Source organism: Carassius gibelio, chromosome A24 (assembly GCF_023724105.1).
Source record: "Carassius gibelio isolate Cgi1373 ecotype wild population from Czech Republic chromosome A24, carGib1.2-hapl.c, whole genome shotgun sequence".
NCBI lineage: Eukaryota > Metazoa > Chordata > Actinopteri > Cypriniformes > Cyprinidae > Carassius > Carassius gibelio.
Window position 1 is genome coordinate 13557246 of NC_068394.1, and position 266314 is coordinate 13823559.

At 37.8% G+C, this 266314-nt stretch overlaps 5 protein-coding genes and 1 long non-coding RNA gene across 9 annotated transcripts in view; 5 read left to right on the top strand and 1 right to left on the bottom strand.

Moving 5' to 3' along the window:
* LOC127946113 (POU domain, class 6, transcription factor 2-like) overlaps positions 1–16991 on the top strand; it is an 89519-nt gene extending 72528 nt beyond the window's left edge. The window contains exons 7-10 of the mRNA XM_052542415.1: positions 2070–2279; positions 4277–4433; positions 6521–6689; positions 15693–16991. Coding sequence (XP_052398375.1) covers positions 2070–2279; positions 4277–4433; positions 6521–6689; positions 15693–16197 — 1041 coding nt within the window. The 3' untranslated portion in view covers positions 16198–16991. The remainder of the gene's footprint in view (positions 1–2069; positions 2280–4276; positions 4434–6520; positions 6690–15692) is intronic.
* Positions 16992–39326: 22335 nt separating this feature from the next.
* LOC127945909 (fibrous sheath CABYR-binding protein-like) lies at positions 39327–60111 on the top strand. Of its 2 annotated transcripts, none has more exons than XM_052542038.1 (11): positions 39327–39603; positions 48107–48525; positions 49032–50117; positions 53490–53660; positions 54622–54891; positions 55306–55391; positions 56707–56813; positions 56931–57074; positions 58169–58300; positions 59053–59326; positions 59431–60111. In XM_052542038.1, the coding sequence occupies exons 2-11, from the start codon at positions 48374–48376 to the stop codon at positions 59640–59642; spliced, it is 2634 nt and encodes an 877-aa protein (XP_052397998.1). In that variant the 5' UTR covers positions 39327–39603; positions 48107–48373; the 3' UTR covers positions 59643–60111. The 2 variants fall into 2 exon arrangements, with proteins under 2 accessions (XP_052397998.1, XP_052397997.1); XM_052542037.1 differs by lacking the exon at positions 39327–39603 and adding an exon at positions 44003–44249.
* LOC127946114 (protein YAE1 homolog) lies at positions 39493–41802 on the top strand. Its single transcript, XM_052542416.1, has 3 exons — positions 39493–39603; positions 39856–39977; positions 41370–41802. Exons 1-3 carry the CDS (start codon positions 39493–39495, stop codon positions 41800–41802), a joined length of 666 nt encoding a protein of 221 aa, XP_052398376.1.
* A 400-nt stretch (positions 60112–60511) lies between the features above and the next one.
* Positions 60512–98763, bottom strand: LOC127945910 (progressive ankylosis protein homolog B). Of its 3 annotated transcripts, none has more exons than XM_052542041.1 (12): positions 98611–98763; positions 79456–79672; positions 79260–79378; positions 78718–78801; positions 72548–72718; positions 72334–72468; positions 72166–72258; positions 71307–71399; positions 68010–68139; positions 67801–67924; positions 67347–67446; positions 60512–61588 (listed from the first exon to the last, which is right to left on the bottom strand). In XM_052542041.1, the coding sequence occupies exons 2-12, from the start codon at positions 79625–79627 to the stop codon at positions 61460–61462; spliced, it is 1350 nt and encodes a 449-aa protein (XP_052398001.1). In that variant the 5' UTR covers positions 79628–79672; positions 98611–98763; the 3' UTR covers positions 60512–61459. The 3 variants fall into 3 exon arrangements, with proteins under 3 accessions (XP_052398001.1, XP_052398000.1, XP_052397999.1); XM_052542040.1 differs by lacking the exon at positions 98611–98763 and adding an exon at positions 83262–83708 and having other exon boundaries at positions 60512–61585; XM_052542039.1 differs by lacking the exon at positions 98611–98763 and adding an exon at positions 83262–83708.
* LOC127945911 (transcriptional regulator Myc-1) lies at positions 89251–91867 on the top strand. The gene is made up of 3 exons (XM_052542042.1): positions 89251–89468; positions 89817–90433; positions 90870–91867. The coding sequence occupies exons 2-3, from the start codon at positions 89824–89826 to the stop codon at positions 91436–91438; spliced, it is 1179 nt and encodes a 392-aa protein (XP_052398002.1). The 5' UTR covers positions 89251–89468; positions 89817–89823; the 3' UTR covers positions 91439–91867.
* Positions 94685–142170, top strand: LOC127945912 (uncharacterized). The gene is made up of 3 exons (XR_008150974.1): positions 94685–94827; positions 126624–126873; positions 140832–142170. It is a non-coding gene; the product is annotated as an uncharacterized LOC127945912 (long non-coding RNA).
* The last annotated feature ends 124144 nt before the right edge of the window (positions 142171–266314 follow it).

The following is a 266314-nucleotide window of genomic DNA, read 5'->3' on the forward strand; positions in this document are numbered from 1 at the left end:
GGTCATATGATGCTTTTTTAAAGATCATTATTTTGTGTATTTGGTGAAACAGAATATGTTGACATGCTGTAATGTTTAAAAAACACCTTATTTTTCAAATACTGTACATGATAGTATGTAGGTCCTCTATACCCCGCTTCTCTCAAACGGGTAGTTTTCTACAAAGTCCCTCCTTCTGACAAGCCCAGTTTGCTCTGATTGGCCGACTAACCCAGAGCATTGTGATTGGCCGAACACCACAAGCACTCGTGGAAATGTAGCGCCCCTTTCCATAATCACGAGCTTCATCTTTCAAAATAAATGTAATGACAGTTAATAATGTACTTAGTTTTACCATCAGTTCAAGCCCGAACGGAATGAGCCATTTTAAGGGAGTGTGGTAGAGTCTTAACTTTGATAAAGAATATCTCTTTTGATTTGAGACTTTAGTCTTTGCAACTTTACAGATCTTCTTTATGCACCAAGAGTAACACTCCAAAGAGAAAGGAAAAATTTAAATTGCATCATATGATCCCTTTAAAAACATTTTGCACTACTATAATGTGAAATTAAATAAAAAGATTAAATAAAGATTAAATAAATAAAAATCAGCAAATAAGTATATTACAAAGATTTCTGATGGATCATGTGACATTGAATTTTCAGCTTTGCCATCACTAGAACAAATGACACTTTAAATAGAAAATTATTTTAAAATTTTAATAATTTCACAATATTACTGTTTTACTGTATTTTTGATCAAATAAATGTAGCCTTGGTGAGCATAAGAGACTTATTCCAAAAACATGACAAAATCTTTCTGACCCCAAACTTTTTTGACTAGTGTCAATTACTATATAAAAAAAAAACATAATTTTTTTATTCCTACTATTGAGTGACTCATGTATTTTGATCTCCTGCATTAATGCATTGCATGGTGCTTGTGAATGTAGTTGTGGTGCTCTGGATGTAAGAGGGCTTAAGTCTTGAAGTTCCATTGAAATAAACTCTTGTTGTGTGTCGGAAGGAGGCATCGGGTCCTTTTCTCCAGCGCAGTTGTTCTACATGACTCATTGAAGCCATGGCCTTGAGAGGTAAAACACTGCAGCTACTAAGGGTTACAGCCTTTGATCTGCGACAACTGGAGAAAGGGGGTATGAGGACCAGAAAAAAGGACTGTGGGAGGAGGGCATCCCTTACTGGGACCAGAATTATAATAGTGTGTGTGTGTGTGTGTGTGTGTGTTTTATTGGAGAACGAGTGGTTAAGAGGCTATGTTATTAACTCTGCCCTTCTCTGCATTTTACACTCACACATACACAGATTTTTTCCTCTGGTCTTCTGATAGATAATGCAGTCAGTGGTCTGCACCAGCACACATAAAGGTACTCAGAGCCTGACCTTTAGAGAGGAGCAGAGAGCACATTTTTTGTGGGGGGCTTTCATGTGCCCATACTTGTGTCTTTGTGTAGACTCTGTCTAGCTGAATAACATTGTACCATACAGAGCCAATAATATATATTTTTTTTGCACAAACATTAATCAACTTGCATGCATGAGGAGATATACATATGTAAAAAATGTTGTGTATATAAATTTTACATACATTAAAAGTGAAAGTGTTGAAATTTATAATGTTACAAAAGAATTCTGATTTCAAAAGATTTTATGATTTATGTTCAAATAATACATTTTAAAAATCACAGTTTTCACAATAATATCAATAAATGTAAATATTAAGCAAATTAATATATATTAGGTATGTTTCTTCAGCACCAAGTCTTCATACTATATTTCTGAAGGATTTGCAACACTGGTGATCGGCAAAATGTCTGCTGAATATTCAGCTTTGTCATCACAGGAATAAACTAAATCTTAAAATACATTAAAAAAGTTATTTTAAATTATGATAATAATTCAAAATATTACTGTTTTACTGTATTTTTGATCACCTAAATACAGGCTTGGTGAGCATAAGAGACTATCAAAAACAAAAATAAATCTTAGTAGCAGAGTAGATTATATATCGTTGATTATTTTGAGAATAATTCAGCCTGAATTTTATTTCTCTTTCCCTTCCATCTTAATAGATCATCGGTACGATCCCTTTGATGCCAAACTCTGTAGGACCTTCCAGCAAATCAGGGGGCGGCACTCCCTCACTGCAGGTCCAGCCAATCACACCACAGCTGCTGACCAATGCACAGGGTCAGATTATAGCCACTGTGATTGGCAACCAGATCCTGCCAGTGATCAACACCCAGGGAATCACACTGTCACCCATTAAACCTGGACAGCAGGTATGCAATAAAATAATGACTGTATGGTGTGTTGATGTAAAATACATCTTATATAAAGCTTATTAAAACAATTACCTGAAAACATATTATTTAATATAAATTTAGCAATTTAAGAAACATTTAAAGCGCTAAATATAACAGGTGTGTTGACATTCATTTTGTGAAAAATGCATGATATGTCCTAATAATCCCATAGTAACCTATAACATGCAACATAATGAAGTCAAAAATGTACAAGTCAGATACTGTATGTCAAGAGAACCCAATCATACAGCCCTTGCATGGGAACACTGCATTTAAAGGCCTTGCTCCTATAATAATAATTCATGCAAATAATCAATTTATTATTTAATACAAATCATCCTCGAATAACAAAGATAATACCCTTATATCAAATAATATTTAAAAAGGTAGGAAGAAAACACATTTAAAGAGACAACAGTGCAAAACACAGCAGACTATACATGCATATTATTCCACATCCCACCCCTATAATCTACAGCAGTCGGCTATAAAAGCATCTATAGGTCAACCTTCATTTCTGTTGGAGCAACTCCGTGTCATATTTACTGGAACCTTTGACCACGTACACAAATGCAGTAATGCATTTGAAAATGTTTATGGATTTGTCTGCGTTTCAGTTGACTCCCAAACATTTTCATGCAGCGATAATTTATGGCTGTCAAACACGCTTGCAGCAGAGAGACCCACTGAAGCTCGGTAATTCTCACAGACCTGTCGACAGTTCTGACAATGTGTGCAACACTACTGACATCTCTCAGCATCCAAAGAAAAACACACTGACGCACAAACACACAGAGGAGAATTAATAGTGCAAGAGAACAGCAGAGAGGAGCCAACCCACTTTTAGACAGATGAGACGCTTGCTTTCTTGAAGAGTGGAGATGCACCATCTACAAGAGGCGCTCAGTGGTGCATAAAACATGAAAATGTATGGTGCTGCAGTCATGCCACATTGCCCATAATAATGACTCATATTGTAGACACATAATTTAGATTTCTGGGACGTGTTTTTTTTTTTCTTTTTTGTCTTAAGGTTTTGGTACTGAATAGCCAAACACTGTTGTTTCTTTTGTGCACTTTAAAGTATCTGTCAGCTGTGTTCAATGAGAAATTGCATGGGGAGTAAATGCAACCTTTAAAATCTCCACCCGTCCACATTTTTCATCTCTAATAAACAGGCTATGAATTTCTAATAAAAGACTGTTTTGCATTGTAAATAACCATATGACTCCAAATCTCGTCTCTTCAAATGGAAACAACCTTTTTATTTTATCATGATCAGATCAGCTTTCATGATCAGATTTCATCTTCAAAATTATGATGCTTTCTGAAAAGAATGCTCATAAATGCTGAGCAACAAGAATATACAAACAAAGACATTTTTCTACAGGTAAAGAAAGAAAATTTAATAATCACTAAATGGAAACAATATGTGTGGTAACATGGTTTTAGTGTGAGAATGTCACTTAAATTATATCCAATATTACAGCTTCTTTGTGATGATAACTTTTAGTTTTTAAACAACAACAACAAAAAAATAATAATAGTTTGCAGCTCAAATAATAGTAAAGTTTAAATATGGGTGTGCTTGTGTAAAAGTTTCATATTTATGTTTTTAAATCCTCAAAAAAATGGCCCTATTCACTTCAATTGTAAGTGGTTTATCTTAACCTCAATCACTCAGTCACATAACAGATGAGTCAAAATGAATGAAAATTTATGGTAATCAACATTTTACCACAAATGCTGTTGATTGGGTTTTAACTTGTATTCGAACCTTGAATATTACTTTATTACCTTCAACATTTACGATGGTAATTCAGGTATCATGAAATACCATGTATATACTGCTCATATATCAAATTACCATAGTACAATATTTTTGTCAGAGTTTAATCCATTTTTATCTGTTGTTGTTCATCTTGTGTGTATGAACCTTGTGTGTGTAACAGCTCATGTGTGTGTTTTCACAGCTGTCGCAGGCCGGTCAGACTTCACAGGCTCCTCCTGTGTCTCAGCCAAGTCTGCTCCGTATGCCCCACAGCCAGAGCCCCCTCCGCCAGCCCTCGTCCTCCTCCTCAACATCATCATCCTCATCCTCGGCTCTTAGCGTTGGGCAGCTAGTCAGCAGTGAGTGTCCACCACAGCTCTACATGTCAGCTGATCCACTTTTATCACACACAAATGCTTTACACAGAGAAAACTGTAGATTTCTGTTTTTTAGATGAATGTTAACAAACATATGCTGCCTTTTTATTCTGTTTCTATCAAATTTTAGCCATAACTGACCAAACCCTTGATCTAATGCAAGGAAGGTTGTGTTTAGAACGGCTTTGGCATCCAGAAGCACCACATATAAATCACTCCCTCCAGCCTGTCAGAGTCAAGGCGGCCGTTTTAAAAACTGTTTTACTTAGATAAATTCTCATTTGTCATAGCCAATTGGCCTAAAACCATCTGCAATAGAGTTTTAAAATTTAATAAACAGGATGTTGCCATTGATCAACTTGCTGTGGATATAACCGATGGACTGTTGTGTTTTTTTTTTTTTAAACATACACAATACATTAAGCATTCTGTACTCATCTCATCAGTTTTCCGCTGTGGCGCAGCTCTCCATGCCAGACTGTGTTTGTCGCGATGTCCCTGGCTAACGCTTATTCCCAAGAACATGTTTTGAATAGAGGGGAAAAAAAGTCTGAGCTACCATGTTCAGCTCAAATGGAAAAAATGGCATATTTTCAAGGACTGTGCACGTTTGTATTTTATTCAGTGAGGTGGAAATCATAATAACAATATCAAATCACACTGTTGGGCTTTAAGACATGAAAAGATTGGGTCATTGTTGTCCTTTTGGTGTCAAATTTTTAATCCGGGAGTATAATTAATAAGCAATTCATTGTAACAGTTCAGCGATGAACACAATAATGTGCCCATATGGTTTGTCATAAATTATTATCATGTGGTCAAAATACAAAACTGCTGAATTTAACTTTTCAGTGTTGGATTTTCAATGTTTCATATGAGCAAGTTCAGCTTTCAACGTCTGATTTAGCATATGGGGAGGGACAGGGTGCTGGTTCAATAGATATCGACTTTAATGTAAGCAAGATGTAAGACCACCTGGCAGTGATGTATAATACCCAATCATGTTTCATTAAACTAAAATGCAGTCTTGAAACTACACACCTTGAAGGGCATTTCTAAACCTGTTAAATTAATCAAATTGAAATTGAACCTCCACATACGTGTATTTTATAGTAAAATGAGCTATAATATGGCATAAAATGAATATGCATTGCTTTCAGAATGGCATTTTAGAATGCATTTCACAGAAACATTTGTTTGAGAAGTGTAATTCCTAGCTTGGCTACTAAGAACCGATTTCAATGTAGTGTTGATATTGTCACTTACATTTGATGCTATTTTGAAGTAATTCTTGTCAGCGTTATAATATCCTTTAATCGAGTTATGCATTTAGTCTTTGAAGACTCTTAAGATATTCCAGTTTTATTGGATTTTTCAAGAAAATAACAAGATGCAGATAAGCCAAATTAAAAACATAAATGCAATATATTTAAATAAAAATGATTTCATAGAAATTGCTTCTCAATGTCAATATTTTTTTGTATATATATATATATATATATATATATACACACAAACAGGCAAAAGCATAGTAACATTGCATTGTTTGAAGGTTAAAGAGATACTTCATCCCATAATTTAAATTGTGTCATTAATCACTTACCCCCGTGTTGTTCCTAACCCATAAAAGCTTTGTTCTTCTTCAGAACACAATTTAAGGTATTTTGGATGAAAACTGGGAGGCTTGTGACTGTCCAATAGACTGCCAAGTATGTTGCAGTGTCAAAGTCCAGAAAAGTATAAAAGACTCCGTCTTAATAGTCCATCTGCCATCAGTGGTTCAACCGTAACATTATGAAGTGACGAGAAGACTTTTTTGTAAACAAAGAAAACAAAAATAATGTCTTTATTCAACAAGCCCTCTCTTTACCATGGAGTGGTAAAAAGCCTCCTGGTTCACATCCAAAATATTTTAAATTGTGTTCCAAAGACGAACAAAGCTCTTACAGGTTAGGAACAACATGGGGGTAAGTGATTAATGACAAAAAAATGATTTTGGGGTGGTGTATCCCTTTAAGTATTTGTGAATGGAGAGTTGCAGCTTCGATATTTTCTCTTCTGTTTTTTAGACCCTCAGACTGCCCCCAGTGAGGTGGATGGTGTGAACCTGGAGGAGATTCGAGAATTTGCCAAAGCATTTAAAATTCGCCGGCTGTCTCTGGGTCTGACTCAAACTCAGGTGGGCCAGGCTCTCAGTGCAACTGAAGGCCCTGCCTACAGCCAGTCTGCCATCTGCAGGTATGGAGGTCTAACAGCTAATATTGCTGACAATTAGAAAAAATGCATTTATTATATTACATTAGTATATATTATAAGAAAAATAAGAACTATAAAGAAAAACATATACAAAATAAGTTTTGTTATTGTGCAAACTATAGCATAAGCAACACTAAAATCAGGTGATCATAATCAACAGATAGATAGATAGATAGATAGATAGATAGATAGATAGATAGATAGATAGATAGATAGATAGATAGATACTTTGTGCGTTAGTGTCACCCAGGTTTACATCCAAGTAGTACCATGTTTATATTTAACAACAAATAACTAAGATGTTAAACAGAGTTGTTAAACATTCATAACTGATGTGCAATTATGTCAGATACATCTATTTAATTCCTGTCTATGCTTATCTCCACTCATCTTTGTACTGTCTAAATGAGAAGATCCATTTTCTAATGTAAAATTCACCAGCTGTGGTATTACAAGAAGCACTTAGACCACTTAATAATTTCTAAAGTCCATTGCCATGTATTCACATGAAATTTAGCTGAAAATAACTTGACAGGGCTTGACATTTAATAAAACGTGGTTTTCCACAGTGCAACAATGACACGGATTTGGTCATGAAGTAGGACACTTTGTAGCATTAGTAAATCAAATATTTAACATCATTATAGTTCAAATTCTGTTTTGCATTGTGAGGACTTCAGTGGTTACTTTATATATCAGGTGGAAATTTGCACCAAAAATAGGACAAATGTGATGTGAGATTACATTTACATTTTGTGGTTTTATATGTTTCTTCTCGGGCATGATGATTGCAGTCAATAAGTTGTTAATAAACTGATCATGTGTAAATATAAAATTTTTGGTACTTAGTTAACAAATGAATATATGTTTTACTACCATTATTTGGCTATGCAGTGTTATATATAACATTCATAACAGTTCTTACATAAACATGGGATTTGTGCCTATAGTACAGTACAAAGTAATACAGTACATAGCACGCCCTATTCAAAGAAAGTTCAGTATATGTGTAATATATACTGCAATATGAACAATACTCTAAGTCATAAAAACACATGCATTAACTACCACTTGATACAAAATTACTGAAACCTTGTTTGAATGAACCTTGCCACACAACATCACTGTGACACATTAAGATTTACAGTTCAGAGTTTTCTGTTGTTTCCTTTTGATTTTAATTGTAAAAAGCTTATGGTTTGTCTGATGAGACACTTGTGTTTATCTAACATGCCGCCATCACAAAAAGCTTTTTAAAATGTCATCATATCAGCAACCGATAACACCTGAAATTGCTCAGTGCAGGGAGAGTGAGGGAATTCCTAATGAAGTTTCAGACTAGTGCAGAAAGTCGTAAAAGTCCTGCATTAAATATTTATCTACATACATTATTTAGATATTTATAGCATACAGTCTCCAAAATAAACAGGTGATGTGATGTTTTTTTTCTCTATATGCATCCTTTCATCTCACCAGAAAGCAAGGGGGATTTTTTTTCCCTTATTTGTTCATTTGTATGACATTTGACATGACAGTGTGCAGAGTGTTTCTGGCTTAAAAAGCAGACTTCACATGCTTTAGTTTAGTTAACATCAGCAGAGACAAGAGGGGAAAGAGGTGAACATATTTTTGCTTGTGAGTGTGTGAGCTCTTGGGGCTCTTATAGTCTCTGCTCAGTCAAACTCTGCATGACAGATGTCTCTATCTTGTCCGATCTCATAGTTCATAGTGAAAAAAAAGCTTTATTGGGTCATCTGAACAATCACAAAGGTGCATCGTCAAACCCATCCAAGACAGGGGTCATTATTAAAGCCCGAAGAATCCATATGAATCATGTGAAGCATTTGACATCACTGCAATGAAATCTTAAAATACATTTGTTTAAATCTGTTAAATGCACCATAATTAAATTTTTACATGGTGTGGTTCACAGCCATTCCAAGCACAAGCCCTCTTTTGCGTACACTGTTGCACACGGATGCTCATAAGATGTCATATCATCACATAATTGCGAGATGGGAATCGCTTTTCCACTTTTAAGCCATGTGGATTTATAACATTAATCCACACCAAAACACTGGATTCACATCAATGATTCATGTCTCAGGCTGCAAAGCTGCCATATATAATTTGCATGACAAATTGGGCAGAACAGCTGCTTAACATGACTGTATACATATTTAATCACACCTATTTTTCCCACTGCAGTTTGCTTACTTCATTTCTGTCTCAAGGCTTCTGTCTTTATTCCCCTAAAAAAAAAAAAAAAAACACTTCTCGCCAGACATCTTTTAAATGGGGAGAGCAGAGAGAATTGTAATATATATCTACATTTAATCAGCAAGAATGCTTAATCTATCAGTAATCAGTAGTTATCAGAAAAGACATACAAAATATTTATATTCCTTATAAACATATTAAGCACAATTGGGAGAGAACAGGTGAGTAGAAATAACACAAAATAAATGAGCAGCAGCACGATGATGAAGATAGCAGTCCTTATATGTTTACACGAGGTTAAGGGGATGGAGAAGCATACACCTCAGCGACTGGATCAGTGGGTCTGGATATCAGGTAAAAATCTTCAGGGACAGATGAGAACAACCAGTAAACTTCAAGGGAAGACACAGAGACCAGGAAAGTGAGTCTTTCCTTGTTTAAGGCAAGGTGTGTGCTTAAGTAGTGCACTGATGCAGGAGTTATCGCTGATAGATGCAGGTGGTTAGTACTCAGGTGACAGGGAACGCTGGGTTGTGGAAGTGAGAGCCTAGCAGATCTTTGACATTACCCCTCTCTCCATGGTCTGCTCCAGCAGACCGAGGAAGCCGACATTGTGGTGGCCTACAATGGGCCAGAGGAGCTGTACATTGTGGGTGTTGATGAAATTCTGTGAAAAAGGAAGTATCTAAGATATAATCTCAAGCTACACAGGATCGTTTCTCTGGGCAATAATCCTCCCAGTCTACCGGATATTCCAATCGGCCAACACGGTGTCGGGAATCCAGAATCTCCTTCACTCTAGATGGGGTCATCGATGATCTGTGGTACAGGACAGGTGACTAGTGAGGTTTTAACAGGGGGATGTGGAACACTGGGTGAATCATGTACTGTGAGGGGACCTTGAGTTCATATGTGACTGGGATAACCTGTCTTACTACCTGGAATGGACCGATATATTAGCGACTTAATTTAAGGCAGGGGAGGCACAGACACTTTTTTTTTTTTTTTTTGTAGAGAGCCACACAAGTTGTCCAGGTTGTTTTGCTGGTGTGTTGTTTTCCTGAGTATCTGCAAAGATCTTATCTCTACACACTTCCTGAAGATGTTGATGAGCCTTGTCCCTTACCCTCCTATTCTCCAAGGGCTCGTCTGACCAGGGGAATAATGGTGGTTGAAAGGCGAGCATGCACTGGAACAAGGTGAGACCCATTGATGGTTGTCGCTGGGAACTTTGGTCATATTTCCCCCAGGCGAGGAATCATTTCCAGGAGTCCTGGTGTAGACACACATAGGAGTGAGAAGGAAGCTTTCCACACACATGTAATAAACTGTGGATCATTGTCAGAAACAATATCCTCATGAACTCCAAAGTTTCGAAATACCTAGTTAAACAGGGCATCTGCAGTCTCCGTGTGTGTTTGGAGTCGCTTCAGAGGAATCAGTTTGCATGCTTTTGATAATCCATCAACGATAACCAGGATGCAGTTATTTCCATCAGAAACAGGTAGGTTGGTGATGAAATCCACCCCTAGGTGTGACCATGGGCATCAAGAGATGGGCAGAGGAAAAAGTTTGCCAGTTGGTAGATGGCGTGGAACTTTGGAGATTGCACACTGATGACTTTCTTGGATGAAATCTTTGATGTAATTAGCCATGCCAGACTACCAGTAATGATGTCGTAGGAGTGAGAGTGTTTGTTCAGTCCCTGGGTGTCCAGTACCCACAGATAAATGAGCCAACTCGATGAGAGGAATGCAGTGATTTCTGGGAATATAGGTGCAATCTGGAGGGCACCCTGGCAGAGCAGGTTCACTGCTGGAGGTCTCAAAGATGTGTTCATTGATACTCCACTGGATGGGGTTGACACAAAGAGTGGGGAGAAGCAATGGTTCAGGGTCTTTGTTGATGTTAGTGGGGGCATGAAGGCGGGATATTGCATCGTTTCTGAAGACAGGTCAATAGGAGATACTGAATTGGAAACGGATAGAAAGCAACGCCCATCTGGCTTGTCTGGGGTTTATTCTCTTTGCTTATCATAACCCTCTGGGGTCTAAGGGTGTTTTGGGGCCCTGGAGAAGTTTTAGCATGCCCTGACATTTGTGTTTTTTTCCAGTATCTTAAAAAAAAAAATATTAATGGCTAAAGTTTGATAACACTGTATTCAGTGGGCTCAATAATATGTGAGCAGCATAAAAGTGCATTTTTGTGTTTTTGAGAAAACAATGTTTACAGTGTGCCTTGTTAGTGAATACTCGACTGAATGATATTATCCACTGGATTTAGTTGTGCAACGCATCGCCGTGTGTTCTTTTTCTAAGGTAAATTCTGGGTTATGCCTATCAGTGAGAATTTTTTTGTAAAGATAATTAGAAATATCAAGCTTTTTATACATTTTCTCATGTTTTTAGGCGAGTATTCGCTGAGATTCATGTTGTTTTATTTGCATGTCTTTAAAGAGACATGACAGAGACTGAGACGGCACTAAGCGCATCCTGTTTATTTTCTTTATTTTACACAAGCACATTTTTTTGTTGTTATTGTGACTACACACAAATAAAAGTAAACCTTTTGCAGTTTTAAATGATACCCTTTTCTGATCTGTATGATCAAAAATGAAGGAGGATTTTTAGTTAATTTCACGGTCATCAAGAAAATACAATACAGACGGCACCAGTGCGGGATTCAGGGCTTGCATGGCTTCTTCAGCTTCGGGGGTCCAGAACACAGACTAAGGCCCTGCCTTTCAACAGTGAGCTGATGAGTGGTATCAGAATTCTGTTGTTTCAGATTAATTGGCGGTAAAAGTTCACAAATTGAAGGGATCTCTGAAATTCTTTCACCATGGTAGGAGTGGGCCAGGAGGTAACAGCAAATACTTTCCCATTCTCCATTTTGAACCAGTTCATGCTTACTATGTAACCAAGGAAGTTACAAACTTAATATGTAACTGCAATGAAAGCTGCATTACTCAGCTTTGAGGAAGAGATTGTACTCGCAGAGGCTTGGGAGGACCTCCAAAATATGCCGGCTATGTTGGGCATAGTGCCCAAATAGAGGAACGAAGGCTGTCTTCCACTCGCGCCCCTCACGTATCTGGATGAGGTTTTAAGCACTTTTGAGGTACAAATTGGTGAAGATGGAGACTATGAGAAATTGCTCCAAAGCATCTGGGATGGGGGGAGTGAATAATGGAATTTAATGGTTATCTTGTTGAGTGCCCAATAGTCAATGCAAGACACAAGTCTCTGTCCTTTTCTTGCCAAGAAGATAAAACTAGTTGGAGCAGGAGAAGTGGAGGGACAGATACAGCCTTGCTTGAAAGTCTCTTTTATGTACTCGTATTTGGGTATGGATAGTGGATAGACATGTCATTGAGGTAATGGCACACCCGGTTCCATGCCGATGGCACAGTCCCATGGTCAGTATGGTGGTAGGTTGGAGGCTCATTTTGGGCAAAAGCATTGGCTTCATTCAGTAAGAGACAGCTTGGTATTATTTACAAGCATGGTTTCTGGTTCTGGAGTGTCAGATTTCTCTGGCTGGAGATGTTGTAGGGAGGACTGCCAGGTTGGATCATCCTCTATGTAACTTTGAATGTGGCAAGCAACACAAATAGAATGTTGTGTAAACTTCTAAAGTCCTATGGTGTCATTGTCAGTGGTCAATTTCAAACAAAGCACTGTATTTAAGTAATGAGAAGAGCTTGTTAGTTCCATCCTACATTGCATAAGAAAACCTTAGCAGTGCTGCTCTAGACCAAAGTAGGGCGCTGGCTTGACCATGGGACTGGCTACGTAGACAGGTGAAGGAGCAGGTGCAGTGGAAGTGCTGGTAGTGATAGGCACTGTCATTTCCCAGCTTAGAGTTTCAGTGTGTTCCTGGAAGGGGTCGGGCCGATCTGGATCAATATTTTGGTGTTGGTCTGGCCTTTTGTCAGGAAATATATACTGAACAGTGAACAGGGGTTAGATGAATTCAGACAAAACTTTTTGGAGAAGAGGGCAGGATCGGGAGAGAACTGGTGAGTAGAATGAGAGTAAAAGCAACGGCAAGAAGATGAAGGTAGCAGTCCTTATATGTTTACAGGAGTCAAAGGGGATGGAGAAGCACACATCCCATCAACTGGACCACTGGGTCAGCAAAGCAGGTAAATATCTTTTGGAACAGATTTGGAGAACCAGGAATCTTCACAGGAATACGCATAGACCAGGTAAGCAAGACTTTCATTGTATAAGGCCAGACTGAGGCAGAGGTGTGTGCTTAAGTAGTGTGCTGATGAGGGAGTAATCGCTGACAGGTACAGGAGGTTAGTACTCAGGTGACAGGGAATGCTGGGTAATGGAAGTGAGAGAGCTTGGCAGATCTGTGACATTACCCAACTCTCCATGGTCTGCTCCAGCATGTACTGTATTTTTTTATAAATACAGCCTTGATCAGCATGAGATAATGTTAAAATGTTTATACCAATGTAACATTTATCATTAATCAGTTGACCAATAATAATTATCCCTGCTCTTCCCTAATTTTCTTGCAAAATAAATAAATACAATTTAATATTGTTAGTGCTATAACCAAACACAGTTTTATATGGCTATGATAATGATTTTTTATTTATTTATTTTATTCTGTTTCCACCTGCTTTGCCATTATTATATTCCCTGCTGTTTCTCTCCCACCAGAAGCTGAAATATCATGTATTATTGCAGCGAACAGGGTCTAAAATTAAGAAATTGAATAAAACATGACTTAATAAATAAGTCGGCATATACCTGGACTTCAGTATTGTTTCCTGCTTGGTTAGATTTAACAGGGTGCTGTCACTCATCTCCACACTGAAAAAACGTCTATGCGTTTGAGGACCTGGGAGAGCGAGGGCCTTTGCCCCCCGCTTCAGGCGTCTTTTCAAATGCCAGTTAAGATTCCATCAAAGGCCTCCTCACAGGAGCCTGTCCAGGAGTTCAGGACCAAGAGAGATGTGTTGTTTCAGAGAGCAGTAGTTCACCTCTCGCCCCTCTCTCAGCTGGGCTTTTCTCCGTCTGTCTGACAGATGTCCATGTGTTAGATAGCAGCGCAGGTCAGGAAACTCACTGTAACATCTCTTCATTAAAGTTTGTGTGAGACACACTTTGGAAATCCCCCCATTCAGTGGAATCATTGGAGACAAAAGCTCTTTTTATGGATCTTCTGTAACTACACACGCTGGCTGATTATACAGGCTTTAGGTCAGATTAGTGCTACTCAAGGGATTTTTCTTTTCAGATTTTACATTGAACATCAGGTGGAAAGGGACCTCAATTTGGGGAGGTGTTTCAATTATATATAAAATACTTGTACCTAGGCTGAATTATATATATATATATATATATATATATATATATATATATATATATATATATATATATATATATATATATATATATATATATATATATATATATATATATATATATGTGTGTGTGTGTGTGTGTGTGTGTGTGTGTGTGTGTGTGTGTGTATATATATATATATATATATATATATATATACGTATATATATATATATATATATATATATATATATATATATATATATGTATGTATATATGTGTGTATGTGCGTGTGTATGTATGTAACATAAAATTATATAATTATAAATTATAAAATTTAGTAAAAAATATTTATATTATTATTAATAAAATAATCCATAAATTTAGATGTAATTATTAGTAAGTATAAGTAAAAGTAATACTTTAAAAATATTTTATATATATGTATGTATGTATGTACGTATGTATTCGCCTCCATTTTTTACATTTAGAACGATTTATTTTGTTTTTGCTTTTAGCCATTTTGGGGTTTGACCCACCTGTTTATCAAACTACTGCTTTAGACAAGATCTTATATACAGTATATACTCACAAATCAAAAACAGTCACTAAACTGTTACTAGAAATATATTTCTTGCAGCTCAGATGGCTACTATGTGAAATTTAGCTGTATTTCTTGCATGCTTAGTTTAAAGAAGTGTAAAATTAGTTACCATGACGAATTTTGTATGATTGTTTTTGAATAGAAAGCAAAGTTTCTCCAGCATTAGCAAAGCAAGATCTAAATATTGGTCTGACTTTCCTCCTTGAAGAGCCCAAAAACTTGCAGACATATTCAAAATTGAAGGTGAAAATGTATTAGCATTAAACATAAAATGAGCATCAGGAAGAAGGAAAAGTTGGAGAAGTGTATTAAAATGTTGTTTCGTTTGAGTAAATAATTTAAACCATTTTTGAATTAATAATGCTTTAAATGTTTTATTGCATGATTGTGTTATTTATTTGACAATATGTATTAAAATCTCTTGTAGAAGAGAAAATTCTTAATCTTATGTGATGCCATCTGTGGATTTGATTGTACAGAAGATCTAGACAAGACAAATGCAAGGCCAATAAATTAATTCATTCTTTATGATATCAGTCAGGTGCTTGTTTGTTTTTTAGACCTGCCTGTGGAAGAATCCTCTTGGTTCAGTGCATCACTGGTACAGAGAGTCAATAAAAGCAACACATGAAGGAACATGATTTACTGGAGTGGACCAACTAGCTCTTTGAGCGTAGATTGATTCGTTCCCCAGCACACAACAGCTGAAGACATGGGGTAGAAGCCATGAAGCTCTCGGTCCCATTGGTGGCCTGGACCAAGAGACCCCTTCTTCTAGGCAACTAGGTTAGATAGGAAACCCCTCACTCAGTCTGGGCACTTGAGTAAGCTTGTTCTCTTTCAATTCTCCCCCAGACACACCATCCTGAGAAGCCACTTTTTCCTACCACAGGAAGCCCAAGAGAACACTATAGCTAGCAATCTGACAGGCAAACTGAACCCTGGCCTTTTATATCCTGCCAGGTTCGAGAAGTTGGACATCACACCAAAAAGCGCTCAGAAGATTAAACCCGTGCTGGAGCGCTGGATGGCCGAGGCGGAAGCCCGCCATCGCTCTGGTATGCAGAACCTGACCGAGTTTATAGGCAGCGAGTCCTCCAAAAAACGCAAACGCCGGACCTCTTTCACACCGCAGGCCCTGGAAATCCTCAACAGCCACTTCGAGAAGAATACTCACCCTTCCGGTCAGGAGATGACAGAAATCGCAGAGAAACTGAACTATGATCGTGAGGTGGTTCGCGTCTGGTTCTGCAATAAGAGGCAAGCTTTAAAAAACACTATAAAGAGGCTGAAACAGCCCGAGATTGGGTCGGTTGCACCAATGGACCCTCTGGTTGATAATTTGGAGGAACACCCTTAGCATGACACAAACAGCATGAGGCGAACGCGCACCGATGGCAAAACTTCTGATGTTGTGGACTTAAAGACCTGGACAATTACTATCCACTACGGCATCAAATGGATGAACTGTCAACAAAGACAAAAATAAATATTGTCAGTGTAATCATCACAAAAGCAAAAACCAAACAAGTTGAGAAAAAAGAGAGTTTTATGAGAATTATAGTACTGATTCATAAGAAGTTTGTGGGTTATTTAGAACAAGGATTATATTAAAATAAAGGATTATGTAGAAACTACTTACCAAAGTTTGTTGCATCTGATACCTGAGATTTTTTTAATTGTAAATGTTTTAAATTTTTACATTTTTACTGGGGGGAAAAATTGTAAAACAAAAAAAGAAAGAAAAGATTTGTGTGATGGGGTAGATGGGTGTGAAATTTGATCTTTGTCTTATTTTATCACTTGGGTTTTCATGTAAATATTTCTGGTAAATTGTCACCAAACTGAAATCACGAGTTCCAAAAAAAAAAAAAAAATCTTTGAGAAGTTTATTTCAAAATTGTCACGTTTATGCTGTCTGCAAGGCCATCATCAAGTCTGTGTCATCTCAGTCTGTTCATAAATATTAAGGCATGAAAGAGTGCATTTGGGAGGAATATTTTGCAAAGAGATTCTCAGTGAACATGCCACAGATATCCACATACTGCAGCTGTGATTAAAGCTATTTTATGGTGTTGCCAAAGCCTCCTAGCCAAAGAACAAGGACATTGTGTTGTACCTTGACCTGAACCATTTTTTGTTGTTTATTTATTTATTTATAAAGGTTAACACACTCAACTATATATACATACATACACATACAAACATACCAAGATTTCAAGTAATTTAGATACAGTTTAAACATTTCACTTGAGTTATGCAAGTTACCATTTGTCTGTGTGTGTTTTTAATTTTTGGTGCTTTTTTAATAAAAAAAAAAAATGATCACATTGAAATTTTGGACATATTTGATTGAAGTAATGCATTTGACTGAATAAAAACATTTTATATACACACTGATTTTGCTGTGGTCCACTGTGGACATGAATATTCACTTAATACTAAAAGACAACTAAGACAGTAAAAAGTATTAATCTGCTACATTAATGTTTTGGAATTAACTGATAGCAGTGACCATCCTATTGATAATCCTTCCTATGAAACAATCCCATGATTTTACCAGTTTTCAACATGAAATTGATATTTAATTCAGTCTGCATCTGTCTTATCAGCAATGAACGGAAACGGCAAAAATAAAGAAAATATTTAGGGGGATTTATTCTGTGATAATGTAGTTCATCACAGTAGACATTTGCTATGATTATAGTTAAAGAAAAATCATCTGGCTTCTGACAGCTATGTCACCGATGTCTTGATTCACATTCAAAGAGCTATCTAATTACTTTAACTCATATTGAATAAGATGACATTCCCTCATTCATTTTCATGAATTCAGAAGCATGGTATTTGTGTATGGTTGCAGAGACGTGATGTCTTAAGGTATACAGGCTTATGAAATAAAGCTGTAACCAAAAATTCAAACCAAGAGACGAGAATCAAAGTTCTGCCTTTGCTCATCTTTTCATTGCTGGACCAAAGCTCAATAGTTATATGCACATTGTACAGAAAAATGGCTAAATGTCACTGACAATCTTGAAATATGTAACTGATTGAAGAAAATTGATTAAATGGAGTATATCATTAAGATTACCTCAACGATGTCCTGCTAAGTAGTGAGCAATGTCATAACATGGTGCATTTGTGCAAAGGTTCATGACAAAACATAAAGGACTTGTGTATATGTTTGTAAGTAGTTTTTATGAACATCACAGATTGATTCTCACATGCTTTTCTTTACGATGTGCTTTCCAGGGTCACGTGTATAGAACAGACATTGTTACATGACTTTACTGTATAGTTTCTGCATTGATTGTTTGTTTATCTCCTTTCGCTATGTAAGATAAATTTTTTAGTTTAATTGCCAGGAATTGCCTCTAATATAAGCGGGGTTCAACTCAATTGTTTTTGAAAGATGATGGAAAACCCTTCCAGGTTTATTGAAGAACACACACTGGTAAACATACACACATGAACACACACACAGTCGAGTTTAAAAAATGTTATTACTCTCAAGACCTTGAAACCAAAGCTGTTTAACCTGCTAAGGATGCTTTACATTTTATAGACTGAAAACCGTATGTATTATATAGAGCAATATCTGTTCAGTCAGTTAAGCTGCACTTTGTGTATTTCTTAACAGCTTCAAGTCTGTCACATTAATTTGTACCATAATAATTAATAATAAACAATTGTTTGACATGAAACACAATGGCTGCATTTTTTTTTATTTTACATAGAACAGGGGAAGAAACAAGCATAACTTAATTCACATTTAAAAAATTAAATCCAGATATACCAGACTTAAAGAGCTAGTGAATACTAATAATTATATTTAATTGTATGCTGTGTTCACAACTTGTTGTAACTACTTTAAAAACTAGACAACAACATGTGACATTGTATTTGGATCTGTTCAAAATGATGTATTTATTTGGCAATAGTGTTAATGCCAGCAATTAATCTGTAATTTGAGTAATCAATAGAAAAAAACTACAGTGCATCAAGTTAGTTATGCAAATGCCTTATTAATAAGCTTATAATTTATTTATCAGGACATTAGCTACATTTAACTGTATTGATTGTGTGTATTAAAATAATATTTCTCATCAATCTTGAAATATATACAGTATATATATATATATATATATATATATATATTTACAGATTTCTTGACACCACAGCAAACAGAACAATTTTGTCTTTACTGTTCCAATACTTATAGATGGCACTGTATATTGCATCAGTTTTTTGTGCTGTTCATATGTAATTTTGAATGTCAAAGAATTATATATATATAAATATATATATATATATAAATATATATATAAATATATATATATATATATATATATATATATATATATATATATATATATATATATATATAAAACTCAGTAGTATAGTTTGTGATTTAAAATACTTATTGTGTATTAACAGCTGTCAACCATGTCGGTACGCAAATGCGCTGTCTGAACATATTTATATAATGCATTTTTTTATTTTGGTCATGCATGCAGACCTGCGGACCACTTATTTGCACCCCTGGTTATGAAGCTGCCTGCGTTCAGCTTATAATTTCCAAAATGGTGCTACGGTGATGTGGAGAGAAACAGAGGAGAGGAATTGTTGAATCAAGTTGTTATTTTTGTTTTCTTCCTGTACAAAAAGTATTCTCGTCGCCTTATAACATTATGGTTGAACCCCTGATGGCAGATGGACTATTCTGACGACGTCTTTCATAGTTTTCTGGACTTTGATATTGTAACTTACTTGGCAGTCTATGGGACAGTAAAAAGCCTCCTGGTTTTCATCCAAAATATCTTAAATATTGTTCCGAAGATGAACAAAGCTTTTATTGATTTGGAATGACATGGGGGTAAGTGATTAATGACAAAAATGTAATTTTGGGGTGGAGTATCCCTTTAAATTTGATGGTCGCTTTCATAAATTGAAGAACTGGACACTTGAGTTTAATAACCTCTCAGTTCCTACATTAATATAGATCAGTTCAATAAAAGTTCATCTTGCCTACACTTTATCAGCTAGTATCGGATTGAATCATTATCAGAAATCTTCACCATTACACCACTAAAGTCATGCACATCTCTAGTGTAGATTATTCAACTTCAACGATAAAACAACAAAGGCTAGAAACATGATGTAACAACTATAAAACAAAAAAAGCTTAAAAGCTATATGATGATGATGGGGAATAATAGCAGTGTAGTGATGGTAAAACTTTAAATTGCACATATTTCAAATGATGCCTCAGAAACTGTTGCCACATATACAGAGTGGTGGATTCACAAGAGCGAGCATTAATTCTGCAAAACAATCCCATTCAGATTTTAAAAGACATGTTGTCCTGCTATTTTCACCATGTTAAACTCACTTTACTTCCCAATGATTTGTCTGTTCCTCTGATCAATAGTCATATTTCATTCTGTCCTCTGTAATGTTCCGTCTTTCCATGTAATCGCTGATATAAAGTGAAGAGTCACACAGAAATGCTTTTCTCCTTATAGCGAAACAAGTTTTCAATGCTCAAGTCACATTCAATGCAAACCGACGGCCCACGGGCCTCCAGGGTCAGCAGCCATTCATTTAGAATTCCATAGGGTCAATAGAGAAGAAGCTATGCCAGGGTTATTTTGCATCAATATTTCATTTCTTTGTGGCAAAAGATAACAATAATGAGCCGCCTCTAAGAGAGAAAGCACATTCTCTGCTGAAAGTCTTTTGAAAGTAAACTCTGAAGTTTCTGATGGCTTCTCTTGTCAATGAAGCCTTTGAAAGCATGACTGGCTGGCAAATCGAAGAGTGGTAAATAAATAAATATTAAATATAAAGAAGCACACACAACATAAATTATTAACATTAGGCTGAGTACTGATGTTGACAATGTTTGTTCTGTCCTTTCGTCCCTGCTCTTTGTTTCAGAAGTAGCAGATCTATTTTTCAGTTGTGGGCTAAAAGCGGTGCTATTTCGATATTCTTTTGTTTTGTCCTCCATTAGCTCTGTAATGAATGTGCAAAGATGTGCTATTTTTGCAACCAGTGTCAGTTCAAAAACTTTGCCAAGTGGAAAAACACGGATATAGTACAACAGCTAATTTTTTTTAAGCAATTACAGGGAATTTTTTTCTTTCTGACAAAAAAAGCCAGTTTTCTATTTGCTTTTGGGTACAAGCGACTTGGTCAATGAGAGGAAGGAATTTTTCAAATGCAAACACTGTATCAGCATATGAAATTGAAAAATTAGCATGGATTTTAAAATGTCATAGGCTATGTTCACAACATAAGCTCTTGGGATTGACAACTGCATTTATTTACAGTTCTAAGTCTTGAAATGTCATGTTCACACAGCAACTTACTGTAGCTTCTCGAATACTGTCTGCATGAACATGCAATGGGAGTTATACTTTATTTTACTTATACTAAATTTACACTAGTTAGAGACATGCCAGTGGAAAACAAGAAAGAGTTGATTTATGAGGGGAGCAATCACGTTTATTTTCTAAGACCAAAAAAAAAAAGTTCTCTTCAGTTTAATGGATAAATAAAATAGTGTTAAGTAAAATTATGTCATTGCCAGCTGCAGTCATGTCCTCGTCAAAAACCTGTGATTCACAACTACTTGCTAAGGAACGTGCATTCATGTATAGTAGCCTTATTGACAAGGTTGTGTGAGCAAAGGCAAAAAGCACACAATATCGTATTTTCAGTGCCCTGTAGTTGGCGATATTACTTATTTTGTAGCAGACATAAACTGCTGCAGAAAAAGCAAATGTTATTAAAGCTGCAAGCAGCGATGAACGGGACCTCGCACCCGGGCTTACTGCCAGCGTGTTTTTTTTATTTTACACTTACTTTGGACTGACCAAAATAAAATGTTGATGTCATAAAATTTCTAGGAGTAGTTCATTGCAGCGTAAAACATGACACTTCCTGTTGCCAACAGGTGGTGCTATGACTATAACTGAATATGGGCATGTAGATCTGTTCAGGGCAGAAGTCCGATCTAACATGTGAAGTTTGGGGCAGATTGGACATTGTATGTTTGAGTTACAGCAACGTCCTTTTTCATGGCGAAATATCAAAATTTATCAGGCCGCCATGGACACGCTCTTTAATGAAAATTCAATATCTTCACAGTTTAACATCACAAAGGCCTTTAGATTACACTGACCAAGTTTGGTGTTGATCTGATTAAATCTCTAGGAGGAGTTTGTTAAAGTACAACCCCTGAAAATGGCAGAAAATCACACATTTTGCAGAGATAAATCAAAATAATTGACTTCCTGTTGGGATTGGGATGTTGTACATACATACTTTTTTGTAGGTATTGGTGTGTTATATGTGTGTACCGATTTTCGTACATGTGAGTAAAACGTAGCTCGAGACGCACACCGTTGAAATTGTATAGGTGGCGCTATCGAGCCATTTTTCCACACCCAATGGACTATTACCCTCCAGATGTGTTCAGGTCAGTACTATTATCACACAGGTGAAGTTTGTGGAAGTTTGGACATTTTATGCCTGAGTTATAAAAAATTTTATTCCCATGGCGAGACATATAACTTTACCATGGTGCCATAGGACACACTCTTTAACGAAAATTAAGATCTTCACAATTTAACATCGCACAGGCCTTTAGATTAGACTGATCACAAAAAAAGACATTGATGACATAAAATTTCTAGGAGTAGTTCATCGCAGCATAAAATATGTCTCTTCCTGTTGCCAATAGGTGGTGCTATGACTATAACTGAATATGGGCATGTCAATCTGTTCACGTCCGGAGTCCCATTAAGCATGTGAAGTTTGGGGTAGATTGGACATTGTATGTCTGAGTTATTGCGACTTCCTTTTTCATGGCAAAACATCGAAATTTGTCAGGCCGACACGGACACGCCCTCGACAAAAACTCAAGATCTTCGCGACATCACAAAGGCCTTTAGATTTAGCATACCAAATTTGGTGTTGATCTGAATAAATCTCTAGGAGTAGTTCATTAAAATACAACGCATGCAAATGACCAAAATTACACAAAAAATAACCAACTTCCTGTTGGGTTTGAATTTTGCTCCAGGAGTCTTTTTTTGTAGGTATTGGTGTGTTACATGTGTGTGCCAATTTCCGTGCATGTACGTGAAACATAGCTCGAAGGTTGTTGATTTTTTTAGAAAAGGTGGTGCTTTTGAACCATTTCGCCCAACCCTCTTCTGAAACCTAAATTTCACCAGTTCTGACACGTGCGCAAAGTTTCAGGACTTTTTCACGCATGTTTAGGTCCTCAAAAATGCGATTCATTTTAGAGAAGAAGAAACGGAGAAGATACAAGAAGATACTAATTACAAATGTAGTGGAGTACAGACACTTATTCAAAAATGCAGTGGAGTAGAGATTAAAAGTTGCTAATATCTTTGATACTCAGTAAAACTACAGAGTATCCAAAAATATAATCAAGTGAAATAATTAAATACTTTTACTTATATACTTTACACTTCCCTTAGCACTGTCACATCATACATGTGTGGTTTCCGGCTCCTGAGGGCCGAGGACCCCGACGACGTGGTGGACGTCCTCTTCCTCGTGGAGCCGGTCTATCAGGGTTATTGGAGTGGAAGGTGTCTAGTAGGTTCAGATCCAGGATGTCGTAGGCAGCTCCGTCATCAAGGAGAGGAAGGGGGGCTTTGGCTACGCCAGGCTCTGTGGAGGGAGAAACAGAAAGATGGTAAGGTTTGAGGAGTGAGACATGGAAAGTGGGGTGAATCCGGTACTCAGGTGGCAGGTGGAGCTTGAAAGTGACCGGATTGATCTGCTCAGTGATGGTAAACGGGCCAATGAATCTGGGACTAAGCTTGCGGCATGGTAGGCGCAGGCGGATGTCCCGGGTTGACAGCCAGACCTTCTGTTCAGGTTGGTATTTCGGGGCGTTAGAGCGGCGAATGTCGGCTGTCATCCTGTGCCTACGTAGGGCCCCTTTGCAGTAGGTGGTGCGTCGCGTCCCAGACCCTCTCGCTCTCTCGGAACCAGTAGTCGATCAATGGGACCTCCGAGGGCTCACCTGACCATGGGAAGAACAGTGGTTGGTAGCCGAGAACGCACTGGAATGGAGTGAGTCCGGTGGTAGGTTGTCGTAGGGAGTTCTGTGCATACTCGGCCCACCCTAGGAACTAGTTCCAAGAGTCCTGGTGGCCATGGCAGAAGGTACGGAGGAAGTGGCTGATCTCCTGAATCTTCCTCTCTGTCTGCCCGTTAAACTGGGGATGATAACCAGAGGACAGACTGATGGCCACACCTAGGAGTGAGTGGAAGGCTTTCCAAACCCAGGAGATGAACTGTGGACCTCTGGCAGAGACTATGTATTCGGAAGACATGGTTGAACATTAACTCGGCCGTTTCCATGGCCGTGGGTAGACCTTTCAAGGGAAGAAAACGATAACAACTATAACAAGCATACAAGTGTTGTTGTCAGAGGGAGGCAGATCTGTGATGAAGTCCACCCCTAGGTGTGACCATGGGTGGCTAGGGATGGGCAGAGGGTGCAGCTTGCCTGATGGTAGGTGGTGTGGACTCTTGGAGATGGCGCAGTCTTTACATCCGTGCACGTACCTTCTGATGTCCGATGCCATGTTGGGCAGAGTGTATGAATGGAATGCGCCGTGTCCTGGGGATGTATTGCCGTCCTGGTGGGTAACCCGGCGGAGCGTTGTTGGAGGGACTGGAGGAGGTTAGGGTCTCGGTTGACCAGGTGATAGGACTGACGATTACCTTCACAGGAAGTATAGTTTCAGTTCTTCTAGGCTTTCCTCTGGGGCGTAACACCAGGACAGGGTGTCAGACTTAATGTTTTTGGCCCCTGGGTGGTACGAGATGGAGAAGTTGAAGCGGGTGAAGAATAGCGCCCAGCAGGCCTGTCTTGGATTAAGCCTTTTGGCTATGCATAGATACTCTAGGTTTTATGGTCATTGAGAACAAAGAAAGTGTGTTTGGCTCCCTCCAGCCAATTCTTCCACTCCTCCAGGGCCAGTTGATGGCCAGTAGCTCTCGGTTGCCGATGTCGTAACTGACCTCCACCGGGTTGAGCTTCTGAGAAAAGGCAAATGGATGGAGGTGGCAGGGACTCCCCTGCTGCTGGGACAGGACCGCTCCCACTCGTCCCGGAGGCGTCGCTTCGACGATAAAGGGCCGATTGGGGTCAGGATGTACCAGGAGTGGAGCGGTAGTGAAAGGCTCTTTGAGAGAGTTGAAGGCGTCCGTGGCGGCAGGGGTCCATGACAGAGACTTGGGTTTATTACAGAGGAGGCTGTTGATGGAGCTGTAGTTCTGGATGGAACGCCGGTAGAAATTGGCAATGCCGAGGAATCGTTGGAGTTATTTGATGGTGGTAGGAGTGGGCCAGTTCTTCAGGAATCTGCTGCAATCCTCCGCCGAACCAGAGTAGGGCGCCGGCTTGGCCATGGGACTGGCGTGCACAGCTGGTGAGGAAGTGGTGGTGTTGTCAGCGGAAGTTCTTGCAGGTGATGGGGATGCCAGAAGAGTGGTGAGTGTTCGACGCAAAGCATCAACAAGGTCCTGGAAGGGGTCCGTGAGGCTCATGCTTGTGCCGATCAGTCTTGGTCCAGTCTTCTGTTACAGATAACCAGGACAGGAGGCTGAAAGAATGGTAAACACAGTTTATTGAGGCACAAGCAGAGGAGCAGGTAGTGTAGGGTGAGGTAACGGTGCTGGAGGTAGTGATGATGGGATCCGTTGGTGAAGAGTTCTAGACGCTGGAGTTAGTGGACACACACACACGCACACGATGGAGACTTAGGAGACACTGGAGATCACTGGAGAGAAGTAAGTATAGAGATCATTAGTCCTTAGAGTAAGCATGCAGGTTAGACGCTGACTTGGTGGGTGTGACGTGACATTCAGCCAAGTATGGTGACCCATACTCAGAATTTGTGCTCTGCATTTAACCCATCCAAAGTGCACACACACAGAGCAGTGAACACACACACACACACTGTGAACACACACCCGGAGCAGTGGGCAGCCATTTATGCTGCGGCGCCCGGGAGCAGTTGGGGGTTCGATGCCTTGCTCAAGGGCACCTAAGTCGTGGTATTGAAGGTGGAGAGAGAGCTGTGTGTGGTATTTGTAATGAACTGGTGATTGCAAGTGGATGAGGAGCAGGTGGGAGTGATTAGTACTCAGGTGAGGGAGTGCGCTGTGACTGGTTGGTGATGGAACCTGGCGTGTCTGTTACAACTCTCAGTTTTGTACAGTGGCGTAGCCAAGGGAGTGCCAGGGTGTGCCTGTGCCACCCACAGTGGCAGCATAAAAATAGATGCAGAATTATTTTTTATAGTCTCAATATATATATATATATATATATATATATATATATATATATATATATATATATATATATATATATATTAAATCAACCCTTTCAATATTTTAACTGACCCCTTGTTTCCATGGTGACGCGTCATGATTGTCACGTGACACACCGCAGCCACTAACAGATGTATTGGTATTCATTTTATTTAGTTTTTCATTTTTTATTAAAATATATACAAAAACTTGCTTACCATGTCAACTATCTGATATTCCGATTCTTCGTTTAAAAACCTTTATAAATTATCTTGATCTATAATGAGATGAGCGCTGCAGTTCAGAGTCCTGTCAGCCGGATTTAACGTACAGCACTTAACATACAGAATTTCCCAGTTTCTCCCGAAATACATGAAAGTATTTATCAGTATATAGTATATATCAGGCTGTTGAACTGGACGAAGAATAGAGTAAACTTTATTGTTCTGCTATGTCTGTCTGATATATGAATAAAACACGTCTGCAAATTACATTTGATTAGATAGTTTTTGCTGCTTCCATAGACATCAGTGTGTATTTTACAAACTACCAATGTATTGTTTTACTAGTGATTATGTATATTTAAATGTATGAAACCTAAAACAGATAATTTTTGATTGCACATTGCTAGCTAGCAATATGTCGCAGAGCTCTTTTCTTAATTTTTTTTAGCAAAAAACCTTGGCTTGATGGACAGCCGGACACAAGGCCTAACGTTACACCTGATGAGGATGTTTCTCCCTCCCCGGGCCCAACATCAACAGACAGTGTTGCCAGATTGGAAATTCAAAATTATCGTATTTGGAAAAAAATTAATACGTTAACAATTAACTACATTTTGACACGACCTGCAAATTACCACTAGGAGTATGGTTGGACGGAAGCAGTGGGACAAAAATACTATCCCATAATTTTGCACAGTAATCTGACAATAAATATGTCACACCCAGATTTTCATATGCACACACAGAGTCTCTTTTCTGGCTACGCTACTGGTTTTGTGTTCTGAGTGTGACTCAGTTGCAAATCCCGATCTCCACCCAAATATAAAAGATGCTGTCAGTCAATGAAGATTTAAGGGATGAACCTGAAACTTGACTGGACTCATTGCTGCATCCGAAAACTTAGGTAGGTGACTTGCTGCCTGGCTGCCGTATCAGGCAATGACTTTGCAGGCACCGTTTTTGCACGAAGAAACCTCATGAAACTGATTTTGGACAGGATTCTGAGGCAGAGTACTGGTTAAATGATCTACAGCAAAATATAGAGAGCTTTGGTGATAACTGAGTGGATATTTAATTAATGCAATATTAATTTATTGCTAGAAATGACATAAAAAGTGGAAAACGTTGATCAAAAACATACATTTACACACAAACTGACCACCGACCGCAACTTTCAGATGCCATCTTTATTTATTGGCTTAACTGTCACAGAATGGAACGCACAAGATTGTGGGATCTCAAAGGCAGCAAAGGATACATCCATGCTGCCTTTAAAAATCGGCTAGATGAAGGCATCTCAGGAGATAGGAACTGAAGCTAACATTGAATTAGGACGTGACTTGATGCCTTCCTACATTGGAATGCATCCTCTGAAGGCAGCATTTTTTTTTTTCGGATGCAGCCATTGGGCCTGATTTATTCATCTAGCCTAGAAACGCAGCTCCAAGTAAACAAATCAACTTGCGACAAGGTTCACATGTGATTCATGAAACATTCATGTGCAGCAAATCCCATCGTACAAATGATCTTATGTTGATATATAGAGTGGCTGAAAATAATCATCATTTGAATATCACGCCCTTAAATATTCACATTTTAGAAGCCTTGCCCCTAGAGTTTACGATGTGGAAAACATAACCTGGCCAAAAAAAGGGTCTTCTCCAATCAAGAGATAGAAGCTATGATCTTAGAAGTTGAGACAAACCAACTTGTGTTATTTGGGGGGGGGGGGGGGGTCACGCTGTCTAGTCTCTGTTTCCCTGGGTGTCCACTAGTGGGCTCACTTCCCCTTAGGCACTTCACCATAGGCACTAGAATTCCACTAGTCTTGTCCTGTCATCACAGTAATTGTTCTTTGATGCTTCCTCCCCAGCCTCTGAGCGGGATAGATGAAATGGTTTTGAGGATACCCGCCTGGTCGTGTTTCGTGGGACCAGGGGAGGTCACTCAGGAGTGAATGGTCCAGAGGAGGTCCAGCATCACTCTCCACTATGGCCCCCCGTCGACCCTGGGTTCGGATGGGAGCTGCCGTCTCACCATTGTGGACGGAGAGGGGAGAGGAGGCGCAAGTCTGCCGAGCCAGCGCTGCTGGACAAGATGGCCACCAGCCCAGTGCCGCTGCACAAGATGGCCGCCAGCTCAGCACCGTTGCGCAGAATGGCCGCCGACCCAGCGCCATGGCACAGGATGGCTGCCAAACCAGCACCACGAGGCAAGATGGAAGCCAGCCCAGCACCACAGCACAAGATGGCCGCCAGCCCAGCGCCACGAGGCAAGATGGACGCCAGCCCAGCGCCACAGCACAAGATGGCCACCAGCCCAGAGCCACTGCGCAGAATAGCCACCAACCCAGCACCACTGCCCATGATGGCCGCAGGTCCAGCGACACTGCACAAGATGGCCGTCAGCCCAGCGCCACGAGGCAAGATGGATGCCAGCACAGCGCCACACGCAAAGTGGTCACCAGCCCAGCGCCATTATGCAAACATTTTGGGATTATTTCTACAAGCTATCCAAAATCCTAGAGATTCCCAGGACTGTTCACGTCACATCTGCTGATCCAAAGACTGTTCATGTCACGTCTGGTGAGCCAGCACCACAGTACAAGATGGCCACCAACCCAGCGCCACTGCACAAGGTGGCCACCAGCCCAGAGCCACTGCAGAGGATGGCAGCTACAGTGGGCTTTCCTGAGTTGTTGACCCTCCAGAGTTGAGTCAGGTTCCTGTTGACCCTCCAGAGTTGAGTCAGGTTTCCGTTGACCCTCCAGAGTTGAGTCAGATTCCGGTTGCCCTCCAGAGTCGAGTCATATTCCCGTTGATCCTCCAGAATCGAGTCAGGTTCCGGTTGACCCTCCAGAGTCGAGTCAGGTTCCGGTTGACCCTCCAGAGTCGAGTCAGGTTCCAGTTGACCCTCCAGAGTCGAGTCAGGTTCCAGTTGACCCTCCAGAGTCGAGTCAGGTTCTCGTTGACCCTCCAGAGTCGAGTGATGTTCCAGTTGACCCTCCAGAGATGAGTCCGGTTCCAGTTGATCCTCCAGAGTGGAGTCAGTTTCCAATTGACCCTCCAGAGTCGAGGCAGGTTCCCGTGGACCCTCCAGAGTCAAGTCAGATTCCTGTTGACCTTCCAGAGTTGAGTCAGGTTCCGGTTGACCCTCCAGAGTCGAGTCAGATGCTCGTGGACCCTCCAGAGTCGAGTCAGGTGCTCATGGACCCTCCAGAGTCAGGATTAGTCACCATTGACCTTCCAGGGTCAGGGTTAGTCACCATCGACTTTCCAGAGTCAGGGTCAGTCACTGTTGACCTTGCAGAATCAGGGCTAGTTCCTGTTGACCTTCCAGAGTCGAGTCAGGTGCCAGTTGACTTTCCAGAGTTTATTCAGGTTCTGGTTAACCCTCCAGAGTCGAGTCAGGTGCTCGTGGACCCTCCAGAGTCGAGTCAGGTGCTCGTGGACCCTCCAGAGTCAGGGTTAGTCACCATTGACCTTCCAGAGTCAGGGTTAGTCACCTTTGACCTTCCAGAGTCAGGGCTAGTCACCGTTGACCTTCCGGAGTCAAGTCAAGTCACCGGTGATCTTCAAGGACAGAGTCAAGTCACCGGTGATCTTCAAGGACAGAGTCAAGTCACCAGTGATCTTCAAGGACAGAGCCAAGTCACTGGTGATCTTCATGGGAGAATTCAAGTCACCAGTGATCTTCATGAACAAAGGCAAGTCACCATTGATCTTCATGAACAAAGAAACACCATGGGATTACCAGAGTTGTGTCACTTCTCTGTGGAACTACCAGAGCCTCCCCACGTCTCTGATGAATTATCAGAGCCTCTCCACGTCTCTGATGAACTACCAGAGCCTCTCCACGTCTCTGCTGAACTACCAGAGCCATTCCACGTCTCTGCTGAACTACTAGAGTCTCCCCTTGGCTCGGCTGATCTACCAGAGTCTCTCCTCGACTCTGCGGAACTTCCAGAGTCTCGTCACTTCTCAGTTGAACTCTCTGAGCACCCGACTGATCCTGTTGTGGCCACGGAGGCTACCCTTAACTTGTTCATGTTCTTTGTTTCAGACTTGCCCAACCAGACTTGTTGTCCTGTTCATTCGAGCACATGGATGTGGTGGTCTTCTGCTCCGCCCTGGGGGGCATCTGTTTTGGCCGCACGGATGTGGTGGTCTTCTGCTCCGCCCTGGGGGCGTTTGTTTTGACCGCACAGATGCGGTGGTCTTCTGCTCCGCCCTGGGGGAGTCTGCTTCAGCCGCACGGATGTGGTGGTCTTCTGCTCCGCCCTGGGGGGCGTCTGTTTTGACCGCATGGATGTGGTGGTCTTCTGCTCCGCCCTGGGGGGCATCACGCTATGTCCTTCCTGGACTTGTTCTTCTGTCTGTTTTCCATCTTTGGACCTGGCCCTCCGTCCCTCCCCCTGTTCCTCCGCCGCTCCACCTCCCTCCTGGTCTCTTTGTGTCGTTTGTCTTCCCTTGGGTTCGGGTGGAGCATCTGGCAGCTGCTCCGTGGAGGAGGGAGTAATATCATGTTGTCTAGTCTCTGTTTCCCTGGGTGTCCACTAGTGGGCTCACTTCCCCTTAGGCACTTCACCATAGGCACTAGAATTCCAGTAGTCTTGTCCCGTCATCACAGTAATTGCACTCCTGCTAATTGCACCAGGTGCATTCACTTTATTGTCATTAGCCTCCCTATAATTACCAGTCTTTTCCTTTTATTTGTATGGAGTCCTTACCTTTCGTGTTTCCAGCCTTCTCATCCTCCGAGATTCTTCCTTGTCTTCTCGTCCTCCAAGTTCCCGTTCCATTCCCTTTCCTGTTCCCTCTTTTGTTTATTTGTTTTGGACTGATTGTTTGGTTTTGACCTTGGCTTGTTTCGACCACGATTTGGATTATCCTTAATTAAGATATCTGCAATTGGATCTCTCTCTCTGCCTGTGTTTCACTGGTCACGATCGTCACAGCCCGCTGATTCATCCTGACCAAAGCATTGCTTTTCGATCAAAACTACATGGAAAGACATGTTTCAACACTCTCATGGTAAATCGTAACTATTTTACAATTTGGTAAATCTGTGGTGAAATCATATCAATTTATTCAGTCTACTTATGACCCACTGAGGTTTGGTTTAGTGGAAGAGTCAGGGGTGAAACTTCATGCTTATTTATTTGTTTTTTTTATCATTTTTGTATGAATCAAATCAAAAGACGAAAATACCAACTTGTAAAATAGTTACATTTTCTTAAGTTATCAGGTTGGTGCAGTCATTTTCCTTCCAATAACATAATTCCACTGGTGACATGCTGTCACGTCAATAGGAATTAAATGTTCACTTTCAAAATTTCCCCTTTCCAGATTGTACTTTATGTTCAATTTTGTTGGATTTTAATACACACTGATAAATTTAATTGAGTCTTGGCACACATTTTCCTTGTTGGCTTGTTGCTTGGAAGTTGCTTTGGTTTGGCCTTTATGAATGTAACGGAAACAGGTCAATTTAGCTCAAAGGGAATCATTTAAGATTTTAAAGGGAATTTGAACAGAATCACTGTTTCACGGCTGGTCACGGAGACACCCTGTGATTCAGTGAATGAGCTGTTTAACATCAAATCTGCCCTGGATACTAATATCCAAACTATAGTGAAACACTATCAATTACCACAGTAACAAGATCGGCAGTTTAAGACATTAACTTGTAAGCACAAAACACACGATACTTCTCTTTTCAATATGAATAAGGCTTTATTAGATAAATCTAAGACATATACACTAAAATAACACATAAACGCACGCACTCACACATTCACACAGGTTGCAGGAAGATCGAACGTTAGGGAAAGATGAGTTTAAGAGAATGGAAATATGGAATCCCAAGTTTACAGCAATACGTTAAATTGCATAGACATGAACAACCATCAATCACGTAATTAGCCCTCGCATTGAGTTCCTCAATGTGACTAAAATTATATTAGATACACCAGCACAACAAATATCTGGGGATGCATTGCCTTCGTTTCCTGTGAAAGGGACTCCCGTTGAAAGGGGTATCCCGGTGTCGCTGATTGGCTGGAAGTTCAGTAGTGGCTGAAGTGACGTCTTGGGAAGCCCGTGGTTGTTGGGCGTTGGCTGAAAGTGCAGAGTCGTGTGTGCTGGTTGAAGTTGAACGGGCACCCGAGGTCAGGCGTCGGAGACTCAACGTTACAAAACTTAACTCAGAACACGAAACTCTCAAACGGAAAAGGAAAGAAATAAAGTTTGACGAGACTAGGTTGTGTTCCTTCTCATCGTGGCTAAGAAGCAGCAGGCGTGCAGGCTGAAGCACGCAGAACCGCGCTCAAAGAACAATGATGACTAAACAGCATGGCTAGAAGCTAAAAGCTAAAGCTAGGTAGCAAAGCTACAAGCTAAAAGCTAAGAGCAGGCATGACTAATAGCACAAGCAAGGCTAGAACTAAAAGCAAAGATTTTACGATGTCCTCAGTTTTTAAACTGGCCTGTTGGCCACACCTCAAATGTTGTCTTGACCAATCAGATATTGTCTTGGCTCGGGGGGTATCATAAATCATTTGTTTATCTTACCAAGCATGTGGTCCGAATTTTCCTGTCAAATGTGTGGGTTACACATAAATGAATATGGAGTGATGCGATGGACTGATTCATTTATGAGTGTTTTTGAGTTCATTCTGGTCCATATATATGTACAAAAGCAGTTTCTTTGCCATTCTCATGACAAATACTTTTCTGTGAAGACAGAGGTTTAAAGCCCTTCCCCCCCTTAGGAATTTCAGTCTGGTTCTGCTAGGTGGGGGGAAGTCAATGGAAGTGTTTAACTCATGGGTTTCCATGTGATGTCCAGCGTTGCATTTCAATTACGAACAACACATTTGGCACCAAATTTCTCTTCTTTGAATTGAAATTGTAAATAATTGTTCTAGTGGTGTTAATGTTGAAGCTGTTGTGTGAACAAGTTGGTTGGTCATCTTGCTTGGTTCTTGTGGCACTAGAACTGATTTATGACTTCCTGAGGAATTCGGCTCTCGTGTTTCAAACATCGCTTTGATAGACTCTTTAATTTGTCTGGTTCGACTCATTTCTGTTTACATGAAGGTGGTGTGCTTATACTTCACTGCACAATTAACAATGTAAAATGGAGCTTCTTCACCATGAAAGTCTTGATAGAATACTGGTCTCTCATTGGTCCAATGCAGTATTCTGTGGTCAAATGGTTTTGTATAATTACCACTAAACTTTGTCCCAGGAACATGTGAAAGTACAAGTCATGTTTCTAGTCAAATGTATCTAGTTCATTTTGTGTACATAACAAGATATTCAATCGAATTATTAATTCAGATCTTCACATCCATTTATTTGTTTATATCACAATAACTGAGACGCTGTACAGTTAGCCAGTCATCTAAACAAGCCTTAGTTAAATGGACATAAATCCTGTCTAATGCAATACAGATAGCCTATATGTACAAACAACATTTTATGAAACAAACCTGTGACTGCGAACTGTATATTTTTCTAGCTGATTTCTAAGAACTGCAGCACAAGATGAGGTAGACTGCACTGATGTTTTCATTCTGCTCAATGTTTTCTCATCCGTTATGAAAAAACAGAAGTGCATCCTGGTCGTGAACCAACTTCTCTTAAAAGCAGAAGTCTCGATAATGCAGCGTATCTCAATCGATTTGTTCAGGGCAGTGAAAGCAATAATTATCCTCACGCTAGACTTCACGCTGTTTTTCAAAAGCAGAATCCTCTCATATTTACTGCCTGCTTCAATGGAACACATTTCTGCTCAACTTCCAAGTGTCAGAAATTGCCCTGAGACAGAAAGAGAGAAGGAAGACAAGAGAGAAGAAAACATTACGAAATGTCAGCAGCTCGAATGGATTGCTGTTCAGTATCAGTCAAGACACTCCGAAAAGGAAAGTGAGAGAGAATATTCAGCTGTAGGTGATTGTGCACGTGTTTGCGCTATGCCGATGATTTTAAAATGTTTTTTTTGTTTTTCCATCAGGGGCGAGGTGCTCCCTTGGCTTATCTCCTCGGTAGTGGACGTGTTGAGGGACGATGTTCTAGGAAAATGAACTGTCGCCATATCCCTCAAACGCGTCCCCCTCGTACACTCCGAGGCGCATACACAAATATATAGCCACTCAGGCATCTCTGGTTTTTGTGCACACCTTGTTGCCTCCAGAGGGGCAATTACCAATGCTCACAGCCTGTCTGAGGTGTCAGTGGATTGGCTCCCATCCCAATCCTCTCCTTCTGTCCAACTCTACTGTCCATTAACAGCAGGGGAAATGATGTCCCTGCCTCTGATGCTGATGGAGATGTGACTGGGACAACAGATCCAATTGCCCTACGCTCCATTTATCTTTAGCAGTTAAAGTGGCGTTTTACCGTTTAGGAGAACTCTGAGGTGAGACTAACAACTAACCTGCATGGGCTCTGGGATGCAATGCAGAATAGTGCATAAATGTACACTAATATTATATTATATTATATTATATTATATTATATTATATTATATTATATTATATTATATTATATTATCTAGCTGCTAAAATAAATAAATAAATGTGTGCAGAAATGTGTGGTAATGAATAATCTATTACTGTTTCATGTTACCTCATGGGCCCATCAGTTAGTGTCAGTTTTGGGATTTCGCTAAAATTTATTGTTTAGCACAAACAAACCAACCAATCAACTATAAATAAATAACATTAAAAGTACATTAATACAATTAAACAAACTATAAGTACTAACTTACAAACTAAATACATTTGCAACAATTATTTTAACATTTTAACAGTCTGTCACTACTGTCTCTTTATTTAGTGTTTTATTAACAAAAGTAAATCTAAATCTTTTTAGATTACCCCCTGCATATCCTGGCCATAGGGATATTATTATTATAAATTTAATTTATTTTTTATTTACTTTTTTCACAGTCGAAGACTTCCTGGTTGACCACAGACTGTTCCTACACGTGCAATCACAGATATACACAAAAAACACAATTTCCATTAATTCGGTTTATAAACGTTAATCTGATGTTTCACTGGAAAACAGTCATTACATTTTGATATATACATTAGTTTGTGTGTGTGTGTGTGTGTGTTTTTGTATATATATATATATATATATATATATATATATATATATGTTCATGTATAAGAGACAGATGTAGATGTATTGTTCACAATAAGATAATATAATTAGAGAGTCATTTTTTCATTTTATTTAAATACTACTCTAAGTAAATTTCCCATGCATCTCTTTGTTTTCAAAATGTACAAAATATACATATATAATTGTTTAAGACAGAGGCTTGACTTAAAAAGACTTCTCAATGGCAACTCGTCTTTTTCTGTTCTACAAGAGACAGTTCGAGCTGGAAACCCTCTGCCAGGGGACAGGTTGACGGTAGAGGCTTTTGGAAGCCCTTTCAGGAGGGTCCACTCATTAGTGGTCAGCTGCACCCTGAACATTCAGACTCTCCTGTGCCCCCTCTCCTCCTCTCCAGCCCCTGATGAAACCCTTTTCTCCCACTCAGAAAAAGAAAATGGCTGCAGGAGGAGGAGAAAATCTTAGAGGTGCATTGCACAGAGAGTCCTGGATGTCAACAGGCCCATAATGATACCTGATAGCCCCTGGAAAACACTCCTCTCTCATGCCCCCTTTTCTTCTTTTTTTATTTTCCTCTTTTCCTTTTCCTAGAGCCCTTCTCTGTCCTACACACCTCTAGGACGCGATGCGGTTGAAAGCATAATTAGAGGTAAAACAGTGACTGTATGTCCCATTATTCTTCGCAAAGCCCTTTGTTTTTAAACCTCTCTCCTCAAAATTCTCCTTTTCTCTCTGACTTTTTGAAAAGATGCTCTAAAGAAGGTGGGTGGGGGGTAGGGAGAGTGAGAGGGTGAAAAGTGGGAGCAAGAGAGAGAGAGAAAATGCAAGAGAGTTCCCTCTGCGAGTCGCCAAGGTGCTCTCTAGTCCATTGTGCAGTGTGCTGTCAGGTTAAATTAGGGAGTACAGGCTCTGTGAGTGCAAAAAAAATCAATACTTGATGGAAGATTGCTCCCCGGAAAATCTGTTTTGATTCCAGGATTAATTCTTGACCAAAGGCTCCGCTGAAATGACATGCCATTAGGGCCGAAAATGAACACATTCGGCAGTGGAAATTGGATGGAAATGTGTCAGGTGATTGCCCCGGCTGCTTGTTTTGCTCTCCTGGAGAGCGATGGAGGAAGAGAGAGCGCAGGAAGGGGGAAAGTGTGGCTCTGGAGGAAGGTGTGGCAGCAAAAAGCCTTGGATCCACAGGCCCCTCAGAATCCATTTTCAGGCCTTCGCCGCATGCCTCCGGAGTATTCTCTGGACCATTGTTGTCCGGCTCCGGCAAATGCACTCTGTGCAAGGTGAAATGCATTTGTCCACTGGCTGCGTCTCTCCTGTGTGTTCCCACAAATCGCAAGATGAAGAATAGCCCATCTTAAAATAAAGCAGGGACCTCTTTTCTTTGTCTCTGTGGTGCGGACGAAAGAAAGGGAAAATGCAATATTGATGAGAGTAATGTTTATCATCACTTGTAGCATATCTCCTGCACCTGAGTACAAGAAAAACAAGAAATAACATGCTTTAAAAGCAGTATAACGTGCTGTAACTAGTTTTAAAATGAAAGAAGCCATTAAAATAAATTGTATTTATTTCAGTAATATTAATTATATTTCTTTATTTTGATTTATATTTATATATTTATTTATTTAAAAAAGTCAGTTATTTATATATCAGTTATATATATATATATATAGAGAGAGAGAGAGAGAGAGAGAGAGAAGTACCAACACTTAAATACATTTATTTATTTTAAAACTTGTATGAATAAATTTTAAATAAATAAATATAAATATAAAATATCTATCTATCTATCTGTCTGTCTGTCTGTATATCTATCTATCTATCTATCTATCTATCTATCTATCTATCTGTCTATCTGTCTGTCTGTCTACGTTTTACATTCATAATTACTGTACTGTACTTAAATGCATGTTAATTTCATAATTATTCTTCCTTAGATGCTTACAGGTACATGAGTACACTTTCAGTTCTGAAAGTCTACTGATAGCCTAATATATATATATATATATATATATATATATATATATATATATATATATATATATATATATATATTTGAATGATTATTTATTTGTTCATTTAGAAGTTATTGTTCTTGTATATTACGTTTAACTGTATGATATGTACGTTTACTGTAAATATAGATGGATGCATTCAAATAAACCTGAAATATGCTAATTTCATAATTATTTCATCTTAGATTTTTGCTGAAATGTATGTTTTCAGTTTGTGAAAGTCTAATGTGAGCTTAAACTTGCTAAGCTGTTTAACTTTTCTACTGAGCCTAAGCAGTAAAATCACTGCATGTTGGTTTTTCAATTAAATTTCACCGTGGATTCCTGAGGGTTCCCAGCACCTGTGATGAATTTGGATTTTCCACACTGATATCAGAACTGAACAAAGTGCTAACGGTGAGGAAAATAACCTTCAATGGATACATTTCTACCCACTGGGCAAATAGAGGATGATTCTCTTCTCATAAAACTCTCACCTGCTGCGTCACTTCACTGTCTGAACATCACACGGCTTGTAAAAACTGGGCCCATTAGGAGACATAATTTATAACAAGGATCAAGTACCATTCACAACCGTGCAAGGCACCTTTGAGGATGACAAATGACTCACGTAGAGCTCATTTTAAATGTTGCATACCTACAAATTATTCCTTTCCAGAAATAACAGTGAAGATAAATGAGGTGTTTTAATTAGCATAATTATAAAAGTCATAGTTCTGATGAGGTGGATTCATCCTCTTCACATTCCAATACTGCTCTATTTAGCGTATGTAACATAATACTTTGAATTAGACTAGTCAGATTAATTAGACTTCTCATTAAACATGGCACTTTTTGAGAAATAAAGTCATGTTTCTTAACTGATGTTGGCATTTTAATTAATGTATTGATCTTATAAGGCTAATAAATATTCCAACTCTCACTTTGTCTTTTTGTTCAAGAATACCAGGGGGAAACAATTGTCAGCTCCTTTAATTTTCATTTAAGTGTTTACTCTAATTATTATTATTGGCTATAAGGTAGCCTTTGTTGACAGTAGCTTGAGCCGTTTAAACTCAATATGATTCCGTATATAATTCCTTTATCTGACTATTTGTATCAATACTGCAAAAATGCAATTACATAACATGAATAAATCTCTCTTTATACACTCGATTCACTGCACACTGACCGTACTGTACCTCGCAGGACTTGAGAGTGTACGAGGATCAACTCAAATCAGTCTGTTGAAACCAGACACAGTTTAATGTGAATCTAGCGACATCTAGTGGTGATTTACTCTATGGTACACATACTTGTACTATGAATGTGCACTATTAATATTTCACATTGTTATTCATATAAAATAAAATTAGCGTTTCATTTTATAATTAATATTTCACTTGTTCATTTCGACTTTTGTTATTTTACTGTTTTCAACTTACAATTTTCAATTGATTTTCCTCTGACAACTCGCAAACTCTGGAAAGGTTTTTTTTTTTTTTTTGCACATAAAATACATCAACACTGAGAGAAAAACGCACAGAATGTTCTAACTACTGTTGGTAAAACAGTAATAATAATAATAATAATAATAATAATGAACTACATTGATTAATATATTATATTAATATAATATTCTTTAATAATTATAATTATGTAGTTCTAGAACATTGTTATATATTGTTTGGGTTACATGTAGACCAGCAGGTGGCGATATGATGTGTAAATACGCCCAGAAGCAACCAGATGAAGAAAACAGCTGATTTGCATTCTGAAGACGTCAGTCACATGACCACGTGGATGTGAATGTGTTTTATGGATTCTGTCAAAGGCCGAAACAATCATCTATTACTCATGAGACACGTTTCCACGTTGAATTCACACTCTGTGAGACTAACTGTCGCGATTTATAGCTTGAAAAATCATGTCGTGGGTGAACTCAGTGGCGTCTAGTGAGGATGTGTTCGACGAGGATGTGGATGATATTAGTCTGCAGAACAAAGAATGGAAGTACAACATGGAAAAACGCACAAAGGTACCTTAACATTCATTCATTTATTAATGCTGAACCTTTCATTCACATTCATAAACATACTTCTTACTGAAAATATTTGTAGGCTATATCTTTTTATTATTATTATTCCCACCTGAATGAGCGTTAGATCGTTCATGCACCTACGAGTTTTTAAAAACACCTGTGACATACAAAAGAAACAATCATGGGTGTATAAGGTAGCTAGTGAAAGCAGCGCAGTCTAGAAACGACTGCCATGTGGTTTTCTGTCAGGATGGTTACAGAGATGGCAGTGATGCAGGGAAAGAAGCGTCACTACAGACTGGTTTCAACATGGGATACACAGAAGGAGTCACTAAGATGACGGTCATCGGTCAGCTTAAAGGGATCATGAGGTAAGCAGGTGCATTTGTCTTGTCTGACATTATTTTAGGGTTTTTAGTATAAACCCATGCAAAATACGCCCAACAGTAAGAACGAGTCGTATATATATATATATATATATATATATATATATATATAGTTAACCTCCATTTAAATAGGTATGTTGTGGGTATAACACTTACAATGTTCATAATTATGCCTTATATGTACACAGTTTAGGGGCAGTCACGTGACTGTTCCATGTATACTATAATATGATAATACAATTACACTACAGTACTTGTAAACACAGAATGTTCCACTGTTGGTTTGTATATAATGTATGGTTTCTGTTTGGAAACCAGGTACTAGCGTTCTAGAAGTGTTCTGTGTGCGTTATTTTAACAACATAAACTAACAGTGTCAGAATGTTCTGGTAATAAAAAGAATGGCATTCATGGCATTATACAACAAAACATCAGAAGAAGTGGCATTTTGCAAATGACAAAAATAAGACCATTTTAAATTGCTTGTCAAGCAGTATTGTTAGGATTCACTGTATGTACTGCATTAAGGCCAAATAGAAATATTTAAAAAACAAAACTAGTACAACTGACATAAGCACAATACGAACTACTGAGACCCAAGCTAAAATAGAAAATTTATGAATGAAAGCTAATGCACATTTAATAAATACTATAATGGTCTATAAATAATAATAAACACTTGTTTAGTTAAGAAATATTTTAGTTTTAATTAACTTAAAGCTATTAAAAAAAATAATTAAAAAAATTTATGGAATTAAATAAAATTATGTTAAGAATACAATTATATAAAAAATAAAACTGAAAAATAATAGAGAATTCCAAATATTAATAATAGTTATAAACTATTAAATAATTTTAAAATTAAGGCTGTTGCGATTTATGAAATTTGGCTGACGATTAATTGTCTAAAAATAGTCATGGTTATTTTGATTAATTGTCTGTTCTAGGGCTTTGTTAATCACGATTAATTGTCTGTTTGTTTTTTATGATTTTCATTATACAATTGTGATTCATTTAAGGGTTCAGTAAATAATTATGATCATATCTTGAACTCTTCTGTTTCTTTTGATGTATGACTCCCCATTGTGTTCTGAAACAACTGCAGTTAGATCAAATAATCACGATTAGACATTATTTAATTATCATGGCAGGCCTAATAAAAATAGCTCTGGTTTACACCTGTGTTTACTCTGCTAGGATCCCTTTGTGTGCTCCAGAAGAACTGACATGATATATTCACCTATATAAATAGGACTGTGATGTTTAAATGAAATCTAAAAATGTCCCTTTTTGGGCCACTGTACCTGTTCACAATCCTAAAGCTATTGTGTCCTATCTTCTTTCTGACCATCGTCATATTGTCTTCTCCTTCTGCAGTGCTGTTCGATGCTGGTGTCAGGTTCATCTGCCTGGAAGCCCAGCTTTAGAGTCAGTTACCAATCTGCTTCAGAGACTGGAGACACATGAGGACGGGCTTGTGGAGGCCATGAGGAAAGCCCAGCTAAGGCCTCCACCTAGTGTGACTGAGATGGTGGATGACATGGAGGACCTAAATGTCGAGAACAGGAACCAAGAGGGAGAATCTAGGAGCTCAAACACTGGGAACTGTTGCGGGAGAGATGGAGCGAATAATGACTGCTGTGGAAATGTGAGAGATGTGAGTGAAGATTCACCAAGAGCTCTTTTCCAGGGTTCTTTGTCTACACGAGAGAGTCTGAAACAGCTGCTGAAGTGCTGCTTGGACTTGATAACAGAACTGGGGCTTCCCGAAGAACTAAAACTTCACATTCAGCAGCTCATACACACTTGAAGTGGATCCACTGCAGCAGAGTGTCTGAATAACATCCTGTGTGGGCAGGAAACAAGCAAATTCCAGGAAAGAAAATAGCCTGTGCATTAGCTGACTCAAACTGATAGTGTATTTAAGGGGATTTTTATTTTATTTTAATTATTATTATTTTTTTAATTGCTGTGATTCGATTGAACTGCCGTTATGCTGGACTTCTACCACAACACTGTACATATTAATACCCTTTTATATAATATGTAATTTAAAGTGTACCTATGCCACTTATTGAATCCAAATGCCCCTGTTTTTGATTGTAAATGACTGAGTTTCAAAACAAAAAAAATATTCTTTACCGTGTACCTCTATCCATATATTATGTTTTATTTAATAAAACTTTATCACACATTTACCATGATTGTAATAAAATGCATTTACTTTCTATAGTGAACTGTAATCTAATTGAGTGAGTTTACCATTTATCCCCAAATAAAATCTATTTATTTAATCAGTTTATGTAGTTACATATTTATTTGAAGTTAATTTGAGCCATTTAGATAAATACAATTTATTAATGTAAACAAAATGAAGCTTTAGCGTGGCATGATTCGGATGTTATGTCACTAAGTAGGCACACCATTTCTAATGTGTTTATTGTAATGGTTTTATATCTTATCTCCGTTAAAGGGACACTAAGCAGGAATTACTCCCATCTAGTGGTGAAATTGTATTTTGCATTCAAACTAATTTTGCTCTCCAGCGCCTCGCTTTTTCAAATGCGCGTTGCATCTACGGTAGGCGATATGTACCAAAAAGCTTTGACAGGATGTCTTCTAATAGCACTTCGTCGAGTTTTCCTTCAGGTGAACAGGTGTGTTATTTCAAACAAACTGCAACATGACAACTAACAAACGAATGTTACAGTATGAATTACTGACTGTGGAAAACATGAAATATTGTAATTAGTAGTTATGTCTAATTTATTCGTTATATTTTCTGAATTATATGCATTGTTAGATATAAAAAAATATTATAATATAGATTGTAACACTGACTTACCTGTCGAGAAGAAAACTGGCCACTTCAGCGTCTCTTTTGAAATCTTTATCAAGCATTAGCTCTTTCCACCTAGAAAAAGCTTCCCCGACATTAACTCTTGTTTTCTGTAATCTACGGTCACGTTTCCTTTTACGTTCTATTTTTGACTGTTTTGGCGACGATGTTTTCTTCTCCTGTGGCGCGGCATATGTATGGTCCATAATAAGAATGCAATCCAGACTTTTAAACTTGCCGGTGCAGTTTCAAGCGCCTCTCACTGCTCTGCACCTGCGTTTCTGGCTCTGACCGAAAACGCGCTGTGGAAACGCGTTGGCTTAGTACTTTTTGTCCCTCTCTGCTATTATAGTTTTGCAAGATGGCGGAACTACATGGAAGCCTCCATCGACCTACCGTCCCATGTATATAAAGATAATAAATTCTTCATTTACAAGGATTAGTTTAAACATTGGCATAGGTATTTGTACACCATTGAGGGCATATCTATGAATAAAAATATTGATTTTAGATAATAAAATACCTAAAAAGTTACTTATTGTCCCTTTAAAAATGCAACTTTTTGAGAACTGTAATCAATCAGAGCAAGTGGGCTGCCCTGATGAAAAAACAAATCTGTAATTGTATTGAGTTTGCACTTGTAGTGTGCTTAAAATCTTAAAGGTTATAAAAAAAAGGTACTTGCAAGTTATATTAATGAAATAAAAGACAGCATATGTGTACTTAAGAGTATACTTTTATGACTGTTTCATGGCAGTTATGTACACTTTAAAAAAAGTTTAAGTACATTTTATATGATTGTTTTAATCTTTTGTTGTGATTTAAGTCATTGCATTGAAATTTAAATAATACTTTTTATTTAATTGCATATAAATGTCCAAAAACAAGTGTATTTAAGTATCCAAAAAACATTGCATGTGTTCACACTGAAGTTTACTTGTTTTTCCAGTTAAGTTAATTCTGAAACTAAGAAATTTTTTTTTCTTTTTTTTTTTTAACAGAACTATGCAAAGGTGTAAAAAAAAATTAAATAAGTAAACTTAGCTATGTTTAGACAGACTGGGTTAATGCGAGTTCAGGACAGTTGTAGACTGTGTAGATGTGGGTCTAATGGATATGGAGACCTCTAGAATCAGGTTTCACTACATTCCGTTAATCTGAGACCATGCACTGCCCTCTTCAAGTGCTATGAAGGAAGAACTGGCTTGACGTTTCCGCCCCTCTTTTGGTTCAAAGCACGTTATTAGACAAGAAACGATATTATCAGTAGAGAACCTAGACGTTCACCGTTTCCTGTGGGGAGTATATTCTTAGACGAAAGTGAAACTGCAGACGTCCATTAATACACGTCGATCTTCCTGGACGCAAAAAAGTGGTCGTCTGTCTTGACAAGCAAATGGAGAACTATTCACATTTAGGTAGGAATTGTGATGTTAGAGTATTTCAAAGTTCATGCCATACAAATTTTGTCGATCTAAAGTATCAATAAATCTAACGCAGTGTGTTGACAGTTCACATGTGCTTGCTGGATCTTGTTAAAAATCGCTGAGCTTGGGAATCTGAAATAAATACATTCTGTTTGCTTAAAGGAATATTGTGCACCTCTTTTTTAGGGGAATATCATTGCTTTATTGGATATAGATATATGTTAGACAGAGTGTTGCAATAGTATTTGTGGTAAACAATGTCATAATTCTGAGTGTTGTGGACACTTGTGCCTTGCGCCGCAAAACAACTTCAATCGCATGCGTAATGTACAAACACTAACTCACAATTAACTAAGAATAATATACTGTACGGCACGGAAAACTAACATCTAGTGTTAAAATCTACGTAAAATTGAAAGTCAATTTGTGTTGCAAATGGCCTTGTGAAATAGCTGTAGTATACTGGAGGTTTTAAAAAGTAATCAAAATCAATTAGAAAACTATAAACCTTATTGATATAAACGGCCTGTTTATATTTCGTGTCATTCTGGCTCATGGAGTGACTCTTGAGCTGAGCAAGTATGACATGGTTACTTTTATAAAAAATAATATACCTACTGAAGTTAAGAAAGTACTTTGTACAATATTTAGTAATATGTATTTAAGCTAATAACTTAAAGGGGGGGGGGGGGGGTGAAATGCTATTTCATGCATACTGAGTTTTTTATACTGTTAAAGAGTTGGATTCCCAAGCTAAACATGGACAAAGTTTTAAAAATTATGTTACGTTTGAAGGAGTATTTTTGTTCCAAAAATACTCCTTCTGGTTTATCACAAGTTTCGGAAAGTTTTTTTCGAGTATGGGTCTGTGTGACGTTAGATGGAGCGGAATTTCCTTATATGGGTCCTAAGGCACTTCTGCCGGAAGAGCGTGCGCTCCCGTATAGCAGAGCACTGAGAGCACAGACATTCACTGATCAGAGCGAGAGCGAAATGTCACAAAAGAAGTGTGTTTTTGGTTGCGAGGGCAAGACAACCCTGCACAGATTACCAAAAAAAAAAAAAAACATTAAGGGACCAGTGGACGGAGTTTATTTTTAAAGAGCATCGACGGAGTTGTGCAAGTGTTTTTGTTTGTTCCCTGCATTTCGAAGATGCTTGTTTTACAAACAAGGCCCAGTTTGACGATGGATTTGCGTATCGTTTATTTCTTAAGGATGATGCAATCCCAACGAAAAAGGGTCACGATCGTGTGTTGGAACCGCAGGCGGTGAGTAAAACTGCTTCAAATATCTCTGCCTCCTTGTTAGTGCGTCCGCCTCCCATGCCGGAGACCCAGAAACCCGGAGCGAGTCGTTGCTGCTGCTGCTCTCGTTCAGTTTCAGCCTCGGGATCTGATTCTGGATCATAAATAAATGGCTGAATCTGACTGTTAGCCATGGTTTGTTTTGGATGATGTTTTTTTTTTTTTTCTCACGGTAATGTCACAACTTCCAAATGCTCTCAACGCAAAAGCCTACTCGCGCTCGTGATTCTTTAGCTCCGCCCACACGTCACGCCTCCAGCGGTTCATGTTTTTCCAGAAAAAATCGGCACAGACTATCTTTCTCTTATAAATATAATAAAACTAAAGACTTTTTGGAGATATGAAGGATGCAGTACTACTCAATAGGTACTCAAGATTAACAGGAGATTGAGTGAAAATTCGCATTTCACCCCCCCTTTAAGTTTGAATTTGCTCTCGGGTTATTTTACAGTATTTCAAATAAATTCAGCAAAGAATGGAAACTCTTCATTCTTCACAAATTTACCTTACTAGGGATTTGAATTCATTCAGCTGACTCATTTAACTTGTAATTTACATGTAATAATTTAGCAGACACTTTTAACTTAGGCAACTTACAAATGAGGATAATAGAAGCAATTAAACAAACAAAAGGACAACAATATGTAAGTGCTGTGACAAGTCCAAGGCCCAATCCCAATTCTATTTTATACCCCTTCCCCTACCCCTACCCCTACCCCTCCCCCTACCCCTTCCTTTTGTCCTTTGAAACAGAGTGTCAAGGGGTAGGAGAAAATATTCCCCTAAGGATTGTGGCACCATGGTTTAAATACTGAATCGCTACATTATATTTTCCAGCGACGAAAGGATACAATCGCTGTTTTTAAGTAAACTCACTCTAAAAAGATAAATGCACAGATGCGAATACACGCAACTTCTATTTCTCTCTCTCTCTCTCTTTCTCTCTCTCTCTCGAATAGGTAATATTTGAGAAAATGGTTTAGTGATTTCTAATTATTGGGGGGATTAGCCCCCATCAATGTCTACCATACTGTATGCTGTGGCACTATCATGCAGTCTGTAATATGACGTTAGCAAATATTAGCGATTTTTTGCAAACATTTCTTTCAGTAACATGACCGTTAATATGGACTCACAATTGAATGTAACATAAAACAAATTATTACTTTTCGTTAAAATCTTTATTTATGCCAAAAAAGCTTACATTTATGTGTATTTTTGTTCGCTGTAGTAGCCATGTTTCCGAGATATTTCATACCCCTTCGTTTGAAGTGTGGTCCCGAAAAATCTTAGTTTGAAGGGCTATCTGGCCCTTCCTCTAGAGCCAGTGGGTTGTTCTGTAGGCAAACATCAGTGCCTTAAATTTGAATGCAAGCGGCTATTGTCAACCAATGCAAAATGAGGTGTGACATGCACTCTCTTCAGCTTGTTGAAGGCCACTCTTGCTGCTCTATTATGGATCAGTTCCAGAGGTTTTAAAGTACATGCTGGAAGGCATGTCCAAACCGGAGTTACCATAGTCCAGCCTGGATAGAACAAGAGCTTGGACAAGGAGTTAAATGATCACAAGTTACAACTGCAAGGTTTCAGGTTGTCCTTGAAGGAGTTATGGTTGATGTGTCTATTTGGAAGGAGAAGTTGTGGTAAAGTGTTGGGTTGGCGGATACTACAAGCAGTTGTGTCATGCAAAGTTGAGTTGAGGGTTATGGCCCTTCATCCAGCAAGAAATGGCTTACAGGCAGGCTGAGGTGCGAGCAGCTACTGTTGGATCATCTGGGCTGGAATGAAAAGTAGAAGTATGTCATCACCATAGCAGTGATATGAAAAGCCATGTTTCTGAATTACAGATTAAAGAGATGACTTGTAGATGAAGAAGAAAATTGGTCCAAGTACTGAGCCTTGAGGCATCCCAGTAGTTAGATGCTGAGGCTTAGACATCTCACCGAGAGACCCTGAAGGGCCTGGTGGTTAACTGTCCAAAGCAACAGACAGATCCAGCAAGAGGAGCACTAATGTTTTAGAAGTGAGTGTGAGTCAGCAAATTGACTGAGTGTGCCTCAATAATGTCCACTATGTTTTTGGAAACCACCACAAATGGCTTACCACTCAAATAGGGCACAAAATCCAGAGTCAGTGGAAACAAGTTTTACAGAGTGCAAAAGTGCCTGTCAACTTTTCAGTTGCCTTGGTTTTGGGTCTTGGCTTTGTCTGTGAAGATAAAACAATTCATAATAGTTGGCTCATAAAACAGTATCAAAATAAATAGAATTCTGTGAATGAAAAAGGAATCAATGCATGGAAGTGAACAATGATATGTTCAGTTATAAGATTTGTTCAACAACACCTGTTCGACCAAAACATAGTCTCCATATTTACTACAGTTATTGTTAAAACTGTAAAATTACAAATTGTTAATTTAAGATCCCCTAAATGTAAGAACCTTTTAGAGTTAATTTTTTTTTTTTTTGATTTTCCTGCAACTTGTGTCTTTAGATGATCAGAAATGGCATGTTTAATACTCATGTTGGTTTTCAATCTGCAGGTTTGAGCAGATGACCAGATACTCCAAAGTGCAGTTTATGGTCAGCTCATGTAGAAACAATTCATTACAGATACACAATATTTACAAACACTGCTCACATGTATTGGTACGAAGTATATAGAATCTTGTCTGGAGAAATAATATTTGTATATGGCTAGCCCTCTGGAAGTGGAAGCGGCTTGCTTTAGATAACGGCACATCCTTTGGTCTGAACTTAAACCCAGAGAAGTGGATTTATTGAAAGCTATCACTTCAGACTGTGCCAAAATGGGGAGCGTTTGGGATTGTTGTGGACAAAAAAACCCTTGTTACCATACAGAAGACGAGACTAAAGGTTTACTGCATAGTTCTGAATCAAATACATCAACTAAGGCAGGAACGGATGTCTGCACCAGTCCAACTTCAGATGAAGAGCACAGGTAATGATTTACTTTTTAACTAACGTGGCATGAAACAGAACTATTGTGGATGGTTTATTTTTAAAATATCCCAGATCACGCATTTGACTGTAGTCCACTTACAACGTCACTTTGACACCTTGAATTAAGCAGGGTGCTTTTGTACTCTAGCTTTAAGATGTCTATATGTAATTGACTACTTTTGATTAGCTAAGCTAAACACTTGGTGCAGTTTGTGCTGCTGTTCTTTTGGATGGGCAATGTTTTTTAATTCTGGATAGGTATTTATATGCAAACACAAAAGTCATATAGTTATGTCCTCATAATATTGATGACTGTACCAACAAATTCTGAATTATTTACATTTTCAACTAATTTTATGCCTTATTTTTTACATACATGGGCTAAAGAGAACATTTCATTGAGAATGTTTGAGTGCTGTACATCAAACTAGTAAATCCTGTTTTTCATGTTCTTTCCATAACATCCACATTTGACTTATAAATGCATTTCAAATCTCCCAACAGGCATGAAAATGAAACAAAACCACAGCTGGGTGAATCAGTTATAACCAAACAGCCAAATGCAAATGCCCAACTTCTTGAACCAAAGAGCTCTTACTCTACAACAATGTCACAATTAAATACTAATGTCCATCCTACAGCTGAAGTTAATCAAAAGGTTTCTCTTGAAACGGCTCCAACAGAAACTGTAATCTTAGCTACAGAACCACCAAAACCAGAGACTGAAATCACTGAAGAAATCCAGAACATTGCAGCTGAAGTCTCAGAAGCATCTTCAGATGAAGCACTTGCGGAGAATGTTGCCTCAGTGAAATGGGAGGTAGAGGGTCAAGACAAGTCATTTGAAGAGGTAGACATCACAGCTGCTCAGACAGATGATGCAGGTGCTACCGCAACAAGTTCAGACTCAACACTTGCACCTGCTCTTGAGACCCCTGTTAAGGAAGCACCTGTTCAAGAGGCAACTGCGCTTGCTCAGGTAGAATCTGAGAAGAACTCCTCCCAACCAGAGCCAGAAACACTTGTGGAGATGACAGGTGGAGATGAGAAGGAAATTATCCGTAATAAAGAACTAAATCTGAATTACAGCAATGAAGTGACACATGAAGAGGCTGGTCTTAATGACACTGAGGACATTTCACTGATGGACAACAGCAGCACAGAACCTGACCCATCCAGTTTAGGTCAGTCTAATGAGTCGGATGTTATTGAGAAAAGCGTAGTGGAAGTGACTGCTGAGGAACCCATCACTGAGCAAACAGATGACGTAGAGGACAAAAGTTCAGAGGATACTCATTCTGAGATGGCAGAGCAGAAACAAGTGGCATCTGAAGTTTCACAAACTCAGGAACATTCACAGGAAGCTTCGTCTCCAGATGTAGATATTACCAATGGACTCTCTCCTGCCATAGACAATGGTCTAGTGAAAGACCCTGGGAGTCTGAAAGTTGAGAATGAAATGAATGCTGATGTCATGGAGGTGGAAAAGCTGCCTCAAAAAGAAGACATAGTCCAGGAAGTGAATGAAGAAGCCTTGGAAACTGAGAGTCAAGAGCAACTGTCATCTAAACCCTCTACACAAATTGACAGGTAATGATTGAATGAATGAGTAAAATAATTATTTAAATGCAAATTAAATTAAAATATCAATAAAATTGGAAAATTCCACATAATTTTTCTATAGATCTGGAATTAAGTGTCCATATTGGGGCGGGCGACATACAGATAGACACAATAAAAACTACTAGAAATTTTGCAACCAGTAGAAATTTTAGATCATGTGACACTGAAATACTGCATAAATGTCTTTACGGGCCTACTTAGAGCCGAAAACCTGAGGTCTGCCCAGAAACCCTAGTGGGTTGGGGTCCAAAACTTCGACAAATGCCTCGAACGCGGGTTGAGTTTGGTATTAAGTTGCCTTGTGTCTCGTGTAATTTAAAATAAATGTTTTTGTTTGTTTGTTTGTTTAAAGATAAAACTCAATCACTTTAATGTAGCTACTTCTTGCAATTTGGTGTTAAGTGCATTTTTTTATATTCATTAAAATGATTAATTTTACGATGGTGAATATGCTGTGGTAACGGTAGCTGCACAACCAGTTTGAAAGTTCTGTGTGACTGTCACTAGGGGGAGAAATGCCAAAGTCATGTCAGAATGTTCGTGTCCAGTGGAAAGGCGCCTAAATGCATCCAAATCTCAAATTGGATCAGAATTTTTAACATACGCATCGGAAGTCCACGCAGTTCCCGCACTATTGGAAATGAATGACTTGTGGTCAATCGTTTGTCAGAGATAGGCGGAAGGCGGCTTCAGGTAGACAATAACTTAAAGTAATAATAAATTAAATATATTTCAAATAAATACAATTAATGTAAAACCAGGGTTTTTCTTTACTGACTCCGATGGCCACATGTCCCTGTTAAAGGTGCAATAGTTGATTGTCTTCAGAAACTTTTTTTGTTGTTGTTGTTATGCTGGTTGAAAGTCTCTTCACATCCCAATAGCAATCATTAAGTTAAGTGTTCTAAATGTATTTATCTGTATTTATATATTCTGTGGAAGGTGTAGGACCAAGAAATGTACATCCAATCAAAATGAATGGCTAGAATGGCAGACAAACATCAACAACCCGGTCTTCCTTCCTGGTATTGTAGTACCTGTAAAGTTTTCTCACGGGTGAATGACACACGATGTAGCCCAGTGGTTCACATTTTGGATGTCCCACTTAATTAATTTAGATTATCAACTTGTTAGAAGTGAGCTATATGAATGAACTGTGTTCTGATCAATATGATCCCTATGCCGTGTTCATTGCTATATACTCCCTGGGCATTTACTTCACTTTGGAACATGTGCTAGAATTGGGAACTGCTGATGTAGCATATAGTAGTAATGTTGTCTCTGGTATTCTGGTCTGTGAGCATAAATCTGTTTGGGCCGGGGCATGGCTTTGGACAGCGATTTCAGGGAGGATGGGATGTTTGCTTTCAGCGCTAACAGGCTGATGTTAGCATTTTCCAAGATCTCCTACTGCACCTTTATCATTTGGTCCGAAAATTTGGGTGCGAAAATAAATGCAGTCGAGTCGGACTACTGTATATTTATATTGCAATATATGTATGTCTTATTTTACTATCATCGAGATACTATTATAGTTTCAGTTTTATATTTTTTATTATTTTTATTTGGATTTTTAAATTGATTTTATTTATAATCTAAATGAAAATGAGAGATGCTACTTTGTAGAGCTGAAACAACGAATCGATTTAATCGATTAAAATCGATTATTAAAATAGTTGTCAACTAATTTAGTAATCGATTCGTCGCTAAATAAATTTTATTTGCCATAAGCGGCTCATTTCGTGCATATTTCAAATCTGCGGTGACCAAAGTGTGGCAGTAATGAGCCACCGGAGGTTTTACTCAGCCAGTACAGCAGGTGAAGTAGCGAATAGCCAATAGCTGGCCTCGTTTTATGTCACGTGCTTCCCGAACAGCGTCTCTGCAGCATTCAGCGGGAAGTGGGAGTACTTTACTTTGAGCCTTTAAAATGAAGAGTAACCTGTAAACTCTGCACTACTGAACTGTTTAAGGGGCCGTTCACATATCGTGTATTTTGCGTGCTCAAGTTCGTTATTTCCTATGTAGGCGAGCAGTATGCACTCTCATAATGGAAGCGACGCGGTCGCGACACGCACGCGGTGTGATGCGCCCGTTTTTCCAGGCGCGTCCACACCGCATCCATTTATCCTTTGCTGAAATTTCCGGGTCTTCATGTAGAGGGCACGTCATGGAGAGAGCACGTCATGGTTGCTTAGCAAAGGCAGACGCCTCAGGGGCGCTTCTGCCCGAGCGCTTTGGAAAGAAGGAGAAAGCGGCGCGACTAGCGTTTTCCACGCGTTTTTAGGTGCGATATGTGAACGGCCCCTAAGAATTTTATTTGTGCAGATTCTCCAGTACAAGGTTGTTTGCAAATGTTTAGTCGTAAAAGCTGATAACATTGCTTTTTAACAGTTAACATTTAAAGCTTTACAAACATGTTATGTGATCAGTTTGTCGTTTACCAGTTCATAATTCAGACTTGCAGCCTAATTATGACTGAATGAGAGAGGTAAATGTTTGAGTATATTTAAAATGCACTTCTTTTCTAAGTATTCACTGCTCTTTTTCACACAGCAGGTTTTTTGTGTGTGTCCCAATTGTTTTTTTCTGGACAACCTTCTGATGGATTTTACTTTAAATTGTGAGTTCCATTCAGGTTTCATGCCATTGGCACTTTTTTTTCGAAGGATTGTTTACAATTTCACATCATAAGCTATAAAGCTTTTTCCCAGTAAATAATAAAATACAATGCACTGCAATTTTATTCTGTTTTATCCTTATACTTCGTGAAAATATGTTCTCAAAGATTCCTTAAGCTTTGTTTGGGATGTTAAACTACTTTAGGAGCTCTAAGGACTGCCATGGTGAAAACAATATTTGAAATCTCCTTGTGAATTTTGCTAGAGTATGGGTCAGTGTTTTGATTGCAGAAGAGTTTGACAAAGGATTACTAACATAATAAAACAACTCCAGGTATATTTTTGATGAGGATATGACAATGCAAAATGGTTAAAATCTCTTAAAAATCTATGCTGAATGATAAAGACCCTTTATTAATAATTTACTTGGGGAAAAATTGGAAAAAACTAAAATATAAGTACATAAACCGATTAATCGATTAATCGTAAAAATAATCGACAGATTAATCGATTATCAAAATAATCGTTAGTTGCAGCCCTACTACTTTGGCAATTAAGTGAATTAAAATAAGTTTAGGTTTTAATATTTTATTCTATTTCAGTTAAATATTTTTTAGTTTATTTTAAATAAGTTTTTTGTTTGTTTGTTTGTTTTTTTAATAATGGTTTTAGTGTTAGTTAACTAATAACCCTAGTTAATTTCTCTATTCTAATAAAGCACTACTGATATGGACAAACCTGAAGTAATGAATTCTGTGGAAGATCTAGAGAAGAATGAAAAGTTAGCAGAGCAAGAGCACGAGACTTCAGAACCCAATCAGAATGGCCTGGACTCTAGTCATTCAGTGTCATCAAGCCCCACTGAGAAAACTAGACTCCCTGAACCAAGGTTAGTACTTCCTGCTATACATTATTATTACCGTTAGGTGGTGCAAAACTCTCATGTTCACCACAGATATATATATATATATATATATATATATATATATATATATATATATATATATATATATATATATATATATATTATATATATTATATATATATATATATATATATATATATATATGGTGTATCATGTCTATCATGTCTAAGTAGCATTTATGCAGAAGTTCTTCAAGCAATTCTACAAGAGAATTGCTGTCTGACCAACATTCGTTTCAACTTTATTTTGGAAACATTTTTATGATTGTAGATTATGGTGACCTTTGGCAAAGTTTACAGGGCTCAATGCTAAGGGCCAGTCGTTAAAATTTTCAAAGTCTACATAAATAATAATAAAAAAAAAATAGATAGACAGATAATATAACATGAGAGTAAATATTAAAATACATGATTGATAAAAACAAATATAGTTCATTTGTGTGTGTGTGTGTGTGTGTGTGTGTATGTATATATATATATATATATATATATATATATATATATATATATATATATATATATATATATAGTATATATTTGTACTAAAATGTAGCTCTGAATAAATTTTTTATTATGATTTTCCTTTATGTAATAAATTGTTTTATGTATTTAGTTTTACATACATTGTGTATTTAAATTTATGTATTTATTTGTTTAAATATATTACTTTTATTTAGTTATTCCCAACATGTATTTATTTCCAGATATATTTATTCATTTAGAGCTCATGCAGAAGTGTCATATCAAACTAATTACAGAGAATATTGTGACTCCCAATAGCATTGTGAGCCTATTTTTTAAGACTATGAAATAAGAAAGCAAAATGTAAGCAATATATAATGTGTATAAGTGTACACACACACACAGACACACACACACATATGTCAGAATTGTCCAATAACAACTCTATCATTTCTCGTTCACAGTGATTCAGTTGCTGTAGAAGACACTGAGGCCATAGGTGATGTTCCTGTGTTGAGCGAGGTAAAATTAGTGGAGGAAGTTGTAAATGCTGCAGAAACTCGTCCTCAACAAACGGAAGATGAAGCTAGTGTTGCACAGAAAAACGAAGGAAAAGAAGACACTTCTGCCACCCCAAAATCAGAGATCCTTTTCAGCAGTAGCACAGTAGAGGTGAAGCTGATTCAGAAAGATACGGAAGAGAGTGTGGAGGAAGTGCACGGGGCATTCGATGAGTATGTGTGTCTTTTTTTATTTTTTTATTTTTATTCTGATTTCCAGCAATATCTTTAGTTTGGAAAGCAGACGGTCAAAGCATTTGGACACCAGAATCAGTTGTTAATTAGACAAATGAATGACAAGACAGGAATATGCTTAGTCTTGCAACCAGAACTATATTTACAATAATCGAACCATACAAATGATAATAGTGTGATTTTCACAAACTATATGTGAACAACTGACATAAAAGAGCTAAAGAATCATCACAAAGTCTCTTTAGGTCCAGTAAGACTTGCCCTGCACGATGAATCATTATCATCTGGGATGTTGTACTTTAATATAACAGTTTCAGCTCTTCCAGCTAGACTCCTCATGACTACTCATCATACTTAACATCATATGCATGATAGTTCCTCTTAATCCCATAGGAGTGCAGACCTATATCTGGGAGCTGAGGAGATTGAAATGGGAGCCAGCAATAACAAGCCATCCAAACCACTGCTGGAGCTCATAAGTATTCATGATTTTTTCGTTTATGTCATGGTATCAAGACCATCTAATCGCATCTAATAGCAGTTAAAGGACTAGTTTACCTAAAACTGAAAGTCATCATTTATTCACCCCTGGTGTTAATCTAATGCCATATACCCTTCTTTATTTTTTGGAACCAAAAAATTTAAAAACTGAATTCTTTAAAAATGGGCCTATCAATGTAACGCAGTTTTGATACACTTATTAGCAATACAGACCTTTCTGACAAATGGAGTTCTGGTCCATCTGTATTTTTTGTTTTTTTCACCCCATCGTTTACTTTTCAAGTCAAGTAACTTGTATCCATACAGTGCTTTTTACAATACAGACTGTGCTTAAATAGCTTTACAGTTTTAAACAGTATTTTTTTTTTTTTTTTTTTAAATGCAATTATTTTATATATTTTAATATATTTCGTAAGGGAGGGGAAAGGCTAGAAATTAACTGAAAAATGCAGGAAAAAGTGGCTTTTAAAGCTGCTTCTGCAGTTGGGAGGAACCGAGTAGGATAAGGCCCATGTGTGCAAATGGTTAATATAAGATATTAATAAATAAATATATAAATAGATACAGGGCTGTCAACTCTCAGATATTTAGCATGAGACAGTCAGAATATACTCAATGCTAAACAGCACACGTAGACGCGATGTAAATTAGATATTATACAATATGTGCATCTTATAGAGCTTCATTGATTAGAAAGCAGAACAGTGAGATTGCGACAAGTGAGTGAGCTTTTTAATGATTATACGTAAGCAGAACTATTCGCTAACTTTCTATGCTATAATCAATTCAGAATTTGAATAAAAGTTTTGTTTTGTTTTGTAAAATGTGTTGTTAACAGAACCACATACCTGTACATGCAGCAAAGTTTCAGGAGTGACATATATTCTGCATGCCTCATATATATGTGGGATTCACTTTAGAAATAGCTTGTTTGCAATCAGGGTTAGTTGCTTGGCCTGTATCCACTGCTTCAATGACATGCAATGGCTCCTCTTCATAACATAAGGATCATGTCCAACATATGTTGTGATTTTCTGTTTATACCTTTCTCTTGTAATAGTGGTACTTTCCTCCATCTCATCCATTCTGCCTTTCACTTCCTGCCCTCCAATCTGAATTTCACGTGTCATCAGAAACGCATGATTGCAAACAAGCTATTGTAAATTATCCCTTCAAGTAATTGGATTACAGACAATCAAATCATAATGAAAATGTGAAAGGTCCAAAGGTTCTCTGCACCCCGATGAACATCTCATTGGGTATTTATCATGATTTGTTTTTCTTCTTGTCTAGTTCCTGGTGTAGAGACCCAATGTAGTGTAGCACCAGCTGTGGACATACTGGCCTACAGTGAGAGAGAATGGAAAGGAAACACAACCAAAAGCACTCTCATCAGAAAGGTGACCTAACTAACTTTTTCATATTTTCCCCCCAAAATGTGTTTAAAGTATGCTATTGCAATTTTGATTGACATGCTTGTTTAAGAAGTCTGACTTGCTTCAGTGTGTTTCTTTAAGGGCTACAGTGAGATGTCCGGTAGCTTTAGCGGTCTGAGAAGAGTCAGAGGCGATAACTACTGTGCACTACGAGCCACACTGTTTCAGGTGCTGGCAAACAGCACAAATATGCCCACCTGGCTGCAAGATGAAGACTTTCTATTGGTGAGGAGACCTCTGTACTTGTAATAACTTCAGTCAGGGTAGATTCCAAATGTAAGTCGACTTTAAAGTGACTTTAAAGGTGCTGTATATGACTGCTAAAGCATAAAAAATACCATAATAACACACCTGTTTATCTGAAAAACAATGCTAAAGTCAGTTATTCTCCCTCAAATATATGCGTTCCGGGCCAGAATGTCGATCTTTGTTTTGGTTTGTGAAACCCGCCCACTGCCAGTTTACCCAATTGTATTTTGGCTCCCCGGGTTGCCAGTTGGTGGAAAACACAGCGCATTTAATTTAATTTCATTCATTGTTAAGTGCGCTCGTTCTTGTTGGTGTCGGCAACCTGTGTATGCGTCTAGTTTGAGGAGGAGGGGCCGGGTGAACAAAACCCTCTCCGCAATATTTTGAATTTGGACTGCAATACATTCTGTAGATTTTAGCTGACAAATAAGCAACTTGATCCTGGGTGCGGGTGACATGGAGAAAGAGTACTGATTGTTCGTAATGGCTTCTACCCAAACCAAGGTTTATAAGCTGACAGTAGACAAGTTAACATGCAATTTTCATCAGTCAGAATGAATCCAGTCTGATTTTATATTCTTAAAGTTCTGATTATATGAACTGTAAACATACCAATCCAGTTCACATATTCGTTTACATGTGCATTACTTGTATTTCATACAAAACTAAATTTCATGCGTATTGCCCAGTCATTGCATGCAGAAACAGAGAACGTCACCATATAATGTCACCAGAGCGAATGTGAAAATGAGCTTTTCCCTTGACACAGCTAAAAAAAAAAAAAAAAAGACAAATATGTGAAAAGTTTTTTTTTTTTTTTTTTTTTTGGACAAATGTTAAGTAAATATTACGTTTCATGAACTTGAGCAGTTTACAAGACATGAAACATAAATAAACACGTTTTTATAACATAAACCGGAAATAAACACACATTGTGACACAGGTACTATATTTTTGATATAGTATAGCTATCAATCTGATTAGAAACAGATTATTTGGATGTGTGTAAATGTAGCTAATGTGGGTGTTGTTTTCTAGCTCAGATTAACAGCTGCTGATTATTCTCACAGTTACCAGAGAAGATTGAAGCTCAGGAGCATTTGATTGCTCGATGGGTGTTTCCTTCAGAATGCAAGCCAGAGAATGAGAAGGAAAGTTCTGTGGAGAGACTGAAATGTTATTTGGATCTCCTTAAGAAGAAGGTGAATCTCTCTCTTTTTTTTTTTTTTTTTTTTGTGCTGTACATTAAATATATAATATTCAAACAAAATGAGTAATTTTCTATTTAATTAATCAAAAGTGACAGTAAAGTCCATGGAAAAAGGTAATTAAAGCATTTAACTCACAATTCTGACTTTATATTGCTCACCATTGTGAGTTTACATCTGGCAATTCTAAAATTGTATTGTTTATATATTTTGAATGGTGCCTGATTTCATGGAAAAAGGGTCTGTCTGTATCACAAATGCATTACGCCCAAAAATAGTTTTCGGACATTTTGTACATTCCATTCCATGTTGTATTCACAAATGGAATGCACGCAATCTAATATTACTTTCAAAAATGAATATGTTGCTCATGAAATGGATTTTGTGATTGATAAAATCCCTTTTGTTTGCCAAATTCAAGAAAATCAAACTACTTTTTCATTTATTTGAAGTCAAAATGTATTCATGATTCATTATTGATGTAGTATCATACAGATTTCAGACATCACTTGGTTGTATCGAACAGGCAATAATATAAAATATTAATTTAATAGTAAATAAACAGTAGTGTATTATTACATATACACTACAGTATAACACAACTGGTAGTGATTGGTCAGTTACAACAATTAGTGTACATTATCCTCTACCAAGTAAAATTATGTTTCTTTTTAGTTTAATTAGAGAAAATATCATGATAATTTCTGTTTTCATGCATTTGTATATTTGATATGCTTTTTATTCAGTGGCAGGCAGCAGTGGCCTATGAGAGCCAAGAGGAGAAGCACAATTTGTGTGAGTGTGTGTTTCAAGGTGGGGAAGAGGAGTATGGTCTTCTGGAAGCACTAAAGTTTCTAATGCTAGCCAAAGCTGTTGAGCTTCATCAAAACATGATGGCAGATCAAGAAGTGCCTGTGTTCTGCTGGCTTCTTTTTGCCCGCGACACATCAGAAAACCCCCAAACCCTTCTGGCCAATCACCTGAGCCAGATCGGCTTCAGTGGAGGGGTAGAACAGGCAAGTATGATGACATCAACAAACTTACGACTCTGTTTCTCTATTTTTCAATTTGTAGACTCCTGCTTTAATATATACTGGCAAAAATTTTTGCTTTGTTTTAGGTAGAGATGTTTCTATTGGGCTATGCCTTAAAGCACACCATTCAAGCCTTCCGTCTATATATGACTGACACAGAGGAATTTGTGACGCATTACCCAGACGACCACAAGCAGGAGTGGCCCTGCGTGTGTATCGTCACAGAGGATGATCGCCATTATAACGTCCCTGTCAGGAGGAGCGTTCAACACCAGCACAGCGAAGATATCACGATATCCTAACAGAGACCTCAGAGAACAAATCTGATCTACAAAGTGGCATGATGTTTGTTTTTTGATAATGACCTGTTGGTCATCCCGTGAATAAAAATAAAATGAAGGGAATTTACAGCAATCTACGAAAAGATCAAATACCGTACAAGAAGAGCTCAGGTTTTTCCCCTAAATGAATCACAGAGCTAACATAAGACTGTCAGGAAATGCTGTGATTAACACTGGTTCAGAAAGGGGAAAAAAAGAACAACCTTTACTCCCTTACTTTAACCCTCTTATTTTTTTGTATTATGGACTGTTGGAAATTGTGTTGATCTACATTGTCAATGTAAAAAAAAAAAACTTTACTTCAGAGAATTTTTAATTCAAAAGAATGTATTGTGGGTATAGAATGGGAAAATAAGATAGTGGTCTACTCACTGGAAGTTAATTCATTACATATTTATGTTGTTTCAAAATATAAAACGTCTAGAAAATAGCCTTGGGCACTGTTTGAAGCATTTTTTTCTTTTTTTTTACATGGCAAATACATATATTTTTGGCCATAATATTTAAATGATGCTCTGAACACATTATTGTTAGTTTTAAAATTAGAGCACTTAGACTCTAGAAGTCAGAGTAACTCACTGGTGAGATGCCAAGAAGAGTTCAAGACAGCTTAATATTCAGCTCATTGTGGAGCTGAATATTATTTTTTGGTGTTATTTTTTTTTTTCTGCTCATCTGAGTTTTTGTATTTATGACCGACAGATTAACACTGACTTCCTTTATTGCCAAACATACAATGTTATACAGTATTTTGGTTATGTATAATACTCGTTTTTCAAGAACTGGAAGACAAAATCTTTTGAGGAAATATGAATAAAATATTACATGACTCAATTTAGCCTTTCATTTTAATATGCGCAAAAACAAGAAATACTTAAAAGAATATCTTAGCACAACATTTGTTTAATAGCCATAATGTATTCTTAATGTGCTTGGTTTATTTGTATGTGCTGAGATTCAGTTAGACCACAAGCACTGAGTAACATGAGCACCTAAAATAAACAGGAGCTAAAAACTGCCTAAACTACATTCCATTAAGTAATTTGCAAAACAGACATTAAAAGTGAAGCGTTCCATAAATTTCTAAGATATGAAAAAAAAAAAAAAAAAGAATTCTATAATGTGGTCCACGCACAAAATACTGGATCACATCAGATCTGATTAGAATATGGAATATTATAAAGAAGTTATCTTCAGACCTAAATGTCTCCATAATGATATTTGCAAAGTATACAAACCCTGAATTGTGCAGTGAATACAAAAATAAATCAACTGACATATACAATCAAATCTATTCCGTGCCCAAAGTCAGTAAAATAAATTCTTTGTGAACAAGTTATAATACACTCAAGTGTAACTATTCATTGTGCGTTTCAAGGCAAGAGGAAGCAGATGGTATTTCCTAGGGTAAAAGTTAACAGTACAGTTTTTTTTTTTTTTTTTCTGATTGTAAGGGTCTATTTTTGGCAAAAATGTTAACAGGCTGCAGAACAGGATCTTTGAAAGACATCTGTGTAAATATGCCTCAGTGCAAAAAGTGCAGGAGTGCAGTTCATGTAGACATGCAAATCTGCTTTTACTACCCCAAACAAGCATCGATCAATCTGACAGTCCCACTGGGGTAATGGAGAGATTGTAGAAATGTAAAAAAAAACTAATAATAATTATATAATGATTAAATACTAGTACTAGTTAGACTCTCGTTGTCAAAAAACCAAGACATTGTACTGCAAATGAAAGGAAAATGTGCATCTTCCACTTTTTTTTCATTCCTAGATTCATTCATCTTCTGTTTCCATCTGCTCATTCTCAGCCTCTTCAATGACATCTAACTCTGTCCTGGAGGTGATTTCATTCATCGGGGAAGAGTTGTCCTCCACAACCATTTCTGCTTCTGGGGTTTTCTTCTGAAAACAGACCGCATTGCCGAATAGATATGAAACATTTAAAGATCAAAAGGCATATTTTGGTAACACTTTATATTAGGGATCACTATTCACTATTGACTAGTTGCTTATCAGCGTGCATATTACTAGCATATTGGCTGGTAATTAATACTTATAAAGGACATATTAGCCTTATTCTGCATAACCATATTCTAGATCCCTTAACTCTAAACACAATTACAACAACAACTATCTTCATATCAGTTAACAGAAAATTAGGATTTCACTGAGGGAAAACTGTCTCAGGTTACGCAAATAACCATAGTTCCCTGAGTAGGGAACGAGACACTGCGTCCTCTAGGGGGCACTGTGGGGAACACTTCGTCGTGACCTGTGTCTGAAGCATACATTGAAAAAAAACATCAACTTGTTGGCTGGCGACAGCCTCTGATGTCACTACCAGCGCGACTATAAATCAGCACAGGGAACGCACATCATTATCTTCTTCGTCTGAAGCTTGCGTCCTAACCATGGCAGGGAGCTAGAGGAGGCAGTGTCTCGTTCCCTACTCAGGGAACTATGGTTACATACGTAACCTGAGACAGTCCCCTTTCGAGGGAACTTCAAACTGCGTCCTCTAGGGGGTGCTTTGGGGAACAGTATACCCACGCCGCCATGCTGAGGGGAGTGCAGGCCAAAATCATGGTGAGCACTAAGTACCAACTCTACCATTTCCATGGGAGTTGCCCCTGGGACGTTTAGACGGCTGTCCGTGACAGTACCCCTTACAGCCAAAAGGCCTAAGCTACATACCCAACTTAATTGTTAGGGCCTCGGCCCAGGGTAGAGCTGAAGGCTTGGAATCAGGAAAGATTCCTTTAAAGGGATACGGCTAAGAACCTAGCATTTGTACCAAGTCTTGCCTGTCACACAAGGGCTACCGCTAGCTTACGCATAAGCTTGCTGAAAGAGCTGTCTCAATAGTTCTCTAGTAGCAACACCCTGTTTAGATAGGTATCCGAGGATACATAGGTGGAGTGGCGCCCAAGATGAACGGGCTTTTACCAACTCAAGAAAGGGCACAAAGCAACTGCGCAAAGCCCTCACCATATAGGAATTTAGAAAGAACGCAGAATACTAGCGTGCGAACTTACCACAGTGTGGATTTCAGAAAGTGTGCAAAGACTTCACATGCACACTTACCATAGCATGGATTTTAAAATACTGTTCTAAGGAGGGGCTCTCGTGGCACTCCGATTGAGCAGCTCATAGATGGAATAGTGTATCTCCAAACAGTATGATTGAGAGTCATCGACTCGATCTATGGAAACAATACCTGAGCGCTCTTGGGAAAAAACAGAGAACTCAGTCTCATACGAGAGAAGAACTCCAGGCTCAGAGTAGCGCGCTCATAGGCGACCCTTTTTTGGAAAAAGGGGAGTGCTGCTAAATTACCACGAGAATACCCCAAATAGCCCCTCATGTTGAGTGAAGCGATGCTTGAGGTGTATAAACAAATACACACTAGCTGAATGGAGCCCAAGGAACCAAGGACTAATCATCTCAAGAAAGGGAACGAAGCGGAGTGCGTAACCCTTATCCTACAAGATTTCAGAAAGTTTGCAGAGTCTTACGTGCAAACTTACCACTTGTGGATTTTTAGAATGTACGCAAAGTGTTCACGTGCACACTGACCACCATGTGGTTTTGAGTGGTTTCAAAGCTTAGCGTGTGTACTTAAAGGTTCCTAAGCAGGCGCTGAATCTCACGGGAGAGGCAAGCTCAATTTGACAAACCTCGGGCGTGGGGAGCATCACCTGAGGCAGCAAGAAGACTTCTGTAACTGCCACCTCCACTTCCCTAGATGTGACAGCACCCCTAAGTGGCCAGGATACCCCTCGGGGTGACCTGGCCGTACATCCATGAAATTCCCACTGCAAAGGAAACTCACAGAGTTTATTAGTAGACACGTAACCACCAGCAATTACATTTACATTTATTCATTTAGCAGACGCTTTTATCCAAAGCGACTTACAGATGAAGACAATGGAAGCAATCAAAACAACAAAAAGAGCAATGATATATAAGTGATATAACAAGTCTCAGTTAGGTTAACACAGTACACGTAGCATGGATAAAAAAAATAAAAAAATAAAAGAATAGAGCAAAGCTAGTTAGAGATATTTACACATACACACACACATATATATACAATTGCATAATAAATGAAAAGAAAATAGAATACAAAAAGATTAGAAAGGTAGTTAGATTTTTTAAAGACTAGACTTAGAATAGTGAGTGTTAAAGTTAGAGGGTCAAATAAAGATGGAAGAGATGGGTTTTAAGCCGATTCTTGAAGATGGCTAAGGACTCAGCTGCTTGGATTGAGTTGGGGAGTTCATTCCACCAGAAGGGAACATTTAATTTAAAATTCCGTAAAAGTGACTTTGTGCTTCTTTGGGATGGCACAATCAAGCGACGTTCACTTGCAGAACGCAAGCTTCTAGAGGGCACATAAGTCTGAAGTAACAAATTTAGGTAAATGGGTGCAGAGCCAGTGGTAGTTTTGTAGGCAAACATCAATGCCTTGAATTTTATGCGAGCAGCTATTGGAAGCCAGTGCAAATTGATAAACAGAGGTGTGACATGTATTCTTTTTGGCTCATTAAAAATTAATCTTGCTGCCGCGTTCTGAATTAATTGTGAAGGTTTGATAGAATTCGCTGGAAGACCTGCCAAGAGAGCATTGCATTAGTCCAGCCTGGACAGAACAAGACCTTGAACAAGGAGTTGTGCAGCATGTTCCGAAAGAAAGGGCTTGATCTTCTTGATGTTGAATAAAGCAAATCTGCAGGATTGGACAGTTTTAGCAATGTGGTCTGAGAAAGTCAGCTGATCATCAATCATAACTCCAAGGCTTCTAGCTGTTTTTGAAGGAGTTATGGTCGATGTGCCTAACTTGATGGTGAAATTGTGATGGAACGATGGGTTTGCTGTAAATCACAAGCAGTTCTGTCTTGGCAAAGTTGAGTTGAAGGTGATGGTCCATGATCCAGGAAGAAATGTCTGTTAGACAAGCTGAGATAAGAATAGCTACCGTCGGATCATCAGGATGGAATGAGAGGTAGAGTTGAGTGGTATCAGCATAGCAGTGGTATGAAAAGCCATGTTTCCGAATGACAGAACCTAATGATGCCATGTAGACAGCGAAGAGAAGTGGTCCAAGAACCGAGCCCTGAGGCACCCCAGTAGTTAGATGTTGAGACTTGGACACCTCACCTCTCCAAGATACTTTGAAAGACCTATCTGATAGGTAAGACTCAAACCATTGAAGTGTGGTTCCTGAGATGCCATTTGCCAGTAGGTTTGATAGGAGAATTAAGTACACATAAGTATATACAAAGAGGGTTAAATTTACTCACCCACCCTCCTGCGCTGGAGCCCTGCTCAAGGGGCACCTCCTTTTAGTCTGGACCATCAGTCAGGTGGTTGCTATGAACATAGAACCATAAAAACATTATAGGTCCAGCATAGGAGACTGTTATGCGAGAGGTTTCCACCTCACCTCGATCAGGTGGAGAGCTGGTGGTTACAGGGGAATTAGGAAGGGGAGGATAAAAGCAGAAGTTAAAAATCCCCAAAGGGAATGAGTAGATACCTCGGTATCACTCCGATTCGGACGAGAACGCTGCCTCGTCTAGATCATACCCCTTAGGTTCTGCTTACCTCCTCATGACCAACGATTCCTCTAACCCCTGCCCGCAAGTGGGGGAGGAGTGCGAGTTGCGACACTAGCCTTCTGTGCCCATCTTTGATCCTCAGATCGAGACAGGCTAGGACCCTTATGTTGTTCGGTCTCAGACCTGGACCTTCGTGGAATGAAGGATCTGAAAGCATCAGAGCGCGCCTTCGTCTCCCTGAACTTCTCAAATCGCCGTCTCAAAGGAAATACAGAAATGTTCAGAACGCGAAACCTGAGCATCGAGCAGAAAGCATTTTCTTTCCTCCCTATTTCTGCCATGTTCATCCACAGAAGTCTCTCCACTGCCACCATGGCCACCATAGTCCTGCCCATGGTGGAGGCGGCCTGCTTGGTAGCACGGAGAGAGATCCGTGGTGCGGCGCAGCTCAGCTACCTGACCAGAAAAAGGTCCCTCCCTCTATCCAGGTCTCTTAGCAAATCAGTCTGATATGCTTGAAGCACCATGATTGTGCTGTAATAAAGCCACAGCCTGACCTGCTACTGCATATGCCTTGCCATTTAAGCGAGATGATTTTCTGTAGGGGCTTAGATGGCAAGGAGGGAGATTAAGAGAGGATGTTTCCCATGTAGAAAGAAAAACATTTCTCAGATAAAAATTATTTATAAATTATTTAAAAATTTTTTAGCTCTTTCTACAGGGGGCATTCCCTCCTAGCCGCTTTCGCGCATCACCTCGATGTCGGCAGATTACTTTCATGCCAAAACCGATGGATGTGAAAAGAAAGCGGCATCTTTCATTTCTTTTTAATCTCTGAATGGAGATCATGCACAAATGAAAGGCTCACCTGAGCTGGAGGGCTATGGTCAAAAGGTAATTTTCGCTCAATAACCTCCAACAGCTTTTCATACGCAGGGCAGGAGAATTGAGAAGGCTCAGCCTCAGCTTCTTCACCATCCTTAAATATCTCCTGCTTTTCCTGGGTAAAAACCCAGCAGAGCACTAACCTCAGTATTAGAAAGTGTTAAAGATATAAAATCATCCTCCCGAGGCTCTCTCTCGTCCGCCACCCTTTTTTTTTTATTTTATTTTTATTACAAGCGCGAAAGGGAAAGTCCCTCTTTAAACCATTCAGACAGATCCACCTGTATTCTCACAAGCTCATTTTCTTCCACGCCTCACCGCGGACAGATCCTGAACCGCGGGAAGCAGATGGCTGCCTTTTTTTTTTCCAGAAGAGAGACGAACGAGAGCGTAGCTTTTTCCATTGAAAAAACACTCACAATGCACGCAGATTGCCTCCTCAAGGACATCGCGTACGTGCTCTTTACCCAGACAAATGCCGCAAAGATCGCGTTTGTCATCAGGTGTCAAATAACGCCAACACGGATGCACACATCGTCTGAACACTTGCTAGTTGTCGACATGATAGACAGAGAAAGATCGACCTTACTGGTTCTTTCAGATGCACGCTTCAAACGAAACAGTGAAGATGAAGAAGATAATGATGTGCTCTCCCGGTGCTGATTTATAGTCACGCGTAGTGACGTCGGAGGCTGTCGCCGGCCAACCAGTTGGTGTTTTTTTTTCAATGTATGCTTCAGACACAGGTCACGACGAGGTGTTCCCCAAAGCGCCCCCTAGAGGATGCAGTTCGAAGTTCCCTCGAAAGGGAACTCATAGGTAATAGCAAATATGTGTAATCTAAAGTTTTTGTAATTCTAAAGTAATTGTTCTGGTATTAAGAGAATAGCAAAATCCTCACACAAATATAACCATCTTGTTGAAATTTTTAACTTTAATGTGTTAGGCGTCCAGTGTCATCTGCTTTTAGATATTTTAGTCCGTTATGCTGCTTGATGTTGGAGACTGATTTGTTATTATCATAAACATGTAAACAGCAAACAATGTTTACTGCACTTATTCTTATATTTATTTATGTATAGAGCCTAATGAATCTGAAGTCTTGCCCATTCACAGAAAATAGCTTACTTTCACACTGAAAAATAAGGTAGATATGACACTAGCTTTAATAATTTTGCAGAACCGTTGACTTCTGCAGTCCGATGGCTCCTCACCTGTTTTCGGTATACGTAACAGGCAGCCACTGCGACCATGGTGGACTCCCCCATGAATCCTGCTAATAAAGACCCCACTCCCAGTGTGGCACCATGCACTCTGCACATAGACAAAACCCTCAACATGGTAAATGATGCAAAATGCAAAATAATACCAACTGTATTTAATGCTGTACAGTTGAAGCGCAGTGTTGCTATGATCAAAACACCCATTAAATAACTTTTCTGAGCTTATATTAAAAGTTGCTGCAGCAGTCTGCATTAGCTGAGGAGCGGAGTCATAATTAATTCACAAAATGCAGACAGGGATTTGAAATGGTTTATTTTTAGACTCACTAGCAGCATGAGAGCTAATTACTTCACAGATCACATACTGAGCAGAGAAGTACATTCAGAAGATATTTAAAAGAGATGCATTTAGCATATTTGTATATTCTTCCTGTATACTACTAACCCCATGTAAGGCAGCACTAGAAGGCTGGTGATGAGCACAGCGATGCGCAGGACTGAACTAGGTGCCAGCACACAAGTTCTCTTCAACGTCATTAACCAGCCCGTCAGATGAGCTCGAACTGTAACTGATCGCAACACAGACACAAGGTCACATAGACCTTGATTTACATAATGCACTGTAAATCATATTAAAGAAAATATTTATGGTACCAGGCACAGGGAAGAAGGAAAAGACTCTCAGTGGAATGATACAGAGATGTGCAAAGGCCATGTCCACCCCAATGACATCCACCAGGATGCGTTCAGAAACATGAGGGGTCCAGAATACAATGAAACACATCTGGAAAACAGATACAGGTAGGTTTTACATTACTCGATTTAGCAGTTTTGTGTCAAAATGTGACATCATATCACACACACACACACACACACACACACACACACAGATATATATATATATATATATATATATATATATATATATATATATATATATATACACACACACAGAGTTCTGGCATGAAAATCTGATGGTGCAGTCTGATAGATGTCTCTCCTGTATTGGTAGAAAATTGGCATTTAAATATGACTACAGCTTGCCAAAGAAGTGCAGCTTGTTTCAGAAACCCTCCACCTTCCCCAGCTCCACCTATAGATCTCCTACGAGGTGATTCATGTATGTTATATTTGCAGCAGCATATTCGTACATGCTCACAGCAGCATCTTGTGGATTTACTGGCAGTAGCAAGTCTCGGTACTTGTTCTGCCATAGGCAGCAGCAGCAGCATAGCAGATTTATTCCACAAAGAACAAATACAATGACATTGTCATGTTCATTACCATACCAATCGCTCTGAGAGTTGTCATGACAGAAATATATATATATATGGTTATGGACAGATGAGCAATGCAAATATCAGCTCATGTTTTTACGCAGCAAACACATAGAGCTGTAAATGAGAAAGAAGTTAAATGTGCCTTCTAGAAATTAAGACAGTAATAAATATAAGTTTTAAACTGACATAATTTATAAGCTTGATTTATCCCCTAAAAAAACGTATAAAGGCTGAAATGCTCTTGTATAAGAAATCTTTTTTTACTTGTGCAGCTCTTAAAATGGGTCATAAATTGGATTTATATATTAAATGCTTACTTGGAGATTAAGTAACAGTATTGTCAATTCTGTCTTTTCTGATCAGTTTAATGCATCCTTGCTGAATAAATATAAATAAATAAATAAAACACTGACAAACTTTTAAATGGCAATGCATATCTGATATTAACAAAGTGAAACTATTGTAGTGCCACTAATTAAATCATAATGTGCACCATCATATGCGTTACGTCTAGTATATCTTATCCTTAATCTTGGATGTGCCAGTCAGTTTTCACTGTGTCTTTGTTATGAGATCCTTCAAATTCCAGCAAGACCAGATTATGTAATTGTCTCACGCTTGATGCCCTGCCTACAGACATTCCTCTTTTCTGGAACAATAGAGTCTGACAAAGCCCTAGCATGCCTGTTTACAGAGATCCTCCACATCTGACCGAGTTAAAGGCCATGGGCTTGAGTCATCTTACTCTACAGTATGTGCACTTGGATTTGACCTTCATTGCTCACTCCTCACCACAGGCCAAGCCACGAACACTTTAATACTTTTCTTTTTTTTCCTCTGCCTTCTATACTGAAATCCAAACCAATCTTACTGAATGAACTGATGATGTATGTGTGGAGGGATGTTTCTGCACTGTCAAAAACATTAAAATGTGTAATGTGACAAGGACCAGCACATCAGTGCATACTCAACCTGAGCTATAAAGACAAACATGCAAACATTGTGAGTTGACCTGTTGTTTTCTCCACTGTCATTATGAAACAAAAGCAGGAAAGCTGCCAGAGATCCTCAGGCTGTTTTGAGACTGTCTTCAGGCTCTTCAGGTGGCACAGGTGTTAAAATCTCCATTCACAAAAGTGGGTGTGTAAGATCTACCCACATATTTTTCTTAATTAACATTTTTTTCATTCCTCAAATCCAGCTCTAACCCTAATCAAACACACCTGAGTTTGCTAATCAGTGTCTTCAGGTTCATTTGAAAATCACAGGTAGGTGTGTTTGGTTAGGGTTGGAGCTACACTCTGCAGGAAAGTGCATCTCGTTAGCCAGATTTAAGGATCACTACTCTAACCCATAATTACACAACACACACCTATAAATGTGACAGGAATAAAAAAAACAAATGGTAAAATCTACAACCTGTCCAGCCAAGCCTGTCAGTTTCTTTTTTTCTGAGATTAGTTTTCTGTTTCTAACATATGTACATTGTTTATTCTCATTGCATCTTAAAAAAGTAATAATAATTTTGATTTTACATAATCTTTTGCCCGTGATAAAGTAAAACTTTCTTTCTACTTTCAATCTACTTTCCAAAAAACCTGCTGGTGTTTTGAGACACAAATCGCTGGACTTGCAGTACATAAATTGTGACTCATTTTAACCTGTAGTTTTTTTTATTTTTGTTGTTTTTGTCTGCAGGTCTCGAGGTCAGAGGAGGACAAGTAAACAGAAGAAAAATGGGTTTACGACCAACGTGGGAACTGAAAACAGTGTTTACTGGTTGTATGGAATGTGAAAAATGCACACTGTGCACATGTGCAGGAGAGGATCCATGTTTTATGTTGGAACTTGAGCACCTGATCTGAACAGACTCAGACTTGACATACCAATTGAAATGCAAAACATTATGAAAATATCCTCTGAGTAGACCTACATGTAATTCGGGTTCAGTATTTGTTTTGTTTTTGTTTGTTGTTTTTTTTAAGCAGTGACCACTGTGCCATGATATTGCGCACTTTAGTGTGTGTGCGTGTGTGTGTGTATATATATATATGCAGAATTTCTGACACTTTCTTTTAGAAAAAGACACTGTAAATGATTAAATTATAAAAGATACTGTAAATGATTAAATGTAAGATGGTAGTAATAAATACCTAAAGCTAAAAATGTATGATTTATCTTAAAGTTTTAAAAAAGCCCTACACTACAATCTAAAAGTTTGGGGTGAGTAAAACTTTTTAATGTTTTTGAAAATAATTATCTTATGTAATAATTATATTATAATTATTATAAATAATTATATTATGTACACCAAGGCTGCGTATAGTCAATCAAAAATACAGTGATAACAGTAATAATAATGATATTACAGTTTAAAATAATATATTTTAAATATAGAATTAAGTGTAACTTATTCCTTATTAATAACATTGATGAAACTGCTGTACTGCTATAAACATATTTTTTTTCAGGATACTTTGATATGATACTCAAAATATGTACACAAGGTGCCTTCAATGTCATTTTTAATAAATGTATGCATATAATACGTATGTGTGTGTGTGTGTGTGTGTGTGTGTGTGTGTATATATATGTATATATATATATATATATATATATATATATATATATATATATTGTAATGACTAATTCAACGATTAATAGATCTTACCGTTAAGGAGAGGAGAAAACAGCAAAGTGTGAACCTCTTGATATGTGATTTGGTGACAGTCAGACCACTGGCTAACTTATTAGTAGGGTTATTCTGTTAAAAAAAGAAATACAGATAATATAGTTTATCTTCTAAATGATACAGGTTAAGATAATACAACTAAGCCATTATGCTTGTGTTGAAAAAAAAAATACAAATACAAAATAAGAAAAATAAGATATTGTAATACATTCAAATGCACGCTTAAAACAATCTGGCACCATCCATCAAGCCATCGAAAACGAGAAAGATGTTTTCACACTCACTACAAAACTATGTGCATCAACAGTGAAAACCATGTTGTTATCTTTCGTGTCTAACAGGAGAACACTGAGTAGAGTAGAAGATACAAGACAAGTTCTCCCCAAACTAAATCTTTCACTCAATCCCACCAACACTATCATAAAATTAAAACCTAATGCCTCTTAATCAACAGAAAGCTGATACTGGTCTCTAATCAGAAAGGGGCAAAAACTAAACACACTGAATCAGAAAAATGTTAGTCTGACAGTTGTAGGGCTTTGAATGATATATAATTATCTGGAAGACGTGGCATTTTATTGTGAAATCTAGCCATAGGGTGTTGACTAAAAAACATTCCAAAGCCTCAGGACAAACCAAACTAAAAAAAGCTATTAAGGTCTTACATAAATCTCTTACCAAACAACAAAAGACAATAATATACATTAAGAAGTTGGACAGCACCTATAGTAACATACACATTCTTTATTTATTTTTTTGTCTGTAAAAAACATGCTGTGACATTCATGATGGTTGCCAGGGTGCTAATATGCAGTTGCTAGTCAAAACCTTCACCTACCTTATCGAAAGCTGGATAGATGGCACGCATTTCTGTTAACCACCCGTAGGGCATATGACCAACCGGATATGTTGCTGTGAGTACTGCTACCGCCTAGCAAACACAAACTATTTGGTTAGAACTGGCTGCTGTGTGTTGTAGTGCATACTGTAATTCACCAGTACTCACTTCAGTTGATGCGGCGCTGCCTTTGAGATCCCGAGAGACAAACAGATTGACAATGGGCCTGCTGATGCGCTGAGTGGCCAAAATGAGGGCAAGTGGCCACCAGAAATTAAGCATCTTCCTTATGCTGACATCGCCCTGGAAGTGACCAAAAGTACTCTGAATATAGAAAGCAACTTTCTGATCTGTCTGCAAAAATCTTTTTTGATAAACATACCCCCTGTTCGAGGCTGCTTGATTCAGGAATGTTGTCATGGACATTACAGTAGTAACCCAGTCCCACGATAGTGAACCGCACCAGAGCTCCCATGTACAGAGACAGAATGGGAATAAGAAGAGGCTCTAAACATTCCAGATTACTCTGGAGAAGAATCGCCACAAATATTATCTGCAGGCGAACAGAAGAGTCAAGAATCAATTAAATATTAGGCAAGTTTAAATACGTTTCAACGCATGACCTGCAAAAATATTTATGTATCCAATAGTTAAAAAAAGAGATACACTGTTGCTGCTACATGCTATGCAAATCTGCAATGCTCAAAATAGCCCTTGGGCAAATAGCACATTTATATGAAAAAAAAAAAAAAAAATACATACTGGCAGATTTGCATTTTCATGATGTGCCAAAAGATGTATGTTAAACTATTTAATATTAGTTTAATTAAATAATGTTGGTTAATGGTTAAATAGTATTATTTATAATCTTTATCTTTAAGCTACGCTACATTACATTAAAATGTTTCAATGCCATGTCTTATTTTTTGTTTTGTTTTTGTGTTGTGTGTATTTTGCTGTCGTATTACATTTTTGTTTTTACAATTACCCATTTTTTTTTTAAACTAATGTCATATTTGAACCTTTACTTATTTATACTACCATTCAAAAGTTTGGTCAGTAAATTTTTTTTTTAAATGAATACTTAAGAATGCATTACAATTTACAGTAAAGACGTTAATAATGTTACAAAAGTATTTAACAACAACTTAAGCAAACGCTTTTCAAAATGAATAACAGTAATGTTTCTTGAGCATTAAATCATCATATTTAATTGATTTTGGAATAATCATATGACACTGACGACTGAAGTAATGGATGATAAATATTTTACTTTTTTAGCTATCAAAGGAATAAATTATACTTTATTTTGCTTCAAATTAAAGCAGTTTACAGTGAGAGAACTTTAGAGACAAAGGCTGCGTTTACACTTGGCATTAACATGCGATCACCGTTATCTGATCAAGCAGATCGCATCATCAGTCAATCAGAACATGATGCGTTTACACTTGGCGACATCAGCTGACTTCTTTATCTGGATAACCTTTCGGATCTGTCTTTCCCACGCAATATTTAAATAAGCCTGCAGACCTGAAGAGTGGGTTTTCTGTTGAAAAGCATTTTCAGTCACGGGACATTCTGCAAATCTAAGACAAGTGTAGGAGTGTAACTAGTGCTCCACACTGATGTTCTATGTCTCTCTTCAGGACAGTTTGCAAGACAGGGGGTGGGGTTTTGTGTGACATCCACCCGGCTGGATTGAGTTTACAATTCACTGAGATCCAATCACAATGCGTCCTTGACTTCTGGACCAGGACACGCTGATCTTATAACATTACGATTAGAAGCACATTTACTCTTTTTTTTTTTTAAATGTGTATGTGGACAACACCCGAAAACAGGTTGCATGTTAATGCCAAGTGTAAACACAGCCAAAATTGCCCTTCTTTTGCTGTTAATTAGTTATTGTAATATCTATGGTATACGAATTATAATAAATTTTTTGTATGAAATACAAAATATGCACACTAATGGTGCTTCCACACTAACACTTTTGGTGCACACCCGGGTTCAGTTGACATCAGAGTTCGGTTCATTTGGATAATGTAAACGCTGTCTTCCAAACTCGGGTATATAAACTTGGCATTTAAATTAATTCAGCCGTAAACATACTGTATAAATACGTTTTAATATATAAACGCTTTTAAAACGACTAAACGTATGTGTTTTCTTTTGAGCTCTGTAAATATGAAAGTTGTAAAGAATCACCCCCTTCAAAATTATCAAATTTTGTTGATTCACACATTTTGAAGATGAAAAATGTTTTTGTTTTATCCAGCTGTATTTACTCAGTGCAACTTATATAATCCAAGTGACAGATTAAACATCAACATACCAGTAAAAAAAAAAAAAATTTTATTGAATCTCCTTTTGCTTTAATTACAGCTTTTAGTATGTTGGGATTTGTCTCTGCTAATTTTAGACATCTAGACTTTTGCAGAACCACTCCAATTCAGTTAATTTTCATGGCGAAGTCCACAGAATTTCAATGGGGTTTAAGTCTGGGCTCTGACTAGACCATGAAATAACATTCACCTTTTTCTCCTTCAAAAACTTTGGTCAGTTTTGCTTTGTGCTTTGGGTCATTGTCATGTTGGAAGGTAAAACCCTTCTTCTCATTGATGACTTTCTGGTAGAGGGCAGCAGATTTTCCTCAAAAATTTGATGGCATTTTGCCCCAATCCATTTTTCCTTCTATCCTACAGTAACAAGTGCTCCAGTCTCTGCTGCAGAGAAACACTGTATAACAGGATATTACCACCTCTATGCTTCACTTTAGGAATAATTTTATTTGGATGGTGAGCTGTACTGGATGTCCGCCATATATATTATTTGGTGTCAAGAACAAAAAATTTTATTTTAGTCTCATCTGCCACAGAATCTTCAAGGTGTGTTTTGGCAAAGCTCATTCATGGCTTTTCTTGAGGAGTGGCTTTTTTGGTAACACTTTAGAATACTGTTTCTTACTTACTACATAACTAATTAGGAATTATTGAAGAACTAACAGGTGATTATTCATTAACACTTAACTCACTACTGTTAACTACTAAGAAAGATGTGTTAACTAATCAGTATGTAATATAATTTTATGATTGTGTTAAGTAACAGTTAGCTAATCAGTAACTAATATATTCTGTGATACCTCCTGAATAACTACTATTAATTATCTACTAGTTAAGGTTCAAGAAAAATAACTATGAAATAACTACTTCTGAACAGTTATACGCAAAAAAACACTATAATGATCAGGCTGTGTCCCACAAATCAAGTACTTGAGTAAAAGTACAGGTACCCCAATAAAATATTACTCCAGTAAAATTATAAGTAGGCTTGTTAATTTTCAAAATTACTTGAGTAAAAGGACAAGTACAAAGTACTACTACAGTAGCAACTTTGTTACAGCCCAATTATAGCCTATAATGGAAATGAAATATGGATTTTGTTTGCTTCTAAATGTTTAACTTTTGATTATGAAATGTTTGTTAAATTAGTTAAAATGTGGGCAGTATACATGTTAAAATGGAATAAAATATGCTGTATTAAGAAATGTTCTCATCTGAAATAAACAGATGAGAGTATTTTACATAGTTTATGATTACTTTTATAGGTTGTTCTTAGTCAAAATGATGTAGTTTATTATTTACTAGGTTCACTTTAGAATTCTGTAAGTCCTGCAAAATTATCTGATAATTCTTTATTAATTACTAATCAGTTCCCTATGTTTTCACTTTAGAATACTGTTTCAGATTCTAATTAATTCTTCAGGAATTATTTGATAATTCTTTATTAATTACTAATGGGTTCCCTATGTTTTCACTTTAGAACACTGTTTCAGATTCGAAGTAATTCTTGAGGAATTATCTAAAAATTCAGCCTGATCTCACAATCAAAACGTACATATTTAGACGTAAATTAAAACTGTCCAATACGTATGTGCCTTTACGTATTTACAGTGTTGTTTACGTATTATCTGGACGTAATTACAGGTTCGATACGTAATTAAATTTACATAAAAACAACCTAAAATACGTACAGATATAACGTGTTCTCTGACCAGTCAGTTATCCATAGAAAAATGCGTAACCCCACCCGAACCTAAACCTACCCAATTTATGAATTTTTAACAGAATGTTAAAAGAATAAAACATAATAAAACAAATTTTTTGTAAAAATATAACATTAAAACGTTATTTTGAGCCACTAACGTTAATTCTACACCTACTCCTAAACCTACCAATAACCATTTCTTAAAACTACATAACGTTACTGTTATAAATAAACAAATAACAGACAAACAAACGTAACATTAATCATTTATTTTTTGCGAAAGATCAAAAGTGGTACCAAAAGTAGTTCAAATGATAATGAGTTCCAGTCGCAGTCCTCTCTGGAGGTAATAGTTTTTATAAGGTACAGAGCAGAATTTAATTTATTAATCCGTGAAATTATGAATCTGTCTTCTCTCCGTGAAGGCGCACTGGCGCAGTACTGATTTCAAATGTCTATCAACTGAAACACGGCATGTCGCAATCTGTGACGAATTAGGTGAGAACCAATGAGAGTTCGATATCAGTGCCGTAAACCGTGTCGTAACGTTTCTCGAGGGTGGCGCACTGGCGCTATTTTCACATTCAAATCATATCATAACGAGCGTGGGCTTTGACTATGTGACGGTCGCTGTTACTGAGAATGAAGATCGATTGATTGCAAACATCTGGATTCTAAAGATATGGAGTACAGCAAACAAATAAAATGGATGTGATTTGTAATTGTATGCTGTGCTTTTGTGTATCTATGGTTGTAATGCCACTCATTGGATAGGAGAAAATCGCACAGCAAAATATTGCAAAAAGTTTCAGGTTCAAAATAAGTCATTCAGAATTATTTGATCATTAATTATTAATTACTAATGGGTTCCCTATGTTTTCACTTTAGAATACTGTTTCAGATTCTAAGTAATTCTTGAGGAATTATCTAATAATTATTTATTAATTACTAATGGGTTCCCAACATTTCCACTTTAGAATAGGTTTAATGTTTCAGGTCCAAAATAAGTCCTGCAGAATTATTTGATAATTAATTATTAATTAATAATGGGTTGCCTATGTTTTCACTTTAGAATACTGTTTCAGATTCTAAGTAATTCTTCAGGAATTATCTGATAATTCTTTATTAATTACTAATGGGTTCCCAATATTTTCACTTTAGAATAGGCCTAATGTTTCAGGTTCAAAATAAGTCCTGCATAATTATTTTATAATTCTTTATTAATTACAAATTGGGTACCTGCATTTTCACTTTTACTGGTATATATATATATATATATATATATATATATATATATATATATAATGTGGTAAATGCTGAGGATGCACACATACATTACTGTTTATAAAATATAAAAACTAAGGTAAGTTATCACAAGGCACTGGAGTGGGGTTCCTACTGGAAGGTGATTTCTTACAAAACAGACTCACAAAACAATTTACTACATAGGCAGAACCTCTATAAAATGTATTGCATTTATTAATATTGCATTTTCATACTACTACTATTATTGCTAATAGCATTTATATGAAAGGGTCACAATTCAATGTAATTGTGTAAAACTGTTCATTAGTAGTTACTTCATAGTTATTTTTCTTGAACCCTAACTAGTAGATAATCAATAGTAGTTCTTCAGGAGGTATGACAGAATACTTTAGTTATTGATTAGCTAACTGTTACTTAACATAATCATAAAATTATATTACATACTGATTAATTAACACATCTTCCTTAGTAGTTAACAGTAGTGAGTTAAGTGTTAATGAATAATCACCTGTTAGTTCTTCAATAATTCCTTACAAGTTATGTAGTAAGTAAGAAACAGTATTCTAAAGTGTTACCGCTTTTTTTAGTGCAACCCTCTCATACAAGCCAGATTTGTGGAAAAATGTTCATATTGTTGTCACATGCATACAATGACAACTCTTTGTCATAAATTCCTGCAACTGCTTCAGAGTTGCTTTTGGCCTCTTGGTCATCTCTCTGACCAGTTTCCTCCTGGCTCCTTCATCCAGTTTGGATTGACGTCCTGATCCAGGGAGGGTCTATGTTGTACCAAATAGCTTATACTTCTTAATAATAGACTTTACTGTGCTTCTAGGCATTGATAAAGCCATTGAGATCTTTTACATGCACAATTTTTCGTTCAATCGGACTCATTCTGATTGATGAATCTTAATGTAGTGTTTACATGAACGCTAAATTAAGTGATTGGGTTGATGTGTGCGCAAATAAACAAATAAATAAACCATGAAGGAGAGTGGTTATTATGTGCAAACAGTGAGGAACTCTATATTCTGCAGTGTGGGCATATAAAAATAAAAGTTAATTAATTTTCTCTGCCTCTTTTATGTTAAGATACTTTTACGCTTCTACGTTTAACATTTAAATATCAGACCAAAATTAAAAAAATAAAAAATTCAATACAACACTTTTTTTTTTTCAATTGTGGCACAAGGGGTGATGACAGGAACTTAGCATACAACCATTTATAGAGTATACAACCTGTGCAACAACATCAGAGATGGAGGCAGATCCCACTAGCAGGCTGTACTTGTGCTTCAGGAGGATTCCAGCATGGATCCATGCCTTTGGAGCAAAATAAAATTAGGACAAATTAAAAAAGTATGCACCATTCTGTTTTGATTATTTCTGCAGTGTGCATTCTGTGTATTATCTGCCTGCATGGAATACCACATGGAAACTATACTATAATAAAATTGCCAACAATTGCAGTATACAGAATATATTACTCAAAATTCTCTATACCACAATACAATGCACTCACTGTGGCCTTCTGTTTGCATTTTATAATTAAAAAAGTAGTATTAGCTGCCATTTTTACACATCTTGTTACACCTCTGGTTGCAGGATTAACTGTATTTTTACACAAATCAAACAAATCATTTTCTTTGCATAGCCCATTCTACAGTATATCACTAAATAATTATCTGTAAGAAAAGTATGCTGAAAAAATTATCCCAATTCTAATCCAAACAATGATCTTGAATCTCGTATTAAAGTTATAATATGAAGTTCATACTCACCATAGAATCTAATAATGGAAATACTGCGAGGTACAGGAATGCCCTTCTCGTCTTGTTTCCTACTGAATCATCCACATGGTGGAGCTTATTTATGATGTAGTAGCCCAGATCTGTGTAAGCTGGAGACATGTGACCATTTTTAATAAAGGCTTTCCATCGATGAAACCTAGTAATCTAGAAACTGTATTCACAACACCTATTAGGATGTGGAGGATGATGGCAATGACCCCAGCCACAACCATACAGAGAACCGCCTTGGTTCTCTCCTTCTTACTGTTGACAAACACGAGTCCCACATTTTTGAAGTCGCTCATGGGTCCAGTGAAGAACTTCATAAGCGAGTATGCCAGACCATAGCTGGCCAACATCTCAACCCTGTCCTCTTTCACAGAAGCGATGCCCCTGTTTAGTGCCTGAATCAGGCATGAGAAAGAGAAAGGGTACATGTCATTGCTGTGTGTGTGTGTGTACATGTACAACGACAGCTCAAAAATTAAGATTATCACAGTATAACACCAGACAATTAAACAGGGAAAGGAAACAGAAGTGATTTTGAATCAGTTTTATCTTCTTTAGTGCAAGTGACAACAGGTGCAAGACAATAAAAAGAAATGGTTTTGCAGGTGGTGGTCACAGACAATTGCCCTCTCCTTGTCCTTCCTGTCTTAAGTTAGCTTATTGTTGTATTTTCTGAAAAAATTATGTATTTTATGTATATAAATTATTGACACAAGCTGTATTATTGATAATATAAATGCCTGGAAATATAACTTAACCTTTTGAAATCCATTTATTATTAGTAGCGCGTCGGCCACCCAAAAATTGCAAATCCTGTTATTTTTATCACAAACTACAAACAAATAATGTGTTTTAATGTTTTTGAGATCATTGTATTCACCTCAGTTCATGCGATGAATCAGTCATCTTTTCCTCTTTTCTACTAGCTATAGCACTAAATAAACATTAATGAATATCAGGCATGTTGACAAAAATCAGAACAATTTAATAAAATTAATGCAATCAAGTCTCATGTAATTGATCAATCAATGGTTTGGAAAAAAATTAAATAGGTCAATAAAATACCTTCATCGGTGTAACAGTCTTAACAAAACATGTACCTCAGAAAACCCAACAATGTATCTTTGCCAACATTGTACATACATTTTTTTTTATTATTATTTGGCCATGGCGGTGCAGGATTGCACGTAGTTAAAAAATGCAGTTCTACAGCAGTTATGGCAGCAATATAATTAATAATAATATAAATAATATAATAATATAACTAATGCCCACAAGAAATTGTGGAGGAAATTCCGAGAGACAGGCTGCTACACAAGGAGAGCAGGACAGGGGCAACAACCCAGCATTTGGACCAGTCTCTGCTCCTTTGTGCAAGAAGGAACAGGAGCAGCACAGCCTTCTGAAATGACCTCCAGCTGGCCACTTGTGTGCATGTTTTTGACCAAACTGTCAGAATGAAATCCTCAGAGCCACTGTCAAATCTTATGTGGCCTCATGTGGCAAGAGTGTGTAGGCAGCTCCTGAATGACGAGGGCATTGAATGACCCTCACATTCCCCAGACCTGGATACAACTGAGAACCTCTGGTATGTTATGTATTGGAACATCCAAATCTGCTAATTAGCACGACAGACTGTCCAGGAGCTTAGTGATGCCCTGATCCATGTCTGGCAGGAGATCCTGCAAGAAACAATTCACTATCTCACCAGGAGCATGCCCAGCCATTATCAGGAACGCATACTGCAGACACATACAGTAGGGCCAAAAAAATACAGACTTTCAGAATACAGAATTCATTCAAGTTGAATCGGTCTGTAACTTTTCACTTAGATTTTCAGTGTGATTTTGAATCAAGCCCTCAAAGGGTTAATGTTTTTGGCTTACACTGACTATTGTCACAAATTTGTTCTCAAAAAATTACACAATGTAATACTTTGATTACTTTGTTTATCAAGATTCAATGTGAGAATCTTGTGTTCCCTTAAGTTTTTGAGCAGTGTGTATATAAAAACTCAACTTTTATTGAAACTCATGGAAAACAGTTTCTGTTCAGTTCTATCTATGTAGCTGTCTATAGCAGAGCAAGAACAAAAGAGATAATGAGTTCTGCTATAAATACACTCACACGTTAGTTACATAAGACTAATCCTTACCCCGTCTACTCCTCGCTCAAATGAACACACACAGGTACTTTATAAGACTGTCACTTTGCTAACACTAAAGGACACAAGCCTATAGACACATGGTTAACTTCAATGTTTACCACAGACTGAAAGAGCAAATATAAAATATTGCCTGAAACTATTTATCAAACCCAACTTGGTTGAGCTTTGCACCCAAATGAACTTGATAAACCATCCTTTGATTGCTAACCATTCAGTGTATATCTGCAGAACGTCTTGATAGCACTAGATAAAACTAATATCCTCTAATACTGAATGCCTGGGCCATCCTTAAAAAATTCCAGAGATTATCTACCGGTACACAGTCTTTCAGTTAAATATGGCCCACTGTAAATTACAGTATGACAAGAAGCATCTAGTTGTGGCATATATATAATCAAACAACAAAGACATAACAGAGCTCCTAACATGCCTTTCCACATATTTCCATGGTGGTTTAACAGTAGTGACATTATACAAGGACAGTTTGTGTCATTTATGGTCCTAACAACAGGTTCAAAATGATGTTATCACAGGGTTAACTGTAGTTTGAAAAGGGTAAAGATTATGCATAAGATTATGTATGTATGCAAGTTTGTATATATATATATATATGCATGTATATTTTTTTGTGCACTATGTATTTGTTGTTACCTGAATTTTCTTTTGTAATCAATGCATGTAAAAAACACACCCCTTAAAGATAAAAGTAGGTCTTGACCCCATACTTCACTTAGGGAATCTACTGTAACTGGTTTTTATTCTAAGCTGAAGTATTTTGCAGTTTCCTCTGACTCAATAACCAGATCATAACCTGCGATTTAGAGTGTTTTACTTTAATAAAGAGTGGCAGTCTTGGTAACATTATGCAAAGGGAATACTCATACACAGAGATGACGCTCTTGAGAAATGACTAAATTTATGCATTTAGCAGACGCTTTTATCCAAAGTGACTTACAGTGCATTTAGGATATAAATTTTTACCTACCATGTGTTACCAGGGAATCAAACCCCCAACCTTGTGCTTAATAGCGCAGTGCTCTACCAATTGAGCAACAGGAACACTAAAAATGATTTAAATGACTTAAAGCTCATTGCATTCAGAGAAATTCAATCAATAATTTAAAGCAAATGGTTATCAATGCAGTAAGAACATAGTTTTATTTAAAGTGATTCCTGACAAAAGGCATCTGGACAACATGTCAATTTGGTTAATAATTTGGATGATGCTTCAAAGCAACTTAGATTTATGGGAGGCCTGGGCTAGCTGTCACACTTTTAAACAAGTTCATAGTTCTCATGGTATGTTTTTAAGTCAATTCAGATGCATACCTTAAAATCTGTAAAACCGCGGCCTAAATGTGAAGATATCCACTATATTGTCAGGGAAAAGAAAAATAGACTTGAAACCAGCTGCATTTAGGGAAATTCTAGACTTTAACAATTGTAGAGTGTAAGCTTTTCAGCTAAAGTACCAAGGATAAAACAATTAGTAATACAAGATAACAAAGGCTACAAGAAAACAACAAAACAACCAACACAGATCAACTTTGAAAACCTACTCCGGAAACAAGGACACGTCACGGATCAAACCTAGCAAGATTCGAACCTAAAACCTTTAGATTAGCCTACTAGTACACCACTATGCCATGCCACCCTAAGATTCATGATCAGTACTAACCCTGTACTCAACCAGACACCCATGCACCTAAAAAAGCCCGACGTGTATATTTACAAACATTATACTGGTGTGCGTGCCATAAAAAGCGGTTGCATGTCAAAAAATGAGAGTGTTCAGTTTCTAAGACATCATAACTCACCTGTTCTCCGAAATCGATGGCTATATTAGTAATGGCTAGCGGCAGCAGAAAGCGAATAAGAGGCCAGTAAGCACTGCGCGATAGACAGTCCATCATGACAAATTATGACAATAATGTTTAAGGCATTCGTCCGTGTCGGTTTGCACCTAAGAGTCGCTTAATTGTTTGCGGATTCCAGCTGCCTGAAGTAAAACTGGAAAAACTGGAGACCTTGTCATTCCCAGCGCTTCCGATGAGAAGGTCATCCAGACATTTCGCATTATATCATTATGTCAGTCACCCGCGAATTAAATCTGGTCACGAAGTGCTGAAGCAGGAACCCGTTGAAATTCAGCATTTTGGTGTCTAACAGGCTGAAGTGCTCTCGGCCGTGTGTTCTCGCCCGTGTGTGCTATTTATTCTCGTGCAGAACACACGTGGGGTGTCACAACATCAAGCCCTTCTCCCTTCTCCAGCTGTTCGCGTCAGTCTGCTGGGATGGAACCAGAAATGATGAGGACTGATTCATTGTTTCTTGTGGAACATCAGTTTGTCTTCGTCTTAACATAATGTTATTATAATATCAACGGAATAATGGTTTATAATGTCAACGGAAATGGTTTAATAAGTTAAAATGAAAAGTTATGTGTATATTATTTTTAATCTCTGCTTCCATCTTCTGGATGTTATGTGGAGAGACAGACCGGGGCAACATAGGCAACTATAAATCAACCTGCCATCCTAAGTGTAAGCAAACACAGCCTGATGTTCTAATAAAGGTTTTCAGTACCTTCAACATTTTCATAAAATATCATAGAAGTGAATTAATGCAGTATATAGTGCCCTTGTTACAGCATTTGCAAGTATGTTCATTAAGCATATTATTATTATTATTATTATCATTATTATTATCATATTACATATTATATTATTTATATTTATAATTAAGTTTATTTTATTAAGTGTTCCTGTAGCTCAAGTGGTAGAGCATTGCCATGTCAAGCGTCAAGGCTGGGGGCTCGATTCACCGGGAACACATGATAGGTAAAAATTGATAGCCTGAATGCACTGTAAGTCACGTTGGATAAAAGTGTCTGCTAAATGCATTAATTTAATTTAATTTAATTTAATTTAATTTAATTTAATTTAATTTAATTTAATTTAATTTAATTTAATTTAATTTAATTTAAGCCACTGTATCCTAAATAAGAGTATGCCTCATTAAGAAATCATTGGTATTAATATAAACTGGGATCAGTTTTGTAATTGTTGCGTCAGGTCAAGTCACTTTTATTTATATAGCACTTTATACAATACAGATTGTGTCAAAGCAGTTTAAGAGTGTTAAACAGGAAACTTGTTGATTCAGTGATGCCATCATCCAGCTCAGTTCAGTACTCTTCCAACAGTGTCTGTGCAGTCAAATCAACAGTGTTGCCAGAAATTGTCTCCCCAACTAAGAAAGCCAAAGGCGACAGTGGAAAGGAACCATAACAGACAGAAATGTAAAAATAAAAAGCCAGCGTAGTGTGGTTTAATTCCAGGCTGCAATGCACATCAGATTGAGCAGAAGAGTCATCTGGTACTTGTGGTCTTGTGTTGATGGACAATGAGGTCTTCACAGTCTCTAGGGTTCGTCTAGTTGGACTGGATGATACTAGATCCAGGTGACTGCAGTGACCATCTGATCTGGATAAGGACTGGATCTGGGTGGCTACGCTGACCTCAGAATAAGCATAAAACAGTCTAATATTAGCGTAGATGCCATTCTTATTACGATAAACTAACTACTGTAGTTAATGTAGCCTAGCAATCCTTTATTGGATCTGAACTATAGAAAAGTTGTCATGTTTTATGTGAACGCAAGTTTAAAGGGGTGGTTGATTGAAATTTCACTTTTTTTACATTACATTAGTTTGTAATGTTGATGTTTGTGCAACAATGTGAAAAATAAATTAAACGAAGCATTAACACATGTTAGACTGCACCCCATAAACACAATCAAGCCTAGAAAAAAGAAAAGAAAAAACCCCTCACTCACCCCTTTAAAGAAATGGGTATTTAATTTAGATTTAAACTATCAGAATGTGTGTGCATCCCGAACAATGCTAGTTAGATTGTTCCAGGTTGGGCCCACAGTTTATTTTGATAGTCTAGGTATTATCAAATGGGTGAATTTTTGAGATTCCAGACGTGAAGAGTTATAATGTAAAAAGAGCTTGCTCAAATGCAGAGGAGCTAAAACTATTCAGAGCTTTATAAGAAATTAGTAAGATTTTAATGTATACAATGTTTAATAGGGAGCTGGTGCAAAATTGTCAGAACCGGGCTGATGTGGTCATACTTCCTGATTCTAGTAAGAACTCTAGCTGCTGCATTTTGGACTAGTTGGATTTTTTTTTTTTTTTTTTTTTTTTTATCAGTTGGACAGAGCAAGCACCCAATAAAAGCATTATAATAATCTAACTTTGAGGTCATGAACAAATTAATTAACAATTCTGCATCTGACATTGAGAGCATAGGTCTTAATTTAGATATATCTTTGAAATTGGAAATATGCGGTTTTACACCTGGTTTCTAACTGATGATGAAGAATGAACAGCACATCCATCAAAGTTATAGACAGTGTTCTAGATTATAACAGACAGAGCAGAGATTTTTGGTCTGATAATTAACACATCTGGTTTTTTTTTAAATTATTTTTATTTTATTTTATGTTTTCCAGAATTTAGCAGTAGGAAATTATTAGTCATCATGTTTTTTATATCAACTATGCATCAGTTTTGCGAATAAATAGAGCTCAGTATCATTAGCATAACAGGGAACGCTGATGATATCCTCCAAGGGTAGCATGTAAAACGTGAAAAAAAAAAAAAAAAAACGGATCTTCTACTAAGCCTGGTGTTACTCCATACTGCACTTGTGAACAATATGATACTTCTTTATTCACTGCTGTGAATTGATGATGGTCAGATAAGTATGATTTGAACCATGCCAATGCAATTCCACAAATCCCAACAAAATGTTCTAGTCTATTGAAAAGAATGGTCGATAGAATGGAATGCAGCACTAAGATCCAGTAGCACTAATAGAGAGATACAACCATTATTCGATGATAAGAGCAGGTAATTTCTGATGAGAGTAGTCTGTACTATGTTCTTAATCTTCACTGAAAATCGTCAAAGAGACCTTTTTTTCTAAGAAAGAACATAGTTTTGAGGAAACTACCTTTTCTAGTATCTTTGACATCTAGACATCTGACTTTCTAGTATCAAAGGGCTGGTTGTCCATGTTAGACAAGTGCACAGGAGGACAAAATAATGCTGGTTCAACAATGCAGCTGGATCAGATATGAACAGGGTATGGATCTGTTTCAGCATGATTAAGAGGAGTCGGACTGAAAGCACATTCTGCAGTCACCCAGCCTCATTAGAAGAAATAATCAAAAGGCTAGGCTCACATTTGCCGAGGAGCATGTTGTGTGGAGAGAGGAGAACTGGTCCAAAGTTCACTTTAGTGATAACAAGATTAATTGATTTGGGTGTGATGGGAAACATTTTGTGTGGGGAACTGGGGAAAGACTGAAGCCCATGAAATATGGAGGAGGAAGTGTCATTTATACAGGTCCTTATTGTCACACTGCAAAAGGGATAAAGCTGTTCCTTGAAGTCAAGAATATTGAAATAATGAAATGGCCAGCTCAGAATCCTGATCTAAACCCAACTGAAAATCTCTGGACAATTCTTTAGTGGCAAAGTTATGGCTAAAAAACCCACTTCAGTTACTGAACTATGGAAGAGACTGGAAGAAGAGTGGACCAGGATCACACCAGCGCAGTGTGAGAAAATAATGATGTCCAGCAGCCGCAGATGTGCTGAAGTCATTAAAAGCAAGGGTTTCTACATTTCCTAATAATTTCTGACAGCTATAACCCTACAAGATTTAAGCTGTAAGCATTTATTGTGTTACAGTGGTTAATGTTTTTTGTTTTTGTTGAAATGTCTTGTTTTTTTGTCAAACATGTTATTGGACAGTGATATACCAGCAAATATTCCTTCAAATTCTGAGCAATGAATATTAACAATATTTCAGACAAAAACTAGTATTTATAGATTGTATATATATTTAACAACCAGGTGATCATTGGCACAAATCCTCAGGAACTAGACAAGACCTGGCACTTGTTTATCCCAAGGATTTTTTTTTTTTTTTTTTTTTTCTGTCACTGATGAAGTTTGGGTTCCTTGACACTGTTGCCTTTTGGCTTGCTTCTTTGGGGACTTTATATTACTTAACCTTTGGTAGGCCTATATTATTAACTTGACTACACAGACACTATTGGACGAGAGCTCAACTGAGCTGGGTGACGACAACACTATTTTCTACACAGCTGCTTTATAGATGAGTTGAAATCAGTCCGTAATCGATGGACTTGACACAGTTATTAAACTGAATTGACTCGTTTACTATTATCCTCTTTTTAGAGTTTATTTACAGCAAAACTGAATTTTGTTTGCGACATTGAAACATTATTTTCCTGTTTAACACTGTAAAGCTGCGTTGACACAATTCGTATTGAATAAAGCGCTATTCAAAAAAAGGAGATTAATTTATTTAATTATCAAGTTGATCACCGTGTTCAAAATAGTAGTTAACAGCAGATGGCGCAACATACCAATTTATTATACCAACCGTCCTGTTGTGGGGTCTTTGTAATCCTAAACGCCTTCAGTAGCCCGATTATAGCCAACTGGTAATTCTATCCACAGATCACTATACCAAACTAAAACTTTTATATCATATTAGTTAGAAGTGAAACAATCTGTAATCTTTTCCTAAATGATCATGGTTTCTGAAAAAAATAAATAGGCTACTACTTTATAATTTATGTAAAAAAAAAAAAAAAAAAAAAAAAAAAAAGCACCATAAATCAGTTTGAATGTATAACCTAGAAATCACTCTCACATTTCACAAGATTATTCACATTATTTATAATTTTTAGGCATAAACCCAGAAGTTATTTCCCATTACTGGCTTTATTTTATTTCAGTTAGCCCTCATTTATTTGAAACAAATTTCATTCAAACGTTGTATTGAGTTTATACTCTTTGTCTAGAAGGACACACATTTTCTATGACAGTAATAGATTGTTTTGTATTCTTATGATATAGCCTAATAATTTAATTCATTTTGCAACATCCTTGGATGTTTACTGAGGCCCTCTAGTGGATCCCGGGCCCCTGGTTCAGAGACACTGCTCTGGATGATTAACATTTTGTGACATGCTGAGTTGGTAGTTGATGATGGTTACATTTCTTGATTGTTTTGCTGCAATAGCATAATCCATAGCCTACGTCTGCATGCTTATAAACTTGTTGATTTCAGCGAACATGTTTTCTACAATCAATGCTGTCACTGGTCTTTTTATATGCTTTGTCACAGAAACAATTTCTAGTCAGAAAATATAAGATGAAAATAAACAAAGGAAATAAAAACAAACAAGTGTATAAGAAGATATATATTTTTCACATTAAAACAGTGCTCAGTGCTCAGTATAAATAATATTTAAAACAATAAAAGGGTGATTTTTTTCAACCTATTTTGCTTATATTTGTCCTATTTAAACAGAATAAGACAGACATTAATATACACGATCTTATTTTGTTGTATCGTTGTTTACTAAGATGAAAATTAATCTTTTTCAAAAAAGTTATCCCCGCCCACCGGATTCTGCTCATGCGAGAACAGAAACCGGTGCATCCGCGAGAAAAATAGTTCCACATGTATCGATGCAGAAAAATAGCTGTAACATGTCTGCTAACCCACTAAAGACTAATTATAGTTTCAAATAGTTCGTTGTGTTTTTATGTCTTATGTGTGAGCCTGGCGGTGGCGTTTTTTGGGGTTTTTTTGTTAGCGGGAAACATCAGACGCGCAGTCATACTGTCAGTGGGCGCTGCTCTTCAACTCGCGGGAGCTACAGAATATATTCGTCGTACAGTGACACACAGGCTATTAGGCTGTCCAGCATCTGAGGGCTGCACGAGTGTGTAGCGTTGATTACGTTTTCCATTACTTTCAATTTGGCCAGGACTCCGATCCCACTTATGCTGCAAGAGACCGGAGTAAACTGTTGGATTCTACTTTTTGTTCCTTATTTTTTTCTCTCTTTTCATTGCATTGCGTCTCGAAAGAAATCATTCTGAAACTGCTTTCGTTAAATACACGGTAAGGAACCGGCATTTGATGCTGCATGAATCTTTAATATGAATGCAAATTTTTGTTTTTTACAAATGTTTTTAAATGGGAGTTTGCATGTTGCACGCTCATAGAATACACTTGAAACAGGGCTGTTTTTTTTTAATTTTTTAACAGTAACCCTGCCTTGGGGTTTAATCGCTCCGTTTTTACACATGCTGTCATATAACTTAGTTCCACTATTTAGCTATTTTATCCACCTCATGCATGTTATGGATCGTTTAAATATGTGCATTTTAAGTAAAGCGTTGTGTTGTGATGTATAGTTAGATGTTGCACATGCACGATAATAAATCTGATGTGTATTTTATTCACAAGTGTCAAAATGCTGGTGAGTGCGAGTTTGGCGAATAAAAACTACGACTACGACTACGACTCCATGCAGCCTTATTTCTACTTCGACAACGACGATGAGGACTTCTATCACCATCAGCAAGGACAGACTCAACCTCCAGCTCCCAGCGAGGACATCTGGAAGAAATTCGAGCTGCTGCCCACGCCGCCCCTCTCTCCCAGCCGGAGACAGTCGCTCTCCACCGCCGAACAGCTGGAGATGGTCAGCGAGTTCCTGGGAGACGACGTGGTCAACCAGAGCTTCATTTGCGACGCGGACTATTCCCAGTCCTTCATCAAGTCCATCATCATACAAGACTGCATGTGGAGCGGCTTCTCCGCTGCTGCCAAGTTGGTTTCTGAGAGATTAGCGTCCCTGCACGCTGCTAGAAAGGAACTGGTGTCTGATAGCAGCTCAAATCGACCCAATTCAAGTTATTTGCAGGATCTGAGCACCTCTGCATCAGAATGCATAGACCCTTCTGTGGTCTTCCCGTATCCCCTCCCTGAGTCCGTCAAATCGAGTGAGGTTGCTCCATCAGAGCCCATGCTTGTCCTGGACACTCCACCTAACAGCTGCAGCAGCAGTGGCAGCGATTCTGGTATGTTATGCATATGTTTTGTTATTTATGACATGCATTATCTGTATTTATCTGGTTACTACATGTGCAAGTGCTTGCTTTATTTAGGTGACCTTAATAATTGACCACCGGTGTGAGGTGGAGTACTAGTCACCTGACTGTTTCCTCATAAACTTGATGCACTGATTGGTGCAAGTTGTAGTTGTATAAAATTCCCTCCACCTCCCCTCTGCTAGACCCGAGTCAGATCTGTATGAAAAACTGCACTGTTCAAATATCATCTGACGAGGAAAGTAGGCGGGGACTGGAAAGCAGAGACCCCAACCCCACACCCCACCCTTTGTGGATTGCCAATTACCAATTTCCATTCAATTCTCACTGCGCTGTTGTATGAGGTGTCAAATCAGCTGATGTTTTAATTAAGTTAATTATTTTTCTTGTTTTAATTCAATTGCAGAAGACGAAGAAGTGGAGGAAGAGGAGGATGAAGACGAGGAAGAGGAAGAGGAAGAAATTGATGTGGTGACTGTGGAAAGGCGGCAGAAAAAGAACGAGACGGAGGCGTCAGATTCAAGGTACCCCAGTCCTCTGGTGTTGAAGCGCTGTCATGTCTCGACTCACCAGCACAACTACGCCGCCCACCCCTCCACACGACATGACCAGCCGGCTGTCAAGAGGCTACGACTAGAGGCCAGCAGCAACAACAGCAGCAGGCATGTGAAACAACGCAAGAGCACAAGTCCCCGGACATCGGATTCTGAGGACAATGATAAACGCAAGACTCACAATGTGCTGGAGCGCCAACGCAGAAACGAACTCAAACTCAGCTTTTTCGCATTACGGGATGAGATCCCTGAAGTTGCAAATAATGAGAAAGCTGCTAAAGTGGTTATCCTAAAAAAGGCGACAGAGTGCATCCGCAGCATGCGGTTGGATGAGCAAAGACTGCTGTCCGTCAAAGAACACCTGAGGCGAAAGAGTGAACAGTTAAAACACAAGCTGCAGCTGCTGCGAAGTTCACATTAATGGATCTGTTACACAAGAGTCAAAGTGAAAAAACTTTTTAAGAAACCCCCTCCCCCTGCTTTTTTATGCAAGTTTAAGACTGTTGCTGTGTATTGTTGATGTTGCATGTCCAATGCATTTTTTTCTCTCTCTCTTTGAATACTGCCAGTTTTTTATTCATGTTTGAAACTGCCACGGTTTAAAATTTAAGGTTGTTAAAATAATTTGTATTTAAGTCATTTATTTTTATTAATAAAATGAGAAAAAATAGGGCTGCACAACCCTAAAGTAAAACATTTTTGTATGTTTTTGTACATAATGAATTAAGATTTCCTAAGAAAGATATTTTTGGATCTGTATCAGCTACATGTTCTCATAAACCATATTCGGTTTCATATGGTTTTCTTCATGTTTTCACTAAATCATAAATGAATTTCTTTCTGAACTTGACTCTGGTCTCTTGGTTTCTTTGGACTGAGCTCCTAACACATATAGATTAGACACTTTTGAAAGAAGTTTGGGGAATATTCAGAGAAATCTGATATTTGCTTGTTAGTCCAGCAAGCATGATACTGTTACTTTTTTTTTGACAAACTGGTACTTATTTCAGGGATTTTCCCAGTAGATTTCAGTTTAAGTTTTCAACTGCTTGTTATTGCACTTTATCTCATGATATCAGTAAAGAAAGGCTTAGAAAAGACAAAAATGCTCAACTACATCCCCATCTAGATGAAAGTTGAACTCCTTCATATTTGGCATTGAAATAATAAGCAGCATTGCCCAAAAATAATAGGCATTGCAAAGTTATTGTGAGGACCGCTGCCAGGTAATCCAACAAAGGGGATTTTGACAGCAAAAGATACACTTTCAGATGATACACCAATTTGATGCCTCTCAGTCCTCAATCTAGTCTAGATGCTGGGCTCATGTTGCTCATAGAGCTGTGTTTACATAGATACAAACCACTCAGAAATCAGTGCAGTGTCAGGTGTATTGTTGACTTGAATTATACAAATGCTTTTAGAATTTAAGAGTGTGTTTTAAAATATTTTTTTAGGGTCCAATATGTTTAAGCTATCAAAAATGTATACAAATATATATATATATATATATATATATATATATATATATATATATAACATTTCTGTGTTTCTCAGCAAGTCATCATAGTTGCTTTAACTTGAAGAGCAGTGAATGGGAGAGTACCACAAATATATATTTTTTTGCATTCCCATTTGCTCAAAAAGCAAAAGAAAAATGCCATGATCATGTTTTCCTGTCTTTCAATAAAAGGGAAAAAAAAACTGAGAGAGACAGTCAGAAGAGACAACCATGTCAAATTTACTGTCCCTCCCATAGATGCTGTATTAGAAACACCTGCACATTAGCGTAAACTAGTTATATATATATATATATATATATATATATATATATATATATATATATATATATATATATATATATATATATATATATATATATATATACATAAGTCATTTGATGCAAAGGTAATACAATGCAAATAATAGTGTTATAAATGTACATATCTTTTTTCAAATACAAATATGAAAAACTGAGGATTTATGATGCTGATGACCGTTAAATGCATCATCAGAATCTTGTGAAAAGGGTCCATCAGTGTCCCCCAAAGCATATTATGTTGAAAAAATAAGACCCTGGATGGTCTACTATTTCAGGTTGATATCTGAAGTGTGGATCCGTGCACACTCTAAATGGCTAATATTTCCCACAATCCATTGTGCTTTGTTGAATGATTGAATAAAAAGCATTAAATAAAAAGAAGCATTAAAAAAAAAAAAAAAAACATGGTAGATACGCGTGACCGATGGTTAAGTGCAGAGGTTTAGATAAAGGGATTTGAGTTACTTATAATCAACATTTAATCTGGTAAAAAATATTTAATGTTATCTGTGTTATATTTCATCTGCAACAGCAATGTAACTTTTATAAACATCTGTTTGTTCGCTAATTTTCAAATGCATCATTATGCAGAAATTACGAGCGGAGTTCTCTGCATGAAGACCCATGGCTCGCAAATCAACGTGCTACTTCTTTTCTCTCCAATATGTGGAGGATGTTAACTGTGACAAGTTGATAGGCAGGCCATTGCTGGCAGTTTTAGTTTCTTATTTAGAGTTTATAAAAAAATTGAAAGGTATAGTTTACCCAGAAATTTTAAATATGGCATCATTTACCCTCATGTTGTTTCAAACTTGTATGACCCTTTTTTGCGCAACATAAATTATGGTATTTTGAGGACTGTTGGTAACAAAGTTGCATTGGGTTGGGGCAGTTGTGGCCAAATGGTTAGCGAGTAAAACTTGCAACCTGAAGGTTGTGGGTTTGAGTCTCAGGTCAAGCAGAAAATCCCCTGATACCATGACTGATGTGAAAACATTGAGCAAGACTGTCCACTGCCCTGAGTGTGTGTTCAACACTCTGTTGTGTGTGTGTGCACTTGGATGGGTTAAATGTGGAGCACAAATTCCAAGTGGGCCTTTGGGTTGCCACTTTCTTTCATCGTCACATTTGCGTTAATCATTGTTAACATTTTGTAGACCTTAGCCTAAATCACGAACAGAAATCGCATCATGGTATTATTTTCGGTTACCCAGCATTGTAATTGATGCTTTGAAAATTGGGCATATGGTAAAGTAGGGCATGCATAATGTGCAAAAATAGATAGATAGATAGACAGACAGACAGACAGACAGACAGACAGACAGACAGACAGACAGACAGGCAGACAGATAGATAGATAGATAGATAGATAGATAGATAGATAGATAGATAGATAGATAGATAGATAGATAGATAGATAGATAGATAGATAGATAGATAGATAGATAGATAGATAGATAGATAGATAGATAGATAGACAGACAGATAGATAGATAGATCACAGAACATAGACACTCTGTGTGGACACATCTTCACTGTAAAGTGTTTTTTAATAGCGAATTACCAGTCCCATGCTGATCTAAACGTCTATAACTAGCCGATTATATATCATTATTACATCTATCATATCTAAATCTACATTATATGTGATTATGATATTTTTTGCCAATTCAAACAACAATTCTTGCATTTAATCATTTTGCATGCTTTGTCTACTCAAAACGCTCGGTGCTTAGTGCAATTGAATGCATTGATTGGCTTCTGCACGAATCTATTTCCAAGTCGACTAAACAAAGCTGTGATATTTCCCGACGCCGCTGTATTAGGGCAATATGACGTCATGGACTGTAAGTGACTGTACGCAGCGCGTGCCGCGGAGCGCGTGCTCTGAGCACATGGAAAAGGGCTCGAGACGAAGTGCCCAAAGAAATACTCCACACCTGAAATGGAATATCATTAACAAATTATTCAAATCTGGAGTAAAGGGGGTAGGTGTTGTATTATTTTCCCTTACCTTGCGTTATAATTTTGATTTTATTTTAGAAGAACACATGTGTTCATCTTATTAATGAAGCATAAAATTGATGCTTTGACAATAGGGCACATGTGCATGGTATTAGATATATTACATATATGCTGACGTTAATGGCTTTATAATGCTTATTCACAGAATGCAACTAGGAATGCATCGTTTATGAATCAAGTAATTATGTAAGTCTGCTTGAATAGAAACAAAGAACAATGTTATATTCCCACCTGCCAAATATAAAAGGAAGGCTATTATTCTGGTAACAATATTTTAAATGTAGTTTATCTTATTATTTTACATTTTATGTTATCTAATGTCTGGTAATCATCTATTTGATGAATTAAATGTATAATCCATTACGTATCGTCTTGTCTATATTATAGAATGTTAAAAGTACTTTTGTATCTTTAACTGCCATAATTCATGCATGCACCCATTGTTCTTAAGAAAACAGCTGCAATGAGTTCGCTCAGATTGAGTTCCTTTGTCTGTATTTCACATAGAGATAGTGTGCAGCCACTTTGCTCAACTACACCTTAAATGTTTTATATAAAAGGACCACCCTCTATTAAAATATTATTCCAATAGCAACTCAATAGGCAGATTTTATCTATTTTTAAGCCTTCCTAACATATACCTTTATTAGGCATGCATCAACTATTGCAAGAAATGGTTGAAAGCATTCTGCATTGGTAAATATATTTCTTATAAGGTATGAACAAAGCATGTTTCGTCTTCAGCCCATAATATTTATAAACAAATAATATTTCTGCAGAACATATAGCATGCACCCAAACAGGCTATCTTTTTTATTTTTTTCATTTGTATTGTCACCTGACAAATGTATGCAGAGACTTTTTTTCTGCAAACAGCTGTACATTGCTAAGGTGTTGTGCACAGGTCAGCTCAGATTGGTATGTACAACCCATTTTAATATTCAGTATGCAATGTATGCAATATTAAACAACCGTTGTATACATGGAAGTTGACTGCAAAAGCAAAACCACATCTAATACATTTACAGTAAGGCTCTTTCATAAGTATTCTATTTCAGCACAAGTAAGCAGCTGCTTGTAAGCAGTAAAAGAAATTGGTTCCCCTGGCCTGACCCATCCAGGTTCACATGGTTCCCCTTGGAAGTCACAGCACAAGTCTGACTGAGGGAGGTAGACCACACACTAGCACACAGTCAAGGTCTGTCTCGGCTTCAGGGTTGGTCTGAGACAAAAGTATACGATGCAGTACAGAAGAACTTGCTTAACATTGTCAAATGTTTTTGCTATGAATATAAATGTAAATATATGGGGCCTCTGATATAGGACTGAAATAGTAAGCTATTATATAATTATCGCAACCCACAAATGGAACCAGTAATCACTAATAAACTTTCTAAGTAGTGGATAATACCTCTTGGCAGACACTTTATTTCAAGTGACCTGCTTTACTTGGCACATTTAGAGTTTTCTTGTTAAACTCTCTTTGTTTATGTAGCAAATTAAACATAATTAAGAGTAGTACTTGCACTATTACTTTTTCTCAAACTTTGAACAAACCTAACGGAAAATATTAAAAGGTTTTGTGCTATATGGACATTAATGATGCCGTGAATCCTGTAGCTTGTTGAGGAAAGGTGTGCCATTACTATTCTATTTGATCAGACCGACGGACCATAAAAAGTTAATTCCAGGAGTTCCAAACAGCTTTCCAAAGAAAACTAAATGGAAAAGTTCACTCTGGTTCAGAAACATCTTCAAAATAACATTGGTCCTTGACGAATTCATAGCTGTGCTCTGAGGCTTCATTTTCTTTGACACTGTCAGACTTAAACAGAAGCAACACAGTGTGGAGCTGCTTGATAGCAGAATCAGAATCAGAATTAATTCTAATTAACAGTGACACTGTTTTATCATGTTTAATACTATACAGCTTCTTGCTTTAAAATAATATATTGTATAAAGCACTATATAACTAAACACGATGTGATTGGAACTGCAGAGCTGGTGCAAACATCCACATTGCTATGACAAGCAATGTGACCAGCAAACATCAACACTGCTGTCATTTTTGCTGTTGCATTTACTGTGTTATTAAGAGGAAAGTATGTTGTTCACATTTTCACATTCATTTAAAGGGGGGGTGAAATGCTCGTTTTCACTCAATATCATGTTAATCTTGAGTACCTATAGAGTAGTACTGCATCCTTCATAACTCCAAAAAGTATTTAGTTTTATTATATTCATAAGAGAAAGATAGTCTGTACCGATTTTTCCCGGAAAAACATGAGCGCCTGGAGGCGTGACGTGTGGGCGGAGCTAAAGAATCACGAGCACCAGTTGCTTTGAGAGCGTTTGGAAGCTGTGACAGCTGTGAAGGCTGAAACTGAACGAGAGCAGCAGCAGCAAGGACTCGCTCCGAGCGGGGCTCGAACCCGGGTCTCCGATGGGAGGCGGACGCACTAACATGGAGGCAGAGATATTTTAAGCAGTTTTACTCACCGCCTGTGGTTCCAACACACAATCGTGACCCTTTTTCGTTGGGATTGCATCATCCTTAAGAAATAAACGATACGCAAATCCGTCGTCAAACTGGGCTTTGTTTGTAAAACAAGCATTTTAGAAATGCAGGGAACAAACACAAACACTTGCACAACTCCGTTGATGCTCTGTAAAAATAAACTCCATCCACTGGTCCCTTAATGCTGTTTTTTCTTTGGTAATCTGTGCAGGGTTGTCTTGCCCTGGCAACCAAAAACACACTCCTTTTGTGACATTTCGCGACGCTCTCGCTCTGATCAGCGAATGCCTGTTGTGCTCTCTCTGCTCTGCTATACGGGAGCGCGCGCTCTTCCGGCAGACGTGCCCTCAGGACCCATATAAGGAAATTCCGCTCCATCTAACGTCACACAGAGCCATACTCGAAAAAACTTTCCGAAACTTGTGACAAACCGGAAGGAGTATTTTTGGAACAGAAATACTCCTTCAAACGTACAACTTAATTTTTGAAACTTTGTCCATGTTTAGCATGGGAATCCAACTCTTTAACAGTGTAAAAAACTCAGTATGCATGAAATAGCATTTCACCCCCCCCCCCCCCCCCTTTAAGTGAAGCTCCAAGCAGATGTTCACATACAGTATACCGTTGCTCAGGTATTTCATAACTATTTTTGGCCCTAAGCGAAGAATGAATAAATAAAACATATGTATTGGTGTCTTTAAGGTGTGTTCGCATTAACAAAATTTGTCCATTGTCCATAGTGTATTGATGCAAGAAGCAGTGCTCACACAGAAGTCACTTTAAACCAAGCAGCTTTCTGCTGGTCATCATAACAAATTCACACTGATCAACTGGAACACAAGCAAAATCTGTGTGGGGTCTCTGGCTCTCTGGCGTGACTTCTGAGAGTGGACTCTAAGATAAATTTGATCCATCAGCTGTGTTATAGGCTGTGAGAGAGGGTGGAACAGGCTCCAACACAGAGGCCAACCTGTTTTCGTACTTTGGATGGTTTTCCATGTGTTATGTAATCTCTCCCCCAGTTTGGTATGGAGGTCACCAGTCCAGCGAGATCTGAGCACACTACAGGACTGTCTGCCTTTATCTTCGCCGTCTCCCTCTTTACCCCCCGTCCCTCCAACTCTGTCCCCTTTAAACAATGACATCACTTCCTGTTGACATAACTTTTCAATCTGCCTATTACCATATTACCACACACTCTCTCTGCTGTTTGTTGTCATTCACTCACATTCTGATCTCTTCTTCTGTCTTCTTCCTGTTGCTTCCATGTTCCATGTAAGGCTGAGCGATATAGAAAACAATATCGATATACATTATTTACAGTCAAAAGTTTGTGGTTATGTTTTTGAAAAAAGCCTCTTATTTTTACCAATCAATTATTTGATACAGTAAAAACAGTAATATTGTGAAAAATTATTATAATTCGAAATGTAACATTTATTTTAAAAAATATATATATATTTTATTTAACTTACTCTGAAATGGCTTAAAAATCACCAAACAACCTTTTTACTCAATAAGATTCCAGATGCTTTATGTAAAATTAACAAATATATTTAAAATGATTTTCTAGCATATTTACATGCTGGTTTCTATTAATTTAACCAATTTTTTTTTTTTATTTAAATACATTTTCACCAATATAAGAATAACCTGTATAGTAATAAGAAATAGCAACACCTATCTAAATATATTTGAATAAGACCTTTTAATATATAAAAACTGCTACATAGGATCATTTTGAGTGACGGTGCAAAATAATTGTTAAAATGGACAGTTTGAACTGTTACTCAGAAATAAACTTTTCAACTTTAAAGCTGTATTAGTTACTGAAAATTTTATCACAAAAGCAGAATAAAACTTAACTTTCTTGAGTCTCAAGAAGTGGCGGCATCTGTGTTTTTCCTGGACCTGCTGACCCTGTGCTCTCAACCTGCCAAAAGGCTTTCTGCTTTTTCTCGGCCATATTAGTTGGTTTTCGCAGAGTGCATTCTAAGCATAAAAAACAGCACTGGAAAACTAAGCCATCCAGATTTACACACTTAAAGAGACATATTGGGACCACCAAAGTTCATGACTCCCACTGTAAGCCTGATCATTTACAGTCTGGGAGCGTAAAGCACCTCTGTGAATATTTAAGCAGACCTCCCCAAGACAAACATGCAGACACGTGGACAAAAGCACATGGCCACCTTCTCAAACAGCTGTCTCTGACTCTGTGTTATTGCTCTACTCCAAAAACCAGCTTGTTTTCAGAATTACAGACTGAATTATTGTTATATACACTCTACTATGTGTTGTGTGCTGTGCCAGTACTCCACAGTAGAGACTATTTATGACTGTCTCGGGCTTAAATGAAAGGACATTTGTTTATGTAATAGGTAAATGAGTGTAAGAGATGAATGTTGAAGTCATAAGCTGCAAAAGACTTAGTATGGAGAACATTTATGATAGTACTGTATGTAGCTCAAACTGACTCAAACACACCACACATGCAATGATTCCAGGCAATATGGAAATTTCAAAGAACTATTTGTGCTTGAAGTTAAGCAAATTATTTGATTTACCTTCAGCCCATAAAACAGATTGAGGTCAGTACCACAGAATATTTTCCACAGTTATATTCCATATATAAGAAATCAGGTCAGGAAAAAAACAAACCTAGTGCTTGGAAATATAAGTTAATTTGTGATTGCAGTTTAATTATTTTATACAAAAGCTAATTTTAAATATATTGCCACCATATTAGTTACTCTCAATATTGGTGTTTGAAGAGTAAGCAGTGTTGTAGGCTGTAGAGTACCTGACCTGGGGATGCCCTGACTGTGAGCTCTGTGGGATTAGTTTCTGCTAAGGGAGTGTGTGTAACAGTATTTAAGCATAGCGGCAGTTTAACTGCAACAGCAGACTCCTGTTGTGCTTTCGCACTGACAGCTGCGGAACACAACTGCCGCTTTATACTGAAAATAATGTGATTTACATTGAGCATTTCCCTCAGTATCAGTGGCAAGGCATTAAGGGCAAGGTGTCACTGGTCCATTCAGATAATGTCTCTCTTATCTGTCACATATTTTTGGTCTTGGAATCTTTATTAGTAAGCTGATTAGTTTTTAGCAAGTGTTTTTTAGGGAGACATCTAAAATTTGTAGTGTTGGTGGTTCTCCAGGACCAGGGCCAGGGTTGGGAATTACTGATATAAGTGATAGTCCGATATTGATCATGTTCCTGTGGCTCAGTGGTAGAGCATTGCATTAGCAGTGTAAAAGGTTATGGATTTAATCCCCAGGGAACACACATACTTGGCAAAAAAAAAAATATATATATTTTTTTTTTTGCTTTGGATAAAAGTGTCTGGTAAATATAAATAATAAGATCCTGGTGATCGTCCAGTTGTGCCCAATTCTTTAGAGAATGGTAAATGCAAGAGCGGTAAGTGTGACAGATCAATCCAATTTAAGCATTTTAAGCACTAAGCACTGTAAAACATTCACTCATTGGTCTTTACTAATCACCCCTACAAATTATACCAATGCACCATACTTAAGATTGGTTGAACTTCCCAACATTTTCAAATGACATTGGAATATACTGCCAGAGCCCTGCAGAGTTTAGATTCAACCATGATTAAACCAATTAAGTATTTCAGGCTTACTTGAAAACTACATGGTACTGTATGTATGTTGGAGCAGGATTGGAACAAAACTATGCAGTGCTCAGGACCTCCAGAAATTGAGTTTGACATCCCTGTCCTATAGCTTTAGCAAAGCAGCATGTAATGTTAATTTTTTTTTATTTATTTAAATTTAATGTCATTTTATGACAATTGTCTCTATATCTATGTGTCGTGTTATGTTTGATTACATCTGAATTGATAACGCCTGACCTAAATAAATATACTATGGTTTATTAATGTTTGGTAGAAGCAGCAAACCAAAATTTTGCCAAAAGCCATGTGTATACTGTTTACATGTATTTGGTATTGTCTGGTCTCATGAAAAAAAAAAAAAAAAGTTTATTGTATTCTGCTAGTTGAGAACTTTTCAGTGACATGCAAGACTGTTTGTTATGTATGATGCTTAACAGACCACATTTTCAAGTAAAGTCCCATTTTTTTCCAATTTAGGAACATGTTTGCGGCTCATATTTCTGGCCTATTTGTATTTCAGGTGAAACCTGATAATGCTCATGAAATTAATTTTTTTTTATCTCATGAATCATAAAATGATGTGCTTTAGTTTGAGAGTAGACACTGAGGTCCACCCTTTATCACCAAGCTCCACTCAGTTTAAATTTTTTGCTGGTTAGGTTTATGGGTGGACCTTCATGCTTACATTTTTCCAAAAAATCATATTTTTGTATGATTCAAATAATATAAATTTATAACATCTTGCTTTTTTATGAGATCGATTTGGCTTCCATTAGCAAACAAGGGTTACCACATGTAACCAAGACATTTCCTTTCATTCAGTCACTTTGACGTTGTGTCACAGTTCAGGGTCCTTATACTAAGCACCAGAACTGCCTGAACTTTGTTACGAGTTCATGGTGGCACAGATGCTGATAAGACCTGCATGTGACCTGCATGCTAACCCTAACCCTAACAAATGCACTTCCCATATATGGCCCAATTTGCCAATACGGGAGTAGTCCAGACTGCAGGTCTACAAAGTTCTGCTAAAAAGCTGACAAAGCAGAACACCCCTGGTCGAGTGCACCCTCACTCCCAAGGGGCAATGTAAGCCTCTTGACTGATTAGTTGTGAGATTCGCATCCACAATCCAGTGGGATATTCACTGTTTGGGGAAAGCCTACCACTTCTACTGTCCTCCAAAGCAGACAAAGAGCTATTCAGACAATCTAAAATTCTGTGTGTGCTCCAAATAGATGTGTAAAGCTTGCACTGGGCACATTAGAGACAGGCCATGGTCTTGCTTGTCAGAAGGGATAGCTTGCAGGATCACCACTTGGCCCTAAAGGGAATAGTGGGAACCTTGGGCACATATCAAGGCCAGGGTCTCAGGACAATGTTAGAGTCTGCCAGACCAAATTCTAGGCACGATTCATTGACAGAAAAGGCTTGCAGATCCCACAACCTTCTTGATTACATTTACATTTACATTTATTCATTTAGCAGACGCTTTTATCCAAAGCGACTTACAGATGAAGACAGTGGAAGCAATCAAAAACAACAAAAAGAGCAATGATATATAAGTGCTATAACAAGTCTCAGATAGGTTAACACAGTACACGTAGGATGGGTTTTTAACTAATATAATAAATAAAAGGAAAAAAGTAAAAGAATAGAGCAAGCTAGTTAGAGGTCTTTACACTTACTCACACACATACATATACAATTGCATAATGTGTTTTAAGCCGATTCTTGAAGATGGCTAAGGACTCAGCTGCTCGGATTGAGTTCCACCAGAAGGAAAATTTAATTTAAAAGTCCGTAAAAGTGACTTTGTGCTTCTTTGGGATGGCACAATCAAGCGACGTTCACTTGCAGAACGCAAGCTTCTAGAGGGCACATAAGTCTGAAGTAACGAATTTAGGTAAATGGGTGCAGAGCCAGTGGTAGTTTTGTAGGCAAACATCAATGCCTTGAATTTTATGCGAGCAGCTATTGGAAGCCAGTGCAAATTGATAAACAGAGGTGTGACGTGTATTCTTTTTGGCTCATTAAAAATTAATCTTGCTGCCGCGTTCTGAATTAATTGTAAAGGTTTGATAGAATTGGCTGGAAGACCTGCCAAGAGGGCATTGCAATAGTCCAGCCTGGACAGAACAAGAGCTTGAACAAGGAGTTGTGCAGCATGTTCCGAAAGAAAGGGCTTGATCTTCTTGATGTTGAATAAAGCAAATCTGCAGGATCGGACAGTTTTATCAATGTGGTCTGAGAAAGTCAGCTGATCATCAATCATAACTCCAAGGCTTCTAGCTGTTTTTGAAGGAGTTATGGTTGATGTGCCTAACTTGATGGTGAAATTGTGATGGAACGATGGGTTTGCTGGAATCACAAGCAGTTCTGTCTTGGCAAGGTTGAGTTGAAGGTGATGGTCCATCATCCAGGAAGAAATGTCAGTTAGACAAGCTGAGATGATGAAAGTGAAATTCTATCACTTCTTGATAGAAGTGAGTGCAATCAGGAAGGATCTGGAGTTCATTGAGGTCCATTCTTGAGGATTGCTTACAAACCTGGTGCAACAAAGCATGAGAAAGTGTCTGGGTCTGAACAGGCTTTGATGCCTAAATTCAGTGTCTGGTTGCCGTGACGACAAGGGTCATGAACATGGTATATGTGTGTATGACCCAAGGAAATAAGAAATTGCTCTTTTTTTGACCGTTTGGTGGTCTATTAAGTAGCAGACAGCCGAAGTGATGCAGCATCCACCTCCTGTCCCTCCACTAAAAGTGGAGCTAGGCTGGTCAGCAAATCCCTCCTCCCTGAGTCGCTCATCTCAGGTCCAATTTGAAGCCCTCCAAGGGTTCTTAGTAGTCTGATGATGAGCTGGCAATGTTGAGTCACAGGTAATGCTCCTAGAGTACTGATGAGGACATTGCCCTCCCCAGAGCTTGTGCTGGGTTAGGACCTCCCTCGTGCAGATCTTACAAACACCTTGGCTTGACAGACTTGGCATGCAGGGTGGATGCAGCCTGTTCAGAGTCAGTGTAAGCTCTAACCACAAGGGACAAAGTAAACATACAAGCCCTGGACGGGAGTCTCAGTTGGCTTGCCAGGTGCCATCATCTTGTAGGCTAAGATGCACTGCAATCACTCTCTTCACCTTAGGGGACCTCTGTATACCCCATCGCTGGACCGCCATGGGTGTGGTGAGAATGGAGGAGTCGGTGTAGAGTGGTCTGGCAGAAAAAGGTACCTTGCACGTTTTCATCAGCTTCTCGTGCACTTCTGGGAAGAAAGGAACTGGGGTGGATTGTGGCTGGAACCAATTATCCAGTCAAAAGCACTTAGGGCAGAGTGGGCAAGTCCAATGCAGCCAGTTGCTCTCAGCTGCCAGATAAGCACGGTCACCATCTCAGTGTCAGCCTCAGACTGGAATGTAGCACCCGGAGGTGCATCTTCAACTGAGTCATCTGCTTCTGATGGCTCCAGCCTACCCTCCAATTCTGCAATTGAAAACTCGTCCTCTTCTTGAGGCCTGAATGAGAAATCCAACAACAAGGAATACAAGATGTGAATGAAGTGCTGCCTTTCATAGAAAGACACTTCATCTGTTTGCAAATTTCATTTACCTTTTTTCAATGATGTCAGAGGTGACTGGGCTCCCAGGTGCGACCCTTAAGTGTTGGAACTTTGACCATACGTTGAAGTGACTGACTGAAAGGAAAGTACTTTTGTAGCCTATGCAAACAATATGAATGCTGTGAAATTTTTACAGCCACATAAATAAATATGTATTGATTATGTTTGTGGTATGACCTTTATATTTTTTAAGATTTTGTTTTTTTCTCATAAACCACATAAAAACATCCTCTGAATGTGGACTGAATTATGGATTATTTGTTTATCTTTAAATGTGTTCTTTAAAATTGTGATATAACATCTCCACAGGCAGACATCCGCCCTTTCCCACACCCTTTGACACAAAAAAAAGTCAAGTTCAGACTCCTCTCCTAATCTCTTCTCATCTAATTTACCTTCATGTTAACAGAATTTAGCCTAAGGTCAATTCTCATTGGCCAGTTGGTTCCCATAGTAGGGGTGTGTCATAGTGTGGTAATTTGCAATGATAATGAAGGTTAAAACAAATAAGCCTATGATGACCACAAAGAACAGTTTGAGAAAAAAGATGTAATGAAAGAAATGAAGATGCAGAAATATATTGGTTAGATGTTGAATAGTTTTAATTACTTTTTGCGATTAATAGCCTGTTGGTGGATATTCAGCACAAACATTCACACAGTTTACATTGTTAAGAGTTCAGTATTACTAAGGTTGAAAGCGTGAGTCAAACCATTTGAAAGTCAACAGCTGCAGAGGTCGAAAAAAGATGGATTGAAAAAGCCATAGCGAGATGATGGGCTGGCCCATTTTCCAGCTTCTGTTAATTTGTGAGTCATTGCTACTACATACAGTGTGGTTGTTTCCCTGCCAACACACTACATGCCAGGACAACAGACACTGCCGGACAAAGAACTACACACTAACACATACATGCAATAATAAACTACAGGTGCTGATCATATAATTAGAACAAAAAGTTGATTTATTTCACTAATTCCATTCAAAAAGTGAAACTTGTATTTTATATTCATTCATTACACACAGACTGATTTATTTCAAATGTTTATTTCTTTTAATTTTGATGATTATAACTGACAAGGAAAATTCTATTTCATGCATACTGAGTTTTTTACACTGTTAAAGAGTTGGATTCCCATGCTAAACATGGACAAAGTTTCAAAAAATTTTGTTCCAAAATTACCTCTTCCGGTTTGTCACAAGTTTCAGAAAGTTTTTTTCAAGTATGGGTCTGTGTGACGTTAGATGGAGCGGAATTTCCTTATATGGGTCCTAAGGGCACTTCTCCCGGAAGAGCGCGCGCTCCCGTAGAGAAGAGCAGAGACATTCACTGATCAGAGAGAGAGACTGAAATGTCACAAAAAGAAGTGAGTTTTTGGTTGCCAGGGCAAGACAACCCTGCACAGATTACCAAAAAAAAAAAAAAAAAACAGCATTAAGGGACCAGTGGAGTTTATTTTTACAGAGCATCAACGGAGTTATGCAAGTGTTTTTGTTTGTTCACCTGCATTTCGAAGATGCTTGTTTTACAAACAAGGCCCAGTTTGACGCCGGATTTGCATATCGTTTATTTCTTAAGGTTAATGCAGTCCCAACAAAAAAGGGTCACGATCGTGTGTTGGAACCGCAAGCGGTGAGTAAAACTGCTTCAAATATCTCTGTGTTGTTAACTTAGCTATCGGCGCTTAAGCACATCAAGTAAACAGCATGCGATGTTGTCATTAAACTGCACTTTCCACATGTACACCTTAAAAAAAAAAAAAAAAAAAAAAAAAAAAAAAGACGACATAAAGTGGAACTTAGTCATTTTACAAAACCGCTAAGCAAATATATACAGTTTCAACATACCACATAGAGACGTCCTGCTGTAGGCGTTGCTGCTGCTGCGCTCTTGTTAAATTTCAGCCTCTGGATCTGATTCTGGATCATAAATATACGGCTGAAAATACGAGCATTTCACCATCCTTTAAGACCAATACAAAGAAAGGATCTTTAGAAATCTTGGCCAACTGAAAAATATGAACATGAAAAGTATGAGCATGTACAGCACTCGATACTTAGTTAGTGCTCCTTTTGCCTGAATTACTGCAGCAATGCGACTTGGCATGGAATCAATCGGACTGTGGCACTGCTCAGGTGTTACGAGAAGCCAGGTTGCTCTGATAGTGGCCTTCAGCACTTCTGCATTCTTGGGTCTGGCATATTGCGTCTTTCTCTTCACAATACCCCATAGATTTTCTATGGGGATAAGGTCAGGCGAGTTTGCTGGCCAAATTAAGAACAGGGATACCATGGTCCTTAAACCAGGTACTTGTAGTTTTGGCCCTGTGTGCAGGTGCCAAGAACAGTTGGAAAATGAAATCTGCATCTCCATAAACTTGGTCAGCAGCAGGAAACATGAAGTGCTCTAAAACTTCCTGGTATACGGCTGCATTGACCTTGGACCTCAGAAAACACAGTGGACCAACACCAGCAGATTAGAGCTTAAGATCTTTGCCCGAACCTGATGGGCCCGACGGGTTCGGTCGGGTTCAGGCTTAATTTATATGATCTTACGCAGGCTCGGGCTGGGGTCGGGCCAGGCTTGGGCTTGCGCTCCGGTTTGCGAGGTAAATGAGTGGTTATGTGATGTGTTTCGATTAGCACGAGAAAGATACGAAAATGGATGCTGAGTAGGTTTAACGGAGGCTTGCCTCTGCCGATTACGTTTTGGTTGCACCAGCAACTAAAGCAAAGTCTGAGATGTGGAAAAGTTTTGACCATGTTTATAATGAGAATAATGACGCACCATCAGTGAGTGCAGGAACGCGCTGAAGACAACTAGAGTGGATTCAATAATTTCCCTCCACAAAAACATATAGGCTTAGCCTAATATCTGTGAGTAAAGGTTTTTCAAAGGATAACTAAATATTCATTGAGACTTAAATGCATAATGTGGACAGAGTATTTACGCTAAGGTTGGCATTATTCTTTTATTAAATGTCAGCTGCTAGTGGCGAAGCAAATCCGGCAGAGCCTTTATCTTAATTTCGTTATTGCACTCATTCTTGACAAAAGGCAAAATAGCTGTGTGCGTGCGCACATTTGAATAAAGTCTGGCTGTAAGACAGGTTCGGGCTTTTAAAAAGCTGTCAATTAAAATGTAACCTATCGGGCTCGGGTCCTTTCGGGCCTAACTTTTATGGCCCGATTACAGCTCTACGGCAGATGACATGGCACCCCAAACCATCACTGACTTTGGAAACTTTACACTGGACCTCAAGCAACATGGATTGTGTGCCTCTCCTCTCTTCTTCCAGACTCTGGGACCCTGTTTTCCAAAGGAAATGCAAACTTTACTTTCATAAGAGAACATAACTTTGGACCACTAAGGAGCAGTCCAGTCCTTTTTGAAGCGAGATGCTTCTGACGCTGTCTGTTGTTCATGAGTGGCTTGACACAAGGAATGTGACAGCTGAAACCCATGTCTTCCACGTGTGTGCGTAATGGTTCTTGAAGCAGTTACTCCAGCTGCACTCCACTCTTTGTGAATTTCCCCCACATTTTTGAATGGGTCTTGTTTCACAATCCTCTCCAGGGTGCGGTTATCCCTATTGCTTTTACACTTTTTTCTTCCACATTTCCTTCCCTTCGCCTCTCTATTGATGTGCTTGAACACAGAGCTCTGTGAACAGCTAGCCTCTTTTGCAATGACCTTTTTGTGTCTTGCCCTCCTTATGCAAGGTGTCTTTGATCGTCTTTCGGACAACTGTCAAGTAAGCAGTCTTCCCCATGATTGTGTAGCCTACAGAACTAGACTGAGAGACCATTTAAAGGTCTTTGCAGGTGTTTTGAGTTAATTAGCTGATTAGAGTTTGGCACCAGGTGTCTGTAATATTGAACCTTTTCACAATATTAGAATTTTCTGAGATACTGAATTTGTGATTTTCCTTACTTTTCAGTTATAATCATCAAAATCAAAAGAAATAAACATTTAAAATATATATGTCTGTGTGTAATGAATGAATGTAATATACAAGTTTCACTTTTTGAATGGAATTAGTGAAATCAACTTTTTTCAGCTAATAAACTTTTAGATTGTGGTGTTTAATGTTACTATTTTTGATGTATTTCAACATACCCTAACACTAAGCAATAAACATAATAACTTGTACATGAGTGATTGTGCAGCTTGCTTAGGAAAGGTACGTGTTGTAATACTTTTCAAGGCTAACAGACTTTTTTGTCTTGCAGATAATACAATTATTTTTAGAGACTATAATTTCTTTGACTTAGGCACTTAGGAAAGTAGTAGAAACCACCCAGAAAAATGACTAACTGACTATGGCTAGCGGCCATCTTGTGCAGAGGCTCTGGGCTGGCAGCCGTCTTGTGCAGAGGCGCTGGGCTAGCGGCCATTTTGTTTAGATGTGTTGGCCTGGCGGCCATCTTGTGCAGAGGTGCTGGGCTGGCGGCCATCTTGTGCAGAAGTGCTGGGCTGGCGGCCATCTTGTCTCTCTCGGCCATGTCGTGGAACATTTCTGGAATTGGAGATACTGCAGGACTGCGATGTTTCTAATCCACAACACCCACAGTGAACGCTGATCCAGCAGTCCGCAGTACATAACCCAAGAAGTTGCCGAATGATGAACGAGGACCCTCATGAATTACTTTAGGCCATCAGAGAAAAAGTCTATTAACAGGCAGTCCGGTAGATCTGAGCCATTGGCTAAGGCCAAGTAATCCCCAATGTAACATTTGATAGTCTGTGTGCCCTGATAACAGACTTGCTGTGTTCATACCTAACCAGTGTTCATTGGGTCGCTGGATAAATTTGTGGCGAGGTCTTCTATAGCGAATGAGTGGAATCTATTTGCAAGCTTTAATAAAAAAACATTGTGGTCATACGACGGTGAGAAGTCGTGGCCTTATGGTTAGGGAGTCAGACTCACAATCGGAGGGTTGTGAGTTTGAGTCTCGGGCCGGCAGGAATTGTAGGTGCCCTTGATTGACTGAGGTGCCCTTGAGCAAGGTACCGAACCCCCAACTGCTCCCTGGGTGCCGTAGCATAAATGGCTGCCCACTGCTCTGGGTGTGTATTCACGGTGTGTATGTGTTCACTGCTGTCTGTGTGCACTTTGGATGGGTTAAAAGCAGAGCACGGATTCCGAGTATGGGTCACCATACTTGGCTGTATGTCAAGTCACTTTACAGGCAGGGGTCAATGACGGCGAACACATCTTAAATACTAAAATCCAGTGAGCTGCAGCTGGAGAGTAATCAGAGTGCAAGGAAGGGTGCTTGGGAAATGCAGTTCAATGGATATGTGAAGTCCAATTTGGAGTGCCCTCTGGTGGACATGACGGGTACTCTCACTTGAGATCATGACACTGTCTTCACAGAAGCTTTGCATTCAAATATTTCAACTCAAATCAATATTTTGCATTGAATTATTTACTTATGTGGAAAGTAGCCGTCTAATAAGCAGGATAATGTACATCCAGCCGGTTGTTCTCACAGAATAAACCAAGATAGGGTGATCAGGAACCTGACGCGAAGCAGCTGGATGTACATTATCCCTTATATAACATACCTCACAATGACTGACCAATCAGAATCAATTGTTCAACAGAGCCAGCAGGTAATAATATTGATTAATACATGATTGAATGCAACCCATGTTAACCAACCTGCTAATTGGTGTAAAGGCACTAAACTAACACTGATCATGTAGTTAGACTCTAATAATCACCATTAATAATTTTCCTAACTTACTGAACATCAGAGGAAATTAAACCAACAGCCCTAGGCAGCATTTAACCCACTGTGTTGATTAAGTGGACCAATTTAATTTGTTTGTTTGGGTGTGAAGGAGAAATCTTTCACACTGGAGCAGATGCACACTCACAAGGGTCAGGACTTGCCTAGCCATCACAATAAAGCAGAAAACTGGATTCATTCCTTTTTAATAGTGCCTGTCTCAGTGTGTATAGTGTATAGAAATGTGTCTTGACATGACATCCTACATCTTTTGAAGGAGAAAAAAAGATCAAGGAACAGTACAATAAAATGTTTGTTCGAAATTTGTTTAGGGCTGCTATCTGATAATGGCTGTTTGGGAAAGTTGACTCTGAAATTTGACCTGGAGCACGAATGACAGTTACAAAGAAATGTGAATAAGGAAACGTCTGATTTCTTTCCTCTACTATGACAGACGGTCTGCCTGTCTGTCTGTCTGAAAGGATCTTGAGTTCAGAGGACCAATACAGTATGGTAGCCAGTGACTCTTATGAGCAAATTAGTTTTGTAAATTAGTTTTGTAAAAACAAACTCATTGGTCATTACTGACTGAATGGTTAAGAGCAGTTCATGACATAACAAGTAGTCATTTTTGTTATTATTTTGTTTACTTTGTTGAAAGTAGTATTTTTTCTTAATAATATTTTCATTTTTATTTTCATTTTTATTTTTTTACATTTAACATTTAAGCTAGGTTTATATTTTAAGTTTTTTTTTTAATTCAACATTTTATTTGTATTCATTTATTTTGCCTTTTGTCCTTTTGTAGTATAGGCAGAGTTTTTATGCTATATTTAGCTTTAATTTATTAGGAGCCAAGCAAACTCAATAGCACCACCAATTAGCCAAATCAGCATTAATTTCTGCCAATAGCTTTTGAATTATAGGGCCTAAAACTAAATATTTTTTCCTCTGATTCATGCCTAGTCAAATGCAAAGAAATTCAGTTTTTTATGCACTTTTCCTATATTGTCTGATTATCACCAAAATTGGTTCAGAACATCTTCAGACAATGGTGGCAAACATTTCTAAAATGATTTCCATTAGACCAAACCGTTCTTGTAATGGTCATTAAAGGTGCTATTGAATGCAAAAATCACTTTTAGAAGGTGTTTGAACACAGTTCTGTGGCCACAGTGTGTGAAAACAATCAGACTATAATGATAAAAATATTTATATAAAGATAATAAATCACTTATTGTTTTATAACCCCAATAATTCACAAACAGTCTCTGCACACTAGCAGTTCCAGGTTTCTCAGTACTATGATGACATAGTATTAGCATATACACATCCCTGAGTAAGAAGCTGCATAAATTTGTGCTAACATTTTACACCAGACTGCCTCACAAACGAGGGTCGGATCAGCACTGGAGTTGTACAAAGATTGCTTCTGAAAGAGGGATAGATATCAGCGTTTTGAGTGCAAACATCCAGCCTCCAGACATCATGCATCATATTTTGTTTTCCAAAAGAGCTTCTTGGCTTTCTGTAAGGCTAATGTTGCTAAAGCTACCATTGTCTCTAGCTGCCTTCACGTGCCACCAGAATGATCGTAAATAGGAATGTGGTAGTTAAAAAATTGCATTTGGAAGCAATGTGAAGTCAGTAACACGGTCACCACCAGTTTAACTGTAACACACCAGTATGCCCACTAGCATGAGCTCTTGAAGCTCTGCCAGGGTTGGCAGGTTTTCACAAGACCTGCCCAACTAATACTCAAAACTAGCCCAATCAAATTTTGAGGGGGATGCCCCAGTAAAAATCACATTCCAGTGGGGTAAAATACATGTTTTTGATGAATTTCCGCTGGAAAAATTAACATTTTAGGGCTAAATATTATGTTATTGGGGTAAATTAAACCCAAGATAACAATTGTATCAAGGCATTATATTGCAACTTTAAAGCATTTGAAATTTGTGTGGAAATGGACATGAGGCTATATCTTTGCAATGCTTTAGCAGATTCTGACCAAATTTATTAAATGTTATACTAAGCATAAGGGTATCAGGGCTACTTAATAACAGACAGGTTAGGACAAGCTGAAACAGGGTTGAAACTTAAGTCTGCAGGAAGGTAGCTCTCCAGGAGCAAGGTTGGAGAACCCTGGTCTTTATTGAGTAATTAAAGACATATTTTCTTTTGTGCTTGGCCCCTTAATTGATGCTTGCAACTATATTTTCATTTTAGTTAATTTAGTACTTATTTAGGCAACATGTCTATTGTCAAAGTATCGTTTTTAAGTTTTTTTTTTCTCATCCAATTTTAACTTATATTTTATTTAAATACAGTCTTATTTCAAACACCAAAAACATTTTGAAATAGTTTCGAAAAGCAAAAATACAATACAATAAAACCAACTGTGATTTGCTATAAATTTTACTTGTAATATGTTTAAAAATGTAAATGTTTATTTTTTTTTTTATTTAATTAATTTTAATTTTAATTTTCACTTGTAGGACGTGGCATGTGTGTTTGTGGCAGGTGAGAGATATATTGTTGATTGGCTCATGGAAATATGAGTTGGTTCTGAGAAGTCTACAGATCGTTCTAGCTATTTTAAAAATTATTTTGATTATTTGATTGATTATTGCATAAATCAGCCATCTTCAGCACTGCAATGTTTGTGAAAATGTACCCTGATGTCCTTACATGTGTCTTTCTGTCACCTTTTGAGAAGCTGTAGGTCTTTACATATTGTTTCGCCTCATGCATATTTTCATAGGGTTTACAACAAACGATGAAATAATACATCTTAAAATCCTTAACAGGGATGTCTGATTTTGGACGTTGATGTGGTAATCCCCAAAAAGACATTTATGTATCTCCAAAGCTCCCGTTATTCTTAAATGTACAGTAAGTTCAATACCTGTGCTTCACTGAAACTTCAATGTGATTATGCTCTGATCTCTCTGGGCCATATTGAGTTTAGTGCTTTCTATCTTCCTGAGGCCCGACATCTGAAGAGGAGAAACATATTCTGATGTGCCCCGTCTGAGGGCTTCTATTAGAACTTGCCTCTCTGTTCAAAAGAGGGATTTATTACCCCATTCACTAGTCCCACTGAGGAGAACAGCCACCATATGGAGGAGGTGACAGTCTCCTTCTGTCCATGTCTTACTTAGACTCGCAATCTCTTTGTCTCTGTATAGAAGAGAGGTCTGTCTTATCTCCACTCCACTGAGGGAGGAATCTGTTTAATTCTTTTTACAGAAACTCTCTCTCTCTCTGTCCCACTGAATATTTCAGAGAAGCTGCTGGTGATGAGTTCACGGAGAGCAGACTGAATCCTTACATGACTGCCCCATCTGTGCTCTCAATGTAAACAGATTGAGTGTTCGGTCTGTGCTGCCTATAGAATATGAATGGCGGCAATACATCGACTGGATGTTACACAATACCGGGTCACCGTAAGGCTACAGATAATCTCATGATTTATTAATCAGTGTTGATGTGAAATGTTCAATGAAATGTAAACCCTTCTGTATGCTGGTAAATCCAAGCAGTATTTTGTTTTGACTATCAGATGTCGTATGGAACTCACAAAGGCAGTAAACTACAATGCTTAACTGGAAAGCTTTCCTATATAACAAAAATAACAGAACAACTTAAGTGACAAAAATCTGTGACATATTTTGTCAACATTTAGTAAAAAAGAAATGTAATCTAGTTAAACTTTTAATAGTTGAGTTAAATATATTTTTTTCCCTCGGGTCAAGTGATGGTATAGTTTAGCTTTTATAGACTGTATAGTATCAATGAATATCTAGAGGCTGGTCGTCCTGTTTCTGATGGCTCAGTGGAAAGTTTTGGAGACTGAACATGGTTTCAAAGATGTCTTGGCTTTGGTTGTCATGTCTTTTTGTTTAAACCCTCTTATCAAGTCCTCGATAAATAATAAATGATAATATAACTAATAAAGTTTTATATATATATATATATATATATATATATATATATATATATATATATATATATATATATATATATATATATATATATATATATATATATTAGGGGTGTAACGATACGCGTATTCGTATTGAACCGTTCGGTACGACGCTTTCGGTTCGGTACGCGGTACGCATTATGTATACCGAACGGTTCGTTGGAGTAATTAATTATATTTGAAAAAAAAAAAAAAGAGAGAGAAAGAAATATAATGATATGCGTTCAACAAGGTAGCCCAATAACCCAAACAACGTAACAGGCAACGCCCCTGACACTCCCGAAGAAGAAAAAAACACCATCTTATATGTTTATGGCTTTATATGTTTTAGGCTACTCAGTCAGGCGCTCGCTCACTCAGTACACGCTGAAGGCTCGTTGCAAAATAGCCAATGCGTTTAACAGACTAGAAATGAGAAGATCCTCCAATAACCAACAGGTCTGGTGTTTGGGTGCACTTTGGATTCCCTTTAAGCTATAATGGTGATGGCAAGAGAGTGGTGGATAAAAAAACAACGGTATCGCATCTGCAACATGACAGGGTACACCAGCGGGATTACAAAAAAAAAAAAAAAAAAAAACCAGCGGGAATATCTGGGATATATGCGTCAGTACTATCTGGGAAAAGACGAAAAAAAGGAGAAACATGCACGCAGCAAACTATCCCTGCAGCATTTAGACACTATAGCTTACAGGGAATCCAACCCAAACACCAGACCTGTTGGTTATTTTAGGATCTTATATTTCTGGTCTGTTAAATGCATTAGACATTTTGCAACGAGCCTTCAGCGCGTGCTGAGTGAGCGAGCGCCTTAGGGGCCGTTCACATATCGTGCCTAAAAACGCATGGAAAACGCTAAGCGCGTCTTTCTCCTCCTTTCCAAAGCGCTCGGGCAGAAGCGCTCATGAGGCGTCTGTCTTTGCTAAGCAACAATGACGTGCTCTCTCCATGAGACGCGGAAATTTCAGCGAAGGATAAATGGATTTGCAGCTCTAAAAATCGCTTGCAGTAGCTCTGCTACTGAATTTATTTCAAAATTGCAATCCATATACAACTATGATCAGCTGTTCCTTCATCTTGGCTGAGCTCTCAACGTTGTTACGGGAAAGGATGAAGCTGATTGGTTGGTTCTTGTCACATGACCCGCGGTGCGCTTGCGGCATTCTGAAAAGTTGAGATGTTTTTACATTTTGCTGTATCTAAAACGTATCGAACCGAACCGAACCGAACCGTGACATCAGTGTATCGTATCGAACCGAACCGTGAATTTTGTGAACCGTTACACCCCTAATATATATATATATATATATATATTTATAACTTTATTAGTTATATTATCATTTATTATTTATCGAACATTATTATTATTTTTTTTTTCATTAACTTATTATTAGCTCTGTGACCAACAAAATATATATTTCTTATTTTTCACTAAATAAGTAAATAAACAAATACAAAGCAAAGGTTAGGTTAAACAATCTACACCATGGTCACATTACTTTAATGTCACCACCACTAAGGCCCTGATAATTATTTCACTCTTTATTTAAAAGTGTGAAATAGTCGCAAGTTACGTGTTTCGACATGATGAGATTTAATGACTTTGACAACATCTGTAGTCTCATTTAGCTTGTTATCAAATGCCCTTTTTCAAGACATGTAAAAGCTTTGAAAATCATAGAATAAAAGATTAATGTAACCCCCCCCCCACCCCCCCAAAAAAAAACAAAAAAACAAAAAACTTGACTTCTGGGATGATGGAACCAGAAGTGCCAATTAATTTCCATCTCATTCATGTAGCAGTCTATGATTACTTAATATATACAAATAAATATTTAATTAATTACCTGGATACTTTCAAAGCACTTCTTCAAATCCAGTGACAGGAAGTAACAGGTGGGAGGTCAGAAGTCACTCTGTGGGGGCTCGGCAGGGTCAGAAGTGGAAAAGACTGATGGGACATAAACATTTGGAGCTTCTCAGCATGACAGTGTGTGAAAAAGATTATGCACAAGGAAGAAAGTGAAAAGAACAATAAAGAAATTGAGCCGTGCACTTTTGTGTTTTGGGTACGAGTGAACAGGAGATGAGTGGGAGAACAGAAAATTAAAAAAAAGAGAGCGACCGGGAACTATATGGCTTTCATATCAGAATTCTTAAGTCTTGTTAAGGCTCGTCAACATCAATTGTTCTATTCATTTGCACAACAGACTGACAACTCAGTGTAGCAAATAACTTCATGTCAGCTGCTTTGAAGAGAGCAAAGTCAGTTCTATTGAAGTCATTGTCAGTAAGTAATTCTCAGTTCTTCAGGCCAAATACTGTAATTCATTGAGTCAGTGCATTCTTCAATAAAAGCTCTACGAATCGAATTAACTGCTGATCCATGAAACAACGTGTCCGCTGGGACTGTAAAAGCAATTATCTTTACAGAGGAGTCTTTTTATCATGTGTTTTTATTGCCCTATACAGTTGGGTATTTTTCCAATAAATGTAACACTAAATAGGAAATTTCATTGTTCCACATGCAGTTCTCACTAATAAAGACTAAAAATAGGTAATGACGGAAAGAAATCATTAAGAAAAGTGTGCATATTACACTAAAGTAATATAATATTACCACATTGTTTTAAATATGATATTATGGTTATACTATGTTGTTGTTTTTTGGTTGTGTTACTTGTTATTCTTTGTAAATAACCTGGTATATTAATTTGCATGCAGTCATTCAGTGTCATGGTACAGTATGTATCAAAATACCATGGTATTACTATCTGTTACCATCACTGTACTTTGGTACTTAAAGGTATGGTGATGTAAACAGCCCTATATGTGCAAAGCGTCTTGTTCTTTTGTTCACCAGATTATTGTTGTTTGTAAAAATAATTTGATGAGTTTACTGTTAAATATGGGAAAGCAGGGAGGGATGAAGCATTTTTCAGTTGATGCTGAATCACTGTATATGCCAGTCCCTGGTTAACTGTCCCACTGCAGTGATCTCAGCTGTAACTCCTAAGGTCTGAAAGACCAGATAAAGCAAGCAGAAAACACTGACACATGAACTGCATAACTGGATTACACATGCTTTGCTCTGGAAGTTACTCTGTGGATGATTAGCACAAATAAATACTGGCCTTAAGTACACTACCATGTAAAAATATATATCTTATGCTAATCAAGGCTGAATTTATTTGTTGAAAAATACAATAAAAACAATAATGTCAAAGATTACGTACACCTATATATATATATAAAATATATATATATTTGTGGAATAATGTGCACCAATGAATCATGGACAATGGACTTTAGTCAGTGTGGATGCCATATTGAATTTCATGTGGATGAAAATGAGGCTGTGAGGGATAGATTTGTAGTCTGTATAAGGTCCTAGAATATTTAACTTTCAAAACTGACATTTTTCTAAATGGTTTTATGATTTTTTTCTATGAGAGTTTTTATTAGAAAGAAAGTCTATAATTTCAGTCCTGTCAAAAATTAAATATGCTACTACAAGTTCTACAAGACCAAGAACATGTACTAAGGAAGTAAATGGGATCGTTTTTGTTATTTTTTTTACTTTAAAGAAGATTTTAAGAGACACATTTACCTACAGCTTGCACTAGTGCAAACTTTTGGCATTAAAAAACAGTCAGGATTTACTAAGTAAAAAATACAAATAAAAACAGCATTGAAAAGGCGTGGACAAATATTTTTGCAGTTGACCTTATTACATACGCATTTGCAGGAGATTCTCTTTCAGATGCAAAAATAATGGGATGGTGAGTATTTGAATAAATGATGCAACATGATTTCCAATGGTTTGTGGCAGTTTTCATATTTAGAATCAGAAAGAGCTTAATTGCCAAGTATGCTTGCACATACAAGGCATTTGTTTTAGTGACATAAGCTTCCTGTGCACAGAGACAACAACACAGACAAAAAATAAAATAAAATACAATATTTTATATATTTTTTGCAAATAAATAAACTGTATAAACAGTTGTGCTATAGATGATAATGGAATAGGATTTAGTAAGATGCAGAGATGTACTAGGATGAAGGGGCAACAAATAAATATAAGGCTATTTTTACTGCGTAAGTGGGGAACATTTAACTGTTCATGAGATAGACTGCCTGGGGGAAGAAACTGTTCTTGTGCCTGACTGTTCTGGTATTTGCGGCTCTGAGGCGCCTGCCAGATGGCAAAAGTTCAAAGATGGGGTAACTTGGATGAGAGGGATCCAGAGTGATTTTCTGAGCCCTTTTCTTCACTCTGGATGTATACAGTTCTTGAAGGGTGGGCAAGGGAGCACCAATCTATTTATCTGTGCCATTATTTAATGCTCAAAAAAGCATGTCTTAACCCATTTTGCCAATTTGTGCTGCTTTTTGTAGATTGTGTTGGTCAGTTTTCTTTATTTAGAAAATCTGGCTCTAAAATGTAAGACAGCTTAATTCTTGCACTTTCCTTTAAATTCCCTCACTTCATTTTTTCAAGAGAGTTGATATCCTGATATTTTTGCCCGTTGAACAGTTTTACAGCCATTTACTCATTTTTATCCCAGGTACTTAAAGGGTTCAAATGACGCTGCTAAAAAGAACATTATTTTGCGTATTTAGTGTAATTCATTGTGTTCAATGCAGTTTAAGGTAAAAACAACAACATTGTTGTTTATCCTCTATGCCCCGCCTTTCTGAAACACCTCCATTTTTTACAAAGCTCATCATTCTTAAAAACGAGGTGTGCACTGATTGGGCAGGTATCCAGTGCGTTGTGATTGGCAACAAGACAAAAACAATAAAACAGATTATAAATAAGGCATTTATTGCATCCAGTGGGAACATAATTACAGATTATTGCATTTGTGATCAGAGAAACGACAAACAACAAGTGCTACGCTACACTGCTCAAAACTCTTGTGAATCTTCAGCGGCAAATTCATTAAATATAAAAAATTTACTTACAGGCTGTAAGTCAGAAGTGCCAGACTGTCCTTACAAAGTTGTAACTGCCCCACATTATAGAAACAGACACCGGCATTGTAGACTATTTTCATCACTGTGTCTGTCACACCACTCTGTTCCCCTTTCAGGCTTGAACTGATGGTAAAACTAAGGACATTATTAACTGTCTTTACATTTATTTTGAAAGATGAAGCTTGTGATAATGGAAAGGGGCGCTACATTTCCGACGAGTGCTTGCAGTGTTTGGCCAATCACAATGCACTGGGTCAGTTGGCCAATCAGAGCAGACTGCTCTTGTCTGAAGGAGGGACTTTGTAGAAAACAACACGTTTAAGACAGGCAGGGCATAGAGAACCTACAATAATAATAATAATAATAATAATAATAATAATAATACATTTTATTTATATTGCCCTTTACAGGCGGGGCATAGAGAACCTACAATAATAATAATAATAATAATAATAATAATAATAATAATAATAATAATAATAATAATAATAATAATAATAATAATTAATTTTATTTATATTGCCCTTTACACATGAAGAATAAATAATAAATAAGATAAAATAACTGAACATAAAACAGTCAAAAACAGCATTAAAACAGAATTATATTAAGAAAATGCAATACAAAATAAGTGAGTCTTTAAATTATTTTTAAAAACCTCAATAGATTGTGGCATCCTTAGGTGGTTGGTGAGAGTATTCTACAGTCGCGGTGCAGCCACTTGGAAGGCCCTATCTTTCCAGGGGAAGTAGTGGCCTAATGGTTAGAGAGTCGGACTCCCAATCGCAAGGTTGTGAGATCGAGTCCCGGGCCGCAGGAATTGTGGGTAGGGGGAGTGCATGTACAGTTCTCTCTCCTCCTTCAATACCACGATTTAGGTGCCCTTGAGCAAGGCACTGGACCCCCAACTGCTCCCCGGGCACTGCAGCATAAATGGCTGCCCACTGCTCCGGGTGTGTGCTCACAGTGTGTGTGTGTGTGTGTTCACTGCTCTGTGTGTGTGCACTTCGGATGGGTTAAATGCAGAGCACAAATTCACGTGGCTGAATGTCACGTCACTTTCTTTCATAGTGTGGAGTTTGGACTTGGCGACCTGGAGTTGGTGGCTATCAGAGGAACGGAGATGTTGGGTTAGGTTTTGCCTATTAATGAGGTCTTATAATGTACAGTATTTGAAAAAGAATGTGTTTTTTGAACATTAAAGCATGTCAACATATTCTGTTACATCAAATTCACAAACTAATTATCTTTTAAAAAAGCATCATATGACCCCTTTGATAATTTGGATGCAAGCAATATTTATTGTTCAGCTCTTGAAATCCATACCGTGACTGTGAAACGTACAATCTTAAGACCGGCAAAAACTATAACAATAGGCTAAGTATACCTTGAAAAGAGAGAAATGTGTAAGTACAGGCATGTAGTCTTCAATCCCTCATGCCCTCAAAAGGAGGAAAAATGGTGCTCAAAGGAAGACAGGCAAGACCAACCTAGTGGTCTGGCAGTCATCATCAGCAAAGAGGTGTTTTGTCCCAAGTTCCCCCCAACCGGCCTCTTCAGCATCCCTGGTGTGTCTCCCAACTTTAAACAAACAGAGGCACCTCAAGTAAATATTTAGTGCTCTTGTGGGAGCGTTCAAAGGCTCCAGGAGCAATGAATGAAGTATTTTCTTTGCACTCACCTCTAAAAAGGTCAGTTAGACAAAAGCTCAGTGGAGATAACTGCTGAATAAATGAATATTGGGAATATGTGCACAAACAAGAGAAATTTGGATGCTTAAAATTCTTTGATATTTTATCCAGTTGTATAAACATTATATTTGATTAAAATAATAATAATAATAAATAAAATAATGATTAACTATAGAAGTAAACATATCTTTGATGAGCAGACTTTTTTTCTGTCTATGTTTTCCCTTGGTTTGGCTTGATCAAAACACCCTGACAACTCTCAGTGACCCTGCTGACCTCTCTGTTTCTGACATACCCTTACAGGAAGACCGTGACAAATGAGGAGGAAGTGATCAGTTTGTTCATTTCTTAAAGAGAAAGTGATGCAAAGTGAGGGCAGTTTCAGATTACTCCAGGTATTCTGACAGAAATCAAATGTGTTTGCACTGCAAGACTTTGGTCTGTTGTAATTTTGCACAGTGCTTTCAAACTAGGTTCTGAGGTCAGGACAAACTTAAAATAGAGCACTGAGCCCAGGCCCATCCCAAAACTACAGTGAAGCATAGCATCTGTGGTCTCATAGTGTCATCATCTCTGAATTCTGTGTCCTCTCCACTGCTCTGAAAATTAGATGTATCTGTATGGCTGAGTGTGTTGATATAGGAGTAGACGTCACATCACATCACACATATACATACAAAAATAATATTCTGTCTATATATATTGATGTTGTGTTTTCTGTTGCATGTTAAAGTTTATTTTGTATATTCATCTTTTATCTGTTACCATAAAAACTATGGCAGTACTGTTGGTAAAGTTATTGTTTTAGATAGCAATATCATAGTTCTTTGGTGTATTATTACGGTACTGTATGATTTCCATAGTTATACACATTTGCCTTTTTATATGGTATACTAAGGTAATTCAAAGACCACCATGGTATTACCATTGTACATAATAAATAAATAAATAAATAAATAATGCTTTGAAATATAATAAAAATTCTGAATAACTTAATGTGCATTTCATAATAGTGCAGTGCCCAGAATCCATCGTAATGGGATATGGGATGTAAATTTAGGAGGATTTAGAAGCAGTTTATGTTATACGTGTTGGAGAAAGTTCACTGGAAGAAGCATTATTAGTTAAAATGGCATTATGAATAGAGCTTTGTTTCAGATAATAAGTGTACACAGTTGCATAGTGAGCTAATGTGTATACTGTAAATGTTACAAAAAAATAAATGTCACCCCTATCTACTGTTGAAAAAGGATAATAATAAAATCGAACTGAGACTTGGGATTCTGACACCATTAAAATATTTGGTTTCTCTGAAACACTGCAATCAATTTGAAACATATGAATTAGTGCAACTAGATTAAGCATACAATATCATATCATTATAATTATCTCCTCTGCTAACATTCACAATACAATATAACCTGTGATAATTTGCACAAGATTAAATTTGGAAAGCCAGGGAGTTTAATCAAGAAGTTTGATCCTTTATGTCAGAGGACTTTCTCCTCAGCACATCCTGACAGGGAGTAGTGGAGTGAGAAATTACCTGGCACATTATCTGCTGCTCCCACTAAAACACTGATCAGTCAAAGAGGATGGCATGTGCTCCAAAGGATGGAGGGACATTTTCAAACACTGTGCTATTAGTGGCAAATGTATTAAAAGAGATGGATAGATACATGTAGCAATTCATTTTACACATTTGATAAATCTCATGACTTGTGACAAATGATGATGCATGTTCTCACCATATTTCACCATTGTTTCTCTTCTATTTTCCATTCTGTTAAATGCTAATCCGGTTATACATTACATGGTCAAAAGCATAAGTTATCCCTTATTTGCAGACAATACCATTTTAACTCCAACACCATACAATGAAATTCTAGAGGAGGGGGGTTTCAAATTAGGGTCCCAGGAGAATTCATGGGACGTCTGGGGGTCCACAAAAAAGTTTCAGAGAAATTTTAGGGCTGTCAAAGCCCTTTGGTTTGGAATTAGCAAAAGATACTGATAAATTATATTTAACACAAAAATGTAGTGCATTTATTTTATTGCAAACACACACACACACCACTCACACACACACACACACACATATTATTTTTAACACTAACATTTTTTTATTTATTACTAATGTTTTAAAGGTTTATACAGTTCATATTATAGTATGTGGGAAAGTCCAATGACAATATAATAATGTATTCATTCATAGGTATTAGATTTTGTAAACCTTGTTGTCTTTAGAATTTCACGCTTTCATATTTTCTCATATACAGTGTATGAGAGTACCAACTACTTATTAAAATTGCTTTGAAATTAAATGCTTACCAAGCTCGTATGATATTTGATTGTGCAGTGTTCACATACTTTTGCCATATGGTGTACAATGTGAAAACTCATTTGAAGTCTCTTTTGCATCAACCATAAATGTCAGGAAGCGTTATAATGAACGGAATTTTTAGTGGACAGATGGATGGGGACATGGCCTGTGGATCCTGAATCACCTCTCAGAGATTCTTGCTTAGACAACAGGGATATTCAGTGATAACAGTCCTCCAGGCTACATCATAAGCCACTGTGTCATAACATCCACATTATATTCATTAAAGAGAGGATGTGGATGTGTTTGTCAAAAGCATTTCTGAATCCAGTCCTTCATGTTCTCCCGGCAGCTCTTGCTATTAGTGTCGGACCCACTTCCTGTGTCATTACAAACAAATAGATCTGCAGCTATAGATTATATGCAAGCTTCAAAGGTTTGACGAAAGTACTGTACACTTTACTTTACTACAACTGTAGACTTTACATACTGTACTACCGTACAATTTATGTGTTGTGGATGTGCACTTGAACACTAGTGTCTGAACTGTTGATGGTGCAGTGTTACACTTTCACCCAACTTGAACTGAGGCTGACAGGAAGTTGTTAGTCTGGTCCTAGTTAGTATTGTCACTGTAATGGTGCAGACTAAACAAAGTTGACACCTAACTTTTGCAAGGGGAAAGGTGTGTTTATATGCTTATTTTGACTTGGACCAGTCAGCAACCACACAGAACAGCTTAACCACCACATAGAGAGTATATGTGGAATACCTTAACTATTAATCACTATACATCCATCCATCCATCCATCAATCTGTCTGTCCTTCTATCGACCTGTCATCATATATATAGTATGTATAGGAATGATTGACTCTGCAGATGCCCAAAAAGCAGTTGCTGTATATTCTATAATGATGATCAGATACTGATACTCTATTCACGGGATGTAAATCCCGTGGCAAAACATAGAAACAAAATAGAGACATTATTAGCATAGCTGCTGATCCAACAAAGTAAAATTAGTTTAACCCAAGCTAATGAATAAAAATGCACATTTGATCAGATGCAACTACACTTACAATTTAAGAGATACATTATTCGAATGCTTGGCGATAGAGATGCATTTTTAATCTAGATTTAAACAGAGAGAGTGTGTCTGAACCCCGAACATTATGAGGAAGGCTATTCCAGAGTTTGGGAGCCAAATGTGAGAAAGCTCTAACTCCTTTAGTGGACTTTGCTATCCTAGGAATTACCAAAAGTCCAGCGTTTTGTGACCTTAGGGAGCGTGGTGGGTTGTAGCGTGGTAGAAGACTAGTTAGGTACGCAGGAGCTAAACCATTTAGGGCCCTATTGGTGAGTAATGATAATTTGTAACTGATACGGAACTTAATAGGTAGCCAGTGCAGTGACCTCGTAAGGACTCTAGCTGCTGCATTTTGGACTACCTGTAGCTTGTTTATTGAAGAAGCAGGACAACCACCTAGAAGTGCATTACAATAGTCCAGTCTAGAGGTCATGAATGCATGAACTAGCTTTTCTGCATCAGAAACAGACAACATGTTTCGTAGCTTGGCAATGTTTCTAAGATGGAAGAATGCAGTTTTTGTAACATGGGAAATATGATTTTCAAAAGACAAATTGCTGTCTAATATAACACCCAGATTTCTGACTGTAGAGGAAGTAACAGTACATCCGTCTAGTTGCAGATTGTAATCTACAAGATTCTGTGTAGTTTTTTTTGGTCCTATAATTAATATCTCTGTCTTATCTGAATTTAATTGGAGAAAATTATTTTCATCCAATCTTTTACATTTTTAACAGACTCTGTTAGCTTAGATATTTGAGAAGTTTCATCTGGTCTCGTTGAGATATATAGCTGAGTATCATCAGCATAACAGTGGAAGCTAATTCTGTATTTTCTAATAATATTACCAAGGGGCAACATGTATATTGAAAAGGGAAGGGGACCTAGGACGGATCCTTGTGGCACTCCATATTTTACTGATGATAAATGAGATGACACCCCATTTAAGTAAATAAATCAGATAACTCTATAGTCAGATATGGATTAAGAATTCACACTCTGCTTATGCTGAAAAAAAAAAAAAACCTCCCCCAGAATATCTCAGTGCTACTCCAAGAAACATTGCTTTATTCAAGCAATGCACTTGTTGTGTGACATGCTTGTTAAAGTTTAACACCACTAATTTATAGGTTGCAGCTGCACAAATGACTTCCTTTGAGCAGTCTTTGCAGTTCTAGTCCCAGTACTCGCACACAACTGAGAGCAGCACACCTAGAAGTTGGACAACTCACTTTTTGTTGAGTTATTATAAGGAAACTGTTTTCACAGTGATTGGGTTTACACTGCATAGGCCTAGTTTAGTAATATATACATATTACTAAGCAGTAATATATACTGGAGTGTGTCATCTTCTTAAACATCTTCCCAGGCTCTTTGTTGAGTGAATAAAGCAGAGTGAACGGAGCTGAATGAAATAGCAACATGTGTTGACCTGTTTTAAAATTCCAAGGTGAGGATGACTGTCACTGAACTCACTGAACGTATAATTGAAGTTTAACCCAGTCTTTTAATCTCTTATGGTAAATTACACACTTTTTCCCAAGAATAAATTATATTTCTTGTCATTAACCTGGAGCTTAGTCGGTCAGTATTTCCTTTAGCTCAATCACATGATTTTCTTGACATCTAAAACAAGGTAAATTCACGATAATGTGACATTAATGAATTCCAGGAGCATCAGTAAGTCCTGACAAACCGGTTCAAGCTTTAGCAATTAAATCAAGTAAAGGCTTCAGGTCTCACTGAGTTCTTACAGGAAAACAGTACAATTAGTAAAGCCTCAGTAAATAAAGCTGGAATGAACACAGCATCATTTTGCTGATAACTGTCAAAGAAAGGTTGAAAGGAGCAAGAAGACACAAAGAGCAATGTAAGTTTCAGGAAATAACCTCCAGTGATGAATAAATCTGTGAGGAAAATGGCTGAAACAGCTGTGGGGCAATTTAAGAAACAAATCCTTTCAGTACTTCAAACAGTGTTGTAAAGTATAGGTTTCTTCCATCTAAGCAAGAGTGATATGTACAAAAGACGTTATTAGAGGTTCCTCCCCCTAAAGCACAGTAGAAATTCTAGAAACCTAATTAATGGACATGCTCTGTTGTTCTATCACTTAGTCATGCCCATTCATCCCCATAAACTAATTACTTGCTTCCTTCATTTCCTCACAGACCTTCAGGACAGCTGCTAGTCAGCCTGTCGTTCTCTCAATAGAAGCCTGAAACCGGAGACACGAGTGAATGCCAAACTTTTCAGGAAAAAAACCTACATGTTCTGCCCCATGCCACCTACGTGTTCTGCTGAGCTTACAGCTCCTTGCCATCAAAGTCAATGTTGCTGCTATGCTGTGAAGAGATGAAGATCTGCTGTTTCCTGTGGACAGCTGGGTTTTACACAGTAGGCATAAAGAGGTGGAAGAGGGTAAGGAATGCTTTGGTTTTTGGAGTTAGCCTGTACTCAGCATCAGTGCTCTGTATTTTTTCCACATAAATACATGCATTTCTAAGAGGTTTTGTATATCTATGTATAAGATTCAGCTGGACGGATGATGTAACTGATTTAACATTTGCAACTTATTGCAACAACGCTAAACTACTATTCTAAAATTAATTTTCATTCCATATAAACAGTTTTTTTTTTTTTTACATTACAAATGATAACTGCAATTTGATAAATTGTTAATGAATGCTTTTGTTTGATTATGTATGTGCAGTTTGCTGTTACAAAAATAAACCATTAGTGAAGGTTCAAATCGATACGTAGAAGCCAGTTTTGAGATTATTAGCATCTGCCGATAACCAGTCCTCTTTGGTTGAATGAATAATAAACATCTTTTTTTCAATAATTGTTTTGTCATTTTTAATAAGTTTTGTAGCCTATCGTACTTGCCAACTTGTCAAAACTGATTAGTTACATCGATTTACTGCAGCACAAAATGACATCAGTTACAGCTTGATAGAAGTAGCAAAGTAAAATAACATTTATTTGGATGAATAATAGCATTTGTTTGAATGAATTAATGAGAAAGAGAGAGAGATTGGGGGTGTGTGAATTATCCACATCTCTCTACTAACAATAAAGAGTATAATTACTTAAAAAACAGCAATGTTCCTTAGAAACATGTAAAACGTAGAGATTCATTTGTGAAGCTACCTATTTAATAAAAGTTACACAAAAAAATTCTGTGCTCCTGAAAGTATCTGTGTGCGTACGTCTGCGGAGTGATTAATTCAATTTGAACTTATCTTTAATATCAGTTAGCACTGGAATTGAGCTGTCGCAGAGAAGGATTTGTTTATTTTGTGTAGACCACATAATGTGCAACATCCTTTTGATTCTTTACAGTAACAGAAATGATTGGTTTACCTCTTGAGTCTTTTGGTTCGAGTCGTTTTATTCCTACCCTTACAAAAATGCAAATACAGTAGTTAATTGTTGTTCAGCTTAAAAAATTACGCAATATTGATGTGGGCATGTCCTGGTAGGACAATCTGACCATAGCTGTATTCCTTCCAGCTCCAACCCCCGAAGACTCGAGAGATGAACTAATCAATTCTGTTTCTGGTACAGACTGCATAGCTTTAGTTAATGGGGATGTGACATGACAAAAGAACGAATGACTTACTGTAGATCAGGAGGTGAGGGAAACGAATCAACTGCATAAACTGAAACAATGAATGAATCGTTTCTGTTTCTCATAACTTGCCCTTATTCTCATAACTTGCCCTCATAAGTAGATGTGTTGTGCCATTTGATAAGCGTAGTGTAAGTAAATATGTTGTAGAATTTGGTTATTAGAATTTAACATTTTAATTATATTCTGCTGAAATGAACGGAATGTCTTGAAAAAAGAAATCTGTTCATTTTGAAGAACGAGATTCAAAGATCCGAGTTAGTAAAATTATCCAAAGTTTACCAAAGTGTACCAAATGGCATAAATTGGGCAATGAAGTGAGAACAAATGGCCTCCAAACTAAGGGCATGTTCCAAAACCTGTAAAAAAAAAAAAAAAAAAAAAAAAAAAAATTAGATTTTTATCATATAATTGCAGCTTAGTCACCCTAAGAGACTTCTTTCAAAAACGAAAAATCTTACCTACCCAACTTTTGAATGGTAATGTATCTGTATTAACTAATCTTTCTTAATCATTCAGGTAAGTGCTTTCATATGATTTCAGTGGATGTCACTTTTTGGGAGGTCAGACCATCATTTTTTAACTCTGTGTAAGGTCCATTTGACACAAGGTTGAATGAGCAGAAAGCCGATAAATGAGACCTTCCTCACCACTGATGGTCCTCCATTGCATTTGCTTGTCTGTGATTGGACGGGACAGACTGGCACAAATTCCTGTTGGATCACATTTCAGCAAGGGTCATTTGATGAAAGATAAGTGGATGAACAGCTTGTTGTGAATGGCTGGCTCCTCTGTTCCACAGAATGGCAGCCTCACATGCATGCATGCATATGAGCATACGTCACCTAGTCTCTTTGCTTCTTTTTCACAAACCTCCTGATTCAAGGCTTCACGGGATATGGGAAGTTAAAAATTTTGACTCCCTTCACAGCCTGTCCCATAAATAGTAGGTTTCTACAGCTCCAACACTGACCTGACTGAACTGGTCTCAGCCTGCGGAACCACAGAGAACAAATTTTTTTTATTATGCTCCAGTAACAAGAAATTTTTTTTTTATTTTTTTTTTATTTTGAACAGACAGTAGTGCTACACACTCATTTTACATGAGCAGTTGTTAATTTAATTTAATTAGATTTGTATAATTTCAAACAAATACAATATAATAGCCTGACTTTTGATTTGTGAAATTATGCTATATAAGACACCTGCACAAAACAAAAACAGTGGATGAAGTGAATGAAAATGCAAATTTATTATCTGACACCAGGTGGCGCTTATTGAACAGCAGCAATATGTAGTTTCCTTGGTTACAGCTGTAAACAAAGAAACTGAACTTATAAACACTACTTTAATATGTATTTTAGAAAATGCCATCAAAACATTTCTGAAGATGGTCAATTCCTCTCAGAGATACTTTCATATGTGTTAGGGTTAGGTTTGTATAATTCTTTAATCGGAATTATGATTTGGAGAATTCTTTAATCGGAATTATGATTTGGATAATTCTTTAATCGGAATTATGATTTGGATAATTCTTTAATCGGAATTATTGGTTTGGTAAATTAAGTTTTGGGGAGTGTCATATAAGTGTATTTGTTTTGATTAGTGGTTCTTGGACTGGAGAGAAAGATCGAATTGCCCAACAGTTGCACTAAATTTCTCCGATGTTGCAGTTTAGACTGCATAAGCCATAAATAACCCTGTGTTAGGCTGAAGAGCGCTTAACGCTTTTTGTTATTTTAGTTTGTTGTTTTTGGTGCGTCGAACGCGGGTAGACAGTTGGTTAGCAGTTGAGCTGCATGTGGGCGTGCCGAAGACTAGAGCTGAGTATAATTAGTTGTGTATATATTAGTTAAATGGAGGTTGGCTTTAAAAATCTTTCTGGCAATTGAAGTGTGAGCTGTTGCATTTGGTGAGTATTATTTGTTGTTCAAATGTTCTTTTAGCGACAAGGTTTGGTTAAAATGGATTTGTTACAGGATTTTATTGTTGCTCCTACGATAGGTAAATTAGAGGGTCTTTCAAAAGAGCAATTATTTAAAGTAGCTTAACATTTCGATATTGAATTGGCTTTAACAAAAAGTACTAAGGTAAAACCTCTGCGAGGGGCTGTAGAAGAGAAATTAAGAGAGATGTTAATTTTGACTTCAGAGACACAGTCTGATGAAGAGGTGATACCTGAAGGTACTTCGACACCTCATGCGTTGCTAGAACCTAATATGTTAACCTACGAGCAACAGTTAGAAATCCTTAAGATACAAAATAAAGAACATAAATTGGACCGACAACTTGAATTACAGAAATTGAAAAGCCAAGAGCGAGAACAAGAATGAAATTTTGAAATATTTATAATGCAACAAAGAATGGAAGAAGTGAAATTAGTTCAGGATGCAGAACGGTTAAAATTGATCGGACAAGGAAAGCTTTCTGGTGGTAATGTTGATTCCCTAAATGATCAGGAAATTGCAGGGGCGAGTGGAAATGGAATAACCGGTTTAGTACAGATGATTAAACTCTTACCTAAATTCAATGATCGAGATCCAGATGTGTTTTTTTTTCTCTATTTGAGAGTTTGGCTGAGGATAGGGGATGGAACGATGCTGAACGCACACTCTTACTACAAAGTGTACAAAGCCTTCATTTCACTTTCTTTTGAAAATCGAAAGAATTATAAGGTAGTAAAAGAGGCGGTTTTAAAAGCTTATGAACTTGTCCCGGAAGTGTTTCGGCGACGTTTTAGGGGATGGGGAAAATATGAGTGTAAAACACACGTTGAAGTGGCAAGGGAATTGGCAAAGTCTCTTTAATCGTTTGCGTACATCATTGTGTGTTAGTACTTTTTAAGAGCTTTCTAATCTAATAGTTTTGGAGCAGTTTAAAAACATTATCCCAGAGTGTTTCGCGATGTATGTAAACGAACATAAGGTGACAACGGCTGCTGAGGCTGCCATTCTTGCGGACGACTATGTACTAATCCATAAAAGCGCCAGTGAGTATTTTTTATAAGAAGCCAAATAACAGCGGAAATGCAGTGAGAATGGGTCCGAATAATCCGAGCATGCTAGAAAAGTGGAACCAATAATTTTGTTTGATTTCTAAACCTGATTAAATTTTATCCTGTGATTTGGATTGTTCTCTGTATGTGTTTTTGTTTACAGAGTACCTTTTTATAAGGGCCCCTGTCTTTGGGAAGGAGGTGTGACGTTCCAAGGGGCGGTAGTATTTTATTTTGTCCAGCAGGAGTCTTGGGGTAACACATCTTGTGTCTTTAGGTTAAGTGCTGTGACGTGCTGTGAGGTGTGGGAAATTGATTGATTAACCATGCTGCTTATAAGATGCTGGCTTTCTCACCCTCAGAGCAGAAGGAAATTGGGGCTTGGTCTCTGCTGGTCTTGCTGTCTTGTGGTCATGCAGACTTTCTCACACTCTTCAGTCCAAGGCTTGATGTTGTGTTTTGTATCTTTATTTGGTAACACTTTATAATAACTGCATGCTATTAATCATTAGTTAAGCATTAGGAAACAGTTAATTCATCATTTATAAAGCATTAATAGACATTTATAAGCAGTTTATAAATACAGATATAAATGTTTTATACCTGATTTAAAAGCATATCTATAATGTATTTAATACTTGTTTTTTCATACTTTATTAATGATCAATTTATCATTTCTAAATTAAGTATAGCATTATTTACACACCAGTTATCAAGGAGTTGTCAGTGGTTCATAAGATCACTTAGAAATTGTAAGTAAATGATTAAAAAACTATTTAAATGTGCATTCATATATCTTTTTATTCAGACATATAGTAATAGTTACTTATAGTGTTAATAAATGATTTATTAACATGTATTTCTACTGTAATTCAGGGTTGATTTATGTAGTTGTTAGTTAACTATTTTTGTGAGCTCATCTAAAGTGAGGACTATTTATGCCTTGTAAAGCTTTTACAAATGAGATTTAAAGGCTGTTAATATTTCTATGTTCTGTATCACCGTGTTGTGTTTGTTTCTGTTTTTTTGTTTAGAAGATAACTGAGCCTTTAAATATCCTTTATAAATGCTTTACAAGGCATAACTAGTCCTCACTTTAGATGAGCTCACATAAATAGTTAACTGACCACTACTAAATGTTTTATAACTACCTGAATGTACTACATTTCTTGTGATCTTATGAATCACTGGCAACTCCTAAATAACTGGTTTGTAAATAATGTTATACTTCATTGAGAAATGATAAATTGATCATGAATAAAGTATGAAATTACACATTATAGATATGCTTTTAAATCAAGAATAAAGCATTTATATCTGTATTTATAAACTGATTATTACTGTCTATTAATGCTTTATAAATTATGAATTATCTGTTTACTAATGCTTAATTAATGATTAATAGTGTGCAGTTATTATAAAGGGTTACCTTTTATTTATTTATTTTATCTTTTACTTTAATGTAGTTATGTCTGTTTTCTGATTAAAATACAAATTTGAGCAAATTTGATTATGTTGTATGGACTCTCCATTCATGTTGCTACTCCTTGAGCCAAGGGGTCGTAACACTGACTGTATGATCTGAACTGTGATGTATGTATTGTGACAGTTCGGTATGAATACATGTCCCGTTAGACTCCTTATATGTGTGTGTGTGTGTGTGTGTATATATATATATATATATATATATATATATATATATATATATATATATATATATATATATATATATATGTATGTATGTATGTATGTATGTATGTATGTATGTATGTATGTATGTATGTATGTATGTATGTGTGTGTGAGAGAGAGAGAGAGTGAGAAGCTGAGACGGACTAAATCCAGAAGAACTGTGGTAAGATCTCCAATACACTTAAAGTTGTCATGAAACGGAAGTTGCTATAATCTTTTTTTACATATTGTGATGGCATGAAGGGTGGGAATTCACGATTCACCTAGAGTTTGATTGACAAGGGATTGGACCAATCATAATGCAAAATATGCCATTTTGTTTGACACACTGCTCAAACAGGAGAGTTAGATTAATGTCCGTGAACTATGGTGTATTGACATATTTCCGTGGTGGAGATGGCATGTTCATTCATGTTTATTTCATGCTATAAAAGTAGTAAAGAAGAAGCAATGATACGATTTCCAAGTGGTTTACAGATGTTCAAGTGGTACAAATGTGAATTGATCACTATCTGCTAGTTATAGCATAAAATACACATGAATGAACATCAGAAGGTATGTTCTATGTCGTTCTATGTAGCCTATGGATTTTGCACTTGTGTTTCATTCTAGTTTATATCTTTAATGGATTGCTTTCAACAACAAACATTTAATAATCTGTGACAGAGTATTGCGTTACTTATTACACAAACACAGATGCATACTGTATACAGACAGTATAGAATATATTGTCATATGACCTTTAGAACACTGGGATACGAATATGTTTCGTATACTGAGATTCACTCAGCTCATGACCTTGTAAACATCCAATGTCTGTGTAACTCATCTTCGCTGCTTTTCAGCCCATAACTCCAAATGATATCTATTTAATATTTCAATTATTTCTTCTAGACATCAACAGACAGCATGTAGGTGTTTGCTTAAGTATCCTGCTGCTCTCCTGAGAAAAAGCCCTCACATTTTTGGGTGCAGATCTCTGGAGTAAAGTGAGAGAGAGAGTGTCTGTTCTGTGAATCATATACACATTTGAATGACACCAGCAACTTCTGTAGGTTTGTTGTCAATCAGCAGCCCCATGGGAGGCATGAGACATTGGATGTGTGTGTGTGCGTGTGTGTGTGGGAACATGTCAGGTGTGCCCTTTTTTTAAAACAGCCTCTCCCCTTCATACACATTCCTGATATCAACCTCATCAACATCCCAGGAATATTGCACAGCCAGAATCTATTTTCACATCATGCTTTCACACCCTTCAGCCCCTCATACACATTGTTGAGGCATATGAATTTTGAAATTGCATTTTACACACGTTAAGGGAAAACAAATGTGTAAAGAGCTGTATAATTTAAAGTTAGCAGACTCTGGTATATAAGTACATTTGCTAAAGTATTCGTGCAATACAGTATGTCCTCATGGCATCATAGAGTGTCTCAAAATGTGTAATCATATGGGGCTACATTTTCATATATTGCATATATTGACGTATTTTTATTTTTATTTTTATTTTTTACCTTAAAAATAGGTTAAATCTTTAATCAGTGATAAAAAAATTTCTGTCTATCTTACAGTACATACATGGAAACCATAAAAGAGATGAAAAGCCTTGTTGTATTACTTTTGGTTGTAAAGTAATAAAACATAATGAACAACATTTCCTTTTCTCTTATTCAACAGTTTTATGGTTGTGCTTTATGATTTGTTTTATTGTTGAGTGGCGGTTCAGTTATTTGATCAGGTGAAAAATAAAAGTTTTATAAGGCTCTTTGTGACACTATCATACATGAATGAATATGTTACTGTACATGCCGCGCCATGAGACATTTTGTAGCTGCCTTGCACCTCTAAAATATTGAAGTAAAAAAAACAAACAAAAAAAAAAAACAATCTAAAATAAGTAATTAAATAATTGTGTGTATTTAATTTTTTTTACTACTTTCATGGTTCAGAAAAGAGCAGCATGAATATTCTTCAAAATGTTTCCTATACTGTTGCATAGATGAAAGTCATTCCGATTTAGAACATGTAAGGGTCAGTAATAATTAACAACATAAAGTTTCCTGCACTGTGTGTATGTGTGTGTGTGTGTGTATATATATATATATATATATATATATATATATATATATATATATATATATATATATATATATATATACACACACACACACACACACACACACTGTGAGACTGACGTTATTAGGAACAACTGTATCTCAGTCTCCGTGTAGCTTCATTGAGAAATCTGTCTCTCGCTGGCACTATAGCAGACAGGGTTCCAGAAGCAAGTTCTTTAACAGCCTGTTAAAGCAGTTTGAAGTGCTTTCATGACAGAACTTGTTTAAGTGAGCGGTAATTTCTGAGATAAACTTTCCCTTAGTCTCTTTCTCTGTCTCACTGCAATTAGACTTGTGAGTGGTTGATGACAGGCTGCCAGAATGTTGAAAGACGGTAGCAGCTGATTCCCAAGAGCTGAATGGCATCACCTGTTTAGACAAAACAGATGATGTAGGTAGACATTTAGTATCCTGTACAAAAGGTGAAGAAAGATGCTTTGCTTGAGTTTTATTTTATTCATTGCCTCATTCTAACAATATCTTATTTTGTTTCCTATGAAGATGTATTTGAAATATAATTTGTGATTTAGCTCCTTATATGGTCATTTTATTTGAGGTTTGCAATGTCTCATAATACAGGACTAGGCAAGAAGTGTTTAGAAATTTCTACTGCAAGGATATCTGTATGTATATTTTAGGTCCGAGTTTAGTTTTACATCCTCTTTGATTGTGTGTTTTTCTTAATGTCCTGCTGATGTGGATATGATGCAATTACTCCCTTTTGACTTGAGAACACTGAAATCTGTTGTTTCAAAATGTGTAGCATTGCAATGGTCAACAAAATGCTATTTTCTCTCTCTCCAAAATATTGCTACTAAGGAATTTCTAGTCATTAAGTTGAAGTTGGAGTGTAAACTACAGGATAATGAAAGCATGACCAGTGATTTGAGACTGTGCTTACAGAAAGCCAATCATTACATATCCATTTTATCCATACTCCTACATTACATTTTAAGAGTTTTTAATTGGAGAATATTCTGTTCCAAAGCATTATTAATTTGAATCGAAAGCCCGTATTTCAAATAAGATGGAATGTGAGTTTTTGCATAACAGTTTTAGCCTCAAGCCTTAAGATGTTGGAGATACTCTCTCACCTGTTATAATTCATTTAAAGTCTCTGTACAAGGTGAACCCACTCCACCCATACATATTCTGTACTGAAGAAATAGCTGCTTTTTGCATGTTGGTATAGCAGTTGATCAACCTTTCCTAAGGAGTGTCCCATTCCTGAAAGATTCACAAGCCCACAGTCTGATGTCTAACATCGCAGAAACAATGCGATCTTTGATTTTTGTCAAAAAGATGACTTTTAATCTGAAATTTCCCATGACCCTGGTTATGGATGTGAACATCAGCAATTCACCTTAAAGATATTATAAACTTGTTACAGATCCGTGAATTCTGAAGTGGAGCCAGAGTGTTTCAGAATTGCTTCTGGTAAATATAATTACCATATAAACAGCTATTATTTAAACAAATTTGGATGTATCTGGTTAATCATATTAATAATTTTACCGGTTGCCTAAGAGAACATTGTTGCTTCTCAATCTTCAAGTTGAGAAATTCAAGCTTGTTTTCCAGTTAATGCTAAAAAGCGGCAAATTACTAGAGAAACACACGGATGTAAAAAGAGGATATGGGTTGCATAATTGGATTTACTGGAATTATATGTGAGTGTACAGTATATTTGTTGTTTTAAGTGTGTCTGTGTATGTTCCTAACCCTGCTTGAATGATGTAAAGTAATTTTTTCTGCATACCACAGATGTGTCAGTTGCTGTTAACGTTCTTGATCATCCCCAGAATTTTCTTCAAATGACTCCATAATTGTAAATCGTGAATAATCACGTTGCCACATCAGCTGTGGGCAATGTAAAAATGTGTAGGCTAAATTGATTTCTCTGACAGGATTCGGTTTATCTGTGTCATTGTTTTCTATTAGGATCTTCTCATGACTTTACTCAAGAAAGAAGTAATAATTTTTTGTCTCTCAAACACGCATGCAGTACCTGCTTGTGGTTACTTGTCACTGATACGTGTCCATACCCATGTGATGGGGAGTAATTGACTAAAACTAATTAAAAGTAAGTATTACATTGCTGTTTTTAATGTTACTATCTAGTTTTATGAGCAAGTGAATTGTAAACGGTCTCCTTTATATGTATTGTGGGAAAGTCATTCTCCTGAATTGGTTTGTGCTAATTGGTCGTCTCTCATGTTTTGTTGGAAAGTCTGATTCATTCTAGCAAATCAGTCCATCTTAAATGTACTGGGAAGTCTGATCAAATGGCACATCTGGACAAAACCTGCTGGACAAACTACAACTCTTCCTTCCCACCTAAAGCCATCTTATCCTGATCAATATCACACTGCTTGTTCATTTAGGCCAGAGGAGAACTGGTCCCTCGACTAACTTTTTTTTTTTTTTGTCTTTTGTAGAGCTGCTTCCAGGTGAATCAGACTTGTTTATAATTCATGAATTTCGCAACATTGACACTGTTATTGAACTGAATTGAATCAATAATTAACTGATCTGAGCTGAATAACTACTAGGAAACTACTAACTAAAAATACAAACTCTCCCACCACCAACATGACATGGACAGACATTAGTTAGTCATAGAATTTGTGCAATGAAAATCTAGTCCGATGTGGTTCATTACTTGTTTTTGACTGCATTATTTGAATGTCCCCTGTTGTGCCGCCTGTGGTCAAGGAACATTTGACAACATTTGCTGTTCTGTTATTATAATGGTTTCTGCCACAGACACGTCCAACGAATGTGTTTTTCTAATCTCCCTCTGACTTGAACTTTACCTCATGCCTGCTAACGTCATTCTGTCATAGCTTGTCCTTTGTAACTTTCAGCCTTTATCTGTTTTGTGCACAACTGTCTCTCTCTCACGCTCTCAGGAAAAGAAAAAAAAAAGTATATTCCCAACATTACAAGATTGTGCTTCCCACACAGAGTCATGCTGGAGTGTGTGTGTATAGTGTGGCACACCTCAGGAGGAATGTATATATGTGTGAGAGAGATAATATCAGAGGGTAAAGGATATGGGTAAGTGAGTGATGGCCACTCAAGAGCAACCTGTCTACCTGATAGGAAGGGTGGAAGTGGGTGAGTGATTTTCCCACCAGCCCCTGCATACCATCCCTACCATTTGGAGAATGGTACAGCCCAACAAGATATAATCTACACACACTGGTAAGGATGCACATGCTCACAAAAATGCTAATTGTATCTATATTCATGAAAATTCAATGATAAAATTCTGATGTAATACTTTATTTAACTCAACATGCAGCTGTATGTTTAATTGTGAATGTTTACAGCGCTGGAAACAACAGTCATAGCGAGAAAATGTTCACAAAAATTTGCACTATAAAAAATGTTCTGTAAAAAGAAAGTAGAGCAGCAAACAGTGAATACTCATTCAGATTCCCACTTGGCTCTTTTGAGGTTTCTCAGCAACTTTTCTGTAATCTACAACACATTGGGCACTCCCCTTCTTCTCTGTTTGACTAAAGATTACTCAAACTGTTCAGTACATGTCTATGTGAGTAGATGAGTGCTCACTTGTTTGTTTTTGGGGATGCCCCCTGTTGCTGGAAATAAAGTGAAATGAAACTGACCACAACAGATGAAAAAGAAAAATTCCTGGCATTTTCAACTTATTGTAAAGTTAATTGCGCAATATAGTTATTCATATACTCAGAGGTTGCAAATGACGTTTACATTTTTTAGTTGAAAAAAAAAAAAATATTGTTCCCATAATTTAAAAATCCACAACAAAATTATTCTGCGTCATATTGTGTCATGGTCTTATAAAGGTGTAATAAAGACACAATCATTGCTATTAATGATTTATAACTGTTAAAGAGGCTATAACCTTAGTTTTATACCCCTGTCATGTGCATGTAGAATATGAACTTCTAACATCAGAATGTTGTGTATGATTTATGGGAAAAGGTGTAGGAAGAGGGATTTCTTAAGTGGGAAGATAAGAAACGAGCCTCTGCAACGCTGTCTGTTTCATGTTTGAGCAGTTGGTGCACGGAGACGGTTTATGGGGTGAGTCATGCAGGTTGGACCTGTTTGAGGATGTGAGATTAACTGTTAGTTAGTACGTGACATGTAACAGTACACTGACCTCTGAAGACTCAAGAAATGTATTGAGCATCATCATTTAGTTGTCCGTCAAAGTGAACTGGCTCATTGGTGCCTATACTTAATGCATGTGCTTTGGTGTGATTTTTTTTTACTTTAAAACATAATTATTCTCATAATTCATATTATCATTCAACTGAAACTAATAATAAAGGAATTGTCTATACTTAATCTAGATCCAGTAGCTTCTCAAAGATCCAGTCATAATGTTCTATTTTTATAAAATGTAAAAGCCCTTTTGCAACAAAAGTCAAAAGAATAAGGAAAATTTGAATCAATATCTGTAGAGGCCGGCATAGCGCATACAAACTTTTCTGATGCGATGCCATTCTTTACTGTGTGTAGAATAAGATGCAGGGGGAAAAAAGTTCAACATTCTTAACACAAATTTTTATCTATAGTCATTTTGCATATTTGTATGGTTGAATTGGATCATCGAAGGTCAGCAGTTTGCGCACTTACTCCAGATTTCTCTCAATATGGGGACAGGATAACTGTCAATCAACATATGGAAAAGCAAAGTACCTGGCACGACTTTATTGAAAAAATAACTCAAATATTTTCTTGTAAATTAAAAAGTAATGTGTTATTTTACTAGTTATGTGAAAAAAGTAATCTGATTACATAACTCTTGTTACTTGTAATGCTTTACCAAACGCTAGAAATAGTGGAGCACTGCTCATTAAAATCACTATACAGTAAATGCTGTGCAGTATTCAGCAAGTAGTAAATCAGCATGAATGGAAAGATTACTGATTCATAATGGGAAGGTGATGGTTGTTCCAGCTTATGTTCAGAGCATGTTTTAGTCATAGGGGTCATAGCACCTGAGGGGGCTTCAAAAAGCTCAGCATTGCTTTATGTTAAACACCTGTTCCATTACATGCTAAAACAGATCCTGTTCAGAAGTGGTTTCTCCTGTCAGCCTAATGGAAATGTAATAGGAGGAACGGTCAATCGCCCTCAAGGTCCTAGTTTGTTTGAAAACAGTTGGTAGAGAAAGTGAGACAGACATGAAGGAAAAACAAGCAAGACGTCTCTTTGTCTTAGTAACCCTGTTCCGGGTCGGGGAAACTGAAACCCTCACTCAATCATTGTTGGCCTCACTCGCACAGCTGTGACATGAAACAGGTGCTGCTGTGACAGCAGGTTTATGCATCTGACACCTCTGGCTCTTTCCCCCCTTAAACTCTATCTGAAAGCTTAAGGATTAAGGGAGGAAGCTTTGCTGGAATTCGACCACAATTACATAGCCAAAGCTTACCAGCTTACTGAACCCAAAAAAAAATGCTCTTCCAAGAATGTGATCAGGTGAATTGACGACCTTTCAAATGGGATTCATTTAAAGTGAACATAAAACCTCAAAACTACACTGTGAAAAATACAATTCACTTTAGCTTTAAACGTTTATATATATATATATATATATATATATATATATATATATATATATATATATATATATATATATATACACACCACTGTTCAATTGGTTGGTCATTAAATTTAGAGGTTAAAGGTTTAATTGAAGGCTCAACTGAAATCAAAGTGGTGTCAAAGCAACACTAGTGTTTTACTGGACCACTTTGAATTGATTGAATTTAAGTCTTAAATGTCTATAAATCAGTATGAATAGTAGAAATTAGTGAAGTTGGAATTATGTAAATAATTATGTATAATTTTTACAATGATATCAATTCATCACCTCTCTTCGCAAAGTTAACTTGTGCTCATGTGCCACACTTTGTCCTTTTTCTTTCTTTTCTTTCCAGATCAGAGCCCTATGGCGGTGTGTTTGATGACTGTCAGGGCCAGCAGTGTCAAGGTCAGCGTTCTTGTGAGTGAGTGTGACCTGAATAATGTATAACTACATGATAAGCAGAAGGCAAAGAGTTTATAGTAAGTCCCTCGGTAAACTACATACACAGTGAGATCACCTAGATCACAGTAATGATGGACTGTGGGACACTTATCTATCAGAGTCTCAACTTTTTTTCCCCCTGATTTTGACCAGGATCACATGATGTTTACTCACTCAGGCATTTCAAACAAACCTGTTGATATGCAGCAGCTGGATATATTCATATGTATAAGAAAAAAAAAAAAAAAAAACTTATTTGCAGCCCAGTATTTTTTTTTAAAAAAAGAAAGAAAATAAATAAAGAAATAACATACTTGTTTTTAGAGATGAAAATGTAAGTTTAATGAAAAGAAAAAGAAGCATAAAAGGAAATGTAAAAAAGGAAATGTATTTTCAACAGACATGTTGTTGCAGCCATCTTCAGCTTCATGAAAAGCGAGAGATTAAAGTATTGTGTCCATGCACCACATGGCTTTGAATTCTAAAGAATCCAGTGAATCCTTCATAAGGAAATGCGGCAGGACTAAAGTTGCAGTATGTCCTTGATCCATCAACAGATGATTTATTTATGAATTTAATACTGCTCTTGGACAAACAGAAGATCTGCAGATACATGTATACATATTGAGCTTCATTCACAATAGATATTGTATTTTAGAGCGTGAAGCAAAGTATCATGAAGAAACTGTCAAAATATTTCTTGAGAAATGAAAAACAAGAATTGAAGATGAATACAAAGTCATTAATGTGAATCGATGATGGGAACAAGAATGGATTATTCATTCTCATAGCTTGCTGATTCAAACCGCTCCTCTCCTTGTAGCTCTTAAACAGAACAAGGGGATTTTTTACCAGCATTAGTGAATTATTTGTTTCTTTTTTAGACTTTATTTCATTATTTGAAATCTTTTTATTATTATATTGCACTTAGAATTTTGAGAAAGGTGTATCACAAATAAAATTCATTATTATTGCATTATCTTAATATTCTGTTGGACCACAGTGAGGTCCACTAGATTTCATGCACACTTGTATATTTTGGTGTATGCTAATACTAGTATGTAGTATACTGAGAAAATCACATTTGAAGTTGTCCAAATATATTCTTAGCAATGCATATTACTAATCAAAGATTACGTTTTGATATATTTATGGTAGGAAATTTACTAAATATATCCATGGAACGTGAGCTTTACTTAATATCCTAATGATTTTTGGCATAAAAAAATAAATGATTTTGACCCATACAATGTTTTTTTGGCTATTGCTAAAAACATACCCCAGCGACTTAAGACTGCATTTGTGGTCCAGGGTCACATTTATTTTTGTAAGGTGTGGATTACATATATCTTCAAATCACTTGTCACCTTTTGTCATCAATTTATTTTTACTGAAAGTGGCAAAGTTCTCAGTTACTCATTAGCAAATGTTTCATAAAACAATCATTCCAAATCTCATGTATAGACAAATACAAATAAAAGATAACCTACAAAGTTGCTCAAAGGCAGATTTACCAATCAAAGCTTTAATAAAGTTCCTTTTGGTCAGGCACAAAGCATGATACCTAAGTTCTAAAGTGTCCTTTGTGCTTTATATGTTTATAAAAGTTTATATGTATATATAAAACAAATTAATTTACAAAAAAAAAAAAAAAAAAAAAAAAAAAAAAAAAAAATATATATATATATATATATATATATATATATATATATATATATATATATATATATATATATATATATATATATAAACTGAAGGAATTTAAAGTATTTAGTAAATTAATTTGTCTTTTAATACGTACAGGTCTTCATCATGCTGGAACTATAAGCTAAATATGGACATCACAGAAGGCGCACATTCTGAATGGACTGGGTGTTAGAGTTTATGTTTTACGTAACAGACCTCAACAACTCATTTCAATAGTATCGGTTTGACTAAGCCAAAACTAAGCTGTCAAGGCAAGTTGGGTCACTGGCTACCCCACTTAACCTCACCTAGTCATATTTAAAACTACACAACATGAGGCATCCAATAGGAGAGCAGAAAAAGATAGCTGACAGGAAGCAGAAAAAAAGTAGCTGGTAAGACATACTTTTCTTTTCAGTATTTTGTGCTCAAGGCTGTGTTTTTATGAGGAAAGAAATGAAGAATGTATCAGAATTTGATCTGCTGAAATATACTGTACACTGAATAAAAAGGGAAAGTGTTTTTCTAATGTTATAGCTGTATAAAACATTTAAATGGTGGCAGTCATGAAACACATTTTTGAGAAAGTGGCCTCTAAAGATTCCCAACCATAAATATATATATATATATATATATATATATATATATATATATATATATATATATATATATGTGCTAACAGAGTCTTGTATCATCATTGATGATGGTTTATAAATAGTGCAAGCCCATTAAGCCTTAATATATTGTTCTCAGTTAATCGCCAATTAGTGTTGCAGGACAGAATATCACTCATTTAATCTTATCTGATCAGCTAATGTGTGTTTGTTTAAGATGAAAGTGATTCAAGTTTATCTTTATTTAGCATTAATGCATTTTAAAGGGGAAGTGAAGCAGTCAGACAAGTTTACATTATTTAGTAAAGTGATTTCCACTTTAATTAAAAATATATATATATAACAATGACAAACTTTTTTTTTTTTTTTTTATGGTAACATTAATCATGTTTGTTACATATTTTTTAGTTGAAGTGTAATGTAAACTTGTCTGACTGCTTCACCTGACAAATAAAATTTATGTCTGACACAGTTTGATATGACTTTATTTTTTACTTTTGGATTCAATTCAGCCTTCATAGTTCTTCCTACAGCTGTTATAAACTGGCAAAAAAGGAAGATCAATCTTGCAACTTCTCAAAGCTACCATGAAGTAAAGTTGTTGACCTTGCCGAACGTTTCATGCACTGGTTCAACGCCAACTCATAGTGCCGGCAGCAGCTGAAAAGGTTGTGCTTGGAGCCAGCAAGGCTGCTTGGCAAACTCAACGTTCCAAGATTCCCGAATCCCATGCCAGCTGAACAGGCAGATACCTGCTCCTCATGTTCCTGCAGATCCACCCTTATGTGAGAACTCCAGCAGGAATCATGCACCATTTCCTCTCTATGCACCTTCGCTCACCTTTTCCTTTCCTTCCCTCTTAATACCTCCAGCTAAGTGCTTCACTTGAATTACACAGTTTAATAACACAGGTGTTGGACACATCTGACTGTATCAATAATACTGCCTTCCAGATGCATTATTGTTAATTTAGTAGCCTTATGCAACCTGTATTCATATAGTCTTTGTGAGTCAATTTATTATTATGTTTTTACCCTTTGAGTTAGAATTGTTCATATATATATATATATATATATATATATATATATATATATATATATATATATATATATATATATAAATGGAATTAAATAATTACAAAAAAACAAATAATACTTACTCATCCTTATGTCTAATTCAAATCACACAGATTTTTTCGCGAACACAGAAAAAAAGCACCATATTTTTATTCAATGCTGATGTGATTAGTTTCCAAATGAAACCCAAACCAAAGGTAGTAATTAGGATTTAACCGCAAAAACTTGCAGTGAAACAGACAGAAGGGTGGGCAGAGGAAGAGATGGAACTTTTACTTACAATAAAATCCCCCGAGTTCCTCACCATCAAACGTAAGACATGTTTGTTGTTCACAACGTCAGCATTTCTATTGGCACTTGGCCTCAAACCACAGGAAATTTCACACTTTTCTATTGTTAGGGAACACCTTTTATCTCTAACTACCTTTATCTGAGCAAATAAAAACCCCATGGTTAGTGTTTGAATTCAAAAACATGCTGAGGAGACAGTCTGGTACCAAAAGAGGACAGTTTGCTGATTGATGTTTTGAACAATCCATTGATGTTTTACAGTATTTTTAGGTGATGGTGTTTTGAGGTTGACATTATGTTCACACTTCACCAGTGGTGGAAAACCACTGTCAGCACGTTGCATTACATTCTTTGCCTTAGACCAATCACAGCACAATGGGTGGGCAGATGGGAACTTTTGTGAGGACTTTCTACCCTCTGCATTTTCTCTGCTTCTGCATAACTGTTTTTGTCTCAGTTTGTACAGTATATCTAAGACACTTAACGTTACTCTGGATTCCCCGTTTATCTGATATCGGAGGAAATGTAACCATCAACAAAAAAGACTGTAGTTAATCATATCTAGACACCAAGAAAAAGAAAACAGTGTGAATGAACAATGTAAATACATAAAGGAAAGGATGACAAGAGAGAAAACTACAAGCCCAATAAAAGAAAACACATGAAAAGGGAGGGAAGAAAAACATCCTGGTGTAGTTTTACACTCTTTTCTCACTTTTTCTGTTTTTCTGTCTTTTCCCACCATTAAAACTATCTCATTAGTACATTAAGTGTAGTGCTTCATCATTAAAGACAACAGGAGGGGCTACAAACTTGTCTGTTTACACAGATGGTTTTATTTATGTGGTATAATTCACAGAAAAGTGAGAGAGGCAGAGAAGGACAGTCATGTGCATATGAAAACATACCTTTGCCATTTTCACTCTCTGTTTTCTTTTGATTTGAATGTTTTACATGAATGAGTAAAGGGATACTACACACATAATAAAATATAGTGACTCAAACTTCCCTATAGAAACTAAGTGTTAAAGAACACTGAAACAAATTGCAAAAGTTTGTCTGATTTTCACTGTATTTTATGTATAATCTTTTTATATTCTTAAATGTTTTAATTCATTTTAAATAAAAAAAAGTTTTTATTATTAATATTTTTGTGTGATCATTTTAATTCATTTTATGTAAAGCACTTTGAATTACCATTGTGTATGAGATGTGCTATATAAATAAACCTTGATTCCACCAAGACAGCATTTTTTTTTTCATGCTATTCATATACAAAATTATGAAGAAGTCTCACATATAGTCGAGAAATACTTCCTGTAGTTGTATTCAGTTGTACAGCATATTTCAAAGCATACCCCCCCACCAAAAAAAAAGCTATCAAGCTTCCTTGTGCTAAACTTGTCTACAGACATTTCTCTCAGCAAGATAAACCTAGCACGGCATTCATCTCATTATAGAAAACTCAACAGTCTGTCTCAGAACTGCAGTTATAATCACCATGGTGCCTCTCAGCAGTATCGTTTGCATGTGTAGTAACTGTGTCAGTTTCTAAGAATTTAGGGCTCTAAAGCTATAAGCTCGAACCTCTGTCTCACCTAAAATAATTCTGTGGTTTTGTTTACCTACATCAGTGTCCTCAATAAAACAGACTTTGAAAGAACTGCGCACATGTCAGGACATCAGCAGTGCTGTCAGCTGAGGCTGACACGACATATGTAATCAGTAATCGGAGCTGAGATAAGATGTGGAGATAGAGTTCACTGGTGCTTTGCCAAAACTTCAAGCTTGTTTTACATCACTGCTTTGCACTGTGCACGTTACATAAATTGTGTTGTGTAATAAATGTCAACATTTTTACTTTTATTTTATTTAAATGTAGTGCTTGCCCCTGCAAAATTGACAACTATGCTATGGTCAAGCCAAGTCAAGTCACCTTTATTTTTATGGCCCTTTTAACAATATAGATTGGGACAGCATTAAATAGGAAAATAGTGTGTCAATTAAGCAAAAAGGCACTTCATCACTGAATTCAATTATGTCACCATCCAGCTAATTTCAGTTTACATCTGTGCAAATTAAGTTGACGATATCACTTGGAATTCAGTGTCCCCAACTAAGCAAGCCAGAATGTGTCAGAGGCAATGAACCTAAACTCCATCGGTGACAGAATGGAGAAAAAACCAGACTCAGTTATCCTCTGGACAGACGAAACCAGCAGTTCAATTCCAGGCTGCAGCAAAGTCACATTGTGCAGAAGAATCATCTGTTTCCTGTGGTCTTGTCCCAGTGGCTGTCTAGAAGACAAGGTCTTGACTGTGGATCTGTCTCTTGCTCATCTAGTTGTCCTGGTCTCCGCTGATATTCAGGGCTGTAGAGGTCCTCTTGGGGTGCTGATCTACCATCTACCATTATACGTATTTGATCCAGGTGACTGTTTCTTGTAAGAACTCTAGCTGCTGCATTTTGGACTAGTTGGAATTTGTTTATTAAGCATGCAGAACAACCACCCAAATAAAGCATTACATTAATCTGACCCTGAGGTAATGAACGCATGAATTAACGGCTCTGCATTTGACATTGACAGCATAGGTTGGAATTTAGATATATTCTTGAGATGGAAAATGCAGTTTTACAAATACTAGAAATGTGGCATTCAAAGGAAAGATTGCTATCAAATAGCACACATAGGCTCCTAACAGATGACGAAGAATTGACAGAGCAGCCAGAGTTTTTAGGTCCTATAATTACCACCTCCTTTTTTCTCTCTCAGAATTTATCAGAAATAAATTACTCCTCATCCAGGTTTTTATTTTGACTATGCATTCCATTAATTTTTCAAATTGGTATGTTTCTCTGAGCCACAAAGAAATATAAAGCTGAGTATCATCAGCAATGCAATGAAAGCTAACACCGTGTTTCCTGATGATATCTTCCAAGGGTAACATGTAAAGCATGAAAAGTAACGGCCCTAGTACTGAGCCTTGAGGTACTCCATACTGCACTTGTAATCAATATGATACCATTTCATTCCTTGCAACAACTTGATGGAGGTCAGATAAGTACAATTTGAACCATGCTAATGCACTTCTATTAATGACAACAAAGTTTTCTAGTCTATTCAAGAGAATGTTGAGTGCATTTTCTGCCACCAGATAGGCTCCACCCACATAAAAAAAAATCACTTTTTGCAAACACAGAAATAGATCTATTGTCTTTTGTTGTGTCACGCTGCGCACCTTGCATCTGATGTAGACACAAAGTAAGTCTAAGTAACTAGGTAAAATTTAGCAGCAGACATCACAATACATTTATGCACTTTTATTATTATTATTACTACTACTTTATATTATTTTGATAACTTACCTTATTAATCTTGTATAGACTAATCAATCTTTGTCCAGTGGTTAAATGCAAGTAGTCGGTCTGCTTCTGTTCCCACCTTCAGCAAAATCGATGCCAAATAACTTGAGCTAAAGGTTGTCAGCACAGATTACAAATGTTGCTTGTCTGCGAATGCTCTAATCTTCCTTATTTCTTCTTCTGCTGTTTTGTTTCACATTAACAACATATTAGTTCACTGCTGCCTCTCACTGGTGAATTAATGTCACTGGGTCCTTTGTGGCTACTTATTTTGGCTAATATTTTAAGCTAGCGTCACTCAAGGAAGCCTTATTTTTTTGCCTTGAAATTAGCTGTAGCCTAATAAAAGCTAGTAAGTATAATAACTAAGTAAAGATAACTAATTATATCTAAGTAAGGTAAACTATTGGGTTTTACAGTGTGCATTGCACCTAGGATGTGAGACTGAAGACATTTTGTTAAAGTAGGAAACTGTGTTCTTGAGGTTGTCACCATGGCTTGATAAAGTGTTCTGCATGTGTGAGTGAGAGACTGTGCAGTACTTGTGATTGTCTCAGCATGAAGTTTGTCACTTGAAAAACTTTTGCATTGCTTCAGCTGCAAAGCATATATTTTCAATTCAAAAGCTGTCTTATTTGTGTGTGTGTGTCTATGAGAGGATTTTGTAAGTGGAGCCTGGGAGTGTGTTTTCTCATGTCTGCTGTCCCTCAGTAATTTGGCTGAGACACACAGCCATGTGGCTCACTTGGAGGAAGAGAGAGAAAGTGTGAGCGAGAGTGAGTTTTGGATGATAACATGGGGAAAGAAACAGGCCGCACTCTCTCTTTCCTATCCCTGCTGTCATTTGCTGCAAAATGGCCACAGAAACTCAATGTAGTATTTTTTTTATTTCTTTTTTTTTAAGTGATATTATCTGCAGGGCAAAGTTTCTCAGAGTCTGGTTTTCTGGAAAAAGAACCTCTGGTTTGAGTTGAGCTTTGGGGGACTTACCCTGCTTGTAAAACTGGACATAAGTGGTCATCAAAAGGAAGTTTCAGTCTGGTTTAATATTTATTAAGAACACTGGAGTTAATTTGTTTAACCACCGAGAGGCAGGAACTCAAAGGTGTTCCTGTGAGATCAGCTGATTAGATGATTCTGATACCCACTGAGACATAATCATTTAGAAAGTTGAAAGTAATAGAAACTAGCACAAAAAAAAAAAAAAAATGTGATTTTAGGGAAATCCCAAACACTCAATAGGTGAAACTTCTGACAAATTATTTGAATACTGATTAAATAACCTTATTACTTTTCTTAAAGGGATTGTATGGTGCAATTTAAATATTTCCTTTCTCTTTGGAGTTTTAAAAGCTCTTGGTGCATGAAGAAGATCTGTAAAGTTGCAAAGACTAAAGTCTCACAACCAAAGAAAATATTGTAAAGAGATGTTCTTTGTAAAAGTTAAGACTCTGCCCCCCAACCACACACACACACAATGGCTCATTCAATCATGCCCCCACATGTCTACATCACTATGTGAAAATATTTGTGTAATGCTCAAATCTTCACGCAAATAAAGAAAGTGAGGTTTCAGTAACTGCAGTTAGTGTTGAACAGCCATGTCAGGGAGATCCTGTGTGTATCTAAGCTAAAGCTAAAGCACTTTATTTGGCCTTCTGAAAGTAGATGCATTTAGGAATCTTTAAGTTTACATACAACAGAACAGCAATGTGTTTTATGGACGACTGTTTCGTGGACCCTTTCGTGGAGAGGTAATTCTGACTTTGCTATGACAACCTGGCGCTTCTGAATCAGCTACTGTAAGTATGTTTAGTTATTAGTTTAAGTATTTGCTATAGACTGTTCAAATGCAGAGTTTGGCGTGTCGTGTGTGTGCGTGTGTGTGTGTGTGAGAGAGAGAGAGACAGGGTCACACAGTGGAGTCAGCTGTCTTTACCTTCTGTGGCTTGTGTACTGCAAACAAATACGAGCTTCATCACTGTGTCTGTCACACCACTCTGTTCCCCTTTCAGGCTTTAACTGATGGTAAAACTAAGGACATTATTAACAGACATTTACATTTATTTTGAAAGATGAAGCTCGCAATTAAGGAAAGAGGCGTTACATTTCCGACGAGTGCTTGCGGGGTTTGCCCAATCACAATGCACTGGGTCAGTCGGCCAATCAGAGCAGACCCTTGTCTGAAGGAGGGACTTTGTAGAAAACGACGCGTTTGAGAGAGGCAGGGTATAGAGGACATAAAATAATGTACAGTATTTGTAAAACAAAATATATTTTTTTGTTTGTTTAGTTTTTTACATTAAATTATGTCAACATATTCCGTTACACCAAATAAACAAAATAATGATTTTTTAAAAAAAAAGCATCATATGACCCCTTTAAAGCCTCCAAAAATGTTGTTTTAAGTTTAAATTCACTAATATCTTTTTATTATTATTATTATTATTTAAAAACTGATACATTTACAACATGGAGAACTAAGGCAAACTTAAAAAAAATATGTCTCTACATGTACAATATCTAACCATAATGACATTTATTTTAAAGAAAGTGCAAGCACATTTCTGAGCACAACAAATGCATGTTTGTTAGGCTTGAAATGATAAAACATTAGATACACTGTTCAAAATGGGGACACTTGTGGTCAAACATTAGTAGAAACTTCCTCTCAAAATGACCTTCAGGTCAGCGATTTAAAAGTCATTGCAAGAATTTAGAGAAGTTAGTTCTGAGAAAATAAGTAGTATCATTTGTTTTCAGATACTACTTGATTTGATATTTACCTAGTGCAGTGACATTCACAAATATTTAAAGGAACATTTCAGCTAGAAGTGGCAATTTTGTTATTATTTACTCACTATTATTATATTAGTATATATGTATATATGTATATATGTAAGGTACAAAGCAACAAAATGCAGTAAAAAGTACACAACGTTTTGCTTATACCTCACACCTGTGGGTTCAGAGTCACGATCACACTTCTGCCTCCTATTCTTTCCTCACGCCCATATAATAAAAAATCAGATTGGCTGCAACTCTATCTCTGTCTTAGAATGTGAATTGTTGTTAGATTTGACAATCCATGAAATAGTTGGAAAAAATTACACAAATGACTTGATGATGACGACAAATGATTGTAGCCCAGAACATCATATGACCACCCACACAGACTACCAAAAAGTAAATCAGTTTATTTGCTTCCATAAAGTGGGAAGAAATCTCATTGATATAACATACTTTTTGTAATATATTTCTGGAGGGCTTAAAAGCAGAACTTAGCAGCTCATATTTTTGTAAATCCAGTTATATTAATTATTTACAAAAACATGTTATTCAAGCTGTACAGTAAATGTGTCTAAATCACCCTTTTATCAATGGGACTACTGTTTAAGACTTCTGGTTTTGTGTCTGGTTATGAGTTTTGATTCTATAACTTTATGTAAACAGTCCTTTTCTGATATCTTTGCACATATCATGCAAAATGTACTATATATATATATATATATATATATATATATATATATATATATATATATATATATATATATATATATATATATATATATAAACCATTTAGGTAGCTCAGGCTCCATGGAATGATCATGTGCTTCTTCTCTAAAAAAAAAAAAAAAAAGTTCAAACTTGACAGAACGCTTGTGTCTTTGTCTAGAGTAGTGCGATTGTAACTCTTTGTTTATTTGTTTCCATGTTTTAGCGATTATTGAGGTTGTAGGTCATAATCACATGCCACCAGGACACTGAATGACTGACTCCTTTTACTGTGAAAGAGCAGCTCTGTGAAAAAAGCAATGAGGAATGGAAAGAGGAGGAAGACTGGGAGACGAGGGGTCTTCCACCGTTTCAGTGAACAAGAAAAGTCTGTCAGCTTTATGGTAAAAGCTGAAACATCCAAAACCCACATTTACCCAACTGTAATTTTTAATCAAGGCCATTAAAGAAAAGGTCCTCTTAATATACCATTAAAATACAACCCATTGACTGGGAAAAATGTGATGACATATACATGTTGCGTCAGGATATATATATGAAGAGTTCAGATGCAAAAGCCTCTAAGTGCCATCTGAAATTTGAATCTAAAATTAGGATTTTTATCAAGCTCCTATGCTTAGGTTGAGTCATTTTACTTTAATAGCAATGCGCAGGTCCTTTTCCAGGCTATTAAAGTTAAATTACTGAACATAAATATAGGAGCCTGATAAAAATCCTAATTTTAGATGAAAATTTCAGATGCATTTAGAGGCTTTTGCATCTGAACTCAAAGGTTTGGACACACCTTCTCATTCAAAGAGTTTTCTTTATTTTCATGACAATTTTTTTATGCACCCATGTTAATGGTTTCCAGCGTTCACGCGGTTGCGGTCCATCAGTGTGTTCCAGGAGCATTGCGTCTGCAGCAGTGCAGCGATCGTTCACATACAGAGTAGCGAACCGAAAACACGTCCTGTTTAAAATCACGAGTATGAGTCCGTGCTGCTTCAGCACTACATACGTAACGCACACGGACTGCATACGCACTGCAGAGGGGGTATGTGTGAAACAGGCTGAGTCTTGTCGATGTTTCCATCGGGAAGCTCTTAAAAAAAAAAAAAAAATTCCCTGAAGCAAACACGGCGGCATCTTAGCTGCATCCATGTTAGCACATCACGTTTGATGTGGTAATTTCACAGTCGGCATACACAGGGTTTTAAAGACTCGCCTAGGTATACATCCGCGATAAAATATCAAGGTGAAAGTCATCGTAGCTTGTGTAGTATAGACCCAGCTCCCAACCCAACTTTGAGAATAGATTAACGGCGATATTGTTTTTATCGCCCGATAAGAATCTTGCGTAAACGCAGCATGTAACGCCAATAACAGACCACCACAATTTCTTTTTTTTTAATGCAATTTTTGTCTTTATTGTATTAATTGATTAATGAATAATAACTGAAGCGTAGCGATGAACCTCCGCTGTTGCCAGAAGTCAGGATATCTGTTTCCAGTCCAATATCTGCCTAAAATAAGCATCAGGGATATCCATTGTGTTCTTGATGCCAGGTTCCCTGCTCAAACAACCAAGCGGAACAATTCAAACTTTACATATTAAGTTATCTGCAGAGCTACCAGTTTAATCTAATGTGGTGTGCCATCTTCTGGCGACAGCGGAAGTTTGTCACAACACTTCTGTTCAGAGCCTATTAAGGCTAATTAATAGACTGCATGCATGCCACCTTTAAATGACACACACGCAAAAACACATTTTGCTAAAATTTATTTACTTTTTTTATTGAAATTATTTCATAACTGCATTTCTTTTTTTCCCCCTTTTTTAATATTTATTCCTTAAAAGTACTAAGGAATCCTGAATTGAACTGTTAAAGGAACCAGAATCATTATGGCTATAGTTTGGATGGCTATAAGATGCATGTTCAGTGGCAGTTATAGCTGACATGTATATACAGTATAGGAAGGAAAGACTCACTGAAGCACTCCTCATTGTTCATTGTATTAAACAGGAAATCAAACAGCTGATGTGTGTTGTGGGCTGATGTCCTATGTATTTCAGGACTGCACACACACACACACACACACACACACACACACACACACACGGCCCGTTTCATTAAATAAACTGTAGCTAGTCTAACAATGACATCATTGTAGAAGCTCCTGGGATGAGAGCACACACTCTAACAGGCTCTTATACACAAAAGCTTCCGGCAGGCCTTTTAGGGCATCCTGCACTGACTTTGCTGTAAATCTGCTGTGTGTCTTACCAGGAAGCTGTCTCTGTTCGCTGACAGAAACACACAGCTGCTGTTTAATTATTTGGGACACACACAAACTCACACCCGGCTATACAAACAGTCATTAATTTCCTCTGAAGTCCTGCAGCAATCTTGCATTGATAAAACAGACACATTTAAAGAGGTTGGTTGTGACTGCATCATCATTGTTTAAATATATATATTACAATAAATATTACAATATTGTCCAAAGTTATGCTTAGAACACGGTTAACATGACTGGAACGTGTATTTCTAATTATCTCTGATTATCTTCTGTATGGACACATGTCCATTGATCTCTTGAGATCCTTTACCAAACTGCTGGACTTAAGAATCATTCAGAGATAACAGCGAATTGAATGCAAAAAAAATAAAATAAAATCGCACCATTGGGAACCTTTACTCAAATAAACTATAGGGAGAATTTTCCTTAAATCTTTTGAGTAGACTCAACTTGTCAAATGTTTATATTGTATGACCGAATTCCATATGTTTCCACTTTGTGTTCTGTGGAAAAATCACGTAATTTAGCCCTCTTGTGACCTATTGCTGTTATGATGTTACAAACTGCAGTGTAACCAAGAAACTGTGTGAATGTTTTTAACATAATTTGTAGGTCTATGTGTTCATTTACACTGGAGGAAACGCTCACATGTAAATACTCGAAAATGGAGAAAATGGGAGGGTAAGGAGAGCGAGAGATGTGGCACATTCCAAAGATTCCACACAAGCGTTACCAGAGGCCAGAACCATGAATGGATCCAGTGAGGATAGTAAGCTAATGCACACAGATGCATACGTATGTTCACACATTCAGAGTATCATATCACAGGGAGGTATACTAAAGAATTTGACCATGGGAGGTCAGAAAAGTCAGATTACACATCACGTACAAGCAAATATTGCCACACATAACATGCAGAAGTGTGTGTGTGTGTGTGTGTGTGTGTGTATATATATATATATATATATATATGAGGAGCCGTACAATACATAATTAATTCTGACGCTCTATATATTCTCACACGCTTACATTCTCTTTTCACATACATACTGTACATTTCTATTCTCACACACTGACATTCTCCTTTCACATACAAAGATTTATATTCTCACACACTTACATTCGCCTTTTGCATAAATACATTTCTTACAAACTTACATTCTTTTCTCGCATAAATACATACATTTCTATTCTCACAGACTTACATTCTCCTTTCATGTTCATACATTTCTGTTCTCACACACTTAGATTCCCCTTTCGCATATATTTTTATTCTCACACACTTACATTCTCCTTTCGCATGCATGTATTTAAACTCTCAGTCACATATTTTTGTTTCACAAACATGTTTCTGCTTACATATACAGTATATGCACTTTTACTTTTTAGCACATACATGCATTCTTACTTTCACGCACATATATTTACACTTCCAAACATAAGTATTCCTTACATTTACATGCCTACATTCTAACATTCATTTATATATTTTGTCACTATGTATATGTTTCTCACTCATATGCATGCATGTCTGATCTTTTTTTTTATTCATGACTTCCTCTTTAAGCAGGAACTCTCTCTCAAACCAGGAAATATGCAATACTTGCTGAGCTCATCCTAACACAACTATACAATCATGCTAATCAAAGTCATCCTGTATTCTTTTCAAGTATTTTTATTTTTTACTTTAATTTTAAAATATCAATATGTAACCCACTTGTTCTACAGATCTGTGTACAAAAATATGAACTGATCAGGAATGTTCATGAGCGATTCCAGTTAGCGTTTTTTTTTTGTTTGTTTTTTTTTCTTCAATAAAATGGGCCGGTTTTCTAGTTTATATAGTATATATATCCCGCCCAAACAAGACAGGTAAGTGCAGTCACAATAATTTATTTATTGCAAAAATGTCAAATGCATGACCAATAATGATAGATAGATAGATAGATAGATAGATAGATAGATAGATAGATAGATAGATAGATAGATAGATAGATAGATAGATAGATAGATAGATAGATGGATGGATGATAGATACTTGCCTGTATGTCTTGTTTTTCTTTATACTGCACATATTTTTAAGAAATAGTTATGTTTAGGTTTAGAGGTAGGAGTGGGATTAATGACTATACACATATAATTTTTAATGTTACTAAAACTGAAATTTCCTTGCATATTTCAGTCTATCATGTTTTCAGTGTATGCTACCATGTATTCATTCAAAACTCAGCATTGTAGCAACTTATTAAACCACTCAAAGCACTGTTGAAACTGTATAGCAACATACGAAAGAAGTCCCTGAACAATTTAGCAGCTGCACAGCAACATGCTAAAACACTCAGAATACTTTAGAAACCTAGTATAACAACAACTACCTAGAACATAGCAAGTTATGACGCATCAACACCTTGGAAACCACTTACATTTTCTTCAGAAAATTATCAGATTGTTTCTTCTGTGGTAATGTGTTTTACATAATTCCATATTCTCATGTCCTTCTAATGCATAGAGATTCCATGAAACATAACCTCTCAGATTAGTTGTACCCTTGTACCTCAGCCAGTAATGACAGCAGACATGAGGTAATGGAGAATCGATGTGTGTGTGTGATGAGACCTCCTTGACCTGTGCTCCATTCTGTTTGTACTTCATGCTCTCTTGTGATGTTGACGTTGTTTACGTGTAGTTGCAGTGACCCACAGTGGACAGCACAAATCTTGAATGTACTGCACAGTAGTCTGATGCCAAAACTGATCACGTGACCTCAAATTCTACGTAATATTGATGAGATTCTCTTACTGGATTTTTAAAAACAAAATTCTCAAGAAAGGTTAGCGTTAGGTTTGCTAACAAGTGTGAAGTAAATTTTCCAAACAGATGGAAGCGATCTGACCCATAAGTCTCCTTCATCAGAGGAAGTGAACAGGAAAATTACTTCACTGAACTTGGCACTGGCACTAGCAAGCATTAAGTGTGAAATCTTCCAAACAATGCACAATATGCTTATTTATTCACAGTGTATGTCTGCCATCTGTGAGCGCAAAGCCCTGGTGGCAAGGTGTAAAATAACAGATACTGTAACATATAGCAACACACTTTTGACAAAAGACAACAAAAGATTCCACACAGCACGTGGAATGGAGACAGGCCCAATTTATGCAGATTCACAACTATGGACATCTGGGTTTTTTTTTTTTTTTTTTGAAATTTCCGAAGTAATCTGAGTTGACTCTACAGCTCAATTAGGCAGTGAAGGAAGGCCCCATAACTAAGCCTACTGTATACAAAGGTTACTTTATCCATTGTAAAGCCAGTCTGTGTAAGCTTAAGAAGATTAAGCCAGAGGTTATAGACTAATGGAGTGGCAGCTGAGGTGTGCGCTTCTGATTAAGTCAGGACTGACTGATAGCTAACCAAGGTATCAGCTCAAAATACAGAAATTTAAGTCCTTTGAATGCTAATAACAGTGTGTAGAAGTGCTGCATAATTAAATAGTTTGCATGGATACAATACATGTCTTATTTTTCGTGGCTAAAGAATCGCAAAGTACTCATGGGGCAAGTTTATTTAATGTTACTATACTATACTGCTTGCAAAAATAAATAAATAAAATGTAAATGTAAATGTAAATGAAAAGTTAAAAGTTAAAAGTTAAAAGTTAAAAGTTAAAAAGTTTTTTTTTCTTTTTATGTTGAATTGAAGGTTACAAATTATGCAGTCAACAGCATTTATTGCATTTATCAACATTGTGAAACTTTTGTTTCTGCTTCCATTTTAAGCCAGATTAAAAAATGACAGCATAATTTTTTTTGCCAGTTTATGAATTTATGACAGTTTTAATGGATCGAATAAAAAGGTTTAATATAAATATATAGTATATGTTGTAGGCACAATTCCTGTTTTTGAATGGATCACTTCAGATCACAACCTACTGAACTGACTAATGTCTCTCTTTAATCATTATGCATTAGTATTTTGAAGATGCATTGCTTCATCAAGCATCTGATTGTGACAATAGCCCTCACAGAGAGTGTGAATGCCATTCAAGATGCCTGGTCTTTGCAGCCTGGCAAGGGCTGAGCCATCTGCCATTCACCCTTCCTCAACAAATGGCATCATGCACTTCATGTGCAACTTTGAGCCCATATGGTACTTTCTATCTTATAGGAACAAGATATGGGAATATAGACCCTATCTTAGAAAAGTGGGTCGGGAAAAATTACTTAACTTCTGATAAGTCATTTAATGTGCATATGTTCAGGCTGCTCCAAGAGATTTATTATAAAATGTGATTAAATGTAATGTTGAAATTGACAGTTTGAACAAAGAGGATTAACAGCAGAGGAAGAGACGGTTCACAGCCAGGTGAAATTACTCGCCTGATGCAATGACATCAAAGGATCCAAATAATCCTCTTACATGTGCACTATCTACCCTGAAGTCAAGGGACCACACCTGAGGTGGACTGACTAACAGCTGTAGACACTGTCAGGGTAATTAGCAGGTGTCCTCTAAGGTCAAGTTTAAGGGTACCAATGCAGCTTCTTTTGCTTTAAATTTAGATGAGAAGTCTGGTTTCAAACACTCACAGACAAAGATATTTATGCTAGTAAGCAAAACTCACACAGCCCCTAAATATCCTCAAGCTAACAAAAAAGCAAGAGAGGTGGATAAGACAGAAAAAGAAGCACAGACAGCAAAAGAGAGAGGGACTAAATAAAAAACTGAATAAGAAAGCACATAAATCTTTCTTTAGCAATACGAAGCTCACACAGTCCAGCTGTAGAAGCTGTGGTACTAAGTGTTATCTTCAATCCAGTTTTTGTTAAATTTATTATACTTGTTTTTGTTTATTTCTTTATTTAAATACTTATTTGTAATTATTTTATTGTTAAATTAATTGTTTACGGATTATTATGTTATTTTTCATGTATGTTATTTTATGTTAGTATATATTATATGTTATTATTTAGCCTGTGAGCATTTGGTATACTGAGTACTTAGTTCTCAATTCATCATTAAAAAAGAAAGAAAGAAAGAAAGAAAGAAAAACGATATGACCCATAGGAAAGTGAGATCTCTTTAATATCTCAAGTGTTTATCCTAGTCAGCAATACAGGTATAGACTAAATAATGGCGAAAAAATGCAGAGATTTTTTTTTCTTAAAAAAAGAATCTCTATTAATCTCTATTAATATTATTTTAAAGTGGGGTCTATTGCTATTTCAGGTATTCTGAGTTATTAACACTGGACAACTCTTTAACAAAGTAAAAAAAAAAAAAAAAAAAAAAAAAAAAAACGGCTCCTCATGATGTCACAGAGAGCGGAATGCCCTTCAACGTGCTTGATTTGGGTTAGGGGAGTCATCAGCAGCACTGCACAGGATATGTCTCCAAAGAAGTGTGTTTTTGGATGTGGGAGAAAGATAACCTTGTTCAGCTTCCAAAAGAAACCAGCATTAAGGGAGAAGTGGATGCAGTTTGTTTTCCGGGAAAGCAACAGAGTTTCGCACATGTCTGTTTGTTTTCATCATTTCGGTAACAAATGTTTTATAAACAAGGGCCAGCTCGATACTGGATTTGCACATCATTTGATAATGAAAAAGGTCCCAGATCATGAGCTGGAATTTCAGGCAAAAACTGCATCAAATTTCTTTAAAAAAAGTTATATCTTTATTTTATAAATCTGATTTGCGTCTTCAGAGATATGAAGGATGCAATACTACTAAGTACGTACTCAGGATTAACATGATATTGGCTAAAATGTGGGTGTTATGTCCCCTTAAATATAATATTCATGTAATTTTTTATAGCTTTATAGCTATCAATTCTATTAACACATAGAAACACATGTTAAAACAGCAAGATGTTCCGCTATTTGTACTACTTACTGCAAATAGCAGCAATTATCTGCACCTCAGTATTGTACTACAATATAAAACAGCACTCACTAATAATGTATTGAGCGTAAATTATAATTTTAATTCAAATTATTAAATCGATGCTACCTTATTGGGACTATAAAGCCCTCCCTACACCTATCCTACCTTATTTAAATTTTTAGTTTTAGTTTTGATTATTTACTTCACTTCTATAAAAAATAAATGCATTTCCATTGTGATATAAGATTTGAAAAGGGAGAAAAAAGTCTGGCAAAAGGTGGGTTTGAACTTGAGTCGATCACATCAAAAAGCACGTGCCTTACCATCTACATCATTGAAACTGATGAATGATGTGTATCTTTTTTCAGTGTTGACTAAATAGTCAAATTCCAACATCGTTAAATAGTCTCTTCCAACAGGGTGGGATATTTGCACTTAGTGTAAATAGACACTCAGAGAAAAAAAATAAAATAAAAACCTATGCTTTTAAAACCTATGATTATATCATTCCATTAAGATATGGTTTTTAATTATAGATTCTACACAGATTTGATTTACACAGTATATGTGCCTGCTAAAGCTTTTTCATTCATGAGGACTTGAGGCATTGCATTCGGGGCAGCCTGTACATCAATGCAGCTGCTGTGGTTCTCACAGAAGCGATTTCAGGGCCGCCAGAGATAATTTCACAACACAGCGATATTTTGAACAATATTTATTTTATTTTAGACAACAGCGGATAATTTTCCATTTTCAATTTTAAATAAACTCTTTAAGGGTATATTAATAAGGTTTATGGGTAACACCTTAGAATACTGTTCCATCGTTAATTAATTACTCCACAGGAACAAATGACTAATGCACTATTGACACACTAGTGACTACTATTTCCTAACGAGAATCCCTGATTAACAATTTAGTAAGTAATAGCGCTCAGTTGAAACTGGTAGTTCACTATTAGCTTATCAATAACTATACATTTTTTCATATATCCTGCAGAACTCCTAAGAACTACCATATACAGGTTCATAATTAATGTGAATTATGCATAATGAATAATTAATTCTAAAATTAAGATCATGGTAACCCACTAGTAATGACTCAAGTGTTGCCAAATCCTTCTACTACTTATTACTTGCATAAGTATTCTACCTACCAGTAATGATTTAACCAAATCTAGTGAAATTAATTACTCACCAGGACCTTACAAAGACCTCAAAAGTTTACGATGATTTCAGTCATTACTAGTGGGTTACCATGACCTTCACTGTAGAATTAATTATACATTATGTATTAATCATATTAATTGTGATGGACCTATATTAGTAGTCCTTAGGGAGGTATGAAAAAATAATAGTTACTGATTAGCTAATAGTGAACTACTACATTTGACTAAGCACTATTACTTACTAATGAATTAATCAAAGTTTCTTGTTAGATACTAGTAGATACTAGAGGGCCAATACTGTGTTAATAAAAGTTATTGTGTTGTTATTCATTAATGATGGCTCAGTATTATAAAGTGTTGATGGTTTTTGTGAAGCCTTATTAACACTGATTGGCATATTTTTAGGCCTCATTCCATCTGTATTTTGAAGACAGAGATACAATTGTCACGTTCGGTGATACAGGAATACACGGAGAGATCCAAGTGCAGGTATGAGATTTTAATGAAGGGCAAATCCAAAGGGGTAAACAGTCCAGGCAGGGTCAAAACCAGAGTATCCAAATAAACAAGAAAACAGACAAGAACACAATACAAGAGCAAGACAACGGATTAGCATTAACATAAGACAAGGACTCTGTGACACATACTCAGACAGACCGGGTATAAATACACAGAAGGTGATGAGGGAACTGGAGACAGGTGGGGAATAATCAATTAACTCAAACAAGGAGGAAGGTGACCAAATAAGGGAACAGACAGTTAATAAAATGCCAGACACCGTGGGAAAGGAGGACACCTAGTGGAAACCCATGGAACACAACCCAGACACTGTGACAGTACCCCCCCCACCCCCCCACCTTACAGAGCGGCTCCCAGACGCTCCACGACAGACACAAAACAGAGACCAGGAGGGAGGCGGACAGGTGGAGGCTCAGGGGGAGGGACAGAGGGCCAGACTAACAGAGGGGAACAGGGACAGGAGTGAACACAAAAACACAAAAAAAAATTTGTTCATGAAGATCACCAGTGACTTGACTCAGTCCTAGAAGATCACACGTGACTTGACTCTGTCCTTGAAGATCACCGGTGACTTGACTCAGTCCTTGAAGATCACCGGTGACTTGACACAGTCCTTGAAGATCACCGGTGACTTGACTTGACTCTGAAAGGTCAACGGTGACCAGCCTTGTCTATGGAAAGTCCATGTTACCTAGCCCTGACTCTGGAGGGTCAGCAGTGACTAGCCCTGACTCTGGAGGGTCATCGGTGACTAGCCCTGACTCTGAAGGGTCCACGAACACCTGACTCGACTCTGAAGGGTCAACTGGAACCTGACTCAACTCTGGAGGGTCAACTAGAACCTGACTCGACTCTGGAGGGTCAACTGGAACCTGACTCAACTCTGGAGGGTCAACTGAAACCTGACTCAACTCAGGAGGGTCAACTGGAACCTGACTCGACCCTGGAGAGTTCACTGGAACCTGACTTGACTCTGGACAGGGGGCCCTCTTGGGTTGTGGTGCTGGGCCAGCAAGCATCTTGTGATGTGGCACTGGACCGGTGGCCAATTTAGCATTGGCGCTGGGTTAGCGGCCATCTGGTGCTGTGGCGCTGGGCTGACAGCCATCTTGTGCTGTGGCGCTGGACTGGCGGCCATCTTGTGCTGTGGCTCTGGACCAGTGGCCATCTTGGGCATTGGCGCTGGGTTAGCGGCCATCTTGTGCTGTGATACTGGGCTGGCGCCCATCTTGTGCTGTGGCGCTGGACCGGTGGCCATCTTGGGCTGTGGCGCTGGCTCAGCAGCCATGACGTGAACCGTTTTGGGAATCTCTAGGATCTTTGACAGCATATCAAAGTAATCAAGAAATGTGTCAGCGGCCATCTTGGGTGTTGTTGCTGAGCTGGCAGCCATCTTGCACCGTGGTGCTGGACTGGTGACCACTTTGTGCTGTGGCGTTGTGCTGGCGTCCATATTGCCTCGTGGCGCTGGGTTGGCGGCCATCTTGTGCTGTGGGCTGGGCTGGCGGCCGTCTTGCTTCGTGGTACTGGGTTGGCGGCCATGTTGCCTCGTGGCGTTGAGCTGGCGGCCATCCTGTACTATGATGTAAGGCTGGCTTCCATCTTGCCTCGTGGTGCGTGGTTGGTGGCCATGCACAGCAGCGGCGCTGGGTTGGCGGCTATCTTGTGCTGTGGTGCTGGACCTGCGGCCATCATGGGGAGTGGCGCTGGCTTTCTCCATCTGCCATGGTGAGGCGGCGGCTCTGGTCCCTCCCACATGAGCCCCGAGTCGAAGGGGGGCCATGGTGGAGAGCGATGCTGAGCTTCCTCTCGCCCACCTCCACGGAGAGATCCAAGTGCAGGTATGAGATTTTATTGAAGGGCAAATCCAAAGGGGTAAACAGTCCAGGCAGGGTCAAAACCAGAGTATCCAAATAAACAAGAAAACAGACAAGAACACACTACAAGAGCAAGACAACGGATTAGCATTAACATAAGACAAGGACTCCGTGACAGATACTCAGACAGACCGGGTATAAATACACAGAAGGTGATGAGGGAAGCAGTTTCAGTCAGGAGATTACTATGTGGGTAAAAATCCCACTATAAGGGCAATTTGGATGAAACAAATGGTGATTACTATCTTGAGCAGTGCTCAAGATGTTAGCATCCTCTGCATTTCATTTTCTTTCCTTTCAGCCACAACCCAAATAACATTAAATCTGCTGTCTCACTCATATGTGTAATAAAGAATCAAGTGTGTTAAAGATCATAATTATCTTTGCAAGATACTAGTTTGTGTGAGAACAGCCAGTCTGTGTGTTTGACCCATCCTTCACCTTTCCCATTTATCCTGCAAGGCCTTTGTTGTATATATGCTTTCATCAAATGTCGTTTGGCCAGTCAGGGACACACTTGTCTTGATATTGACCCTGGGTCCCCTCTACAAACAAAGCCACCAAGTGCAGTCACAGATCAAAACCTTGATGTTTAATGTGAGGAAACAGAGAACTGTAGTGTATTTGTTTGTTTAGGTAAACCATTTTATATTATAATAAATTTATGTGGATGCTCCACATGGAGTAATATGATACTACAGCACCTTTAGAAAAATATTACATTACATACTGAAAATATTTAAAGGGTCACACTTTGGCCACTCAAGATGTGTTCATTGCATGGAAAAAAGCACCATGGACATTTTTGTATTTTTCACAGGTGAAAGAAAGTCATACATGGAACAGCTTTTATTTTTTTTAAATAATACAGTGGTCATGCCATATTTTTATTAATAAGCTTCACAATATATCTGTATAACACCTTTCCTGTAGCTATGCAAAAAATCTTTCATTTTCTTTCAAACACAACAGAGGACTATTAAAACTACATTCTTCAAGATCACGTGTAATTTTGATGTCTGGACAAAAATAATCAACATCAATGGAAATAAAACCCATGTTATAATCTTCAAGTATGTATTTTCCTCAGCGATTAAAACCAAACTTAGTTTGTCTAGAAACTTTCTAACAAATCTTACTGATCTTATACCCGGGTGTAAAGCAAGAGTCTCTGCATTTTTTAGTCCAGGTCCTGCTTTGTCAACAATATCTTTCAATTGTATTTTTTTTTTTTTTTGACACAAGTAAGTCTTTAAGCCATGGAATGTCTTCTCTGGACACATCAAGGTGACTTCCAAAAATCACAGGTTCCTCAAGCAACCAAAAAAGAGATGTAGTTGACTCAGTCCATTAATGTTTAAAAAGTCTCCACACCTTAAAGAGACTTTTATAAAAAGAAGGTAGTCCAGTTAAATCTAAAAAAGTAAAATCCATTAAGAAAAGCGCTGCATGAAGTCCCATTCCATTGACTCCACGTAAAATGCTTTGTGCTAATGGCTTCCACACTAGATTTTGAGGTCCCATGAGTAATAGTTTCATAAACTTTAACCGATTGGTCGCTCCTCTGCTGACAAGATTGACCAAACCTTGACCTCCTTCATCTCTTTGCAGGAAAAGAACACTTTGAGGAGTCCAGTGCATATTGTCCCAGAAAAAATTAACCATTTCTCCTTGAGGTTTTGGTAAAAGTCCAAGAGGTGGATCTACGCATGCAAGTTTATGAGAATGAGCAGTCACGTGCCGATTTGGGTTGATTTGGGAGGGGTCTGAGCCGGTCGGCCCTGATGGCAGGATACGCTATCGGTTGCCAGGGGCAATGCCTTCAGAACTTCACAGAGGCACGACTAAACATTTCAGAGCGCTTTCATTTTTGCGCATTTATTTTGTCGGCGGAACAGATCGAGACGGATCTACGAATATGAGAAAAAAAGGAAGAAAGTAAAGCAATGCAAAAACATAAGGCGAAAGAAAGTGGACCTTACAGGAACAAGCTCACACCAAGCGCAAAACAGCGGTGTTTGGAGAAGCTCTCAGGCATCTAAAATATCGACCCATACGAGCTCCCTGCAGCGGCACAGAGACCTGAACAATTTACCTCTGTGCACACATATGGATATTGGGAATTATATTGTTTACCATGTAAGTCACCTTGCATTCACGCTGTTAATGGCTTTAATCTAACCAGGACATTTACATCTTGCAATCACACATTTAACTACCCTAACTAACCCAGAACTGGTTTGTCCACTTTGCAGCCCCCAACACAAAACCCCGGTACAGTATGTGTCACTGGGCTAAAATCAAATCATAACTAAACATACACGTTCGTATACATTGAACATCTCATTACAATCTAGTGTTTACGAAACAGTCGCAGTTAATTACTTTGTCATTTTGGTCAAGAAGTGCATTCTAAATGCAATGTAATTACAATACACTAAAACACATGTGAATAAACTTACTTTGGCCAGTACAACACTGTTTTCATCACCTGCTGTAGATGGACCCAACCACAGCAGAAAGCCTCGTAACTTTCCAAAGACTTGTGGCTTTTAAACTCCTGCATTGTGTATTAACTTAAATCAAAAACAATATAATTCCCCTTGTCCATATGTGTGCATGAGGTAAATGGTCGATATTTTGTATGCTTGAGAGCTTCTCCAAATAGTGCTGTTTTGCGCTTGGTGTAACCTAAAAAAAAAACTGTATTCCATTGTTCCTATGTTTTCCATATGTATCGTGAGAGGTATTGGAGCAGTTTTTAATGCAGCAGTAACTTCCAGGCATGGTAAAACATTGCAGAATTGCGAGAACCTCCTCTACTACCGAGTTAAAAACACATGTAAACAATCCTGTTTCGCCGCCGGTATCCTGCCAACATGGCGGAGACCATGATATTGAGGGAGGGGCTTTGTGCTATGATGACAACTTCTCATTCTCAATAGAGAGGACCCCACCAAATGGTTAATTATAAGTATACGACCTCTATACGACAATTGCGGTAGTAACCATTTCAATTTCTGGAGACGTCCTTTAATTTTTACGTTAGTATGACATTCCAGACATAGCACTTCCCCGTCGAACTCCCCTGTGAACTTCAAAAGGAGCACTCAAACCACCATTGACTTTGATTATACTTTAAATGTTAAGATACATGGCCTCAATCATATTTATGAAAAACCTCACTGAAACCAAAAGCATCTAAAACATTCTCTAAGATATGCATGTTCAACACGGTCAAAAACTTTTACTTGGTCAAGTGAAATCAGACCACAATTAACACCCAACAACTTTGCAACCTCAAGAACATCTTGTACCAATGAAATATACTATATATATGATCGGTGTTACTTGACTCAAAACTTTACTTAACCTTGTAGCTAAAGCCTTTGATAATATATTATAATCTTTACATAAAAGAGATATTGGTCTTCAATTGCTTATATTCTGAAGATCCCCTTTATTAGGCAATAAAGTGATAGCAATTCTTCTACAGCTTTGTGGTAACAATCCTTTATTTAAGTTATCATTGAGAACCAAATAAAAATCTTCACCAATCACTGGCCATAAAATTTTATAAAAATCAACGGGAATTCCATCAATACCGGGAGTCTTCCCATTTTCCATACTCATTATACCCATGTATAATTCATCCTTTCATAGAACTTGTTCAAACATATCATTAGCCTCTTCTCCTATTTTTGGAAGATCGTTAAAAAAAGTAGAATTTTCTTTTTCTTTTTCTTTTTGAGACAACTCGCATTTATATAAATCTGAGTAAAATTTAACAGCTTGTTTGTGTATTTCACTATGCTCTGTAATTTATTTCAGAGTGCAATCAGAGTGAATAATATGGCTTTGGCCATTTTTTTCTTTCTAGATTAAAGAAAAATTTAGATGGTGCATCCATTTGTGTAATACTTTGAAAACGCAAGCGAATTAATGCACCTTGTGCTTTCACACCTAGTAAGTCTGCAAGCATTTCTTTTTTTAGATTTACTGCTTTCAAAATAATTACTATTACCTGCAGAGGCTGTTGTGGACAACTTCTTCATTGACTGGGCCAACTCTTTTGAAACATTGAAAGTATATTCTTGACACAACTGTTTTATGTGGACTTTACCACAATCACAGCACTGCTGTAAGGAAGATTAAAAATGTTTTTGTTCTTTATTATTTTTCCAAAATACATTAAAAATATCAATAATATGTTTATCTTTCAAAAGTGATGTATTTAAATGCCAATAAGCACTCTTTAAAGACACAGAATTAATTAAAAAAAAATCCCAAAACTGAACAGTGATCAGAAAAACTAACAGGGATTATTTTACATTCTCTAACAAGATTTATTTGAAAATTAAACACATAAAGCCTATCTAGTCTTGCCATAGAAATAAGATTATCTCTAATATGTGCCAAAGTATATTGTCCGTTTTTGTAATGTACTTTCCTTCATATATCACATAAATCAAACATTTTTATTATTTGAGTAAGAGCTTTTTGTGATGCAATATGTGGCTCTGAGTGATTCCTATATAATTTATTGTTTACTGTACAGTTGAAATCTCCACCTAGGAACAATATTTCTTCTGAATTTAAGTCTTTCATAACTTCATTATTTTTAAATTTTTTTTAAACAATTCTTTCAGCTCATTTTGTAGGAACAAAAAAAAAAAAAAAAAAAAAAAAAAAAATATATATATATATATATATATATATATATATATATATATATATATATATATATATATATATATATATATATATATATATATATATATATATATATATATATATATATATATATATATAAATCATTACAACATTTTCAAACTTGGCTTTCATTTTCAAAAAACGCCCTTTAACTATTTACTCTATTTCACAAGAAATTGGTAAAAATTGCTTTGAAAACCAGACAAGCTACACCTCCACTGTTAGAAACCAAATGACTCATAAAAACTTGACCATCCCATTCTTTTTTCCAGTTTATCTCATTTTTTGAATCACTATGTGATTCCTGAACAAAAGTGACATCAAAGAGGATAAAGGAGTTAACACCATTTCTTGTTGTTCATCTTTAAGGATTTTCTTTTTGAATTTGCTCACAATTTTCCTGAGACGATAAACTTCTTTATCATCAAATGCACCTTCTTTCATTAATATCTTAGCATCATTAATGAAAGTTAATCGATCATGGGTAATCCTTTAGTTTCTTTCAAGATTTTGCTAATTTCATCAACTTTATATGCACGTCCTGATTTCACCAAGTCCGATGTGTTCCTAGGTCAACTTTATATAGTGTTGTATTACTTTCATTTTGCGATGAAAGATAAGAACAGTCAGAGGTATTTGAGTTTCTAGAATCAGCATCATTATCTGAGACTAAACTTTTAGATTCATTTTTGTCTTTTTTTACTTGTTTAATTGCCTTGCTCTGGCTATTTTTTTTTTTCTTTTGATAGGGACTTTGAACATAGACTCTGTTACTATCGCCAGTTCAACAAAAGCTTCACTGACCAATACATTATTGGTTGCCATGTTATCTGTACTTCCAATAATGTTGCTGTTTTTTTTTTTTTTTTATCAGCAGACTCAGAAATCGTGAGATCAGGTACAGAGAGAGAACCTGCAGTAATCTCAGCCATAGTAGGTTTATTCACAACCACCCCATCAGAAACTGACTGAACAGCAACAGAAGCCCCAACATCCTCTGCAAAAGACACAACTCTAGACTGATTACTCTCAGAGGTTGTCTGTACAGTAGCATTTTCTTCCATCTTTACAGGACAAGCAAGTATCAAATGGTCACTTTTTCCACAACCATAACATTTCATTATGTTCTCAGATGTTGCATAAACTGTATAGTTAAAATCTAACTGTAACATTAAATGACAGGTTAAGCTAATCAGTGTTGTCTTTCAGAATCATATAGACCTGCCTCCGAAAAGACACAACATGTTTCAGCAGGGGTGATTTACAGCCAAGAGCAATCTTCCTAATAGGAGAGACTATCTTGCCAAAAAAAGACTAGCGATACTTGCATCGGCAACAAAAGGAGGAACATTTGACAAAATAACCTTTCTAGAAGGGCTGCTAAGAGGGAGTACAGGTGTAAGCGTACCATTAATGATGATTGTCATTAGTGGTACTAGTACCACTAATTGAGTTTACAAATAAAACAATCAAGTTGGTCAACTTAGACGCAGAAACAACAGAGTTGCAACTCACCACATTGCCAACCACTTAAGCACATTCCTCTACACTGAATTTATACAGAATTTTAATCCCATGACGTCGTGTTAGACCATCACTGCTCATAACACCTATGGTAGCCATGCTACCCGGCAAAGACGCGATGCCGGGAGCAGACTCCCGCAACTTTCTCTAAAAAGCACCTATACTTTTACAACAATTACCCACAAAACACATAAACAAAACAAACAAATAACAAACTACAGAAAAGTTAGAAAAAGATTGCACTCAGACTCACCACGTGCTCCAGTCACACGCTGCACCGCAAACGCTCACACATGCGCACACACAGAGAGAGAGAGACAGAGAGAGAGAGAAAGAGAGTTATTAACGGGGTTTAATTACGTTGGCTAAGCCCACTTAGACAGAGAAGCTGCTTTGTGTGTATGTGTGTTTCTGTGCACACATATGAACTTATTAAAGTAGACTAAAAGTCTCCTGTGTTTAAAAAAAATTATAATAATAATAATTACTGTTGTCTTAAAGACACCTCAGTCATCCGGATCATGTTGCTCAGGTTTTTAATACCCTGAATACCAACGTTTTCAGTGCAAACCACTTGCATCAAATCTCTAAATGACCCCTTGTCCATCTCTTTCTGTCTCTCTTTCATTCTGCTGCTAGGGCAACAATGCTTTTGACATTTATTATGGTGGGTCATGTCCCCGCCTGACGCATGGTCCTGTTTATTTGGGTATTTTATTGGACCAGATGACTCACTCTTTCCCTTGCACACGCCACATTGGTTACCATGGAAACCAGCCAGGACTGATTGATCGAAAGTGCATTAAGGGTCCAGAAGCATGACAGCAGAACGGCATCAACAGGTGCAGTGACATGTACAGACATAGATTGGACCGAAAGAGCAGGGGCTCTAAACAGGTGAATTGCCACGAAAGCAAGCTGACCCTCTCAACCTGAATAAAGGTCCTCATATATGTTAATTTTTCATATTGTGACCTTTTAATGACATTCCCTTCAAACATAATGAAACTGTTTGTGAAACTGATGCAGACAGCACTCTTTGGGCAGATGGTTAATTGTCTGTCTGGAGTGAAAATCACATCACTTGTTGTAAGGTCATTCATTTATGCTCAAACTGGCCAGAGCATGCAGCTCTATAATATGCAAACTCAATATTATTACAGACCTGTGATGCATGTACTAGTTATCTTGTTTCCAGTGTTTCTCACATTGGCACTTTACTCTACCTCAGAGCCATTGTGTACACTTTTAAACAACAAAATATCACTCCCAACTATCTCATCTAACATGTATGAATTTGCTAGACACTCTTATACAAAGTCGCATTGCATTCAATGGATATATTTCTTATATCATGTTATGCTTTTCCTGGAAATCAAAACCATGACCAGAAATCTGATCAGAAAATCTATATAGAATTTCTGGAGTTTTTCAATACAACCATTTGCAAAGACTACCGGTATTATTATTATTTTTTATTTCATTGCTAATCATTACATTTAGGGGTGGTTTCCTAGACCGAGATTAAGCCTAGTCCTAGTTTAAGGACTTTCTCTGTCATGGTTTTAAATAGTCTTAGACTTAATCTAGTTGATAATTTAATAGGCTTACCATGAGGCAGGTTTAACTTCAGTTTAATGTAATTTTGAGGACACATGGATTACTTGGACTGTCAATACAGATCAATGCTTACCACCAGCCAGACAAGTTCTTGCAAACAAAAGTGATCCATTGCAAAAAATTTATGAAATAAGTTTTCGAGAACATTTCCGTAAATGCAGTGGAAAGTATTTCACTTTTAGAAGCCAGGCTTTCATCTGTGACCCAAAGAGGATAGCTGGTGAAAATTGGGATTTATGTGGTATCAGTGAAACAACCGTTTGTAAAGTCATTCACAGAACGTGCAGGGGCATTTGTGAATTGAGAGCACATTACAGTACATAAACTTCCCTGATGCTACAACCCAGGCTAACTACTCTTTTATGAATATGGAAATTTCCCAGGAGTCATAGTTTGCATGGATGGCACCAATATTCCCATTAAATGTCCCTCTACTCCAGATGTTGAAGAATACAGGAACCAAAATAATTGGTTCTCCATAAATGCCCAAGGTGTATGCATTCCCCAGTTACAGTTTTCAAACATTGTCGCATGTTGGAAAATTGCAACTCATGACTTACTACAATGAATTAACAATCCTTTAACAGGTTTGAATAATAGAAATGTGACAGTGTATTATGTGTATGACAGATTAAAGAGATGGGTTCTTTAATGTAGATTTAAACAGTTGACTTTGATATTCTAGATATTATCAAATGTCCAGAGTTTTGAGATAGCAGTAGACGTAAAGAACTATAATGTGATATGAGCTCACTCAAGTAATGAGGAGCTAAACCATTCAGAGCTTTATAAGTAATTAGCATGATTTTAAAATGTATTCATTGTTCAATAGGGAGCCAGTGCAGAGTTGACAGAACTGGACTAATATGGACATACTTCCAGGTTCTCTGCTGCATTTTGAACCAGCTAGTCTTTGTTTATTAAGCATGCAGAGCAACCACAATAAAGCATTGTAATAATCTAACTTTGAGGTCATGAATGCATGAATAAACATTTTTATATTTGACACTGAGAGCATAGGTCATAATTTAGATATATTCATAAGATGCAAATAATGCAGTCTTACAAATGCTAGAAACATGGTTTTCAAAGGAAAGATTGTTTTCAAATAGCACACCTAGGTTCCTAACTGATGATGAATAATTAACAGAGCAGCCATCAAGTGTTAAGACCGTGTTTTAGATTACATGCAGATGTTTTTGGTCCAATAATTAAAACATCAGTTTTCTCAGAATTTAGTAGTAGAAAACGACTAGTCATCCAGTTTTTATATCAACTATGCATTCCAATTTGTAGGTTTCATTGGGCCATGAAGAAATATAGAGCTGAGTATCATCAGCATAACAGTGAAAGCTAACACCATGTTTCTTGAGGTATCTCCCGAGGTTAACATGTACAGTGTTAAAAGCATTGGTCCTAATACTGAGCCTTGTGGTATTCCATAGTGTACTGTGAATGATATTATAGCTCATCATTTAATGCTACAAATTGATGACAGTCAGATAAGTAAGATTTGAACCATGATAATGCAATTCCACTAATGCCAACATAATTTTCTAGTCTACTCAAAAGGATGTTGTGGTCAATCGAGTCAAATGCAGAACTAAGATCCAGCAGTACTAATAGACAAATACAACTACCATCGGATGACAGGAGAAGGTCATTTGTAACTCTAATAAGAGCAAATTTTATAAAGGTTTACTAATACTATATGGTTAACTCTGCAATTAAAAGCCTGCAATATGATGGAAAAGGCCTATTAATATTGTTAAATGCATTTTAAGTATTTAGAAATATAATTTATTTTTGACGGCTATTTATTAGTAAATAATTTATTCCAATTGCCCTAACCCCAGCAAAACATTTATGGGTGATTGTGTGGGCCTGATGGTCTGAACTTAATAAATAACTGAATAAAACTATTTAAACTAAACTCCTTAAGGGAGTTGTATATGCTCAAAATTTGTTGCTGCTTGACTTCATATATCTGGTGTTAATGTATTTATTCGTTTAATGTGTTGCTGCCAGGGATATTTAGTGTGCATATATATTGTATCTCTCTGTGTTGAAGAAAAAAAAAAAATGGTTTATTCCTGTTGAAGAAAAATGTTGTAGCACCTTGGATTTAATATGTTTTCTTGATCCTGGCCTGATAGTCGATATAAAAAGTTGGACGATGAGTAATTTCTTACGGCAAAATTATGAAAAAAAAAACAGAGGTGTTAATTATCTGACCTAAAACCTCTGTATGTGATAACCTAGAACACTGTCTAAGACTCTATGGCTGCTCTGCCAATTCTTTGTCATTAGTTAGGAACCTAGATGTGCTATTTAATAGCATTCTTTCATTTGAAAGCCAAGTTTCTAGCATTTGTAAAACTGCATTTTCCATCCCAAAAATATATCTAAATTATGATCTATGCTCTAAATGTCAAATGCAGAAATGTTAATTCATGCGCTCATGACCTCAAGGTTAGGTTATTATCAAATTTCTCCACAGAGCTGGAGTTTGTTTATTAAGCGTACAGAAAAAAAACACCCAATAAAGCATTACAATAATCCAGTGGTTCTTAAACCTGTACTGGAGTACCCCCAGCACTGCACGTTTTGTATGTCTCCTTATTTCTGACACACCCACTTGAATCAGGTGTGATAATTGAGGGAGACATACAAAATTTGCAGGGCAGGGGATACTCCAGTACAGGTTTGAGAACCACTGGATTATGTTAATGCTTTATTGGGTGGTTTTTCTGCACGGTAATAAACTAATTCCAGCTAGTCCAAAATGCAGCTAGGGTTCTTACAATCAGGAATCTGTTAGCACTTCACTGGCTCCCTATTAAACATTGTAAAGATTTTAAAATCTATATTTTAAAGTATAATATTGCATTATAGTCCTCCACATCAGCTGCGTGCAGCAATTTAATAATGCCTAGAATTTCAAAATCAACTGCAGGCGGCAGACCCTTTTCCTTTTTAGCACCAAAACTCTGGATTAACCTACCTAACATTGTTCGGGAGGCAGACACACTCTGTTAGTTTAAGAGATCTACATTAAAGACCCATGTTTTTAACCTGGTTTACACATAACACACTAACACATTTCTAATATTCAAATCCGTTGAAGGATTTTTAGGCTGCATTAATTAGGACAACCAAAACTTGGAACACTCCCCATAACACCCGATATACTTGCTACATTGTTAGAAGAATGGCATCTATGCTAACATTAGTCTGTTTCTTTCATGTTCCAAGGTCACAGTAGCCACCAGATCCAGTCTGTATCCAGATCAGATGGTCAATGCAGTCACTCGGATCCAGTACATATCCATCCTAGAAGGTAGATCAGCACCTAGAAATTACCTCTACAGCCCTGAATGTCAGCAGAAACCAAGACAACTAGATGAGCTCAAGAGACAGATCCCCAGTGAAGACCTTGTCTCCTAAATGGACACTGGGACAAGACCACAGGAACCAAATGAGTCCCCTGCACAATCTTACACCAATGGAGTTTTGGTTCCTTGCTACTGTCGCCTCTGGCTTACTTAGTTGGGGACACATTTTTTATTTGTTTTTTATTATTAAAAGCAATTTCCAATAAGAAAGAAAAAGTATATATCTGACTCTGCAAGCCACTAAAATGTTTAGTCAGTCACAGTCAGTAATGTTGTATGAACTTGAACCATAGATAGGACTTCCCACTGGCTTTATCCAAAAAGTTTTGATTAATTAAAATTCTCTTTTGTCTGGGACAGCTCTGGCTTTGGTGTTTTAATGAGGATATCACCAGTAGGATCTATTTTTGGAGACCTTTTAAGAAGACTAATGAAGAGGCCGTTAGGTTTAACGTACCATAATGTGATACAGATTGTCCAGTGAAGCTTTTGATGAAAATGCTTTTTTTTTTCACCGCTTTATTCTGCTCCCAGAAGTTTATGAAGATTCAGCGTAAAATAAATCAAAATCTAATCTGTCTTCATATTGGCGGTTGATACATTGTAGCCTGCCAGAAACTGTTGTACTGTTATATGACAACTTATTAGGAATAGTAATAGCTGCTCATTGTTTTTGAGTTGAGTTCTTTTGAGCTCATTAAAGGCAGGTGGCAAATGGCTGGCAGATGCAGCAGGACAAGCAAATGCACACTGGGTTCCCATCAGTGAGGCATTTATAATAAAATGCTATTTCAGCCTTATTATACCGTTGAAAATTCCTCTGTATGTTTCCTCTGTACAGCTTCCAAACGCTCTCAACGCAAAAGCCTATTCGCGCTCGTGATTCTTTAGCTCCGCCCACACGTCACCCTCCAGCCGGTCGTGTTTTTCCGGGAAACATCGGTACAGACTATCTTTCTCTTATGAATATAATAAAACTAAAGTTTTTTTGGATTTATGAAGGATGCAGTACTACTCTATATGTACTCAAGATTAACAGGATATTGAGTGAAAACGAGCATTTCACCCCCCCCTTTAATGGCCACATAAAACAGCAGGATCTAATAGCCCACCGGAACTGGGTCTCCGAGGGCCCCTGGCTATACACACACACACACACACACACACACACACACACACACACACACACACACACACACACACACACACACACATTTACTTCTGAGGTGTATTCATATAATTGTCTATATAAATTGACAATTATTTAGATAAAGTTTTTTTTATTAATTAATGGATCCAGTTAAAAAAAAAAATATATGTTTAATATTAAATGTAATAAAAAAATATACGTTATCCTCTTAAAAAGATGCTATTTGGCCATGTGTTCCAGACTGAGAAAGATCACCTGTGGCTTTATTAGCTGTCAGACAGAGCAATGACAGCAGGATATACAGGAGAGGAATGTCATTCATACTTTCTGATAATAAAAAGACGTAAAGAGCTCCATCAATTACTGTTGTAACAGAGGACAAATCAGTCATGACTGTCCTTAAGTTATCCGCTTGTAGCATAGCAACCTGACAAAACCAAATTAGCAACCAAATACAGCATGCTATATCAGCTATATTTAAAGAAGTTTAATCACATAATTTTGTGAAACAAATAAACAAACAAAAAGTTGCGTAGAAATACATTAAGTAATTGTGTAAAAAAATATGCATTTATTTTGCATATCCAAGTAGAAATATGAAATCCGGATGTTTAGCTGCTCTGAAAAAACAAAAAAACATAAAAAAAAAGCACTGTTAATTAATAAACTCTGCAGCTGTCTATATACTGGCATAGTGTCAACTTTTACCATTTAATGCCTAACCAATTGGCCAATAACTGCAGATTAAGGGTCTAGAAAGTGGCCTGCTGTTGCATCGGAAGGAATTTGGATTACAAATTAAAGTCACAAAAGGCAAATGATTTTAGGAGAGGGTCATTATGCCGGAACAGTAGCCGTTAAGGATTTGCGTCATCTGTTTACACAAGGCCAAGAGCTTACCGGATAATAAAGAGAGGGGAAAAAGATCTGGAACAGGTGGGAGGTTCGGTTTTTTTTTTTTTTTTTTTTTTTTCACTGATCAGGCTACAGTAGCATCAAACTGAATGAAGAAAAACTGCTGGGACAGGCACATTGAGAGCAGGTGCTCCTCAGCTGCACAATATTGATCAACTTCCTGTATAACAACCACTGAAAGATAGAGATAGAGACAAAAAAATGAGACAGATGGGAGAGAAATTCAAGGAAGAGAAATTTGGAAAGGGAGAGTGGGCAAAAAGAAGCACCAAGGGAATTATAGCAAGTGTGAAACAGCTTGCATCTCAAAAAGGCAATAAGATAAAATTCGGCAACAAATAGAGAGTAATACACAAGTCGGTAAGATCCGAAAGCATGGGTAGTTAAAAAAGCAAAAGAGAAAAGGATGCAAGACAGATTTAACTGTGCTGAATGAAGTTGACCTTTATAATATCTGTACTAAAAGAGAAAGAGAAGAAAGAAGAAAAAAAGGAAAAACAGTGCAACAAAGGTCTCAGCTGCTGAAGTATCCAGCTGAACAGCTGGTGCCAAGAACAAGGTTGGATGACAGAGTGTTTTCAGTTTATAGTGGAAATGTGCCAATCCGGCCCAACCTCACTCAGGGACGTGCACCAACCAACAGCGAAGGCCTTCGGTAAGATTATATAACTAGCTTCCACTGGAACAGAGGCGGATTCAGACCTCAGCTCCACGGAAAGAATTATATGCTTTTCATTTACAAATCCAAGTACCGTATGGGCAGAAAGCGTTCAGGACAAATACACTATAAAAACAAAAGATCACAGCTACCACCAATTAATAATCAATGCAATAATAATCTCAGGAAGCCCAGAAGCCTTTATGATACAAACATGTTGTGCATGCCAAATCACTTTCCTTCATCAGTCCAGCCTCCACTCCCATTCCTCAGTGAAAGGAGATCCTTGCAGACAAATTGCTCTCCTCCTGCATGTTTCTCTTTGAGCCACAGTAGAGGTTAATGAAAACGCCACAGCATGGCAGCCCCAACCATCCACCAGCACAACACCAGAAATGATTTCCAGCCTTACGGCATAGTTGAGCCTGGGCCAACCTCTCACTAGAGACAAGGCTCAGCCGTCAGCCCAATGTACAGAAATAACACTGGTACTACTTGTATGCTTAATGCCCCAGAAAAATGCCTCATTTTTTAGTCATGCTTTAAATCACTGCTGTAATGTACAGTAGGTTGAAGCTGTCCTCAGGTCACACAGTAGCCAGGCTGGAGTCAAGTACTATGACACTTACTGTACTGATTTATTTATTTTCTCACACAATGAACAGCTTATTCCCTTTACACTCTTAATAGGCCACATGTCAAATGAAGACATAAAACATTCATTTAATTAAAAGGCAAACTTTATTTTTTGGTATACAAAGGGGATTTACTATTAAAAATAAAACATGGAAGAATTAATAATGTGTTTTATTTTAGTAGTAGTTGTAGTAGGCTATGAACATTCTGCAGAACAATACATTTCTGGCAAATACTTGTCTTTAAATTAAACTGGATTTTTATTTTGATGGGTTACCGTGAATACCTTTACAGTTCTGTGTACGTCATGTGATGCTAGTTTTACTCAAATCAACTGGTCAAATGCTCATGAAGTGACTCTCAGTGCAGTTCTGGAGATGTTGTTCATGTGTTCACATCCTCATTTAGTGAGACGGCAGAAGCTGAAATCACTGTGAGCGTCACATGCGCTTCCGTGTGTATAATAAATGAAGTCGTGCTTCTGCGCCATTCCTTAACACAGACGCACAGAACATGCAGGATTCATTTTTAAATATACTTTTCTGGCTTAATATTTACAGGAATTAGTCCATATTGTGATTTGATTTAAGTGCAATGACCTACTTTTGATGAATTCATTCAAAATTTGACAAATTCTGTGACATTCCGCGTTAAAATGTAAATTCCGTTTTTATGACTGCATTCTGCGATTCCGTCTGCGTTTTCTGCATCGTGGATATCATAGGGGCCTACAATCATATATCAATTTAAAGAAATATTAACATACAGTAATAATCATGAAATATTTTAATTGGAACTCAAGTGGACTCGAGTGTTAATAATTCAGATTCCTAATATGTTAGAGTCCGAGTCAATACCGAGTCAAAATGCACACAAGTCCATGACAAGACCAAGACCATTAAAATACAGTCTGGAGACCGAGTTCAAGACCGAGTCCAAGTCTTGAGTACGTGTCTGTGTCTGTGTCTGTGTGTGTCTGTTAACCCAAGAAAGAGATGGCAGCAGGATTCAACCCCAAACACTTGATTGGTAGTGCACAATAGTTGTTCAGGTTTTATACAGTACCTTATATTTGTTCAATTAGCAGGCATTTAGCTTTTTTTTTTTTTTTATCAAAATGACTTACCAATATAAGAAAGAAGTAATAAAACAAGAAAACAAAAATACAATTTTAACTAGGAATGACACAAGGCTAGTAAATAATAACAGAATATCCTGTGATATTCCTTTAACTTAAAAAAATGGCAATAATCATATAGTTTTCCTTTAGAGTTAAAAATATGACAACTAAAGAAAAGTTGTCTATAGCGTTCCTGAAAGACTGTAAGACTTTTACAGTATATTATAGATTTCAGAGCAAATAATTAAAAATAAAGACATCAACATTCAAAACATGCTGAATTCTATTTCCTACATATCATCCCAAACGCCCACTTTTCCTGTAGATAGAGATTCCTATTTTAAAAAAAGCCAGGTGGCGGATATGTCCCAGTCTCACCACAGAGGTCATGACCAGGATATGAATGCGACAAAATAATTACTGTGAGAAACTGAAAAAGGAAACTGTAAATTACCACACTGCTTTTAGACAGGCTAGAATGACGTGGTCATTACCAAAAGGTTGTGATACAGGTTAACTGCTTTCTCAGTTCAAATGATAACAGCTCTAAAGTAAAGTTTATCTAGAACAGCTGGGGCTGATCTCTTACTGCACTGAAGGAGTAATTACAAGGCACAGGGTGAGAGACAAGTCAAGGGTCATCCTGTGTTTTCACCATGCCCCATCATGATCCAAAATTCAGTTATGCTGAATTTTATTGAATTGTATTACTTTATTTTAGTTTTGTTAACTAAAAATTAGTGTGTAGATTTGCATCAATTCTTTTTGAGTTATAATACAAGAACTAATACATTATTATGATTATTTCTATGTGACCTGAAAAATTAACTCTGTACCTCTAGGTTGTAGGCTCAATTCCCAAAGGAATGCATGAACTGATAAAATGTCTACTCTAAATGCACTCAGCGTAAGTGGTTTTGGGTAAAAGTGACTGCCAAATGCACAAATGTATAGACACTTAGTTTGTAGACAGAATGATGCACACACACAAAAACAAAGAGTCCCTTAGATGAGCAGTAGTTTCTTCCTCAGGCTTGTCCAAACATGTCCTCCCTAAAGAAAGGTACCACAGAGGGATTTAAGCCATATTACTGATATTTGTTTACATCTCTGCAGAATTAGCTTCATTACATTCAGTCTCAAGCGATGAAGACTAGATCTCAAGTCAAGTCACCTTTATTTATATAATGTTTTTAACCATACAGATCGTGTCAAAGCACTTTACAGTATCAAATAGGAAAATAGTGTGTCAATAATACAAAATGACAATAGTAAACACTAAGTTTCCAGTTAAAGGCAGTTTATTATTGAATTCAGTGATGCCATCATCCAGCTTAGTTCAGGTTAAATAGTATCTGAGCAATCTGATCAACATCTTTTGTTTCACAGTTTTTGCGCTAAATAGGAAAATGATCTGCTGCCTGCAGTTGATATTTAAAGCACTGTGCCTATTATGCAATAACAGCTTGTTCAAATATTGAGGTGCTAAACCACTCATGGGTTAATAAGTTAAAAAGAAGATTTCAACATTTACAATGTTTAATAGGGAGCCAGTGCAGTGTTGACAGAACCAGGCTAATATGATCATACTTCCTGGTACTAGTAAAAGCTGTAGCTGCTTCATTTTGGCATTAATATTAAAGGAACATTGCCATAATAATTGAAAGTATTACTTTGGGTGAATTCAGGTAAAGTGGGAATTTAAATAATAATTATATTTGTTATTATAACACTCTTACTTTCAATTGTATGGGATGGTAACCCTAACCCCACGCATTTTCAATTTTCAACCACTTCATTGCTAAATTTTATTGCTAATACATTTTTTTTTTTTACATTTAAATAATTTCTATGACTAGGCATATGTAAAACGACACATTTTCCTTCATAAAAATGCATGTACTCCAAGATTTATTAAAAATAGTATTCATATTAATGGGGGGTGAAATGTTGTTTTTTAGAGTTTTTTACACTGTTAAAGAGTTGGATTCCCATGCTAAACATGGACAAAGTTTCAAAAATTAAGTTGTACGTTTCAAGGAGTATTTTTGTTCCAAAAAAAAACCTCTTCCGGTTTGTCACAAGTTTCGGAAAGTTTTTTTTTCGAGTATGGGTCTGTGTGACGTTAGATGAAGCGGAATTTCCTTATATGGGTCCTGAGGGCACGTCTGCCAGAAGAGCGCACGCCCCCGTATAGCGATGCTGAGCACAAATTTCACTGATCAGAGCGAGAGCGTCGCGAAAAGTCACAAAAGAAGTGTGTTTTTGGTTGCCAGGGCAAGACAACCCTGCACAGATTACCAAAAGAGAAACAGCATTAAGGGACCAGTGGATGGAGTTTATTTTTACAGAGCATCAATGGAGTTGTGCAAGTGTTTGTTCCCCTGCATTTCGAAGATGCTTGTTTTACAAACAAGGCCCAGTTTGACGACGGATTTGCACATCGTTTATTTCTTAAGGATAATGCAGTCCCACAGAAAAAGGGTCACGATCGTGTGTTGGAACCGCATGCGGTGAGTAAAACTGCTTCAAATATCTCTGTGTTGTTAACTTAGCTATCAGCGCGTAAGCACATCAAGTAAATAACATGCGATGTTGTCATCAAACTGCACTTTCCACATGTACAGCTTAAAAAAAAAAAAAGACGACATAAAGTGGAACTTAGTCATTTTCCAAAACCGCTAAGCAAATATATACAGTTTCAGTACATACCACATAGAGACGCCTTTGCTGATGCTGATCTTGTTAAATTTCAGCCTCTGGATCTGTGTCACAGCTTCCAAACGTTCTCAACACAAAAGCCTACTGGCGCTCGTGATTCTTTAGCTCCGCCCACACGTCACGCCTCTAGGCGCTCGTGTTTTTCCGGGAAAAATCGGTACAGACTATCTTTCTCTTATAAATATAATAAAAATAAAGACTTTTTTGAGTTATGAAGGATGCAGTACTACTCTATAGGTACTCAAGATTAACAGGATATTGAGTGAAAACGAGCATTTCACCCCCCCTTTAATATAAATTTTCTTTAAATAAAAATAGGTTTAGAACACTTTTTAAGCATATCCAAAAATGTTTGAAAAGATTTTTAATATATAATCTGCATCACATAAATACAAAACAACCATCAACAATTTAATTGAAAGAAATTTTTACTACATTGTGTAATCAAGGAAAACATCAGTGGTACCCATAAAGTAAATGAATTAACTAATGAAACAACTGGACCTATATCCTGTAGCATTATCATCTAATCAGTTTCCTACCAGTGTATCTTCAGTTCTCCTGTATTGTTGATTTCATGAATCCCATTCACTTTGGTGCTGTAGCTGTTCTTAAGTGACAGATAGAATGACAAAATTGTAATTTGTAAATACAAATGTTTAACTCTTGCCCTTAGATTAAAAGTCCTCTCTCTTTCTATCTTTCTGCCAGTAAATCTGTTTGAAGGCTAATCTGCCACCATGTGCCAGCTGCTCCCTTGGCAATAATGGCATTCCTGTTGCCATGACGATACTCACTCAAGTCTGATCATGCAGGATCAAGGACTGGCATGATGCCAAAGCAGTCAGCAAGAGTGTCACTCCTTCTGCACTTTCATTAGAGAGGCGTGCAGTCAATGCAGGTGTATGGAAGGCTGTGTGTGCATGGCATTTGTGTATGTGCTGCATGTCAGCTGTGATCTGGTCTTTGTGTCTTTGAGCATTTGTGCCTGTACACTATGTGAATGCACTACTGTTTATTTGTGTATGAAGGCAGAGAGAGCAAGACAGCTAGAGAGAGACAGTAAGAGAGAGATAAGCTCAACTATGTGGTCAGTTCTCCTTAGCTGGCAATTTAATAGAGATGACCTGAGCCGTGAGCCAAGCTGGACGTCCATTAACTGCCACAACCAGCTGTTCAAATCTGGGCCAAAAATTACAAATAGTTACGCAGTGCATTTGTATGTTTGTGTAGAAAGAAAAATGAGTTTTCCTAGAATTAATGTTTCAGACTTATTTTTTTTTTCCTACAGATAAATCTGCTAGACTTCTAGGTTTCTTAGTAAAGAGGAGCTTTTTAAAGCTAAAATGCTCAAAAAGGTCCCTTGTGAAAAAGAAGTATCCTTTAGCATACTTTAAAAAGAATATTATATGGAAATAATAAACATTAAGCAGAATATACAGTAACAATTTGTTTTAAGGATCAATTCTCACTTTTAACTAGTAGCTTCTTAGCATGCCTAGCATATATTACTAGCATATTGGCTGTTTATTATTACTTGTAAAGCACAGACTAATGCCTTATTCTGCATTACCATATTTTGGATCCCTTAAGCCTTCCCCATACCTTAACCTAACAGCTTCCTAAGTTACTATAAATAAGCAGCAAATTAGGAGGTTATTGAGGCAAAAGTCATATGTAATTGTTCATTAATATTGAGGATTTGTCCCTAAACTAAAATATGACCAAATATACTTAAGTGCAATCTAAATGTAGTTTATCCAGACACAACTGCATTTTATTGCAATTTATTATATATATTATATAATTGAAAATATATTATAGTTTTTCAAAATTATATTCAATGAGGTTAGTTGATCTTAAGATTACAAGTATAAATATATTTTATAGTGCTGTCAAAATTAGCGCGTTAACGCATTCGATTAATTTGAAATATTTAACGCGTTAAAAAAAAATAACGCAATTAACGCGGTTGCAGTTTTTTTTTATTTCCAGTTGTGGCCTATGTGTGTTCAACGTGCAAAGAAATATGGATAAGACCAAGGAAGGACTTTTAGACGGAAAGTTTCAAACTCTGCCGGATTACTCTTCAGTCTGCCACAAGAAACATTACTCTTCATTTAGTCTGCCACAAGAAACAGCAACATTAAAATCATGAACTCAAATGTCATTGTTTAAAAAAAAAAAAAACAATGACTGTAACAGTGCGTAAATCAGACCTTTCTGTAACGCTAACGTTAATAAGCTTAAACGAAAAATAACGAAATAATTGTGTAGCGGAGTATTTTTTGTACAAAGTGCCGCGAACTGTCAATCACTCCTGTGCGCGTGCATCACTGTCCTCCTCAGCTGCAGCAACTTGCGCTCTCTTTCTTCATCAAGCTTTGAAACAAAAAGGGGACAAAAAGATCATATTGTCTTTGTGCATAGGCTATAGATTAATTAGATAAATGAATATCTAAATTTGTGCCTTGCCGTCTACGGTATTTTTTTAGAACTTAGAAAAAAGATGCTGCAGCCAATGAGCAGCCAGCGGGGCTGCAGGACGACTCAACCTCCGCAGACAGTTTTTAATGTTTATCAGACAATAAATACTCAAGATTTTGCTTTAGTATAACTCACAACGAGTTTCACACACCTTCTCCGGCCACGTTGAGTTGTTGACACTTAACAGTGGGAAAAGCGACACATGCGCTATTCACTTGTATAACTTAAGGGTGAATGGGTAATGTAGTTTCTGCTCTGGGTGGGATGAATTAGGAAGCTTGCATTGTGAAGGGCGCTCTGAAAATCAGCAGTGCAGGTAAAAGATTAAAACCTCTATTAAAACAGATGTCCAAATGAGCGTACCGGTACGCTACAAGCACGTTCTGGGCGCACGGAGAGGTGGCGGTACGCTCAAGAGCTATATTTGGAAGTGGCGGTACTGAGTACCAGTGTGTACCGGCCCACTTAAAGCACTGGCAATGACTATACTTTGGAATTTTTTTGCAGTCCACTTAGAATTCAACATGGAATCATTTTTGTTTTTTATTGGCATTGATTGTTTTGAAATTCAAATGGTACTTACATGCCTGTGTTTTTATTTCTGTAATAAATATGGCTTTCAAGCCAACAGTTAATTTGGAGAATATTGATGGTTTATTGCAGGTATGTTGTTTACATGAGAAAATCTGTGTTACAAGTTAAACAAAAATTCCAATAAACAATCATATTTTGAATTTAAATAGTTTCTTTGTCTTGAGTTTACATTAATTATTTACATTTTACATTTACATATCCAAAAAGTTTCAGTCTTTTAATTGCGATTAATCGCGATTAATTTGAAAAAATTGTGCGATTAATTAGTTAATTTTTTTTAATCGATTGACAGCACTAATATTTTATTATATTTACAGTGGTTTATACACATATATATAATTTAAAGAATGTTGCAGGTGCACATTCAGTATAATTAAGCACACATCTTTTTCACAAGGGTTTTCTATATTTAAAAAGAAAAGATTTTTAGACTGCAAAAGTTACTGTCATGATGAAGGTGCCGTGGTTAACTGAAAAGACGTTCTTATAGGGTTGCTAAGGTTTTCTGCATGTTTTTAGTGTGTAAGTTGTTAGGGTGTTCTTGGTATTTGCTGACACAAGTCAGAAGAGCCCACTTAAAGGGACACACACACACACAAAGTTCTGCAGAACAAAGAATAAAGGTAATAAAAAGATTAAAGATTAAAGAATAAAAACCATAAAGGTTTGGAGAAACTAAATGATGAAAATTATTTATTTTTTTATTTTTTACAAATTGGCATAACAGCATTTTTTTCATATTAAGGTATCATTTATGTCCATAGCAAACGGTGGAAAATGTAATTCTCAGCACACAATGAAGGAATGGATAAATGATCGGATGAAACCCTCAGATTGTTCTAGCTAAACAAAAAAAGGCCACTTTTTGAGAAGTTTTTGAGTGGCAGGCAGCTGACAGCAGCGGAGTGTAACTTTTCATGAACACAAAGGTTCACCCTTCTAAGAGCGAGTGTGGTGACATATTCAGACAGGAAGGAAGCTGCTAACGTGGTTCTGTTGCCATAGAAACCAGGTGATAGCTTGCACTCAGGGAGTTTGGTGAATGACATCATAATTTCCATGACACCCAGAGCCTGACATAACAGGCAAGCAGAGAAAACAGCATTAATCCAGTTTGGCATTCAACGACTGTTTAATGGGAACTACTATTTGAGTACTATACAACAAAGGTCAACATTTTCAGTTTGAAAGTTTTCAGCCATATGGACTACTTTTATGTTATTTTTGTAGCACAACAGCACCCATCCTTATTCTTTTTCATTGCATGGAAATGAGCAGTTGTGATAATAAATGAAACTTTTTGGGACAAAGTCACAGATTGCCATTGATTGTGTTCTGTAAGGGAAGATAGAAAATTGGAAGATGGATTTGGGAAGGTTAGATCAGTTAGATAGAATGAATAATTTTTTGATTTTCATAAACAAGTGACAGAAGTTTGCAAAATGCTTCTTTTTGAGGAGGGTTGCCCAAGTGCTTGCTCACAGGGATATATTTTCTCATAAATCTCAGTGGTTTTTTTTTTTTCTTTTAGTTCTTGATGATGTTTTGTTGCCTTTGATGTAGGTGTCTGGAAAAATCCTCTAAGTGTATAGGTTATCATTTATTTTTGAATTATGCTGTCTAATTACATTTATTCGAAAAGAACATGAAAATATTTAGTACTCACCTATCAAATGTTTGCCAACATATACACCAATCTATAACTTTTCCATATATTTTGGCAAAGCTGTTCACTCTCATCCTCATGTATCAGGTAAATTATGTCTTTGTGAAGCAGCAGTTTTTCAGCACCAATGAATGGGTGTGCAGAATTTAAAAAGGCAGCCCAGGCAATCAATGGCAATCTGACAAAACTTTGCTTTTACCAGTCGTGGGTTGGTAGATTATTTAAAGTTTACAAAAAGTTGATTTGTGCCACCTCTATGATGAGTTACAGACACATGCTTTCTTTCTAATCATTATTCATTGCAATGGCGAAACTAATATATTTATTTACTTTATTGTAGAATTTAGTGTGGCAATTCAAAAAAAATAGGTTGAATGGAAAAGATACAAAACGATTGTTGAATGGAAAAGATAAACATTATAAATTCTGTAATTAAAAGTAAAATTATATTAGATGATTTATAAATTTTTTTGTTCCCTTTCAGTCGGTCACTCTCGACGCCATGTCGGTGACCGACACAAAATGGGATATCGCTTCGATAGACCAATCTACTTCGAGTGTAAACTAAATGAGCCAATGCACACTGGCATGCAATTATTGCATCCAGCTGCCGCTGATCACTACGTGAGTATAAGAAGGCAGCAGGTGCAATGCATACCAGCTTTTCACTTCGGAGCCGAACATTAGTGTCGTTCTGCTCAACTGTGTCTGCTGTGAACTACGAGTTCAGCATGCTCTCAGAAGCTTCGTGTGTTTGCGAGATGGTGCTTCAGCGGCGGTCGTTACTGTGTCGAGTGCAACCTGTTCATCGAGTGGTGTTGTTCTCTCCATTACTGTGTCTAGTGCAACCTGTTCGTCGAGTGGTGTTGTTCTCTCCGAGAAGACCCTCGAAAATGCCCGATTGTGGTAGTGCTTTTCTTTTCTGCAGCAAGGGCTGGAGCGAAGGCTGTCTCCCTGCACTCTCAAAGTCCAGGTTGCTGCTATTGCTGCGTACCATGACCCTGTGAATGGGAAATCTTTGGGTAAGCATGACCTCATTGTCAGGTTCCTTAGAGTGGCCAGTAGGTTAAATCCTTCCTGGCCCCCCTCTATACCCTCTTGGGACCTGACACTAGTGCTTAAATCGCTACAGCAGGGCCCATTCGAGCCTTTGCATTCAGTGGAGCTCAAGTTTCTTTCATTGAAAACTCTGCTCCTGCTTGCACTGTCCTCCATCAAGAGGATAGGGGACATGCATGCATTTTCAACGATTCGTGCCTAGAGTTTGGGCCGGCTGACTCCCAGGTAATTCTGAGGCCCCGGCCTGGCTACGTGCCCAAGGTTCCCACTACACCTTTCAAAGACCAAGTGGTGAACCTGAAAGCACTGCCCCTGAAGGAGGCAGACCCAGCCCTGGCTTTGCTCTGTCCTGTCCGAGCATTGAGATGCTACGTAGACCGGACACAAAGTTTCAGGACCTCAGACCAGCTCTTTGTCTGTTATTGAGGCCGTCAGAAAGGGAATGCCATCTCTAAGCAGAGGATGGCCCACTTGATTGTGGATGCCATAAACCTGGCTTATCAGGCCCAGGGTGTGCCCTGCCTCAACTAGAAGTGTTGCATACTCCTGGGCGCAGCTGTGGGCTGGGCGACCCCTAACACGTTCACTAGGTTCTATAGTTTTCTTGTAGAGCTGGTATCCTCCTGTATTCTCACCTCAAACGGGTAGTGGCACTGAGATGCCCCGGTTAGTGTCGGCTTGCTTAAACTGCTCCAGAGTGTCCGTACTGTAGACCCTGTTGAGATCCTTCATCTCCCTAGGCAGCTGGACGTGACGGAACATCCGGCGCCAGGCCTTCATGATGAATCCGTGAGAACCATGGAAGGCTGAGTTCCATATTAAGACCTAAGCGGTACTCGTATGTGTATACTCCACGGTATAGCCTTAGAGCCTGTGTTTCCCTGCCAGACTTCTCTTTCAAGACTTCTCTTCCAAGAGGGTTTTAATCACCTCAGATTTCTCCATATACACCTAAATGGATGCTATATGTGTATTTGCTCCCGAGACCTCCTTCGGAAAGGATGTGGCTTCCTTAGAATCCCTGTTCCAAGCAGAATGGGTACGTTTTCCCAGTGTTATCCAGTCTCACCCAGTGAGGTAGTGTTTTGACAATGGTGATTGGAACTACTTGTTTCAAGCCCCGGCCTACACCTACCAGGGGCGCAGACTGCTCGCACAGGGCACTGGAAGGGGCAGTACCCATGGCACTTTGGTAGGGATACCATTTTGCATCGGTCACCAATGTGGCGTTGAGGATGACAGACTGAAAGGGAATGTCTCTGTTATGTATGGTAACCTTGTTCCCTGAAGGAGGCAACGGAGACACTACATCCAGTCGCCATGGTTGCTGTACCACCGCTGAGCTGCTGCGTCTCCGGCTCGGCTCCTCAGCGAAAAGCTGGTATGCATTGCACCTGCTGCCTTCTTATACTCACGCAGTGATCAGCGGCAGCTGGATGCAATAATTGCATGCCAATGTGAATTGGCTCATTTAGTTTACACTCGAAGTAGATTGGTCTATCGAAGCGATATCCCATTTTGCATCGGTCACAAATGTGGTGTCTCTATTCCCTCCTTCAGGGAATGAGGGTTACCATATGTTATCGGGATGTTATCCGTTCCATTCACCAATCTATCAATCCCTATGAATATATGGATATTATGAAACAATATTATAACAATACTAGAATTTATTTAATAATTAATTAATTTTAAAACAGTAGCCTAACACTGTTATTTTCCTGTTTATAACTGTGAAGATGCTTTGAAACTATTTGTACTGTATACAGTGCTGTATGATAAATTGAAGATAATATATTTAATTTCCTTCTTATTGAGCATAATCAATTGCAGTTTATCAATCATTCTGAAGCAATTTTAGGAATATTCACTTCTCTAATTCATACACGTTCACAAAATTGTATACATTTTGTTCTTCTTGAGAGGTATAGGGTTTCCTCTTGTTGCTTTCATCATTTAAATGCTCCTTTCTCCTTGACTTTCTCCAGTGCTGCCTTCCCCAGCATCCTATAAAAGCAGCTGGCAGTAAAGCTTTCCATTATTAATGAACCACACCAGCCACATGTACATGCCACATTTAAGTTGTCTGTTGCAGAGCCAAAATAGCCTGCCCTGGGGCTTTTCTGCAGACAGCGTCTTCCTAAGGAAGGAAACTCATACCCCCTTCCCTCCGCGTAATGCAGCCCAGCTGTTTTCGCTGCAGATAGGGAGACAGACTCAAAAGAGACTAATTCCCACTTAGCCAGCACTTATGCCAAGATTTATTGTTTCCTGTTAAGGGAGGCCTGATTGAACACCAGGTCCAGTGTGGCAAAGCTAATTCTGATAAGCACAGGGAGGATCAGGACAAACAGTATCAGATTTAGACTGATTCTGTGACACTGTTAAGGTCTTTTCAAAGGCTCAGAAGAGGGTCTTTCAAAAGACTCAAAGAGAAAAATACTGACTCCTACAGTCCTGTCTAGCTTTAGCCAGCAGGTTGCCTTTCTTAATAGTCTATCCAAAAGATGGATCTCTAATAATTATCCATTAAGAACCTAAGAGGCACTTGTGCATTAAGGTGGTTCTAAAAATACTGGACTTCGCCAGGTGATAAAATATCCACATAGCCACGTCAATGTAAAAATATATTATTGGTCTGACATGAAGAAGAGGCTGAGAGTCATGCAGCACTGTTGAAACTAATGCTATAGGTAATTAGTCAAGTCACCTTTATTTCTATAGTGCTTTATACAATACAGATTGTGTCAAAGCAGCTTCATGTGATAAACAGGAAAATATCAGAAGCAATTATGGAAACTCATCTATGGAGACCGTTCCAATTCTGCTGTAAAGCAGCTCTAAAAGCAAGCAACCTGTTGAAGATGTTTCAGATTGTTGCCTTATGTGAAAAACTGAAGAAGCTTTCTTCTTCTTCTTCTTCTTCTTCTTCTTCTTCTTCTTATGTTTTTTATTTTTTTATTTTTTTATTTTGATCATTGTGACTTTAGCTAATGTAAGTGTGGGTTCTTCTGACATATGGTAATGCCGGTATGCAGTGGCTTGTCACCCATCCACAACACCCTAGCAATGCACTGAAAACTCCTCTAAACACTCTAGCAATCACATATCAATGGCATGACATCCACCCACAACACCCATAGGGTAGCACTAAAAAAAGGAAGAAAAAGAGAAGGAGGCACTTTATTTATTAATTTTTAAATCCATTATACATTGATACTCCTGCAGTTTCCTTTACACAATAAATAAATAAAATCATCATAGATAATCAGTCCTCAGAGTTCTCGGTGTTGTTAAGTTGTAAAGGAATTAAATACAGGATTTAAATGAATTCAGGTGAATAAAGTAAAAGATCAGTTAAAGAACTAGAATTCTGTATGAAAGCGCAAAACCGGCTTCTTGTCTTGTCACATCAAATACCAAATTACCTAAATCATTCAGACTATATTTTCAAATTTAAAATGTAGAAATTGGTCTAAAGCGTTGAGTAGTTTGCATTATTGGATATTACTGTTGATTAACATTTCTGTCATCAAAAAAAAAAAAAAAAAAATCTGAAAGGTGTGATGTAAGAAGTGGCTTCATATTTAATATCTGACAAAAACTGTCAGATATTAAATTTGTAGCCACTTCTTACCTCACACTATCTGATTATGGCTCTGGTTTGTTTAATTCAGAATGATTTTGGTGTTTTATTTTTATTGACTCACTGACCGACTGACAGACTGACTGACTGACAGAATGAATAAATGAATGAATGTGCAATACAAATACAAATGCGCAAAAAAAGTCAAATAATAGTCCTACATTTCTTGATTTCACAGAGGTTTCCTTATCCTTCATTATTCAGTGTTTCTAAAAACCATAAATAGTAAATGGTGATGTTATTTTTTAATGCTTTTTTATACAAATGCTTCAGATCACATTTAGCGGAGTTCATCGTCCCATAATACACTCTGATTGGAAGCTTGCCTCTTTTGATCAAAATACATTTTCCTGTTCCTATCTACAGAGCAGGAAAAGTCCAATAATTTATTGTACAGATTGGAAGCTGTGCCAAAAACTGCGGGTGAGCGAGAAAGTGATGAAGAGATACATATGTGTTTGATTCAATAACAAAGTGGCTTTACAATGTGATATATTAACACAACTCTAATCGACTAACATGCTGTAATTATATGAATCACCACCCTATCTACACCGTCCCTCCCTCCCTAAGGATGTCAAACTTACTCATCACCACAGTAATCCCTGTGTCTCCTGAGGTCTTGACAGGAATAGTTGTAGAGGGGTTATCATCAGGAGGGGACCACCCCCACCGCTTCTTGCCATTGTTGCTGGGTACCCCTCAGTAACCTCCAGGTTCACCCTGTGAGGTCTGAGCAGTCCTAACAAGGCACTCTAACGCCCCCTAAAGAGCTGAGTGAATAAGATGAGAGAAAGAGTCATCATTGCCTTGGACACAAACAGTAGCCTTGAGACCAATAAGACCTGATGGATCTCTTCCTCTGTAGACGGTCATCATGAGGGGAAAGGGAGGTGGGGTCATTGAGGAAAACATTTGGAGCTGGATTTAGATTAAGAAGTTCAGGGGCTTCATCTTTTTTTTTTTTAATGTGTGAAAAGGGACCAGCATGTTTCTATATTATTATAAGTATTTTCAAAGTATTTTGTTAGGGCTGGATCCAATAAAAAGGTTACTGTGAGCACTAGAGATATATAACATCATTTCTTTCTGTACTACTAAAGCCCCTTTCAACTGCCATTCCGGCAAATACAGGGGTAAAGTGTTCCTGCAATTGTTCCCTGTTCGCTAGATTTTGCACTTTCACACTGCCAGTGTGCTTGCACACAAAACCCTTGAAGATCCCGTAACGACATGTGACATCAGCGCGTGACATGTAATGTACGAGTTGACAACGCTAGGCACGTTATACTTTCACTGAAGCAAGCAAACGATCTCGGCGTTAGCATGGAAAGTGAGGAACTGACTGATCTCTGCTTCATTACAGTTTGCACATATGTTTTCGTTGCGAATGTTGATCTTCCTTCAAAACAGCCGGTAAAAGAGTCGCGTGATAACGCGCATCATCACTTCGACACGGAATTAGATCTGGCTTTTGTTCACACAGCGCTCGTCCCGGGTTCAATTCGGTAATCAATCCCGGAACGTGGTTGCTTTCACACAGAAGGCGAGCCGGCAATGTTCCGGAAATATTGCGGGTCCAACGTGCAGTGTGAAAGGGGCTTAATAGATCCACCATAAAAGGAAAACAGAAAAATAATGGAGCAATTAGCCCCCCAGGCAAGGTAAGGTAGCACAATCACACTTTTCAAGCAATTCACTAGTTCATACTTACATATAATTAGCTGAGGGATGGTATGCGTATTTGGCGTGCTGTCCGGGGAAGGGCTCCGAGCTCGGGAATAGCCCGAACCTAGAGTACCCCCCCTTCCCCGTCTATTTATAAAGTGAACTCAAAGTGAGGAGATGGGGTGGAGGAGGGATGCTGATAAACCGCCAATGGATAGAGGTAAGTCAGTGATATTTATACTATGGGATTGATTACTTGATTATGGTCCACCTGTGTTGATTAAGCTAAGTATCTGACGCGCTCCTCCCGAATCTTGTTAATAAAAACGTCATTTCATTTCACAAAATAATTTTACATAAAATAATACTTAAAGCCTGTAATATTTTTTTGTTTATTTATTTTGTTTTTAAAAGCTGTATTTTTATTTGACCAAAAATATAGTAAAAACAGTAATATTGTGAAATATTATTTCAATTCAAAACTGAAAATAGTTTTTCCGATATTAAAGTTTAGTAATAATAATAAGTGTTTTCTGGACAGTAAATCTGTCTGTCTATCTATCTGTCTTTCTGTCTATCTGTCTGTCAAATTTTTTCAAACACTGGAAAATCTCAGTTTATCCCATATAACACACGTTCTACATGTCTGAGTCAGTTGCATGGATTTTTTGCTTGCACTGATCAATAAGAGTGGTGATGGAATTCTTCTGGTATCTTGACTCTCCGACAGATACAGTTAGAAGGATAAACGCTTTGTTTGGGCTGAATCCAAAATATTGGTCTGTGAACTTGCTATTTGCTATGACAGTCTGCGTACAACTGAAATGAATGGTATATTGGTGAATCAAAAATTTAATGTATAAGTTGCTCCTATGATGTAGCCATGGACAGCTTACCTACCATACTAACTATTGCAACATAATATATTGTTTGCCTTTGTACAACCCCTAAAACCTTAAATGCCCCATTGTCCTTCGATTTACTGAGGACAAATCAGGCAAAAAAAAGAAAGCTAACTTTCCAGATAAGTAAACACCTTTGATGGCATTATTGGTAGATGTGCTACCTTCTTTCACAAATAAATCTTCTGTTTTGTCTGCCGAGGTCTGACCTAAAACTGACAATGACACTGATTTTTTTTTATGTTTAATACACTGCTCACTGAAGCAATAAATTGTCTACAGTTTTATATAAAGAAATGTGACATGACTTGACTGGGGTGCAGACTTGTAGACCTCATGCAAACATATGAACACTGCTAGGATCAAAAGTTTTCTTAACTGCTGTTTTCCCTCTGCTGTCATTTTTGTTGTATGTTTTTATTTTATTTTTTCTTATTGAGAGGAAATCATGTAGCAAATTGTACATATTAATTTAAATGCCACTCCCAGCAGAGTAGGCAGCATTGAGATGTTTGTGAACAGTATACCTCTGCAAAGGTATTTCGAATTTCAAAAAGTGAAGAACAAACCAAAAAATATATACTTTTGCTGGACCTTAATATGCCTGCATACCACTCTCAGCTGGAGCTGTCACTCTGTGTGGACATTGTCCCATACAAGAGCCACTAATGTCCAGTCCTCTCTGCTCTGTTTGTCTAACTCATGAATAATGGCAATAATGGAGAATAATGGCACTCCTGGTGGCTACCACCTTCCAAGAGCAAATCAGGGTCTGATTTGCTTCAGTTTGGGGCACCGATCTCTGGAACAAAAGTGTTATGAAGAGGGGGTCCCCTTGTAGAGAGGTCCCCGGGTCAAGGCCTGAGCTAGTGCTAACAGGTTATTCCCCCACTTTAGGGTCCCGACTGAGAAGGAGAGAGTGAAGTTCTGACAATAAGATGAAAGGGACCTTCTGAAGTCATTTATCTTTAAGGAAGTGATGACCATGAATGGTGACGGAGTCTGAATGAGGACTTTCAAGGTGTGATGTATGGCTTGTTAGCAAGCATTGTGGGGATAGCAGTGGGTGTGACAGACCATTTTTTCCCATGAGGAACTCAGCCTTCAGGAAGGCAAGCAGCTCGCCAAAGAGGTGTTATCGGAATCATCCAACGTAATTATCAGCATTCCCCTGGGGTGATCAGTGAACCCTGGGGATGCCATGACAGCATGTGGGTCTCATGAGCCCCTTTCACACTGCCATTCCGGCAAATACAGGGGTAAAGTGTTCCTGTAATTGTTCCCTGGTCGCTAGATTTGGCACTTTCACACTGCCAGTGATGACCCGGTATATGTGCGTGCTTTCACACACAACCCGTGAAGATCCCGTAACGACACGTGACACATACGAGTCGACAACGCTTGGCACGTTATACTTTAACTGAAGCAAGCAAACGATCTCTGCGTCAGCGCGGAAAGTGAGGAACTAACTGATCTCTGCTTTATTACAGTTTGCACGTATGTTTTCGTCGCGAATGTTGATCTTCCTTCAAAACAGAGTACGCGCGTCATCACTTCGACACGGAATTAGATCTGGCTTTTGTTCACACAGCGCTCGTTCCGGATCGATTACCGCAATGTTACTATGTCCCCGACCCGGGTTCGATTCGGTAATCAATTCCGGGACGTGGTTGCTTTCACACAGAAGGCGACCAGGCAATGTTACGGGAATATTGCGGGTCCGACGTGCAGTGTGAAAGGGGCTATGGAGAAGGAGCTGAATCAAACTGCAGTTTGTGTAATGCGGTGTGTTCCACAATCCCTCATCGGCTGTCCGAAGATTGATGGATGTTCTTTGTCATGACGGAACGTCCATCAGGATTCTTTCATCAACCTCTTAGGAGATGAATGGTTTTTTTTTTTTGGTTTTTTTTTGCCTTTTAGAGAATATAGATACTTATCTAATTGGTGTTGAGGAAGAAAAACTGATGAAAAATTCCACTGCATCTTTCAAGGGCCACATTTTTTTTTTTAATGTAGTGTTAGACACACATGTACACTTTTGAAGCCTTCAGAGACAAATGACTGTGTTTGTTTAACACAGGAAGGAATAGCATGAATCAGTCTTTTGGTTTTGTACAGTTGTGTCAACTGTATCCTTTTAAAGTGATCAAAATTTGTAAGACATTGTTGTTATGACAACAAGGTTAGTGGAGTCAATTTAATTAAACATCTACAGTATATTCAAATCCTGGACTGCAATGTCTATATTCAGAAACTGTGAAAACTATATGTACCTTTATGCATTATGTAGTAGCATTTTCCCAAAGTAATTTAAAGTGATCACAGTATACGTTTTTGTATGTATAAAATGGGCTTATTCCATAGTAATGTATTATTATTAATTAATTATAATAATTTGTTAATAATATATAAAAAAGCATATTTACTATATATTATGTTTTGTTTTGTTTTTTTAAGTATGGAATTGCTGTAATGTACATGACAATTATGAAAGTACATAAGAAATTAATTGAATTCAACTTTAAAATTTAAAAGCTATGCAAAAGGTTGTGGGTTTAATTGCCAGGGAACACACACATACCCATAAAAAAACTGCATAAATCAGAATCAGAATCAGAATCAGAATCAGAATGAGCTTTATTGCCAGGTATGTTTACACATACGAGGAATTTGTTTTCGTGACAAAAGCTCCGCAGTACAACAGAATGACAGCGACAGAACATAAAACACATAATAAAAGAATAAAAAATACAAATAAGTAGATAGTGAATAACAATATACAAATGACAATTGTAGGCAGGTATATTACAAAATGAAGTTATGTATGTACATATATATTGTGTGCAAAATTTAAGTGTATACTAAGTATGTGTGTTAGATAAATAAAGTGTGTGTGTATATAAATATAAAGTGTAGTGTGTCCGCCGTTATTATCAGCTGTTCATAAGATGGATTGCCTGAGGGAAGAAACTGGTCCTGTGTCTGGTCGTTCTAGTGCTCAGTGCTCTGTAGCGTCGACCAGATGGCAACAGTTCAAAGAGGGAGTGTGCTGGGTGTGAGGGGTCCAGAGTGATTTTGACAGCCCTTTTTCTCACTCTGGATAAGTACAGTTCTTGAATAGAAGGGAGAGTTGAACCGATGATTCGCTCAGCAGTCCGTACTACCCTCTGTAGTCTTCTGAGGTCAGATTTAGAAGCTGAGCTGAACCAGACAGTTACTGAAGTGCAGAGGATGGATTCAATGATGGTGGAGTAGAACTGTTTCAGCAGCTCCTGTGGCAGGTTAAACTTCTTCAGCTGGCGAAGAAAGTACAACCTCTGCTGGGCCTTTTTCACAATGGAGTCAATGTGAATGTCCCACTTCAGGTCCTGAGAGATAGTGGTTCCCAGGAACCTGAATGACTCCACTGCAGTCACAGTGCTGTTCATGATGGTAAGTGGGGGGAGTGCAAGGGGGTTTCTCCTGAAGTCCACGATCATCTCCACTGTTTTGAGCGTGTTAAGCTCCAGGTTGTTGAGAGTGCACCAGACAGCCAGCTCTTTTACCTCCTGTCTGTAAGCAGACTCGTCACCGTCCTGAATGAGGCCGATGAGTGTGGTGTCATCTGCAAACTTCAGGAGCTTGACAGAGGGGTTCTTAGATGTGCAATCATTAGTGTACAGGGAGAAGAGCAGTGGGGAGAGAACGCAGCCCTGGGGAGCTCCGGTGCTGATTGTACGGGTGCTGGATGTGTATTTTCCCAGCCTCACTAGCTGCTGCCTGTCTGTCAGGAAGCTGTTGATCCACTGACAGACGGAGGTGGGCACGGAGAGCTGATTTAGTTTGGGCAGGAGGAGGTTTGGGATGATCGTGTTGAAGGCCGAGCTGAAGTCCACAAACAGGATCCTCACATAAGTCCCCGGTCTGTCTAGGTGTTGCAGAACATAATGCAGTCCAATGTTTACTGCATCGTCCACAGACGATGAATAATTAATAATATATAATAATAATTATAATTATATAAATAATAATAATTATAATGTATAGCCTGAATGCAATGTGTCTGCTTAAAATGTAAATGTAAATATTATAGTATAGTATAAAAAAATAAAACTGAAATAACACTGGAACCAATGATAAAACGTGACTAAAGTGTACAAAGAAAAGAAAATAGATTTTTTATGTTTTTAAATAATTATAACAGATGAATTTATCATTCTGCCACAGTGTAGTCGTGCTTTATTCTCAAAGCGTGCTAAATTATTTAGCAAGAAGACATCATCATAAATCTTAGCTATCGTAAGAGACGGTGTTAATGTGCAGTGGAATAAGATATATGACTAAATGGATTTGAACCTTGCAAAGCTCTTGGCTGATCTAATATGTCAGTGCTCTAAGCTTAGTCGAGGTTGCTGAGCAATCTGGAGAAATGAGAAAAGGCTTCAAGCAGATTTATTCTGGTGTGTTCTTAAAGATTATATCACTAACATATGGGCAGGAAACCTGAGGGAGAAATGCCTTAGACTCATATATCATTTACTCTGTGTACCTTCTTAATGTGTTTCATACTTTCAAAAGTCAATGTAATGTAAATGTAGTCTGGAAAGGGAAATAACCCTTGTGCAGTTTATTCAGGGTTAAAATACTTTCTTTTATTCCAGCTTAATGTGCAGAGACAAACGGGGTAAACAATTCACATTTTGCCTGTAAACACTGTGGTTCAGTGGCTCTTTTAAAACATTGCTGTTTGTTTGAGCAGACCAATATTTCAAATTCTTATTCAACCAATGGTGTGAATTTGGGACTTGGCTATTTGTTATAACTGAAAGATGGGAGTAGAACAGAATGGGCTGTACGAGTTTTTGGGAAACCTGTTTGAAAGCAACTATTATATTAGTCTATTATAGCATATTATATATTATATCAGTTTCATTTAAAAAAAAACATACTGCAACCAAATGATGCTCTCTTCCATTAACGGTTCTTGCATGAGCATTTTTCAACCAATACAGACAGATCACTGCATTAAAATACTCACCACACTAGACAGCCCAGTCACCAGTGTAGTAAAAAGATTATTTACGAAAAAGTATTTTGTGGTTGAAGTGATGGTTCTACCATATTTGTATATGGAGTTTACACAAGACTACATAATGATCCGAGATACTAACACTTTTCAATGCCATTAACATCAATTCCATGTTGACAGTAATAAATCTAAAGTATGATTACGAAAATGACACATGTTGTCTGACCCCAATGAAAAATAGAGTGTAAATGCTGATCCATTATCTGCAACCATCACTAACCCAGAAAATCAGCAAATTATTTAATAAAGTCTGTATGGTGCCTTATACTTGAAACCAGAGCTCTGAGAAATACTGAAAATATTTCTATATATTACTATGAATTGTAGCAACACATCCACCTTTACCTCTTGGATGCAACTCATGTTTATAACAGTAATCTCGGGGGGAAAACTCATTTAATGTAATCATCTGGATTTAGCAAGGTTCCAGTCAAACAGAGCACATCTAGGTTATGATCTGTGATCATATCATTCACAAAAGGCGCTTTCATAGAAAGGGATCTCATTTTTCTCAAGCCAAGCTTTATAATCTTCTCATCTGTGTGATATCTTTTTCATGTGTTGAACAACACTAACATTTTTTTTTCCCTTAAAGTGGTTTGGATGTTTTTTTTGTTTTTGTTTTTTTTTTACTCGCTAGTTCAAGGAACATACACAGTCTCTATAATATGATATATAGGTGAAAGAGTGTAATGTGCTGAGAAATAATTGACTTCTGTTCTGTGACATGAGGCAGCTAGCAGACAGTTGTTTTAATCGGTCTGTCTGCTTGCTGACCTGAGCCCCAGTTAGTCATACAAACTCTAAGATTGAACCATATTCCTGGAGAGAAGATGAAATAAAACTGATGAAAGCACAATAATTACTTTAATTAAACTTTGGCCTTGTGATTGCAGGAGCAGGAAGCAATCACAGCAGAGCAGATGGAAGTGAAGATCCCCACTGTGAAGCAGATGACCACAAGGGTGGAGCTGAGGACCACTTCTGTGGAGCTGATGGTGCAGGGGACCACCAAGATGGCTAAGACTGGGCTGGAAAAGAATGCAGAGAGAGGTAAGCAGAAGCTGCCACCTCAGGAGGAGCTCAATCAGACACCACCACCTCAGGACGTTCTGCAACCAAAGCCAGGGAGGGACTGGAGTGGGCTCAGGAGCAAATTCCTGGATTGTAACTAACTCAGGAGTGAACTCAAACTTGAATTGGTTTTGGAGTGAATTCAAGGGCTAAAACAGGCTCTGGAGTAGACTCGAAGTTAAGTTTGGAGTGAGCTCTGGAATGGACTCAGACTTGAGATGGCTCTGGAATGGACTTAAACTGGAGTGGACTCGTAGACTGGAGTGAGCTCTGGAATGAACTCATAGACTTGAGCAGGCTGTGGAGTGGACTCTGAAGCCAACCCCCCCCCCCCCCCCCCCCCCCCCCCCGACTAGGGTGGGCTCAAGAGCAAACTCCTGTATTGAAACTAACTCAGGAGTGAATTCAAACTTGAATTGGCTCTGGAGCGAATTCAAGGACTAAAACAGGCTCTGGAGTAGACTAGAAGATAGGAGTAAGCTCTGGAATTAACTTAGACTTGAGATGGCTCTGGAATGGACTTAAACTGGAGTGGACTTGTAGACTGGAGTGAGCTCTGGAATGAACTCATAGACTTGAGACTTCAGCGGGCTGTGGAGTGGACTCTGAAGCCCCCCCCCCCCCTGACTAGAGTGGGCTCAAGAGCAAACTCCTGTATTGAAACTAACTCAGGAGTGAATTCAAACTTGAATTGTCTCTGGAGCGAATTCAAGGACTAAAACAGGCTCGGGAGTAGACTGGAAGATTGGAGTAAGCTCTGGAATTAACTTAGACTTGAGATGGCTCTGGAATGGACTTAAACTGGAGTGGACTTGTAGACTGGAGTGAGCTCTGGAATGAACTCATAGACTTGAGCGGGCTGTGGAGTGGACTCTGAAGGCTCCCCCGACTAGAGTGGGCTCAGGAGAAAACTCCTGGATTGAAACTAACTCAGGAGTGAACTCAAACTTGAATTGGTTTTGGAGTGAATTCAAGGGCTAAAACAGGCTCGGGAGTAGACTCGAAGTTTGGAGTGAGCTCTGGAATGGACTCAGACTTGAGATGGCTCTGGAATGGACTTAAACTGGAGTGGACTCGTAGACTGGAGTGAGCTCTGGAATGAACTCATAGACTTGAGCAGGCTGTGGAGTGGACTCTGAAGGCCCCCCCGACTAGAGTGGGCTCAAGAGCAAACTCCTGTATTGAAACTAACTCAGGAGTGAATTCAAACTTGAATTGGCTCTGGAGCGAATTCAAGGACTAAAACGGGCTCTGGAGTAGACTAGAAGATAGGAGTAAGCTCTGGAATTAACTTAGACTTGAGATGGCTCTGGAATTGACTTAAACTGGAGTGGACTTGTAGACTGGAGTGAGCTCTGGAATGAACTCATAGACTTGAGACTTCAGCGGGCTGTGGAGTGGACTCTGAAGCCCCCCCCCCCCCCTGACTAGAGTGGGCTCAAGAGCAAACTCCTGTATTGAAACTAACTCAGGAGTGAATTCAAACTTGAATTGGCTCTGGAGCGAATTCAAGGACTAAAACAGGCTCGGGAGTAGACTGGAAGATTGGAGTAAGCTCTGGAATTAACTTAGACTTGAGATGGCTCTGGAATGGACTTAAACTGGAGTGGACTTGTAGACTGGAGTGAGCTCTGGAATGAACTCATAGACTTGAGCGGGCTGTGGAGTGGACTCTGAAGGCTCCCCCGACTAGAGTGGGCTCAGGAGCAAACTCCTGGATTGAAACTAACTCAGGAGTGAACTCAAACTTGAATTGGCTCTGGAGCGAATTCAAGGACTAAAACAGGCTCTGGAGTAGATTCGAAGACTGGAGTGAGTCCTGGAATTAACTCATAGACTTGAGCGGGCTCTGGAGTGGACTCCGAAGGTACCCCCGACTGCACCAGGTTCTGAAAAACAAAGAAAAGAAATTAAATGAAATGAAAAGAAAATGGACTTTGTCATTTAAAAATTTTACAAAACAGCTGGGTCAGTCCATATTTTTACCCAAAGCTACCCTGCCACAACCCAGCATTTTTTTAGAGTGGACAGTATAAACAGCTGATTCTTATTGGTTTTATATTTTTTCCCAGTGAGTAAGCATCTTTTCACTGCCTGGCGGTCTGAATTAAACTAACCTAAAGAATGCTAGTGACTAAGTGAGTGATTGCAGATGGATATCCACAGCTTTCTGGGTGTACTAAAGACACTTATCTAGACTGTAATTATGTTAGATTTAAATAGCCATTTTTATAGCTTTCTCAAGGAGGTAGCCATATGTTGCTGAGCTCAGAAGGTTTGGCTTCCCTAACTTGTGACAAGAGAGTTGCAGAAGCATGCTGGTGTGTTATTAAATTGGGCAAGACAACAGTAGAATCAAGTTGAAGAATTTTTCTCTGACAAGGAAGGGCCTGCTGGGTGGTGTTTACATGTGGACAAAATCTGGAGATAGAGAAGATGGAACCACTCTGGTTCAGATCTACAGATGCAGCAGAGGGATAAGAAGTTGAAAATGGAAAACGAATACCAACCTTTTCATATAAGCTTACAGACATTTCCTTCAACCCTAAAACAACACATTTCAATAATTTGAAATTATTCAATATATCAATAATAATAATAATAAAATACTTTATATTAGTACATATATTATTATAAAAATAATACATTTGGCGCTATTTTTATTGACTTTTCCTAGAGTGTACATTATATATAAAGGCATGTCTAGCTTTATTTTAGTATATTTGCATTGTGAATAAGAATGGAATGCAATAAGCACTCATCTTGTATTATGTATGTGTGTGTGTGTGTGTTTTCAATCTTGTCAGTCTGTTGGGAAATAACTGAAACTAGTAGTGTCACGACTAACAAGTACATTCATTAGCGTGACAGAACCTTGGATGTTTTCAAGTTTTTTTTTCGGTTACAAGCAACTTTTTCCAGCAAATACCACTGTAGCGTCACAAAAATCTACATTTCTGTCCCTTATCACAGCGTATCATACACAGAGATTTATAGACAAGCAATGTGAGACACCTAAACATGCTCACCTAAATAATCTAACGTTTTGCTGAAGAACTGCATTGTTATCTTAAGAAATAGGTTCTTTCACATGGTTCATTTAAGTGAAGTGGTTAAAAAAATATTCACATGATTCCAATAAAGATGTAGTATTTTATGGCTTTTTTTAAAATATTAAACAAGATATTCATATAATAATATTTAATTAAATGGGACAATTCATATGTATTCTTTCGAATCAGTTTTATAATTTATTTTGCTTTTTGAGTGTTATTGGTGGCAACTTGTGTAAAAGTATAAATAAATATGCACTACCATTCAAACGTTTTAGGTTGGTAATATTTTTTAATGTTTAAAAATAAATTCATATGCTCAACAATGCTGCATTTATTTGACCAAAATTACAGTAAAATTAGTAATATTGTGAATTATTGTTTATTAAATTTCCATTACATTTTTTTTTAAATCAGAATGTAACTTTCATTACTGCCCTTCCTCAAGCCTCAGGTTTATTATTTTTCTCTTGTCAGTCACAAACTGGTTTACAGAAAGCTTTGAATCTGATGCCTTTTATTATTATTTTTTATTTTTTTAAATGCTTGAATATGGTTAACAACATTGCTCCCTGGAAGATTAAGTGTCCTATAAAAAAATTTGCCCCTTGGTTTATTGGCTCTATTCATTCACTCCGACAAGCAGAACGCAAACTCCATAAGGACAGGTTACATGTGTCCATTTACATTTTAAGGGAGTTTCTCTCTGTTTTCCAGAAAGCTGTTAAGTTTGCTAAACCTACATTTCTTTCAGAGATTGTCACAAAAAGACTAAGAGTTATATTGTCAACTGTAGACGCTGTTTTAAACCCTGCTGTTGATGTTTCCCCATGTGTCTGATCTCTAATGTGAAAACGTTCAGTAATTTTTACTTGAGAAGACAACCAGGTCAAGAACACAATCACCGATGACTCCTCATAATTAGGTGGGTGCTACTTGGAGCATGTTTGATTTAATTTCTCTTCTCATCTGAAACCTAACTACCAGTTTCTCCTTTTCTGAAGAAACCAAATCTTGATATGTCTGATTCAGGCAATTTCAGACCAATTTATTATCTTCCTTTAATCTAACATTTTTTTGGAAAAGGTTGAACTTACTCCACTTTATTCTTTTTCGGAATTCAAATTCATTATAAGATACTTTCCAGTCAGGATTCAGAAAACTACACAATATCGAACCTGCTCTATTGAAAGTTACCAATGACATTATGCTGGCTACAGATAATGAAGTGCTGTTGCTCTGGTCCTTTTAGATCTCTGCTCAGCTTTCAATATGGTCGATCATACAATTCTTATTTCCTAATTGGGCAAATCTTGTAGGCATTCAAGACACTGAATTGTTTCTAGTCTTTTTTAACCAAAATGAAATTCTCTGTATGCATCGGAAAACATACCTCCTCAGCAGCACATATCTCCTGCGGTGTTCTGCAGGGATCTATTCTTGCTCCAACATTGTTCTCTTTATATTTGTCACCATTAGTTTCCATCTTTTTCTAATATGGAATATCATTTCACTTATACGCTGATGACATCCAATTGTACCTCCCATTTAAACCCCCCACTGAGAAACCTGATGAAAGTGCTCTAGTTATTGGTGATTCTATTGTACGGAACGTGAATATAGAGACACCAGCCACCATAGTCAAATGTTTACCGGGAGCCAGAGCGCCTGACATCTTGGCAAATTTAAAAGTGCTGGCTAATGCTAAACGTAAATACAGTAAGATTGATATTCATGCCGGTGCTAATGATGTTCGACTTCGCCAGTCGGAGATCACTAAAAATAACTTTAAAGAGGTGTGTGAACTTGCAAGCACCGTCTAATATGATAACTGATCAGAATATAGATGTGCTCTGTTTGACAGAAACTTGGCTAAAACCTGATGATTACATTATTTTAAATGAGTCCACCCCCAAAGATTACTGTTATAAACATGAGCCGCGTTTAAAAGGCAAAGGGGGAGGAGTTGCTTCAATTTATAACAACGTTTTCAGGATTTCTCAGAGGGCAGGCTTCAAGTATAACTCGTTTGAAGTAATGATGCTTCATATAACATTATCCAGAGAAACGCCTCAAGGTTACGTATGTAACCCTAGTTCCTTGAGGGAACGAGACGCTGCGTCGAAAAACGCTTTGGGGAACGTCCCTGACGAGACCGACTCTGAATATCGTGTGCAATCTGTCCAATGGACGGGCGTGACGTCACGGAGCGGGGTGACGTAGCGACCAGGAAGCTATATAAGCACGTGCCGTGCAGCTGGCTTCAGCTTCGAGTAGGGAAGCAAGCGCCGGCAGGGGTGCCGGGAGTATGGCTCTGCGACGCAGCGTCTCGTTCCCTCAAGGAACTAGGGTTACATACGTAACCTTGAGGCGTTCCTTTTCGGGAACTCGAGCTGCGTCGAAAAACGCTTTGGGGAACGATATACCAACGCTGCCAGACTACCAAAGCCCTGCCTAGTGTGTATCCGAAGAGCACAGCTTAGGACGAGAGAACAGAAGAGCCCGGAGTGGCTCGCATATCAAGATCGTAGAATCTGACAAATGTAGAGGGCGTGGACCACCCCGCAGCGTTGCAGATGTCCAAGAGGGACACACCTGCTGAGAAGGCCTTGGAGGCCGCCATACCCCGAGTAGAGTGAGCCTTGGCCCCCAAAGGAGGGGGAAGACCAGAGGACTCATAGGAAACGTTGTTAGCCTCGACTATCCAACGACTAAGGGTCTGCTTGGTGGCAGGGGAACCCTTGTTAGTAGGACCGTAGCAAACAAGCAATTGGTCAGACTTTCTCCACAGGGCAGCTCTGTGGACGTATGCGTTCAGTGCTCGCACTGGACACATACAGTTTAGCTTCTCTTGGTCTGGCTCCCGAAAGGGAGGAGGACAAAAGGCCTGCAGTACGACAGGTTGTGGTGTAACAGAGGGAACCTTTGGAACATAACCCGCTCGAGGGTATAAGAATGCTTTGGCCATACCAGGGGCAAAGTCTAAATAAGTAGGGGCCACCGAAAGGGCCTGGAGATCTCCAACTCGTTTTAGCGAGGTGATTGCCAGTAGCAGGGCAGTTTTCAGTGTCAGATGTCTATCTGAGATATCTTGTATTGGCTCGAATGGAGCTTTACAAAGAGCCTCTAGAACCACAACCAAATCCCATGGGGGAATACGGGACCGTACTGGAGGTCTCAGCCTCAGTGCACCTCGGAGGAAACGTGTAACTAGGGGGTGTCTACCCACTGACTGATCATTGAAAGGGACATGGAAAGCAGCTATGGCCGCCACGTACACCTTTAAGGGGGAGTGGGATAACCCCGCAGAGAGCCTAGCTTGTAAGAACTCCAGAACTGTACCAACTGGGCAGTTAACAGGGTCAAGGTGGCGATCTCTGCACCATGAAGTAAAGAATGACCACTTCAGGGCGTACAATTTCCTCGTAGAGGGAGCTCTGGATTGGAGTAGGGTCTCAACAACCTCACTTGAGAGACCAGCTGCTAACAGTTGTGCCCCCTCAGGGGCCACACCCACAGCTTGAACGACTCCGGGCGAGGGTGAATTATCGTGCCCTGCGCCTGTGAGAGTAGGTCTGTCCTGATCGGTATCTCCCACGGAGAGCCGTCGAGGAGCGAGACTAGATCTGAGAACCATACTTGGCCCGGCCAGAACGGGGCTACTAATAGAAGACGGACCCCGTCCCGGCGTACTCTCGCCAGAACTCCCAGGAGCAGAGCGATAGGGGGAAATGCGTACAGACGAAGCCTCGGCCAGGTCTGTACCATAGCGTCCAGTCCCAGAGGAGCTGGATGAACTAGAGAGAACCAGAGGGGACATTGCGATGTCTCTTGAGTCGCAAAGAGGTCCACCTGAGCTTTGCCAAACACTCTCCATATCTGCTTCACCACCTCGGGGTGAAGCATCCATTCCCCGGGCCTCGGCCCCTGTCTCGACAGTATGTCTGCTCCCACATTCAATCTCCCAGGAATATACACTGCTCTGATCGAGAGGAGTTTGCCCTGGGACCAGAGAAGGATCTGGTATGCCAGCTTGTACAAGGGGCGTGAGCGCAGACCCCCCTGGTGATTGATATAAGAGACCACTGATGTGTTGTCGGTGCGCACCAACACATGGTGACCTCTCAGGTCTGGGAGGAAATATTTTAGTGCTCGATGGACTGCTAACATCTCTAGGCAATTGATGTGCCATGTCAGATGGCGACCACTCCACAGACCGCGGGCAGGGTGGCCACTCATGACCGCACCCCAACCGGTGAGGGACGCGTCTGTCGCTAGCGTTACACGGCGACGAAGAGCTCCCAGCACCGGGCCCTGATTCAAGAACCAAGGTTTCTTCCATATGTCTAAGGCACGAAGGCATCGCCGCGTGACCTTGATAACTCAAAGTGGATGTCCCCTCGGGGAAAAGCCCTTGGACTTGAGCCACCACTGTAGGGGTCTCATGTGCAGCAGGCCAAAAGGTATCACGTTGGACGCAGCTGCCATCAGCCCTAACAATCTCTGGAATTGTTTGACAGTGAGTGACTGGCCTTCTTTGACTCTCTCGACTGATGTGAGGATCGACTCGATCCGAGCAGGAGACATACGTGCCTGCATCGTGGTCGAATCCCACACTACACCTAGATAGGTGGTTCTCTGAACTGGAGAAAGTACACTCTTCTTGGCATTTAGTCTCAAACCCAGCTCCCCCATGTGTGCGAGAACGACATCCCGATGTCGAACCGCCATCTGCTCTGATTGAGCTAAGATCAACCAATCGTCGATATAATTCAGAATGCGGATGCCCTGCATACGGAGGGATACCAGAGCCGCATCTACACATTTCGTGAACGTGCGGGGTGAGAGTGCAAGGCCGAAGGGAAGTACTCGATATTGATAAGCTTTGCCCCCGATAGCGAACCTCAGATACTTCCTGTGTTGTGGAAGGATGGATATGTGGAACTATGCGTCTTTGAGATCTATGGTGACAAACCAGTCCTCGGATCTGATTTGAGCTACAACCTGCTTGACAGTGAGCATTTTGAACTTCAGTGACATAACTGAGCGGTTCAGGTGACGTAAGTCTATGATCGGACGCAACCCCCCATCCTTCTTTGGAACTATGAAATACCGGCTGTAAAATCCGGATTCCCTGTCTAGAGGAGCTCCGCTGTGCTCACGGGCAGAAATAACTGGGAGTAGTGCTCGCGGGAGGCCGCTGCGCCCTGAAACTCTGGCAGGGTTGGCAGACCGACCTCCTGAGGGCACTGAGGTGAGGCGGGCACCGTATACTGAGGTGGACCGCGCTCTACCCCAGTGGGGGCTACCCTCTGGACCCTGATGTCAGGATCTTTTCGTCGAGGACTTCCGGGCCTCGATAACTGTTCTTAAATCGGGTTTTTTAGCTCTGGAAGTCCCCGACTCAGGGCGTCGCTGAGGCCCTCGGTCCCGACGTGGAGGAACACGAGCGGCGACACTCTGTTTCTGCGCTTCCCAGTATGAGGAGCCGGTATGTGGCGTCGAGAGCGTTGAGGGAGGAAATTCTGGAACGCCGCCACCTGTTTGCGTGCCTCCTGGAACCTGTCGACAACAGTGTTGACTGTGTCGCCAAACAGGCCCGAGGCTTGAAGTGGGGCGTCCAGAAGGCAGACCCTGTCTCTTTCTTTAATTTCTGACAGGGTCAGCCATAAATGCCTCTCCGCGGCCACTAAGGCTGCCATAGACCGCCCAATTGCGCGAGCGGTCTCTTTAGTGGCGCGGAGGGAGAGATCAGCGGTCTTTCTGAGTTCTTCAATATCGTCTGACTTAATCCCCTCTCCCTCATCGATATCTTCCAGCAGGTCGGCCTGATAAGCTTGGATGACTGCCATGGTGTGAAGACAAGCCCCAGCCTGACCTGCTGCCACATAACCTTTGCCCACAAGCGATGATGTAACTCGCAGCGGCTTAGTGGGCAATGCCGGAGCCTTTAGGGATGATGCCGAGCCAGGTGACAGATAGCCCGCGAGCGTCTGTTCAACCCGTGGCAACGTCCTATAACCCCGCTCTCCCAGCCCCATCACGTTACCATAATATAGTGAATCTGGGCCAAAGAGGCGGGTCGAATACGGGTGTTTCCACAATCTCGATAACTCATCATGGAGATCGGGAAAAAATGGTAGACTCCGGCGTGGAGGTGGTTGCCTCGGCCGCAGAAAGCGTTCATCTAGCTTGCTTTTCTGCGGCTCAGTGTGTTTTTCTGCAGGCCATTCGATTTTTAATCTATCAACTGCACGTGTAACCACCTCCAAAAGCTCCTCATACTGGGGCGACAGGGGTGGCGAATCCCCAGCAACAGTCTCCACGTCAACCTCCTCGGAGGAAGAGAGGCGAAGAGCTGATCCCTCACCCTGGGGGGAAGAAACCGACGAGCGTGCTTCCGAACCCAGGGTTTGGGCGCCTGATCTGGCAGATGAGGAAGGAGATAAGGACTGGCCCGTCTCCATTCCCTCTGACAGATCCACCTGCGAACCCCACGAGTGCAGCAGCCGCTCTGCCTCAGCAGAAGCGGGGCCAGCACCGCGAGGAACGCTGGTGAAGGCTCCCTCCTCGAAGAGAGCCCTCCAGGATCGAAGCGCCCGCATTGGCAATCGCTCGCAATGCGGACAGTAGGCCCCCTCGAGAGCCGACTCAGCGTGCTTCGATCCCAGGCAAGCCACGCACAGATTGTGTGTATCCCCGCTCGTGATGTAGCGAGGGCAGGGAGGAACACATAATCTATAACGCGGCTTGGAATCGCCCTTTAAATACTTGGTCTTTTGCTTAGCTTTTGGCATTATTGAGCTGTGTTAGCTATCTTTTAATGGCTAAGAGACAGACAACAATAAATAGGACCAACGGGACAGACTTTTTAACATGCACACACAGAGCGCTTGCTGACAGAGCGAAGCTGAAGCCAGCTGCACGGCACGTGCTTATATAGCTTCCTGGTCGCTACGTCACCCCGCTCCGTGACGTCACGCCCGTCCATTGGACAGATTGCACACGATATTCAGAGTCGGTCTCGTCAGGGACGTTCCCCAAAGCGTTTTTCGACGCAGCTCGAGTTCCCGAAAAGGAACCAATGTTAATGATAAATCCCCTGTTATGTTTGTACTGGCTACTGTATACAGGCCACCAGGGCACCATACAGACTTTATTAAAGAGTTTGGTGATTTTACATCCGAGTTAGTTCTGGCTGCAGATAAAGTTTTAATAGTTGGTGATTTTAATATCCATGTCGATAATGGTAAATGGTAAATGGACTGCATTTATATAGCGCTTTCAACAGACCACATGGCCATCCAAAGCGCTTTACAATTTGCCTCACATTCACCCATTCACACACACATTCACACACCGACGGCGGTGTCTGCCATACAAGGCGCCATCCAGCTCGTCGGGAGCAGCTGGGGTTAGGTGTCTTGCTCAAGGACACCTTGACACTTGGTCAGGTGGAGCCGGGGATCGAACCACCAACCTTCCGGTTTGTAGACAACCTACATGAACCACTGAGCCACTGCCACCCCTTAATGCCACCCCACCCGATAATCAAAAAGATGCATTGGGATCAGCATTTATAGACATTCTGAACTCTATTGGTGTTAGACAACATGTTTCAGGACCTACTCATTGTCGAAATCATACTCTAGATTTAATACTGTCACATGGAATTGATGTTAATAGTGTTGAAATTATTCAGCCAAGTGATGATATCTCAGATCATTATTTAGTTCTGTGTAAACTTCATATAGCCAAAATTGTAAATTCTACTTCTTGTTACAAGTATCGAAGAACCATCACTTCTACCACGAAAGACTGCTTTTTAAGTTATCTTCCTGATGTATCCAAATTCCTTAGCATATCCAAAACCTCAGAACAACTTGATGATGTAACAGAAACTATGGACTCTCTCTTTTCTAGCACGTTAAATACAGTTGCTCCTTTAAGCTTAAGGAAGGTTAAGGAAAACAGTTTGACACCATGGTATAATGAGCATACTCGCACCCTAAAGAGAGCAGCCCGAAAAATGGAGCGCAGCTGGAGGAAAACAAAACTAGAGGTATTTCGTATTGCTTGACGGGAAAGTAGCATATCCTATAGAAAAGCATTAAAAACTGCTAGATCTGATTACTTTTCTTCTCTTTTAGAAGAAAACAAACATAACCCCAGGTATTTATTCAATACAGTGGCTAAATTAACGAAAAATAAAGCCTCAACACGTGTTGACATTTCCCAACACCACAACAGTAATGACTTTATGAACTACTTTACTTCTAAAATCGATACTATTAGAGATAAAATTGCAACCATTCAGCCGTCAGCTACAGTATCACATCAGACAGTGCACTATAGACCCCCTGAGGAACAGTTCCACTCATTCTCTACTATAGGAGAGGAAGAATTGTATAAACTTGTTAAATCATCTAAACCAACAACATGTATGTTAGACCCTAAGTGAAGTGACATTCATTCAGCCAAGTATGGTGACCCATACTCAGAATTTGTGCTCTGCGTTTAACCCATCCGAAATGCACACACACAGAGCAGTGAACACAAACACACACACTGTGAGCACACACCCGGAGCAGTGGGCAGCCATTTATGCTGCGGCGCCTGGGGAGCAGTTGGGGGTTCGATGCCTTGCTCAAGGGCACCTAAGTCATGGTATTGAAGGTGGAGAGAGAGCTGTTCATGCACTCCCCCCACCCACAATTCCGTCCGGCCCGAGACTAGAACTCACAACCCTTCGATTGGGAGTCCAACCCTCTAACCATTAGGCCACGACTTCCCCTAAGCTCCTAAAAGAGGTGCTTCCAGAAGTCATAGGTCCTCTTCTGACTATTATTAATTCCTCATTGTCATTAGGACATGTCCCCAAAACCTTCAAACTGGCTGTTATTAAGCCTCTCATTAAAAAAACACAACTTGACCCCAGAGAACTTGTTAATTATAGACCAATCTCGAATCTCCCTTTTCTGTCCAAGATACTAGAAAAGATTGGTATCCTCACAATTATATTCCTTCTTAGAGAAAAATGGTATATGTGAGGATTTCCAGTCAGGATTTAGACCGTATCATAGTACTGAGACTGCTCTCCTTAGAGTTACAAATGATCTGCTCTTATCATCTGATCGTGGGTGTATCTCTCTATTAGTTTTATTGGATCTTAGTGCTGCGTTTGACACAATTGACCACAACATTCTTTTGCATAGACTTGAACACTTTGTTGGCATCAGTGGAAGTGCATTAGCATGGTTTAAATCTTACTTATATGACCGCCATCAGTTCGTAGCAATGAATGAAGATGTATCATATCGATCACAAGTGCAGTGTGGAGTACCTCAAGGCTCAGTACCAGGGCCGCTACTCATCACGCTTTATATGTTACCCTTGGGAGATATCATCAGGAAACATGGTGTTAGCTTTCACTGTTATGCTGATGATACTCAGCTCTATATTTCCTCGCAGCCCGGTGAAACACACCAATTTGAAAAACTAATGGAATACATAGTCGATATAAAAAATTGGATGACGAGTAATTTCTTACTGCTAAATTCAGAAAAAACCGAGTTGTTAATTATAGGGCCTAAAAACTCTGCTTGTAATAACCTAGAACACTGTCTAAGACTTGATGGTTGCTCTGTCAATTCTTCGTCATCAGTTAGGAACCTAGGTGTGCTACTTGATCGCAATCTTTCCTTAGAAAGCCACGTTTCTAGCATTTGTAAAACTGCATTTTTCCATCTCAAAAATATATCTAAATTATGGCCTATGCTCTCAATGTCAAATGCAGAAATGTTAATCCATGCATTTATGACTTCAAGGTTAGACTATTGTAATGCTTTATTGGGTGGTTGTTCTGCACGCTTGGTAAACAAACTACAGCTAGTCCAAAATGCAGCAGCAAGAGTTCTTACTAGAACCAGGAAGTATGACCATATTAGCCCGGTCTTGTCCACACTGCACTGGCTCCCTATCAAACATCGTATAGATTTTAAAATATTGCTTATTACTTATAAAGCCCTGAATGGTTTAGCACCTCAGTATTTGAATGAGCTCCTTTTACATTATACTCCTCTACGTCCGCTACGTTCTCAAAACTCAGGCAATTTGATAATACCTAGAATATCAAAATCAACTGCGGGCAGCAGATCCTTTTCCTATTTGGCGCCTAAACTCTGGAATAACCTACCTAACATTGTTCGGGAGGCAGACACACTCTTGTACTTTCTGCATCATTAGAAGAATGGCATCTACGCTAATATTTGTCTGTTTCTCTCTTGTTCCGAGGTCACCGTGGCCACCAGATCCAGTCTGTATCCAGATCAGAAGGTCAGTGCAGTCGCCCGGATCCAGTACGTATCCAGACCAGATGGTGGATCAGCACCTAGAAAGGACCTCTACAGCCCTGAAAGACAGCGGAGACCAGGACAACTAGAGCCCCAGATACAGATCCCCTGTAAAGACCTTGTCTCAGAGGATCACCAGGACAAGACCACAGGAAACAGATGATTCTTCTGCACAATCTGACTTTGCTGCAGCCTGGAATTGAACTACTGGTTTCGTCTGGTCAGAGGAGAACTGGCCCCCCAACTGAGCCTGGTTTCTCCCAAGGTTTTTTTCTCCATTCTGTCACCGATGGAGTTTCGGTTCCTTGCCGTTGTCGCCTCTGGCTTGCTTAGTTGGGGTCACTTCATCTACAGTGATATCGTTGACTTGATTGCAAATAAATGCACAGACACTATTTTAACTGAACAGAGATGACATAACAGAATTCAATGATGAACTGCCTTTAACTATCATTTTGCATTATTGAGACACTGTTTTCCAAATTAATGTTGTTCAGTGCTTTGACGCAATGTATTTTGTTTAAAGCACTATATAAATAAAGGTGATTGATTGATTGATTAAACATACTGTAATGACTCAAGCTCCAAAAAGGTCCTGCTAACTCGGGTTTGAATCATCAGTGGCAAATTCTTTACATATGTAAATGTACCTACAGATTGTGAGTCAGAACAGCTGGCAAGCATAATCTCCCAGGACTACGAAACAGTTCTCCATAAACTGCACTGCACACATCTGAATATTTGAGTTGAACTGCCCTGGAACAGTGTTGTAAATTCAGCTTCTAGTAGTGTCCTCATTTTAAAGACAAAACGAAGTATTTTCGCTTTCACAATGAGACACACACAGCATCTGTCTCCACAACATGGTGGAAGCAGCAATACTACAGTGAGAATCAAAGTTATGCCTTCTTTCTTTGCTTGAACATTTGAGCGGCGTTATGTAAACCAGAGCTGGATGCAGGTTTCCTGCATGTTCGGTCTTTCAGCGCATAGAGTTATTTAATTTAGGTTAAACTCAAATCTGACTCCATTTTAGTATCTAATATGACCCCATTGTATTATTTAATCTGACTCTATTTTATTATGACCTCGAATTTAAGTTGGAATGCAAATTGGTTCGATGTCTGTTTTAATCAGTAGACCTATTAATCTGAAATTTGATTACTCTAGTTAAACTCTTTATTTTATATTAACTCGTTCATTCGGGTTCTCATGTAGTTAACAAGGTTTCAGCGTAATCTACTGAAGTCAAATATAACAATGTATTATCAGTCAAGTAAATATTTATTCTGCCAATTACTTATCAAATTCAAACATATCAAATCATATCAATACAAAACATCAAATTTTTAAAGATGAATCTAAAAGTAAAATATGCATACCTGACCTTAGATAATACATAGTATGAGTAAAGAGACACACCATACTATATAGGCTTTCTGGCTACAGAAATCGCCCTGATCCTTTTGGTGCAATCCTTTAAATACCTCAGACAAAGACAAACATCCCCCGAGATGAAGACGGAAACTAACAATTGGAATTTAATTAAGTCAGGTCCCAGACCAGGGTAGTTTACACCTCAAAGGGAACAGAAGGTAATTTACATGGAAGACCTTGGAAAAGGGCACTCACATTACAGTAATCAAAATATCTGTTAACTCTTAGGATCTGTATTATCTTTTAGTCTACTTCTGTAAGGTTAACTAAGCGGAGGGAGTGTGATGGTGAGGTGTGAACTGCTAGGTGTGGTGCTACTCCAATGGCCCTGTTACTTATGCAGGAGGGTATTTAAGAGAGTGCTCAAACGTTAATTATCAGGAAAGTCCTTTGTTTTCTTAGGGAGAAGTCGTTCCTCAGTCCAGACGGTCCGACTCCAGCCTTACAAAAGAGAAAGGAAAACTTGAAATTGCATCATATGACCTTTTTAAATGGGAATAAAACTGAATTAATACTGTTTGGTCCAATATTTTTTTTGGACTGGACCTCGTCGACTTTCTTATGCTAGTTCTTATGCTACTCTATGTGCGAAAAATCTATTTGTGTTATTTGATTCAGGTTTCAAGTTTGATAAACAAATTCATTTTGTTGTTCATGCATTCATTATTTCACGCCTTCACTGCTGCAGTTCACTCTTTTATGGAGCAAACCAATCATCTTTTGTGTGTCTTCAAATGATTAAAAAATGCTGCAGCCAGGCTGTTGAATGGTAGTCAAAAATTATATTATATTACTCCCATTTTAACTTCTCTGCACTGGCTACCAGTCAAACTGAGAATAGAATAAAAGATGTTAGTTTTTGTTTTTAAAGCACTACACGGTCTAGCACCAATGCATCTATCTGACATTCAAGATTGTCATCTGGAGCTTTTGCAATAGAAGGCCATAAACTCTGGTATCAATCCAATTGGTGTCATTACTCTTCTAATTTAAATTCAAACTTAAAACATATTTTCTTAGTGTGGGTTTCCAATGTATCATTTTAGTTTTAGATTGTCTCTTTTTTCTGTACAGCACTTTACTCACCCTTGGGTTGTTTTAAAATATGCTTTACAAATAAAAAAATATTTAATTAATTATTTCTTTAGCAGTAAAAGTAAAGTAAAATAAAAATAACTTCAATATAAGTGTAAAAGCTAAAGGTAAATGTATCAGAATCTAAGCCTCCTGTACTGTGGCAGTAGTGTTCCCTTCACGTCACACAAAATGAGCTTTTAAAATGTCAAATGTTATTAATTAGCAAACAGATTGTTTGGGTTCATTAAAACAAGACATGTGACTGTAGTTAAATCCAGTGTTTACAGGAAACAGACATTTGGGCAATGACGTACAGTAAACCATGACTCAACTTGCTTTAATTAAATAAATCTTATGCCTAGCTCACAACTTGATGGAAACAACCCAGTACATAGCTTGGAATTTCTGAAAACTATTTAAAACTTTTGGTCATTCAGACCTTCTAGAGTTAGTGAGAGCTAAGTAGGAACATCACTATTTTCCTAAACCCATAGTGATGTTGTCAGCATATTAATTAACATCTGCCTCAAAGATCACGGATCAAAATGGCATCAATGAAGTGAACAACCTGGTGCAAGATTTATATCCAATTGTTACCTTTCCCACATCCTTCTAATTAAGTGTGAAATTTATTAGCAATTCTAAGTGAAAACTGTGTCCACGCCATTTTTTTCATTGTAATAGTAATAATAATTATACTTAGAATAAAGACTAAAGAATAAAGACAAAAGAATAAAGACTTTACTTATAGATGTAATTAAGGTTTCCGAAACATCCAGGTTTAAATGTAAATATTGTACAAAGAAAGTATACTGCAGTTCAGATTAGCTGTATTCCCTAGACACATGATTATTTCCATCCACCACTTCTTGTAATAATTAGAGTTGACTTTAACCTACTGCATAGACACCCTGGTGTCCCCTAATGAAAACAAAGTATTTTGTTATGGGAGAGTCACAGCATAACTAATTTGATTTCCCCTGGTACCACTCCAACAAATGACCATGTCAACAGCCTTCTTAGAAAAAAATTGGCAAACTTGAGATGTGCTATAATTGAGGTGGACGGAGGAATAATTACAGTAGTCTTATTGCCAAACAGTCCAAGATCTTCTCTGAGGTGAGGGTGACCTTTTACTAGTTGGACTCACAGGGGCAAGTACAGAAGCATACGAGAGCAGTGTACAAGTGTGTATTGAAACCTCATGCTTTGCAAATATTATGTCTACATGAGCCCAAATTCTCATAATTTCTTACCTTTTGACAATATAGCAAGCGGACAACCTTCTTTTTAATAGCATGTTTAGGTTTACTGCCATGTGTTTAGAAACTTTTAATAGACACATTTTAATTAGCAACCTTTACAGGCTGTAATGGGAGTTGATAATAAGCTTTTTTACTGTCTGAAAATAAGCATTGATAGGGGTGATAAACAAAGGTGAAAGTTAATCTAATTAACAACAATTACTTGGATAAGTGGTGCAGATTTTCAAAGTGTCTTTAGCTCCATCACCTTGCCTTGATGTCAATTTTGTTGGCATAACTTGCTTTGAATTAACATGAATATGCAGAAAATAACATAAGCAGCAATTTTAGATGGCTGTTTTAATAGAGAAACATGTTCAGTTGGCAATAATGCACAACTTACTCATTCTTATCAGATGTTGGAACTGATTTTTTAAAAATAAGCAGAAAACTTTCATGATTTGTGTTCCTCTGCCTCAGTGGTAGAGCATTGTGTTAGCAGTGTAAAAGATTGTAGGCTCAATTCCCAGTAAACATACGTACTGGTAAAAAATAAATAAAAATAAAAATGTATATCCTGAATGCACTGTAAGTTTCTTTGGAAAAAAAAGTGTCTGCTAAATGCATAAATGTAAATGATGGATATACAGTTCTACAAACAGTTTAATAAGGCAAAAAAATTGAGTTATACTGGAAAAAAAATAATTCAAACAAACTTCTGATAAAACCTGAATAAATTACAAGCTGGCTTCATTCAATTCTATGACCTATTTACTAATCTATTGTCTACTGGGCCTCATTAAATACGTAACTTAAGGGCTTCCCCAGGCTTCTTCTTCAGGGTCAAAGGTCATAATTAAATTAGCTGCTTGACTTTATTTCCCACTCCAACAAGAAAATCTTATTTGTTATTACACACTTGGTAAATATGAACAAGAAGCCTGTGAAAATAAATCAGTATTGTTAATCCTTTTCAGCTTTCATAAAATCAAAAAAATTAAAATTAAAATAATTATAATAATAATAAAAATGGTCAGCAGAAGGAAGCATGAAATGCTCCAAAAAGGAAATGGATGCGGTGACTTTGGTTTTCAACCAACACCAGCAGAAGACATTGCACCTCACATCATCACAGACTGTGGAAACTTAACACTGGACTTCAAGCAACTTGGGCTATGAGCTTCTCCACCCTTCCTCCAGACTCTGGGACCTTTCCAAATGAAATATAAAACTTGCTCTTATCTGAAAAGAGGATTATGGACCACTGGGCAACAGTCCAGTTCTTTTTCTCCTTTGCCGAGGTAAGACGCCTCAGGAGTGGCCTAACAATAGGAATACGACAACTGTAGCCAGTTGTGTGGCTCTTGATGTCTTGACCCCCAGCCTCAGTCCATTCCTTGTGAAGTTCACTCAAATACTTGAATCAATTTTGCCTGACAATCCTCATACAACTGCAGTTCTCTCGGTTGGTTGTGCATCTTTTTCTTCCAAACTTTTTCCTTCCACTCAACTTTCTGTTAACATGCTTGGATACAGCACTCTGTGAATGAATGTTTGTGGCTTACCCTCCGTGTGAAGGGTGTCAATGATTGTCTTCTGGACAACTGTCAGATCAGCAGTCTTCCCCATGATTGTGTAGCCTAGTAAACCAAACTGAGAGACCATTTTGAAGGCTCAGGAAACCTTTGCAGGTGTTTTGAGTTGATTAGCTGATTTGCTCGTCACCAAATTTTAATTTGTTGAGATAGTGAATTGGTGGGGTTTTGTTAAATGTGAGCCTAAATCATCACAATTAAAAGAACCAAAGACTTAAGCTACTTCAATTCAATGCACTTAGTCTGTGTGCATTGAATTTATTTAATACACGAGTTTCACAATTTGAGTTGAATTACTGAAATAAATGAACTTTTCCAAGACATTCTAGTTTATTGAGATGCACCTGTATGTATATATATATATATATATATATATATATATATATATATATATATATATATATATACATATATACATATATATATATATATATATATATATATATATATATATATATATATATATATATATATATATACATATATATATATATATATATATATATATACATATATATATATATATACATATACATATATATATATATACATATACATATACATATATATATACATATACATATATATATATATATATATATATATATATATATATATATATATATATATATACATATATATATATATATATATATATATATATATATATATATATATATATATATATATATATATATTAGGGGTGCTCCGATCATGATTGGCCGGTCGTTAATGCGCATCTCGTCAGTAAAGCCGGTTCTCTAATCAGCAGTAAATTCCACCAGGTGCGTGATTTTACATAGAGCCACTGTTACTACACAAAGACATTGTTAACTGAGAAGATGCGCAAATAAACGCTGAAAATGAACAACGATTATAGATTTTTAGTGCCAGTTTATCAGGATGTGCCTTTGAATTGTTGGATGGAAATGGTGCTTTATTCGCTTTATTATGTCTGTTCTCTATATTATGCTGACAATGTTGCACTGAAGCAATTACCAGTGTTATTGCATAAGGCTATTGGGGAGGTTTAGAAGATATGCAGTCATTGGATAAGATCGGGAACTTCTTGTGCCGGCACCTAAGGCGACATTCACAAATGTCTCTCTCTATCTTGTTCCCACCATCTGCTAGGTGCTCTTCATAATGTTGCAACAGTTTTGTTACACAATCACCTCATATCACGTGTGAACCCATTTACAGCTCCTGTTCTTACTGTTATGAAATGTAGCTCACGGTAAAGTAAGAGATCTCAGAAAGAGATGAAAAAAAAAAAATCTGGATGAATAGATAAGGATAAGTAAGATAAAGCAAATCTGAATGTACATATTAAAATACAGTAAATAAATAAATGTTTTAGAAATTATTGTGAACAATTCATCCATGTTTATTATTCATTTTAAGGCTTTCTTCTTCTTCTTCTTCTTCTTCTTCTGACCTTTGGCCATTTAATCAAAGTGTCATAACTAACAACATAACTGAGAATATACTTCTCTCTGGTGATGTCAAGAGAGAAGTCTACAGTCCTTCAGTCCCCAAGTCCCCACTTTACATCGGTTTATATATATATATATATATATATATATATATATATATATATATATATATATATATATATATATATATATATATATATATATAATTTGTTACACTTGGATGCACGTCCCAATATGGGATAAAAGATCTGTTGCTACTTCTATTTCAATTTAGTTCTAACAGGAAAAAAATAATTGCATGCAACTTCTTTATTGTATTTGCGACTTTTAATCTCACAGTGCCAACTTTATACATATCACAATATGATTATTTCTTATTTTATTTTAGATTATTATCATTATTAATATTGTTCTTGTGTGAGTGGACAGGAGAGCGATCAGGGAGATGTGGCAAGGGTTTGTCACCAGAGCAGTTCTGTGGTTCGACAGTCCTCAATTTAATTCTGTTGGAGCTTTTCAGAACTGCTGCTTCCACTCAGATGAGCAGATAGAAGCCCTTTGTGTGAAAAATCCACCTGCAAGGGAGGATAAGACAGAGAGAAAAGAGCCACACAATAATTCTCCCTCCTATTATTGTTCATTTACAAGAGCTAAATGTATTCCCAGAATGGTGGGGTTGCTGGTACTCCATCATGAAATCATCAACACTGTAAAAGTGTATTGTAATTTTAATGGTAAGCGACTGTAAAAAAAAAAAAAAAAAAGATAAAAACTTGATTGGATTTTTTTTTTCATTGAAATAATGGTTTCTTCTTAGTTTATTTTCTTATCCATTATGTGCATTATTTATTTTATTTTTATATATATAATATATTGTTATATTAATGTTTATAAAATTATTTTTGGGTCATGTTTCATGGTGGTGTTTTGTATTTGTGTGTATGACACTTTGCACCTTATTTACATATATTACTTCAGTTTGAGGAAAAGTTACTTGTGATGAACCTTTGATTTGAACTTTGATATGAAATATATGTTTTTGTTGTTGCTGTTTTAATGGAAAATTGAAGTTCAAGCTGTAAAACTTAAAATGTTGCTGCTGTATTTTTTGTAGCAAAGTTCTGGTAACCAAGCTGCCCCTTTTTTTACACTTTTTTGGGGTGGTCCCAGAGACTCCAATGATGTATGTGTAAAATGAAATGAAATAACTTGAAATGAAATAATGAAAGAACTTTTAAAATGTTCTTCTGTTGCTGTCAAACCCATTTATGTTGTTTGTTTGAACAGAATAACATTCTTTCCTCATCAATAAGCTATTTCTGGCAGTTGTTCTAGTTTGAAGAGATGTCCTGTCCAAACAGCCAAAGGAGATGAAATAACCTTTAAATATGTACAAATTAAAATTGACTATGTAGCAAAGAAACATCCCAGGTGATTTGAACAACCCTTACAAGTTTACGTCCTGTGTCAAAAGAAATATACAATCCTTTTCGCTTGCTATCAGATTACTCTTCTTGAAAGGGCAGCTGTTTCTATGAGGGAATGATACAGTGCGTGGCTTGAGCTCTCAGATATAACAGCATTGTGTATTGGATTTCCGCACAGTTTGCTGTTGCAGTGATTCCCGGAATCTGAGCGAGCAGCATGACAGGAGCCATGTGTCATTATTCCTGCGCCCAAAAACTGGGCTTTAGCCTCATGGAACCCTGAACCAGTTATGGATCATGACACAATAGATGAAGTGTTACTTCAGTAGATTTCACAACAACATGAACTTGCTCGAGGTAAACTGAATAATGAGTTGATGTCAGCAGTATTCAATTCCAGGGAAAGTTTTTTGGCTTTTTTATTAACAATCAAAGCCCTTCTTAGTGGCTTTGTGGGCAGTGTATTGTGAAAATGATGTAACTTTATCAAGCAGACTCTAATGTAAGGCTTCCAAAAACTTAACTGGCTGTAGAACAAGATCCATCGAGCCTGGCTCATACTCTGTCAACACATTCCACATATAGAGCCAGCAAATGCTGCCAATGTCTGGACTGGTCAAGCCCAGCACCAGCCAGCTCTAGATCACACAGTTTTTAAATGGGTGTTTCTTCGACTTTAAGCATGATTATATTCCTGTGGGGTGGAGGGGAGGGGGTGTTGTGTGTGTGTGTTTATATATATATATATATATATATATATATATATATATATATATATATATATATATATATATATATATATATATATATAATTACATTATTCAGTTTTTTTGTATGGCATAAAGTCACAAATTCTAAATCCAAAAAAGCTAAATCCAGTGAACACACTGATTTATAATTGAAAGGGCACATTTGTCCCCATCTCTGGAGTTTTAAAGTAACAAATTACCTCTAAACATGAAATGCCTTACCTGAATTGGCAAAACGAAAATAGACTTGACCTCACTGATGCATCAGACAGGTCCATATACAAAGTCATTTAAAACTCATTATGTTGTGTGTAAAGGAAAGCCCAGCTCTGTTCATGTACTCTAATGATGTTCAAATATAGGTAAGTGTACGTATATATGTGTGTGTGCGTTCACGTGTGTCTGAGTGCAATGAGAGCTGTTCTTCATGTACAGCTTTGGCTGGTGAGCACAACATTTCCCACTCTGCCATTAATCAGCCTGTGTGTCAAGTTCAACAGATGTGTCCTAACTTAGCAAGCTATGCTGCTTCCTCTACTTCCAAGAAAGAAGCCAGCCCTCTGTAATGGTACACTATTTTTTTTTTTTCAGAAACATTTAGATACAGTTCACAATACTGATAAAGCACATACATATCACTCACGTATACACATTCATCCCTGCCCTTGTCTTACATGTTAACTCAGTGCCACTATGTAAATAGCACATTCCCAGGTTGCTACGATTGATGAAGTACCACACATTGTTTACAGGTGATTGCATTGCTTTTTTTGCTCAGGTCCCTTGGTAAATATGTCTATTATTATTATTATTTTGGTGTTGTTGTTGTTGTTGTTGTTGTCATTTTATCATCTGATTGGTGTAAATTCTTAAAGTGCAGTCAGACTTGTGAAATTTTGGTTAAAATTGTGCATTGAAACAATTTTCATAGTCTGTCACAGCTAACACAAACTACCCTCTGGTGAAGGCTGACTAATACTTTTCTTACTGGACAAATCCTTATACAACTGAGGATTATCTGTGGAGCAGTTGTCTGAAGCCTCACTTAATTAGACACCGATAATGCAATGCAGCGTGACTTCAGTACATGCTAACAACAGGCCTTGTGCATGAGCAGTGTAATTCATAACACATGTAGACTGTGATTATACGGTTTTGTCGCTTCTTTGGACCGAGTTAGGTGATGCATGGTGAATGAGTTCAAAAAAAGAAAAGAAAAAAAGAGAAGCTCCCCTCCATTACTGTCGAACTCTAACCACTGTTTCTGTGTGAGCCCGAACCACAGACACTTAGCATAATGCTAAGGAGGTGTTGACTGAAGAATTATTATGAGTATACCACAAAAGCCTGACCGAAAAAAAGGCTGATTTGGCAGTGAATGAAGGGAGAACCACATCACTCAGCTAAGCCGACTGTATACAGGTCTTTAGGGAGGAAATGTCTTTATCGCTAATTAGCTAATAACTGTGCCGCAGCAACATGGACAGCAGTTTCTGGTGTCCTAGTAAACAGTGCTGTAATACAAATTATAGATTATATAAAGGTAGTAGGAAGTGACTAACAAATTTTCCCAGCAGGCAGTATAATGTTGCTGACATGTATGAATGACTCAGGTTTAGTGTGTTTGTTTCTCAGTGTAAAATACCCTCTGATGTTATTTTACCGATTCAAGCACCTTTACATCCATACCACCATCACATTTGACCCTTTCCCATACTGCAATTACCGCATAAACTCAGCATCTGATTGAAGGATTTTTTTTCTTTCTTTTTTTTTTTCTGGTTATACATATATGTGCACGTGTAAGTGTTTATTCACATGACATGACTTGATTTTTATCTTTTTTACATCATTTACTCTATATCCCTTTCATCCAAATGTATTTACATTTTTGTGTACTATACAAATTTAATGATGAATATAATGTATAGTACAACTATGATTGGTATCTATAAATTTAGTAGTATGTTAATAGGTTGAATGCAATTTCATTATACAAACATTGATTCTAGCTGCAGGAATTTATTTGCATTTATTGGTTGACCGCTACATGATGGCTTCTGTTTGCAATAAGCACTTTCCCATTTATCTTTAGCAACTCCTTTGAAGTATTACAACCCTTTCCTTCCACAATGCACATATAAAACACAATATGCTTTTCTTCTCTGACTTTTGTCAAGCAGGAGCGCAGAATTGGGAACCTTGAGTAGAGCCCCCTGCAAAGCTCCCCTCATTTTATAAAGCAGTGGAATTCTCCTACATGAAAGGAAAAACTCTCACTTACCCCATAAACGACACAACTGGGCCGTTTAACAATCTGTGCTCGAATAGCCCCCAACCAAAGTAAATAGCCTCGATTGCTGGTTAATTTATTAGAGACAAGCCATGTATTTAGATCAAACAGATCATGGTTGCTAGCAACACCTCCACTGCAATGAATTTGCTGACCCTGCAGCCCTCAGCATTTTTGTAAAGGGGCATATGAGACACAAAGCCAAAGAGAAGAAGAGAGGATTGGGGTGAAACCTAAAGGAAAGGCTCACATGTGGTTTGGGTTTAGAGTTTTTTTTTTTTTTTTGCCTTTTAATGTTGAGGTCTCTTTTTGATCAAGCCGGGTTGTGAGCTACTGTTACATGCTAACAGGGAACAGAAGCACTGTTGAAGTAAGGAGTAATGATGCCATGGTGTCAGGTTAGCTGAAATGAACCAATAATTGGTTGATAAAAGGCACAAAAACCCAGGTGCTGCTGTATATCTCCACAAAGTGTTGGGTACATACTTATGCAAGAGCACAATAAAGCTAATGTCTCACTTATATGCACAAATACCACACACAACTACTGAGAATCTGTGGGCACTAAATTGCAACTTTATTATCATGTGAAAGTACAAATATAAACAAGTTTCAAGAGAGTGACATTAAAGTATATTTTAGAAATATTTATATCAATGATTCAGTACATTCATCAGCCCTCGTTAACTCAAAGACTGCAGAAGTCATTATGAAATTACATATAAAAAGCTCTCTGAATTTCAGCTAATTGCACTTCAAATAGATTTAAATTATATAATGCATTTTCATTTATAACCATACAATTGTCTAAAAGATTACATTCAGTTCTAAAGTAATTTATATTATTTATATTTTTTTAAAGCACATTATTTCCATAATAAGTAATTAATGCTATATTTGTGCTTCTTTTTCACAATAGTAAACAACCTGAAACTTGTCATACACATGGCACTGAAGACACAAAGTCTTCATAACTTCTACAGATTTATGCTAGTGTGGTTGGATTATACTTATAAGATTCTTTAATACAGTATAACATTGATTAAGCATGTATTATTGACCTCTTGGGCATGAAACATTGAACATATTGAATATGTCAACAAATACATACATGTTTAAGGATAAAGTATAATGTTAGTAATGTCAGCTGGTCATTATCAAGAAAATGTTTTGTGATAATGATCGGCTGACGACATAATCTGGCTTATTGCAAAATATATAAATAAATGGACATTAAATGATGATTTAAGTTGGAAAGAAAAATACCTTAACTGTATGGAGTGGAATTTTGTTTTAGACAGTATTGCTCATATTGCTGTTTTAAATCAGGTCTTAATCTTCTATAGGGCCTTGCAACTGGCAAAGTATTAATTATTTATTGTTTTACCTTAAGTTTTACATCAAGCTACATTTATAAAACATCTAGTTGCTACTTAAACAGAGCCTTTCATAAAAAAATAAAAATAAATAAAAATTACAACATATTGATGTCATTTACAGTCAACAGATGATCAATGTTAAGAGCTGTAACTGAAAGCTGCAATACTTGAAATTCTGATAATATTTTCAGGCATAGTCATAAAGGGGCTGTCTCTTTTAATTAGACTATTTTCAGTTGTCAGTGAGCCTCAAACAGAAACCTGTCCAACACAACCTCCGGTTATACCTGAGGAAACTCTGGCATGCAATAAGTCACTGAGGCCCACAGTCTACTGTAAATTACCCAGTACCACCGGAGGAATGTCGATAGTAAAAATTCCAGAAAGCAGCTGGAATGATGAGAGAGTTCATATGATTTAGCCGGATGGGAAACTAAGTATTCTGCTTTCACAGGCCCAAGGAAGAAGACTTTGTTATGTCCCCTAGCTGCTGTGAAATATCAGATCCCACTGTCCCTCTTAAAGGATCTTTTCTTCCTCTGCTGTCATGGTTATTCGCTCATATTGAGCTTGAAAGGTTTCATGAATAGATAAATGTACTTGTATGGTGATACTTTTGCAGTAAAGAGTTTTGGAGTAGATTTTGCTGGAAGCAAGAATACTTTGTGCTTTAACTGCTCTAAAAACCAGGGATTTCAAATGTTCATCTGTGCATGTACTTTCTCCTTTTCTTCTAAATCTGCTCTTTACAGTGGCCTGATGGCCTGTGTGGTTTTTAAAAGATTTCAGCTTCCAATTTCTGTGTTTATCCTATAATAAAAGATTTTCCACACAAGTGTACACATTTTATGAAAAACTGACAACTAAACAAGGGTTTAAGGTTTAAATTAATACCCATACTAACCTTAGTAATGTTGTCTTGTTTTACACTAAAAATATAAAAATACCTAGTAACAAAAAAAAAAAAAAAATCCTTGACACATGACATTAACCGACCAAGTAAAAGTGCATAAGACATTATACTGTTTTGATATTTTTATTTTTTACAATAAATAAATACATTATAAATACTTATTTGAAAAATACTTAAATGGAAAGTATTTCTCTTTAGACACAAATTCTACAATTGCCTAAAAAGTCCATTACTTTAGATTCTTTTAGACTTTTTTTCTCAACTGCACATAATATTACCCTCATGTTTTTCATCCGAAACTTTAAAAGACATTTAAAGTGTTTGCCTAAACTAACCCCTATTTCCATTCTGTGATCTTGTGCACCTTCTCATTACATGTTTTATAACAGTCTGTGTAAAGTCAAACCACTTGTCGACCTTATGTGGTTTAGATGACCGTGTCACTGCAACTCTTACACTACAGTACAGTCTTGACACAGCTGGATTAACACTTGGACAGGACTTTTGAGGAGGAGGACCTGTCAACCGACAAAAGAGGAGAGGAAGTAGACTCCACATGAGTAGAGCAAGGGGTAATTAGAATCATAAATATGAACTCACACAGACACATAGGCTACACCTACACAGCCACTTTAGCCAACATGCACAGCAAAGAACTGTTTTTTATTTTTATATTTTTTAACTCAAAAACAAGTAAAAAATGCAATGTACAACACAAGAGAAACCTACTCTAAGACTAAATACACGTGCTTAAACTGTCACTTTTAGTATGTGCGAGATGATTTAGGATTTTCAGTTTCGCTTGTGGGAAATGAATGTCATTTGGAACAAAGCTGTAAACATTGTTCAGTCAGCTTTGGATTGGTTTAAATGTCTTGCATGACTTAAGGGAATGGAAACTAAATTAGGTGTTTAGTGGAATAACGTGACAGTTCAAGGACGGAAGTGTTGCAGATTCATTCCGCTATCAAGAGGCTTTATTACACTGATTTGTCTAAAAATGGAAGAGGATGAGAGAGGGCGTCCGTCCAACAGTCTGACTCCCAGAACAAGTCTCAGCCCTCTGGAGCACATCGTATCTCGTTAGGAAAGAGTTAGTGCAGTAAATTAAACTCAGTGAGGAATCCTTGCAGTATTCACACCCAGGAGTGTGACATGTTCTTAGTACTGTCATAAAAATTGAGGAACAGCCTGTATGCAAACCAACCATGAAATTGAACAAATCCCAAAACGATTGGTGGGAATAATTCAAAGTGTTTCCTGTCTGAAATGTTTCTGTGTAATGGGGTCTTCTCATGTAGATGGAATGGACACTATACTTTAAAAATACTCCATAAGTGAACTTGTATTTGAAAACACTCAAAAGAAATTCTTCGTTAAATCGGAAATTTGACACTAAATGGTGCTGAAAAAAATTACAATTCAAAGAAATTAACAGATAACAAACTTGTCATTTGTTAAACTCATACTTTGTGGACCTGGTCAGGATTTTTAACTAACAGAACAATGTTTTTAAACTTACGATGAAACAGAAGTAATGACAGAGCTCTTCTTCCATATTTTGACTAAAGACAGATCTCTTCAATCTATACTTGAACCTCTAATATTAACACTTTCTATTCTATTTCTATTCTATCTACTTGTTTTCTTTTAATCACTATAAAAAAAAATAACACTCTAACACTATTTTTTTTCTTTTTGTTTATTAAAACTTGACCCTTTAACACTAGATCTATTCTATTTTTTTTCTGTCTACTTTTTATTCTTTTGATGTATTATTTAAAATGCTTGCTAAGTGTACTGCGTTAGTTTATTAGTTAATCCAATCCAATACAGCTCACCATCCAAATGCACCATTCCTACAGTAAAGCATGGAGGTGGTAATTGCAGCTTCCTGGCTTAACATTTTTTTTTTTAACTCATCGACTGATGATTCATAATTGTTAAGACCTGTCAGCATAGATTTGCAATCACAAATCACCGTAAGAGTGAGAGATAATCATCAGATAAACACTCGGAAACACCTCTATGATCGACAGAGGCTTCTGGAAATCGGCAGTGTGTACAAATATCTGCTTTCATTGTTGACTACTGAGAAGCTACAAGGACTTTTTCTGCTGCTGAAGCTGAACCCCGAGACCCCGGCCTTGCCTCCTGGTACTACCCACACAAGACGGTGATGTTCATGCTCTCAAACGTACGCTCTCTGGAAAATAAACTGGACTTAATACAACTCCTTCGGTCTACACAGCAAGAGACAAGAGACAACTGTCTGGTATGGCTCACTAGCCGCATTTCCACTGTCGGCCAGTGCGAGCCAGGGCTTAAAACTGCCCGGGGGGGCTAATAGCCCAGGGCCAGTAGCACTGAGGCCAGAATAACCCAGGGTTTCCACTGTCGAGCCTGAAGCACCACTGCGCATCACTAAAACACGCCCTTTACACGCCTCTCAGGAACAACGTCACGCAACCCCATCATTTCACCAACAAAGAGAAGTTATGAGAAAACTAATAAGAAATAAGTCACTGGAACTAGTGCGATCACACACAAACATGATAAAAGCTGCCGTTTGTTTACATTCTTTGTTAAATATTAAAATTCAAAAGCATCAGTGTTTTACTATAGAATAAATTATACATTGATAATGAATTAATTTATCAGGACTCAAAATTATCGGGTGAAGAGAGGGGCGGAGCTGTCAACTGATCACCACCTGGTGGTGAGTTGGATCCGATGGCGGGGGAGGAAGCTGGACAGACTCGGCAGACCCAAGCGTACTGTGAGGGTCTGTTGGGAACGTTTGGCCGAGCCCCCTGTCAGAGAGATCTTCAACTCCCACCTCCAGCAGAGCTTCGACCGGATCCCGAGGAAGTCTGGAGATATTTAGTCCGAGTGGACCATGTTCTCCACCTCCATTGTCACTGCGCCACAGAGCTGTGGCCGTAAGGTCTCCGGTGTCTGTCGAGGCGGCAATCCCCGAACCCGGTGGTGGACACCGGAAGTAAGGGTTGTCGTAAAGCTGAAGAAGGAGTCCTATCAGGCCTGGATGGCTTGTGGGACTCCAGAGGCAGCTGGCAGGTACCGGCAGGCCAAGCGGACTGCAGCCCGGGTAGTCATGGAGGCAAAATATCGGGCCTGGGAGGAGTTCGGTGAGGCCATGGAGAAAGACTATCGGTTGGCCTCGAAGAGATTCTGGCAAACTGTTCGACGCCTCAGGAGGGGAAAGCAGTGCCCTACCAACACTGTTTACAGTGGAGATGAGCACCTGTTGACCTCAACTGGGGATATCGTCAGGCGGTGGAAGGAATACTACGAGGATCTCCTCAATCCCACCGACTTGTGTTCCGTTGAGGAAGCAGTGGCTGGGGACTCGGAGGAGGACTCATCCATCACCCAGGCTGAAGTCATTGAGGTAGTTAAAAAGCTCCTCGGTGGCAAGGCACCGGGGGTGGATGAGATCCGCCCCGAGTACCTCAAGTCTCTGGATGTTGTGGGGCTGTCTTGGCTGACACGCCTCTGCAACATCGCATGGCGGTTGGGGACAGTACCTCTGGACTGGCAGACCCGGGGTGGTGGTCCCTCTTTTCAAGAAGGGGGACCGGAGAGTGTGTTCCAACTATAGGGAGATCACACTTCTCAGCCTCCCCGGTAAAGTCTATGCCAGGGTACTGGAGAGGAGAATTTGGCCGATAGTGGAACCTCAGATTCAGGAGGAACAGTGTGGTTTTCATCCCGGTCGTGGAACACTGGACCAGCTCTATACCCTTTCCAGGGTGCTGGAGGGTTCATGGGAGTTTGCCCAACCAGTCCACATGTGTTTTGTGGATTTGGAGAAGGCATTCGACCATGTTCCTCGCTTAGGGCTGTTCGGTCCCTATACGACCGGAGCAAGAGCTTGGTTCGCATTGCCGGCAGTAAGTCAGACCTGTTCCCAGTGCATGTTGGACTCCGGCAGGGCTGCCCTTTGTCACCGGTTCAGTTCATAATTTTTATGGACAGAATTTCTAGGCGCAGCCAAGGGCCAGAGAGTGTCCGGTTTGGGGACCATGCGATTTCGTCGCTGCTTTTTGCAGATGATGTTGTCGTGTTGGCCTCCTCAGACCAGGACCTTCAGCGTGCACTGGGACGGTTTTCAGCCGAGTGTGAAGCGGTTGGGATGAGAATCAGCACCTCCAAGTCCGAGGCCATGGTTCTCAGTCGGAAAAGGGTGGATTGCCCACTTCAGGTTGGTGGAGAGTTCCTGCCTCAAGTGGAGGAGTTCAGGTATCTTGGGGTCTTGTTCACGAGTGAGGGAAGGATGGAATGTGAGATTGACAGACGGATCGGTGCAGCTTCTGCAGTAATGCGGTCGCTGTACCGGTCTGTCGTGGTGAAGAAGGAGCTGAGCTGTAAGGCAAAGCTCTCGATTTACTGGTTAATCTACGTTCCTACTCTCACCTATGGTCATGAGCTGTGGGTCATGACCGAAAGGACAAGATCCCGGATAAAGGCGGCCGAAATGAGCTTTCTCCGTCGGGTGGCTGGGCGCTCCCTTAGAGATAGGGTGAGAAGCTCGGTCACTCAGGAGGAGGTCAGAGTAGAGCCGTTGCTCCTCCACATCGAGAGGAGCCAGCTGAGGTGGCTCGGGCATCTATTTCGGATGCCTCCTGGACGCCTTCCCAGGGTGGTGTTCCAGGCACGTCTCACCGGGAGGAGGCCCCGGGGAAGACCTAGGACACGCTGGAGGGACTATGTCTCCCGGCTGGCCTGGGAACGCCTCGGGGTCCCCCCGGAAGAGCTGGAAGAAGTGGCTAGGGAGAGGGAAGTCTGGGCGTCTCTGCTTAGACTGTTGCCCCGCGACCCGGCCCCGGATTAAGCGGAAGATGATGGATGGATGGATGGATGGATGGATGGATGGATGGACTCAAAATTAATCACACAGAAATACATTTATTTATATTTTATTTATTTATTTTGAACGCTTGTGAAAATAGCCTGCTTATTCAGTCGAGTCCGTTTCTTTTTATTTGTAGCCACAGTAGCCTATACGTGACATTAAGAATGAATGATAATATCTTTATTTTTATAACTTCCCTAACAAAAACATTATTATATTTTTATAATAGGCAACGTGGAGCAATACCTCTCGAAACGAGATTTATGACAGATAATATAAGTTACTAAATAAATACACGATTGCGACAGAGAATGAGATGCTGACGTCTGATTTCTTCAAGCGGTTATATTTACCATGTTTACTATGGTAACGTTAAAGTATAGTGTGCATAGTCTTTTACATCGCTTAAAATATTTCTGCCTTGTATGGTGATTATAATCCAATTGTGTTATTTCAAACACTCACTGCTGACTGAAAGTGAGTTTTGAGCTCAACTTTAAAAAAGAAAAGTTTTTAATGCTGGTGTTATAGCTGTTAGCTTTCTGAAATGATCCGCAGTGCAGAAGCTCTCTATTTTTATAAAGGCTCCCAAACAAAAATAATTATTATATTTTGATGACATATGCTACATGGAGCTAAACTCTTGAGACGAGACTTATGACAGATACAATATGTTACTAAATAAATTCACGATTTTGATAGAGAATAAGAAGCTAACATCTGATTTTTCCTGATTGCATTTACCATGTTTACTATGGTAACGTTAATGTTTAGCGTGCGCAGTCTTTTACATTGCTTATGAATATTTCTGCCTTGTTTAGTGATTATAATCCACATCGGATCAAGTTATTTCAAACACTCGCTGCTGACTAAGAGTGATTTTTGAGCTCAACTTATTTTTAAAAATTCTTTAATGTTGGTGTTAAATCTGTTATCTTTATGAAATGATCTTCAGCACTGATTTCTCCAGACACGGAGAAACTCCGCCTTTGTTCATAACCCCTCCTCTAGCCCCAGCTGGCCCGGTTCGGCCCAAGGTTTTCGTCGGGCTAAAAAAAACATGTCCATTGGCCCAGAGGAAGCCCCAACGAGGCACGATCTAGCCCCGGAAGTGACAGTGGAAATGCGACTGGCCCTGATACGCACTAGCATGCCTGCTTTAAGCTCGACAGTGGAAACGTGGCTACTGGTGGCTTGTGTGCGTATGTCGACAAAGAGTGGTGAAACAATGCTGTGGTAGTGACAAAACACTGTTCATTGCCGGTAGACCATAGGCACACTAGGTTAGCTACCACATCTGATAACCCTAGGTTTATTGCTGCCAGGAAGGTGGCAAAGCAACTCTTAACTTAAGTCCCTCAAAATCAGACACATAATGCACATAAAAAGGGACTATTATCTAATTAATTCATAGAAAAATCTTTATTTGAATGAACACACATATACTTTAGGGTATTGTGTATGCTGTTACTGTTCTTGTACATTGTCTTTTGTGTATTGTTTATGTTTTATGCATGCTTATGAAGGATCACTAGTTAATATAACTTCACCTATATGATGTTTGGTATCTATGAGTTTGTATTTTCTTGATCTAAATGAGAGTGTATATTATATGTTGACACCTATGCAACACATTAGTTTTATAAGAATCTTAAAAATTATTTTCTTTGAACCCCCCAATCTAATTTAATATGCAAGACACCATACTAGAGACAGAGTTGTAAAACTTCCCTCCAAAAGGTACCAAAGGTACCAAATCCTGAGAGTGTGACATCGTCACCCTATAGCCCCTTTCAAACTGCACGTTGGACCCGGCAAATTGCCGGAACATTGCCAGGTCACCTTCTGTGTGGAAGCAAACAGATCCTGGGATCGATTCCGGCATTGAACCCGGGTCGGGGACCTAGGTTGAACCCGGGACGAGCGCTGTGTGAACAAAAGCCAGATCTAATGCCGTGTCGAAGTGATACGCATGTTATTGCGCGACTCTTTCACCAGCTGTTTTGAAGGAAGATCAGTGTTCGCGATGAAAAAATATGAGGCAGTAATGAAGCAGAGATCACTTAGTTCCTCACTTTCCGTACTGACGCCGAGATCGTTCGCTTGCTTCAGTGGAAGTATAACGTGCCTAACGTTTTCGACTGATGTCACGTGTCGTTACGGGATCTTTATGGGTTGTGTGTGAAAGCACGCACATATCCTGGGTAATCACTGGCAGTGTGAAAGTGCAAAATCTAGCGACCCGGGAACAATTGCCGAAAAATTTACCCGTCTATTTGCCGGATTGGCAGTGTGAAAGGGGCTTAAATAGATCAATCATCACCAGATCAGGGGTTCTTTTTTTAGATTCAGGAATTCCACGAGAAGATGTTGAGCTAAGAGCCTTAAAAACCACCCTAAGCTTGTACCAGGTCTTCGGCCTTGACTTTCCATTCATCCTCTGATTCAAACTGGTCTTTCTCATCAATTCACTTCAGCAGAGACTAAGGCCCCGTCCACACGGAGATGCGTTTCTGTGAATACGCACAAATTTTTTATTCGTCTGCACGGATCCGGCGTTGTAGGTGTCTGACTAGGGGGGAGACGTGGGCTGATGACGTCATCATTTCAGAAAATATACGGATTAGCCGTTTTTGTAACAGCAACAAAAACATGAACAAACACTGAACGATTGTCTTTTTATTAACTAACATTAACACTGGTTAATAAATGTATGTTCGTTTGTGTACCACGTGCAAGGTTTATGAGCATAGTCCAAGTCTTCTTCTCTGTTTTTAGTGTATCTCTGTGGCAGAATTACAGCGCCACATACTGGTCTGGCATGTATACTACATCATTTTGCGGTTTCGTGTGGACGCGGATATTTCTTGAGACGAGGAAAAAAAAGATCGGATTGGGGTAAGCTCCGTCTCTATGTGGACGGGGCCTAACTGGAGCCACAAAGTGCATCAAGACTCTTTTTCAAACAGGCGAGACATGCAAGTATCAAACTTAGTCTTATTAATGATACATTAAGTATCATGTGCACCTTTTACAAAGTTGTGTTTGAACTAAGAATCTACTTCAGGCTGTAGATCTACTGAATTTCAGATTGTAGGATAGCTTCAGGTTTTTATTTCTCTTCTCTTTAATTCCTAAGCTTTAACCCTTTTTCCTATGCCCACTGAATGTGTGTGTATGTGTGTGTGTATGTGTGTGTGTGTGTGTGCCTGTGCGTGTGTGTGTGTGTGTGTGTGTGTTAGACTAGTTTAAGTGTTTATGTAGTTAATAAATTCTTACTTGTAGCACACCTGAAGTTGTTCATTGTTTGTTAATAACTGGAGTCCCTAATCATACAGATTTTTGCTATATGCTCTGAGTAACATTGTACAGTAAGAAAGTTGTTTTCCTTAAACAGGAAAGTAAAGTTCTTAGAATTGACAGACAGTTGACACTGAGATCTCAAGTTAATACTTACAGCAGATCTAAATATTTATAATTAATCTTTATTAGTTATGATTGATTATTCATATTTCCCTTTGAGCTGCTTTGCTATAGTAGTCTACATCCCCCCATGTGCAAACCCCAAGTCAAGTCAAGTCACCTTCATTTATATAGTGCTACAACAATGCAAAATGACAGTTAAAGGCAGTTCATCACCGAACTCAACCGAAATCTTCGCGAGCTGTACAGCGCCATCAGTGAACAAAAAACAAATAACACCGACAGCTTTTTCATAATAGCTGTTGACTTCGACCATGCAAACTTAAAGACAGTTTTGCCAAAGTTCTACCAACATGTGAACTTTGCAACAAGGGGAAAACTCACTGGACTTTGTCTACACAACAGAAAATAATGCATACAAGGCTATACCCTGCCCCCACCTAGTGTACTCGGATCACATTTCTGTTATGCTAATTCCAGCATACAAACAACTTCTCAAACTCACCAAACCGATTCAAAAACTCATCCCAATTTGGTCAGATGATGCTACCTAAACACTACAGGTCTGCTGTCAGTCCATAGACTGGAACATGTTTAAAAAGCACCCACCTACAACAACCACACAGACCTACAGGAGTACACTGAAACAGTGACTACTTATATCAAAAAGTGCATCGATGATATGACAGTCACCAAGACCATCACCACACATGCAAACCAGAAGCCACGGATGACAGCAGAGGTCCGTGGACTGCTAAAGACCAGAGATGAAGCATTCATATCAGGATATAAAGCAGCCCTCAAAACAGCAAGAGCCAATCTGTCCTGTGCCATCAAAAATGCAAAATGGTCATATTCTCAAAAAATCAAACAATCACTTCACAGACAGCAGAGACACATGGAGCCTGTGGCAAGTCATTCAGACATCACTGACTACAAGCCCCCCCCCCACAGGCCTGTGATGATGACACATACCTCCCAGATGCACTCAACCACGTTTATTCATGGTTTGACATTTAGAATGACACACTTGCACAAAAAACTGCCCACATCTCCCAATGACCAGGTGCTCTGTCTGTCTCCAGCAGATTTAAGGAAGACCCTATCTAGGATTAACACATGCAAGGCTGCTGGTCCTGACAACATACCTGGCCATGTACTGAAAGATTGTGCTGCACAGCTGACAGATGTCCTAACAGTTATCTTCAACAACTCACTGAGCCAGACCGTCGTCCCCACATGTCTCAAATCCACACAAATCATACCGATAACAAATAAATCACCTTTGTCCTGTCTAAACGACTACCATCCCATTGCACATCCAATCATGATGAAGTTCTTTGAAAGGTTAGTCATTAACAACATCAAAACCAGCCTCCCCAACACACTCAATCTGCTCCAGTTTGCATACCGTCCAAACCGCTCTACAGACGATGTAATTTCCTCCACCCTCCACCTGGCTCTTACCCACCTAGGGAATAAAGACTCATGTTAGAATGTTGTTCATCGACTTCAGCTCAACACAATAATCCCATAACAGCTCATTAATAAACTAAACTTGCTGGGCCTAAATACCTCCATCTGTAATTGGATCCTGGACTCTCTAACTGGAATACCTCAGTCAGTCTGTGTCGGCCACAACACCTCGAGCACTACCACAATGAGCACAGGTGCTCCACAAGGCTGTGTACTCAGCCCGCTGCCCTTCACCATGCTGACCCACAACTGCACTGCCAAGTTCAGCTCCAATCACATCATCAAGTTCGCAGATTACACGACTGTGGTAGATCTCATCAGCAACAGCGATCAAATGCACTACAGAGAGGATTTGGCACAGCTGGTTGAATGGTGTGGAACTAACAACCTGTCCCTCAATGTGAGTAAGACAAAGGAGATTGTGATGGACTTCAGGAGAAACTCTGTTGACAACCCCCCACTGAGCATCAACAGCTCGACTGTGGAGAGAGTCAGCAGCACTAAATTCCTGGGGGTGCACATCATAGCCCTGCATGTTCAATAGGTCTGCTACTTTCTGCTAAATAATAGTGCACAACTCTGCCCACATACATTTCAGTAAAACCTACTATTTCTGCTCTATGCCAAGTGTATTCCCAGAAGAAGGGAGAGCTGGTTTTTTTCAGTGAAGGAAAGAAAGGATGTGCTGTTTCATATTTTTGCTATCTTACATAGATTTACATCTGAGCAACTCTGAAACCCACAGACTGAGCTGAGGAACACAACTCAAGTCAGTGAAAAACTCAGACCAGCTGAAATAGCTTTGGCTTAAAGTCATAAACTTAAATGTTTTTGTAAAAAAAAGAACTATTTCCATAAAGACATAAGCTCATAATACTGCCAAAAATAACATTACTGTCAAAACATGTTATCCATTGCACTCATTATTAAAGAACACAATATCTTTCACCTGCTGTATTCTTACATAAATTTCCTGTAGCCTTCTAGTAATACTATTCTATCATCTAAAGGTCTCTTACAGGAAAGCATTTGGTGATTATCCATAAAACAGTGGTAATGGTTACATTCTAAAGAGGCAATAAAATAAATGCAAATATTTCGATGACATTTTGATTTCACTGACACATAAATTACAAACAGGAAAAAAGAGACAAATAAAACAAATAAAATAAAATAAATTGTTGTTTTCTGCTTTGTTAAATTTTTTGTCTTCTTGTTGTCAGCAATAGAACATTTTTATTAAATTTTTATTATTAAAGCCTATAGCAGGTACATTTTTATTCAAGAAATCACGGGCTTTCTGAAATGCTATAAAATTAATATTTAATAGATACATCAATTTATTTTATTCCTAAAATGTCACAGAAAATATGTTATTCATCTTAGATATACACTATGCTAAAAATAATCTGCTACATATATACTTTGCATGTTTTTAACACTTGTCTTCATCACTTACGATTATGATAACTTTAATCTATGGCCCATGTGATTCATGACACCCTTTAACCAAGCAATTGCCTCATAGCAAAGTTGTAATTAATGTCTTAAATATTTCCTGTTTTCTATAATGTCCAGGTGCTCCATAAATCAGTTACAACATAACACATATGCAGTGCTATTGTAAATTAAGGGGTTGAGGTTATTTCAAGATCACTCACTTTCTCAAAAAGCAGCACTGATATGACGAATGAGAGGCCTCTTCATTTTATTATGTGGCTCAAAAGGCGTGTTTGAATTTTCTCACAGTAGATAAGGAGGCAGTTGATGTGAATGATGTTCCTTGTGAAATATCTGACAACTTGCCTACAGCTAATAACATAAATCATCATAATAAATAGTTTAGAATTTAACAAACAGGCCTTTGAAGAGCAAATGCAACTAATTCACTAACACTAAAAAGGTAAAGGTGTGCTGCCACCTGATCTTTTCTGTGCAAAACATTTATAGGTGGTACTTTGTGACTGTGAAATGGGTTAATAATTAAGTATGTTTTAATAAATGGGTGCGACATGCGCTGCACATTTATTTTCAGGGACAAAGGCACATGTGTTAACTTTGTGGAATGAAAAGAGAAGATGTAGATAAATGTGTTGCTTTGGAGTCACTAGCAAAGCAGGACAATGGCAAAAAACATCATTGATAGCAGAGCCCAGGATCATCAATCATTCTATGCAAACATGAACATATACATACATACACAGCCCTCAGAGAGACAATGCCTAAAATATACTGCATCTCACATGTGTGCATCCACTTCCTTGCAAGATGCAATGCTATTCTACAACTATGCCCTTATATAAATGATGTGCTATAATTAAAGTAATGTGACAAATTGGAATGGTAACAGCAGGTACATTCCAACACAATATATTGCAGAATAAAGCCCGGTATGATATCTACCTCTGTGGTTTAACCTGTTAAGCAGTTCCTTACTTATGTTTGTTACACACATAATTTTGATGTCTTTGGAAAGAAGACCCTTTGGGCTTTACTTTTTATCAACCAGAGTTGATAATGCTGAAAAATATTAGAAGTTATAGACACTGAAGTGCTTTGAAAAACAAATTGCATGCCGGCATCCAGGTGTACGTTAACAGGTTTTAATCAAAATTACTTTTTTATGTTCCAATGTGTATTTAATTATATTTGATATAATAAATATTACTTTAAACGGACAGATGGAGAGATAGTCACTTTCTCATGTGTATCTCTATGCCATCTGAAGGTCAATAATCTCCTAGCAACAGTGCCAACAGGAATGCTGTGGCTGGCCAGTCAGATTTTGTTTACAGGTTCCTCCACTGACCGTGTTTGGGTGCTGAGTGCAGAAATTAGGCCATGCCTAGTGATGTGAGAGACAGAGCGGGATGGGGGCCTGTCTGGGGGCAGATAAGAAGCTGACAGTGAAATAGCACAGAGACGGAAGACTAGACTGAAGGTGTAGTTACAGAAGCCACAGGGGTGCATATTGGAAATAACAGGAGAGTTAAAGGAGAGGGTAGTTAAGGTGTTTGTGGTTGTGTTAGAGCAGTTCATTGGGTTAGTATGTTACTGCGTGTTTCTCAGATTGGACTATAATCCTGCATTTAACAGATTATGATACCCTGCGTTGTGCAGTGTGTTCCTGTTTGGTCATGATCAAGGTTTTTTTTGCATTCAGTTTCCCCAGTCTCTGGTGATTTTAAGATAACTTTTTGCATCTTTAGCTTTACCATCCTTAAATGAGTTCTGCATTAACATTATTTAATAGTACTCTTACGTCATTAATCAGTTTTGACAAGTCCATAACATTTAATTTATATTTAGATATTAGATGAAGTTCCACAAACATTCACTTGTTTGTTGACAGTTTAACACAAATCCTGATTAGCGAACTGCTACGTAACTGTAACACATAGCAACAATCTAGTAAGGTATAATGAACAGGCAGTGTGTCAAAATTATCCTGACAGGGATCTTATATCGCCATGAATGCATTTTATATTGTGACACTCTAATAAATATGTAAAAAATTATAAACTACAAGAAATATGGTTTATGTATTGAGTTTAAAATGTTGATATTCTTATTCAACTTATTTTATTCTAAATAATAAATAAATAATAAATAATTCTGATAGACCACTTAATGAGAAATAAAACTAGTTTAAAATTTATGTAAGAAATCAGGTGCCAGGAACAACAATCAGAAAATACAGTTTATCTGACTGACTGATCAGAACCAACACTATGACATCAAATATCTTAGATATTAATTTGTTAAATAAAAATCAGATCCGCTATATTGTAATAACTGGGTCAACTTTGGCAAGTAAAGTCCCCAAAAGTGTGATAAATGCCATATGAGCTCTGCTGGCTAAACTTAAATTTAGATAATTGGCTGGTATCCTCTTATACATTTTTCATTGTTGGGCTCCTGCCCTTGTTCTTTGGGCTGTGGAAACCCTTTGTGGAGCTCCTTGGATTTCAGCTTGGATATTAATCTTTTAATGTGTACCCTCTCTCTTTTACTCACTCTCTTCACGGCCTCTACCTTTTTATGAATATAAAGGTTACGGCTTTTTAAAGTGACAGCTCCCCCCTCACCTCACCATCTCTCTCTCTCTCTCTCTCTCTCTCTCTCTCTCTCTCTCTCTCTCTCTCTCTCTCTCTCTCTCTCTCTCTCTCTGAGGATTGTGGGTAGCGAGGGTGTTTGCAGTAGAGCACGTTGTTTTTGGCGTTCCCTGATAGTTTTTTTCTATTCCATTTCTCTTTAATTATAAACTGTTTTTGAAGTTAAATTGCCAGATTAACCTCGGAGCGCTGACTGCGGTCAGCGCGGGTTCGCGCGCAGGTATGGAGCTGGGCGGTGATTTCTCTCGCCTGACCCTCGATCACGGCTGTAAGTGTACACCGGATGACTCTATGTCAATTGAAGACGTACTGATAGCGATCAGCGAACAGGTCGGTGGTTTAAATATTAAATCTGCCTCAAGGATGAACAGAGCACTCGTTATATTTCTCAAAGAAGTTTCAATGGTTGATGAACTGTTAGAGAAAGGACTTGTTGTAAACGATACTTTTTTACCGCTACTGCCTCTGTAAAATCCTTCTAAGAAAGTTGTACTTTCAAACGTACCACCCTTCATAAAAGAAGGAACTTTAAAAGAGATTCTTGAACGCTACGGAAAATTAACTGCTCCGATTAAGATGATTCCGTTAGGTCTTAAAAATCCAAACTTTAAGCATGTCATGTCTTTCAGACGTTTCACGTACATGATACCCAATTCGCAAAATGAGCCGCTTAATCTGGTGCTAAAAATAGCAGTAGAGGGTAAAGATTACACAATCTTTGTCACTTCGGATAACATGCGCTGTTTTTTGTGCAGTGAATATGGACATCAGAAACAGGCATGTCCCAAACAACAGAGCGCTAACAATCCGGCAGGTTTACAAACATCTCCCAAAATAAATGTTCAGGAGAATAATGTGAGCGTTAAAGAAAGTAACGCGGCTGTTCATGATGTGACAGATGAAGCTGTTGAGAGGAATGTGGAGATAAACAATGTAAACACGGTAGATGATACAGTAGATGGTGCTGCAAGTGTTAATGCTGTAGGGGAGGGGGGAGAAAATGAAGAATTACAGAAATTACAATCTCAGACTAAAAACAGAGATGAAGATCTATTGATGGAGTGTGCAGAAATAGATGACAGAAACGATGATAAGTCAGATGAAGCAAATGAAAGTTGTAGTCAGTCGTTTCCAACCGGCTCTGGTGTGGTCCGGTCTGATAGTGATTCAGATGAATGTGAGAGTGTAGGGAGTTTCCTAGAAATGGGAGACATTGATTCCCAAATAGGCACATCAGAATTGAGTGGCTGTGAAACTAAGTTATATTCTAAGAGGGAGATTAGTGCTTTCCTTGATGAAACTAAAGGTGTACGGAATCCACAGTTTGATTTGTTTTTTCCAGATTTAAAAAGATTTTTAGTGTCTTGTAGAGATGTAATGATAAATGCAACAGTTGAGGAGTTTAGTAGACAAAAACGGTATCGTCTTAAAAAAATAATGACCAAAGTAAAGAAAATGATTCATCAAGATGGAAAAAAGTAGCTGCTAAGAGTTTGGAAAAGATAGTCTTGTGAGATATCACCTGCTGCATTAAGATATAATGACATCCTTAAATATTGGATCTTTAAATGTAAATGGATGTCGTAATAAAGAAAAGAGAAGTGCACTTTTAAAGTTTTTGGCTTTTAAAAAGTCAAGTGTGATATTCTTACAAGAAACACACACAGATGTATTTAACCAGGCAGAATGGCTAAGTGAATGGAAAGGACAGGCTTTTCTCAGCCATGGTTCCAGTGTAAGTGCTGGAGTAGCTGTTCTCATATCAGAAAGTGTTCAGGGTAACGCTTCTAATATGATCCAAATTATTCCTGGAAGAATGCAGCGGGTGGATATCACTTTGCAAGATCTGTCTTTTTCCTTCATTAATGTATATGCTCCTAATGTTGGGTATGAAAGAGGTTTATTTTTTAAAAAATTACAGGACGCAATGATTAATATTCCTCGTGATAACTTAATCATTGTGGCTGGAGATTTTAATTGTACTCTTAATAATATAGTTGATAGGAATCATGACGAACCGCATCCCAATTCCGCTGAAGTTCTTAAGAAAGTAATAACTTTTCATTCTCTTGTAGATGTGTGGAGAGAATATTTCCCCAAAAGCAGGCAGTACACATGGATGAAAGTAAATTCCAATACAATATCAGGCGCTCGATTAGATCGAATATATGTTCAGAAATGTCGAAGAGGACAATTTTTTGATAGCAAAATTGTTCCTACTCCAATTTCTGACCATTTCTATGTCTCTGTTACAGTTACAACATCGAGTAATACCTTTAAATCATATTGGCGTTTTAACAACACTCTGTTGCGAGATCGTACGTTTATGCATCTATTTGATTTCTTTTGGAGAGCTTGGAGAGAGAGAAAGACAGATTTTAAATCCCTAAGTCAGTGGTGGGACATTGGGAAAATCAATATTCAGTCTTTTTGCCAACAGTATGTACAAAATAATACAAAAGAAATTCAGAAGAAAATTGAAGAGTTAGAACAAGAAATCATGAGACTGAACAGCTCCATAAGTGGAAGTGGTGGAACAAGTGTGGATCTGCTTGAACAATATCATTTTCTCCTGAAAAACTTGCATGAAGAAAGAGATCAAGGAAAAATAGTACAACAAAGATTTACTCAGCTCAACAACATGGACTCTTCAACATCATTCTTTTTTGCTTTAGAGAAAAAAAGTCCAAGACAAGAAATCAATAAGCCATCTTAAATTATCAAATGGAAGGGAGACAACCGATAAGAGAGAAATTACTTCACAAGTTTTGTCTTTTTATGAAGAACTGTATAGTGCTGAACCTTGTGATTCCGAAGCGACAGCCTATTTTCTTACTGGAACTCCAAAACTGAAGGAAGAAGAGAAGACACTATTAGAAAAGCCACTTTCACTAGAAGAGTTGAGCGAGGCTGCTAAACAGCAGTCGGTGGGACGATCTCCAGGATTGGATGGACTGACTTCAGAGTTCTACAAGGCTTTGTGGTCATTGATTGGACCAGATCTGTACTCCGTGTTCCTTGAATGTGAAAAATCAAGACTACTTCCTCTCAGTTGTAGAAGAGCAATAATTACGCTATTGCCAAAGAAAGGAGATCTAGGACTTTTAAAGAACTGGCGCCCTATCTCCCTTTTAGGGATAGATTATAAAATACTTTCAAAGGCATTAACGAACCGCTTGAAAAATGTTATGGCTTCAATAATTTATAAAGACCAATTTTATTGTGTTCCAAGACGTTCTATTTTTGATAACCTTTTTCTTGTGCGAGATTTATTGCATTTTACTGAGATTTATGGACTTGATATGGGCCTTTTATCCCTTGACCAGGAAAAGGCGTTCGACAGAGTCGATCATGGATACCTTTTTAATGCCTTATTAGCTTTTGGCTTTGGAGAACAGTTCATTTCATGGATCAAGATACTCTATACAGATGTTTTTAGTATGTTGAAGTTAAACGGAACACTAACTAGAACTTTTCCTGTGCGTAGAGGCATAAGACAAGGATGTAGCCTCTCAGGACTTTTGTATTCAATATCCATCGAACCTTTATTGAGAGTTCTCAGAGAAAAGCTACAAGGTATTTCAGTCCTCAATCCCAGTATATCGGACACTACTGTAGTAAGGCTTATTGCCTATGCTGATGACGTTACAGTCATAATAAGATCTCAAGAAGACATTTTTCAGTTGAGGAAGTGTCTAGACTGGTTTCAGAAAGCATCTTCAGCGAAGGTAAATTGGAACAAAACGGAAGCATTACTTTGTGGCCAGTGGCGGGAAGAAGTTCCACCTCATCTCCCACAACAGTGCCACTGGAACACAGACGGATTGAAGATCCTTGGAATCTTTTTCGGCACTCAGCAGTATATGACAAGGAATTGGGATGGAGTGGTTGAAAAGATTTTAGGACGATTGAAGAGATGGAACTGGATTCAGCCTCAGTTATCATGTAGAGGAAGAGTTTTAGTGATAAACAACTTAGCTGCTTCAATGTTGTGGCATCGACTGACTGTTTTAGACCCTCCAGCTGGACTTTTACAGCTACTCCAGAAACATTTTGTGAATTTCTTCTGGGGAGGCCATCAATGGGTTCATCCAGGGATTCTGAATTTACCTGTGTTTGAGGGCGGTCAGGGTCTCATTGATCTAACTGCTAAATGGAGAGCTATGAGACTACAATCAGCTCAAAAACTGCTGTATAACACTGATCCACAACCATGGATTATGTATGGGTTAGCAGTATTACGAGCAGTTAGTAAAATGGGACTTGATAGACATTTATTCCTTATTTCTAATGATGCAGTCAAAGCTCTGGGTATAAATGGATTCTACCAGTCTGTATTAAGAGCATGGAATATTTTTAAAAAGGAAAGAGAGAGCCATTTTGGACTTGAAGAACCAATATTTCATAACTCATGGCTATGTCATCCGTCTAACTTGCCAAATGTTGGAATTAACACTTTTATTTCATCGGGGGTTTTAAAAGTGGCAGATTTAGTTGATACCGAACATAGTACATGGTTTTCAGCACTAGAAATAACTAAACAAATGGGTAAGAAGTCAGAAAGGATAGTGAAGAATGTTTTAAGCAAGTTAAAATCATCATTTCCTATATCATTTAATAAGTTTCTTGAAGATTATTTTGTTAATGGTTCAAATCAAATGGTTTTTCCTGAATTATTTGTAACACCATATAATTGCCAGGATAATGAAGATAAGAGACAACTTCTTTCCTTAAAAGAACTTCAACATATGTCTTTTTCAGAAAGCAGTAAGCGACTTTTGTATATAGCTTGTGTGAAGTCAAGATTTCGTGAACAACTTAAAAATAAGACAGATACAAAATGGAGGAGTTATTTATCTGTCCCTGACATTCAATTACCTTCATGGCGTTTATTTTATAAAAGTCCATTGCCCAAACGATCAGGAGATTTACAGTGGCGTATCTTGCACTGTGCTTTAGCAACAAAAACATTTTTGTTTAAGTGTAACTTTAGTACATCTTCAGTTTGCAAATTTTGTAATGTATCAGATACTGTTTTTCACATTTTTTCTGAGTGTTATAGAATTGTACCTCTTTTGGATCTCTTAGAAAATTTATTTAGAGGTTTTGGTTGGAATTTTTCAAAAACGGTATTTATTTTTGGGGTTAAATATATGAAGTCTCAAAGTGAGTCCTGCACATTTTCCAATTTTTTAATTGGGCAAGCGAAGTTATCCATTTGGAAAGCATATCAAATTGAAAATGAAGACAAAAGAATTAATATAGTAGGATTGTTCAAAGCTTTGGTAGAGTCCAGAGTTAAAATAGAGTATGAATTTTATAAAATGAACAATAATATGTTAATTTTTATGAAAAAGTGGTGTATAAATGCAGATTTTATTTTTGTGAATGATGATGATAAATTAGTGTTTCAGTGGTACTCTTGAAATTTGAAAGAATTAATATTGAATTTAAAGTGTTATTTATTACTCATTGTTTATTAAGTATTGTCATGAATTTTGGAAACGTGATGATCATTGTATAATATGATAGAATAATAAAAGTGGATAAGTCTCTCTCTCTCTCTCTCTCTCTCTCTCTCTCTCTCTCTCTCTCTCTCTCTCTCTCTCTCTCTCTCTCTCTCTCTCTCTCTCTCTGTTGAATGTTTTGGCCTCACACTTTGATGAACGGCTGTTATTCCAGGAACGAGAGGGTCTAAAGCAACATGACACTCTTAAATCTGCAGTGATGAGAGAGGCCCTGTTTCCTGACCCTTCTGAGAAGGTCTTGAAGAAATGCGCCTCAAACGCTTCAGCGCCGACAGGGGAAACGGGTGAGCGGAGGCATGATCTTATCTGCACCGTCATAAAGCTTGCACAACAATTAAGCATGAGAACAGTTTCCTTGTCACTCACGGTCTCTTTCTCAGGGCTACTGCCTGCTATAAAAAAGAGCTTTGCAGGATGTATGGAAGAAATCCTGAGGGATAATGGGTGTAAATGTGCACTGTCTTGGTTAATACCCATGATGCAATACTGAAATACCTGTATGTGCTAACAGTAAATAGTGTGTTTGGCCTGCATCAGCATAAAACAAAAAACTTAAGTACATACTATAAACTCATCTTTATTAAATTATTTTGACATGCCAACATATTAAAAAACAAAGGATAATCTGAACAGATATATATACAGGGGTATAGAAAGAGATAGCTATTTCTCTCACAGAAAGATTGTCCAGTATTTTACACTATGAATGGCAGTTACAGGTGCTCCTGCCTCACATAAAGAACATAAACCAGTGAAAATGACTGCTTTGCATACCCACAGGCAGTAGATAAGGCTCAATCGCTGCAGGATATAGATTCTTAATGAACCAGACAGCTATGCATGTGAATAATGTTTATCCAACACAAATCCAGTTAATCATCAACTCTTAATCAAAATGTTGTTGAATTCTTAAATAATCTTCAAGTCTTCTTTCTATCTATCTAACTATATACCAGTTCTCACACTCTCAATTTATTTTGTGGGCAAATTTGTTTATAATGCATACACTAGTGAAAAAAAACAGCATTCTTTTCCACCCTCAATACCACGATCGAGGTGAGGCCCTTGGCACCGAATCCCCAACTTCTCCCCAGGCGCCACAGCAATATGGCTGCTCACTGCTCTGGCTGTGTGTTTACAGTGTGTATGTATTCACTACTGTGTGTGTGTGTGTGTACTTGGATAGGTTAAATGCAGATCACAAATTCCAAGTAGGAGTCACCATACATGGCCACGTCGCTTTTTATTATTCAGACTAACTATCCGTCCTCCATCTATTCATGCCACGGGTGATATCTCGGCTGACTCGGAAACCACTGATTCAGGTAAAGAATCTGCCTTCAAAGGAAACAACCAAGTGTTGTTTCTGTCCGACCTGCCTAAAGAAAGTTAAAAGCATGAGGAGATCCTTCATTGCTCTGTTTCAAAGGGACCGTGACATACTTGAGTGTTCATACTTACTCATGGGGAGCCATTGAGGTTCATGTGCAATGAGAGACAATGATGGAGGCCTCTTCATGCGCCACTAAAGCGGAAAGAAAATTGTTTTTTGTTGTTGTTGTTGTTGTTTTTGTTGTTTACAATAGCTGGACAAAGGTAAATATTTTACATTAGTATGAGAGCTAACGGAGCCATCGTGTACACAAACAAAGAAGAATTCTAAATCAGCATGAATATCAACATCACCTTAATATTTTTAACAAGATCTCATACTATTTGCATTTATTTTTACAAAAATATGGTTTTCCCCCATGTACATTTAGTTACATTTACATTGTCTCTAAAACACAATTCTGATTAAACAGCACAGCTGCAACTTTCAATTTAACAATGTGTTATTAAATATTGGAATAGCCTCGATTAATGAAAGTTCAGAAGAATTTTCCATTGGCAGTTTATGTTAACTAATGAATTGACTTATGTTAACTAATGAAGCCCTAATGTAAAGTGTGAATGAACAATAAAGAATCAAAACACTTTCAAACAATGTCTAGGGCATGTTGAAGTCAAGATTAAAATTAAGAAAAAAGTTTGAAAATAAATAGCCTAATAAGTATTTGGCACTGTGATGAACACCTTAGCAAATCCACAATATCTGAATGGCAATTTAAAATTATTTAAATATGTTTTAGAAAGTAGAGCAGGTGCTTTATTTATTTAGATATGTTGTGCATTTTGACCAGTCGATGGGAAAATTATTCTTAAAATGCATTCCAAATTCTAAATAATTTGTAATATCTAATAATTCACGGTATTAAGAAGTACCCACGATAAAAATATTGTGCATATTCATTACCGTGATATATCAGATTACCAAATACCTTCACATGTCTAATTATTATATTAAAAAACAAAACAAAACAATGGCAAAATGTAAACAGTCATTATTGTACAATATAAAGTTGCTCATAAGTATGCTATAAAGGATTCATGAGTATTTTAAGTGCCTGTGACATGCTGCTGATTATCACAGAAAAATATTTAATAAAACCTCAGCCACAAGCTATTTACAGTACAACACTGAGAATGAAAGCCTCGTAACCGATCCTGTGTGAAATGACACATGGTTGTGTTATTGTAAATAACACTGGGCTCTCACTGACCTTGATTGGAGGGATGGTAATGGATTATGTCTTTCAAACAGAATGTGTAACCCAGAAAATATGACTAAAATCTGAACAGATAATTTTTTTTTTTTTTTAACAGGTGGCTTTGTTGATCTGGATTTACCCCATTATCTGCTCACCCCTGTCACCTTTCCTTCTTTTCAGTGCTCATTTCCCTAATCTGACTATCCACTCATGCATCATTAAAAACATGCTCTGTCACTACTGCTGTCCAACTTATAAATGACTCATTACCAAAATAAAGCAGAAAATATCTTCTGTCTGATTCACTGATTATATTTGTATTGTAAACACAGGCTTTCTGCTTCTATGATTTTTAACCCTAGCTTTGTGGTTCCATTAACCCTCATTTGTTATCAATACAAACATACCTCACGTGTGACCTATATTCACTTTGTCCATGTTTCCAGCTTTACAAACAACATCAACACCACCAGTCGAACTCTAGCACGTCATGCACGTATAAGACATGTAGGTCAAAGTTGAGAGTTTACAGTAGGCCAAATGACAGCTGAGTGTAGAGACTCATGCTCTAGTAAGAAAGCAACTTTCATTGAAGCAATGTGAATGACTGAGGTGAATGACAAATTGAGCACTGCCAGACAGGTGCAAGTACAGATTCCAGCTGTGAAAAGATAGCAAAATTCTCACCAAACCCTTAAAGAAGGCCTATATGACCTAGACCAAGACCAATATTAGACCAAAAACCAGATCCTTTAAAACCCAGACCTACACTGACACAAGGCCCAGAGCAAGATCGAGATGTAATGTTAATATATTTTGAATAAAAAAAAAAAAAAAAAAAATAATAATAATAATAATATAGAGATAAAATGCTTAATTTATCAGAGCATTCTTTTCATGATTTAATTTTTTTAACCTTATTTTCTATAAACAAAACAATGTATAATATCAATATTAAAATATATGTCAAGCTCAAAAACTGCCATTTTACACATTATAGGAAACCTTTTTATTTATATATATATATATATATATATATATATATATATATATATATATATATATATATATATATATATATATATATATATATATATATATATATATATAAACTATTTATTTTTCTGCACATCATGAGAGCATCAACCGAAAGAGAACATGCAAATGTGTTAAATTACTGGCATGTCAAAAGGGTTTGTCTGTGAAAACATTTGGGAATACCTGATATAAATTGAACTGGTCTCTAAACTTTGGCATTTTTTAAACACTTTTGATTATTCAAAACAGAAAACACACTGTGGCGTTTTGTACGTGTTTAGATGTTCCCGATTTTCTTTTGTTTGTTTGTTTTTCCAGTGCGGCGGTTAAGTGTGGAGGTCAAGGATCGTTGGCAGCATTTGTTGTGTATAAACAAACTACACGCGTGTTACATAATGCAAAATAACTACACGGCTGTCATCCTTTAAACGAGATCAGGTGGAGAACTCGGGGAGATTGCGTGTAAGGGAGCATCTCTCATCTCTGTGTTCATGAGTACATGTTCACACACACCAAATTCTAGACACCAGTTGCTGCACTATTGATGTGAACTCATGTATGTCAACATTAATCACACAGTGCAGAGAAAGGTGCGGTACAATGTATGATGGGATAGATAAACTGTCATGTGATAAATCTGCTTTGTCATCCTTTTAATTTAACCAGCACCACTGGAAGTTTTGTTCTGTTCTTAAAAAAGGAAAAGTGTGTGTTTTGAAACCATTCATGCAGAGTAACAAAATATTAAGTCGCAGATGGCTATTAGTTTACTAGTGGTCAACTGAATGCAGGCATGTTATGACTTGTGTATAATAACAAATTTGTAAGATAAAGTTTGTAAATAAATAAATATATATAGATAGAGGGAGAGAGAGAATGTTGCAAGATGTAAAAAGTGACTACTGTAAAATATAAACTCACAATTACATAAAATCAAATCAATAACAGAAAATAAAGTGTCAGCTATAAAGTAAGAAGTCACATTGAGATATATAAAATCACATTTTGTCATTTAAAGTCATAAACTATACAAAATAAAGTCTCAACTACAAGAACGAGAAATAATGTATTTATTATTATTTAGTTTTAGTTAGAAGAATTCTATGGAATATATTATGCTAAATTGAGTTGCGAGCTATTGGTAACTAGTTCTATTGGTAGCTTTAAGCATGATTATTCAATCCAACCTGAATTAATAAATAAACATTCATGGAAACAAAGGATGTGTAACTTTCTGGATGACTGGGGAATTTGAGGGTGCAAATTGTAATGGTGAGTCAGCTTCACCTTCTGTGACTTTAGCTTTCCAGGATATTCTACTGGGATTTAACCCTGGAGTTAAAGAAAATTCAATAGATTCCCCATTACACCATTGACTTTGGGAGGAGTGACAGCAGATATTGACTTTAAGCTTTGCTGTACAAATACACGGATGACTCCTCTGTCCTCTCAAGTTGAAACGGACACTAACGTCACACCAAATCTCACTGGAGAGGGATGAAGAGGGACTCTGAGGTCAAACTAACCATCTCTGAAGAGGCATACTGTGATAAGGTTTGGCTGTCTCAGACAAAATCAACATTATGACGGAGACCTACGACATCACAGCAATCATGAATAAAACATGCAATGAACAAGTCGATGCAGCATTGACTGCATTATTTATGCTCACTGCTGCTGTGTGTGTGTGTGTGTGTGTGTGTGTGTGTGTGTGTGTGTGTGTGTGTGTGTGTATGTGTGTGAGAGAGAGATCCAAGGATGAGGTGTGGCTGTGATACAGCATTAGAAGAAAACTATAGTTTTGATGACAAGCCTAAAAATAAATAAAACAATAATTATAATAAAATAAAATAAAAATACACAATTTTTAGGGCCAGCATACACTAGTTCTGATTCTATTTGATTTAATTCCAATTTATTAGAGCATGGTTTCCCAATTTATGGTTGATGAGAATATGCAGGGGGTTTGGAAAATGATGAAAAGCTAATAATTAATTATATAATAATAATGTAAATTTAAAATTATTTTAATTGGACTACACTCAGGCAGCAAACTCACATTCATAATTTTAAATATATGACTTCTCATATATGCAACTACTGTATAGCAATACCTCAGCAGACAGTCAGCTATCCACACTATTTTATTCATGCATCCTATATTTCACACATGGTTGTTTTAGCAGCGTTAATGATTAACTGTTTAAGATATAATATCGCATGAGGCCAAGTGAGGAAAGATCTCATGGCAACTGGCATTATAATGTAAATGTCAATATATTAGTGCTGTGTTACGAGTCCCTATGTGACTTATGGAGATTTGACACTGGTGTGTGTAAAGCATCAGTCGCATTTATGTGTTACTCAGCTGAGTGACTGAATGTATGTGTAAGCACTGAATCACTATTTTTCAGACTCCCGACTCCTATAGACCAGAGAGAGATGGAGTGAGAGACAGAGAAAAATATATTGAAAAAGCAAAGAGAAAGAGAAAGAACAAAGTTGGTGTGACTACTCCACCTGCAGGCTCTAAATGTATATTTAGGTAAACATATATTTGTGTGAAACTTAATCATAATCTTAAAATGTTAATAAAAAATATTATACCTGCTTCTGATTGGTCATTCTGTGGTCATATATATATATATATATATATATATATATATATATATATATATATATTTATATATTACAGCACTAACTATATAATTGAACGTCATCCCAAGTAGATGATTCCCTACACTGCTGAATCATTCAATATTTTAGTATATCAACCATTCCAAGACAATTAAATAATATATTTGGTAAATACCTGTGTGTTAAAGGGTTAGATCATCCAAATATTAAAATTATGTCGTTAATAACTCACCGTCATGTCGTTCCAAACCCATGAGTCCATGTCCAGAAAGGTTATAAAAACATCTTCAAAGTAGTCCATGTGACATCAGAGGGTCAGTTAGAATTTTTTGAAGCATCGAAAATACATTTTGGTTCAAAAATAGCAAAAACTACGACTTTATACAGCATTATTTTCTTCCGGGTCTATTGTGAGCGCGTTCACTGCAGTGTAGTGATATCCGGTTCGTGAATGGATCACTCGATGTAACCGGATCTTCTTGAACCAGTTCACCAAATCGAACTGAATCGTTTGAAACGGTTCGCGTCTCCAGTAAGCATTAATCCACAAATTACTTAAGCTGTTAACTTTTTATACGTGGCTGACACTCCCTCTGAGTCAAAATAAACCAATATCCCGGAGTAATTCATTTACTCATACAGTACACTGACTGAACTGCTGTGAAGAGAGAACCGAAATGAGCACAGAGCCGAGCCAGATAACGAACGATTGACTCATTCTCGAGTCAAGAACCGTTTCTGTTGGACGCGTCCGATTCGAGAACCGATGAGCTGCTGATACTGCGCATGCATGATTTAGCGTGAAGCAGACTGACATGCAGAGCATCTGAACCGAACTGTTTCTTTTGATGATTGCTTCTGAACTGATTCTATGCTAATGTTATGAGCGTGGGTAAACCGAAGGCTTTAATGAAGAGAATCATCGGCAATGACGTCATTACGTCGAGCACAAAAGAACTGGTGAATCGTTCTTTTCAACCGGTTTATTGAATCGAACTGTCCGAAAGTACCAGTTCGCGGAAAAGAACCGAACTTCCATCACTACTGGTGATCCAGAAACTGATGCAACGACTCAATCGTTCATTCGTTATCTGGCTCTGCTCTGTGTTTATCTTCAGTTCTCTCTTCACAGCAGTTCAGTCAGTGTACTGTTTGAGTCAATGAATTACTCCGGGATATTGGTTTGTTTTAACTCAGAGGGAGTGTCAGCCACATTTAAAAAGTTAACAGCTTAAGTCATTTGTGTATTAATGCTTATTGGAGATGCGAACCATTTCAAACGATTCAGTTCGATTTGGTGGACTGGTTCAAGAAGATCCATTTACATCGAGTGATTCGTTCGCAAACCGGATATTACTAAATTGCAGTGTTTTGAACGCGCTTAGAACAGACCTGGAAGAGAAGACAATGCTGAATAAAGTCGTAGTTTTTGCTATTTTTGAACCAAAATGTATTTCCGATGCTTCAACAAATTCTAACTGACCCTCTGATGTCACATGGATGACTTTGATGATGTTTTTATTACCTTTCTGAACATGGACAGTATACAGTTCACACTCTTTCAATGGAGGGACAAAAAAACTCTCGGACTAAATCTAAAATATCTTAAACTGTGTTCCGGAGATGAAAAGAGGTCTTATGGGTTTGGAATGACATGAGGGTGAGTCATTAATGACATAATTTTAATATTTAAACTAACCCTTTAAGTCTTGGCTCTGACTAGGCAATGCAAAAACATTCAATTTTCAATTTTGCGAAGTGCTTTTGATTCATTGTCATGTTGGAAGGTAAACCTTATTCCCATTGACAAGTTTCAGGCAGAAGACTGCAGATTTTCCTAAAAAAATGTGATGGTATTTTGCCCGATCCATTTATCCTTCTATGCTCCAGTCTCTGCTGCAGAGAAACACACCCATAACAGGATATTACCACCTCCATGCTTCACTGTAGGAATGGTGTTATTTGGATGGTGAGCTGTATTAGATTAAATTTTAGTCTCATCTGCCTCAGAATCTTCAAGGTGCATTTTGGCAGAGCTCAGTCGTGACTGAAAAAGGCTTTTTTTCTTTTTTTGCCACACTCCCATACAAGCCACATTTGTGGAGAATTTGTGATATTGTTGTCACATGCACACAATGACTCTCATAGATTCCTGCAACTGCTTCAGAGTTCCTGTAGGCCTCTTGGTAGCCTCTCTAAACGGTTTCTTTCTGGCTCTTTCATCCAGTTCGGAGTGACATCCTGATTCACGGAGGGTCTGTGGTGTACCAAATACATAACACTTCTTAATAATAGACTTCACTGTGCTTTTAGGCATTGATAAAGCCTTTGAACCTATTTTGTATACACATCCTGACTTATGCCTGTCCACCACTTTACCCTGGAGATCTTTTGACAGTGCCTTGCCACCCATAGTTAATTGTTTGCTTCAGTTGCACTTCCATGGACTGAAATGCTCCAGGAAAACTCTTTTCATGCTGAGCTAATCAAAATGACCACAGCTGATCCCAACTGAAAGTCAAATGGTTTGTGTGCCATTGAGAAGGTGATTAGCTACACCTTATTGAAATCATTTTTAAGAAGAGGGTGATCCCTTCAACATAAATAGCACTACAGCTGGATAAAATAAGAATACAGTAAATACAGCTGGATATCTGTGTCTTCATCAAAGCAACAAAATATTATTATTGTAAAGGGGAGTGATTATTTTGTATAGCCACTGTATATTGCAGTTATCCGCAAAAGGCGGCACGTGGGAAGATTATTTTGATAGAGGTAGTGGCTCGTTCTGAAATAGATCTGTCATGACAGCAACATTTATTCACAATCACTTCGTCTTTAGTGGTTTTTACATTTACATTTTTTCAGTAATTATTTATTTTGAATTGAGAACTTTTAATTTGAAAAGTTCAAAAGAGTCTATTATATTCTTTGCAAACAGCGATAACTAAGTTGCAGATAAGACACACACACTTTGGATTCAGAAAACTAGTTAGGATGAAAGCATAGTTGTGTTTCCATTCTTTTTGTATGCCCTATTTTCGCTGTCAACTTTCCTATTTAGACTCTTTGATAATGCCATTTTTCTCACCAGCTAGTTTAAATGTTAACATCACTCTGCACACAACGTAAATTCATTCCTACAGCACACAAAACAATTTTTTTGTTTCATACTCTTTAGTCAGATTAGAAAATAGAAATACAAGCTAAATAAGTCAAATAATGTACTTCAAAATTGTGTCTTCACATTAACATGATGTTTCTTGTTGTAAACTTACAGCACAAGTGTTTCACAAGTAAAAACTGCTGTGTTAATTTCCAAATTTAAGAGAATTAAAGAGTTTATCAATGAATAGTTGCTTCATCGGTTTGTTGGACCACAGGACTGAAAGTCTTGCAGAAACTTCAGAGCCTGATTGCGTGATACAGTACATGAATGGGCTAAGTAATATTTCATAATACATTCAAAGGAACCATAAGGTGGAAGTGTGTTATCATTTAGACTTGAATTTCATAATTCACTGTCTTTTAATAATTATACGTGTTTAATTCTGCTTGCGCTTCACTTTTTGAATCACCCTCCCTTACTTTTTTTTATCATACAGTTCCTTTTCACACTTCCCCCTGTGGTCTAACATCCTCTTTTCTGATAGAAACTGTTAACTTACAGAACACAGAGCCAGTAGTGAGACAACCACCAACAGGAAGGCTTATCCACAAGCCAGATCCTCTCCAGCTTTAGGGAGCAGGCCCTTCTCTGATTTTTCACATCCTTCATTACCTACAGTGGCCCATTCATGAAATCGGATGTGACTAAGATCCAAAATGGCTGCCTTCTTTGGAACCACAGTGCAAAGTAAAAATGAAACTTTTACCCATGTTTCAAGACACCACTATGGAATTCAAGCCATTTTTTCCTTGAATGTTTCAACTGTGTTAATATTAATTTAGTGGAAACTAGTGACCAGTATTGATTTACAAGCTAAAGGCCAGTTTACACCAAGGATGATTACTATAAAGATAATAACAACTGTAACCATATTAATGTCCACACATACAGAAGCTTTCACTGCATAAGAAGCATGACCCAAATTGTTAACAGCAATCACTTGAATGGTTGATGATTTCCATTATTACACCTCTACTGTATTTGCTACAGTAATGCTAGAGATAAAGTCCTTTATCTGGTCGGGTCTGATTTGTGCAGTGTCAAAGCTCCGAATTCTTTTTTTCTTTAAACACAGGCCTCTTCAAGATGATTAGATTACAGGCCACGATCCGAGCCTGACCACTTATTTTTCCTTAACTAAATGACAAACTGGATGGGAGTTGAAGCAGCACAGATGAAATTAATTCTCAGGGTCATGGATGAGAGACATCCGTGGCCCATGAAAGGGAATGAGAGGGTTTAGCTCTCTCTGTCGCATCTAAATCAACATGGCACACATGAACACACACCCCTGTCAGCAAGTTGGCTGGGTGTTTGCGTGTGTGCTGCTGACAGCTGGTGTGAAAAAGGCATGTGAGGTCAGGCAGGGATTGAGCAGAGACTGGTTGAGCTTGGCCAGGTTTAGGAAGATCACACATGTGAGGATGTTCTGGGCTGCTCTTTGAAGTCTTTGAAGAAAACTCATACTTGTGTAAGATAGACGGTGGGAAAGATCTGAAGTTCATCCTCCATTCCCTGAAAAGGGAGGGAAACTTGTTTTTGGACTCACAGGGAACAGATCTTCACTAAATACTATCTGTGATTAACTGTCCATTACCATTTAACTTGGGAAGTCGTGGCCTAATGGTTAGAGAGTCAGACTAACAATTGAAAGGTTGTGAGTTCGAGTCTCGGGCTGGCAGGAATTGTAGGTGGGGGTAGTGCATGTACAGTTCTCTCTCAACCTTCAATACCACGACTTAGGTGACCTTGAGCAACGCACTGAACCCCCAACTGCTCCCTGGGCTAGGTGCCCTTGATTATTTCTTTGGGGAAGTCGTGGCCTAATGGTTAGAGAGTCGGACTCGCAATCGAAGGGTTGTGAGTTCGAGTCACGGGCCGGCAGGAATTGTAGGTGGGGGGAGTGCATGTACAGTTCTCTCTCCACCTTCAATACCACGACTTAGGTGACCTTAAGCAAGGCATTGAACCCACAACTGCTCCCTGGGCGCTGCAGCATAAATGGCTGCCCACTGCTCCGGGTGTTTGTTCAAAGTGTGTGTGTGTTCACTGCTCTGTGTGTGTGCACTTCGGATGGGTTAAATTGAACCCACAACTGGGATGGGTTAAATGCAGAGCACGAACTCTGAGTATGGGTCACCATACTTGGCTGAATGTCACGTCACTTTCAACTTAACTTTGGTTTGTAAATGACTTATTTAAATACCAGTTAGTATTATTCATACTCTCTACCAAGCTAGCAGAATGAAAAATAAATTGTGGAAGTGTTTAACACTTTTAAGACCTTCTGGAGGATGAAAGCAATGTGATTAGGCCTTAAAGAAGCTGTGGGGTATATCGACTGTCTGTCGAAAGCCCACACGGATTGTCATTTTGGAAACTTTTCCTGTTTCCCTAGACAGAGATAATCATGTATTACTATACATGAGCTGTAATTAGACTGGACACCTCATTAACTACCAGAAAGTTAAGTTAAAGAGAGACACAGCAGAGAACACACCAACAAAAGTACAGTATACACATTCTTTCGCCAAAAGAAATCCCACTCAGTGGATTACTCTAAATCAGTATAGATGCTATGTTTATTTTTGACACAAACATAAATAAGGCTGTAAAGGATGGACGTGCAATATATACAATTCAGAATGAACTGATATATTTAGCTTAGTGTCTGAAACCTTAAAATGACATTTTTAAGACATACTAAATGGACAGTTTACTTCTCATAGCTTTGTTTTCTTTTGCATTCTCTTAAAGGTGAAATGTGTCTGTTCTGTGCCACATGCATCATCAAATGAAATGACTGTTTTTAAAATGGTTCCCCCCACAGAAAACTTCCCATCTGCTATTAGTCAGATAAAGAGTTGGCCCCACCCCAAATTCACACCATCGGTTGAGATGTGGCTGTTGGACTGGTCTGATGCTCAAACAGAGCAATGCTTTGAAAATGCTTCTCTAAAAAAAAAAAAGGGCCTATGTCTGTCGCTCACAGCTTTGTTGTTATCTGTATTCAATTTAAAGACAAAGTGTGATTTTAAACATGTTTCCACAGAAGTCCTATCTCATGGCTCTACCCTAGACTCCTGCAATTGATCAAGCTGTTGCCAGTTGGATGCTCAAACAAACAAAAAAACAAACTGTTGGGGTGACTAAAAATTAGGTTTTAGACCTACTGAACAGATTGAATTTCTCTCTGTCTAAGCTTTGTTTTTATTTGGGTCTAATTAAAGGTGATGAAGTGTGTTTTCGAACAGGTTTCTCCACAGATAACTCACCCCATCTGTTATTGGTTGAGCCAATAGACTGTCTTGCCCTAGACTGTAAGAAATACTGTTTCACTGTTACACTAAAAAAAATAAGAGAAGTCACAGAACATTTTGTGAGAGGTTAGATTCAGATGGCACTTTCCATAATATCTGCACAACTCTGACAGAAAATCAATGCCAAGCCCATATTGAAATTGGTAATTGGCATTACGCTTTCTCCAATGGCTGTGTACCTAGTATCTCCCAATAATAAGACCATCTCTGGTCAAAGCCTCTACGTTTTAATTAAAAATATCTTAACAGCCATTTTGAGCACTATTTATTCATATCAACTATCATTTTGACTTTTAAACACTTTACGGTCATGATATCTGTTGTCAGAGGACCATCAGATTCAACATTTCAGATTATGTACCAAAAGTAGGATGATCTTTCTGACTCTGTAGTAAATTGTCTTAATACTTTATTACATATAACATTATTCCACCCTTTCCTCAGAGCAAACCACAATTATGGCATATTTCTGGTACGGAGCAAAGCCGTTGAAGTTTCATAATTGATTAACTGTTGCAGGAAAACTTCACTGATTAAGACAACGAATTAGAGGAAGTGGGTCCTCAAGTGTCAGAGCATTGAGGGGGTATCAGAAGATAGCCGTTGTCATTCTTAGAAGAGTACACCCTGGAGAGGTGGGGTTGCACTGTATAAGGACATTGTGGTTTGGCTGTCAAGGTTGACTCCCATAGTATCTCTCTCTTTCTCTCTCTCTCTGTTTGTTTCAGTGAAAACAGTGGCCGTTTAACCTTCTTATTAGTTATGTGGCTCTTCACCAAAAAAACAAAAACAAAAAAAAAACACCTGTTGTGTTTCTGTGAAAATATCATTTGTTGTTTGCTGGTATTTCATTGTCTTTCTGGTGGGATTCAGTGTCAAAATAAGCTCTGTAGAGGTGTTGAAGTCTGAAACCTGACTGGCTACATTTTCTCCAGTGCATTTAATTATTTGGAGCAAGACAAATCTACTACAAAATTTCAGCTTTCACCAATTCCCCACTGCCCTTTTGAAACACAGATAATTATTTATTTTTGCCGTTTTATGCCTTTTCTTGAAAAGTAAAAAATCATACCCCCCTGTAGAATCCCATCAACCACTCCCAAAGTCGGATCAAAAACAGTCCATTATATTGTTCTGGCTTATCAAAAGAGCTTTTCAGTTAATGCAATACTAAGGTAGTAGAATAAGCTATTACTGTAGCTTGTAAACCACAAGCTGGTTGAAAACACAAAGAAAAACATTGAATTTCCTTTAAATTTAACCATCATTAGCTTTTGTAACATAGTGTGATATGTTCAAAATATTTATTTAAAAATTGATTAAAAATATCACGATATATCAATTTTTTTTACATTATCTGCAGCACTTTTAATGTGGAGGCCAAAAGAGGTGGAAGGGCCGCTAGCCAAGGTGGTTTTTATCACAGTCATATGAAGAGTGGCGGTACTCACAGCTCTTGGACTATTCACATAAGACTCTCTAGATTGCTAAAGATAAACATTACACTTACTAAGAGAGTCCTAGTTATGGCCAGTAAGAGGAATCCCATAAGTGAGTGGGTGTTAAAGGAGATAGTCCAGCAGTTGTTGAAGTGTAAATTGCACCTCTGGCTGTATGCTGACAGCGCTGGCACTTTGTGAGGGGCCCCACATCAAACCACATCCTCTGGTGTTCAGTGTCTACTCAAACAACTGACCTTGCCAAGTCTCAGACATGTCACTAGTGAACTAAAACCATGTGCCTGAATATGAGTATCAGATCTACATGACACACAGAAAAGAGCTCTGGTAAAAAAATCTAGTGTCTTCTAATGGTGCACTCACACTGACAGCAGTCAACTTGGTGGAGATCGCCTGGTCGATGGAAGTTGACATTCCTACTTGACTCGAATTTACAACTCTCCTATAGTCTTTGACGACACAAATGCGCAACTCACATTGAACATGAATAACTTCTAGTAGTTACTGCTAACACTGTCAGTGTGAAATGAAGTGACTGATCTGAATTGTTCTACATACGCAGGATATAATTCAATTCAAGTTTATTTGTATAGAGCTTTTCACAATACAAATAGTTGCAAAGCAGCTTTACAGAAAATTACATTTCTACAATATATTTAGTAGTAGTATCTTGTCAGTGGTGACTATGCCAAATTGATGGACATATGGCAGAAATGTACGGTAAAATTCAGCTAATGACATAGACAATGGACACACACACACACATATTATATATACATATTCATATATATATATACATATATACACACACACACAGTACAGGACAAAAGTTTAGACACACCTCATTCAAAGAGTTTTCCTTATTTTCATGACTATGAAAATTGTAGATTCCCACTGAAGGCATCAAAACTATGAATTAACACGTGGAATTTTATATGGAATTATATACATAGCAAAAAAGTGTGAAACAACTGAAAATATGTCATATTCTAGGTTCTTCAAAGTAGCCATCTTTTGCTTTGATTACTGCTTTGCACACTCTTGGCTTTCTCTTGATGAGCTTCAAGAGGTAGTCACCTGAAATGGTCTTCCAACAGTCTTGAAGGAGTTCCCCGAGAGATGCTTAGCACTTGTTGGCCCTTTTGCCTTCTGTCTGCGGTCCAGCTCACCCCTAAACCATCTCGATTGGGTTCAGGTCCGGTGACTGTGGAGGCCAGGTCATCTGGAGCAGCACCCCATCACTCTCCTTCTTGGTCAAATAGCCCTTGATGCCTTCAGTGTGACTCTACAATTTTCATAGTCATGAAAATAAAGAAAACTCTTTGAATGAGAAGGTGTGTCCAAACTTTTGGTCTGTACTGTCTGTATATATATATATATATATATGATTCTAATAACTGTCAAAACTGTTTTATTATTATTATTATTATTATTTTACTCATTTTCAAAAAATATAAGCTCATAAGTTTTTATAAGTTCTGTAAGTAAGTAAGTAAGTTCTGGAATTGAACGATTATGTTAAATATGTCAAACATTTAAACATTAAAACATATTTCAAAAATAATAAATGAGATGAACAGACACAAAAGTAAATTGTGAATGGGAACACTTTTTATTGTCCTGTGTTAACCCATGTGAATGTGACTTGTGGAAGAACAAGACTTTCCTCTTTGCAAAGTCTTTTAATAAAAGTTGTGAGAGTTGGCAAGTAACAGTTTTGTGGTTTACCAATTTCTTGTGTCATGAGATAGCATGTCCTTCTTCTTGGCTTGTGAATTCTCAGAAACAGTTTCATATTCTCTTACAAAATTAGGTCACACCAATCCATGTCTGTTAATAGTCACCCCTTCACTACAACGACAACAAGAAAAATGGTAGAACGTGGTAGAGTTCTTACTTTAGGTCAGTGGTTCCCAAACTTTTTCTGCAGGGCCCCTTTTTGTAGAGAAAATTTCCAAGCTGGTTTCAATACAATTAAAGAAAAAGTTACAAACATAAAATCACAACATATGTTGGATGTGATCCTTATGTTATTAAGAGGAGCATTTTTTCAACTAAAATTAAATACTTGCCTTCCATCGAGGCAGTGAATATAGGCCAAGCATCTAACCCTGATTGCAAGCAAGGTATTTTGAAGTGATTCCTACCTTTATATGCATGTGGGATATACGTAACTCCTGAAACTTTGCTCCATGTACTGGAATGTGGCTGTTGATCCTGTTAGCAGCACAAAACTTTTCTTTTTAAATTCTGAATTGATTATAGCCTAGAAAGCAATGAAATAGCACTTCCATATAATCACTAAAAAGTTCACTTACTTCAGTAGAACAATCTCTCTATGTTCTGCTTTCTAATCAATAAAGCTCTCTAAGCTGCACATTTAATATCTTAGTTACAATGTCTACATGTGGTGTTCAGCATTGATTCTGACTGTCTCATGCTGACGTTAGAGTTGGCAGCCCTGTATCTATTTATATATATATATTATATTGTAATATATTATTATATCCTATATTTACAATTTGTGCACGCAAGCATTGTCCGACTCGGCTCCTCCTGACAGCAGATTCAGGTTTACAAGCCACTTTTCCCTGCATTTTTTCAGTCAATTTCTTGCCCTTTACCCTTATAAACAGGTTTCGTACACATTAAAATGCTCCATGTGGTTTCTCAGTTCAACTGATTTAAACATCCATAAAAAAGGCAAAACATAAGAATTTAGAGTTTCTGCTAGTGATTCCTACAGTATATAGAAAAATCACTTCTTGCCCTCCAGGTGCATTTCGCGCCAAAGCAATGACATCATCTGCAACTTATGAAACAACATATTCCTGTGACCAAAGCTGAATTTTCAGGATCATTACTCCAGTCACATAATCCTTCAGAACAATGCTGATTTGCTGGTCAATAACGATTTCTTATTATTTTAATTCTGAAAACAGTTGTGCTTCTTATATAAAGGATATTTACAGAAATCACTCTTGACATTGAAAAACAGCTTATTATCCTTGTCAAACCTCTAGTGCTAAAGATGGATTTTAGATACGGAAAACTGGTACTCAGCTATTATCAAGAGTGCTCAAGTTGAGAAGATCAATGATATACTGTAAAGTTTGAGTCTAAAATGTTTCAGTCATTGTCATTTAAATGCATTATGTGATCCCAATTTCATAAATCAAATGTTTATCAAATATTAATTAACTTAAATATTATTTGTATTTAATATTCACTATTCTGACACATTTCATTGCCATCCAAAATTCACACACCAATCAAAATTATTACATGTTCATCATTTGTTGCCTAAAGCATTTCAGACCAACCCATTACAAGACCTGCTTTCCTGAACTCTTTTTCAACATCTGCACTCTTGGTCCCTCAGTCCAACAGTGCCGCATGGGAACAGGACACACCCTAAAACTCTCTCTCTCTCTTCCACAACCCCAAGAGTTTCACTGAGACACCCTGACCTTCATTCATTTCCTTACCGTAGAATTACTATGGCCACACCCTTCTCCTTGATTGCAAGCGTGTTGAAACTGACAGGTGATTCCTGTCAAATTAGAGCAGATATAAACTTAAAACAGAGCAGATCTTCAATAGAAAACACATAAACAGACTTTTTAAACAATCATACCTCACTCAATAAATTGGCAAATCAGTTCAAATCTGATTTGGTAAAATTATGCAGAAATTATTTTGATCTAAATACATTATTCTCTATTTTTCAATGTTTTTTGCACAACCGTTTGCACAATCCTAATTCGTCTTTTTTTCTTCCGATGAAATCTGATATTATGGTATAATCTATTTTACATAAAGAGGTATCTTCTCAATCACAAGTGCAGTATGGAACACCTCAAGGCTCAGTAGTAGCGTCGTTACTTTTCAACAGTGTTGGGGAGTAACTACATGTAACGGCGTTACGTAATATAATTACAAAATAAATGCAAATGTAATCAATTACAGTTACTAAGAAAAAAAATAGTAATTAAATTAGTTACTTATGAAATTTTTAACGATTACAATTAAGAGTTCTCTTTTGAATATTTACACACATCGACATACAGCTTTCTTTCCCAAATTGCACTAAGACATATGGCCCATAATCTCCGCAACGTGGAAACACAGTCTGGTTCATAGAATCCAGTCATAAAAATGAATATGCCACATTTTGGACAAATAGATTAATAGTAGGTGAGTACACTTGAATCAAAATGCGATATAGGGGTGTCTGTGAATATTAAGCCGCAAAATGACAATCTATGAATCCTGCACGTTCTGTGTGTCTGTGGAAACCAGGCGCTACTGGCCATCAGGAGAACCGGGCCTATTCCCGGTGGCCTGGCAGACGATTTGGCCCTCTATTTTAATATTGTTATTGTATAATTGCACGCCAAATGTACTAAAGCGATTATTTCCAAATACGCCTTTCAATAATTAAATCTCTAATAAACCATGAATCGGTTGGTCGTGTCTACAATGCTTCGGCTCGCGCGCCTCGACCAAACGGTTCGGATCAGACTCCGAGTAATCAATGCGAGAGAGAGAATAGAGTGGGCTGTGGAAGCACACACCTTGAGCAGAGAAGCGACACTTCTGTTCAGGGTTTCAAGTGCAGGTCAGTTTCATCTGTAAATATGCTATTGTAATTTTGTCTTTGTTTACTTAGTCAAGAAGCAGCAGCACATTGGTCACACTCACTCAAAATACTGTATAATCGACAGTATGTACTGTATGTTACAGTGGTAATTTAGCAGACAAATAATCAAACTTTATCCTAGGTTTAGGGGGAGCTAGTGCAGACAATAACACAACCCTTAGGAAAATTAATGTAGCCTATGGTATGGCTCTAACCATAGCTCAACCATGGAATTTGTAGTAAAATAAATACAAGTGGTGATTAATTTGCGAAAAAACAAAATTGCACTTACAAAACATGGTAAAAGTAAAAAAAAAAAAAATCTTCAGTATTAAAGTCATGAGTAGATGGATGGATAATGGAAGTGAAGGTGCAGTTCAGGAGAGAACTCTTAATTATGTTGCATGTCCCCAACCTAAGGATTTTAATCTTTTTCATGTCAGGTCCATTCACAAAAAAGGGTTGTCCATGTTTCAGAATGTCTCCCAGCCTAATATTTTTCCCCCAATCCGCCCCTCATGGAAATTAATGCTGCAGACATGCGGTTTCATTTACTACACATAGGCTACTGAAGCTTGCAGTGTTTTCAGCCTCTGCTGCCTCAATATATGAGTACATGAACACAAACATAATCTCTAGAACTGCTGTGAGTCAATTCATGAGCATTTTACTTATTTTGAGAAACTATCATAATATCATATACAAAGAGACAGCAGTTTCAAAAAGACACCAATGTTTCAGGAGTTTAGTAGAAATGTTAATTCTTGCGTTCATGACCTCAAGGTTAGAATGTAATGATTTATCGGTTGGTTGTTCTGCATCCTTAATAAACAAAACTCAAGCTAGTCCAAAATGCAGTACATAGAGTTCTTACTAGAACGAGGAAGTATGACCATATTAGCCCAGTTCTGTCAATGGCTCCCTATCACATTTTAAAATCTTGCTTAATACTTACAAAGCCCTGAATGGTTTAGCACCTCACTATTTGAACAAGCTCTTATTGCACTATAGTCCCCCACGTCCACTTGCGTTCTCAAAACTCTGGCAATTTGATAATACCTAGAATATCAAAATCAACTGGGGGTGGCAGATCCTTTTCCTATTTAGCGCCCAAACTTCAAAATAACCTACCTAACATTTTTTGGGATGCAGACACACTCTGTCAGTTTAAATCTAGATTAAAGACCCATCTCGTTAACCTGGCTCACACATAACACACATTTCTAAAATTCAAATCCGTTTTTAGGATTTTTAGGCTGTATTAATTAGG

What these genes read in the sequence shown, in the direction of transcription:
- LOC127945909 (XM_052542038.1), top strand. Translation starts at nt 48,374, where the DNA reads ATGGGGAGCGTTTGGGATTGTTGTGGACAAAAAAACCCTTGTTACCAT. An exon ending in ACTAGACTCCCTGAACCAAG is followed by an intron (nt 53,661 to 54,621) that starts GTTAGTACTTCC and finishes TCTCGTTCACAG; the next exon opens with TGATTCAGTTGCTGTAGAAG. An exon ending in TGGATCTCCTTAAGAAGAAG is followed by an intron (nt 58,301 to 59,052) that starts GTGAATCTCTCT and finishes CTTTTTATTCAG; the next exon opens with TGGCAGGCAGCAGTGGCCTA.
- LOC127945910 (XM_052542039.1), bottom strand. Translation starts at nt 83,357, where the DNA reads ATGATGGACTGTCTATCGCGCAGTGCTTACTGGCCTCTTATTCGCTTT. An exon ending in TTCCATTATTAGATTCTATG is followed by an intron (nt 78,802 to 79,259) that starts GTGAGTATGAAC and finishes TTTGCTCCAAAG; the next exon opens with GCATGGATCCATGCTGGAAT. An exon ending in TCTCTGATGTTGTTGCACAG is followed by an intron (nt 72,719 to 78,717) that starts GTTGTATACTCT and finishes GTTCGCCTGCAG; the next exon opens with ATAATATTTGTGGCGATTCT.
- LOC127946114 (XM_052542416.1), top strand. Translation starts at nt 39,493, where the DNA reads ATGTCGTGGGTGAACTCAGTGGCGTCTAGTGAGGATGTGTTCGACGAG. An exon ending in ACATGGAAAAACGCACAAAG is followed by an intron (nt 39,604 to 39,855) that starts GTACCTTAACAT and finishes GTTTTCTGTCAG; the next exon opens with GATGGTTACAGAGATGGCAG. An exon ending in CAGCTTAAAGGGATCATGAG is followed by an intron (nt 39,978 to 41,369) that starts GTAAGCAGGTGC and finishes CTCCTTCTGCAG; the next exon opens with TGCTGTTCGATGCTGGTGTC.
- LOC127945911 (XM_052542042.1), top strand. Translation starts at nt 89,824, where the DNA reads ATGCTGGTGAGTGCGAGTTTGGCGAATAAAAACTACGACTACGACTAC. An exon ending in CAGCAGTGGCAGCGATTCTG is followed by an intron (nt 90,434 to 90,869) that starts GTATGTTATGCA and finishes ATTCAATTGCAG; the next exon opens with AAGACGAAGAAGTGGAGGAA.